Here is a 288,358-nt window from a genome sequence, read left to right as displayed (position 1 = left end):
CTCTCTCCCCTTCCCCTGTCCTCCCTCTCCTTTCCTTACCCCAACCCCCCCCCCCTTCCCTTATCCCCTCCCCCCTTCCCTTATCCCCTCCCCCCTTCCCTTATCCCCTCCCCCCTTCCCTTCTCTTCCTCCTCCCTCCTCTCCTCGCCTCCTCCTCTCCTCTCTCCTCTCATTCATAGTCCCATCAGGAAGCGACTCATCTGGAAACGCCGGGTACTTTTGCTAGTGGGGAATAAAACAGTGTTCTAAGCTGTGACTCTGGACACAGCAAGTCTTCCACGCTGGGATTGAGGTACAGTCCAGGGTCCAGCCTATGCATATAAAGCAACAACCAGTCACCAGACCCAGATAACAGGGATTAAATATTGTATCAAACCTAGCATGCATATTTACATGTTTCATTTGCTCACAATCATCTATGTATCAATGATTATATGATAAGACATAATAACCAAGAGCGAGAATTGCTTTGCAATACATCTCCCCGACCAACTTCCAGTTCAATATCAGTAAACACATCCCTTTACTTGGGCGGTGTATAATGCCGCGTTCGGTGCCAAAAATAATAAGCAAAAATATGCGTACGGCCTATGCCCATCTATATATAATATATCGTGGTTATAATCCTGGAATCCTTGAAATTTTACTGGGACATGGAATATCAACCAGACCTGAGGCCTGCCGATCTGCCGAATATAATAAAAACTAGAAAGCATCTGAAAATGCAAAGTCTCCGTCAGCCTCCTTTTGTATTTAGATGTCATCTTCTTCTTCTTCTTAATCTGTAAGCTCATAACGAAAACAGTTTCACAAAAAATACAAAATGAAAACTGATGATTTTATGCAGCCATGACCTTTACATCTTTACATCTAAAAAAAATCGGCTTCTAGCTTTTGATTGGTGAACCAATTCAGTGACCCAGTATGCAAATTCTTAAAATTTCACAATGAGTAATGTAATGTGGCAAACAAGCCCGGAATTTGCTGGGGGTTGTGGATTTATTTGGCGGTTGCGGTCATTTTAACACAACCCGAGGGACTCAAACAGGGCAACCTGTTGCTTGACAGCACAGGGGGACCACGAGGGAAAGACAGTACAGGGGGACCGCGAGGGAAAGACAGCACAGGGGGACCGTGAGGGAAAGACAGTACAGGGGGACCACGAGGGAAAGACAGCACAGGGGGACCACGAGGGAAAGACAGCACAGGGGGACCGTGAGGGAAAGACAGTACAGGGGGACCACGAGGGAAAGACAGCACAGGGGGACCGCGAGAGAAAGACTTGAGGGAAGGAAGGGACTCGCGGTCCCCCTGTGCTGTCTTTCCCTCGCGGTCCCCCTGTGCTGTCTTTCCCTCGTGGTCCCCCTGTGCTGTCTTTCCCTCGTGGTCCCCCTGTGCTGTCTTTCCCTCGTGGTCCCCCTGTGCTGTCTTTCCCTCGCGGTTGTCAGCTCTTTCACGAGCCTCGATTCAGTATACAAAAAAAAAAAAAAAAAAAAAAAAAAAAACCGGAACAGACCCGCAGCTGTAACAATATATTCATACATTTACAATGGCAATTCATTTATAATATCCTCCTTTCATCATCCGTCATGTCAAAGTTTTTGAAATCTTATGACAACCTTTCAATCTACCATATGAAGTATAATAAACCCCATTTTCAAACCAAAAAAAATGTTCATCCGAGGGTGTAGAAAAATCAACATGGGATTAACATGAGCGCCAGGTTTACATAGAGCCTTCTGTGGCATGGAGCAGACTTTTCAAACTCATTTTACTCCCTTATAACTTTTATGTTTACATGGAGAGGCTGTAATCCAAATTTGGTTGGGCATTGATAATAATAGGGCATCTGTGAATTTGTGGAGAGGGACGGGGATGGAATTGGGGAGCAAGAGGACGGGATCAAATTGAGGAAAAAAAGGAAAGACGGAATGGGACGTCAATTAATAGGGTAATGCATGGTAATATATTGGGGAAGGAGGATCATATTTTCACAATTTTGCAGATGTAATATGTTAGATGACCTGAAAAATCTAATAAAATAGATGCTTGGGAAGTTTGAAAAAGAGTTCAAGAAGGGAAGAAATTGAAGATGCATCCTGTAGAGGGCAGTATATGTACACTTGAAATTTGAAACTTAAATGAGTCATCTTCGGAACTCAACTGTCTATTAGTCATAACCTTATTATTCCTGCTTCACACAATTTCCAACTGGATTTTATCGTTGGTGTTTGATTCTCTGTTCATTTTTGTGATGTTTGACTCGTATGTCCCTCTGTCCAGATTGTGAGCGCTGCCATTTGAGCTGTTTCGCTGGAGTTCAAATGTATACCTGACTATAAAGACCATCCAGGTGTTGTGAAGGTAGATGTTGTATCCATGTGCACCGTCCTTCGGATGTGGTGTTAAGCTGCGAAAACGTCTACTATTTAGCATTTATTGCGGATATATATTTAACATCCTGTGGTGCCTTTCGCAAATTGTAGGCAATTGTTGCCTGCACCCTGACAACATTGCTGCTCTAATGAACAGGGAAACTGTATCAGGAACAATAGCATCTCAGAAGTGATGCAAACTGTGGACTGGATTCACATTTTCATTCTGGTCCAATATGCATTTGCAAGAAGAACTCAAATCTCATTCTCTCATCTAACTTTAAATACGTGTTTGAGGGGCGGAGCTGCTGCCTCTCGCGAGAGATGCAATCCCAGAGTTATAATCTCCAAGTCACGACATCCCAAATTAGGAATTAAAAAATTGGTCAAACATGCGTGGGAACAAACTGAGCATGTTCTGTAAAGTTTCATCTTGTTTCTGCACTAAATCTCTGCCGAGACCTTCCATTCATCCTCAACCGCGAACCCAAACACAAGTCCTCAACTGTCCATCCTCTAAAAGCCTCAACCCCCCTTTCCCAACTCTGTCCCTTCTCTACTCCCCTGCACTCCAACTCTCTGTTCTCCACTCCACATTACTTCTTCAAGTCCTGAACCCCTCCTCCCCACCCCAGGTCCACAACTCTTCCTTTCTTCTTCAAGTCTTCCAGCCCCACTCCCAAACAGGCAGCTCCCCCTTTTTTCTTCAAGTCCTCGATCCCCCAACCCCATATCATCAACCCCCAAAAGCCTCAACCCCCCTTTCCCAACCCTGCCCTTCTCTGCCCCCCCCCCCAACTCTCCGACAGCATGGATGTTGTTCCTGTAGGGCTAAGGACATGACGTCACTCGAGAATGTCCCACACATGCGCAGTATCCCCTTTCCCTCCCTGCTTCCGTTGTGTTTCTGCTGATATGATGTGTTTGCATGAGTGCTAAATAAAGCTCCATCAGTTCTCAGAAACGATGTCTTGTGTTTGTCTGATAGTCCAATAATAGTCTGAGGTGCTATGGTTACGGCATTTACCCCGTTCGTACACAATCGTGCAACTTGCATTTATAGCCGGCGAAGCCGGTGTTGTCAATAAACGAGTACGTATTATGTTGAAAACCTGATTATGCCTTGGCTCGAGAATCCGAACCGCAGTGGACGCAGCCATCTTGCGGATGCGGAGGTATGCATAACAAATTTAAAACGTTCATTGAGGAGTTTCCTTCACCCGTCATCGTTTGATTCACAATCTTATGCACCTCCAATGTATTAATAAAATAATTTAAGATCAACATCGGCCTGCACGGGCCTGGTTATCTTCAACAAAACGCGTCACCAAACACTGGACCCAATGAGAGTCGAGCATTTGGGAAAAAAAATTCTAAAATGAAATCACTCAATGGTGGCTGCCATCGACCGGATGCGGAAGTTTGCATAAAACAATTGCGAAAGAGTTCAATAGGAGTTTGTTTCACTCGTCGTTCTTTGATTCACAATCTAATGAACCTCTAATTAGTAATTAAAATACGTTAAGACCAACCTCGTTATCTTCAACGAAAATCGTCATCAAACACCAGAACCAATGAGATTCGAGCATTTGAAAAAATATTATTACGCGTTTCGGAGGGTGAAAACGGCGTCAAATATTCTAAAATTGACGAAGAATTATTTTTTAGAAATCTCGCGGCCGTATGGGATAGTTTTTCACGGCCAGAAATACGGTATAAGCGGTTTACATATTTAGTTTAGAAATACGGATAGTTTTTCACGGCCGGAAATATCCGAAGTTGAGACGGAATTCACCGAATTAATCACTGCAAGCTAACGTCTGCTGGTGGAGGAAGCTGCCGTGCCCGGAGAGTCAGAGAACCAGCCCTGGCGCCTGACAGCGACTGAAGTTAGAAGACGACACACATACGGTACTGTGAAAACGTATGTTAAGCCCAGTTAAAATTTCTTAAAATAGGCCCTAAGCGAGCACATCGTATAGTTACTTCCTTAAGCTTCTTGTGACATTTATTGTATGCACGTATTGCCATTGGGGAGGACTCTCTGCTCTTCTCTTTTACCAAGTCTTACCAGGTACGGTACCTACTACACCTACCTACTACCAACTACCTAACCTACTGATGCCATAGTGATGGGTAAAATAGTGGCAAGAGGCTTTGGCTTCGCCGGCTCATTGCGGCTTTGCAGTCGGTACTAGTATAGGTATATAGATAGCTCATTCCTTTATTTGGGAGGGGTATAGGCCACAGAACGCTGCTGTGATCGCTCTCAAAAATAATAAAAAAGAATCCAGGGTACATACATGAAGCAAAACATGCCTACTGCTTATGTGCATATATAATGCATCATGGTTATATAGCTGGGTGATGGGCTGAGCCATAATTCCAATTGCACTGGGCCATGCATTGACAGCAGAGGCGAAAGGCCTGGGCCTATGCAGCTTCACAAAATGGCGTCCGTATGTTTTTTTTTTTAGGTTACAATTGTGAGTGGAGCCGGTCAGCTGTCCAACCAATGGGGCGACGTTTGTCCGTCCACACGTACATGGTCCAAAAACGAACTGGCTTTTATATGTGTTAGATACCGGTACTAAATTATAAGCAATGCACACTATTTTCTTGGAAACACAATATTGGCATGACTTTCTTTTAAGAGCAGAAAGCAGTCGAAGAGCTACAACATGGGAAGTTCAGTTTACCATCCTTCTGATGGGTGGCACACACATTGATGCTTCACACATATCATCAAGATGACAGTTTAGCTGGGGTAACATTCAAACACAGGCTAAGACAAATAAGAGGTTTGCATGTTCACCTCTCGGCGATCCTGCCAGCCCATCAGGTGCTACGATAAAAGTTCCTTATATTTATCTCCGCCACAGAAGGTGTTCTGTTAGTCTGTCTGTCTGTCTGTCTGTCTGTGAGTTGGATATCTCAAAAGGTTATGGACGGATTCGGACGAAACTTGGTGGACAGGTTGGGTTTTTGACAAGGACGAAATGATTCGATTTTGGTTCGGATCCGGATCCAGATCTGGCCTATCAGTGGGACACAAAACGTAAATTGTTCAGTCCCCGGAAGTGGTATATACGCTCTACCGAGTACCATTCTACCAGATTTAGTTGGTAGATGCTAAAGATTCGCGATGGGTAGGCGAGCTATCGCCGGCATCCTGAATAAAGCACAAATTAATACTCTAACCTGCAGGGGGTACTGCATCAGATGTACTCCCAGCAATTATACAAACCAGCAGCCACGTGTTGCACACGGAATGATGATGATAGCATCTGATCCAATGTAATCATTAAGCAACTGAATCTGCAACATCATTCTCATCGATCCTTTTAAACTACTTTTCAGAAAATATCCATAACCGAGGACATGTAATTTTTTTGCGTCAAACACATCAGAATGAAGTGTAATAATTAGATATCATTGCTTTTTCCTTTCAATCAATGTTGCAAATATTCCTCATTAGTATGCAGTACAAGCCTGTGGAGTAGCATCTCTTCCGCTGATGTAATGCCCTCTTCTGGTTAAGGCAGGAATTTGGAAATTGGCCATGATGCTGGCGATAGCTCGCCTACTCTTCGCGAAAGACACCATGGGATCTTTAACGTCCACCAACGAATGTTAGCAGACGGGGCGCCCGGTTTAACGATTTAATGAATCACCAAACCAGTGAAACACTGGGATGACAGTTTATAGTTGGGTCTGGATTTGAACCCAGGTGAGCCCGTTTAGAGGTGTCTAATGTTGCATATGATCAACACTAGAATATTAGACTCGTCGCTTCGGTCACGGGAATACCAATCTTATAGATAGAGATAGATTTACCTATGCACGTGAGAGGAATTTTTTGAGGTCACCTGCATCCTCTCCTCCATGAAGCACTATGTCACATCACATCCACCACCACTCATGTATCGAGAATGCAGTAAAGAGGGGAAGAGGGGAATTCTACCATTTTTGCCTATGTAATAAATATATGGTATTGTAGCGGCTACCGCTGGGTTTTCACAATCGCCTTGCACCTATCAAGGACGCGGAGCGATCACCATGCCGGGCTCGTCCAGGACGCCCGGGCAGGCTCGCCCTCAACTTGCCAGGCCGCAGCCAGGACGCTGGGCCACGCCCCCTCTCGCTTTTCCTGGGCAAACGCTCCGGGATAATATGTATATATATATTGCTGCCCGATAAACGGGCTTTTCAGAGTGCCTGAGTGTTTGGTTTGATTAAAGCAACTCGGATGAATTCCAGCTTTTTGTCGCGTCCATTCTTCCGATCGACGTGGGAGCCCCAGCTCCTTCATTGGTGACCTACCGACATGGACACGGCAGTCGCCCTTAAACTGCCTACCTTCTGGGAGGCTCACGCGGCGGTTTGGTTCGCACAGGCGGATTCCCTGTTCGCCCTGCGAGGCATCACGGCCGACGACACCCGCTTCCACCATGTGGTAGCAGCGCTCGGTTCGGCCACCGCGGCCCGCGCCCTGAGCCTCCTCGAGAGCCCGCCAGCCGCGGACAAATACGGCGCGATTAAGAAGCTTCTCCTCGACGCTTTCGCCCTCCCATCGGCGGAACGCGCACGGCGCCTGCTCGACCTGCCCGAGCTCGGCGACACGCGCCCTTCCGAGCGAATGGACTACATGCTTTCACTGCTCGGCGAGCACTCTCCGGCATTCCTGTTCCGGGAGCTGTTCCTCCGTCAGCTGCCTAACCCGGTACGCCTCGCCCTGGCAAGCACGACGATCACAGATCCCCGGGCCCTTGCCAGAGAAGCCGACAAGATCTCCGCCACAGGACAGCGCATCGCAGCGGCGACATGGGACCCACCGCCGTCCGACGCAACACCCATGGCGCCCGAGCACCTGGCACGGTCGACGACCGAACTGCCGACGCAATTGGCGGCCGCTACACCGAGCCGACCACCTCCAGCACGACGACCGGGGCCTCCACCTGACCAAGCGTGGTGTTACTATCATGCCAGGTTCGGACAGAAGGCCCGGGCATGCCGACCCCCGTGCACCTTCGGCAGGCCGGGAAACGGCCGGGCCGGCGTTCATTACCAGCCATGAGCGCCGGCCACACGGGCAACTTACTGTTCATCACGGATAAAGCGTCCGGACGGCGCTTCCTGTGCGACACCGGCGCCCAACTGAGCGTCATACCCGCCTCTGACCAGGACAGGCAATCCGCGGTTTGCGACCCTCCTTGGTTGCGGCCAACGGATCGACCATCCGCACCTTCGGCCCGCGCAACGTCGCCCTCTGCTTCGGCGGCCAACGCTTTGCTTGGACGTTTGTAACCGCAAACGTGCCTATGGCTCTGCTAGGCGCCGACTTCCTCTGCGCACACGGACTGCTGGTGGACGTCCAACGGCGTCGTTTAATCAACACCGAAACCTTCAGCTCCCTGGTATGCACATTGAGCAGCTCCGCGCCGACCGAGCTGGCATGCGCCGTCCCGGCGGCGAACGAGTTTGCTCGCCTGCTCACGGAGTTCCCGGCCCTCACGCGGCCGACGTTTTCGGCCGTCGCAGTACGGCATGGGATCGAGCACCACATACCAACCACGGGCCCACCGGTCTATGCCAGGGCCCGCCGCCTCGACCCAGCCAAGCTCGCCGTGGCGAAGGCCGAATTCGACGCGTTGGAGCACCTCGGCATCGTGCGGCGCTCCGATAGCGCATGGGCCTCGCCACTGCACATCGTGCCAAAGCCGGGGGGTGGATGGCGCCCGTGTGGCGACTACCGCCGTCTCAATGACGCTACCACCCCCGACAGGTACCCGATCCCGCATATCCAAGACTTCTCCGCCCGTCTGGCGGGACGGGTCATTTTTTCGAAAATTGATCTCATACGCGGATATCACCAGGTACCTGTCAGGGCGGCCGACGTCCCTAAAACGGCAGTCATCACGCCGTTCGGCTTATTCGAATTCTTGCGGATGCCGTTTGGTCTCAAGAACGCGGCTCAGGCATTCCAGCGCTTGATGGACAGCGTGCTGCGTGACCTGCCGTTCCTTTTCGTTTACCTGGACGACATCCTCGTCGCCAGCACGTCCCGGGCCGAGCACCTCCTCCACCTCCGAACACTGTTCGGGCGCCTCAGCGAGCACGGCCTCATCGTCAACCCGGCCAAATTCCACTTCGGCACGACGGCCGTTGATTTTTTGGGCCACCACATCACCAAGAACGGGGCCGTGCCGCTGCCAACCAAGGTCGAGGCCATCACCACGTTCCCACGTCCCCGCACCATAAAGGCCCTGCAGGAATTCCTGGGAATGGTGAATTTTTATCACCGCTTCGTGCCCCGCGCTGCTCAACTCATGCGGCCCCTCTACGAAGCCCTCCGGGGCAAGCCGGCCAAGCACGACATCGCCTGGTCCGCAGCAATGGATGCGGCCTTCCAAAGCTCAAAGCGGGCCCTCGCCGACGCAACACTGCTCGCTCACCCGGTGCTCAACGCTCCCATCGCCCTCACCACGGATGCCTCCGACTACGCGGTGGGCGCCGTACATGAGCAATGGGTGAACGGGGTTTGGCAGCCACTCGCTTTTTTCAGCCGGCAGCTCCGGCCGAACGAGCTCAAATACAGCACGTTTGACCGGGAGCTCCTCGGTCTACACCTGGCCGTCCGCCATTTCCGCCACCTCCTGGAGGGCCGACCTTTCACGGCGTTCGTCGACCACAAGCCGTTGGTTTACGCCATGGCCAAGGTCACGGAGCCGTGGTCGGCCCGCCAACAGCGCCACCTCTCCGCCGTGTCGGAGTTTACCACGGACATCCGGCACGTCGCCGGCAAAAACAACGCCGTGGCCGACTGTCTTTCCCGGGCCAGCGCGAACGCGGTCCACCTGGGCGTGGACTTTGCGCTTATGGCGGCGGACCAAACCACCGACACCACGGTGCAAGCCCTCCGGGCGGCGGACACGGGCCTCCGCCTGGCCGACATCCCCTTCGCGGACACTGTCCTGCTCTGCGATGTCTCCCAAGGCCAGCCTCGCCCCATCGTGCCCGTCACCTGGCAACGCCGCATCTTCGCCTCCCTCCACGGCCTTTCCCACCCGGGCCGGAAAGCTTCCCAGAAGCTGGTGTCGGCGCGATTCGTCTGGCACGGCCTTCGTCGGGACGTCCGCGATTGGACCAGCACCTGCACGGCCTGCCAACGGGCCAAGGTCCACCGACACACCCAGGCCCCGCTGGCACCTTTCACCGTGCCCGAACGACGTTTCGACCACGTCAACGTGGATCTGGTGGGCCCCCTCCCCCCGTCACGGGGGTTCACACACCTGCTCACCATGGTGGGCAGGACCACCAGGTGGCCGGAGGCCGTTCCCCTCGTCTCCACCACCACCGCCGACGTGGCGCAGGCTTTCATCGCCACCTGGGTCGCCCGCTTCGGCGCACCGGCGGACATATCGTCAGACCGCGGACCACAGTTCACCTCCGAGCTGTGGGGCGCGGTCGCCCGCAACCTGGGGGTCAAGCTCCACCGTACTACGGCCTACCACCCCCAAGCAAACGGGTTGTGCGAGCGATTCCACCGCTCCATGAAGGCCGCGCTCATGGCCGGCCTTCAAGACGGCAGTTGGGCCGACCGGCTGCCGTGGGTCCTTTTGGGCCTCCGCACGGCCCCCAAGGAGGACCTCCAGGCGTCCACCGCCGAGCTTGTCTATGGCCAGGCGCTACGCGTCCCGGGCGAATTCGTGCCCGACGCTACCAGTCCCTGGTCCGCAGCTCACCAGCGCTCGGACCTCCAGGAGGCCGCCCGACGGTTTGCCCCCGTACCAACATCCCACCACGGTGACCCCCAGTCCTACGTCCCCCCAGCACTTCGCACAGCTGAGTATGTTTTTGTGCGTCACGACGCACATCGGGGGCCACTCCGGCCACCGTACGACGGGCCCTTCCGGGTGCTGCGACAGGACGACAAGTCGTTCGTCATCGACATCGGCGGCAGGTCGGACCGGATTGCGGTGGACCGCCTCAAGCCGGCGCACGTGGACATCGACCACCCACCACGGGTGGCCCTTCCGCCGCGGAGAGGCCGCCCCCCATCCACGGTGCCCCCCACTCGACCGCCCACCACCACACCGGACCCCCTCCCACGACCCGCCAGGGGTCGCTTCGGCCGGGTCATCAGGACCCCCCTCAAATTGACCCTGCCGGTGCAAGTCGATTCTGGGGGGACGTGTGTAGCGGCTACCGCTGGGTTTTCACAATCGCCTTGCACCTATCAAGGACGCAAAGCGATCACCATGCCGGGCTCGTCCAGGACGCCCGGGCAGGCCCGCGCTCAACTTGCCAGGCCTCGGTCGGGACGCCCGGGCATGCCCGGGCAGGCTCGCCCTCAACTTGCCAGGCCGCAGCCAGGACGCTGGGCCACGCCCCCTATCGCCTTTCCTGGGCAAACGCTCCGGGATAATATGTATATATATTGCTGCCCGATAAACGGGCTTTTCAGAGTGCCTGAGTGTTTGGTTTGATTAAAGCAACTCGGATGAATTCCAGCTTTTTGTCGCGTCCATTCTTCCGATCGACTTGGGAGCCCCCGCTCCTTCAGTATAGTGTTTTCACCGACAGGTTTTCAGAGAAAATAAATAAAAATTAACTTTCACCTTTTAAACATCGTGTGAACAAATTATTAAATTATCAACTACTTTTTTGTTCGTATCCTTTTCTCACCTGTTGCAAGTAGAGCGACCTGCTTCGTGTTACTTTAAAAGGCGGTGTATAATCAGAAATACTGTTTGATAGGGCGAAATATTACTGTTATATGAATTAAATGGAAATGTTGAAAAAATTATTGAGTATGGCGAGCCTTTTCTGAATCTAATCGATATGAGAAACGGGATTGAATGAGACTCGCCATTATTTATATATGTGAGGAAGAAGAAGGAGGAAAAGTTTTTGTTTTATTGTAAATTGAAACTGGTCCCCCTATCCTCATCTTACTCAACTATATCATACTGTTTGCAGATTGCGTAGCAGCTGATTGATAGAAAGATGGTGATCAGAATTGATGGTTATGGCGTATGTATCCTGTATCGGCCAATTGCTGATGGACGGATGCACGCATGCACGGTAAAACTGAGCTCTTTTATATTATGGATGATAGATGTGACGAATCTGCAGTGTTGGGCCCATCAGCTTTACAAAGTAAGCTGCCATGGTTGGTAAACCAGGGTTGATCATAATTTGTAACACATCACAGTAATTTAAGTGAGTTATGTAATTGATTACTCGGATTACTTTTTGTATTAAATTGTTTTTTCTCTTCTTGGTTTATTGTATTTTGAAAAAAAAAAAAATTGACATTAAAAGAAATTTGTTGCTCTTTTGTTGTTGCGTTTGCGTATTGTCCACATTTCCCCCACAAGTCAATGCTTTACCCTCTAGCTGTCTAGCACGAGCCGAGACTTTACGTATGAAAAAGTAACGGAATTACCATTGTCTTTTTTAAAACCTTCAATTCGGTACTCCCCTCTCTTTCAAACAAGACCAAACCAATAGGTCCAAACCTGATAGATCTGGTAACCTGTGATAGTAGGGTCCAATCCGCGTGACATTAGTATCTATAATTCTACTCTTTTTTCCCGCCTCTGGAACAAACTCCCCCACTCCCTTCAATCCCACTCCTCCCTCCAGGGCTTTAAAACAGCTGTTCACCACCATCTCTTATCTTCCCCCATCCAAAACCGTGATCTCTTCTACCCCATTAATACACCCCAAATGCGCCTCTTTAAATCTCCAACTTCTTTCCTGAAATTCCTAAAAGTGTTCATTTGCTTTATACCATGTACCCCTCTCTCCTCCCCCAGCCCTCTTTCTTCCACAGATCTACCGATGTCCCTGTTCTCTACTGTTGTTGTGCTTGTGTGCTTCCCTCTCTCGCCTCCTCTTGTCTCCCGCTCCCTTCATTGCATGTTTTATGTGTCTGTGCATGTTTTCATGTTTAATGTGATAGCTCTTACACGAGCTTCGATTTTGTATTTAAAAAAAAAAAAAATTAGACTTTGTCGAGGTGCACATGCACACTGTAGTGGATGATAACGCAGGTGTAAATAAGGTTGAATCGTTGAGAATACAAAGTCAAACTCTTCATTGAAGCCACTTTATATATATATAAATAAAAGCGTGATTATGCTCAATCAGGAACTGCAGGTCAAACCACACACAATGCGGTATGTCATGGTCACAGGGCATCATTTATGTTTATTAGCCCTCCCCTGCTGACGGGATGTGTGTGTGTTTGCGTGTGCGTGTGCGTTTGTGTGTGTGTGTGTGCGTGTGCGTTTGTGTGCGTGTGTGTGTGTGTGTCTCCGGGCCATAACTTTTTTTTACCATTTGATCTACGGTATTGCCATCAACGTTTCACCAGACCTTTATAATGATACGGAGAAGGCAAATTCATATTTTTTCAAAAGTTCAAAGGTCAGCATCACATAAAATCGTCAATTTTAATCCAATTGACCTGAAATTTCAATTTACCATTTGAGTTTTGTCCAATTTTCAATAAAGCCTTCTTATGAGAACTAGCGTGACTCGGCGTGCTCCGCCCGTCTCACCACACGTCGTTTCAGATGGATAGGCATCTTTGACTATTTCGGTGTCTTTTGGATCTTCAAGGTCTTCAGGGTCTTTGGGGTCTTCGGTGTCTTCAGGGGCTTGTGGGTCTTAAGGGGTGTTTGAGGTCTTCAGAGTATTTTGGGTCTTCAGGGTGTTTTGGGTCTTTGGGATCTTTTGGGTCTTTTGGATCCTCTGGACCTTTAAGGGTAGTTTATGTCTTTGGGGTGTTTTGGGTCTTTGGTGTCTTCAGGGGATTTTGGGTCTTAAGGGTCTTTTGGTTCCTCTGGGTCTTTAAGGGGCTTTGAGTCTTTTTGGGTCTTCAGGGTGTTTTTGGTCTTCAGGGTGTTTTGGGTATTTGGGGTCTTTTGGGTCTTTTGGGTCTTCGGGGTCTTTTGGGTATTTTTGTCTCTTTGGTCTTTTTCGTCTTCACGGTGTTTTGGGTCTTCGGGGTGTTTTGGTGTTCTTAAGGGTCTTGGGGGCCTTAAATGGTCGTCTAATGTCTGAGGGATCTCAGCAGTCTAAACGTAATTAGGATGGTTAATTAAGAGGGTGTTAATTTTACTTGCAGAAGAAGAAGACGTTTATGGTCGCATACAAGCATACAGACAAACATTCATAACCATATACGTTTGCTCTATTATAATAAGATATGGAGAAGACAAATTAATAATTTTGTCAAAACGTTAAAGGTTTTGTCTTTGTCGAGTCTTTGTCTTTGTCTTTGTCTTTGTCACATAAATCATCAATTTTCATCTGAGTCACCTGAAATTTAAAGACTTTGCATATTGGGTCACTGAATTTGTTCACCAATCAAAAGGCCAATTGTTTTTTTTTAGATCAAAAGGTCAAATGTCAAGGTTGCTTAAAATCACCAATTTTCACGCGATTGACCTGAAATTTTAAGATTTTGCCTATTGGGTCAAATAGTTTGTTCACCAATAAAAAGCTACAGGCTAATTGTTTTTTTAGATCAAAAGGTCAAATGTCAAGATTGCGTAAAATCACCAATTTCACTCGAATGACCTGAAATTTTAAGATTTTGCCTCTTGGGTCACATAATTTGTTCACCAATCAAAAGCGAGAAGCTGAATATATATTTTTTAGATCTACAGCTCAAAGTTCAAGGCTGCATAAAATCATCAATTTTCATTTTGTATTTTTATCATCAACTTTAAAGACCTTTTAAGACCCGAAAGATCCTTTACAACCCTTAAGACCCCAAAAACTCCTGAAACCCTTAAGGCCCTTTAGAACTCAAAGATGCCTTGAGATCCCAAAGACCCTTTAAAAACCAATACCCTTTAATACCCACTAAGACCCTTCAAGACCACTTAGACCATTTTGACCCGTAAGACCCCTGAAACTCCTAAAACCGTTAGACCCCTAATACCCTAAAGACCCTTTTGACTGATAAGACCAATAAGACCATATGCACCCCGAAAACTCTTGAACCCCCTGATAACCATTAGAACCCTAAGACCCTGTAAAACCCTTCAGACCCCTAAGACCCTGTAGAATGTAGACCATATAAACCCTGTTAAACCTCAGAGACCCCTAAAACTCCTTAGAACTCTTAGACCCTTAGGACCCTTAGATTCAAGTATACCCTTTAGACCTTCACACCTTTCAGACCTTTTAATACCTAGTAGATGCCTTTGACCTTTAGACCATTTTAGACGTTTAAGACCCTTTCAGATAATTCCGACCCTTTCGACCTTAAATGAATACCGTTTAGAACCATTTCGACCTTTCAAAACACTTCAGACCATTTTGACACAATTTAGACCTTTTCAGACCTTTCGACCTTTACACCTTGAGACCTTCAGATAATTTGTCCTTTACAACTTATTAGACCTTTGACCTTTACAAATTTACAACGAGACCATTTATTTGCAATCAACGACCTTTCATTTGGTATATACTTCCAGTTATTTGCCACACAAAACAAGTCCTGGCAAGGGTCTGCAATCTCTGATTGCTCTTTCTTGTTTTTGTTGGGACATGGTGGGAGAGGAGGGGTATTCAGGTATAACAAAATCTCAATACAACAACCCATCCATGGAATGTATCTGTTCATTATAACGCGAATCTGCTATGTTAAGATTATGAAGTTCTACGTTCGATATTACACAGTATAATACTGTACTTAAAATCGATATTGTCACAGAAAGTTACACTTCTCAGAGATTGTATCACCTGTGAATGTTTGTGTCCACATTATTTATTGACTTTCAGTTTTGTTTGGGTAAAATACATCAAAACCAGACAGGTTGTAAGACAGAATAAATCGATGGACAAACTGTTTAAAGTAGCTAGAGCACAGGTGAGAGCACGGGCAGACAAAGCGGAATTCATCGTGAAAGAAAAATATGGTTGAGAAGGAATGCAGGTGAGATGGAGTGGCGCACAGCACCTCGAGAGAGATAGAATCTCCGATAAAATGGATTGCTCTGTTACGTTTACCCACAAAAAGCGCACAGAGCCTCCTGAAAACTCACAACTAATTGATTTAGATTGACTGATTGATTGTTGTTGTTATTGTTGATGTGTTTGTGAATGTGTTTGTGCATATGTATGTGTGTATGTGTTTGTGTGTGTGTGATTTGTGCGTGTTGTGTGTGTGTGTGTGTGTTGTGTGTGAGCTGTTTGTTGTGTGTGATTTGTGCGTGTGTGTGATTTGTGTGTGAGTGTGTGTGTGTGTGTGTGTGTGTGTGCGTGTATGTGTTTGTGTGTGTGGTGTGTATGTGTGTGTGTGTGTGTGTGTGTGTGTGTGTGTGTGTGTGTGTGTGTGTGTGTGTGTGTGTGTGTGTGTGTGTATGTATGTGTGAATTGTGTGTTTGTGTGTATGTGTGTGTGCGTGTGTTGTGTGCTCCCAAAAGATTTGACATTCTGCTGCAATGAAAAGCATTTCTTCCCATATTGTGCATTCTTTGTGAGGTTGGTATTGTCTACAGCTCTTGTTTGCTGAAATTGTATTCATTCATTCATCCCACCTGCAGAACTGATTTATTGGCTGCGCCTGGATGCGTTTGAGCGTTGTGGATTTGTGAAACCCAAACCTATCCAGGTTCTTCCTAATGACTCCATCTCTGCTCTTTGCTTATTCTGGTTCCTTCTGATGACTCCAATGCAGTATTTGGTCTTACATTTGATTCTGTTGTCTCGAGATCTTACCCCAGAATTTAATTTGTTCTAATAATATTTAAAAAAAAAAAATTATTTTTATTTTATTTTATCCACCACTGCCTTATCGTCTCTTCATTTCTGCATCTGAGCTTCACTGCACCCACAAATGAACATGTTATTTTGCAATTCCTCCTTTGGTCCCACTGTTTCCTCTTTGATCCTTGTTACTTGCGAAATCGCAGATTCACAAGTACTGTATATTGGTTGGTCTGGTCCATTATTATGTCTGTTTATCTGTCTGTCTATTTGTTTGTTTGTATGTCAAATGCCTACAGAGCACATTTGTACTCCAATGTTCACGAAATATCACCACCTGGTAGAGGTCGTCAAAATCTTGTAGCCTATTCTTTTTGAGGTCAATATATCAAAAGGTCAAAGGTCAAGGGCACATAAATCGTCATTTTTCATCCGATTCACTATATATATATATATATATATATATATATATATATATATATATATATATATATATAATTATATATACTAGGGCATGCCCGTACTATATATAAGCTAGGACGTGCCCGTACGTGGGTGCCCGTTCCTTGCCAAAAAAAAAAAAAAAAAAAAATTTGTGTAGGGGTGTGTGTGTGTGTAAACATCCTAGGGCGTGCCCGTACGTGGGTGCAAAAAAACATGCGTGCAAACAACAACAACAAAAAAAAACTTTGAAACCACGTGGCAGTAACGACCACAGAACCCCCCCCCCCCTCTATTTACATGAATGGTTTGGTCCATTCGCAACGACCACAGAACCCCCCCCCCCCCTCTATTTACATGCAATGGTTTGGTCCATTCGCAACGCCAAAGCGAACGGCGAACGGCTAAATCGCCATAGCTCGGTAAGTACGTGTCCGATTAATTTCAAACCTTGAAAAGGCACATCCTCGGGTCCCCAGCAATATACCTGGCAAGTTTAAAGTATATCGGACCCGTGGTTGTCGAGAAACAGCGGTCACAGACAAACAAACAAACGTACAAACGTACAAACGTACAAACGTACAAACGTACAAACAAACACACAGAGATTACTGGAATTATAGATAGATATATATATATGTATATATGTATATATATACTATATATTGTTGCGAATATGGAATTTGGCCTCCATATCCGCTTGTAAATATTCCCCTATTTCCCCAATACTCCCCAACTATCCCCAATCCCCCATTCCCTAGTCCCATTGTCTGTAAACAACAATCAGTAGAGCCGACCTTCCCCTTTTTCCCCCATTAAATGTCGTGCCCAGGTCCACCGCATCTCACGTAGACAACTTTCGGACATCTTGCTAGTTATTCTTAGTCTATGTCAGTTAAGGACTCCTTTCCATTAATTCTGACTCTTCGTTGCACCAGAATGTGATTATATGGCACCAGTAGTGAGTTTAGGACCTTTCCCATACCTCCTTCCATCTTCTTCCCCAAACAACAACTACAACTACAACTACAACAACAATTACAACAACAATGACGCTGCGCGGGGGAGTGTGCGTCATCACACCGGCTCGGTTAGCCGCCATTGACAATGCGCGCCGGACCATGCGCTCCACGGGGTTACCACGAAGGGGCTCCTTGTCAGTCCCCCGTCAAGGGCGGAGCCGGTAACCCCCCCGCACGCACCCAATGAGAGGCGACGTGCCGATTCCATCTGAGGCGGAGCTAACGAGCCGAGGGCGTGTCACTCCCCGCCGGAGATACGAAGCGACTCACCGGATGTGAGGTCAGATGCGCCCCCAGCCTGGAGAGAGAAGTTGCCACGTACGAGCGCTGAATACCTCCCCGCATCTCTGGACCGGACCGAGTCGATTCTGACCTTTGAGCCCAGGTGCACCTGGAGCCATCGATCCTGCCTTTCCTAGCCATCAAACCCCGTGTGAGTCAGCCTTTTGTCCCGTTTATCTGTCGTCTGTTGGGAATAATATAAGAGTGTGTCTAAGTGCTTATCTTACTATGCTGTCCCTCTTGTAGTTGTAATCTAACCTTCCGTAACAATATAACCTCCTCCGGAGGTCTTGAGAACCGTATCCCTGGTGTCGCGTCATTTTAATCCCAGCCGTGTGTCTTTTCCTTCATTGATCTAGCGTAGCGCGATTAGTCAACGTTCGGGTATAATCGGGTAACTTGTGCAGACGTGGTCATACCAAACCGCTCGGTAAATAACATCTAAGCCACGTCTGTAACAATTGGTGTCGAGGAGTGGAATTCGGACCCGGGACTAAATTTATTAGGCCCAAATTTGTAACAATTAGAATCGATTCGGAGCGCGTTTCCCGCGCGAAATTATAATGGCGAAATTTGATTTTGTTATACGAAAATAAAAACCCGAATTTTGAAAGTCGCGCTATGGCGGATCAAGACAGCTGGGGTCCGGTAGGGGAGAGTGAGGCAGGGTCGGTCCAGGACCAAATTGAGGGACATGAGGGACAGGAGGAGAGCGAAGCAGCGAGGGTAGCAAACGCGCGAAATGGCGCCTCGCTGGTCACGGCGACCGCGCCCGCGACCGTGGCAGCGCCCCTGGGGGATTTGAACCTCTTTTTAATACAAATGAAGGCCCTTATGGCCCAGAATAGCGAACGGTTAGAACAAAAGATGGGGTCCAATAGCGAGAAATTGAGGGAGGACATGGGGGCCAATAGCCAACGGTTAGAACAAAGGATGGGGTCCAATAGCGAGAAATTGAGGGAGGACATGGGGGCCCAGATCGGAGGGTTAGGGAGTAGAATAGAGGGATTAGACAATAGGTTAGGGGAAATACAGGAGGGGTTAACGGGGGTAGAAAACAGAATGGCCGCTCAAGAGAATCAAATGGAAGGGATGAAAAAAGGGTTAGAGGGGGTAGAAAACAGAATGGCTGCCCAGGAGAATCAGATAGAGGGAGTGAAAAATGGGTTAGAGGGGTTAGAAAACAGGATGGAAGGCAAATTGAGGGACATGAGGGACCAAGCGGAAAGGGAAGTTAACCAAATGGGGCAGCAGATAGAGGGGGTCAGAATGGGGGTAGAAACCAAACTGGATGCTCACAGGGAGGAAATGGAGCAGATGAGGGTGGCATCTGGGCAGGAGATGCAAGTGATGGGAGAGGAGATCAGAAGAGGAGTGAGTGAGGAGGTCGGAGGAGTGCGCGAGGAGGTGAGGCACTGTAAGGAGCGCATGGAGAAGGAGGTGAGAAAGGGGACTGTAAAATTGCAAGGGGGTATAGAGGAGTTGACGCTGGGAGTAGAACAACTGACAGTGGGACAAAAGGAGTTGGGGGACCAGGTAAGGAAGAACACAGCGGTAATAGAGGGTTTAAAATCGACACAGAAGGAGATGAAAAAGGACGTAGGGGTAATTAAAAAAGAGTGTCAGATGGTACGTGAGGGACTGACAACGAGGTTGGACGAGGTGATAGAGGTAATGGAGACGAAGGACCGGCAGGTGAGGACGCACCTGGAAACGGTCAAGGTAGCCTTAGAGGATGAGCTTGAGGAGACGTACCGGGGAATAAAAGAGGTGAAGCAGAAACTAGAAGAAGTGGAAGAAGGGATGAGCGAAATTAAGAAGCGACGGAGAGGGGATAAGAAAGAAATAAAAGAGGAGATAAAAGAATTGGTCCAAAGTCTGTGTTTGGATCGTGATGATGTGCTCATTGACCGGATGAGGGATTCGCAGGTGATGGAGGAGAAGCGAAGAGAAAGAGGACCCGGTGTAAGTGGTGACCAATATGGTCGTGCGTATGATGGGCCAGGTGATTTAAGAAGCTTGGGGGTCGAGATGGACCCGGGTGTTCGTGAGAGGCCGTTGGTGAAGTGTGCGACAGGTCTGGTGTGCGAAAAAGGAGGTGTGCGAGAAAGTCCGACTCTGGGGTGTGTGAGGAAAAAGTGCGTGCCAAGGAGTGAGGGTGCTGGCGAGAGTGAGTCGGTCGTAGCGCGTGTGCGAGGGGGCACATGGAAGCGCGGTGTGGTGAGTGTTACAGAGGATGTAACGGGAGAGTGTGCGCGAGAAAGGTGTGTGACGGACAGGTGCATGGGGAAAGAGTGCGCTGTCAAAAGTAAGGAAGAATGCACACCTGTGGTGAGTGTTACCGAGGATGTAACGGGAAGGTGTGCGCGAGAAAGGTGTGTGACGGACAGGTGCATGAGGAAAGAGTGCGCTGTCAGAAGTAAGGAAGAGTGTCCACCTGTGGTGAGTGTTACAGAGGGTGTAACGGGGGAGTGTGCGCGAGAAAGGTGTGTGACGGACAGGTGCATGAGGAAAGAGTGCGCTGTCAAGAGTAAGGGTGAGTGCGCTGTCAAGAATGGAGGTGAAAGTAGTGAGAGTGACATGGAGCGTGAGTTAGTTGTGACAGGTGAGCGAGGATGTACACCTGGGATGGAAGGATGCACACCTGGAATGGTAGAGCGTGAGTGGGAATGCACGCTGGAGTTGGTGGTGAGGCACGTGGTTGGGTGTGCGAATGAGAGCACACCTGTGATTGTCACAGAGGAGGTGACCGAGGAGGGGGCGCGAAGCGGTGTATTGGTGAGGTGTGCGAGCAACGAATGTGTGCCAAAGTGTTCGGTGGTCAGGTGTGTGACCAAGGCTGTGAGTGGAATGGGTGTACCTGGGTGTGTAAGGAAAGGTACGAGGAGCATGGGCACGGCTGGATGTGTGAGCAAGGAACGGGCTGCGGGGTGTAAGCGTCCAGGTGAAGCATCGACGTTAGACGGGGTAGAGTTTAGAACGACTTACAGCCGAATCGGGCCCTCGGTGCGTGCTGGGCCTCGCTTTGAACGGCCGCGTCCGTGCTCCACTAGGCGGAGCTGGCAGCCCGATAGAAAGGGTCGTCATGGCGACCACTTTTTGGTGAGACGTGCCGGCAGGTCGAGATCGGGCAATTGGATGGCTCCACGCCGAGGTGGTGCGTGGGATCTCGGCCCGGGTAAGCCCCCGTCCCTGCACCGAATGCGGGACGTGTCCAGCCACTGTCACCAAACAACCAGCATCCATTGCTTGGCTTTACGAAGCCGGGCTTTGGACAGGGATTGGCGCACCGAGAGGTATTCGTGAGTAGACTGGGTGATGAGGTTAGTGTTTTGGACCCAAAATTAGAGAAGAACAAAATTTGATGATTGGCAAGGGATTGGCAGTAGTGATTGGCAGATGATGGGCAGTGATTGGCCAAATTTTTGATTTGTTGAAATTTGATGTGCAAAATTGGTAGTGAGCGATGGGCCCGGTGGGTAAGGTTGGCATCCCTGCCACCCTTCCCATGGTGGGGGGCAAAGGAGCACTAGATTATGGGGTATGGCAGTGAAAACTAGCCCGGGTGGGTTAGGTTATATTGATAGGGATCTAGAGAAGATGACATTAGGTGACGTTAAGTTTAGTTAGTGACTGATACCTGTAGTGGGGACGCAGGTAGATTAGTGTGGATTATAATGACGAGGGAGCGCAATAGTTTAAAGGGACGACTGGGAAGCGCAAGTTTCAGAAGGGAGTAGTTAGCTGAGATGATGCCGTGTGTGTGAGAATTGAACAGGTGTGATTGCACAGGTGTGCAACTGGACGGGTGTGTGGAGCAGTGTGTGAGTAGTGAGTGTTGTAGATCAGCGCGAATGCGCTTGGGGAGAGAAGGGTGCAGGTGGCACCAGGTGTGAGAGCACAGGTGTGCAAGTACAGGTGTGTGGAGAGAGTTGGAGTAAGTGGTACGGAGTGGTGTGCATGGTGCGAAGGTGTGGATGGGGGAAGAGTGGACCCCTTTCACGAGTACCCGGGGCGGGTAGTGTAAGTGTTAGGTAGAGGGTACAGGTAAATTGTGGTTGGATATTGGCATCTGTGGTGTGGGTGACAGAATGGTATTGAGGATGGGTGCATTAGTGTTGTGGAAATGGCTGGGCGTGTCGCCTGTTAGTGTGTGTAGTTGGTTGGGCACTCCACCACTGTGAGGATGTCGGCCAGGTGAGGCCGCAGGTGGGCTCTGGGAGCCGGTAGTTGTGAGTGGGTGCCTGAGGATCCCGAGTGTGGATCGGGCAGCCCAGTGCCAGAGAGGGCACCGAGTGGGGAGAGCGCCAGAGGGCCTTCCCCAGGTAGTTAGGTTAGGGTAAGGAGCAGGTAAGCTCGGAGGCAACTGCAGTGGTGGAGGTGTGCAGGTGGGTAGACCCACTGGGAGAGGTACACGCCACAGCCCAGAAATTGTGCGAGGGCACCGGGAGATGAATCGGGGGAGTGAGACCCCAAATTGAAGAGCACCACAGTTTGGCCAATGGGAATTGGTTTTTTAGAACCCATAGTGTAAGAGGGCCAATGGTTTGGCCGGAGAAAGACCCCGGGTAGTGTAAAGTTGTTAAAGTCATTTAGGAAATAGTTAGGATTGATGAACCTGTCGCACCATACGCAGCCACTTACCTGTGGTGATGATGATGACTCCACACCTGTGTTTTCTTTGTTTTGTTGCAGGAAATGAAATTGCTGTGTGGATTGTGAGACGCATCACGACGTGGATGAGACATTGGGGTGATTCCATCTCTCCCTCCCTAGGAGGGACTGATGATGAATTGGTAATGGCAAATTTTGATGTGCAGTTGGAGATGGCAAATTTTGATGAAAGTTGAAAATGGCAAATTTGATTGGTTAGGAGGGAGAGAAGACGAATTTGGTTTATGGGAGGAACGGGGAAGACAGTAGGGATGTTTGTTGATTTGTAAAGTAGATGTTTATGGGTAGTGTTGTGTTGTGTGGATACAGTAAGGGGTAAGGGAGGGGCCATGTAGGTTACCTGGTGGGGGGGGGGGGGGGGCGTACGATAGAAACGTACCTGTCTCACCTGGTTCCCATGTGCCCCCAGTGTGCATCATCTTACATTGCGTGCACTTTTGCGCCCTTACCACCTTACTCACTTGTCTTTTCTTTTGTCTCCCACCTCCGAGGATCTGGCTTTGGGGTAGAGAGAGAGGAGAGAGAGGTGCTGGCTACGCAGTTGTGGGCCTGCACTTTCGCTGCTTGCTGCTTGGATCGATACACCATATGGACCGCAATGTTTGTGGCCACCCACCATGGACCGCAGCTCTTTTGCGGCCAAGCACCACCCGTGGATGGACCTATGGGTCAACGTGGCACCTATGCCATGCAGGTGAACCACTTTTAGTTGACACCACTGAAGGCCACAATATAGAAATGGACGCGGTTGGCGCCTTTCTTTATTTTTTGAAAGAGGCAAGAAGGCCAAGTGCACCACACGAAGGCAAGACCAGCGGCAGAACATCGGCCGGCTGCGACACCACCGGTGATTTATAGACACTTTATTGGTGCACCGGATGGTGCTCACTGTGTGATGGGGTGGTGCTTGATGCTTGGAAGGGGTGCTCTGCACATTATTAAAGGCCGTAGGCCACAGAGCACTCGTGGGTTGGTGTATCGATGCTAGCATGCGTGCTCTCTCTATGCATAACATCTGCATGTGTTCCTCCAAAAACAGGTCCTGGATCGTAGTGTAAATATCAGCGTAGTCTTGTGTAAATAATGCTCCCTACCGGCTGTATGTTTAGTTTGAGGATTCTTTCCGGATTCGGTTATCCTGTGGGTGTGTTTCTGTGAGGAGAAGGGTGCAACGTCGCAGGGGGACATATTTACTCATTTGTGAATATCTGTAAAACTGTCGCACTCAGGGTAGAGTTAATAGTAGAGGGAACTACATTGCGTGCCACACTAAAGTAGGTAAAAATTTATCGGGTCGGGACGCCCCGTGGGTAGAGAAGGGTGCAATGTTGCGAATATGGAGTTTGGCCTCCATATCCGCTTGTAAATATTCCCCTATTTCCCCAATACTCCCCAACTATCCCCAATCCCCCATTCCCTAGTCCCATTGTCTGTAAACAACAATCAGTAGAGCCGACCTTCCCCTTTTTCCCCCATTAAATGTCGTGCCCAGGTCCACCGCATCTCACGTAGACAACTTTCGGACATCTTGCTAGTTATTCTTAGTCTATGTCAGTTAAGGACTCCTTTCCATTAATTCTGACTCTTCGTTGCACCAGAATGTGATTATATGGCACCAGTAGTGAGTTTAGGACCTTTCCCATACCTCCTTCCATCTTCTTCCCCAAACAACAACTACAACTACAACTACAACAACAATTACAACAACAACGACGCTGCGCGGGGGAGTGTGCGTCATCACACCGGCTCGGTTAGCCGCCATTGACAATGCGCGCCGGACCATGCGCTCCACGGGGTTACCACGAAGGGGCTCCTTGTCAGTCCCCCGTCAAGGGCGGAGCCGGTAACCCCCCCGCACGCACCCAATGAGAGGCGACGTGCCGATTCCATCTGGGGCGGAGCTAACGAGCCGAGGGCGTGTCACTCCCCGCCGGAGATACGAAGCGACTCACCGGATGTGAGGTCAGATGCGCCCCCAGCCTGGAGAGAGAAGTTGCCACGTACGAGCGCTGAATACCTCCCCGCATCTCTGGACCGGACCGAGTCGATTCTGACCTTTGAGCCCAGGTGCACCTGGAGCCATCGATCCTGCCTTTCCTAGCCATCAAACCCCGTGTGAGTCAGCCTTTTGTCCCGTTTATCTGTCGTCTGTTGGGAATAATATAAGAGTGTGTCTAAGTGCTTATCTTACTATGCTGTCCCTCTTGTAGTTGTAATCTAACCTTCCGTAACAATATAACCTCCTCCGGAGGTCTTGAGAACCGTATCCCTGGTGTCGCGTCATTTTAATCCCAGCCGTGTGTCTTTTCCTTCATTGATCTAGCGTAGCGCGATTAGTCAACGTTCGGGTATAATCGGGTAACTTGTGCAGACGTGGTCATACCAAACCGCTCGGTAAATAACATCTAAGCCACGTCTGTAACAATATATATATATATATATATACAGACTTGGCATTTAATATGGAATTTTTTTTTTGTGGGGGTGAACTTACTTTTCAAGATGACTTCGAACCAAAAGTTCATTGGAATTATGTTGAAATTATTCTAGATTTTGTTAATGTGACCTTTAAAAGAAACAAAAACCACATTTGACATTTCGAAGCAAATAAATTGATCCTTGAAAGTGATGTAAACTGATATCGAACTCAATTCACGGACAGAACTGTGTTAAACTTCTGTACGTTTTCCAGAAGTACAGTATGTCTTTATTTTGCACATTAGCCAAAAAAAATTTCAACAAAAGCTAAATTATAACTGGGATTACGGACAGTAAAATTACAGTTCAGTACTTCGTGTAACCCCCACGAGCATTCAGGAGAGCACGTATACGTCGAGGCATGCTGTTCACGAGATTTGCCAAGGTTTGGACAGGAATCGCTTGCCATGCAGTGACAATAGTCTGCTGCAATTCACGCACAGAGGCAGGCTGCTGGCCCAATTTGTCGATTTGACGTGTTAATCCTGCCCACAAGTTCTCTATCGGATTCATATCCGGGGACATGGCAGGCCACTCCATATGCTCTACACCACGGTCAGCAAGAAAGTGTTGGATCATGCGAGCACGATGAGGCCATGCATTGTCATCTGGGAAGATAAAGTTTCCTCGAAAGGCTGCACGAGCAAATGGAAGCAATGTTTCTTCCAGAATGACCCTGTACTTGAACTGGTTCAGGTTTCCATTTAGATTTAGAACAACCAGGTCAGTTTTGCGCCCTGCATGAAAAGCAGCCCAAACGGTCACCCCACCACCTCCAGATTGGACTCTTGCCACTATACAATCTTCGTTGTGGGCTTCATGCACTTGTCTGCACACTCGGACGCGGCCATTTTGACGATAGACCAGAAATCTAGACTCGTCACTGAAGGTCACGTGATTCCAGTGTCCTGGCTGCCATTGACGGTGCTCTCTGGCCCACTGCAATTGGCGCTGGCTGTGTTGTCTGATCAGGTGTGGCTTTCTCAGGGGATGCCTGGCACGATAGCCTGCTTGAACCAGTCGTTGGCTGACTAGCCTTCTGGATACAGGCACATTTGTCAGTTGCTGCCACTCAGCCCTAAGCCGATTAGCTGACTTGGTACGGCCATTGCAGACTAACCGGTGCAGCTGGCGATCTTCTCTCCTTGTGGTTCTGCGTGGACGTCCTGGCCTTGGTATTGGAGTAGGGACACCCCTCTAAGCATTTCGTTTCAGGATCTTTGACACCAGACCTTGAGTGATGCCATACTGCCGAGCAATAGCATGCTGTTTCATGCCAGAATTTCATAAAGCCACCACTCCATGACAAACAGCATTGTCAAGTTGCCGGACCATCTCCAGAGGAAGCGGCAATAACTTTGTAGATGTGCAGCAGTTGTTTTCCACTAATAGAGAATGCAACAACCCTTATATACCCGATTGTAAAGCCAATCGTCAAATGTACCTGTCCTTACATTTTGTCACGCCACCTGTGATATAATCCTGTTATTGACTTCTTGCTGCGAAAGACAATCAGTGACATGGTTCTTTCAACAAAGACATCACCGAAGGGTAAAAGAAACTCACCAGATTTATATACTGAGTTCAGAAAGAAAACCCAAGTCAAGAAAAAAAATATATAATCCATATTAAATGCCAAGTCTGTATATATATATATATATGCAGTGAAACCTTGACTTACGAGTTTAATTCGTTCTGTGACCGAGCTCGTAACTCAATTTGCTCGTTTCTCAAATTAAATTTCCCCATTAAAATGCATTGAAATGCTATTAATCCGTTCCAGCCCGCCAAAAACCACACCAATTTTTTTTTAAATATACAGTATGTATAAAAATATCTCGCGCTTTATATTTCACCTGTATGCAGCATACAAGTTGGCAGGATGGCCTGGACTGGAGGTACGCACACTTGACTCTAAACTGTCCAGCCTGGGTTTGAATCCCGACCCAGCTATAACCTGTCATGGGTGAATCACAGGCAGGGTGATTCATCAATGTGTGTACCGCTAAACTGGGCGCCCCGTTTGCGTCCCATTAGTTGTTGGATGTTAAGGATCTCACCGTGTTTTCCACAAAGAGAAGGCGAGCTATCGCCGGCACTCTGAACAAGTTGTGGCCTGGCATGCTCTTCTCCTCTGCCGTTATATACGTCCTCCTCGGCATCTTTTTCCAGAAGAGCCCTGTCTCGTCACAGTTGAAGATTTGCTGGGGGATGTATCGTTCGGCTTCTATCAGTTCGGCAAAAGTTATAATAAAATCTTCAGCTGCCTTCACATCCGCCTCACCAAGTCGACAACACGCACACCTCGCTCATGTTTTTCGACGATTGCGTGTTTTATATCCAAGCACATCATCCTCTTCTTCTTCTCAGTACTGCCCTTGGCACTCAATTTCTTAGGACCCATGGTTAAAACTAAGAAATTTTCCAAAATAACCAAAATGCGAAAACAAAGCAGCAGCGATATACGGCAGAGATGCTTGCACGGCAAGATAACCACGTGACCGGAACCCACCTGGTGGCGGGTGGCGTAGGCTCCAAAATAACCAAAATGCGAAAACAAAGCAGCAGCGATATACGGCAGAGATGCTTGCACGGCAAGATAACCATGTGACCGGAACCCACCTGGTGGCGGGTGGCGTAAGCTCGTAACTCAGATCTCGGCTCGCATCTCAAAGCAATAAACCGCCCGAGCGACGGCTCCTATCTCGGAAAACTCGTAAGTTGGTGCACTCGTAAGTCAAGGTTTCACTGTATATATATATATATATTGTTACGGATCTCGGGAGTCGGCGCTCCCCTTATCAAGTGGGGATTAATCCCCTTGTCCTTTAAGCTGGCCGTCCCGAGTCCTGGAGCTATGACGTCACTTCCGGTCAGCGCTGAATAGGGTGGTAGGCCGAATTGTTCCTATTACCTAATTACCAGCACCTTCCGGGAAGCGAGGAAATGAGCCCTGCCCGAGCCGCGGCGTTAGTGGACACGCCAAGCGAATCGAGCCGCGACTCAGGCCGTTAACAATGACTAACCCGATTCTGAGCGTTTCCGAATCGTGCCACAGGTACTCAATTGAAAGAAAGGACGGATGCGATCGGATTAGGGAAAACCAAGAAAGAACAAGGTAATTTATTTACAAACCAAAAAGAAGAGGAAAGGAAAGAATGTACAAGAAAGGAAGAAGAAGAAGCAGGACACAGGGCAGTCTTAACTATACAGTCTTAACCTACGATCCCAGACAAGCATACGCACTCACACGGGGATTGTAGCTGGTAGAGTGGAAGGTCCAGGTGGATGGTCCAATGACGAGGTCCGGCTCCAGGTGTCTCCGGTCTAGCGGGCGAAAACCCGGCAGGCAGTTTCACGTGTAGTTGGAACGTGACTGGACCTTACATATAGTGGGGGGGGGGGGGGGGGCTGGGATGCTTCAGCGTACGTAGTAATTGTATGGCTGTGCCAAACGCACCCTCTCCAAGGTTCTCTTATAACGCCAGCGAGTGAGTCCTTACGCAATGTGTGCTCCTGGATCAGTCCCGTTACAAAGGTTCTTCTGCGCAGTACCATAGAAAGCAGTCCTTCAACAAGCAACTTTCCCAATAGTCCTTTTCAATCAGCCATCTCCGCGCAGTCCTTTGAAAGAAGTCCGTCAAGAGCGCCGCCGTATCTCTTCTGTGAAAGGGCTCTGCGCGCGCGCTTTTATAACGCAAGCCAAGATCACTACGTGCTCCACAAAGGCCACGCCCGCCGGTGATCTTACATCAGCCCTGGTTGGCTGGTGGGGGCTTACTGGCCACGCCCTGATGGTGAGTTGACGTGGCCACACCTTGTTCTTGGCATTCCGCCCCCTTCTTCCTCGAGCCTGACCGCATGGTCAATGGCGGCGCCTGAGCGAAAGCTAGCCAAGGCGCGTAACAGAATTGCTTGGAGAGGGACGTCGCAAAATGAACAGAGGGGCCTACTCTTTATTTGATTGATGCAACGCAGATTCAACTATTGGAAACATGGCCTTATTTAAAACACATAATAATGAAATAACTGAGTTCTATGGTGGCCTACGTATTGCTTGTGGACTAACTAGGGGTGCAACCTTTAACCTTTACTGTCATATTTACAAGTGATTATTATTTACAAAAGTGTGGGTTCTAAAACCGCAACACTGCACCCTCCATTTTTCCAGGCTCGTCCCGAGCCAAAACACAAGGAACTATCTTTTAACTTAGTGTGACACTTAGGTGAGGTTACCCTCTACTTTTAACCTCACCCTGAGTGCGACAGTTTTAACACTAGGTATGTCCCACCTGCTGCGTTGCATCATATCTAACTGACTCACGCCCACAATTAACCGAATTGCGGAATTATTCTGAAACTACACATTTAGCCGGTGGGGAGCATTATTTACAAAAACACTAATTATTTACAAACTGTCACCCATGCATGACCTGTCTTTGGTGGGAAGAAAAAGATGTTTTGATAAGAGGAAAAGCCATTGCCATGCACTGCACCGATACACCATACCATATGTACCCATAAAATGAATGCACCAATAATAAGAAAAATGCACCAAAAGCACCAAAAAGCACCATCATCAAAAAATGCACAGTCATCACATTTCAATTATTATTAAAGGATGACGTCTTCTTCTTCTCTGCTCTGCCGGGCCGATGTTTCTGTGTGTCTTCTTGCTTGATGTCGATTTTAATAAGAAAGGGCAAAAAACCGCGTCCGCTTTTTATTATTGATTTGGCCTGCAGGGCCAACTCGGGTGGTCCACTGCTGGGCATAGGTGCCACTTTAAACCAGGGGTCCGCAAGGCAGACACCGCTGCCAACAATGGTCGGTCCCAGCAGAGACGCCAGGCCACAGAACGTGTGGTCCACAAGTGGTGCTAGGCCACAGAACATGTGGTCCACAAGTGGTGCTAGGCCACAGAACGTGTGGTCCATATGGTGCATCAGTGCAGGCAGGAGGCAGCAAAGGTGCGGGTGCACAACTCGCAGCACCTGCACACTTCCCTCGGGCACAAAAGAACAAGGGTCCGCGAGTGGGGAAGGAAGGACAAGCAGATCAGTGGGCAGGGGCCGCAAGGGTACACATCAATACCAGGCAATGCAACATGAAGGGCGCGGGAGAGCGAGCCGAGAAAGCTCGTCCCTAACCGTTCCTCACCCCCCATGTCACCTACTCTACCCTTGCCCCTACCCGTATTTACACAATTTACAATTCGTCTCTACGTCTTGTCTTTCCCATCCCCTAATACCAAATTCGTCACCAATCCCTCCCAAGAAGGAAGGGATGGCATCACAAACTATGTCTCACCCACGTCGAGATGCGTCTTTCATTCCAAATGTTTGCAAAAAATGTGGTGTGGAGTTTTATCACCAAGGTGAGTGGATGTGGTTGGTGCGAAGAGACTTTAATCCTATCTATCCTTCTAAATGACATTAACACAGTTACACTACCCGGGGTCTTTCCCTGCAAAACCATTGGCCATCTTTACTCTATGTGGTTCTAAAAACCAAATTCCTATTGACCAGTCTGTGGTGCTCTCCAATTTGGGGTCTCCCTCCCCCGATTCTTCAGCGTGTGCCCTCGCACAATTTCAGGGCTGGGTCATGTGGCTCACCAGCAGGTCCGCTCACCTGCACACCTCCGCCACTGCAGTTTCCACCCGAGCTTACCTAGCTCCTCACCCTAACCAGGGGGAAGGCCCTCTGGCTCTCTTACCCCACTAATGCCCTCTCTGGCATCGGGCTACCTGGGTCCGCTCCTTGGGATCCACGGGCCCCACTGAACTCTACTTGGCTCCCAGAGCCTACCTGCGGCCTCACCTGGCCGACAGACTACCAGTGGCGGAGTGCTCAACCAACCACACTCACCAACAGGCCACATGCCCAGCCATTCCATACACTTATGCACCAAACAAAACACTTCTTTTCCACAAACAGCACCACAGATGTCAATATCCAACCACAATTTACCTACTCCCTCTACCTACTTTTAAACTGCCCTCCCCGGGTACTCGTGAAGGGGTCCATCCTTCCCCCATCCACTCCTTCGCACCATACACTCCACTCCACTCATCCCACAATACCCACTCCACACCATCCATTCCACACACCTGTACTTCACTTGCACATCATGCAAGTTAAACATTCAACACACACACACACACACATCTTTCTCGAGCATTGCCTCACTTCATCACCCTCACCACAAAGATTCTCATACCAATTCCTCATTTCATCCGAATCCTCCTACTCACACACACAGCATCATCTAATCTAAGTACTCCCTTCTAATACTGGTGCTCCCCATCATCCCTTATACTAAGCACTCCCTCGTCATTATCAACCAACTACCCTACTCTACGTCCCCACTACAGGTACAATGTCACTACTTAAATCTCGGTCACCTATAGTCATCTTTCTACATCCTATCAATAACCTAGCCCTCCCGGGCTAGTTTGCACCGTCACCCCATAAACTATAGCTCCATAAAAAATGGATGTGAGGGATGGCAGAGCCACCATCCCTCTACATTTGGCATCTCCCACTATCACCCCCAGTCCTCTCGCACTATGAGCCCCCATCGTTAGAGGTACTGGGTCCCACCTCAGCATCTAAAGCCGAGGCAATCCATGAGGGCGCCTGCTCGCCGGTGTAGGGTCTTAACCGGTCGGTGTGGACGATCCGAGGGAGGGCCCGTGCCCCCATTTTGATCTTAACGACCACGTTACAGACTTGCGACAGGACGACCCCCGGGCCTTGCCAGGGAGAGGTGAGTTGGGGCACCTACCCTTCCACCTCCGGAGATTGAAGAACCAAATCTTCATCCACGGAGCGTACTGACTCCCCTGGCTCCGGTGGTCGTACCTGCGCTTCATCTTGGCCCCCGCCAGCTGGAGCTGGCGAAGGCATGCACCCTCTCCATGCCTTCTTCCAGGTGACGTGCATAGCCCTCCCTCGGCGGGATATCCGTGGTGTCTGGCACGGGACCGCATAGCAAGTTGGCGGGAGCCCGCAACTCCCGCCCATACATGAGCAACGCTGGACTGCATGCGGTTGCCCGTGCTGGCTAGTTCGGTAGGCCATTAACAAATACGGGAGATGTTCGTCCCAGTCATCCTGACGGGTGGTGGTAAACAATGCCAGTTGTTGGATCAATGTTCGATTGAACCGTTCCACCATCCCGTCAGATTGTGGCCGCAAGTGCGTTGTCCGTGTCTTTCTAATTGACAGGAGTCTGCACACATCTTTTAGCAATTGACTTTCAAAATTTCGACCCTGGGCGGTGTGCAGTGCCACAGCAGTCCTGTGGAATCCCATGCCGACATACATATCCTTCCACGAAGGCCTGTGATTCCACCCCGGCTTCTTGGTTGGGGAGGGCATAGGCCTCCGGCCACTTGGTGAAATAGTCCATTACAACAAGGATGTACTTATTACCTTGGCGGGTGCGGGGTAGTGGTCCTAGAATATCCATAGCCATCCGCTCAAGGGGGGGCCCCCACCTCGTGTAATTGAAGGGGAGCCCTCATCCTCCATGCTGGTCCCTTTTTGGAAGTACAGGCGTCGCATCTCCGACACCAGTCCTGTATGTCGCACCCCATATTTACCCAATAGAACCTCCGGCGGACCCGAGATGTTGTCTTTGTCCTGCCCAAATGGCCGACGGAGCGGGTACCATGCACCTGCTGTAATATGATATTCTTAAATTTGTCTGGGACTATCACCAGCCAGGAAGTTCTCTCAGAGGGAACCTACACCCACTTGCGATACAAGATGTTACCTTTCAATTCCAGGGTTTGCCACTGAGCCCAATATGCCTTTGTTGGCGCCCCGAGGGGGGTGACCTCCTCCCCATTAGGTCTCTGTCCCAATCGAAACCCATTCATACACCGGTCCCAGGACGGGATCCTCCCGCTGGGCCGTGCTCCAAGCCAATGTGCCAAATTCTTCATCTGCGGTTAGTGGCAAGATTGGCCCTCTCACCCAGGTTGCACCGACTACGAGGGTAGAGGTGGAATCTGCCAATTGTTCCCTCTCCTCGTGTCTCGCACAAAATTTGCAGTTTTCCCCCAAACAAGGACGCCGAGAGAGTGCATCGGCATTCCCATGGGCCTTCCCAGCCCTATGGGTCACACTGAAATCGTACTGCTGCAACTTTTCCAACCACCTTGCAATTTGGCCCCCCAGTTCCTTGAACTGAAGGAGCCATTGCAAGGAGGAATGGTCAGTTCGAACCAAAAATTTCCGCCCGTACAAGTACGGGTGGAAATGGCTCATGGCAGCCAGCATAGCCAATAACTTTGCGAGTGACGCAATAATTTCGTTCGGGCCTACTCATGGCCCGACTATAATACGCGATCACTCTCTCCACGCCCTCCTGTGTCTGAGACAAAACTGCGCCCAATCTTTCCTGGCTTGCATCCGTGTCCAGGGTAAATGTCCCGTCACTAGTGGGGTAAGCTAGAATGGGTGCGGATGTCAAACACCCCTTCAATGCTAGGAAGGCCTCATGGCACTCCCTTGTCCAATTAAATCTCGTCCCCTTCTCCGTAAGCCGGTGAAGGGGCCGGGCCAACTCTGCAAATTTTGCCCCAAACGCCGGTAGTAGGAGCAGAGTCCCAAAAATCCCTGCACCTCCTTGATGGTATGTGGTGCGGGCCACTCCTCCACCGCTGTAATTTTGCCTGGGTCTGTTTTTACCCCCTCACGACCGATAACGTGACCTAAATAGGCCACCTCTCGAGCAAACAAAGTACATTTGCTCGGACTCAGCTTTAACCCTGCCTGTCTGAGGCACCCAAACGCCTGGTCCAAATTAGCTATTGCTTGGGCAAATGTTTTAGCATGTACCAGGACGTCATCCAGGTACACCAGCCATGATTGCCATGGCATGCCGCCCAGTACATGCTCCATCAATCGTTCAAAGGTGGCGGGGGCATTACACAAACCAAACGGCATCACAGTGATCTGATACAGCCCCTTACCTGTGGAAAATGCCGTTTTCTCCTTCCCTGCCCTATCCATCTCCACCTGCCAATACCCACTCTTGAGGTCCAAAGTTGAGAACCAACTTGAGCCCGCAACGGCATCGAGGGTGTCATCAATTCTTGGCAGGGGATATGAGTCCTTGAGTGTCATGTTGTTTAGCTGGCGATAGTCCATGCAGAAACGCGTGGTCCCATCTTTCTTTTTGACCAGCACAACAGGTGACATTCAAGGACTTCCCGAGGGCTGGATGACACCTGCATCGAGCATTTTTTTACCTGTTCATCAGCTTCCTCCCTCTTGCTCCAAGGGAGCCGTCGGGTGGGCTGACGAATAGGCCGGGCCTCACCAGTGTGGATCTGATGTTTCACCAGGCCCGCACGTCCAATATCCTCGGGGGACAGGGAGAAGATATCCAAATGGGATTCAATTAATTTATGTAAGGCCTCCCTCTGGGTACCTCCCAACTCTACACTACTTCGATTTACCATCTCGCAAATGGGATCAGGCCAATTCCTACTACTTTTTGAAGGCTCCCTCTGGGGCCGGCTCGGCTGGACGTTCCCGTCTCTCACTGCCGCCACTTCGTTAACTGGGGTGCAGCCGGCTATCTTCATGCCCCTCACTAAGGTGCGTGGTTCTGTACGAATATTAATTACTCGGACGGCCACCACCGGCCCGTCCGTTTTAACTAGGGTGCGGCCCACGATTAAACCCGGGATGGACTGCGCTGCCACCGGTTTGACCAGGCCGCAGGACTCCTGCCATGTTGGGCGAGCTAACCATCGGGCCGGCACTATGGCCTAGGCCCTGGGAGGGATGGTCACAGCCTCAGAAGCCTCCAGCTCCGTCCTCTCGGCCGTGTTCACCCCCTCCAATGGTAGCTCTTTTACTCCCACTTGCAGGGTCCCCCGGCACAAATCGATTTTACAACCGCTGGCAGTCAACAAATCCAACCCTATTAAGCATGGGTCACACACCTCCACCACCCAAACTTCTATCTCCCTCTTTACCAACCCTAACTTGAGGGTTACAAAACCACGCCCTATGATCAGGGCCGTTACCCCGGTAGCCAGCTGCAAACTATGATTTTCCAGACGCTGGATTTTATCCCAGCCATCTGCACTCGAATTAAGGATCACAGGGCTGATGATCGTGGCACTAGCTCCTGTGTCCACCATGGCATCTACCCCCACGCCAGCAATTTTGCACCGAATCGTTAAGCTACCTGTTCCAATTTGGCCACAACCGTTCGGGTTAGCGTGGGGCCGAACCGTTCGGGTCCCCACAGTACACTATTCCCGGGGGGTTCGCGTGCATCCCCTGCAGGGGCGGATCCAGAAATTTCAAGACGGGGGTGGGGGGGGGGGAGTGCATGAAACTATAGCGCAAGGGGGAGCGGGGGATAAAGGGGGGGGGGTCTGGGGTTCCTCCCCCAGGAAATTAAAAAAAGATTATCGTCAGAAACGGCATTTCGTGCGTTCTTGGAAGTTTCTGCAGTTCCTTGTGTTCTTCCCTGGTCCAACAGTTCAGCAGATTCGCACCGCCTGCACCCTCATCCTGGATCGAAGGGGTGTGCGCACCCCCTGCACCCCCCCCTGGATCCGCCCCTGCCCCATCCCTCTAAAGACTACCCCTGTCAGTGTCGATGCTTGGGTTGCCCCATCGCAACCCGCTACCCACTCCATACCCGCACATCCTGGCTCACCAACATCTCTCACACTCCCCATGGTCGGACATCCTTGCACACACTCTCTTTCCACACACTCCGGACCAGTCGCACACCTTACCATTGGCCTCTCACGAACGCCCGGGTCTATACCAACCCCCAAGCTCGCTGAACCTCCCCTCACACCATATACATTTCCGATCATATCGCCACTCACCTCGGCGCTTCTTCCTCTTCGCTCCTCCGCCGCCACCTGCAAACTCTTTATTTGGTTATCACGTACGTCATCATGATGTGAGCACAGACCTTGTACCAATTCCATCACCTCCTCCTTTATTTCCTTCTTAGTCTCCCTCCGTCTCTTTTTAATTTCACTCACCCCCTCTTCCACTTCCTCTAACTTTTGTTTCACCTCTTCTATCTCCCGGTGCGCCCCCACAATTTCTTCTTCTAAGGCCACCTTGGTCGTCTCTATATGCCTCCTGACCTCTAGTTCTCTCGCTCCCAACGTCTCTACCACCTCGTCCAACCTCTTTGTCAGCCCCTCGTGTACCATCTGGCATTCCTTTTTCGTTGCCATAAGCTCCTTTTTTATTTCTTTCTGTGCTGCTTTCAGCCCCCCTATCACGGCCGTGTTCTTACCTACTTGCTCCCCTAACTCCTTTTGTCCCACTGTCAGCTTCTCTACCTCCCGCGTCAAATCCTCTATACCCCCCTGTAACCTAGCCTTCCAGCCCGTTCTTTACCTCCTCTATCTGATCCCCCATCTGTTTGATTTCCCGGGCGGATTGATCCCCCATTTCCCTCAATTTGCCTCCCATCTTGTTTTCTAACCCCGTTAACCCATTCTTCACCCCTTCCATTTGGTTCTCCTGGGTGGCCATTCTATTTTCCAATCCTGTTAACCCATCCTTCATGTCCTTCATTTGGCCACCCATGTCCTCCAATTGGCCTCCTAATTTGTTTTCTAATCCCCCAATTTGGCTTCCCATCTCATTTCTCAATCTGCCAATTTGGTTGCCCATATCATTTCTCAACCCCCCAATTTGGCTTCCCATCTCATTTCTCAATCCGCCAATTTGGTTGCCCATATCATTTCTCAACCCCCCAATTTGGCTTCCCATCTCATTCCTCAAATTGTTTAACCCGTCTTTCATTTCTTCCCTGGATTTGTCCATCTTTTCATCTATTTCTTTACTTTGCCCCACGAAGCATGCCCTGATTTGCGCCATGAAGGCTTGCATGTCACCCACCCCCATTTGCGCAGTGGGCACGGCCCCTGCCGCCATGTGCGAGGCGCCGCCATTTTGTGCGCCTGCAAGCCCCACTACCGCACCTTCTTCGCTTTCCTCCTCCATCTCTCCCACTTCTTCCCTGGGGTCCTGAGTTAACCCTAATTCCTCCTCTACCTCCTCATTTCCCCCCACCGGCATCCCATCGCCTTGACTATCCATGGCACGATTTTAATCTGGTTTTTAAAACTAAATTTTGGCCGCTCGTAATTTCGACCAAATTTTATTTTTTAGATATATAAAATTTGGTTCGGGTCCAATCCCACTCCCAGACACCAATTGTTACAGATCTCGGGGGTCGGCGCTCCCCTTATGAAGGGTGGATTAATCCCCTTGTCCTTTAAGCCGGCCGTCCCGAGTCCTGGAGCTATGACATCACTTCCGGTCAGCACTGAATAGGGTGGTAGGCCGAATTGTTCCTATTACCTAATTACCAGCGCCTTCCGGGAAGCGAGGAAATGAGACCCGCCCGAGCCGCGGCGTTAGTGGGCACGCCGAGCGAAGCGAGCCGCGACTCAGGCTATTAACAATGACTAACCCGATTCTGAGCGGTTCCAAATCGTGCCACAGGTACTCAATTGAAAGAAAGGATGGATGCGATCGGATTAGGGAAAACCAAGAAAGAACAAGGTAATTTATTTACAAACCAAAAAGAAGAGGAAAGGAAAGAATGTACAAGAAAGGAAGAAGAAGAAGCAGTACACAGGGCAGTCTTAACTACACAGTCTTAACTTACAACCCCAGACAAACATACGCACTCACACGGGGATTGTAGCTGGTAGGGCGGAAGGTCCATGTGGATGGTCCAGTGATGAGGTCCGGCTCCAGGTGTCTCTGGTCCAACGGGCGAAAACCCGGCAGGCAGCTTTGCGTGTAGTTGGAACATGACCGGTCCTTACATATAATGGGCGGGGGGGGGGGGGGGGGAGAGCTGGGATGCTTCAGCTCAGCGTACGTAATAATTGTATGGCTGTGCCAAACGCACCCTCTCCAAGGTTCTCTTATAACGCCAGCGAGTGAGTCCTTACGCAATGTGTGCTCCTGAATCAGTCCCGTTACAAAGGTTCTTCTGCTCAGCAGCATAGAAAGCAGTCCTTCAACAAGCGACTTTCCCAATAGTCCTTTTCAATCAGCCATCTCCGCGCAGTCCTTTGAAAGAAGTCAGTCAAGAGCGCCGCCGTATCTCTTCCGTTAAAGGGCTCTGCGCGTGCGCTTTTATAACGCGAGCCAAGATCACTACGCGCTCCACAAAGGCCACGCCCGCCGGTGATCCTACATCAGCCCTGGTTGGCTGGTGGGCGCTTACCGGCCACGCCCTGATGGTGAGTTGACGTGGCCACACCTTGTTCTTGACGTTCCGCCCCCTTCTTCCTCGAGCCCGACCGCATGGTCAATGGCGGCGCCTGAGCGAACGCTAACCAAGGCGCGTAACAGAATTGCTTGGAGAGGGACGTCGCAAAATGAACAGAAGGGCCTACTCCTTATTTGATTGATGCAATGCAGATTCAACTATCGGAAACACGGCCTTATCTAAAACACATAATAATGAAATAACTTAGTTCTATGGTGGCCTACGTGTTGCTTGTGGACTAACTAGGGGTGCAACCTTTAACCTTTACTGTCATATTTACAAGTGATTATTATTTACAAAAGTGTGGGTTTCTCAAACCGCAACAATATATATATATATATATATATATATATATATATATATATATATATATATATATATATATATATATAAATATACATATATATATATATATATATATATATATATATATATACTAGCTTGGTGAGGCGAGCGCGTCGTTGCTGAGGAACGGGCTTATTTTAGCTGAGAATAATGACTGTACCTGAGTTGCTGTGTTGTCATGATTTATGATCATCTTGTCTTGTCTTATCTTGTCTTGTCACTGAACTACTTTCTCAAACTTTCGTGAAATCGGACCAAACTTCTGGTATGCACATATCTCTCCCATCGGTATGTCCTAAGGGTATTTGTTTTTGAATTTTTTTCCAATTTTTTATTTTTATTTTTGGAATTTTTTCGGGAATTTTCTTTTTTCAACTTAAGTGTTCAACTTCAATTGTTTATAAAATGTGATATCACGTATATTACAAATACATTTGTGCAAAATAATTGTTTGAATTATGATTGGTTTAAACCATGACAAAACGGCAACTCGGGTACAGTCATTTATCTATACATCTACACATCTGGGCAGTGCCTGTGTTGTCACTTAACGACTCCCTCAAACTTTTGTTTCCGTGGTTGTGGAGTGTTTTTAATAACGTTGTGGTGGTTTTGAATCACGTGGTGGTGAGGTATTTTGAATTATGTGGTGGTGAGGTGTTTTTAAATGATGTGGTGGTGAGGTGTTTTTAAATCACATGGTGGTGAGGTGTTTTGAATTATGTGGTGGTGAGGTATTTATAATTACGTGGTGGTGAGGTGTTTTTAATTATGTGGTGATGAGGTGTTTTGAATTACTTGGTGGTGAGGTGTTTTTAATTTCGTGGTGGTGAGGTGTTTTTATTACGTGTTTTATGGCTGTGAGGTGTTTTAAATTACTTGGTGGTGGGGTGTTTTGAATTACTTGGTGGTGAGGTGTTTTGAATTATGTGGTGGTGAGGTGTAATCGTCCCAAATTTCCAGTCTGCACCTACCCCTCCCCTATGTATTTGCTGAGGGGTTCTTTCTTGAAAAAAAAAAAACATTCAACCAATACATCCACCACTCCCGCTTTCTTCAACCTAAATTGCTTATAAAAATGTCATATCACAAACACAACAAAAAAATTTGTGCAAAATAATTGTTTGTATTATGATTGGTGTAAATCATGACAACACAGCAACTCAGGTACAGTCATTATCCTCAGCTAAAATAAGCCCGTTCCTCAGTAACGACGCGTGGTGTGGCGAGCGCAGCGAGCCGAGCCAAGCTAGTGATTGATTTCAAATTGATTTTGATTGATTTCAAATTATTTGGAGACTATATATATATATCATCCAGGTTCTGACGTCATCTGTGGTGCTTCACCAATCAGCGAGTGCTTTCTTTCCAGTCCTTGCCGTCAATCAAACCCTGACCAATCATTGCTCCTTGGGCGTGTCTCCACAGAGCTGCCTATCCTGTGTGCGTACCAAGTCTGTGTAATCAGCGGTAGTGCTTCATTCCTGGCTTCCGGTTAGTTTTTATTAATTAGTGTATTTAAATGCACGATTCTGGCTCAGTGTCTAGTGCGGTGTCATAAGGAACAAAGGAATAAATTACAAAGGTAATTACAAACAGGGGATTAATTTATCCATAATACCTCGCTAATTAACAAGCCCCACTCCTCATGATGGGGACGAATATACAAGCTTAACCCGACACACGGTCTATCGGATCCCTACTTATGGTACATTGAGGTGGTTCTTCTTCTTCACGACAGTCGGAGCACACTAATCTATACACTCTACCTGAACGAAGGTATCCCTACCCCCCATAAACGTAACAATATACAGTCACGTGAAAAAGTAAGTACACCCCATCTAAAGTTTTGACTTTTTCAACATATTTCAACATACAGTTATTTGATCTTCATTTCAACAATATTGATAGATAAAGGTGATATAATATAACAAATATCATGAAACATTTACATTTTGAAGTCCATTGTATAATTTAAATAAACATAAATGCAAATTTCGCATGTGGAAAAAGTACACCCTTGGCTCTAATAGGTGGTATTGCCCCCTTTGGCAGAAACAACCTCAAGTAGGCGTTTCTTATAACTGTCTACCAGTCTCTGACATCGACTGGGAGAAATTTTTGCCCACTCCTCCATGCAGAATTCTTTCAGCTGTGCGATGTTTGAGGGGTTTCTTGCATGCACAGCTCGTTTGAAATCCCCCCACAACATCTCGATGGGATTTAGATCCGGGCTTTGACTTGGCCATTCCAGAACCCTCCATTTCTTTCTTTTCAGCCATTCCTTGGTGGATTTACTGGTATGTTTAGGGTCATTGTCATGTTGCAAGGTCCACCTTCGGTTGAGCTTCAACTTTCCGACAGATGGCCTCACATTATCCTCAAGCACCCTCTGGTACAATGAAGAATTCATAGTGGATTATATGATGGTGAGCTGCCAAGGCCCTGATGCAGCAAAGCTGCCCCAAACCATAATATTTCCACCACCATGCTTTACAGTTGGTATTAGGTTCTTGCGGTCAAATGCTGTTTTTGGTTTTCACCAAACATGTCTTCTGGTACTGTGGCCAAATAGCTCTACCTTTGACTCATCTGTCCAGAGCACATTGCTCCAGAAGTGCTGGTCTTTGCCGAGGTGTTCATTGGCAAACTTTAGTCTTGCCCTGATGTTCTTTCTGGACAGCAAAGGTTTCCTCCTGGCACACCTCCCCTGTCGATCAAATTTGTGCAGCCTCTTTCTAATGGTAGACTCGTGCACTTTGACATCAACAGTGGCAAGAGCTACCTGTAGGTCCCGTAATGACATTCTGGGGTTCTTAGAGACTTCTTTCAGCATCTTGCGGTCTGCTCTCGGGCTGAACTTGCTGGGGTGGCCTGGCCTGAACAAGTTGGCAGTTGTTTGGAATCTTCTCCACTTGTAGATGATCTTCCGGACAGTTGAATGATTGATTTCAAATTGTTTGGAGATCTTTTTAAATCCCTTCCCAGACTCGTAGGCATATAAAACCTTCTTTCTGAAGGCCTCAGAGAGCTCTTTTGATGTAGGCATAGTGACGCCGCACACTTCAACAACAAAGAGCAAACCAAACGAAATGTCTGAGGTTTAAATAAGACAGGTTCCTCCAAGATCCTCTCTGACGATGTTCTAATCATTTGCACCTGAGCTGGTGCACCTGATTCTAATTTTAGGTATTTGAAGTAGTGATAAATGTAGGGGTGTACTTACTTTTTCCACATGCGAAATTTGCATTTATGTTTATTTAAATTATACAATGGACTACAAAATGTAAATGTTTCATGATATTTGTTATATTAAATCACCTTTATCTGTCAATATTGTTGCAATGAAGATCAAATAGCTGTATGTTGAAATATGTTGAAAAAGTCAAAACTTTATATGGGGTGTACTTACTTTTTCACGTGACTGTATATATATAAATATATATATATATATATATATATATATGTGTGTGTGTGTGTGTGTGTGTGTGTGTGTGTGTGTGTGTGTGTGTGTGTGTGTGTGTGTGTGTGTGTGTGTGTGTGTGTGTGTGTGTGTGTGTGTGTGTGTGTGTGTGAAGGTCAAATTTTGATACACTTGACAAATATAGGCCTACACTTGATCGGTCAAATTTTCGATATTGCCAAATTGCTGTTCCGATGGCAACTATTCTCTATTTGTATTTCACAAGTATTGTGTTATGCACAACATCTTTCTTATTTTTATATTTGATAATTGGCCCTGTTATTCTGCTCATCCATGAGCCTCAATATCCTGCAGAAAATAATCCCAGAAAATTTTCTCTATTCTCTTTGTGCGACTTTTGCGTAAGTATGTAATATGTAAACAGATGGCAAATGACACAATAGGCAATTCCTGATATTTGTAGCATTTTGATAATATTATATTTCCACAACATATGATAGGCTAACAGGCCTCACTGAATACAATTAATGTTTATCTGTGATTACAGCCTAGGGTTGATGGTGTACCATGAATTCTGCTTCCTGAATTTAACGAAATGTTCAGCACGTTCAATCAACCCAATTAGCCATGCATAAGAAATGTGCCCTGGCTGAACTGTAATAAATGAGAGCACAGACCATTTTGTACATAGTGTACACTTTGTACATCTCAAAATAGCAATACCTGTAGTAGTGAAAATGTATTACTCCTTTTATTCACTCATGCTCCTTAAGGAGCTTGTATTTGATTCATTAAAAAACTTTCTCATTAGATTTCAGTTATAACTAATGGTAAATTGTGGACTTTTTATAAGCATATGGATTACGGCATCGTGATGTAGGCCTGACAAGATATTTTGGAGCTATGCACACCCACGGATATCTTGGAGCTATGCATACCCACCTTTCAACTATCAAACCTCTGTTCAAATCTCGACCCAACTTTCAGCCCCGTGCTTTACTTGCAGGGAGATCCATCAATGTGTGTGCGCAGTCCATCGGATGGATGTTAGGTTGCAGGACCCACCTGCCAACACTAATTTATGGTGGACGTTAAAATATTTCACTGTGCATTTCGATAAAAGTAGCCGACTTTTTCGCCAGAACCTGAAAAAATTTCAAATTTCTCTCCAAATCGGTTTCAGGTGAATGTCAGGCCTTTCCAATGAGTACATGAAAGACTTCGGCCAAAAACGTTCCCTGGCCAACTCCACAGAAAGATGGGAATCATGGGACCATTGAAGTAGTTGTCGTAGTAGTAGTAGTAGTAGTAGTAGTAGTAGTAGTAGTAGTTGTAGTAGTAGTAGTAGTAGTAATGGTAGTAATGGTAGTAGTAGTAGTAGTAGTAGTAGTAGTAGTAGTAGTAGTAGTAGTAGTAGTAGTAGTGCTTTTGTTGGAAAGATAACAGAGGTTTGCGCTAAGGACTCAGGAAAGTTCAGGCAAACATAAGTTTCCTGTTTAATGTCGCTCAACCTCCTCCCTGCAAGTCCATGGTTTGAACCGCAGTAGACAAGGTAGCGCATTTTAAAGAGAAAGCACTACCAAGACAGATGGAGAGTTAAAAGAACACCAAAAACCCAAAATGACACCTTTAAACAAATAATAGCAAAGTACTATAATGAATTTTGGAGTAGGGGAATATCTAGATCTATGTAGATCTGTGTAGGTATTATGCTTCGTCTGTCGTGGGTAGCTAGAAGCACCTCAATGTAAATAAGTCAGGGACCTGTAGCCTGTATGTCGGATTAAGTGTATCTTCGTCCCTGCCACGAGGGGGCAGGGCATGTTAAGTAGTTGTAGGGAATATGCTAACTTCATTGTGTGTCATTCCCTCTGTGAACATCCCGGTGTCACTTATGGCAATACATCCCATAGACATTAGATAGGCCCATTAGTGCACTACATTAATTACACCACCCCCCCTCCCCTTTCAATGACTGACCATAAGAACTGACCAGAAAAACCAACAGGCAGCGGCCGCGCAGTACACCACCATGGCGACACATATCGAGCTCAGGCAGGCTGAGAGCCACGCCCAGATGGATTATTGATTGACAGGTGAGAAAGGTAAAGAAGCGACACACTGATTGGCCACCAACCGATGAGACCACGACCAATCATTGCGGAAGGTGCGAACATTTGGCCAGTTGGTGTGGAGGGCGCGAAGGAGGACGCAACAAGCGACACGCTGGTTGGTGGAGAGGCCCGGATGATGTCATAGCCGGCCAGACAAAACAGTTGGAGTGGCAGACATTTTCCCTTCTCGTTCCTGGTTTCTTCCTGCCCGGCTATTCCCTTGGCTGTCCCTTCGCGCTGGACCTGCTCTTGCCTTTGGACTTTCGACCGGTTCTTGCCTTTGAACTGTGGTAGAGAGACCAGCGCCGACGATCATCCTCCCCTGTTGTTCGTGCTCCTGGTGTCTGCGTGCTGTGCTGTGTAGCGCGGGACAGACAATGCAGAGAGGGGTGTTCGCGCCAACGCCCGATCAGTTCGTGCCAACCGGAGCCGCGTCGGACGACGGCGCTTGAAGCTGACAAGTCCCGACTCACCACAGACAGAGCTAAGTCCCCACAAATGAACACAACATTTTATTTGATTCATTCTCCCCTTGTTTCGTTTCTGAATTCTGGTGTGGGGACGTCCCGATTTAGGATTTAGCTTTTATCATCACGTTTCCCTGTCCCGATATTTATTAAATAAATCCTTGCATTATTTTCCCCTGTAAATTTCACATTCGTTTAGGTTGAATTATTTCCCTCAGGTTGAAGACATCAGACCGACAGGTAAGCCGCGGCATTCTCCTCCGAACCTCTTCTCGGGTATTGGTCCGCCATCAATTATTGGATTGCATAAACGCCTCCATTAAAGCTCGTTTTGACCATCCGCGATTCCCGGTCTTAACCGAGGGGCAATCGCGTGACAGCACCTTGTGGGGAAACACTACAAAGCGCATTATTTAATGGCCAGTCTTCTATAAAACTCCCGATAGATCGGGAATAATGTGCCACCTTAAACTCCGAAGCGATTTGTGAACGTAACAAAGCTCCCAGGCACACAAAATTACACTGCACGACATTGCTTTCAATCTTCCACTTTCTAGTTTTATATATTACAAGTTTTGCAGATGCCAAAACAAAGTTAACCAAGAGATCCCGTGATCGACTCTCTTTCTTCACCGGGTGACCAAAAATAAAAAGTGTTGGGGAGAAATGAAGCCAAAAACGAAAGAGCAGGTTTTTCACCAGCAAAAACACTGGTTGAAGACGCAGACATTGCAGGTATATGTGGTAAATGGTTTCTGCTTGCCCACAGAAGCAACATCCACGAGTAGTGTTTGTGAAGTATTGCAGTAGAACTCCAGAACTTACTGCCCCGTGAAGCAGTCTCCAACTTAGGTCCCCCACCACCCTTGGTGTTGGGTAGCGATAAAGAGATTCCCAACTTGGATGGACAGGCAAGGGAAGCAGAAGAACATCACGCCATGGGGTGTCCATGCGTTTTGCTAACGCAACAAAGTGGAGTGAGTGGATTACTCATGCATATATTTCCTTCCTTGATGCGTCACAGAGGGCACCCCAGCCATGCCAGGGACCTTGCTCATAATATGCGGATGTGGTGCAAGGAAAAGATCGCATCCATGAGGTTTCATTGTAAAAGCCATGGAAGTAGGGGGGAAAGCCTGCATAGCTTCCTCACCTTCGTAAGGGTTCTCCAGGTAATCCAGGCAATCAGGAGGCAGTGAATTTTTGAACTCTTGCGAGTATCCTAAAAGGAACTGTTATTGTCTGCAGGTCTACCTTTGCTGCAAGTGCCTCTGGTGAGAGAATGCCATCTCATCCTTAAGGAGATCGCCCACTGTGGATATATTTTTCAACAAGAGTTTTCTCCTTACACTGATGGAAGCTAGCAGTGGGGCTTGTAGTAGAGGGTTCAAGAAAAGTGGCTCTTCCAGCAGGTCTTTCCCTGGGTGGGGACCATTTGTTCTGGTCATTTCAATTGTATACCAGGCCTTCAGCATTTCCTGATAGAAAGAAGGCAATGGGTCACTGGAAATGTTTTTGCAGTTGATACTGAAAATTTGCCTTTTGTACCCTAGGCCGAGCACTTTACTGAAAGAGTATGATGCCAACGTGCACCATTGTGTTGTTGGGTTCGCATAAAGGCATCTTCTAATTGCCTGTAGCCTGAAGGTGTAAAAGTGGCTTCGAAGGCAGGGAAAGCCCTGTCCACCTTCAGCAAGAGGAACGCTCAGGATTCCCAGAGATACCCAATGCTTTCCATTCCAAAAGCAGTCCACCAACTTCCTTTGCATCTTAGCCAGAAACCAATCAGGAACACTTATGCAAGAAAGCCTGAACAACAGTTTGGGAAGGACAAATTGTTTTAGTAAAAGGGTTTTCCCATGTAAAGATAGGAACCTTAATAATCCATTCCAATCTCTCAGCTTCACCTGAATTTTCCCTTCTAGAGTGCTCCAATTGCGAATTGATGAGCCATTATGAGAGATTGACAAATCGACCCCCAAATGTTTGAGTTCCTGGTGACTCCATGTTAATGGCTGAAACAGCTTAGGGAGTTCGCCAATCTGCATTGTTCCAACCAGTAGTCCAGAGCTCTTCTGCCAATTTATTTGAGCAGATGATGCTGCCGCGTAGATTTGCTGACAGTCATAAACTGTTTGCATGTCTCATGCACTTCCCGCAAACACTAGAACATCATCAGCATAAGCAGAAAGTAAGAAGGGACTATTACAGCCCGGTACCATGACGCCAGTTAACCTTCGCCTCATCAGACAGAGAAAAGGCTCAATACACAAGGAATATAGCTGGCCAGATGGAGGACATCCTTACCTTATTCCATTCTCAAAATGAAGAGGTGCGAGTAAGAAAACATTAACTTTAATGAGGCACTCTGCAGAAGTGTAAAGTGTCTGAAGCATACCTACATACCTCCTCCCTAACCCGAAGGATAGCAAGGTCTCAAAGAGGTAGTCATGGTTCACTCGGTCAAATGCTTTCTCCTGATATAAAGAGAGGAACCCCATTTGAGTTTTAGCCATGCCCGCATAGTGTATCAAGTCCCTGACCAGATATATATTATCATATACTGTTCTGCTAGGGACAGCATATGACTGGTCAGAGACCACTAATTTTGTCAACACAGGTCCCAGACTATTTGACAACACTTTTGCCATTATTTTGTAGTCCACACATAACAGAGACCCAGACGATAGTTCCTCATATCTCTCAAGTCTCTCTCCTTAGGGCTACACTCAGGTAGTCATGTCCAATCAGATCCCAGACTTTTTTTGTAGAACTCGGAAGATAGGACATCAATTCCAGGGAACTTATCTACCGACAGACTCTGTAGAGCAGTCGTAAATTCCTCCAGAGTCAAAGAAGCCTCTAGTCATTCTTGATCCTCTGGAGCAGCCACTGGGAGGCTATTCCACAAAGTGCCACAAGCATTAACGTCCACACTTTTCCTCAAGTACAGCTGTGCATAAAAGGCTCGAATTCGTTCATGAACACTTCTGCAATTATCAAGTACTGAGCCATATTCAGCCAGAACAATGCATATACTTTTAGATCGATCCTTGCGTTTTCCAAAGCTTTAATATAACTCAGGGAGTATTCCTCTTCGAATAGTAGCTTCAACTGCGAGCGCACATACGCTCCCTGGGCCTTCATACTGCTACACGCTTTCAGGGTATTCTTTTTTCCTTCATACCTATGCAATTCGGCAGGGGTAATTGTTGTCAGACGACGCTCGAGATACAGCAGCTCCTCTTCTAGCCTCCTTATCTCCATCCCAAGTGTTTGGCTCATTCCGTGTGAGTACTCCTGGCACAACAATTTCAGCTGCACCTTCCCATATCCCACCAGAGTCAAAGTGAGTAGAAATCTCCTTTTTTCTCCACGCCTTCGACGTGCCTGCCAGAAGTTTCTCCACACCTGCCAAAAGTTATGAAATACTGAAAGAAAACTTTCATCGTGAACCAAGGCATTGTTGAAGTGCCAGAGACCAGTACCACGCCTTGTCTCAACAAGAGAAAGCTTTATCCAGACCAGATTATGATCCGTAAAATGTGCGAATTTGATACCGCAGTCACTGATATTCCTGCACCAACGATAAGACAGATAGATTCTGTCGAGTCGGGATTGCGAGATATGGCCACCCTGATGCTAGTGTATGTAAATGACCTGTCGTGGGGTGCTGTACACGCCAAATGTCTCTCAGGTTTAGCTGCATTATTGTTTCTTGTAAAGCTTTAGCAGAAGGACCATGCGGCTCTTGACCCACACAATCGAGGGAGGGATTGAGAGTGCAGTTAAAGTCACCTCCAATAATTACGAATTCTTTGTCAGGTAAGGTAAGCATAAATCTCCGCATGTGGTCAAAGAAACGCACTCTCCAAGCTCCAACACATGGTGCAATTGGTGCATAAACGTTCACAAGGTTAATAACAACATCCTCAAACCGTATTTTCACATGTAACAAATGGCCTAAACTGACCTCATTTATCACAAGTTTATCGGCCTTTAAGGATGATGAAAAGAGGATAGCCACCCCACAGGACGTATCTGTTAAGGGACTAAAATACGTTGATCCTTGCCATTGACTTCTCCATCTGAAAGCATCAACCTGAGTTGTGTGTGTCTCTTGTAGAAACGCCACTCCAAGTTTCTCCTTCAAACAGAGGGACAATACTTGATCCACCTGAAATACATCTTTACATCTGTTGACGTTGAATGATCCAAAACGAAAACCTATTGCGGTCATTATGTAAATCAAAATTTTTTGCTTTCACAAAGTAGGAAAACCCAACCTAAGTTAGTTCATTCTTAGACCCATAGATCAACAGTTGTGAAAGAAACTTCCTGACTCGGACTTGTTCAGCCGAGCCTGAAGCCTCACTTTTGTTTCCTTCTCTTCTCAGTACATCCAGAACATGCACGAGTAAATTGTAGTCCTTCCACCTTTCAAGGCAGTTTCAACTTTCTTCCTGCTATGTAAACTTTTTTCAATGAACTCCAAAATTTCATTGCGAGGAATGCAAGAAAGATTTCCTGAAGGCAGTTCTGACTCAAAGGTCATCATCGCTCCTTGATCTTCCCAGTCCACAATGCTCTCCTCGCCGTCACTGTCTGGGATCTCATGGTCTCTCCCCTTTGTTTTGTTTTCTCTGGGTGCCTCACCCTCTATCTCATCTTTATTTAAAACAGGCTTGGCAGAGGGTTCTGGAAACACAGATGAAACTTCCTCCGGTATTACTGGTGCAGTTATTGCTGCTCCACTAGACAAAGCTGTGGGAATTGAGGATGCCACTTCCAAGGGAACGAGGAGTTCATCCATTTGAGGTGTTTTCCGTGAAGTGTGCCTGTCGACTTCCTTCTCTGCACATCTTGTCGATACAGAGGAAGTACTCAACACCTCAATCCGTACAGGCACGACCTCAGCTGCTTGTATGATTGGTTCCTTTAGTATCCTTTCTTCAACAGAAATGGACTCCACAGTTTCATTTGAGAATTCGGTGGTGTTTTTTCTTTGAGGAAGTTCCACTGTGGATGTAGCTTCAATTGGCTCATTGTGAAGCTTCTTTCCAGCTGTTGTTTGTGCAGCGGGATGTACCATCTCTACAACAGACCTCTCAGTCTCCTTTAACTCTGCCAAGTCAGGAGATGTTACCGGGTCGGTCGTCATTACCAGATTGGCTTTAGTTATTGATATTTTGCTTCTCAGTTCGCTCTTTTGCAGATCATTAGCTGCACTTAGCAGCCGATCACATTCATGACCTGGTACTTGAGGATAAGTGCATATTTCTTCTTCCATTTGTTCCGGTTCTGTAACGATCTCTATTTTTTTCAGAGCACCTGACTTTGTTGATCGTGTTGACATGTCCATATCAGTTGTACCTTCAGAAGTTGGTATATGATCACCTGATCACCCCTTAGCTTCTGGCTCCGATTTTCTCTTCTGTGCTCTTTTCCCTTTCCCTAACTTTACCATTTTCCATTGGTCTATGTCTGAGGGTAAGCTAGGGCCAGGACACGGCACAGAAACCTCTGAAGTACTACTTTCCTCTTCCTTCGACTCTTCTGGACATGGAGGAGCGGGTACTTCTTAATTGATACCTGGAGTGATATTCTCATTTTCCTTTTGCTGTTAAACGCTCCGAGGAGCAGACACTTTCTTTGAGACAGTGGGACAGTCTGCTCTCAAGTGATCCGTTGCCTTATAAATATGACAACAAGGCTCATTAGTCATATAAAAGACCTTATAATTCTTGCCTTCAAACAGAATGACAAAGGATCCCTCCAATTCCGTGCCATTGTACAGTTCAATGGAAACTTGTCTTTTAAAAGACAAGATATGACGTAGTGTAGACTCACGGCATCTGAGAGGCACAGGCCTAATGTGTGATCTTAGCACCCCCAATCACTCCAAGAATGGCACAGCCACATGATCAGCAATAAAGGGAGGTATATTAGAGAATATGATTTGTGTTCCAAGGCTCAAAAGTGGTTCTACTTGGACAAACAACCCTCCTACAACAACGCCTTTCTCTATCACCTTATTCACTGCAGCCTCGGATTTAAGGAAGAACACAGCTCTTCCATACATTTTAGAGGCTGCAACTATTACTGATGAACCAACCACAATGGACATTGCGCTCACATACGCTTCCATTTGGGTAGTTTGGCCCAACTCGCATCTCACGCCATGTTTCCTTGTCAAATACTGAAACGGGTGTGCTTTTTTCCCCACACCTGCACCAGAAGTGGCCGCAGCGACATCAGCCCATTCAGTATGCATTGGCATGATTCAAAAATAATGAATTGTCCCTCTTAGAACCAAGGTAACAAAAACACGTTATTAATCAAATAACGCTCACTCACACACCACCCGCTCCGCACAGTGTGCAAATTCAGCACACTAAATGATGATTAAACCAAAGAACAAAAGGATCGCTAAGTACTTTAATGATAACGCCGCAATTAGGCGTAACTAGTCCCACATGGGCGTGGCCACACGTAGTCTGTGGGCTAATGTAAAAAAAGCAAAAATTTTCGGTAGATTCTTGCCATTCATGTTTAAACACATCTAGAAACATCACTGATTAAGTAAAAAATGGGTGCCAGTTTTTCCATTAACATTTAGGGCCTCCATTTTGAATTTCAAAATGGCCGCCCTATTTTAGCCGATCTGTATGATTTTTTGGTATTCAACATTATTTTAAACATGTATTTGAAATGTGTGTGGCATTTTATTCGTTTTACTAATTTGGTCTTTCATTAAGCAAACTTGTTTTTTCATTTGGTGAATGGCATTGAGATTCATGGCAACTTGTTATTCCAACTTATGCTTTTTATTCCAGGTTAACCATGGCGTCCAGTGAAGAACCATCACGGAAGAAGTGTGCAACTGAATCTTCCATCAACCTTCGAGTCTGCTTGTTATGTCAAGGAGACAAGTTCACGAAGATTAAAGGTGTTCATCAGCTGGAGCATCTGCGACAACCAGAATTGGAATCATACCAACCATTGGTGAACTGTATAAACAATAGAGCTCAATACCAAAACCCCGAGTATGTTCGTTTGCATCAACAACTGAGTGGCATATCTGGAGAAGAACTGAACAACCAACATGCAGTGTGGCACAAATCATGTCGCGGTAAAGCAACACCGCAAACAGTACTCTCGTTGTGACTTTAGATATGGACTTATACAAGAGAGTTGTGAAACTCGAGTATCTACAGTCACGTGAACAAGTAAGTACACCCCATATAAAGTTTTAACTTTTTCAACATATTTCAACATACAGCTATTTGATCTTCATTTCAACAATATTGACAGATAAAGTTGATATAATATAACAAATATCATGAAACATTTACATTTTGTAGTCCATTGTATAACTTAAATAAACATAAATGCAAATTTCGCATGTGGAAAAAGTAAGTACACCCTTGGCTCTAATAGGTGGTATTGCCCCCTTTGGCAGAAACAACCTCAAGTAGGCGTTTCTTATAACTGTCCACCAGTCTCTGACATCAACTGAGAGAAATTGTTGCCCACTCCTCCATGCAGAATTCTTTCAGCTGTGCAATGTTTGAGGGGTTTCTTGCATGCACAGCTCATTTCAAATCCCCCCCACCCACAACATCTCGATAGAATTTAGATCCGGGCTTTGACTTGGCCATTCCAGAACCCTCCATTTCCTTTTTTTCAGCCATTCCTCATACCTCATACACCTCATACTGCCAACATGTGGCATGTTGCTGTTGCATGTTGCATGTTGTGGCATGTGGCATGTTGCATGTGGCAACAACTGCCAACATGTGGCACACCTCATAAAATAAATGCATTATTATTATTATTATTCCTTGGTGGATTTACTGTTATGTTTAGGGTCATTGTCATGTTGCAAGGTCCACCTTCAGGTGAGCTTCAACTTTCCGACAGATGGCCTCACATTATCCTCAAGCACCCTCTGCTACAATGAAGAATTCGTCGTGGATTCTATTATGGTGAGCTGCCCAGGCCCTGATGCAGCAAAGCTACCCCAAACCATAATATTTCCACCACCATGCTTTACAATTGGTATCAGGTTCTTGTGGTCAAATGCTGTCTTTGGTTTTTGACAAACATGTCTTCTGGTACTGTGGCCATATAGCTCTACCTTTGACTCATCTGTCCAGAGCACAATGTTCCAGAAGTGCTGGTCTTTGCCTCCATGTTCATTGGCAAACGTTAGTCTTGCCCTGATGTTCTTTCTAGACAGCAAAGGTTTCCTCCTGGCACACCTCCCATGTAGATCAAATTTGTGCAGCCTCTTTCTAATGGTAGACGCGTGCACTTTGACATCCACAGTGGCAAGAGCTACCTGGAGGTCCCGTGATGACATTCTGGGGTTCTTCGAGACTTCTTTCAGCATCTTGCGGTCTGCTCTCGGGCTGAAATTGCTGGGGCGGCCTGGCCTGAACAAGTTGGCAGTTGTTTGGAATCTTCTCCACTTGTAGATGATCTTCCGGACAGTCGAATGATTGATTTCAAATTGTTTGGAGATCTTTTTAAATCCCTTCCCAGACTCGTAGGCATCTATAACCTTCTTTCTGAAGGCCTCAGAGAGCTCTTTTGATCTAGGCATGGTGACGCCGCACACTTCAACAACAAAGAGCAAACCAAACTAAATGTCTGAGGTTTAAATAAGACAGGTTCCTCCAAGATCCTCTCCAACGATGTTCTAATCATTTGCACCTGAGCTGGTGCACCTGATTCTAATTTTAGGTGTTTGAAGTAGTGATAAATATAGGGGTGTACTTACTTTTTCCACATGCGAAATTTGCATTTATGTTTATTTAAATTATACAATGGACTACAAAATGTAAATGTTTCATGATATTTCTTATATTATATCACCTTTATCTATCAATATTGTTGAAATGAAGATCAAATAGCTGTATGTTGAAATATGTTGAAAAAGTCAAAACTTTACATGGGGTGTACTTACTTTTTCACATGACTGTAGATCCACAGTTCAAGAACAAGTGGATGTTCAGCCCAGGAGCATTCCACACAGTGATCTGTGCACTTAGGTGCTTGGGACGGACAATTGAAGGCAGCGGTCTTGACGACGCATGGCAAGAAGCAGATCTGTAGGCTACAGTAGCGTGACTGTATCACAGATTTTAAAGGGCAATCATTACAACAGAGCGATCGAAGCTCACCAGTTAACTCTTCAGGCTCTGTTCGATTTCTGGTTGGAGAAACTCCTTGAGGATCACCCCGTTGTACATGACACCTTGGTTGCCAGCGTAAAGCAGCTGACTGAAGCATGCAGGGATAAGACAGGCGTTGCAGAAGCACACAAGGCGTTCTTAATAGAGATAGAATCCTTGAATCTTGACAAACAGCTACGAGAGTTTGACGCTAGTCACAAGACCCAATGTATAAATGGGCTAGGATGTACATGCGGCAGGTGATGACACTGTTACAGTTCCAGAGGGCTATACGGGAAAGTTACTGGCACCTCTACTTGGCTTCACTGGAGCATCTTTGCAAGTACTTCTTTGCCTATTCCAGACTAGATTACGCTCAAAACATTCCAGTTTATCGCACGCATGGATGCCATAAAAACTTCTGATCCAGAACTATAGCAGAGCTTCATCAATGGTGAGTTTGCAGTGAATACCAGCAACCATATTACATTCACACGAATTGGTGTTGATCAGGCGATGGAACACCTTAACAAATCGACGAAAGGCCACGGAGGGATCTCTGGATTAACAACATATCCAACAACACTCTTGAAGTTTTGTCTCACTGCTGCTGAGCTGGCACGACTTGCTGATGAGACAGAACGACTTGTAGCTACTACGAGCACAACTGCGCCAAAACAGCATCATCAACTCTCTCAGTCAAAAATTGCTCGCCAAGAACGCTCCATTGCACAGCTGAAGGCAATGTTAGCACCCTGTAACTTATTTCAAACGGAGGCTGGTAGCGAGAACTCGGACTCTAAAGGCTGCATGTTCAAACTCATGTCAAAGGAGATCATCCCTGACGAAGTTCAACAAAGTATGCTAACAGAGGAGGCTGGACTGGACATGGACGTCTGCTGCAAAAGACATTAAATTGAACATAGGGTCTGAGGTGTTGACCTTGAAGGCAACCACATCACTCTTTGCCAGACTGCTGGTTATTGCCCGGTCATTTCGAGAGAGTGCCACATTTATTTTTACGTCTGAAATTTGGTGGCCATCTTTGATTTTTGCTAATTTAGAGTACTAGGACGTGCCCGTACGTGGGTGCCCGTTCCTTGCCAAAAAAAAAAAAAAAATGTCTTTGCCCATGCATGCATGGGCGTGCCCATGGGCCCCCGTAAGTGCGTGATGTGACCGTACAATGAATGTATCATCCCGACGCTGCAGCTCGGATGGCGCTGCAGTTAATCGGGCCTGTATCGGCAGAGTTATTATAAACGTGTACTACAATCGATCGTACCTTACAACAATCAACACAGATTGCAACGTCAAATAAATGAATACGCTCTCAAATGTGCCGTCCGAGGCAGCGTCTGCTCGCCACGTTCAGCATCAGTACGTCGTCACTATGACTATCCGTAAGTCCGGAAGTGACGTCCTCATTTGACTGTCCGGAAGGTCGCATATCGCAGTTACGATGAATCGCAAATTAGTTTTAATTAGTTTTAAAACATAGTTTAACGCCAACATAGCGCCAACATAGTTTGCCAACGTGAAATAAATGAATACGCTCTCAAATGTGCCGTCCGAGGCAGAGTCTGTTCGCCACGTTCGGCACACGTGATAGCTCGCTGCTCTCTGATTGGTTGAATCGTTTTTTGGACATAGCTCGGTAACTACTTCTCCGATTAATATGAAACCTTGAAAAGGCACATCCTCAGGTCCCCAGCAATATACCTGGCAAGTTTCAAGTATATCGGACCCGTGGTTGTCGAGAAACAGCGGTCACAGACACACAGACACACAGACACACATACACACACACATACACACAGAGATTACTGGAATTATAGATAGACTAGGACGTGCCCGTACGTGGGTGCCCGTTCCTTGCCAAAAAAAAAAAAAAAATGTCTTCGCCCATGCATGCATGGGCGTGCCCATGGGCCCATGGGCGTGCCCGTAAGTGCGTGATGTGACCGTACAATGAATGTATCGTCACGACGCCGCAGCTCGGATGGCGCTGCAGTTAATCGGGCCTGTATCGGCAGAGTTATTATAAACGTGTACTACAATCGATCGTACCTTACAACAATCAACACAGATTGCAACGTCAAATAAATGAATACGCTCTCAAATGTGCCGTCCGAGGCAGCGTCTGCTCGCCACGTTCAGCATCAGTACGTCGTCACTATGACTATCCATACGTCCGGAAGTGACGTCCTCATTTGACTGTCCGGAAGGTCGCATATCGCAGTTACGATGAATCGCAAATTAGTTTTAATTAGTTTTAAAACATAGTTTAACGCCAACATAGCGCCAACATAGTTTGCCAACGTGAAATAAATGAATACGCTCTCAAATGTGCCGTCCGAGGCAGAGTCTGTTCGCCACGTTCGGCACACGTGATAGCTCGCTGCTCTCTGATTGGTTGAATCGTTTTTTGGACATAGCTCGGTAACTACTTCTCCGATTAATATGAAACCTTGAAAAGGCACATCCTCAGGTCCCCAGCAATATACCTGGCAAGTTTCAAGTATATCGGACCCGTGGTTGTCGAGAAACAGCGGTCACAGACACACAGACACACAGACACACATACACACACACATACACACAGAGATTACTGGAATTATAGATAGATTTCTAGTGCTCTCATTTTGTTTCCAATGTATTGTTGACCCCTATAGCATATGAGTTTAGACAAAATGGAATAAATATTGTATGACATTTGAATGAATAGTATAGTTAAATGGCAAATATTTTTTAAGAAATTGAATTTTGGTGGCGGCCATTTTGAAATTCAAAATGGAGGCCCTAAATATTAATGGAAAAGCTGGCACCCTTTTTTTTCTTAATCAGTGAAGTTTCCAGATGTGTTTAGACATGAGTGCCAAGAATCTACCCAACAAAATGACAAACCTGGGAAATGTTACATAAGCCTATAGACTATAGGCTTGAATACAAAAGGACTAATTAAATCAAACGGAACGTCAAAATAAAGCAAGAAAATGAACCGTCTTGCTTCAGATAACCAAAACAAAACAAAAATACAAACGAAAACGGGGGAGGATGAGGAGGAAATGTCGAAAAATAGCACAGCTCGAAGAGCAGAAAAATGGCGGGGCGTAGTAGTAGTAGTAGTAGTAGTAGTAGTAGTAGTAGTAGTAATAGTAGTAGTAGGAATAGTAGTAGTAGTAGTAATAGTAGTAGTAGTAGTAATAGTAGTAGTAGTAGTAGTAGTGCTTTTGTTGGAAAGGCTATAGAGATTTGCGGTCAGAGCTCATGAAAGCTCAGGCAAACATATGTTCCCAGTTTAATGTCGCTCAATTCCTCATAGACTAGGAATATAATCTCAAAAAATTATATGAGGGGTAACTGTTTGTTACAAGCTGTCACCCATGCTAGGATTGAACCATGACACCTCCTGAGCAATATTAGCCTGGATGACACTTGATATTTTGATTTGGGACCTCACAGTGGGTTATTTTGTGAAAGAGGTCAATCGAGAAATATCTGATTTTCTCGAAAATACAAAAATGTCAATAAAATGACCAATAATTCAGTTACAAACTTATTTTTGGTGTCAAAATGAGCAGAATAACAATACATATTTTTAAAATATTGGTTTATACTATAATATCGGGAAATTTTACAAAGAATGGCAAAAAATACAAAAAAATGCCGAATAATTATTTCGGTTTCACCGTAAACATATAACAAAAATTGCAATAACTTCACAAATAAACATCCCATGCATATGTTTTAGGTATCAAAATCATTCATTATTATTCCCTCACATAACAGTAACAGACAATTGGTTTACAACTGTGAATAAGACTGATTAATTACAACAAACATAACCCACCCCCCATAAATGTTGTTGCAACAGTCGGCTGTACCATGGTTTAACGATCGTTACATTCCCACTACAGCGTACGATTTGCTCTGCTTTTTTCATTACATATTTCTTGTTTATTCATTTTCAAATCGTAATGAATATCTATACAAATATAATATCAATTAAATATACATAATCCGTACATATTTGTACCATAACCACTAACCAGTTTGTGATATAATATATATCTAATGTTGCCAAAAGTTGTTAGTTTTGTTAATCCTGAAGGAGCTGAGGCTCCCACGTCGATCGGAAGAATGGACGCGACAAAAAGCTGGAATTCATCCGAGTTGCTTTAATCAAACCAAACACTCAGGCACTCTGAAAAGCCCGTTTATCGGGCAGCAATATATATACATATTATCCCGGAGCGTTTGCCCAGGAAAGGCGAGAGGGGGCATGGCCCAGCGTCCTGGCTGCGGCCTGGCAAGTTGAGGGCGAGCCTGCCCGGGCATGCCCGGGCATGCCCAGGCGTCCCGACCGAGGCCTGGCAAGTTGAGCGCGGGCCTGCCCGGGCGTCCTGGACGAGCCCGGCATGGTGATCGCTCCGCATCCTTGATAGGTGCAAGGCGATTGTGAAAACCCAGCGGTAGCCGCTACACACGTCCCCCCAGAATCGACATGCACCGGCAGGGTCAATTTGAGGGGGGTCCTGATGACCCGGCCGAAGTGACCCCTGGTGGGTCGTGGGAGGGGATCCGGTGTGGTGGTGGGCGGTCGAGTGGGGGGCACCGTGGACGGGGGGCGGCCTCGCCGCGGCGGAAGGGCCACCCGTGGTGGGTGGTCGACGTCCACGTGCGCCGGCTTGAGGCGGTCCACCGCAATCTGGTCCGACCTGCCGCCGATGTCGATGACGAACGACTTGTTGTCCCGTCGCAGCACCCGGAAGGGCCCGTCGTACGGCGGCCGGAGTGGCCCCCGATGTGCGTCGTGACGCACAAAAACATACTCCGCTGTGTGAAGTGCAGGGGGGACGTAGGACTGGGGGTCACCGTGGTGGGATGTTGGCATGGGGGCAAACCGTCGGGCGGCCTCCTGGAGGTCCGAGCGCTGGTGAGCTGCGGACCAGGGACTGGTAGCGTCGGGCACGAATTCGCCCGGGACGCGTAGCGCATGGCCATAGACAAGCTCGGCGGTGGATGCCTGGAGGTCCTCCTTGGGGGCCATGCGGAGGCCCAAAAGGACCCACGGCAGCCGGTCGGCCCAACCGCCATCTTGAAGGCCGGCCATGAGCGCGGCCTTCATGGAGCGGTGGAATCGCTCGCACAACCCGTTTGCTTGGGGGTGGTAGGCCGTAGTACGGTGGAGCTTGACCCCCAGGTTGCGGGCGACCGCGCCCCACAGCTCGGAGGTGAACTGTGGTCCGCAGTCTGACGAGATGTCCGCCGGTGCGCCGAAGCGGGCGACCCAGGTGGCGATGAAAGCCTGCGCCACGTCGGCGGTGGTGGTGGAGATGAGGGGAACGGCCTCCGGTCACCTGGTGGTCCTGTCCACCATGGTGAGCAGGTGTGTGAACCCCCGTGACGGGGGGAGGGGGCCCACCAGATCCACGTTGACGTGGTCGAAACGTCGTTCGGGCACGGTGAAAGGTGCCAGCGGGGCCTGGGTGTGTCGGTGGACCTTGGCCCGTTGGCAGGCCGTGCAGGTGCTGGTCCAATCGTGGACGTCCCGACAAAGGCCGTGCCAGACGAATCGCGCCGACACCAGCTTCTGGGAACCTTTCCGGCCCGGGTGGGAAAGGCCGTGGAGGGAGGCGAAGATGCGGCGTTGCCAGGTGACGGGCACGATGGGGCGAGGCTGGCCTTGGGAGACGTCGCAGAGCAGGACAGTGTCCGCGAAGGGGATGTCGGCCAGGTGGAGGCCCGTGTCCGCCGCCCGGAGGGCTTGCACCATGGTGTCGGTGGTTTGGTCCGCCGCCATAAGCGCAAAGTCCACGCCCAGGTGGACCGCGTTCGCGCTGGCCCGGGAAAGACAGTCGGCCACGGCGTTGTTTTTGCCGGCGACGTGCCGGATGTCCGTGGTAAACTCCGACACGGCGGAGAGGTGGCGCTATTGGGGGGCCGACCACGGCTCCGTGACCTTGGCCATGGCGTAAACCAACGGCTTGTGGTCTACGAACGCCGTGAAAGGTCGGCCCTCCAGGAGGTGGCGGAAATGGCGGACGGCCAGGTGTAGACCGAGGAGCTCCCGGTCAAACGTGTTGTATTTGAGCTCGTTCGGCCGGAGCTGCCGGCTGAAAAAAGCGAGTGGCTGCCAAACCCCGTTCACCCATTGCTCATGTACGGCGCCCACCGCGTAGTCAGAGGCATCCGTGGTGAGGGCGATGGGAGCGTTGAGCACCGGGTGAGCGAGCAGTGTTGCGTCAGCGAGGGCCCGCTTTGAGCTTTGGAAGGCCGCATCCATTGCTGCGGACCAGGCGATGTCGTGCTTGGCCGGCTTGCCCCGGAGGGCTTCGTAGAGGGGCCGCATGAGTTGAGCAGCGCGGGGCACGAAGCGGTGATAAAAATTCACCATTCCCAGGAATTCCTGCAGGGCCTTTATGGTGCGGGGACGCGGGAACGTGGTGATGGCCTCGACCTTGGTTGGCAGCGGCACGGCACCGTTCTTGGTGATGTGGTGGCCCAAAAAATCAACGGCCGTCATGCCGAAGTGGCATTTGGCCGGGTTGACGATGAGGCCGTGCTCGCTGAGGCGCCCAAACAGTGTTTGGAGGTGGAGGAGGTGCTCGGCCCGGGACGTGCTGGCGACGAGGATGTCGTCCAGGTAAACGAAAAGGAACGGCAGGTCCCGCAGCACGCCGTCCATCAAGCGCTGGAACGCCTGAGCCGCGTTCTTGAGACCAAACGGCATCCGCAAGAATTCGAATAAGCCGAGCGGCGTGATGACTGCCATTTTAGGGAAGTCGGCCGCCCTGACAGGTACCTGGTGATATCCCCGTATGAGATCAATTTTCGAAAAAATGACCCGTCCCGCCAGACGGGCCGAGAAGTCTTGGATATGCGGGATCGGGTACCTGTCGGGGGTGGTAGCGTCATTGAGACGGCGGTAGTCGCCACACGGGCGCCATCCACCCCCCGGCTTTGGCACGATGTGCAGTGGCGAGGCCCACGCGCTATCGGAGCGCCGCACGATGCCGAGGTGCTCCAACGCGTCGAATTCGGCCTTCGCCACGGTGAGCTTGGCTGGGTCGAGGCGGCGGGCCCTGGCGTAGACCGGCGGGCCTGTGGTTGGTATGTGGTGCTCGATCCCATGCCGTACTGCGACGGCCGAAAACGTCGGCCGCGTGAGGGCCGGGAACTCCATGAGCAGGCGAGCAAACTCGTTCGCCGCCGGGACGGCGCATGCCAGCTCGGTTGGCGCGGAGCTGCTCAATGTGCATACCAGGGAGCTGAAGGTTTCGGCGTTGATTAAACGACGCCGTTGGACATCCACCAGCAGTCCGTGTGCGCAGAGGAAGTCGGCGCCTAGCAGAGCCATGGGCACGTTTGCGGTTACAAACGTCCAAGCAAAGCATTGGCCGCCGAAGCAGAGGGTGACGTTGCGCGGGCCGAAGGTGCGGATGGTCGATCCGTTGGCCGCAACCAAGGAGGGGCCGCAAACCGCGGATTGCCTGTCCTGGTCAGAGGCGGGTATGACGCTCAGTTGGGCGCTGGTGTCGCACAGGAAGCGCTGTCCGGACGCTTTATCCGTGATGAACAGTAAGTTGCCCATGTGGCCGGCGCTCATGGCTGGTAATGAACGCCAGCCCGGCCGTTTCCCGGCCTGCCGAAGGTGCACGGGGGTCGGCATGTCCGGGCCTTCTGTCCGAACCTGGCATGATAGTAACACCATGCTTGGTCAGGTGGAGGCCCCGGTCGTCGTGCTGGAGGTGGTCGGCTCGGGGTAGCGGCCGCCAATTGCGTCGGCAGTTCGGTCGTCGACCGTGCCGGGTGCTCGGGCGCCATGGGTGTTGCATCGGACGGCGGTGGGTCCCATGTTGCCGCTGCGATGCGCTGTCCTGCAGCGGAGATCTTGTTGGCTTCTCTGGCAAGGGCCCGGGGATCTGTGATCGTCGTGCTTGCCAGGGCGAGGCGTACCGGGTTAGGCAGCTGACGGAGGAACAGCTCCCGGAACAGGAATGCCGGAGAGTGCTCGCCGAGCAGTGAAAGCATGTAGTCCATTCGCTCGGAAGGGCGCGTGTCGCCGAGCTCGGGCAGGTCGAGCAGGCGCCGTGCGCATTCCGCCGATGGGAGGGCGAAAGCGTCGAGGAGAAGCTTCTTAATCGCGCCGTATTTGTCAGCGGCTGGCGGGCTCTCGAGGAGGCTCAGGGCGCGGGCCGCGGTGGCCGAACCGAGCGCTGCTAGCACATGGTGGAAGCGGGTGTCGTCGGCCGTGATGCCTCGCAGGGCAAACAGGGAATCCGCCTGTGTGAACCAAACCGCCGCGTGAGCCTCCCAGAAGGTAGGCAGTTTAAGGGCGACTGCCGTGTCCATGTCGGTAGGTCACCAATGAAGGAGCTGGGGCTCCCACGTCGATCGGAAGAATGGACGCGACAAAAAGCTGGAATTCATCCGAGTTGCTTTAATCAAACCAAACACTCAGGCACTCTGAAAAGCCCGTTTATCGGGCAGCAATATATATACATATTATCCCGGAGCGTTTGCCCAGGAAAGGCGAGAGGGGGCGTGGCCCAGCGTCCTGGCTGCGGCCTGGCAAGTTGAGGGTGAGCCTGCCCGGGCATGCCCGGGCGTCCCGACCGAGGCCTGGCAAGTTGAGCGTGGGCCTGCCCGGGCGTCCTGGACGAGCCCGGCATGGTGATCGCTCCGCGTCCTTGATAGGTGCAAGGCGATTGTGAAAACCCAGTGGTAGCCGCTACAATCCCATGTTAAATAATCTTGGCTTATCAAAATGGTGTCGGTTTTAGCTTCTGGATCTAACGTATTTTTCTTTGGAACAGGTGCTGATCAGCAGTGGCCTCATGGAACCAGCAGCACACATACAGCCGAGGAAAAGAAGCGTGGACACTACAACTAATTGGATCATTTGCTTTATATGTCAGAAACAGTCTAACAAACCAACTAGAAAGCTTGGAAGCAACGGACTGGAGAGAGTGCAGCATGCACTGAGTGAGCGCAAAAAATACCAAGACTATGCAAGGTGGGACGTAGTGGAGAGATTGGAAGCTGCAAGTTTTCAATCTGTATCTGGTGACACTGAATTTGTTTGTCACAAAGACTGTTATGGCACTTTCACAAGTGCTATGCATCTCAGTAGATTGAATTTTTTTTTTGAAACTAAGACCTCCTGTGCAGAGGAGGGTGCTTCGACCAACGCAGGCGACCAAGCCTCTCAGGTACTGCGAAGCAAGGCCAAGGCATTGAACACGGACCTGTGTGTTTTCTGCCAGCAAACGTCCAAAGACAAGACCCGACTTGCAGCATCCCTGTCATTCTCTAAAAAGCTGCTTCTAGCCGCTCAGACTGACCCTCTCTTGAGCTGCAGATTGGCTTGTGTGAACGACCTCGTAGCTGGAGATGTTCGGTACCATCTCAAATGTTATGTCAACTTCACACGAAAAGCTGGCCGTGAGCATGATCCAATGATGCAGCCAAACCCTAGGGAGATTTGTCTGAAAACTGTCGCACATGAGATTTCTATTGGCATCACCAAGGGAGAAATATACAGCCTATTAGATGCGTGGGAACGATACTCTGAATTGATGGCTGAATGTCAGGTTGATGCTGGAAGTTACAAGCAACACAGGACACATTTCAAGTACAAACTACAAGATCTCCTTAAAGGAGAAATCGACTTCGTTCCGCAACTTGACCCACAAAAAGCACAATTGTTGTTCCCCACCGTACCAGCGCGAATTGTTGTACAGGCCTTGAAAGAGACAACAGATACAATAGATGATACAACCTCTGAAGGCTACGAGCATGGTTTGCGTGCAAGTCAATTTGTAGATCAGGATATGGAGCAGGTCTTAGCATTACACCACACAGCTCTACGTATAAGAGCAGATATACGAGACTCGCCCTCTTATAACGACTGTTCCTCTGTCAACGCAGACAACGCAGCTAAAATTATTCCCGAGAGTCTCTTCATGTTACTCAGTGTACTTCTGACAGGCGAGCCAGGAGAAACAGAAGTTGATGACACAACAAGGAGAGATTCCACTCTGCCAACTGGAAGCAGTTCATGGACTTACCAGAAAACAAGGCAAATCTGACCAACTTTCTCAGCGATCAAATGATGTTGGAGGCAAAAAAGAGCCGACCCACTTGTGAGTCGATCACTGCAGGTGGGTTTGAGGAAGAAACCAAAGTAGCATCGTAACTGGGGTCTGATGTTGAACAGCTGCAATCATCTCACGAGGAGGCCGATACACGTATAATAGTGCATGCCAAGGCGGCCTATATGGATGGATACGAACGGATCATAGTCTCGTGCAGGGACACCGACGTATTGGTACTGCTCACACACTTCGCGGGACAATTAAGTGGAGAGCTCTGGATGAGAGCTGGCACAAGGCAGCAACGGCGTTATGTGGCTGTGCACGACATACAGTTGACACCGACCATGCAGCGTAACATCCTGGCGTACCATGCGGTTACAGGATGTGACACAGTCAGTCAACCAAGTGGACACGGGAAAAAGACGACATGGAAGGTAGTCCAGCAACACGGAGCATTGTTTAATGACCTCGGACGTGGCACACTGTCAGAATCCACCATACGGAGTGTGGAAGAGTTCTTCTGCCGCATTTACTCACCAGCTTCGGACGAAACTAACATCAACGATGTGCGATACCGCATGTTTCAAAAGGGCACCAAAGACCAAGAAAAGCTTCCGCCAACTCGAAAATGTCTTGAGCAACACATCAAACGCGCACACCACCAGGCTCAGGTGTGATACCAGGCAGATGTACCAATCCCTGAAATCGAGTCGCCCATTGGAAGTGGATGGTACGAGAATGCTACGAGGAGACTACACCCACACGTCAGTGTGGACGATCCTCTGCCAAACGAGTTCACAGACATAGTCTGCTGCAAGTGCAAAAATTGTGCAACTGCCAGATGCTCTTGTAGGGCCAAGAACTTGAAGTGCATAGCTGCGTGTACCTGTAATAACGGAGTGTGTCACAACCCATAACAGTGGGGCAATTGAAACGGACTCTGAGTGACTTAAACACGACATTCTTTTATTTCATTTCATGTACATGTAAACTTGCACATATGCAATTAGCAGCATTTTCAGTCCATGGTTACTTGTTTATATGACATCAATATCATGTTCTTACAAATATTACCGGTCAGCGAATCTTAAGTTTCACTAGGGGGGTGGGTTATGTTTGTTGTAATTAGTCAGTCTTATTCACAGTTGTAAACCAATTGTCTGTTACTGTTATGTGAGGGAATAATAATGAATGATTTTGATACCTAAAACATATGCATGGGATGTTTATTGGTGAAGTTATTGCAATTTTTGTTATATGTTTACGGTGAAACCGAAATAATTATTCGGCATTTTTTTGTATTTTTTGCCATTCTTTGTAAAATTTCCCGATATTATAGTATAAACCAATATTTTTAGAATATGTATTGTTATTCTGCTCATTTTGACACCAAAAATAAGTTTGTAACTGAATTATTGGTCATTTTATTGACATTTTTGTATTTTCGAGAAAATCAGATATTTCGCGATTGACCTTTTTCACAAAATAACCCACTGTGAGGTCCCAAATCAAAATATCAAGTGTCATCCAGGCTAATATTGCTCAGGAGGTGTCATGGTTCAATCCTAGCATGGGTGACAGCTTGTAACAAACAGTTACCCCTCATGTGATTTCTGGGCCCCTTTTCAGATAATATTCCGAGTCTATCATCTCTGCAAGTCCATGGTTTGAACTACAGTAGACAAGGTAGAGCATTTTGAAGAGAAAGCACTACCAAGACAGATAAGGGGAAGGTAAAAGAACGCCAAAGAACACCAAAAAAAACCGCCAAATAACACATTTATACAAATAAGAGCAAAGTATCTTGTGGGGAGACCCTACAAAGTGCATCATTTATCGTCCAGGTTTCCTTAAACTTTTGAACAGTGTTACTATATTCTGCCGCCTTGTACTCCGAAATAATGCATGAGCATATTAAGCCCTTCAGACCTACAGAACTGTGTTCCACCACATTTCTCTCAATTTTTGCCTTCCTGGTTTTATATATTGCCATTTTCCCACAGGCTAAAATAAAGTTAACAAGGAGATCTCGTGACTTGCTTAGTTTCTTTACCGGGTGCCCGATGATAAAAAGTGTTGGAGAGAAGTGAAGCCAGAAGCGCAAGAGAAGATTTTTCATCAGTAAGAACACTGGTTCAAGATGGTGGCATTGAAGGTATATGTGAAATATAGTTTCCCTTTCACCACAAAAGCAGCATTCCTCTGGGGAGTTAGTGAAATGGTGCATCATAGATCCAGAGCACAGTGCGCTATGTAGCAACCTCCAACTTAAGTCTGCCATCATTCTTGGCGTTGGGTAGAGATAGAGTGAATCCCAACGTGGATGAACAGTCGAAGGAAGTGGAAGAATCTCACGCCAGGGAGTATCCAGTCGGGTTGCAAGAGCTATATAATGGAGCGAGTGGATCACTAGCAGGTATATATTTTTCCTTGATAGCCCACAGAACGACATTTCCACTGTGCCAGGGGTCTTACTCATATTATTTGCAGGTATTGGCTGAGAGAGCGCGCAACATCGTGGTCAGATTTTAAAATCCATGGAGTTACCGATGGACATCTGTCCAGATCCATCACCCTCTTTGGGATTCTCTAGATATTCCAGACAATCGGGAGGCAAGGAGCTTTTGACCTCCAAGTATCCTGGAGGGGATCCTGATTGTCCTTAGGCCCATTTTCGCTGCGAGTTCCTTGGGTAAAATAAACCTTCTCTTCCCATCGTTCAGAAGGTCTCCCACTGTGGATATGCTACCAGCTAAGAGGTTCCTTCTTACTGAAAAGGAAGCCAGAGTTGGGCCCTGTAGAAGAGGGTTGAGAATGAGCGGTTCCTCTAACAGGTCCTTGCCTGGATAAGGAACTGTTCTTTGTACGTCGACTACATTCCAAGCCTTCAGCATTTCTTGATAAAAAAGAGGCAATGTAGCACTAGACAGGCTCCGAGATGTAATGATGAAAAGATTCCTTTTGTACCCAAGATTGAGCACTTTGCTGAAGAAGTATGATGCCAGTGAGCACCATTGCGGTGCAGGGTTCACATGTAGGTAACGTTGTATGGTCTTCAGCCTGGATGCGTGGTAGTGGCTTCGAAGGCAGGGAAAAGACTGTCCACCTTCTGCAAAAGGCAAGCTCAGAATGCCCAGGGAAACCCAGTGTTTACCATTCCAAAAGTAGTCCAATAGCTTCCTCTGCATCTTAACCAGAAATTCCTCTGGAGTGCTTATGCAAGAGAGCCTGAATACTAACTTCGGAATTATAAACTGATTAATAAGGAGTGTTTTTTCCCCTCAGAGACAGGACTTTTAGTAGTCCACTCCAGTCTCTCAACTTTGCTTCGATCTTGTCCCCTAAAGTGTTCCAGTTAATGAGTGGTGAGGACCCATGGGAAGTGGACAAGTGCACCCCAAAATATTTGAGCTCATTGCGACTCCAGGTCAATTTTTGAAAAAGTGTTGGTAACTCATTTACCTGCATTTGCCCAATTAGAAGCCCAGAGCTTTTCCTCATTTTCCTCACATTGATTGTAGCAGACGATGCTGCTGAATAGACCTGCTGACAATCATAAACTACTTGCATATCCCTTGCATTACTGGCAAACACGAGAACGTCATCTACATATGCAGAAAGTTTGAGGTTGACCCTGTTGTGTGGCACCTCAATGCCAGTTAGCCTTCTTCTCATCAAACAAAGGAAGGGTTCGATACATAGGGAATATAATTGGCCGGACAGGGGACATCCTTGTCTTATTCCTCTCTCAAATGGAAAGGGCGCGAGCAAGAAACCGTTGACTTTAACTCGGCATTCTGCCGACATGTACAAGAATCATGCCTACAAATCTCCTCCCCAACCCAAAAGTTAGCAAGGTTTCAAAGAGATACTCATGGTTCATCTGGTCAAAGGCTTTCTCCTGATCCAAGGAAAGGAATCCGACTTGAGTCCGAGTCATGTCCGCATACTGTATCAGGTCTCTGAGAAGGGATATGTTGTCATGTATTGTCCTGCCTGGAATGGCATAAGATTGGTCCGGGCTGACTAATTTTGTCAGGACTGGTCCGAGACGGAGTGACAACATTTTAGCCATGACCTTATAATCCACACACAGCAGAGACACAGGGCGGTAATTCTTCAAGTTTCTCAAGCGACCCTCCTTGGGGATCAAGACCAGAATCGCTCGACACCAAGAAAGGGGCATTATACCTGTATCACATGCTTCCTGAGCTACGCTTAGGTAATCAGGTCCAACCAAGTCCCATACTTTTGTATAGAATTCACATAATAAGCCATCCATGCCAGGGGATTTATCTCTTGATAGGCTGTGCAGGGCGGTTTTCAATTCTTCCAGAGATAATGGAGTCTCCAGCTGCTCCCGGTCTTCTACAGAGGCTTTAGGAAGACTACTCTACAAAGTGCCACCTGCACCTGCATCTGTGCTCTTACCCGAATATAGCTGAGCGTAAAAGGCTCTAATTCGTTTTTGAACACCCTCCGAGCCATTGAGCAAGAGACCATCTTCTGCGAGAACACTCGATATAGTCCTGAATTGACCTTTGCGTTTTTCCACCCCTTTGAGATAATTCAGGACATATTCATCCTCTGAAATAAACTAAAAACGAGAGCGCACATACGCCCCTTATGCCTTCACATGACGACATGCTTTAATGGTGCTCTTCTTTTCTTCGTATGCCTGCAGTTCAGTAAAGGTAAGGGTGGTCAGGTGCTTCTCAAGGTGCAGCAGTTCCTCTTCCAGTCTTTTGATCCCTACCCCAAGTGTTTTGCTCGAACCATACGAGTATTCCTGACATAGCAATTTCAATCGTACCTTGCCTACATCCCACCAGAATCCAAGTGAGCAAAAATCTCCTTTTTTATTCCTCCACGCTTGCCAAAAATTCAAAAAGATTGACAAAAAGGCTTCATCCTGACTTAAAGCATTGTTCAGGTGCCACAAGCCAGGGCCTCGCCTTGTTTCCGCCAGGGAAAACTTGATCCAGGCCAAGTTGTGATCTGTGAAATGGGCAACTTTTATGCCGGGAGTCATTGACACTCTTACACCAACGGTGAGACACGTAAATTCTATCGAGCCGGGATTGTGATATATGACCACCTCTGATACTCGTATACGTGAATGTTCTGTCTGTGGGGTGTTGTATGTGCCAAGTATCCCTCAAGTTTAACAGTGTTATGGTTTGTTGTAATATTCTTCCAGAGGGATTATGCGGCTCCTGACCTATTCGATCAAGGGAGGGGTTTAGAGTGCAATTAAAGTCTCCTCCAAGAATTACACACTCTTCACCAGGCAAGGCGAGCATGAATGTCTGCAACCGGTTGAAGAAAATCCCCCTTGCAACTCCTACACAAGGTGCATAAATGTTGAAGAAATTGACAACAAATTCTTCAAACTTTGCTTTTATATGTAGCAACCGCCCCACACTGGCTTCCTTTACGACAAGTATTTCAGGTTTCCTACTTGGTGAAAAGAGGGTAGCCACTCCACAAGATGTGTCCGTTAGGTGACTGAAAAAGGCCAAGCCTTCCCATTGGTTTTCCCATCGGGATGCAGCCTCTGGGGTCGTGTGGGTTTCCTGCAGAAAGGTTACTTCAAGTTTTTCCTGCACACAGAATGACAATACCTGGTGCACACGGAATGCATCCTTACAGCCATTGACATTCAATGATCCTATTCGTAAGTTTGATGTCATTATTGTATTGAGAGTTTTGTTCCTGTGAAATTCATCATCTTAAACCACTTTATATTCAGGCCCGTAACTCAACAGCTTTGCTAGAAACTTCCTGATTCGGGCTTGTTCGGCCGAGCCTGAAGTCCTTGTTTTATGTCCCTCTCTCCTTAGTACATACAAGGAATGCACTAGCAAGTCATAATCTTTCCACCGTTTCAGCGCATTTTCCACTTTCTTCCTGCTATGCAAGCTTTGTTCCAGGAACTTGAGTATCTCCTGGCTGGGAATGCAGGAATGGTGTCCTGCAGGTAGGTCTGTCTCTAAACCAGTCAGTGACCCTTGATAGTCTTCCCCATCACCAATACTTTCCTCATCATCGCTGTCTGGAGGTTCAAGATCCTTCTCCTTTGGTGTACTTGTACAATGTGTCAAGTCTTCTGCCATGTCGTCTCTCAAGGCTGACTTGGCATAGTCTTCTGGCGCAGAGGAACGCTCCTTTGGCTCTGATACGGCGGACGTTGCTTCACCTGTGGGAATGGATGCCTCTTCCTCAGTTGGTATAGGAGATCCAACTTTTTGGGGTGGTAAACTAGAGATGTGCTTAACTATTCCCCTTTCTGCGCCAACAGTGAGTGAAGTGACATCACCTGAGATGTCGGTCAGTGCCAGCAACTTCATTGATGCTTGTGTGTCTGGTTCCCTCTCTCTGTCTGTCCCACTGATGAATGCTACTTCAGCATCCTTTGAAACTTCAGTGTTAATCCTTTGTTTCAGAACTGCTCTTGTAGATGTTTCAATCCCTGGTTTATTTTGAAGCTTCGTTGCAGTTGTTATTATTGGATGCATTTTCTCAGGAACCGACATCACAGTGTCGTTTGACCCTGTCAAGTCAGATACCTCTAGGTTGTTTATCTTTACCGTGCTAGGTTTACTACCTGACGGTCTCGCTTCCTGTTCATTCTTCAAACTGTCTTTGGGTGGATCTGAGAGAGAAGACTCCCCATATCCTGTCGTTTGATGAATAGTTTCCTCTTCTTCTTCTTCTTCTTCCATTTCTTCAGATTGGGTCATCACTCTTTTCTCCTTCAGAATACTCGGCCTTACGAATCCCTTTGACACATTACTTCCCGTGTCATCCTCAATTGTACCAGGGTGTTCCGTGGTCCCATCCTCTGCGGGTTCTGATTTCCTCTTCTGTGCTCTCTTTGCCTTCCCTGCTCCCACTGTCTGCCATTGATTTATGGCAGCGGAAGAGATGGGATGAGAAGCTGGTATAGAACTTTCTTGAGGGGCCACTGCCCTCGAGCACAAAGGAGCAGCCGCCTCTCTTAGGATACCTTCAGTGACGCTGGGATCCTCTCGAGGCTGATCTGGGCGTTGAGGAGCTGCAACCTCTTTAATGATAGTGGGGCAGTCTGCTCTCCTATGGTCCTTCGCTTTGCATACATAACAACGGGGTTCGTTTGTCATATAAAACACCCTGTAATTCTTTCCGTCAAAAGGAATAACAAACGACCCCTCACATTCAGCCTCCTTTCCCAATTCAATGGATACTTGTCTTTTAAAAGACCAGACATGTTGTAGGGAGGGCTCATGACAGCCCAAAGACACAGGCTTGATGGGTGATCTCAACACTCCCAGTTGTTCCAGGAAAGGCACCACGACATTGTCAGGCACGTCTGGGGGTATATTAGATATAATTATCCTTGTACCAAGACTTGAGAGTGGCTCAACTTGTACAAAGAGTCCTCCCACACCAATCCCTTTCTCAATGGCCTTGTTTGCTGCAGCCTCTGAGTTAAGAAAGAACACAGCTTGTCCATACATTTTCGAGGCTGCAACTATCGTTGCTGGATCAACCACACTAGCTAGTGCTTTCACATAGGCCTATATTTGGGTGATTTATCCCAACTCGCATTTCACCCTGTGCTTCCTTGTTAACACCTTAAACGGGTGGGCAGGGCGGTTCCCACCTGCACCAGAGGTAGTAGTGGCCATCCTTGCCCATGTACCATCCAGAGGCATGATTACTATTAACGGTATATTTCCCGTCAAATGAAAATGAAACAAAATACCAATAATAGCTCGTTCGCGAGCTTTTGCTTGTTTTAGCACGACCGGACCGGTATGCTAAAGGTTAACTCAAAAGGATAATCAAACGGGTGTTGAGCAAATAACTTATCGGCTTAATTGCCAAAAACTATGCAAAATTAGCACAGAAAGTCCAGGGTCATTAAGCAAAAACAAGGAAGTCGAACAGTTTTGTAATACGCCACAAATCGGGCGCAGCAAAACTAGTCGCACACGGGTGTGGCCGCACGCCGCGGCTAGGCCCGAACACAAAAGGACTAATAACTCAAACGGGACGTCAAAAATAAAATAACAAAATGAACCAACTCGGTTTCGTTAACCCAAATAAACCAAAAATACAAACGAAAATGGAGGAGGATGAGGAGGAAATGTCAAAAATAGCACGGCTCGAGGAGCAGCAAAATGGCGTGGCGTGGCTTAGTAGTAGTAGTAGTAGTAGTAGTAGTAGTAGTATTCGTAGTAATGGTAGTAGTAGTAGTAGTAGTAGTAGTAGTAGTAGTAGTAGTAGTAGTTGTAGTAGTAGTAGTAATAAGGATATGAGGTTGTGACAGGCATGTTAAACGGTTGTATGTTTGTAACAAAGGAACTGCTGTGCTCAAAGCAGTCACCAACCCTTCACCTTGACACGAAACTATATCGGTGCACTTGAAGTTGAATTAGTCTTGTGAGTAAGTAATGCACTGGGTGGTTTGCAATTTCTGTCCTACCATAGGTCTGGGGCAATAATTTAGAATTTCCAGGGACCACCATTTACATTGGCCTATTATTTCTGAAATGCATAATGGAATCTTTTATTTAAAACCATAGAAGTTATTTTGCCATTGTAGGATTCATGATCCCCTCCATGGGTCATAAAGCTGGTGTCGCTGTCCTCCCAGACAGACCTATTTCATATCCTGCTGCTTCATAGGAAGTTCAATAATGCTCCTGGAAGACACACACAAGCTGTTTCAAACATTAAAATGATCGAGCAGGAGCTCAAAGTGAGGACATCTTTAGTTTTTCTTCCACAAGTTCTGTTCTCCATGACATGTTGACATTCCTTAAGGGGCTAACGGTTTCGCTTCTTGCTTCGAGGGATGGAGAATTCCACTGTCACTGGGCTAAGTATGAGACTGTCTTTATCAAAAGAGTTCCACGTATTTTGACATAATCTCAAGCTGATTTATGACATGCGTGTCGAGGCAGGCTCCGTGACTTTGACAGTTCTTACAGAATCTGATTTTTCTCATCAATCAATGTTCCTCCTGAAGCTTAGCTCATTCCTGCTGAATTAACCACAAAGAGTGCTTTCATTCCCCAAAAATCTCCTCTCTGCACAACCCTCTCAAACTCTGTCTGTGGTTGCTTTGCATGAGTTGTTTGACTGGATCAAACTGGCCGAGAGGGTGTTTGTACGTGTCGACAGCACAAATGGCGGCAGGCTCAGACTCAAGTGCCCAAGCAAACCAGAATAAGCAAACTTTTGGTAAAGGTGATTTTTTAATAAAGTCAAATGTGATCTCAGCATCCAACTATGGTCTGACAGAGGCGTTGGTGCTGCCAAAGCAGTCTCTTGGCATGGGGTTATGGTGCCTGGTTTGCCGTTGCCTTCACATCAGTTAGTACGGGTATTGGGATTTGTAGAACTAGGACGTGCCCGTACGTGGGTGCCCGTTCCTTGCCAAAAAAAAAAAAAAAAAAAAATTTGTGTAGGGGTGTGTGTGTGTAAACATCCTAGGGCGTGCCCGTACGTGGGTGCAAAAAAACATGCGTGCAAACAACAACAACAAAAAAAAACTTTGAAACCACGTGGCAGTAACGACCACAGAACCCCCCCCCCCCCCTCTATTTACATGAATGGTTTGGTCCATTCGCAACGACCACAGAACCCCCCCCTCTATTTACATGAAATGGTTTGGTCCAAAGCGAACGGCTTGCGGAGTTTGGTAAAGAAATCGCCATAGCTCGGTAACTACTTGTCCGATTAATATGAAACCTTGAAAAGGCACATCCTCGGGTCCCCAGCAATATACCTGGCAAGTTTCAAGTATATCGGACCCGTGGTTGTCGAGAAACAGCGGTCACAGACAAACACACAAACACACAAACACACAGACACACAGACACACAGAGATTACTGGAATTATAGATAGATGAAGAACTAGTCTTCTTGGTGACGAGTAACAATTTGCATCGGCGCTCAGGTAAAGCAATAGATTAAATCAACATAACTTGGAAGCAAGGAGATGCTGACATTTCAGGCGTTAACCCTTTTGCTCCCAAATGCCCAAAATGTCGACGTCTACTCTCTTCCCAAAGAAGTTAGCATATGCCTCGATCGATGTCCTTTTGATTCCATCCACGATAAGGAATTCTAGTGGTTTTTTTGGATGCCAGCAATAACTCACTGTTACGTGGTCCCCTCGGTGACTACCTGGTCTCGGTGACCCCCGGACCGTGAGAGGACCTTCGCCAGCAAGTAGTATTATATATATGAGCTTTCGTAACGCAATCAATAGGAATTCCAATCAAAAGGAAACCCCACACCAAGGATCCGGAATAATCAATGATATATTCCCCGAGCAATCAACCATCAACAATCAACAATCAATATCTCAAAGATGTAACTCATCTACAATAACTCTAAGATGGCCATCTTATACATTCCTCACGTGAGCCCCACTCCTGATTCCCTCCGTGGTCAATGTCTCTCACAATGTCTCTCTTCTCCGCACACGGGCAGTTGAACGAACCCCGGGCGGACGTGCTCCAAACGTGCCGTCTCGTACCGGGGACAGCTGCTGCAGCGCACACCTCCTTGCCAAGCCACGGGGCAAAACCCAGCGCGGCTTTCAACGCGCGCGAGGCCCCAAAGTGCGACCCGTACGCGTCCTTGTAGACGGGGCAAAACCAAGCGCGGTTTGCAACGCGCGCGAGGCTCAACGTGCGACCCGTACGCGTCCTTGTAGACGGGGCAAAACCAAGCGCGGTTTGCAACGCGCGCGAGGCTCAACGTGCGACCCGTACGCGTCCTTGTAGACGGGGCAAAACCAAGCGCGGTTTGCAACGCGCGCGCGGCCCAACGTGTGACCCGTACGCGTCCTTGTAGACGGGGCAAACTGTGCCGGCCGCTTGGTTCCGTGCACGAACTCACGGGGACTTGACGTGTCAAAAGGTAGTTACGCGTCCAGGTAACTCCTCTCGCCAGACGGGTTTCGGAACGCCGCTTTGTCCACGCCGCGCAAGGTCGCTTCCACCTTTTTTCGGAGCGGGGCGAGGAAGAATCAGAATCGTCCTTTTTCCTCGTGTCTTTTCTTCTTCCGTTTTTGGTCACTTCCGTTTCCGGCCACTTCCGTTTCCGGCCCCTGGTTCAGAAGGGCTCCTGACCCTCCAATCACAACAACCCTTAATATAATACACACGGATAAGCAACCTGAATGGTAATTCACATACATTCACATAAATATGTAACATCACCTACACCTATTCATTCGTACAATCTTGCCAATTTTCTTTTGTAAAATAGATTCTATTTTTTTTAAAGAAAATACCCTTTTTCCTGATGGAGCCAGCAGGGTCACATGTCAGAGAGCATTAATTTATATCGACACCGAAATCTGGTGCAAAGATTCCAGAAGTTGCATTCTATGATGTTTAAGGAAGAGACACCAAGTTGATTGGAGTTGGGAGTGGTGTCAGAAGTGAGGTCAAAGGCCATCTTGTTTGCCAACACTAAAATTTCTTATTTATTAAATCACTGACCAAATAATATCAATGGCTAGTACTTGGTGAAATCTTTAAATGATTTAATAACTATTTTTAACTTGACAAATAAACTTTCAGGATGGGTTTTGATTATAATGTTACGGGATCTGTTTGACCAAGGAAGCAGAAATTGTGTATGAATTAGATTGTTTCATTGTTATCTAAAACAGTTTTTCAAGTTTCATGAAAGTGGTGGACAGAAGAAATTGAGTGACTTAGAATTGCTCAACGAGCTTGTCTTTATTTATTAACTTTGATTCTGCAACTGGACAGGGCGACATCAGTTCACGTGTGCTTAAAAACCCGCTCTGCTGTTCTATCACATCCTCCCTCTGCCCTCTTCACCCAATCATTTGACCTCCGTCATCTTCTATCTCTTTGGAAATCAGCCACAAATCACTGCATTACCAAAAAAAGTTGCAAAAACGGGTCCCCCTAAATAAAGACCTATCAGCTTACTTCCAGTTATTAGCATAGTCATGGAAAGCATCATTGCGGTATATACAGTCACGTGAAAAAGTAAGTGTGCTTCCACTTCTCTCCCCATCTTGTCTTCCGCTCCCTCTTTTTATATATCTTGTTTGTCTGGTTGATTTGTTTGTGAAATCAATGTTAGCTCTTTCACGAGCCTCGATTCAGTATACAAAAAAACAAAAAAATATACAAAAAAAAAAGTACACCCCATGTAAAGTTTTGACTTTTTCAACATATTTCAACATACAGCTATTTGATCTTCATTTCAACAATATTGATAGATAAAGGTGATATAATATAACAAATATCATGAAACATTTACATTTTGTAGTCCATTGTATAATTTAAATACACATAAATGCAAATTTCGCATGTGGAAAAAGTAAGTACACCCCTACATTTATCACTACTTCAAATACCTAAAACTAGAATCAGGTGCGCCACCTCAGGTGCAAATGATGAGAACATCGTTAGAGAGGATCTTGGAGGAACCTGTCTTATTTAAACCTCAGACATTTAGTTTGGTTTGCTCCTTATTGTTGAAGTGTGCGGCGTCACCATGTCTAGATCAAAAGAGCTCTCTGAGGCCGTCATAAAGACGGTTATAGATGCCGACGAGTCTGGGAAGGGATTTAAAAAGATCTCCAAACAATTTGAAATCAATCAGTCGACTGTCCGGAAGATCATCTACAAGTGGAGAAGATTCCAAACAACTGCCAACTTGTTCAGGCCAGGCCGCCCCAGCAAGTTCAGCCCAAGAGCAGACCGCCAGATGCTGAAAGAAGTCTCTAAGAACCCAAGAATGTCATCACGGGACCTGCAGGTAGCACTTGCCACTGTTGATGTCAAAGTGCACGAGTCTACCATTAGAAAGAGGCTGCACAAATTTGATCTACATGGGAGGTGTGCCAGGAGGAAACTTTTGCTGTCCAGAAAGAACATCAGGGCAAGACTAAAGTTTGCCAATGAACACCAAGGCCAAGACCAGAACTTCTGGAACAATGTGCTCTGGACAGATGAGTCAAAGGTAGAGCTATTTGGCCACAGTACGAGAAGACATGTTTGGCGAAAACCAAAGACAGCATTTGACCACAAGAACCTGATACCAACTGTAAAGCATGGTGGTGGAAATATTATGGTTTGGGGCAGCTTTGCTGCATCAGGGCCTGGGCAGTTCACCATCATAGAATCCACTATGAATTCTTCATTGTACCAGAGGGAGCTTGAGGATAATGTGAGGCCATCTGTCGGAAAGTTGAAGCTCAACTGAGGGTGGACCTTGCAACATAACAATGACCCTAAACATACCAGTAAATCCACCATGGAATGGCTGAAAAGAAAGAAATGGAGGGTTCTGGAATGGCCAAGTCAAAGCCCGGATCTAAATCCCATCGAGATGTTGTGGGGGGATTTGAAGCGAGCTGTGCATGCAAGAAACCCCTCAAACATTACACAGCTGAAATAATTCTGCATGGAGGAGTGGGCAAAAATTTCTCCCAGTCGATGTCAGAGACTGGTAGACAGTTATAAGAAACGCCTACTTGAGGTTGTTTCTGCGAAAGGGGGCAATACCACCTATTAGAGCCGAGGGTGTACTTACTTTTTCCACATGCGAAATTTGCATTTATGTTTATTTAAATTATACAATGGCCTACAAAATGTAAATGTTTCATGATATTTGTTTATATTATATCACCTTTATCTATCAATATTGTTGAAATGAAGATCAAATAGCTGTATGTTGAAATATGTTGAAAAAGTCAAAACTTTACATGGGGTGTACTTACTTTTTCACATGACTGTATATATGAAATCCTTCCTTTTCTCCTTCAACCTCAGCTCAGATCATCAATTTGGTTTCAGACTAGGTCACTCCACCTTGGATATTCTGCATATACTCTCCCAACAATGGATGGAGTCACTCGATGTCAGATGTGATATCAGGCAGTCTCTCTGGACATGTCTCGTGCTTTCGATAGTCTGGCATCCTGCCTTTCTCTCCAAAGTCTCCGTCTATGGTATCCAAGGCCATCTCCACACATGGCTTAGTGATTTCCAGTTCTCCATAACAGAATCCTTTGATCTCCTCTCACTGTCAAGGCTGGAGTGCCCCAAGGCAGTGTTCTGGGCCCAGTCCCATTCTTGATCTTCATCACCAATCTCTCTGCCTCTGGAAAATCCTCTTTATCTCTTTGATGATGACCGCACACTCTGCTGTAACATTCCTCATCCTTCAGAGAGGCAGTCAGCAGCCTCTTCCCTCTCTTCAAACCTTGGTATAAGCACGAGCTGGTGAAACACTTGGAATACAATACGTCTTTCAACTCAGACAAATTATACTGTTCTTTTTGTTCTGTTATGTCCTGATCTGTCCTATGTTCTTGCTCCTCCACGAGCTACGACTTTGTATCCAAAAAGGTAGACTTTCGACTTTTTTTTACGTTCTTTCAATGTTTACATTTTACTTCTCCATGACTATTTACTCAATACGCCAATCGTTTTGGCCTGTGAAGACCGTTCTCTACCGGGCAGCAATGGATTTTGTGTTTGTCTGCTTTCAATGTTACCCGATACTTCCCACTTCCACAGTGGGTGATGGACGAGCTTGCCTGTCTTGAATCAAATATCTTGTCTTCCTGAGGAAGAAAAAATTTATAAAGCAAGGCCGCCCCAGAAGGACCATTGTCCAAGACCAATGTTAATATGACCAATGCACACCTCACCTTTTATCAGACAGGATGGTGCAAAGGTATCAAACTTACCTTTGACTTTTCTGGTCTGGGTTCGATTCTGGCCTGACTATAAAACTGTCCAATTGGAGCTTTACTGGAAGAGGGAAACATCAATGTTTGTGTGGACACCCAACGTAACATCTGATGGACGTTAAGGTAGGTGTCCCACCCGTCAGTATTAGTTGACGGACATTAAAGGTCCTTCGGTGTCTTTTGGTGCAGAGTCGGTGAGTTGTTGCCCTGTGGGAAACACTCACTCCTTTTCCCCTATCAATCCTCTTTCCCTTTTTCCCATCACATCCTTCCTGGTATAAAATCAGTCTTGTAGAAACGTCTACTTACTCTGCCTGCTACTACTGACCCCCCTCCCCCCATCCATCCCCCTCCCAATCCCCATAATGAAGGAGCTGCGCTCCAACGCGAGTCGAAAGAATTGACGCGACCAAAGACGGAATTCGTCCGAGTTGCTTTATTGAAACAAAACAGCTCAGGTATTCTGACAAAGCCCGTTTATCGGGCAGCAATATATATACACATTTATGCCCGGGCGTTTGCCCGGGAAAACCGAGACCGGGCATGCCCGGGTGTCAAGGGCGAGTCCTGGAAAGGCGAGTCTGGACATGCCCGGGCGTCCTGGACGCGGCCTGGCAAGTCGAGGCTGGGCGTGCCCGAGCGCTCTGGGCGAGCCCTGGAAAGGCGAGAGCGGGCATGCCCGGACGCTCTGGGCGAGCCCTGGAAAGGCGAGTCTGGACATGCCCGGGCGTCCTGGACACAGCCTGGCAAGTCGAGGCTGGGCGTGCCCGGGCGCTCTGGGCGAGCCCTGGAAAGGCGAGAGCGGGCATGCCCGGGAAAGACGAGACCGGGCATGCCCGGGAGGTTCGGGCATGCCCAGGAACAGCGAGTCCGGGCATGCCCAGGAGAGGCGCGTCTGGGCCCGTCCGGACGAGCCCGGCATGGCGATTGCGCCCTGGCCGCATCCTGGCAGGTGCAAGGCGATTGTGTACATTCAGCGGGAAGTGCTACACACGCCCCTCCAGAATCGACCTGCACCGGCAGGGTCAATTTAAGGGGGGTCCGGATGACCCGGCCGAAGCGACCCCTGGAGGGTCGTGGGGGGGGGGGGGGTGTCCGATCCGGTGGTGGGTGGTCGAGCGGGGGGAACTGTAGAGGCGGTCCACAGAGATCCGGTCCGACCGGCCGCCGGCGTCGACGACGAAGGACTTGTCGCCCCGTCGCAGGACCCGGAAGGGCCCGTCGTACGGCGGCCGGAGTGGCCCCCGGTGCGCGTCATGACGCACAAAGACGTACTCCGCTGTGTGAAGCGCCGGGGGGGACGTAGGACTGGGGGCCACCGTGGCGGGACGTTGGCACGGGGGCAAATCGGTGGGTGGCCTCCTGGAGGTCCGAGCGCTGGTGTGCGGCGGACCAGGGACTGGTAGCGTCGGGCACGAACTCGCCCGGGACGCGGAGCGGCTGGCCGTAGACGAGCTCAGCGGCGGACGCCCGGAGGTCCTCCTTGGGGGCCGTGCGGAGGCCAAAAAGGACCCACGGCAGCCGGTCGGTCCAACCGTCGTCCTGAAGGCCGACCATGAGTGCGGCCTTCATGGAGCGGTGAAACCGCTCGCACAACCCGTTGGCTTGGGGGTGGTAGGCCGTGGTGCGGTGCAGCATGACCCTCAACGAGCGGGCGACCGCGCCCCAAAGTTCGGACGTGAACTGTGGGCCGCGGTCGGACGAGATGTCCGCTGGTGCGCCGAAGCGCGCGACCCAGGTGGCGATGAACGCCTGCGCCACGTCGGCGGTGGTGGTGGAGGTGAGGGGCACGGCCTCTGGCCACCTGGTGGTCCTGTCCACCATGGTGAGCAGGTGGGTGAACCCCCGCGATGGGGGCAGGGGACCCACCAGGTCCACGTGGACGTGGTCGAAACGCCCAGTGAAAGGTGCTAGCGGGGCCTGGGTGTGGTGGTGGACCTTGGCCCGCTGGCAGGCCGTGCAGGCGTTGGCCCAGTCGCAGACGTTCCGTCGAAGGCCGTGCCAGACGAAACGTGCCGACACCAGCTTCTGAGAAGCTTTCCGGCCCGGGTGAGAAAGGCCGTGGATGGAGGCGAAGATGTGGCGCTGCCAGGAAAACGGGCACGATGGGGCGAGGCTGGCCCTGGGAGACGTCGCAGAGCAGGACGGTGCCCGTGAAGGGGATGTCGGCCAGGTGGAGGCCCGTGTCCGCCGCCCGGAGGGCCTGCACCGAGGTGTCGGTGGTCTGGTCGGCCGCCATGAGCGCGAAGTCCACGCCGAGGTGGACCGCGTTCGCGCTGGCCCGAGAAAGACAGTCGGCCACGGCGTTGTCTTTGCCGGCGACGTGCCGGATGTCCGTGGTGAATTACGACACAGCGGAGAGGTGGCGCTGCTGGCGGGCCGACCACGGCTCCGTGACTTTGGCCATTGCATAGAGATAGACCAACAGCTTGTGGTCGACGAAAGCCGTGAACGGGCGGCCCTCCAGGAGGTGTCGGAAATGGCGAACGGCCAGGAATAGACCGAGCAGCTCGCGGTCGAACGTGCTGTATTTTAACTCGTTCGGCCGGAGCTGCCGGCTGAAAAAAGCGAGTGGCTGCCAAACCCCGTCCACCCATTGTTCATGGACGGTGCCCACCGCGTAGATGGAGGCGTCCGTAGTGAGGGTGATGGGCGCGTTGAGCACCGGGTGAGCCAGCAGCGTTGCGTCGGCGAGGGCCCGTTTTGCGCTCGCGAAGGCCGCATCCATGGCCGCGGACCAAACGATGTCATGCTTGGCCGGCTTGCCTCGGAGGGCCTCATAAAGGGGCCGCATGGGCTGAGCAGCGCGGGACACGAATCGGTGATAAAAATTCACCATGCCGAGGAACTCTTGTAGGGCCTTGATGGAACGGGGACGCGGGAACGTGGTGATGGCCTCGACCTTGGTCAGCAGCGGCACGGCCCCGGTCTTGGTGATGCAGTGGCCCAAAACGTCAACGGTCGTCGTGCCGAAGTGGCATTTGGCCGGGTTGACAATTAAGCCATGCTCGCTGAGGCGACCGAACAGTGTTCGGAGGTGGAGGAGGTGCTCGGCGCGGGATGTGCTGGCGACGAGGATGTCGTCCAGATAGACGAAAAGAAATGGCAGGTCGCGCAGCACGCCGTCCATTAAGCGCTGGAATGCCTGGGCCGCATTCTTGAGGCCAAACGGCATCCTCAAAAATTCGAACAGGCCGAACGGCGTGATGACGGCCGTCTTCGGGACGTCGGCCGCCCGGACAGGTACCTGGTGGTATCCCCGTATCAGGTCAATTTTGGAAAATATGACCCGTCCCGCCAAACGGGCGGAAAAGTCCTGGACGTGCGGGATCGGGTACCTGTCGGGGGTGGTAGCGTCGTTGAGGCGGCGGTAGTCGCCACACGGGCGCCATCCGCCCCCCGGCTTTGGCACGATGTGCAGTGGTGAGGCCCACGCGCTATTGGAGCGCCGCACGATGCCGAGGTGCACCAATGCGTCGAACTCGGCCTTTGCCATGGCGAGCTTGGCCGGGTCGAGGCGGCGGTCCCTGGCGTAGACCGGTGGGCCCATAGTGGGTATGTGGTGCTCGATCCCATGCCGCACTGCGACGGCCGAAAACGTCGGCCGCGTGAGGGCCGGGAATTCCGCGAGCAGGCGAGCGAACCCGTTCGCCGTCGGGAGGGCGCACGCCAGTTCGGTTGGCGCGGAGCTGCTCATCGTGCACGCCAGGGAGCTGAAGGTCTCGGCGTTGACAAGGCGACGACGTTTGACGTCGACCAGCAGCCCGTGCGCGCAGAGGAAGTTGGCGCCCAGCAAAGCCATGGGGATGCAGGCGGTCACAAAGGTCCACTGAAAGCGCTGGCTGCCGAAGCAGAGGGTGACGTCGCGCGGGCCGAAAGTGCGTATGGCCGAGCCATTAGCAGCGACCAAAGAGGGGCCGCAAACGGCGTCCCGCCTGTCCTGCTCGGAGGCGGGTATGACGCTCAGTTGGGCACCGGTGTCACAAAGGAAACCCCGCCCGGACGCTTTGTCCCGAATAAAAAGCAAGTTGCCCGAGTGGCCGGTGCTCATGGCTGGGAATGAACGCCGGCCCGACCGTTTCCCGACTTGCCGAAAGTGCACGGGGGTCGGCACGTCCGAGCCTTGTGTCCGAACCTGGCGTGGTAATAACACCACGCTTGGTCAGGTGGAGGCCCCGGCCCTCGTGTCGGAAGCGGTCGGCGCGGCGTGGCGGCCGCCAGTTGCACCGGCAGTTCGGCCTCCAACCGCGCAGGGTGCTTGGGCGTCGAGGGCGTCGCCTCGGACGGCGGCAGGCTCCAGGTAGCCGCGCCGATGTGTTGGCCCGCCGAGGAGATCTTATCGGCTTCCCTGGCGAGGGCGCGGGAATCGGTGATCGACGTGCCAGCCAGGGCGAGGCGTACCGGGTGAGGCAGCTGGCGAATGAACAGCTCGCGGAACAGAAAATCCGGAGAGTGCTCACCGAGCAACGAGAGCCTATAGTCCATGCGCTCGGACGGGCGCGTGTCGCCGAGCTCGGGTAGGTCGAGCAGGCGCCGTGCACGTGCCGCCGGTGAGAGGGCGAAAGCGTCGAGGAGGAGCGTCTTCAGCGCGTCATACTTGTCGGCAGCCGGCGGGTGCTCGAGGAGGCTCAGGGCACGGGCCGCGGTGGCGGAACCGAGCGCTGCCACGACGTGGTGGAACCGGGTGTCGTCCGCGGTGATGCCTCGCAGGGCGAACTGGGAGTCCGCCTGGGCGAACCAAACAGCCGCGTGAGCCTCCCAGAAGGTAGGCAGTTTAAGAGTCACTGCCGTGTCCATGTCGGTAGGTCACCAGTGAAGGAGCTGCGCTCCAACGCGAGTCGAAAGAATTGACGCGACCAAAGACGGAATTCGTCCGAATTGCTTTATTGAAACAAAACAGCTCAGGTATTCTGACAAAGCCCATTTATCAGGCAGCAATATATATACACATTTATGCCCGGGCGTTTGCCCGGGAAAACCGAGACCGGGCATGCCCGGGTGTCAAGGGCGAGTCCTGGAAAGGCGAGTCTGGACATGCCCGGGCGTCCTGGACGCGGCCTGGCAAGTCGAGGCTGGGCGTGCCCGAGCGCTCTGGGCGAGCCCTGGAAAGGCGAGAGCGGGCATGCCCGGACGCTCTGGACGAGCCCTGGAAAGGCGAGTCTGGACATGCCCGGGCGTCCTGGACGCGGCCTGGCAAGTCGAGGCTGGGTGTGCCCGGGCGCTCTGGGCGAGCCCTGGAAAGGCGAGAGCGGGCATGCCCGGGAAAGACGAGACCGGGCGTGCCCGGGAGGTTCGGGCGTGCCCGGGAACAGCGAGTCCGGCATGCCCAGGAGAGGCGCGTCTGGGCCCGTCCGGACGAGCCCGGCATGGCGATCACGCCCTGGCCGCGTCCTGGCAGGTGCAAGGCGATTGTGTACATTCAGCGGGAACCGCTACAATAATAAACATTGTCGACAATTGTTAAGAGGTGACAGGTTTGGATTTAAGAAATGTCAAGGAATTGGAAATTTTATTTATTTCTCCTTTTATTTCTTCTCCACTCCCTGGCATTCTTATCTGGGACATGCAAACCCTCGCAATGTTAGCACTCATTGACATTAAGTCATTAGATTAATGAACTTATTTATTAGATTAATGATTAAGTTCCACAAGTTGAACTCCATTGTCAGGTTACTAAATATAATCACTTAGACAATTATACAAATTGCATTTGGTTGCAGAGCCCTCCATTAACCAAATTGTTTGTAATAAAACATCAACAACAACAACAACAACAACAACAACAACAACAACAACAAATGAGTTGTGCTTATATATTTAGAATCCAACAAAATAAATGTTGAAGATAATTTTCTTTCATTTTGAAAACGTATTTGTACAATAGTTCAGCTAGAGTGTATCTTTATCACCATTACACCTGTATTTCCCTTCCCTTCTCCAATCCAATCCTCCATGGCATCTCACCTTTTGAGTGGTCTCACCTTCAGCCACAGGCCTGGAGATGCACGGAGAGGCTATTCTTGTTTGGAGAGGATTCAAGTCATGCTGTGAGATGCCTTCCCCTAATCCTCAGGAATATTGCTTTTCCTGACAGCTTTATTGCTTCGACTTTGAGTACAAGCTGAGACAGCACAAGCCTGGGGGTATTTCAGAGCTAAAACCATGGTGTTAAAACTTAAAAGGAAGAAAGAAACAGCTCTAAGTTGATTGTTTTTGTCTCCATATTTAACACCGCCACCGAAGGAGGATGGTTATGTTATGTTGGCTATGTTATGTTATGTTGGCTATGTTATGTTATGTTGGCTATGTTATGTTATGTTGGTTATGTTACGAAGGAGGTTATGTTTTCACCTCTTTCTGTCTGTATGTCTGTTTGTTACTTGGCAAAAAAAAAAAAATATTTGACAAGTATGTTGATCGCTCCGGTTTGTTTGTGTGTGTGTGTGTGTGTGTGTGTGTGTGTGTGTGTGTGTGTGTGTGTGTGTGTGTGTGTGTGTGTGTGTGTGTGTGTGTGTGTGTGTGTGTGTTTATGTGTGTGTTTGTCTGTCAGCTCACTTATAGTCACAATGTTAAACCGATCTTCACGAAACTTCACCAAATGGTAGAGTTCGTGGTCCGACAAAATCATATATATTTTTGATGTCAAAAGGTCAAAGGGTCAACATAGGCCAAAGGTCAACCACTTTTTTCAAATTTCTAAAATCCTTCAATTTCATCCGTTGCTTGAAATTTAAATAGGATTAACATATCAGCGAACTGAATTCATCCACCAACTATTTTTGAGATCAACATAGGTCACAAGGTCAACATAGGCCAAATGTCAACCACATTTTAATCAAATTTCTAAAATCCTCAATTTTCATCCGATTGACTTGAAATCTGAATATGATTTGCATATCAGCTTACTGAAACCAACCACTAACTATTTTTGAGGTCAACATAAGTCAAAAGGTCAGCATAGGCCAGATTTATAAAATTGTCAATTTTCATCCGATTAACGTAAAATTTGAAGACTATATGCATATCTGGTCACTGAATTCAACCCCCAACTACTTTTGAGGTCAACATAGGCCAAAAAGGTCAACATAGGGCAGATTTCTAAAATCCCCAATTTTCATCCGATTGACTTTAAATTTGAATAGGATTTTCATGTCCGCTAACTGAATTCAATCACCAACTATCTTTGAGATCAAAATAGGTCAAAAGGTCAACATAGGCCAAAAGGTCAACAACCTTTTAAAATCTCTAAAATCCTCAATTCTTATCCTATTGACTTGAAATTTGAATAGGATTTTCATATCAGTTAAATGAATTCAACCAACAACTGTTTTTATGTCAACAGAGGTCACAAAGTCAATACAGGCCAAAGGTCAACCACTCTTTTTCAAATTTCTAAAATCCTGACATTTCCATCCGATTGACTAGAAATTTGAATAGGATTTTCATATCAGCTAACTGCAATTCAACCACCAACTGTTTTTGAGATCAACACAGGCCAAAAAAAAAGGTCAACCACTTTTTTTCATATTTCTAAAATCCTCAATTTTCATCCGATTAACTTGAAATTTCAATGGGATTTTCATATCAGCAAACTGAATTCAACCACCAACTATTTTTGAGGTCAACATAGGCCAAAAGGTCAACATAGGCCAATTTTCTGAAATTATCAATTTTTATCCGATTAACTTAAAATTTGAAGACGATTTGCATATCAGGTCACTGAATTCAACCACCAGTTATTTTTGAGGCCAGAAGATGCTCTACTGAGTGCTATTCATTCTACTTTGTTCTCCTTTTCCAAGTGTCACTCTATGAGTGCTTTTTCATTTGTTTGTTTGTCTGTCTGTGAACATGATATCTCAAAAAGTTGTGGACGGATTCGAAAGAAATTTGTATGTGACACGGACGAAATGATTAGATTTTGATGAAGATCCGGGTTCGGATCTGGCTAGTATATATTTTAAGTGATTCTTTACCATTCTTTACCAAAAACGATATATCGCACGATATCTCAAACAGTTGTGGGCGGATTTGGACAAAACTTGGTGGAGAGGTTGTGTGTGTGACAAAGACTAAACGATTCGATTTTGGTGAAGATCTGAATATGAATTCGGATCCGAGAATTATTTAATTTTTCAGTGATTCTTCACCATTGAGTGATAGGGCTAAAACCAATGCATAGTAGGATATCTCAAAAAGTTATAGATGGATTTGGCCGAAACTTGGTGGACCATTTGGGTGTGTGACAAGGAAGAATCCATTTGATTTTGGTGAATATCTGAATGTGGATTTGGATACGAGAGTTATTTAATTTTTGAGTGATTCTTCACCATTGATAGATTGAGGCGAAAAGCAATATATAACATGATATTAGAAAAAGTTATGGATGACTTATGACTAAAGGAGTTGGACGAGTTGGTTAGGTGACAAGAACAAGCCGATTAGATTTTGGTTCAGGTCCAAATCCAGATCCGGCCTATCATTTGGATACAAAACAAACTGTTCAGCCTGGCGGAGGTATGCGCTCTACCTAGTCTAGCATCTAGTGCCGTTCTAGTCTAATGTATAATCATAGGATGCTTTATGGGGAAAAAAACTATACATTTATATCAAGCCTCGATGAATAAGTAAACTACAGAGGATGGAAGATGGTTTAACCTACTGACCAGGTATTGTAGCAGACAAGGGAAATACAGATGAAGAAGACGAATGCATCAAAGGAAACACGGAAACAAAATGACATGATTTATATTGTTGCTTGGCAAGCAGCCTGTGGTTGTTTGGTTGCATCATTTCCTGCAAGCTTGGCTGTGCCACTGATGCAGTGCCCCTATTACCAATAACCTGCTACTCAGTCAACTCACTTGATGTTATATAATGGCACGACAGGTGCTCAAACTCAGGACGCTAAGATCTCAAGGCAGACACCTTAACCGTTAAGCCACCACCAGGCTTGATATGATATTAAGAACAACGAATAACAGAGCAGTAACACCACTGCTGCAGTTCCCCTTGGATGTGATTGTTTTTCGAGAAATTTCTTGTATTTGTATCTGTGATATGTTTCGCTATTGCTTTATTAAGCTTGGAAAAATGAAGGGTGTTTTCTTCCTGGTATGTGGTGTCATCATCATCATCATCATTATTATCTGCAGCCTGTTTTCAGTATACAGGGTGAGTCATAAGTCCCAGGACATGGATGTAGCTGTTTATACAAGATTTGTTTATACCGTCTACCAGGGTGAGCCCTAAGCCGCAGGAGTAGTAACAGTAATACATAATAACAGGAGTAATAATAACATATCATAGTAATATAACAATTCCAATACCTCCTTGGACATCGAGTGCATCTGTATGACGTCATCCATTGTCACAACACGAGATAATTTTTCTCCACGTGCGGTGTGGAAATCGATGCAAAATTTCATGTGTTATGGTACAAAATGCTTCCTGAATGTGTTTTCAGTTCATCAACAGATTCCATGCGACGTTCTGTAACCTCAGCTTTGACGTACCCACACAGAGCATCATCACAAGTGCTCAGGACAGGACTGCGTGGTGCCCACAGAAGTGTGGCCACAGTCACAACCTGTTTTCATGATCTGCATCTGACAATTCACAAATCACAGTTAGTTATATGGTTTCATGTGAAGGTCTTTCATTGTGCGATGCGATAATGAACACGAAACACCCAACTCTGCAGAACGTTTCCGTAATGATTTTTTTCGGAGATCTGAGAACGGATGTTTTAACGTTTTGAATTCCAAAATCATGAATTTTTGGTTGTTCGCTGCGCTTGCTGGCGAGTACACTTCCAGTCTGAAATACCTTTTCCCCAAAGATGAAGATTTGATCTTGATGGGGCTGGATTTTCAAAACGCTCCTCCAAGTCTTCTTGCACCCGTTTCATCATCTTGTTTGTGTTTCTCCTCTCGTGGTACCACCCCACTGATACCAGCCTCTCTTCCACTGTAAATGGACTGGTGTCTGCCATCTTGCTTTTATGTATTATTTGTACTAGCAACGGTACCCGCCCCACGGGCGGGGCTTCAATTGGGAGGCCCAAATGAAAAGGCAAAATATCAGAAATTGAAGGCTTTTTTTATTTTAAACGATTCATATAAACATCCGTTGAATCATATCACACGCAAATCACCAAAATCTAAACGGTATTTGTAGAATTTCAATAAAAGCCACATCACTGTTCATATCGGTAAATATTATTCCATCGTGTTTGGAAAAACTGGAAAATTGGAAAAATTGGAAGAAAATAATGGAAAAACAATATAGCCATTTTACAAACCGGGGGGGTCCCAGGATTACACACCCAAAATTTCGTTGCGATCGGTTCAGCCGTTTCTGCGGTACCTGGGAACAGACAGACAGACAGACATTTCGTCAATTATAGTAAGATTATATGAAAAAAAGCCAGTATAACTACATGGCACAAACAAATGTTATATAAGCAGCTAAACCCATGTACTGGGGCTCGTGACTCACCCTGTACTCCAGCACGAAGCGTTCGTTCAACACACATTGGGAGCAATGGCATATTCACCAAGCTTACCAGGTGCGCGTTGGAGCTTGGACAGGAATCTGTAATTTGATCAGGATGCCGCTGATAACTCGCCCACTCTTCGCGAAAGACGCCGTGGGATCTTTGACCTTTACAAACGCCTCCAGTGATGCAATGTGAAGCAGCATGAGGATAGTTTATTAGTTTATAGCTGGGTTTACATTCAAACCTCTGCTAGACAGCTCAAAGGTGAGTTCTGTATATGCACACCTCGAGGCCATCCTGCCAGACCTATACACTTCTCCGGAGAATATTACATTTATTTGTTAGGCCTGAAATATTTGCACTGTATGGCCTAAAGAAGGGAGATTCAATGAACCATATCTGGCATGGAGAAGAGGTGAAAAGAAGGGGGGGAAAACCATTCTTTCCCAGTTTACAGACATATAGGGTTGCCGAGGCAGTTTTCCATTGGCTAGAGGGCACAATCCTGGATGGGTCATCACCTGAACGCAGGATACTAGAATGGCTCATTCCTTCCAGTAAGCTAGTACTCATTTTGCCGACCTCGGGGGCTGACTCAACCCGTCTAGCGTTATATAACGGCACGACAGGGGCTCAAGCTCAGGACTCAAATATCTTAAGCCAGACACCTTAACCGTTCAGCCGACACCAGGCTGAAGAGGTGAAAGGCCAAAGGAAAATCAAACTGAGAACCAAAGACAGTGAAAAAAAAAGTCAAACATTACTGAAAACCAGCGTCTGTTTTCTAGAACTAGGATTTGAGGCCTGGGATTGGGATGTTGAACCAGGTACATAGATAAAATTACAGGATCACGGCTCATTCCCCACTCAATCGTTCCTCGTTTTTCTTGCCTGTGGAACCACCTTCCACACTCTCTTCAATCTCGTTCTTCCCTCCAGACCAGGTATTCAAGAAAGCTGTTCACCACCATCTCAGATCATCCCCCATCCAAGACCATGATATTTTCCATCCCCCTTAGCCCTCCCCAAGGCCACCTCTTTCCAAGCCTCCAGTTTTGACTTCCTGAGAGTTTGCTTCTGTATCCATCTTGTCCACCCCATGTGTTCTTCCCTTGCCCTCACTATATTCCCCGTATTGCTATTTGTCCAAGTCTCCTTCTATTCTGTCCCTCATCCATACAGGTGGTGTGTTTCCCTCTCTGTCATCCCCCCACCCACAAAGACACATCCCACACACACAACCACACACACACCCCACACCCCGCTCACACACACATCTACAGACACACACACCACCCCACACACACACACCACACACACCCCCCTACACCCCTCCCATACACACATCCCCACACACATGCACACACCCAAACACCCCCCCACCCCCACACCCATACACATACACACACCCCCACCGCCACACATCGCCACACCCCCCCACACACACAGCCATACACACACCCCCATACACCCCCCCCACACACACACACACACACACACTCCCATACACACCCCCACCCCCCACACCCATAAACACACCCCCACACACACACATCCCCACACCCCCACACACACACAGCCATACACACACCCCCGTACTAACCCCCCCCCCCCCCACACACACACACATCCCCACACCCCCACACACACACACAGCCATACACACACCCCCATACACCCCCCCCCACACACACACACACACACACATCCCCACACCCCCACACACACATAGCCATACACACACCCCATACACACACACACACCACACACACCCCCCTACACCCCCCCCCCCATACACACACCCCTACACCCCCCCCCCCCACACACACACATCCCCACACCCCCACACACACACACAGCCATACACACACCCCCATACACACACACACCCACACACACACACCACACACACCCCCCTACACCCCCCATACCCCCCCCACACACCCCCATACCCCCCCCACACACACACATCCCCACACCCCCACACACAGCCATACACACCCCCCCATACACACACACACACACACACACACACACACACACCACACACACCCCCCTAACCCCTAACCCCCCCTCCCACACACACCCCACACACATGCACACACCCATACACACCTCCACCCCCCCACACCCATACACACACCCCCAAACACACACATCCCCACACCCCCACACACACACAGCCATACATACACCCCCATACACCCCCCCCCCCACACACACACACACACACACATCCCCACACCCCCCCACACACACACAGCCATACACACACCCCCATACACACACACACACACACCACCCCACCCCCCACACACCCCCACACGCCCCCCCCCCCCACACACACCCCCACATACCCCCCCCCCACACTCCCCCTCGCCCCCCCCCCACACACACACACCCACATCCCCACACTTTATAACTTTCTAACAACCCCGTTCCTTCTGCTCTGTTACGTCCTGATCCGTTATATGTTCCCACTCCTCCATGAGCATCGATTGTGTATAAAAAAAACAATTCATGAAGAATATTCCATGTGTCCAATACAATGGATTTCTCCCGAGCAGCCACTTCAATCTGATTTCTTTGATGATGGTTTTTCACTGCTGAATGATGTGAGCAGAAACATCTGCAGGGTGATTCTATACTCATGGTTGTTCGTAAGGGCCTACAACAAGCCCCGCGGTACATGCCCAGCCACACATGGTTACAATTAAGATGTCAGAGTAACTAGGGGGGTATTTGTTCAAAAGTAATAAAATGAAAAAGAACTCCAGGCACCGAGTTTGAAGTCACAACAAGAGAGTGAAGCTGAAATGCCTGACTTGTGGTTTCGACTCCAGATGTGACTTCGTTTTTCTTTGCAATCATTTGGGCCCATCCTCAAAACCTCCCGCCAATTTACCTGCAGCAATTCTGCTTCCATTCAGCAAACTTTTCATGATTCCATGTGCTGGTTTTCATGAAGAACTGTGAAAAGTCATTCGATGTGACGTACGATTCTGCGAAAGAAATGAACGGACAGAAAATGGCTTGGGAATGTTGGGAGTTGGGGGTGGGGGGCATTGGAGAGAGTTAGGGGGGGACGAAAGGGAGGGGAGCAGTGGGTGCTATGTGGGCTTGGACATATCTCAACAAACCCAGGCATACTATTAACCTACAGGGGGTGTTCGCAAAACGGCCATTCTCACTGTGGGCAGACTCTGAGTGCGCACACACTTGTAGACTGCACCGCTCCAAGTGTCTGGGCCTCATATCCGGTCCATTTTGTCGACCTCGGCCTGTTTTCTTTAACGACGGAACCGTCAAGGTATGTATGCTTCAATTACCGCAACTGCAACTCCTGCGGAATCTTTTCCGAGGTTTATTAGACAAATGAACTTCACAAACAGCTTGAGACGATTCCTGGTCGGAGATCTCTTTTTCTAACAGCTCGTTTCGTTTTTTGGAACCTTTCTTTGTTACAAAAGCAGAATTCTCTTTCATAAAATCCGAATTGCAACAAACCGTGTTTGCTAGTTTGCATTATTAAAACCCGACTGCATAGGCCTATATGTATATGGCACAGATATAACATGACATGTCCTTATGAACTATGAAGTGACATTTTTCAGCTATAATACGATGGGGCTGTTCAAACTGTTCTCAGAACGATAATTTATTATTATTTTTCTATTTTATTAATTGTGAATAATTAGTAAGCAAAAGTATTCCTTAAAAATTACATATACAGTACTGTATATATATATATACAGACTTGGCATTTAATGTGGAATATTTTTTTTGTGGGGGTGAACTTACTTTTCAAGATGACTTCGAACCAAAAGTTCATTGGAATTATGTTGAAATTATTCTAGATTTTGTTAATGTGACCTTTAAAAGAAACAAAACCACATTTGACATTTCGAAGCAAATAAATTGATCCTGGAAAGTGATGTAAACTGATATTGAACTCAATTCACGGACAGAACTGTGTTAAACTTCTATACGTTTTCCAGAAGTATTTCTTTATTTTACACATTAGCCAAAAATTATTTTAACAAAAACAAAAGTTAAATTACAACTGGGATTACGGACAGTAAAATTACAGTTCAGTACGTCGTGTAACCCCCACGAGCATTCAGGAGAGCACGTACACGTTGAGGCATGCTGTTCACGCGATTTGCCAAGGTTTGGACAGGAATCGCTTGCCATGCAGTGACAATAGTCTGCTGCAATTCACGCACAGATGTAGGCTGCTGGTCCAAGTTGTCCATTTGATGCGTTAATTCTGCCCACAAGTTCTCTATCGGATTCATATCCGGGGACATGGCAGGCCACTCCATATGCTCTACACCACGGTCAGCAAGAAAGTGTTGGATCATGCGAGCACGATGAGGCCGTGCATTGTCATCTTGGAAGACAAAGTTTCCTCGAAAGGCTACACGAGCAAATGGAAGCAATGTTTCTTCCAGAATGGCCCTGTACTTGAACTGGTTCAGGTTTCCATTCAGAACAACCAGGTCAGTTCCCCCCCCCCCCCTGCATGAAAAGCAGCCCAAACGGTCACCCCACCACCTCCAGCTTGGACTCTTGGCACTATACAATCTTCGTTGTAGGCTTCATGCACTTGTCTGCGCACTCAGACATGGCCATCTTGACGATAGACCAGAAATCAAGATTCATCACTGAAGATCACGTGATTCCAGTGTCCTGGCTGCCATTGACGGTGCTCTCTGGCCCACTGCAATCGGCGCTGGTGGTGTTGTCTTGTCAGGCGTGGCTTTCTCAGGGAACGCCTGGCACGATAGCCTGCTTGAACCACTCGTTGGTTGACTAGCCTTCTGGATACAGGCACATTTGTCAGTTGCTGCCACTCAGCCCTAAGCCGATTAGCTGACTTGGTACGGCCATTGCGGACTAACCGGTGCAGCTGGCGCTCATCCCTCCTTGTGGTTCTGCGGGAACGTCCTGGCCTTGGTATTGGAGTAGGGACACCCCTCTGAGCATTTCGTTTCAGGATCTTTGACACCTGACCTTGAGTGATGCCATACTGCCGAGCAATAGCACGCTGTTTCATGCCGTAGTTTCGTAAAGCCACCACTCCATGACAAACAGCATTGTCGAGTTGACGGACCATCTCCAGAGGAAGCGGCAATAACTTTTGGAGACGTGCAGCAGTTGTTTTCCACTAATACAGAACGCAACAACCCTTGTATACCCGACTGTGAAGCCAATCATCAAATGCACCTGTCCGTACATTTTGCCACGCCACCTGTGATATAATCCTGTTGTTGACTTCTTGCTGCGACAGACAATCAGTGGCATGGTTCTTTTAACAAATAAATCACCAAAGTGTAAAAGAAACTCACCAGATTGATATACTGAGTTAAGAAAGTAAACCCAAGTCAAGAAAAAAAATATATTCCATATTAAATGCCAAGTCTGTATATATATATATATGGAGAAATCAAAAAGTTAACGCTTTGAATGATCCTTGTAGTTTCTTCAAATAAGGAGTTTATTAGTGTGATTAATTATAGCATTTTGTTTGATAAAGCGTTCAATTGAGATTAATTAAAATCCAGATTTTATAGGTTATAGTTTTTTCCCATATCTACATAAAGCTTTAGGGGCCGCATCTACAAATTATGTTTACTGGGTTCGGGGATGAGTTGGGGGGTGGCGAGGGCGGTTGGGAGAGGGGAATGGAGAGAGCAAAAACCAGTGAAGAAGAGGATTCACAGGAAAGAAAAGCTCGAGGATTGGGGAATTCAAGGTAGAGGGACAGAAAAGGAAACGTGGTTGGAAGATGAGGAGTGGAAGAGGAAGCAACTGTAATAGGGAGGGAAAGGAGTGGGTTACGTGTGTATGTAATATTTGTACAATCCCTAAAAAGCATTGCTTGGGTAAAGAGAATGGCGCAGTTGCATAACGCATCTTTTAGCAAGGATTTGAGGATTTACTGGAGTATTTTCTTAATTTCACCTTATGTGCACTCTTAATTTGAGGATGGTCGCATTATACGAATATTCCTTAAGTTTTTCTGTAAAATCTTCCTTAAACTTAAGGGAGCGCCCCCCCCTTCCTTCCCACTCCCCATTAACCACCCTCCCTCTTACCCCCCATCATTAAACACCAACCTATGAGATTCCAAATGGCGCTCTTCATGGAAATTACCCACGAAGCCGATGATTACGATTATGACGATGATTACTGTGTTGGTCTATTGGCAACCGATCTCACTTCGCTGTATGTGCTAGCTAACATCGCCGCCACCTTGCCCAACGCATCTGAACGGCTCAAAAAAACCTAGCTAGCAATAAGCACAACCACCCACATCCCCTCACCCTGTACCATCCCCCATCAACCGTCACCCTTTATAGCTAACAATACCACGGCCATCCCACACCCCCCACCCCCCCCCCCCCCCCACAACCTCCCATCCACCGTCACCCTATATACAGTGCATTCACAAAGTATTCAGACCCCTTCACTTTTTTCACATTTTGTTATGTTGCAGCTTTATGCTGAAATCGTTTAAATTCATTTTTCCCCTCATCAATCTACACTCAATACCCCATAATGACAAAGGGAAAACAGGATTTTAGAAAGTTTTGCAAATTTATTAAAAAGAAAAAACAGAAATATCACATTGACATAAGTATTCAGACCCTTTGCTATGACACTTGAAATTTAGCTCAGGTGCCTCCAATTTCTCTTGATCATCTTTGAGATGTTTCTACACCTTCATTGGAGTCCACCTGGGGTAAATTCAATTGATTGGACATGATTTGGAAAGCCACACACCTGTCTATATAAGGTCTCACAGCTGACCGCATATCAAAGCAAAAACCAAGCCATGAGGTCGAAGGAACTGCCTGCAGAGCTCTGAGACAGGATGGTGTCGAGGCACAGATCTGGGGAAGCCTATAGTCAGGTTCACTATGTTTTTTCGTTCAAAATTTTGGTAGATTAGCAAAACTATACATTTTTGGAATATTCAGAGCATGAGGAATCCAAAAATTAATGTTTACATTTGCGTAGACACCTTTGCGAAAATGACACTCAGGACAGTGATGAAGATCTGTAAAAGCATATTCCTGAACGGTGTAGACCTCGTAGATCCTGTGTATAGGACTTATAGTTCAATCTGATACTACCTATAACTTCCTATAACAACCTATAACTTCAAAGGACTTGCAATATCATGTATTATGTAATACAGTTATATCACAAATATAAAGACAATGGTTTTCAATTACCTTTGTTTGTTGCTTTTCTATAATCCTGAGCACTATTTTGAGGCCTTTATTGGATTCCTTGACCCAGAAAACATAGGATTAGCATATTTAATTAAGTCTCTAGGTTGACTAGAAGCCGAGATCGCGCAAAATATGTATTTTATGGCGGCCATTTTCAAAATCCAAAATGGCGGCCATGCAGGTGTCTGGGCAAATGCCAACATTAATTTTTGGATTCCTCATGCTCTGAATATTCCAAAAATGTACAGGTTTGCTAATCCCAAAATTTTGAAAGAAATTATATTTGTTAACATCGTGAACCTGACTACTACAAAAAAAATCTCTGCTGCATTGAAGGTTCCCAAGAGCACAGTGGCCTCCATAATTCTTAAATGGAAGAAGTTTGGAACAACCAGGACTCTTCCGAGAGCTGGCCGCCCGGGCAAACTGAGCAATCGGGGGAGAAGGGCCTTGGTAAGAGAGGTGACCAAGAACCCGATGGTCACTCTGGCTGAGCTCCAGAGATTCTGTGTGGAGATGGGAGAAACTTCCAGAAGGACAACCATCACTGCAACACTCCACCGATCTTGGCTTTATGGCAGAGTGGCCAGACGGAAGCCGCTCCTTAGTGAAAGACACATGAACCGCTTGGAGTTTGGGAAGCCCAAATGAAAAGGCTAAATATCAGAAATTGAAGGCTTTTTTTCTTTTAAACGATTTATATAAACATCCGTTAAATCTCGATTGGTGCAGCCGTTTGTGCGGCACCCGGGAAAATAACGTCATGCAGGAGCAAGTATCAGCAGGATGTGGCAGTGTGGGAGTCGACCTTTCTGATCCTCCTTCATGCCAAAGTAGCCCACCACTTCTCCAAGCATTCCGCTCTTCAGATCCGCCATGAGAGATGAAGCTTGATACTGAAGACGCGTGCAGTTAGTACTCCCGATGTCGTATGTACTCCCGATACGTGTTTCCTTCATTGTAAAAACTTTAAAAAATCAACAGTTAAAAGGATTTTGAGCCGATAGGTGTTACGACCTTGGCAAGATCGATGGAGACAGCGATCTGTTAGCGTATTCACCGCCCAAATAGCTATGTGGAATTCTCTCATGTAGAGATTAAACGTTGTTTGAACTTTGGCCGAGGTCATTATTTACTTTTAATGATGTTTATTTACGAATGATGTTTAATGATGTTTATATTGGTTTTGGGTCATCCTTTCCGCATATCTCGTGGGATTGTGAGTTCGAGAGATGGCCGTGATGGCGGGGAGGGGGTTGGAATTCTCTCAAGCAGGGATTCAACCCGTGTCCTTATAAAAGGTCTTTGTCCGAGGTCACCGAGTCTGATCGGTGCAGCCATGCAGCGATCTGTGCAGCCGTTTGTGCGGCACCTGGGAAAACAACATCGTCACAATGAAAACATCGTCACAATGAACGTTATGCGAACGCGAATGTTATGCGGGAGTCCAAACCTGAGAATGCTAGAGACTAAATCTGAAATTGGAAAAACGAAATAGCCTATTTTACTCCTGGAGATCCCAGGATTACCCACCCAAAATATCGTTGCGATCGGTTCAGCCGATTTTGCGGTACCTTCGAACGGACAGACAGACAGACAGATGGACAGACATTTGGTGAGTTATAGTAAGATGTCGTATCCGTATCCAGATCTTTGCCAAAATCAAATGAATTCTTCCTTGTCACACACCCAAACTCTCCACCAAGTTTCGTCCGAATCCGTCCACAACTTTTTGAGATATTGAGCTATATATCAGGTTTAGCCCTACCACTCAATGGTAAGAATCAATTTTAAAAAATTCTGATCTGGATCCAGATTCAAATCTTCCCCAAAATCTAATTGATTTGTCCTTGTCACACACCCAACTTCTCCACCAAGTTTCGTCCAAATGCGCCCATAACATTTTGAGATATCCCGTTATGTATCGTTTTTGGCCTTTTCTCCCATGGTGAATAATCACTTAAAAATTAAATAATTCTCATATCGGAATCCATATTCAGATCTTCACCAAAATCGAATCTATCTGTTCTTGTCACACACACAACCTGTCCAGCAAGTTTCGTCCAAATCCGTCCACAACTTTTTGAGATATTTTGTTCACAAACAAACAGACAAACAAACAGCAGGGGTGAAAACATAATCTCCATCCACCTCACGTGGCAGAGCTAACTAAAACGGTAGTGCGTATACCTCCACCAGGCTGAACAGTTTACGTTTTGTATCACACCAATAGGCTGGATCTGGATTCGGACATGAACCAAAATAGAATCGGCTTGTTCTTGTCACTTACCCAACTCATCCACCTAGTTCTGTCACAACTCGTCCATACCATTTTTGAACTATCCTGCTGGTATCGTTTTTGGCCCAATCTCCCAATAGTGAAGAATGACTTTTTAAAATTCTAGCATCTGGATCCAGATCTTCACCAAAATTTAATCAACTGTTCCTTGTCACACACCCAACCTGTCCACCAAGTTTTGTCTGAATCCATCCATAACTTTATGAGATATCCTGCTCACAGACAAACAGACAGACAGACAGACAGACAGACGAACAGACACGGGTGAGACATAACCTCTGTCCACCTTCGGTGGTGAAGTTAACAAATCGCAATTTTTAAATGATCTTGTTTTTAGAACGGTCTGGCTTTTCTCCAAACCCAAGGTGAAAAGTCCTGACTTAAGCTTTTCTGAAACAAACTGCATGGAGACTTGGAAGGGTGCCTAGGTACATGTTATTCAAATCTGGAATACATTTTTACCAATTTTTTGTCGTGACGCTCTGAGTTGAGCTACTTTTTACTTTTACTACTTCTATTGGCGCACACTTTTAAGGTGCAAATCCGTGCTGATGCTAATCAAGTGGTAGCAACAGGACAACCATATCTTGTACCCCTCAACATTGAGCAGAGGATTCACGATTTGCAACATGAAGATGGAAAATCCCTTAATGGAAAATAACTATCTTTTAGAGGCCATCTCTTTCGGATACCTGGGTTACTGAGCTTGCAGGAAACCGAGAGGTATGCACACTCATCCTCTCAGCTGTCTACACTGGGATTAAGTCTCGGCCCAGCTATAAACCCTCGTCCTGGTGTTTCACATGCAGGGCACGGCATCAATGTTTGTAATGTCCATCGGATCTGCCATCTGCCAGCATTAGTTGGTGGATGTTAAAGATCTCACGGTGTCTTTTGCGAAGAGAAGGCGAGCTATCTCCGGGACGCTGGCTAATTTACAAATACCTGCTCTAACCTACAGGGGGCACTACATCGACAGCACAGCTATGTCCACAGCAAATGATGCTAGCTATAGCCATGTGCTGCATACGAAAGAAGAAGTTCAGTTGCTCGCAATTGAATTGAATAGTCTGGCCGATGTTTCATGTGCAGCGTGTGGCTGCTGGTTTGGGTTAGTGCTTGCTCGGCCGATAATGGAGGCATCAGCGTGCTCTCCAACGATGATTCACTCTCGGAACCAAAACGCTTCACGCAGGTTTAATTGCAACGGCAATAACGACACTGTCACAAGAATCCCTTTCCCGGGGAAACCAACATTCGCTCGAGACCAATCTCCAAAAGGTCCACTCGCCACCACGAAGAGGATAAGCCTTTCTTCTCCGATCTCTCTCGATCCTATCGCCCGCCTCCTCTTCTTCTTCCGGTTTCTTCTTCACTCATTTAGTTTCTCTTCTGAAACACTATTTTTACCTTTGAAGACAGTTATCTCCATTTCACACCGAAACCGTAACAATAGTAGTACCTGGAACTAAAAATGCTTCAATTAGATGAAAACCACAAAGACGGAAGTGACGAATCCATAACAATGCATTTATATTCTCTAATATAATTATAGCATAGATCATGCTCACGAAATTTCAAACTGATCAGACTAAGCATTATCCCTGTTTAACTATAACGTCATAATTACGGCACCAATGACGTCATCGTTAACAACACCTATTCCCCATGCGGAGTTCTTTACAAGGAGCCACGTTTCAATTTTTTCCATGGAGCGATTTGGAGATATAGAGGTGCAAAGTTTTTTGATTTTTCCAATATGGCACCTGTACCACGTGGCATATGACGTCATAGTTATCATAAAAATATTTTACAGGAGGGAGCACTCCTATGGTGAAAATTTCGTGTCAATCGGGCCAAGAATTGCAGAGAAAAATAATTCATACTGATCGAATCAAGCGTTGTACCTGTCAAATTATGACGTCATAATTAAGCTACCAAGGACATCATCATTAACATATCTTATTCCCCATGGGGAGTACTTGAAAATGAGCCATGTTTCAATTTTTTCCATGGAGCAGTTTCGGAGATATAGATGTGTAACGTTTTTCGATTTTTCCAAGATGGCGTCCGTACCACATGACCTATGACGTCATAATTATGAATCAAAAAATTATACAGGCGGAGGCGCTCCTATGGTAAAATTGATTGTCGGTTGCCGAGAAAATGAATTTTTAAAATGCAGACACCCCACACGTATGCCACTTGTACGCACGCAACACGTACGCAACCGAATGCCTAACCCTGAATTTTCGCTTCACGAGCACAGGGTAAATAGCCTCAAGTGGGATGACGGTCATCTCTTGATGTTGTAGTTCAGACCTCTGCTGATCTGAGGGGACCTGATCCCTCTCAGGACCTCCTGGGAGTCACCTGTTCCAAAATCGAAACATTTAAGACCGAGCGATCGTCGATTAGAAGGGCTGCATCGGTTATCAGAGCAAACGGTTGGTAAATAAGGGAAGAGTATGGATCTGAAGTTTTTAGGATGTAAGCTCTCCACACCGGGAGTCCCCATGATACAAAATTGAAAAATCTAAGACTGAGTGAGACTGCGGACCATTAATTAGAATGGCTAGATCGGGTTTCAGAGCAATCGGTGAGTAAATAAGGGATGAGTAGGGATCCAGAGTTTCAGGTAGGGATCCAGAGTTTCAGGTAGGGATCTAGGCTACTGTCTTGTATTCATGTGTCAAGTTTCAGAACAATCAGCCAGGAGATAAGGGAGAAGTAGCAAAAATAGCAAACAGTTAAGACGGACGACCAGACGGACAGACAGACGGACGGATGGACAGACATCCAGACATCATGACCCATTTTACAAGTTCATCTTTTCGAGAATCGAGATGAGATTACCTAAAGCAGTCCTGTCTGATATTATGCAGAAAATTGTCTTCTATAATAAGGACTGCATTCTCCTTTTCCACCCCCTGCCCCCTTCCACACTCTAAAAAATGATTAGTCCTCACCTGAAATTTTGCATTGAGATACCACAGATGTCTTCGTAATGCAGTGGTCTCTTCAGTCGTAGTTAAATGGTCAGGTAGACATACCGTTGAGTGACTGCATCACCGGTATTTGCCTATTCCATGCTTACGACTCCATATACTGTAGGAGGATGAAACAGTCATTTATAAATGGCAAGTCATGTCATCAGATGCAACATCAGGCTCAATTATCACCGAAACCCTCAACAAATGTCAAATTCCTGCCTAAGTCAGCTTATGTCAACAGTCAGGTTGATGTGATGACGGATATGCTGGTGGAAACTCCTGGCCTCCAAATCCAGCCTCAGACTCTGTCATTCCAAGTATTTCCTTGAAAAATAAGAACTAGCTCAATGGTCTATAAGGTCTATAAATGTCCATCCCTCAACGGAGAGCTGCTCTCAAGTTTGCGCTGCGGCTGCAGCATCACATCTGTCTCTCCTGGATTGTGTGGAATTTAAACTCTCGACATGATTGGCGTCTCCTGCAATGAGGCTAAAGTGCAGGGCCTGTTGCTCTCACGTTTCAGGCAGGTTTGTGGCCTCTCGGTTATTTCCGCCTCTCCTCCGGTCTAGCTCCATCTGACCATTCCATCAACCCCCTCCTCGTTTAATTCCCAAAATGCAGGCTTTCTGCACAGTTCCACTCTTCTGTTGTTATTATCTATCGTTTGTGGAATCGCCTTCCTGCGGCTGTTCAATCTCACTCTCCCCATCCATGACTTCAAGCATGTGGTGCACTACAATCTCGTGCCACTCCTTTCCCCATCTCTACTCTTGATATTTTCTGCCCCCATTAACGTTACTTAACTCAACTCTCTTACTTGCTAGTTATTGTGTTTCCTCCCTTGCTCTCTCTCCACTTTTCCTGTTCATTAATTCCCTTGCTTGTTGTGTCCCACTGTCAGTTTGTGCCTTCTAATCTCTAATCCTTTGTCACCTCGCTCTTCCATGAGCCTCGATCTCGTGTTTATACCACTAGAACACCCGCTCACTACGGGAGCGGAAAAAAGGGTCATTCCTCTTTGGTGTATGTAGATTACAGTCGATCTATGGTTGGATCACAAGAACATAGGGTGTGTGTTCATTTAGCAAGTTTATTGTGGAGAGATCGCCTGTCACCAAGTGATTTAAGCATTCGAGCAAGCACTCCATTCAAAACCGTTAAGGAACGGCCGGCTTGGCAAACGCTAGCTAGATGCTTGGTAAAGGAGCACAAGCCGAGCTTCTCCCTTTCAGTTTCGTATCAAACAGCAGGAGCAAGTTTCACAAGGTCGCTACGAAAAACGCAACAACAGCGGCAGAAAGGGCCATGTTATTAACCCAACATTTGTGGGTTATATAGAGTACAGTAGATCTTCGCTCAGTTCTGTAAGTAAACCTTCTTTGACTGATGTCGGAATTCCTCCAAATTTCTTCATTTAGTGTTATAAACAGCATTAACGACTGTTTAAAAAGCTAAGCATACGTGTTTGTGGTGTATAATATTTTTCCGTTGCTCCCATAGAAACGCCATTATAACTAATATGACCCTATTGCAAAGCCGCAATGAGCTGGCGAAGCCAAAGCCTCTTGCCACTATTTTATTTTCGCGATAAAAAAGCATTGTTCTCACGAAACGTAATTGGAAAGTAAATCACTCTGGGGCATTTTCGAAATTTTTCTCTTCTTTAGTGGTAGACCTAAAATAAATGAAATAATTAATTAAAAAGATAATTCTTCGTCAATTTTAGAATATTTGACGCCGTTTTCAGCCTCCGAAACGCGGTAATAAGCTTTTTTGAAATATTTTTTCAAATGCTCGAATCTCATTGGTTCCGGTGTTTGGTGACGATTTTCGTTGAAGATAACCAGGCCCGTACGGGCCCGGGGAACGAGGTTGATCTTAAAGTATTTTAATTACAAATTAGAGGTGCATAGGATTGTGAATCAAACAAAGACGGGTGAAACGAACTCCTATTGAAGTTTTTCGCAATTTTTGATGCATACTTCCGCATCCGCAAGATGGCAGCCTCCATGGAGCGATTTGGTGCGTCAAAGCTTCGAAATTCTCAAAGGATCCAGCAAAATCTAGCTTTTCAACATAATACGTACGCGTTCATTGACAACACCGGCTTCGCCGGCTACTAGTACCGACTGCAAAGCCGCAATGAGCCAGCGAAGCCAAAGCCTCTTGCCACTATTTTACCCATCACTATGGTATCAGTAGGTTAGGTAGTTGGTAGTAAGTAGGTGTAGTAGGTACCGTACCTGGTAAGACTTGGTAAAAGAGAAGAGCAGACAGTCCTCCCCAATACCTGCATACCTCTTGCCACTATTTTACCCATCACCATGGCATCAGTAGGTTAGGTAGTTGGTAGTAGGTAGGTAGGTAGTTGGTAGTAGGTAGGTGTAGTAGGTACCGTACCTGGTAAGACTTGGTAAAAGAGAAGAGCAGACAGTCCTCCCCAATACCTGCATACAATAAATGTCACAAGAAGCTTAAGGAAGTAACGATACGATGTGCTAGCTTAAGGCCTATTTTAAGAAATTTTAACTGGGCTTAACATACGTTTTCACAGTATGTGTGTAGTCTTCTAACTTCAGTTGCTGGCAGGACTGGTTCTCTCTGGGCACGGCAGCTTCCTCCACCAGAAGATGTTAGCTCGCAGTGATTAATTCGGTGAATTCCGTCTCAACTTCGGATATTTCCGGCCGTGAAAAACGATCCGTATTTCTAAACTAAATATGTAAACCGCTTATACCATATTTCTGGCCGTGAAAAACGATCCCATACGGCCGCGAGATTTCTAAAAAATAATTCTTCGTCAATGTTAGAATATTTGACGCCGATTTCACCCTCCGAAACGCATAATAATATTTTTTCAAATGCTCGAATCTCATTGGTTCTGGTGTTTGATGATGATTTTTGTTGAAGATAACGAGGTTGGTCTTAACGTATTTTAATTACTAATTAGAGGTTTCATTAGATTGTGAATCAAAGAACGGCGGGTGAAACAAACTCCTATTGAACTTTTTCGCAATTGTTTTATGCAAACTTCCGCATCCAGTCGATGGCGGCCACCATTGAGTGATTTCATTTTAGAAATATTTTTGCAAATGCTAGACTCTCATTGGGTCCGGTGTTTGGTGACGCGTTTTGTTGAAGATAACCAGGCCCGTGCAGGCCGATGTTGGTCTTAAATTATTTTATTAATACATTGGAGGTGCATAAGATTGAGAATCAAACGATGACGGGTGAAAGAAACTCCTAATGAACGTTTTAAATTTGTTATGCATACTTCCGCATCCGCAAGATGGCTGCCTCCACTGCGCTTCGGATTCTCGAGCCAAGGCATAATCAGGTTTTCAACATAATACGTACTCGTTTATTGACAACACCGGCTTCACCGGCTACTAGTACCGACTGCAAAGCCGCAATGAGCCGCCGAAGCCAAAGCCTCTTGCCACTATTTTACCCATCACCATGGCATCAGTAGGTTAGGTAGTTGGTCGTAGGTAGGTGTAGACTGTAGTAGGTACCGTAGCTGGTAAGACTTGGTAAAAGAGAAGAGCAGACAGTCCTCCCCAATACCTGCATACCTCTTGCCACTATTTTACCCATCACCATGGCATCAGTAGGTTAGGTAGTTGGTAGTAGGTAGGTAGGTAGTTGGTAGTAGGTAGGTGTAGTAGGTACCGTACCTGGTAAGACTTGGTAAAAGAGAAGAGCAGACAGTCCTCCCCAATACCTGCATACAATAAGTCACAAGAAGCTGAAGGAAGTAACGATACGATGTGCTAGCTTAAGGCCTATTTTAAGAAATTTTAACTGGGCTTAACATACATTTTCACAGTATGTGTGTAGTCTTCTAACTTCAGTCGCTGGCAGGACTGGTTCTCTCCGGGCACGGCAGCTTCCTCCACCAGAAGAAGTTAGCTTGCAGTGATTAATTCGGTGAATTCCGTCTCAACTTCGGATATTTCCGGCGGTGAAAGACTATCCGTATTTCTAAACTAAATATGTAAACTGCTTATACCATATTTCTGGCCGTGAAAAACTATCCCATACGGCCGCGAGATTTCTAAAAAATAATTCTTCGTCAATGTTAGAATATTTGACGCCGTTTTCACCCTCCGAAACGCGTAATAATATTTTTTCAAATGCTCGAATCTCATTGGTTCTGGTGTTTGATGACGATTTTCGTTGAAGATAACGAGGTTGGTCTTAACGTATTTTAATTACTAATTAGAGGTTTCATTAGATTGTGAATCAAAGAACGGCGGGTGAAACAAACTCCTATTGAACTTTTTCGCAATTGTTTTATGCAAACTTCTGCATCCGGTCGATGGCGGCCACCATTGAGTGATTTCATTTTAGAAATATTTTTGCAAATGCTCGACTCTCATTGGGTCCGGTGTTTGGTGATGCGTTTGTTGAAGATAACCAGGCCCGTGCGGGCCGATGTTGGTCTTAAATTATTTTATTATTACATTGGAGGTGCATAAGATTGTGAATCAAACGATGACGGGTGAAAGAAACTCCTAATGAACGTTTTAAATTTGTTATGCATACTTCCGCATCCGCAAGATGGCTGCCTCCACTGCGCTTCGGATTCTCGAGCCAAGGCATAATCAGGTTTTCAACATAATACGTACTCATTTATTGACAACACCGGCTTCGCCGGCTATACGCTATTTATACACGTTATCACTGCAGGAAAAACCCCTTGGGGAAGTGGGACATTATTAGTATCAATATTGTTTTGTAATAACTTCAACAATATGCGATTATCACTAATTTTGTTGTTTAAAGCGTCTTTGGAAAAACGCCACGATAAATCTTCTTCTTTGGACAAACACCACGATACAGCTAATTTAACATTGATATACACCTCAACACACAACGCCATTGACGGTAATGGTGGGGAAAACCCGTTGGAGGGAGTAAACCCCCTTGGGGAGAGGGGCAACTGAGTGCGCTACAACGTTCACCCTTCGTCATCCTGTCATGTTTGGTTGAGATTGGATAAGTAATGACGGAATGTATTGGCGTCAAAAATTCATCAGACAGATGGGCAGACAGACACTAAATGGCGTATTTAAGTATGATGTTGAAGCGCGGTACTACGCACACGACTTGCTACCAAGGAGGTAGCGGACAACGCGGTGAAAACAAAAGTGTCTTTATTGACAAGAGGTCACTGTAGCACTGGCGCGCTCCGGGCTGCGCACCCGGTGTATATCCTGAGGCCACGCCTACCCCTCAGGCGTGGCCGCCGCCCACTTGGTGCGTGGAATGATGTCACCATGCCAGTGGGCTTTCGTTTCCGCCACACGCGCCCCCCCAGAATTCCCACGCACCTGGAGGGCCAGTTTGCGGGGCAAATGGATGACCCGGCCGAAGCGCCCTCTGGCGACCGGCGGCGTCCGGGGTGCAGGGATGCCAGCGGGGATGCCCCCGGCTGTACCCAGGATGGGTGCCAGACCGGGGGGCGGCGTGCCGGCGGTGTTGGGTGGTGCCGGGGGTCCGCCCGCCGGGGGGCGGCCCCGACGCGGGGGGCCGAGCCACCGGCGGTGGGTGGTCCACGTTGAGGTGGGCCGGCTTGAGTCGATCCACCGAGACGCGGTCGGGAGTACCGCCGATGTCCAAGGTGAAGTATTTCACCCCGGTCTCCAGCACGCGGAAAGGCCCGTCGTACGGGGGCCGCAGTGGTGTCCGGTGGGCGTCGTGCCGGACGAAGAGATACCCGCGGTGCGAAGCTCCGGGGCGACGTGCGTGGGTGGGTGCCCGTGGTGCGCCGTCGGCACCGGGGCGAACTTCCGGGCGGTCTCCTGCAGCATGGAGTGCTCCTGCGCCGCGGACCAAGGTGCCATGGGGTCGGGGAGGAACTCGCCCGGCACCCACAGCGGTTGTCCAAAGACCAACTCCACCGTGGATGCGCGCAGGTCCTCCTTGGGCGCCGTCCGGAGGCCCAGCAGGACCGAGGGGAGCCTGTCGACCCAGCCGCCGTCACGGAGGGTGGCCCGGAGCGCGGCCTTCAACAAGCGGTGGAACCGCTCGCACAGGCCATTAGCCTGGGGGTGGTAGGCCGTGGTGCGGTGCAGCTGGACCCCGAGCCCCCGCGCGACTGCCCCCCAGAGCTCCGAGGTGAACTGGGGGCCGCGGTCGGACGAGATGTCCGAGGGGGCGCCGAACCGGGCGACCCAGGTGGCGATGAACGCCTGCGCGACGTCCGCCGCCGTCGTTGATGCCAAAGGCACGGCCTCCGGCCACCGGGTGGTGCGGTCCACCATGGTCAGGATGTGGGTGAAACCCCGCGAGGGGGGCAGAGGTCCCAACAGGTCCATGTGAACGTGGTCAAACCGACGTTCTGGCACCGCAAACGGGGCCAATGGGGCCTGGGTGTGTCGGTGCACCTTCGCGCGCTGGCACGCGAGGCACGTCCTGGCCCAGCCGCGGACGGCCTTCTGGAGGCCATGCCAGACAAACTTGTCAGCGATCAACCTCTGGGAGGCCCTCGTGCCCGGGTGGGACAGGCCGTGGATGGAGTTTAAAATCCGGCACTGCCAGCCCGCGGGCACGATGGGGCGAGGCCGCCCGAGGGAGACGTCGCACCAGAGGGCCGTGCCTGTGCCGTTCAATGGCACCTCGGTGACGCAGAGGCCCGTAACGGCGGTCCACAAGGCCTGAATGTCGGGGTCGGCGGCCTGGTCCACCGCCATCCGGGCATAGTCGATGCCGAGGTGGACCACCTGGGCAACGGACCGGGAAAGGCAATCCACCACCGGGTTGCCCTTCCCCGTGACGTGCCGGATGTCCGTCGTGTATTCGGACACGGCCGAGAGGTGACGCTGCTGCCGGGCCGACCACGGCTCGGCGACCTTGCCCATTGCGAACACCAGTGGCTTGTGGTCGACGAAGGCCGTGAACACACGGCCCTCAAGCAGATGGCGGAAGTGCCTGACCGCCAGGTGGAGCCCGAGCAACTCGCGGTCGAAGGTACTGTACCGGCGTTCGGGCGGGCGAAGCTGCCGGCTGAAGAACGCCAGCGGTTGCCAAGCTCCACGCACCCATTGCTCGTGCACCGCGCCCACCGCGTAGTCCGAGGCGTCGGTGGTGAGGGCGATCGGTGCATCGGGCGCTGGGTGCGCGAGCATGGTGGCGTTAGCCAAGGCGAGCTTCGCGCCCACGAACGCCGCGTCCATCTGCTCAGTCCAGGTGACGTCACCTTTGCCTGGCTTCCCTCGAAGGGCCTCGTGCAGGGGGCACAGGAGCTGGGCGATGCTGGGCAGGAAACGGTGGTAAAAGTTTACCATGCCCAGGAACTCCTGGAGCCCCCTGATCGTGCGGGGGCACGGAAACCCCTTCACCGCCTCCACCTTGGCCGGTAGTGAGACGGCCCCGTGCCTGGTGACGCGGTGCCCCAAAAAGTCGATTTCGGCGACACCGAACCGGCACTTGGCGGGGTTCACGATCAAGCCGTGCTGGCCCAGACGTTCGAAGAGCGTGCGGAGATGGTGTAGGTGCTCTTCACGGGACGCGCTTGCGACGAGGATGTCATCCAGATAGACATAGACGAAATCCAAGTCGCGCAAGACGCTGTCCATGAGGCGCTGGAACGCCTGAGCCGCATTCTTCAAACCGAAGGGCATCCGAAGAAATTCGAAAAGACCGAACGGCGTGATGACAGCCGTCTTCGGGATGTCCTCCGGCCTGACAGGGACCTGGTGGTAACCGCGTATGAGGTCCACCTTCGAGAAGAAGGACATATTCGCCAAGCGGGCGGAAAAGTCCTGAATATGGGGGACGGGGTAGCAGTCGGGGGTGGTGGCGTCGTTGAGACGGCGGTAGTCCCCGCACGGTCGCCATCCCCCGCCAGGCTTGGGCACGATGTGGAGCGGCGACGCACAAGCGCTCTCGGAGCGCCGCACGATGCCGAGCCGCTCCAGCGTAGCGAACTCCGCTTTAGCTACCGCGAGCTTAGTCGGCTCGAGGCGGCGTGCCCGGGCGTAGACCGGTGGCCCGGCGGTGGGGATGTGATGTTCCACCCCGTGCTTGACGGTCCCCGCCGAGAAGGAGGGCCTTGTGAGGGTCGGGAAGCTGGCAAGGAGGCGGGTGAATTCGTCCGCTGCCGGAAGCGTGCAGATGAACCTGGCCGAACTGAACCGTTCAGCAAGCCGCTCGGCGAGCCGCTCGATGAGCCGCTCCGTGAGCTGCTCAACAAGGCGGCAGCGCGCAAGCGAGCGAGCTGAACGTCTCAGCCTGGACAAGCCTTCTGTGCTTGACGTCGACCAACAGGCCATTGGCACAGAGGAAGTCCGTGCCGAGCAGTGCCATAGGCACGTCGGCAGTCACAAACGACCATCGGAAAACCTGCCCTCCGAACCGCAGAGAAAGGCAGCGTTTTCCATATGTGCGAATAGGCGTACCGTTGGCAGCAAGCAGTGCGGGGCCCCGGCCCGCGGACTGCTTGTCGGACGTACCGGCGGGAACGACACTCACCTGCGCTCCCGTGTCACACAGGTAACGGCACCCGGATAAGGTGTCCGTTATGTACAGGAGGCTGTTTAATCGGCCGGCGCTCATTGCCACTACCGAGGGCCAGCCCGGGCGTTTCCCGACCTGCCGAATGAGCACGGCGGGCGACATTGCCGAGCCTCGTGGCCGAACCTAGCATGGAAATGGCACCAGGTTTGCGGCGAAGCCAGAGGCTGCGGTTTCCGCGGTGGTGGTGGGCGGGGCGTGGCGGCCGCCACGAGGCACCCCTCGGAGCAGGGGTGGGCACCCGCAGGAGGTTCAGCGGCTACGCGGTGCGTCATGTAGTAGGGGTGGGCACCCGCAGCAGTTTCGGGCTCGGGAGCCGCTACGGCCGCACCGAAACTCGCCTGCGTGTCCAAAGCCGCGTAGAATTTGTCGGCCTCGGCCGCGAGCGCGCGGTGTTCCATTGTCGCGGAACCGGCCAACGTGAGGCATACTCGTGCCGGCAGCTGGCATCGAAATAACGCCCAGAATAGAGCGTTCGGGGTTTCATCGCCCATGAGCGACAGCATATGGTCCATTCGGACCGACGGTCGCATGTCGCCGAGCTCGGGGAGGTCCAAGAGGCGATCGGCCGGTGCGTCCACCGTGAGGCCGAACGTGGTGAGGAGGAGACGCTTGATCGCCTCGTACCTTTCGTCGGCGGTGGGTTCCTCAGGACCGACATGATGCGGGCGGCCGCGCCGGCCCCGAGGGAGGCGACCACGTGGCAGTAGCGTGTCTCTTCCGCCATGATGCGTCGAAGCCTGAACTGGGCTTTGGCCTGCAGGAACCAGATCTCCGCCTGAGCTTCCCAGAACTCGGGCAGCTTTATCGCTACCGTGTTGGTTGCCATGGCTGTGGCGGGTTTGGGTGGTCAGTGACGGCTGACCAGAACGTCGGAGGTCACCAATGAAGCGCGGTACTACGCGCGCGACTTGCTACCAAGGAGGAAGCGGACAACGCGGTTAAAACAAAAGTGTCTTTATTGACAAGAGGTCACTGTAGCACTGGTGCCCTCCGGGCTGCGCGCCCGGTGTATATCCTGAGGCCACGCCTACATCTCGGGCGTGGCCGCCGCCCACTTGGTGCGTGGAATGGTGTCACCACGCCAGTGGGCTTTCGTGTCCGCCACAATGTACTATGTAAGATGGATCCATAAGAATATCCAGTGTTGGCTTTGCCACTTGTCCCTATCTCAATTTCGCTAATGTCATCCCCAAATCCCGACCCACAATGTTTTCAACCTGCATTAACCCTTCCTAACCCAACACTCGAACTTACAGTTTACTGTGTGTTCCATCCAATTCGTTGCCCTCCTCTTTTCTTGTTCGTTTATTCCCTTTCTTGTTGTAGCTAACTGTGGTCACGCTGTCACTGCGTTGTCTTTTTGTTATCCTTCTGTCACTTTGGGCTTTGATGAGCCTCGATATTCTATAAGGAAAAAAATTAGAACTGCAGAATCCTTCTTTTAGGGAAAAAACAATCTATATTGTGTGAGACTTTTGGTTGCACACTATTCAGGAAAGAGAAATTTTACCTTTATTTACAGACATCCCAGCTGCCAAGACCACAATGTGGTTGAGTACACCTGTGACTCCTATGAAGAGACATTCAGACAGTGAATCTATTTGGTAAAACAGAGAAATTTCCAAGAGCTCAGCAATTTAAGTGAAATAGATTGAAATACTCGATCTTATCATTTTCCACTTCATCAAAAACATTGCCCCACACTGTCTTGAGAAACAAAGACGTGGGCGAGGTCTGCGATCGGCAAATTTGATTGGTCAGATGATGTAAAATGCCACAATATTTTGTCCACGTACTGCTATAACGGAAGGGTTTTGACAGTGCTAAAAGGTGATTTATGTTCTACAGTGTTCCAATATATAAATAAATTGAAATAAAATAAAGGTTTTAAAGGTTATATAAAAAATATTGTGGAAGTTTACCGCCATTGATTCAGCGGCTTTTACACCACCCTATTTAACACGTTACATTAGTTCTTCATTCATGCCTGTTGTTTGTGTCCTTCATGATGTCCTTAAAAACAGTAGGTTTCCTGTTTGTAATGATTTTCAATTTTGTTTCTCTGCCAGACAGGCAGACAGAGTATAAATATGATGTCACTCTTCTCCACTCATGCGTGATCGGGACAAATTTTTGAGAGATACTGTAAAATTACAAATTTGTTTTCCGATTCATGTTCGAAATATAACATCAATTGAAGTTAAATTCTTCCTCGATCATAAACTGACGTTTGTAGACAGGACAGAGAGACATACAGAATACATGCATGGGGTAACATGGAGGGCATTCTCTGGTGTCATACCTGGCGTTTCATTTCAGCATCCAACCTAAATCTTAATAACACAATATGGTTGCTATCGATATCTGTCAAGCAATTGGGATAAACTATGAATATGAAAATCAAGAAAATCAAAGTCGTCCAACGTTAAGCCGGGTGTCCCGTCTGCAGAGATTCGCCGGTGGACATTAAAGATCCCACAATATATTTTACGAAGAGTAGGCGAGGTATTGCCGGTATCATTGCCAAGTTTCGAAGTGTTGCCCTGAATCCTGGTGGGAAGGCCAAGGAAAACCACCCATTGTAATCCTACTCGCTTTGGTAGCATTGAATCTGCCTTCACATAGAACACCAAAAAGAAAGAGAGAGAGATAACATTCAATATTATATAATTAACAATTTTTCATTTTGGATGGATGACATTCCAGGTGGAAATCACGACTTTACATCAAGGCGGAATCTCGGAAAACCTGCATTTTGACGTCTAGGAGTATCTCACACAGCTTGTGTCTGACACTGGAACATGTCTATCTGTCTGCTCCTGACAAACTGCTTCGTGTAGCCATCTGCCCATGCATTCCTGTGGTTTTCTCCCGACAGAATCGCAGCCCTCCAGGCATCAGGGTATAAGGCTCCAGTGATACAAACACCTTTCTTACCATCCATTTTTTCTGGTGTCTTCCTGTGTATACCTGTTGTAATAGTTTAACAGTTTCAGCAAACCATTCTTGCAAAGAAAATGGAGATTGCTTTGACCATTATTTACCGATGCAAAAAGCAAATAGAATGGCACTAAGTAGAGAGCATACCTCCGCCAGGTGAACAGTTTACGTTTTATATCCCGGAGTAGACCAGAAAATCACAATGCAGAATCACATTTAATCAAAATCATCCGTTCACAACTTTTTGAGACATCCTACTGCATATCGTTTTTGGCCATATCTCCCAATGTTAAACAATCACTTAAAAAATTATACTATCCGGATCTGTATCCGGATCTTCACCAAAATTGAATAGATTCTTCATTATCAGACACACAACCCGTCCACCAAGTTTCGTTCAAATCCGTCCACAACCTTTTGAGATATCCTGCGATGTATCGTTTTTGGTCCGATCTCCCAATGTTAAACAATCACTTAAAAAATTATACTATCCGGATCTGTATCCGGATCTTCACCAAAATTGAGTAGATTCTTCATTGTCAGACACACAACCTGTCCACCAAGTTTCGTTCAAATCCGTCCACAACCTTTTGAGATATCCTGCGATGTATAGTTTTTGGCCCGATCTCACAATGTTAAACAATCACTTAAAAAATTATACTATCCGGATCTGTATCCGGATCTTCACCAAAATTGGATAGATTCTTCATTGTCAGACACACAACCTGTCCACCAAGTTTCGTTCAAATCCGTCCACAACTTTTTGAGATATCCTGCGATGTATCGTTTTTGGCCATATCTGCCAATGTTAAACAATCACTTAAAAAATTATACTATCCGGATCTGTATCCGGATCTTCACCAAAATTGAATAGATTCTTCATTGTCAGACACACAACCTGTCCACCAAGTTTCGTTCAAATCCGTCCACAACTTTTTGAGATATCCTGCGATGTATCGTTTTTGGCCATACCTCCCAATGTTAAACAATCACTTAAAAAATTATACTATCCGGATCTGTATCCGGATCTTCACCAAAATTGAATAGATTCTTCATTGTCAGACACACAACCTGTCCACCAAGTTTCGTTCAAATCCGTCCACAACCTTTTGAGATATCCTGCGATGTATCGTTTTTGGCCCGATCTCCCAATGTTAAACAATCACTTAAAAAATTATACTATCCGGATCTGTATCCGGATCTTCACCAAAATTGAGTAGATTCTTCATTGTCAGACACACAACCTGTCCACCAAGTTTCGTTCAAATCCGTCCACAACCTTTTGAGATATCCTGCGATGTATCGTTTTTGGCCCGATCTCCCAATGTTAAACAATCACTTAAAAAATTATACTATCCGGATCTGTATCCGGATCTTCACCAAAATTGAGTAGATTCTTCCGTGTCACACACACACACAACCTGTCCACCAAGTTTCATTCAAATACATCCATAATTTTTTGAGATGTCCTGCTATATGTTGGTTTTAGCCCTATCTCCCAATGGTGAGAATCACTTTTTTTTTCTTCTTTTTTTTGTATACAGAATCGAGGCTCGTGAAAGAGCTAACATTTAACACACAAACAAATCAAACAGACAAACAAAATGTATAAAAAGGGAGCGGTAGACAAGATGGGGAGAGAAGGGGAAGCACACAAACACAACATTTGAGAGCAGGGACATCGGGAGATGTGTGGGAGGGAGAGGGCTTGGGGGGAGGAGGCGTGGGAAGGGGGGGCGGGAGGGGGTGGGAGAAGTATAAAACACAAGGACACCAAGGACTTCCAGGAAAGAAGTTGGTATTTCAAAAAAGTGGATTTGGGGTGAAATTAGCAAGGGGTAGAAAAGATCAAGGTTTTGGATGGGGGAAGATAAGAGATGGTGGTGAACAGCTGTTTTAAAGACCTAGAGGGATTGAAGTGGGATTGAAGAGAGTGAGGGAGTTTGTTCCAGAGGCGGGAGAAAAGAGGAATGAAGGAGTGAAGGTGAACAGAGAGTCTTGATTTACTCAATTAAAAATTAAATAATTCTCATATCCGAATCCATATTCATATCTTCACTAAAATCGAATCGATTCTTCCTTGTCGGGCACCCAACCTCGCCACCAAGTTTCGGCCAAATCCGTCCACAACTTTTTGAGATATCCTGCTATGTATCATTTTTGGCCCTATCTCTCAATGGTGAAGAATCACTTAATAAATTGTGGTAGCCGGATCAGAATCCGGATCTTCACCAAAATCGAATCATTTCATGTTTAGGCTATGTCTCTTCATCGGACCCCAAGCCAGCACCCTAACCGTTAAGCCAGCACCAGGCTATGTCTCTTCATGGGATCCCAAGCAGCACCCTAACCGTTAAGCCAGCACCAGGCTATTTCTCTTGATAGGATACCAAGCCAGCACCCTAACCGTTAAGCCAGCACCAGGCTATTTCTCTTCATAGGATCCCAAGCAGCACCCTAACCGTCAAGCCAGCACCAGGCTTTGTCTCTTCTTAGGATCCCAAGCCAGCACCAGGCTATGTCTCTTCTTACGATCCCAAGCCAGCACCAGGCTATGTCTCTTCATAGTATCCCAAGCCAGCACCCTAACCGTCAAGCCAGCACCAGGCTATGTCTCTTCATAGTATCCCAAGCCAGCACCCTAACCGTTAAGCCAGCACCAGGCTTTGTCTCTTCATAGGATCCCAAGCCAGCACCCTAACCGTTAAGCCAGCACCAGGCTTTGTCTCTTCATAGGATCCTAAGCCAGCACCCTAACCGTTAAGCCAGCACCAGGCTATGTCTCTTCATAGGATCCCAAGCCAGCACCCTAACCGTTAAGCCAGCACCAGGCTTTGTCTCTTCATAGGATCCCAAGCCAGCACCCTAACCGTTAAGCCAGCACCAGGCGTTGTCTCTTCATAGGATCCCAAGCCAGCACCCTAACCGTTAAGCCAGCACCAGGCTTTGTCTCTTCATAGGATCCCAAGCCAGCACCCTAACCGTTAAGCCAGCACCAGGCTATGTCTCTTCATAGGATCCCAAGCCAGCACCCTAACCGTTAAGCCAGCACCAGGCTATGTCTCTTCATAGGATCCCAAGCAGCACCATAACCGTTAAGCCAGCACCAGGCTTTGTCTCTTCATAGGATCCCAAGCCAGCACCCTAACCGTTAAGCCAGCACCAGGCTATGTCTCTTCAAATGGCGACGTAGAAAGTATTTCATTCCAACTCGGTGGGGCTACTAGCGGGCCATGCCATTCCATATTTGTGCCTTTCTGAAAACTTCACATAAAAGTCGCATTTTCCAAATATTTCATGGATAAAGTCAACAACATCTCCCACAGCACAGGGAGCCGCACCAACCTGCATGGACTTGGGTGCCCATGCTGCAGCCCTTATTCCACAAACCCAGTAAAAAGTCGATCCCCATTATACAGTCAGACTCTTCATCTCAATGAGTAAGAAGTAAGAAGACATCTTCATATGAGTAAGAAGACTTACATATGCGTAAGCATATGTAAGACTGTTCTAACCTTTTGGACTAGACGGATTTCTGAGAAATATGAATGTTAGGTGCATTTTTGGGTAAAAGTTGGGAACCTCACTTTTTAACATAGTTAGGGTTTGCTGAATTCGATTAACCCGGTTCCCAAGCCAAAGTTTGAGTTTTTGACCTTCTAATTAGCATAACATAATGGCCACCAAATTGCCATTTTTGGACAATTTCTTTGAACAAACATTTATATATCATGTATATACATGCAGCTCTTTTACTTTAACTTTACAACTTTTACCCCAAAATGCACCTAGAAGCTTACACATGGCCTTTTTTCATAAATCCGTCTCGTATATTGTTGCGGTTTTGGGAATAAAGGAAACCCCCCTATAGTTAGTTACACCACAACATGTAGCCTCGCTTAGTTAGTTATTTCTTATTAAATGTGAAGTATAGTCTCCTTCCCGGTGTTAGTATACGTTGAAGCAGGTAGAGTAATGGTAGGCCTCATTGCAGCCTGAAGTGCCGTGTCATGGGCCTAGGACAAGTCTTGCAGGCCCGAGGGAGGAGCTGGAGGGCGTGGCTGGAGAGCAGCAAACAGCCAATGGGAGCTAAAGGGAGTGGCCAATAAGTTACAGCCAATGGGAGCTAAAGGGAGTGGCCAATAAGTTACAGCCAATGAGAGCTGAAGGGAGTGCCCGAGGGTGATCAATAAGGGGCTGTCACGACACGTGACCCCAGGCGGCCAATGGAGGCCCGTAGAACATTCGAGGGGGGCTCCAGTGGGGCTATAAAACCCGGCCCAGACCCCCGTTCTCTCTTTCTCTGGCCCGGGACCCTGAATGCTCTCTCTGCCCTGATGACCTCTCTGCCTGAACTCCCTGCACATGCGTTCTGCCTTGCTGACCTTGAGATAAGCTCCTCGGATTCTTGTTACGTGCACGACTGTGATCAACGCCCCTGTCGCGAACATCCTTGGGGGTATCCGTCAAACGAGCCCGTCCGGGCAAACTGCATGAGCAGCCGCGCTTTGGGCGCATTCCCCTCTTCCTCCCCTTCCCCGAACGAGTCTGAGGGCCCTTGTCTGGGCACGAAAGTAAGGCCGTTAAGATTCTTCGCTGTGTCCCTTTTCTCTGAATATTGTACATTTGTGAATAAATCCTGTGGTTTGTTTCCAACCTGGCCGTCATCATCTTTTCACCATTGACCTAGCATTGCACGAATTAAAACCGCTCGATCGGGTTCCATAGTGTTAACGGCATGAGTTACGCGACGCACAAACCGCTCGGGCGTTAAATACCAGCGTGACGCATGCGAGGTTCAGTCCTCGTTCTCACGGCTGCGTGTGTCGAAGGTACTCGGGTCGTGACCGTTAACCCTTCCACGCATTAGCTGTGGGTTCGGCGGCTGGAGTTGCTTAGCAATCTGCCCCCCACGAGTGTAGTGTAGGTGGCGGCCTAGTGGACTCGAAGCTCGAGGGGGAGCAGGGCTTAACCCCCCTCAGTACGTCGACGAGCTCGAGATCCGCAACAATATATTGTTATGTTAGACAACACGTCCAAATATGCACTGAACAGATTGTTTTGAGATGCAATACGATGCGCAGCGCCAACAATCATTGCTTACCATACTATGAATAAAATGAAACCGTCAAAAACGTCGGGGCCCATCGTGTACATCCATCCTTGTTACATGATTGCACCAAGATGAGTCATTTCCTTGTACCAACAATGTTATCGTATAATGACTTTAACATTTTCTCTGTCGCCGAATGAGGTCGCCTCATTATCCTGCTGGATGCCTCGAGTGATATCAGACAACTCCAAAAGGACAAACTTGATGCTTTCAATCAGAGTCGTTTGCAAATGTACATGCTTTTCTCTCCTCTGAAAACTTTGTCGCTTTGGATGGAGTTTGCATTTGAAAGCAATTTGTTTCGGTGAATCAGAGGCAGTTAGATGTGCGGACGGATTGGACATGCTTGAAGGTCTTCCCACAACTACCACTAGGAGAGTTTAAAGGAATAGGGGGATGGGGGGGGGGGGTCGATGTTGTTCTTGACTTTGATGTGGTTAGTGTGCGGATGTAGCTGTCTCTTGCTCAGAACCCACCAAGGATGAGCACGATGCATCATGCTATCCGTCTCGCAAGGCTTGGCAAGTTGATAACGCATCCAGATTTGATGAGCGCGGAGAAAAAGTCTTAAAATGCATACGAAAGTAATGCCAGGAAGGAATGCAGAGATGACCTATTTTGAATGGTATTCGGGTAGCTACATTTTTTGAGCTGTTATACAAAGAAAGACAGACACACACACCGCCATGTCTGATTGATTGTGAGGTTAGGGGTTCTGTTTCTAGTTACAGACAAAATGGCTTGGTTTGCTTGGTTTTTCTCATTGAGCACTTAGCTCATAATGCTGGGATCCTAATGTTCACAAACTCCCATCCTACAATGTTGCTTTATCCAGTGTCCTCTCATCTCCCTGTAATTGATGTAAAAAAAAATCACAGACGTCTCCTAATGTCTTTGTTCAATGAGCAATATATGTACAATTTCCACTGTGAGCATCTCTTCTTCTTTGCCATGCAGCAGAGGGCTGTGGGTAGCATCATTGGTTGAGGGTGTGGCTGTGCCATTGATGCAATGCCTCCTTTAGGCGAGGGCAAGAATTTGGAATTTGTTCATGGTGCCAGCCATGAGCAGCGATTGCTCGCCTATTCTTCACGAAGGACACTGTGGAATATTTAGCGTCCACCAACTAATGTTGGCAGATGGGACGCCCATTTAACGTCCATCTGAGGGATGGCACACAAATTGATGAATCATCCTGACTGTGAAACACCAGATTGACAGTTTATAGCTGGGTCGGGATTCAAACATTGGATAGACCGCTTAGAGATGAGTGTGCGTGCCACTCTCTGCCACTCTATCCTGCCACTCTCTGTGAGTGTGAGAGCATTGTAAAAGTAAATAAAACAGCAGAGGGCCAAAGATCTTCAATAATACACCAGGTGGTCTTTGACTTCAGAAATCAATGTTAGCACATGAAAGAACCTCTAGGATTAAGAGGAAGTGAAAACAACCATGATTGTTATTGTGAAACAGATATTCACTGGAGCCACCTTGTCTTCTGCAGCAAACTTCTTAATTGAACGAGAAATTTAATTCTATGAGTTTAAAACTACTAGTACACCCGCAGACTCCGGGAGGGGCAGGAAGGGTCATTCCTCTTTGGAGTATATAGATTACAGTCGATCTATGGTCGGGTCTCAAGAACATTGTGTGTGTGTTCATTAACCAAGTTTCTTGTGAAGAGATCGCCAAGTGGTTTAAGCATTCGAGCAAGCACTCCATTCAAAACCGTTAAGGAATGGCTGGCTTGGCAAGCGCTGGCTAGCTGCTTGGTAAAGGAGCATAACCCAAGCTTCTCCCTTTCAATTTCGTATCAAACAGCAGGAGTGAGTTTCAAAAGTTCGCTACGAAAAATGCCACCGTAGCGGCAGAAAGGGCCATGCTATTAACCCAACATTTGTGGGTTATATAGAGTACAGTACATCTTCGCTCAGTTCTGTGAGTAAACCTTACTTGACGGATGTTGGGATTCCTCCAAATTTTTTCATTTAGTGTTATAAAGAGCATTAGCGACTGTTTAAAAAGCTAAGCATACGTGTTTGTGGTTTATAATATTTTTACTTCCTGTAGAAGCCGTTGCTCCCATGGAAACCTCATTATAACTATAATCTATTTATACACGTTATCACTGCAGGAAAAACGCCTTGGGGAAGTGGGACATTATTAGTATTTTAGTAGTTGCCGAAGACGATAAGAAGAGGCCATTTCGTTGGGTACAAAAGGTTGTTTATTGTACAGAAATCTCCAGCAACTCCTCGCGAACGGAAGTCGTAACGGCTTATATAAAACCAAGAACCCTCTTCGGAGGGCGTGGCTCCAACAGCCACGCGTGCGTCACGACGACACAACCAAAAGCCCGTGTGCATGGGTTAGACCAAACCCATCGTATTGGTAACCGTCACATGCGGATAAGTTAACCGCGACAAGTGAATAAGGTAACCACTACACGCGCCCCCCCAGAAGGCACGCCACGGGCGTGAACGTAGTTCGTGGGTGGAACAGAGCCGGGCCGCGGGTGGAACAGAGCCGGGCCGCGGGTGGAACAGAGCCGGGCCGCGGGTGGAACAGAGCTGGGCTGCGGGTGGAACAGAGCCAGGCCGCGGGTGGAACAGAGCCGGGCCGCGGGTGGAACAGAGCCGGGCCGCGGGTGGAACAGAGCCGGGCCGCGGGTGGAACAGAGCCGGGCCGCGGGTGGAACAGAGCCGGGCCGCGGGTGGAACAGAGCCGGGCCGCGGGTGGAACAGAGCCGGGCCGCGGGTGGAACAGAGCCGGGCCACGGGTGGAACAGAGCTGGGCTGCGGGTGGAACAGAGCCGGGCCGCGGGTGGAACAGAGCCGGGCCGCGGGTGGAACAGAGCCAGGCCGCGGGTGGAACAGAGCCGGGCCGCGGGTGGAACAGAGCCGGGCCGTGGGTGCCGAGCAGCGGTAGCAGTTGTAGTTGCAGCAGTAGGAATTGCGGGAGTGGCGAGCAGCAGTGCGCGCGAAGACAACGAGGCTCCAGTGCGCGCGAAGGTAACGAAGCAGCCATGCGTGTGCAAGAGATGAGCAGCGGTAGTAGCTGCAGTTGCAGCAGTAGGAATTGCGGGAGTGGTGAGCAGCAGTGCGCATGAAGACAACGAGGCTCCAGTGCACGCGAAGGTAACGAAGCAGCCGTGCGCAAGAGATGAGCAGCGGTAGTAGCTGTAGTTGCAGGAGCATCAGCCTCGGGATCCGCCGTAGGAGCAGTAGTAGGAGTGGCGAGCAGCAGTACTCGGCCTGTGTGCATGGAGGCGACGAAGTAGCAGTACTCAGCCTGTGTGCGCGGAGGCGACGAGCAGCAGTACTCGGCCTGTGTGCGCGAAGGTGACGAAGTAGCCATGCCGCCAACACCCCGTAACGGCGTTCCTTCGGAGGGTCCCAGAGCTGGTTCGCCCCTCTAGTCGTAGAGGAGGAACCGAGCGCGATGCGCGAACCACATGGCCGCTCGTCGTTGCTAAAACTCCGGCAGTTCGAGTTTAGGTCTTGTGGAAGAAATTGCAGTCGCAATCCTGCCGTGTTCATTTGGCCCCCGAATACGTTCGGGGGCAACGGGGTCACCAGTTTAGTAGTTGCCGAAGACGATAAGAAGAGGCCATTTCGTTGGGTACAAAAGGTTGTTTATTGTACAGAAATCTCCAGCAACTCCTCACGAACGGAAGTCGTAATGGCTTATATAAAACCAAGAACCCTCTTCGGAGGGCGTGGCTCCAACAGCCGCGCGTGCGTCACGACGACACAACCAAAAGCCCGTGTGCGTGGGTAAGACCAAACCCATCGTATTGGTAACCGTCACATGCGGATAAGTTAACCATGACAAGTGAATAAGGTAACCGCGACATGTGAATAAGGTAACCACTACAGTCTCAATATTGTTTTGTAATAACTTTAACAATATGCGATTATCATTAATCTTGTTATTAAAAGCGTCTTTGGAAAAACGCCACGACAAATATTCTTTGGAAGTATGCCACGATAAAGCTAATTTAACATTTATATACACCTCAACGTGCAAGTCTATTGACGGCAATGGTGGGCAAACTCGCTCGGGGGGGGGGGGGAGAAAACCCCCTTGGGGAGGGGGGGGGCAAATGAATGCGCTACAACCTTCATTGTGTCACCCTTCGTCATCCTGTTAAGTTTGGTTGAGATTGGATAAATAACGACAGGATGTATTGGCGTCAAAAATTCATCAGACAGACAGACAGAAATGGCGTATTTTAGTATGATGATGACATTAACAGACATTTTACAATAACAAATACAACTCACATGCATCGACTGATGAATGTTCCTAAACTAAGCAGATTATCCCCATTGCTGAAGCTCGTAGGTCATAAAAGCATACCAACCTTTATGGAAGAAGTTATGGATGGAATATTTCCTATGAGTAAGCTCTGAGCTCAGCTGGATTCAGAACAAACAATTCGGCCCTCAGGCATGTAAGCATAACTGATGGTGAACCCAGTTTCATCGAGCAGGAAGACAAAACGATGTTAGTTTAAAACCGATCCATAAACTTTCCCAAGGTCTCTCTCTTGCCAAACTTTGAACAAAGATTATCATCTGCATGGAAAATTCTTGAAAATCGAAGGTTCATGCTGACAAGTGCCGAATGACATATTCGTGACATTTTTTTAATATTTAAAACATCTTTTCCTTGAAGCTTATGATTACATATACCGCATAACAGGACTCTAAACATTCTCATTTTTCAGCTTCATAAGGGATAAAGCGTATGAGGCACTAAATCAGCCTGTTCTCCGTGGATAGATAGATGGGCCCAGGCGAGTTTAAACATTACTGTATCATTAAAATGAAATGGGTTAAAGCTGTTCTACGTCCTTCCTGTGGCACAGCTTTGATGAATTCTTCTCCTGCCTCGGAAGGGGGGAAAAAATTCAGAGAACAAAGAAATTGTTTCAGTAAAATCACCTCTTTTGAATTTATTCCATATTTTGAGTCTGTCTGTCTCGTAGCTGCAAACTATTCCACCATGAATGGAGCAGAATGTTTAGGAGGCAAGGGTTGTGATGGTGTTCAGGTGGGAAGCGAGCCAGAAAGTATGTTTGCTTTAAGACCTGGGTAGGAAAGCAGGTGGTGGCCTGGAGTTCGTACGATGGAAGAATGTACATGTAAACAAAGGTGCAAGAGTGGCTGGAGCAAGGAGAGGAAGGGTACCGTTATGTAAAGGATTAAATTGATTTATGATGTATGCACAAAGATTTCTACATGGCCACCTGTTCATAATTAGTGGTTCATTTGCTCGGCACTTTAACACAGCTGGATGATAAAAGAAGAGACGCAACTTTGAAGGGCCTCGCAGACAGGGCATTGCATCACAGAGGGTGCAGTCCTTCCGGTGGATGTTCATATGGGTGTCCGACTTGCTAGGATTCGTTTTAGTTTCATGGACGTTAAAGATCCCACGGTGTCTTTATGTGTGTGAGTTATCGCTGACACCCCAAACAAATTCCAAATTCCTTCCCTGATTACCGTTGGGAATCCAAAAGCGTCCATCTCGTGAGACTCCCTTCGAAGCATGGGATGGCAGTTTCAGAGAGAGAGATGGTCCAGCCCCAGAAAGCAGCACTCACCATATCTTGGAGCATAGGGCATGATGGTGTAACTTCGTGATTTCTCGGAATCAGAATAATTGTACAGAGACCACTCACTACTGCTGAGTGATAAACAAACCATTTGAAAGTCTTCCCACATCGGAGATGAAGCGTAACCATTGGTAATGCTCAAGCCAGGACTGTTGAAATTACCAACTCGTATGTCAGGTCAGTCTTCTCCCAGCTAACACAACAACGTTGGCATTTGGTCAATTGGTCGCAAGCGCATTGTTGACGTCAGGGTGACGTTGTTTAATGGTTGCAAACAAAACGCCTATTTTCCAACGTTGGCCCAACGTTGTTTATTGGTTGTAAACGCGATGTCTATTTTCCAACGTTGGCCTAACGTTGTTTATTGGTTGCAAACGTGAGGTCTATTTTTCAACGTCGGCCCGACGTTGTTGTGTTAGCTGGGCTTCCATAGATCTCCCAACTCCATAGAGAGTTGAAATTAACATCTCTCTTGCATCTCTCCATTATTGCCAGTGATTATAGAGAAATATTTCGTCACTATGTTGCCGACATCGTAACTCATAAGGCGAGAGCGTGGATGGTTCATTTGGGGTGTCTGTTCAACCTGCTGTTTCTTGTAGAGGCAGTCAACCTGGTCTCGTCATATCCTATGGCCTTCATTACTGTTTTCACCAGAAGGCATACAATTTCGATCACTTACACATGAATCTGACTTTGGCAGTATTTTGAGTCTGATCTTCAGAAGGGAAGCACTCTGGGACCTGAAAAATAAAGAAATCATGACAAAATGTTTACCTGAAGGCAAATTGTTAATTTTTTTCAAAAGGACAAAATGCAGCTTGAACAAAAAAAAAATCATTCTCTTCCGAATTAAATATTCTGCATTGCAACCTACGTTTAAAAGTACACTTATTTAAGAGCTGGTTGATAAAGCCCAACTAAATACAAAGAATATGAAGAAGACAAGCAGAGGATAAGTGACCAAGCATCGATCCCAACACACCGACCGAAATAAAGAAATTTCTCAATCTAGGACATTTTTTGCAGAAGTTTGTTTTCAAAGTCCTTCTTTCATTCTTTATATAATTGCACGACACGGTAGGCATGCTAATTAATGAGAGAGTGGCATGTAAGGTACTAATAAAATATATCCCTTCCCTTTTGCAGCTTCTTGTTCTTCCTCCTTCTCCTCCTGCATCCTTCACTCTGTTCTTACCAGATTGCTCACAAAAAAACCAGTTTTAGCGTTAAGGAGCACTTTTTTGCCTAAAGAGTACGATGTTCACCCAAAACAACCCTGCACTTGTATTGTTACAATTAATCTTATCGGGACTGAGCAATCCTGGAAATTCACATGCAAATCATGTCTCTCACAAAATCGATGTAAATGTCCATACGGGAGCCATGTCAATACCTCGTTTGTTACATTGATATCGACAATTATTCCTCGTACATACCTTAAGTCAACAAGCATTCTGAGTATTGCGCTGCAATACATGTCCCCTACCAAAGTTCAAAGTACCATAACTTTATCAAAAATGATCGAATATGCAAATTTATGCACGGTTGATGCTGGTTTTCAAACTTGATCTGAGGTATGCTGAGACACATATGTGTCACGCCTCGCCTCGTTGATAAGCCCGCAAGGTCGCTCCGTGGAGCGGCCTGCACGTATTGCACTGTGTGAATTATATAATTACCAACTCACGGTCTGAAGTGCTAGCGATTCAAGAGATATCCATTTTTTTTTTCGTTTAATTAACGATATCTGCCAAACCACGTGACCTATCGCAAATTCCAAAAGGGCATTTTAGTAGACTGACATGCTGAACAGATCTGTGACGTTTCCCCTCGATTGGATCAAACATTAGGGAGGGGCTCGATTTTAAAGGTTCAAGCTTAAAAACGGCATAACTCTGAAACCATGTGACACATGACGTCATGCTCGTTTACTTTTTTGTTCGTCATGGGTATGCGATTCAGCCTGCAAAGTTTGGCCTCGATCTGCTCAGCCGTTGCAGAGAAAAAGGGGTTTTTGTGTTTTCACGAAAAACAATATGGCGGCCGAACCACGTGACCTGTTACGTCATAATTACCATTAAAATGTTTTACAGACCGAGTCCCTCCTACGGTGAAAATTTGATCTAAATCGGTCCAATTATTGCAGAGAAAATGTTTTTTTAAAGGAAATTAAACTTAAAATGGCACTGAGTTAAGGATCATCAGAATTCCCAAAGTTCAAAGTGCCATAACTTTGTCAAAAATGATCGAAACGTCGTGAAGTTCGAACTTGATCTGTATCTTATCATGAGGAAACCATGTGCCAAGTTTGAAATTATTAATATTAAGCGTTTAGAAAAGAAGTCCGGAAAGCTGTTCTGTGCGTAACGGACTGACAGACTGACAGACGGAGGGACGGCGTGCAAACCTATAGTCCCCTCCAGTGTACACTGGTAGGGGACTAGTAACTTTAATTTAGTTGTACATTGTAGCGCTATTTAGTACAAAAATAAAAATAACAAGCATTCTGAGTATTGCGCTGCAATACATGTCCCCTACCGGCAGTCTGTCGTCCAGAAAACTGTTGGGGAAATTACCAAAGATTATTTACCCACAGGTTCTGAATCGTTCCCAATCGCTAATTACCTCAGGACGGGCTCACCTGTGATTCACACTCGAGACTTCGATTTATACACCTTCCAGACAGGTCAGCAGAAGCACGAGAAAATAAGTTGTTGATAAAGAACCTTTCGAGTCGCTAAATATCAGTAATTTATTATATTTTCCGGTTCACGATCAATGTGTATATATATGTTGCTCGGCTTGGCTCCGCCCCTCCGGAAAGCGCACGCTGTGTCGCGCTGTTGACGTTCGCGAGATGAGGCTGAGGGCGCGCGGTGCGGCTTGAGGAGAACTCTAGAATAAACAAGAGATATCCATTTTTTTTTTCATTTAATTAACGATACCTACCAAACCACGTGCCCTATCGCAAATTCTAAAAAGACATTTTCGTAGACTGACATGCTGAACAGATCTGTGAAGTTTCACCTCGATTGGATCAAAAATGAGGGAACAGCTCGGTTTTAAAGGTTCATGCTTAAAAACGTCATAACTCTGAAACCTTGTGACGCATGACGTCATGCTCGCTGACTTTTTTGTTCGTCATGGGTATGCGATTCTGCCTGCAAAGTTTGGCCTCGATCTGGTCAGCCGTTGCAGAGAAAAAGGGGTTTTCGTGTTTTCACGAAAATCAATATGGCGGCCGAACCACGTGACCTGTGACGTCATAATTACCATTAAAATATTATACAGACCGAGTCGCCCCTACGGTGAAAATTTGATCTCAATCGGTCCTATTATTGCAGAGAAAATGTTTTTTAAAGGAAATTAAAACTTAAAAGGGCACAGGGTTAAGGATCATCAGAATTATCAGAATTCCCAAAGTTCAAACTGCCATAACTTTGTCAAAAATGATCAAAACGTCGTGAAGTTCGAACTTGATCTGTAACTTATCATGAGGAAACCATGTGCCAAGTTTGAAATCATTAGCATTAAGCGTTTAGAAAACAAAGTCCGGAAAACTGTTCTTTGCGTGACGGACTGACGGCCGGACAGATGGAGGGACGGCATGCAAACCTATAGTCCCCTCCGGTGTAAACCGGTAGGGGACTAATAATAACTAGAACTGCCACTTAAAACTGCGGGCAGATCTGAACGGTTTACTCGCACCCACATTCATTGGACATGCTTTGACACAACCCCCTTGGATACAACCCCGACACACACACACACACACACACACACACACACACACACACACACACACACACACACACACACACACACACACACGCATCCCCCCTACACACACACACACACACACACACACAAACACACACACACACACACACACACACACACACCCCCCCCCCCCCCCACACACACACATCCCCCCTCCACACACACACACACACACACACACACACACACACACACACACACACACACACACACACACACACACACACACTTGCCTGCATGCATGGATATTTTACATCAGTAAGAATTCACTTTGAAAATGCGATCAATTAAAAATGTTAGATTTCGAATAATTTCGTCATTTTTCATCGGATTTCCACCAAATAAGGGTTACCATTGCTTGTAGATACCTCTCTTTCTCTCTAAAAGTAAAGACAGGATGAACTTCAAAGCTAGAATAAAGCCGAGGCGGCGGAGAGTTTTACAATGTTATTTTCCAATGTAAATGACAATATAGCGTAGTTTTACGAAAATTCATCAGAATTTGCCCAGATTTGTTGCATTCAAATGTTAACACCCTCTAGCGACTGCCAAATCCGAAGAGGTGGTTATGTCACATGGCCTGGGGAGAAAAACCTTTGCGGTTCTTCTTCTTCACACAATAACAACTTCTAGCTTCCAGACCGTACATTCAATCATCTTGAAATTTTGCACACTTGTTCGGCTTGATGAAGGCTCGAAGGCATTACAAATTCAAGTCGATCAATGCAGTGGTTCAAGAGTTAGAAGCTTTTTAGGATTTTCCTTCCATTATTTATTGCGGCCAAACCATGTGACTTATCAAAACGTCTCAAGTACTATGAAACATCCCCCATGAGCAACATTTGTTTAAAGCTTCCACTCGATATCTTCACAAATTATGGAGGAGATACCATTTCTAGTTTATACTTAAAAACGTCATAACTCTGAAACCATGTGACGGATGATGTCGTGCTCACTGAATTTTTTGTTCATCATTGGTATGCGATTATGCATGTCAAGTTTGGGCTCGATCTGTTCAGGCGTTTTGGAGAAAATGGGATTTTAGTATTTTTTTCAGACTTTTCACTCAAAACAATATGGCGGCCGAACCATGTGACGTATGACTTCAAAAACTTTTGCATTCTGAGTTGTTTTAAACTAAGCATCTGGGAAAAAAATATCGTTTTCGGGGGAGAAAAAATCGTGTTTGACGAATTCTAACCTCTTAACGTTAGCATTTTTAATATACTCAATAAACATGTTTTTTGTTCCCATTGCAGAGTTCTTTAGAATGAGCCATTACTCAAATGTTTCCATTCAGCCGTTCCGGAGATATAGAGGGGGAAACCTGAAGGTGTTTTACAAGATAGCGCACATACCACGTGACCTATGACGTTATAATTAGCATTAAAAAAATTCTACGAGCCTAGTTGATCATTTGATGAAAACCTCCTGTCAATCCGACCAACGGTTGCTGAGAACATTAATTTTTAAGTTTTCGGACGTGCAAAATAGGGCGGAAGAATAATACTAAGAAATACTTTGGGAATAATAATAGGTTACAAACCTAATAAAGAAATGAGCAAGGGAAGGTAGTTGAGGTGGTTTCTCTTGCCTTATCTGGGCAGAAATAACTGACCTAATGGAGTTCAATGCCAAACATTGCTGAAGTTAAGCTGAGTCTTTAGTTTTCCAATCTCTCCACCATGCCATTCAGACCTTACCAAATGTCTATTTTCCTTGCGTAGTTAAGATGCAGTTGCTCAAGCAACAGATTGGGATCCTTGGCAAAAGCTGATTACAGATACTATTGGCAATTCCTGATGAGGATCCACCTGGAACTCATGGAGGAAAGGAGCACTCAATTCCATATTGGAACATAACATTTAGGAAAGACCTTCAACCTGACCTAACCTGACCTGATGTACACTGCACCTAGTAGGCCCACCTGGATCTCCCCAGCATAAATGCTTTAAAAATATTAATCCGCTGTCAAGTTTAGACCTATAGACACTATGGAACAGGCACCAATCCAGTGGTATGAGGTTCAGAATGCCACTGGTCTCTATCACTGAAATGGTGATATCAACAGCAGCACATATGCAACGAATGACACAACACAATAACAAAAGAAGAAAAAGAGCAATCAGAGATTTGAAACCCTCGCCAAGATGTATTTTCAGTGGTTTTTAAGGCTTTTGTGTTAAAACAAATATGGCGGCTGAACCACATGACCGACGACGTCATCATTATTTTTTTTCTAAACGAATCTATTCCTAGATTATGCTCAAGGAATTTCATCTTGATCGGATGAAGTTTTGTACTTGTCGAATTATGACGTCATAATGGAGGCACCTATGACATCATCATTTACATATTTTATTCCCCATGGAGAGTTCTTTACAATTAACAATGTCTCAATTTTTTCTATTCAGCACTTTTGGAGATATAGAGGTGCAGTTTTTTGGTTTTTCCAAGATGACGGCCGAACCACGTGACCGATGACGTCATCATTATTTTTTTTTCTCCACTAGTTTATGCCAACATGGCGCTCAATAAATTTCATCTTGATTGGATGAACTTTTGTACTTGTCTAATTATGACGTCATAATGGAGGCACCTATGACATCACCATTAAAATGTTTTATTCCCCATGGAGAGTTCTTTACAATGAGCCATGTCTCAATTATTTCTATTCAGCGCTTTTGGAGATATAGAGGTGCAACTATTTTCGGTTTTTCCAAGATGGCGGCCGAACCACGTTACCTATGACGTCATAATTATCATTAAAAATTATACAGGTGGAGTTGCACCTATGATGAAAATTTCCTGTCAATCGGACCAACGATTGCAGAGAAAATCATATTTATTCTGTGCGGACAAACAAACAGACAGACAAACAGACATATGAAAAATCACTCCTACAGCAACACTTGGTAAAAGAGAACAAAGCAGAATGGCCCTCAGTAGAGCATCCTTTTGACCTCAAAAATAATTTGTGGTACAATTCAGTGACCTGAAATGCAAATCGTCTTCAAAGTTTAAGTTAATCGGATGAAAATTGACAGTTTTAGAAATGTGGCTTATGTTGACCTTTTGGCCTATGCTGATCTCCAAAATAGCCGGTGGTTGAATTAATTTAGCCGATATGTAAATCCTATTCAAATTTCAAGTCAATTGGATTAAAATTGAGGATTTTAGAAATTCAAAAAAGGGGTTGACCTTTGGCCTATGTTGACCTTTTGACCCATTCTGATCTCAAAAATAGTTGGCGGTTGAATTCAGTGAGCTGATGTGTAAATCCTATTCAAATTTCAAGTCAATCGGATGAAAATTGAGGATTTTAGAGATTCAAAAAGAATGGTTGACCTTTGGCCTACATTGACCTTTTGACCTTTTGACATCAAAAATACATAGGATTTTATCGGACCACGAACTCTACCATTTGGTGAAGTTTCGTGAGGATTGGTTTCAAATTGTGACCTGTAGGCAAGTATAAGTGAGCGGACAGACAAACAAACACACAAACCGGAGTGATCAACATACTTGGAAAAAAAAAAAATGTTGCCAAGTAACAAACTAGAAATCAGTCAGAGACCGAGGACTTGCAGGAATGTACTTTTTTTTAAATCGCCCATTTTGGATCAAAATTGCGGGAAATCTATACATGTATATATACGCTAAGCAATGGAAGGTACCTGAGTAAGTGTATGCATATCTCTTGTCCTTTCAGAGTTATAGTGGTTTGAAATATATTTTCAATGAAAACTTGGCCCCCTGACCTTTGACCCAAAAAAATTATTAAAACTAAGCACTTTTGACCATTTTATGCCACATGTTATTTTTCGGGAATTGAATAATGAACATTTTGGTGTTGGTTCGAAGGAAATCGGATAATGTTTGAGAAGAGTTATTAGTCAAAAAACAATTTTTGACCTTCAGTTTGACCTTTCAAGGTCACTCAAGGTCAAAGGTCTGGCGCCAAATGAAATGTCGTATGTGACTTCCTATATGTCAGTAACAGTAAGGGTATGCATCTCTTGTACTTTTAGAGTTACAGTGGTTTGAAATATATTTTAAATGAAAACTCGACCCCCCTGGTTTGACGTTTTGAGTGACATTGAGCTTGACCTTGGGCCTAGAAAGTAAAAAATTGGGCACAGTCTATTCCAGGGCAAGGCAAATATGTGTGTAAAGTATGGTGATGCTATGTGCAACAATGTAGACGTAGTACTGCGCCAACAAACAGACAATTAGACAGACAGACAGACAGACAGACAAACCAACCAACCAACGTACTTGCCAGAATCTATTCCGGCAAGTAACAAACGGACTCAAATGCATATACTCTCTTCTCTGGCGAGGGTAACAAGAACAGCACTCAGTAGAGAGCATACATCCACCAGGTGAACAGTTTACGATTGGTATCCTAGAGTAGACCTTATAATCCTAGAGTAAAGTAGAGTAGACCTTATTTTGTATCCTTATAATCACAATACAGAATCGCATTTAATCGAAATCATCCGTCCACAATTTTTGAGACATCGTGCTATGTATCGTTTTTGGCTATATCTCCCAATGGTAAAGAATCACTTTAAAAATTCTAGTAGCCGGATCCGGATCTGGATCTTCACCAACATCTAATCATTTCGTCCTTGTCACATACGCTACATCTCTGCCAAATTTCGTCCAAATCCGTCCACAACTTTTTGAGATATCTTGTTCACATACGGACAGACAAATGGACAAACAGACAGACATTGGTGAAAACATAACCTCCATCCACCTTTGGTGGCGGAGTTAACTATAACAGCACTCAGAAGAGTGCATTATAGGCCGGCAGCCCAGAGCATTTTGGTCAAACGAACAAGGTACCAATATCCGAGTACAGAAACATTTATTGTGTAACCTAACATATTCAGATATGGATGTCTGCTGGGGACCCCCTGCTGCGTGGGGCCACTGGGGCCCAAAGAGGGGGGCCAAATAATGGGCTGGATCAAACATTGGGGGTACCACATGAAACCAAGTGGAAATCAACAGGTACATCTCACAGAGCACAGAGTGACCACCGCCAGACACATTTGCCTCTGCATAGGCCCGCCCAGACTCCCCTCAAAGGGTCCCAAAATTTGGGCTGGATTAAACATCGGAGGTACCACATGAAACCAAGTAAAAATGAACAACTACACTCTACGAAGTATAAAAAACGCATCGCCAGACAGATTGTCTGCTGCATAAGGCCCGCCAGACACACCCCAAAAGTTGACCCCATGGACACTGAGGTAGAATTGGCCTAGAACATATATCAATTTACTCGGCCTGTGTGCACGGAGGCGACGAAGTAGCAGTACTCAGCCTGTGTGCGCGGAGGCGACGAGCAGCAGTACTCGGCCTGTGTGCACGAAGGTGACGAAGTAGCCTAGAACATATAACATATATCAAGAACATATATAACTCTGCCAGGCAGAACAGTTTATGTTTTGTATCATAACCGAATGATTATGATAACATAACCGAATTACGGAATTATTTTGAAACTACACATAAAGCCGGTGGGGAGCATGTTATTTACAAGACACTAACTAATTATTTACAACTACAACCCAGGACCTGTCTTTTGTGGGAGAAAGAAGGATGTTTTGAAAAGAGGAAACACCAATTGCACTGCACTGCACCAATACACCATCCACCCATATGCACCTGAATAATAAAAAATGCACAAAAAGCACCATCACCAAAAATGCACCAAAAACATTTCAATAATTATTAATGATGATGTCTTGTGCTTGGCTGCTGGGCCGATGTATCTACTTGCTTCTGGCTTCATGGATCTTTGGTGTGCCATCGTTAAAGTTGATGTCTTCTTGTCCGGGCACACGGCAGATTAATTAATAAGAAAGGGCACAAACCGTGTCCGCTTTTTATTTTGGCCAGCAAGGCCAGCGTGGGTGGTCTGACTGCTTGGCATGTGCACCACTCATGAACAGTGGTCCGCAAGCAAGATGCTGCTGGCAGCAATGGTCTGCTCCAGCAAAGGTGCCAGGCCACAGAACGTGTGGTCCATATGGTGTACTGGTGCAGGCAGGCAGGCAGCAGGGTGCAGCGCAGAGTGCAGCTGCACAATTCAGGGCACCTGCACACTCCCCTCGACAAAAGACCATGAGTCCATGAGTGGGGAGGAAGACAAAGCAGAGGTTAGCGGGGGCAAGGGCGCAAGGGTACACACAATACAAGGCAATGCGATATGAGGGGCGCGGGAGAGCGAGCTGAGAAAGCTCGTCCCGACTCATACGTCACCCCCATGTCAATCTACCTACCCTTGCCCTTCCCCGTATTTACACAATTTACAAATTTCGTCTCTACTGTCTCGTCCCCCATATCTCCCCTAAACCAAATTCGTCCCCAATCCCTCCCAAGAAGGAAGGGATGGAATAACACACAATGTCCCACCCACGTCATGATGCGTCTTTCATTCCAAACATTTACAAAACCTGGCGTGGAGTCCTATCACATCGGTGAGTGGATCTGTATGGTGCGAAGAGATTTCTGACTTCCTAACTATCCTTCTAATTGACATTAACTCTTTAAACTACCTGGGGTCTTGCCCTGCCAACTGGCATCTTTAAACTATGCGGTTCTAAAAACCAATTCCCATTGACCATACTGTGGTGCCTCCCAAATTTGAGGTCTCACTCCACCAATTTTTCTATACTGTGCCCTCGCACAATTTCGGGGCTGGGTCACGTGGCTCTACCAGCAGGTCTACCTACCTGCGCACCTCCGCCACTGAAGTCGCCACCCGAGCTTGCCTAGCTCCTGCGACTACCCTAACTTGGGGAAGGCCCTCCTGGCGCTCTCACCCCACTAATGCCCCCTCTGGCATTGGGCTACCGTGTCCTTCTCCTCGGATCCTCGGGCCCCGCTGAACTCTACACAACTCTACCTGGCTCCCAGAGCCTACCTGCGGCCTCACCTGGCTGACAGACTACCAGTGGCGGAGTGCCTCAATAACTATACGCACCGATTAAGCCACACGCCCAGCCATCTCCACAGACGTATGCACCCCTCAAAGCAACAACTTGCTACTACTCGCACCACAGATGTCAATATCCAATAAATTTACCTACTCCCTCTACCTCACTTTAAACTACCCTCCCCGGGTACTCGTGAAGGGGTCCATCCTTCCCCCATCCACTCCTTCGCACCATGCACTCCCCTCCACTCATTCCACACACCATTTACTCCACACCATTACACTTGTCCACAATGCTCTACTCATACACTTTCACACACACACACACACACACATCATTCTCGAGCATTGCCTCATTTGCACACCAGCACCACCAAGACTCCCATTCCCAATTCCTCATTTGCGCCTAAAGCGTATCCTCATTATCACACACACAGCATCATCAAGCTAACTACCTCCCTCTAATACTAGTGCTTCCCCTGTCTTCCCTTATACTAAGCACATCCCTCATCATTAACATCCATCTAATCTAACTATGTCCCCACTACTTGTACAATGTCTCTACTTAAATCTCGGTCTCCTAAAGTCATTTCTAATTCCCTAACAATTATCCTAGCCCGCCTGGCTAGTTTACACTGCCAAACCCCATAAATCGATAGCTCCTTTGCCCCAAATGAATGGTACAACTACCATTCCTATCACTACCACTACTAGTCCACTAACTATGAGCCTCTCGTGTGGGAATACATTTTCACAGCTCGGCTTTACAAAGCCGAGCAATGCGTGCGGATGGTCAGTCTCCTGTTGGTTGGGTCCGTCCAGCATTTTCGATTCTGGGGAGGAGGCATACTCAGACCGAGGTTCCAGGCACCATCTCGGCGCAGAGCCTTTCGGTCTCCGCCACGATGACCCAACCTCCCCCGGTCGGAGCACCGCACCCGCAGGGGGCGAAGGTCCGACCTCGCCTACCTCCCCCGGAATCGTGCCGATCGCCTTGCCCGCGAAGGCGCGGCACCGACCATACAGGGCGGGGCCCGGCACGAATCGTGCACGGCGCTCCTTGCAAGAGCGCCGCGGCAACGATCCCCGCCGGCTCCCGCAGCACACAAAGCACCCCGCGCACTGAGGACTTGCGTCGGCTATCCGTCGGCCTAAATGCTGCCCCGGTCTGCGTCGATGCTTGGATCGCATTCTCACATCCACACCTCGCGACCCGTTCTTCACTCACAAAATGCGGCGCTCCAGCCCCTCCCAAACACTCCACGCATTTCGTGCATTCTAGTACGGCACACTCTCGTGCATTCTCTTCCTCTCCACACTCAGGTGCACACCACTCTGTTACACACTCCGTAACACACCTTTCTTCCCCACACTCCTCTTGTGCACTCTCCCCTGTTACATACTCCGTAACTCTCACGGGCGTGCACTCTTGCACATACCCAATCACCCACTCCGGTGTGCATCCCTGCACACTCTCTCCCTCCATCTCTGGTGTGCATCCTCGCACACTCTCCACAACCAACTCTGGCGTGGATTCTCGCACACTCTCTCCATCCATCTCGCACTCTGTGTCACACTCACTCTCACTTCCACACTCTATCACACTCGTGCTTCGGCACACACCTTTTCCTCACTCTCGCGCCATTTCCTTTCACACAGCGCACCAAGGACCTTCCACAAGCGCCCGGGTGACGTCGGGATCCCAAGCACGCGAAAAACACTTTCGCGCCAAACCTTTTCGCGCCATATACAGCCCGACTCACCTTTGGGATTCTTCTCTCCCGCACCAACTGCAAACTTCCATTGGGGTTAACAAGTACGGCATCATGATGTGAACACGAACTTTGTGCATATTCCATCTTTTCCTCCTGCGATTGCTTTTCTAAGTCCGCCGTCTCTTCAACCCCAATTTCCACTATAATTATTTCATTTTCTTTTTCCTCGACGACCGCGGGCGCTAATAAAATTTTCTCTTCTACTTCGGCGGTCGTCGGCTTTTCCATACCCCGTGTCGCGATTTCTACCCCGGTCCACCCGGCTGTGCTTTGCTCCGCCTTGCTTAACCCGCGCTTCTCACATCACAGAACCTCGTCGCATACCGATGTGCCTTTCCCGCTCGACCTGCGGTCAATGTTCTCCCCATATTTTTTTTATGTGGCCACCTATTCTATTAACACGCCCTTCAATTAGATTTCCCACATCATCTTTCAATTCCCCAATTTGGATTCCCAATTGCTCCCCCATTCTGTTTTCCAATTTATTTAACCCATCTTTCATTTGGTTACTTTGCGCATCCATCTCAATTTTCAATCCCCCAATTTGGTTTCCCATATCATTTCGCAATCCCCCAATTTGCTTTCCCAATTGCTCTCCTATTTTGTCAATACCGTCGTTCTTTTTTTTCATTTCCACAATGAATTGCCCCATGAAGGCTTGCATGTCGACCACCCCCATTTGCGCAGCGGGCGCGGCCCTCGCCGCCATGTGTGAGGTGCCGCCATTTTGTTCACCTGCAACCCCTACTGCTGCACCCTCTCCAATTTCCTCTTCCATTTCCAATTGCTCCAATTCCTCCCTGGGGTCCTGGGTTGATTCTAACCCTTCCTCCTCTTCTACCCCCACCGGCATCTGATCGCCTTGGCTATCCATGGCACGATTCAAATTTAGGTGTTAAATTAATAAATTTTGGCCACTCGTAATTTGACCAAATTTGTCCAAAAGATAAACAAAAAATTTGGTTCGGGTTCCAAATCCCACTCCTGACACCAATTGTTGCGGATCTCCAAACGTTGGCCTTCCCCTTATCAAGGGGGGATTAATCCCCTTGTCCTTTATCTGGCCGACGCGATCCTGGGGGTTATAACGTCCTTCCCGGGCAGCATTAGGTAGGGTTTTTAGGACTAGGGATTCGCGATTACCTAAGTACTAACGCTGACCGGAAATGAGGAAATAACTCCCGCCCAAATCACGGATATTGATGGAATATGCCGAGCGGATAGCAATCCGCGATCCGAGCTGTTAACCAATGACTAGACCCGATTATAGCGGTTCCGAATCGTGCCACGCTTACCCAATTGAGAAAAGACTAGGACGATCGAATTAGGAAGAAACCAGGAAGAACAAGGTAATTTATTGCAATTTGTACAAGAAGAGGAAAAGAAAGAATGTACAAGAAAGAGGAAGAAAAAGGACACAGGGCAGCCTTATTCAGTCTTAACTTATCCCGTGGACTCGGGCCCGTTCGCTCTCAGACTCGGTCTCGGACTCAGACTCACGCGGGGATGTAGAAGGTAGGGTGGAAGGTCCGGCGATGGCGTCCACAGCTCGTCCCGGGCCTCGACCCGTACCAGCAGATGATGGTGGGCGGCAGGCAGCTCTCCCCATGTAGCGTAGGCACGAGCGGACAATTATATCGGGGAAATGGTAAGCTGGGCTATTGGCGACTTCGTGGCTCTTGGCCGCATATGTAATAGGAATACGGGCACGTTTGGATGTTTGCGCACTGCAAGCCCAAGCCGAATTCTCAACCGGTGATCCCCGATAAACCCTTCACAATGGCGCGTGCCTCCAACAAATGTCCTTCAACGCCAATCGTACAAGTTATTTGGCACAACGCCCTCGCCCCCTCAAGTCCTTCTCATAACTCAGGTACAATGTTCATCACTCAAGCCCTCCCCTCATAACTCTCAGCACACGTTCTTTTGGGATCTCAACTCTGTTCAGTCCTCCCCTCATAACTTGATACGGCAACTCCCTGCTGACAACTCAGAGCGCAATGATTGCAGCTGCGTGCCTCCTCATAACTCAGGTGCAATGTTCAAGCCCTCTCTCTCCCCTCATAACTCTTCAACAGACTTTGTGAGCACCTCTCCCTTCTCAGAACTGAGGTGGGGGCCTCGCGCAAGGGGTTATATTACCACGCCCAGCGAACCCTCTCGAATGTCCGGCCACACCCTATCAGGCGATGTCACCTCAGCCCTGATTGGCTGGTGTGGGCTTACCGACTCCGCCTTGATGGCTGCTTGACGTGGCCGCACCTCTCCCCTTGCACTCCGCCCCCTTTTCGGGCCTCACCTCGTGGCTTTTGGGCTCGTTTGAGCAGAAGCCCAGCGAGATTGTGAAGGCTGCTGGCAGCCTAAAGGGCGAGGGCGATTACAGACTGGCTAGCGCTTAATGGCGTCGATGGAAGGGAGGCTGCAAAATGGACGGTTGGGGGCCTACTCTTATTTGTTCTACACAACGCAGTTGCAACTATTGGGAATGGCCTTATCTAAGCACATACTAAGAAATAACTAACGTCCTAAGGTGACCTACGTGTTGCATATGGCCTATCTATGTGGTGCAACCTTTAACCTTTAATGATGTTACCTGTGTGGGTTCTTAAAACCGCAACAATATATATATATATATATATTTACATTTATATAGTCAGCCTTGGCTGAAACTAAGTATGTGATATCATCCCACAAAGGTTGCTTGAGATTGGCCCAGTGGCCTAGGAGTAGTTAGATATCGAACATACATACAAACACTGATTTTTCTGGTTTATGTCGATAGCTGACGTACCCCTCCTTCATCTGGGTTATGGACTTTAAAAATGAGGTGGTGGATGTCGTGTTAAATAACACAAAAATCCTGACTTTCACACCATTTATTTACAACATAATATATTATTCATTATTGCTTCACCAAATGTTTGGTGGACGCATTAAGAATTGACTATTTATCATTATATGAACATATCAGAGGTTACCTGGTGTTGCCTAGGTATTACCTAAAAAGAGGGCCGATGTTAAGGTTTGTTGCTGAATCTGTAAAATTAAAAATAATACGCTGTTGTGTGATGACGTCATATGTCGTGACATCTTTTTTTCTATTGAGTTTACACATTCCGCGACATACCTCGCGCGGAGGCAATCAAGGCAGTGTTATAATCAGCAGCGATATAATTTTGCTTGTAACAGCCCAAATTCTTGTGAGCAAAAGTTTGGCTAAGCCTACGACACGTCACTGTGTCCGGCAGACAGAAAGCAGTGCTTGTCATGGCTAATGGGCAGTGCTTGTGATGCTGGAGGAGAGGGGAGAATTGGCGGCGCTTGTGACACACGGACAGGAACTGAGCTTTAACTAGATATAATTGTTTTTGGGTCACCTGTTGACACTACACCTAAGTTAATTTGACTCACATGTGATTCCCCATGGATTAAGACCTTGACATCTTTGAGGCAGGATGAATACTGCTAAAATTCCTAGTTACCTTCGCCAGAGAAAAACTTGCATTTGGGTTCATTTCTTTATCAGTTTGTCCTCACAGAACTTGAGTATGTTTTTCTCTGCAACCAGCCTGGTGTTGACTTAGTGGTTAGGGTGCCGGCTTGGGATACCTAGGATTCTGGGTTCGAATCCCGGTCGATCGCTGAATTAACGCCAGAGGGGTTGACTTAGCCTGTCATCCTTCCGAGGTCGGCAAATTGAGTACCAGCTTGTTGGGATGAATGATCACGGTGTGTACCCGGATTTAGAATAGGTACACCGTATCCCTGCGCATCGTAAGAGCGTGACCAAGGGTTGGCATCAGGAATGGCATCCGGCCATAAAAACATTGCCTCAAACAGGGAACCATGATTGTCATGGGGCCCGCAAGGCTAACCCCCGCTCTAGTGGGGAAAATGGCCTTAAAACGATCATTCATTCATTCAGTCATTCATTCATCGGTCCGATTGACACAAAATGTTCACCACAGGAGTGCCTGCTCCTGCAGATTTTTAAATTATAATTATTATGACATCATTTTCATGTGGTAAAGACACCATCTTGGAAAAACTTTGCACCTCGATATCTCCGAAACCGCTACGGAGAATTACTTTGGTGACGTCATTGGTGACATGGTACGGCAGACATATTGGATTGAAAATTAAAACCTTCAAAAATCTTCTTTTCCATAACGTCTTACTAGATCGATGTGAAACTCCACACACATGATTTACTAGCCATGGGGAATAAGTTTGAAAACAATTAAGTCATAGGTCACATGGTCTGGCAGCCATATTGGATTTTATGCAAAAACTGCATAAATGAAATTATTATTCTTCTCTCAAAGCACTGAACGGATCTATACGAAATTTTAACCATGTGTTTAACTACCCACGGGGGTATAATGTTGAAAAAAAGCATTATCGGTCACATGGTTTGGCAGCCATATTGTATTTAAGGAAAATATTCAAAAAATTGTTTCTCTGAAAGCACTTACCTACTGATGCGAAATTTTACAAATATCATTTCACACCATTGCTGCATATAGTGTGAAAATGGTGACGCCATATGTCATGTGGTTTGGCAGCCATCTTGGATAGAACAAGAGAAAAATGACCACAGTGTGGTCACCAGCTGCGACGTGTAGAATCATGAGGATATCCGTTGCAATATGCGCTACCAAATTCGACCAGTCATGAAATTATATGCATGCACTAGCGTCTTTTTGTCTTTCAGTTCTGGTCTTGTCCTTTGTTTTGCGACACAACATGCTTCATCAACTGATTACATATAATGTATGGATGTGAATGTTATTTCTGTTAATGTTAATGTTAATTCATTAATGTTATTTATTAATGTTAATTCTGGGTGGCAGAGGGATAATTTGAAACGGGCTTGGTTGGTCGGGGATTTGAAAGTGGGTGTGGTTCTGTGAAAACAGTGGTGTGGTTCTGTGGTTCTGTTTGGTGTGGTGTGGTGAAAGTGATTTGAAAGTAAAAAAAGTTCTGTGAAACGAGATTGATATGAAAACATTCATGTTGTCTTTGTTGCTAAATTTATTCTGGTTTCTTCAAACAAATCGCGATTTTAGTCCACGATGTTCTTACCTCATACCAACGCACGTCCGAGTGTATGCGCATGCGCTATTCAAAAAGGCACCCCAACAACAAGAACAACAACGCGGTCCTCTCATGGAGCTGCTCGTCGCAGCTAAAAACGAACCTTATCTGATCAACACGAAACATCACACGCATCATCCTCTATCCAATCATGGGCTGAGTGTACCTTTTGATGTCATAGGTCACATGGTTGGAAGGTTTTTCTGGTTGGAAGGTTGGAACGAAAATTGAAGGTTTGCTTGATGCTCAGCATTTAAAAGGATATAACAGGAACAAACATTGCTAGGAAGGCAATGGCAAAGCACCCAGTTATATACCTAGCCATCCAAGAAACTGCTTTGGCAGCATTCAATGCTCTATATTCTACAAAGTGTATGGTACATCAAAATCAATTAAGAATGTGAGTATGTCAATACAGTACATCCTATTAAGAACGTGTATCTGTAGGGTATGTATTATTTGAATGTGTGTATGTTTATAGAGTACGTCAATTGGAATGTGAGTATATCTATTTCTTACCTATGTTTGGAATGTGAATCGATGCAATAAACTGAATCGAAAAGGTCTGTTTGTGTGCTGTATGAACATAAATATACGTCGCAATACACCACACAAACACAGCAGCAAACAAACATGTACTGGTGAGGGTCTGCAATCTCTGATTGCTCTTTCTTGTTTCCTAATAGGTTGGATGTTGAGTTGGCATCATAATGAAACTTTGTCACCTATAAATTGTTGCAGAAACCATATTGGACTTTATATGAATGACAAGAAAGAAGCATTTGATCTGGTCTCCCATTTAAAACAAGCGTTACGCCTAGGTCCTCCGTTGGTGAAGTGATGCGAGTTGACAAAGTGGAAGACGCAAGGCGGCCATCTTGGATTTTGACGTGGTGACCCAATTTTCAATAGCTTTCTTCCTTATGCCTAGATACACCCACACACCAGATTAGAAGTTGGTACTTCGCTTATTTTTCAAGATATTCCGCTCACAAGATTCAGACATACATGGCGGCGGCCATCTTGGATTTTGACGTGGCGACCCAATTTTCAATAGCGTTCTTCCTTATGCCGAGATACACCCACACACCAAATTAGAAGTTGGTACTTCGCTTATTTTTCAAGATATTCATCTCACAAGGTTTAGACATACATGGCGGCCATCTTGGATTTTGACGTGGCGACCAAATTTTCAATAGCCTTCTTCCTTGTGCCTAGATACACCCACACACCAGATTATAAGTTGGTACTTCGCTTATTTTTCAAGATATTCATCTCACAAGGTTTAGACATACATGGCGGCGGCCATCTTGGATTTTGACGTGGCGACCAAATTTTAAACAGCCTTCTTCCTTGTGCCTAGATACACCCACACACCAGATTATAAGTTGGCACTTCACTTATTTTTCAAGATATTTCGCTCACAAGGTTCAGACATATATATGGTGGCGGCCATCTTGGATTTTGACGTGGCGACCCAATTTTCAATAGCGTCCTTCCTTATGCCGAGATACACCCACACACCAAATTAGAAGTTGGTACTTCGCTTATTTTTCAAGATATTCATCTCACAATGTTCAGACATACATGGCGGCGGACATCTTGGATTTTGACGTGGTGACCCAATTTTCAATAGCGTTCTTCCTTGTGCCTAGATACACCCACACACCAGATTAGAAGTTGGTACTTCGCTTATTTTTCAAGATATTCAGCTCACAAGGTTCAGACATACATGGTATCAGACATACATGGCGGCGGCCATCTTGGATTTTGACGTGGGTTGCACCCACACACCAAATTCGAATGCAGTCCTTCGCTTACGGACGCACGCACGCCCGCACGCACGCACGGACGGACGGACGGACACACGGACGGAGGGGAAAACCATAGTCCCCCTTTCACTCCGCGGAGCGACGGGGGACAATTACTCTTCTTCAAATTGCATATCAGATCAGATGCTTATTTTTTTGATCTACACAAATAAGTTGCAGTATTATCAAAGCCTGCCATTGTACCTAGTTACCCATATTTCACTGGATGTGAGGAAGGCAGTCTGGCAAGTGCGAAATTGATTGATTGTGTAAATTTGTGGAGTTTCACAATTTTTTTTAATATGTAAATATACTCCTCTCACTCTCTCTCTCTCTCTCTCCCACATCTAGGGCTGACAAGATGGTGCGCATCTTCCTTCAAATGTTATTTTTAATTGGCGGAACTCTCGCAGCACGGGGGGTGAAACCCCATCGTGGTTTCCTCGATTTAATGGTTCAAGATGAAGCCTGGGAAGGATCAGGATTCTTGCCGCCCATTGTGGAGCGCAACCGACCCCGGATTCTCCAACGACCACCAGAACGGCCGATGCCCACACAGCCACTGTGCCCGTTCGGGTGCCAGTGCGGACGCAGAGTTGTGCAGTGCTCCGATCTGGGTGAGGTTATTGAGGGCAAGAAAAAAAAAACAAATCAATTCAGCCTCGGTTGAGGTCACTTTGGCAAATCGTTTAAGACTCGCTGGAAAGTTTCGCATTTTTCTCTATCACTCCACACTAATCCCGGCTGGGAATGCAACACACAAGGAAAGCAGCTGGGTAACCTGGGTGACCAGAGACCCTCATTTATCTTCTTACCCCATCTCCGTCTGCTGTAACCTTCATCACGTGTGTGCAGGGATGTGCAACTGGTTCGAAGGAATGACCAAAACCACTGAAGCTGCTGATATTTTCCCCTGGGTTTAGCATGTCTTAACAATCTGTAACGCACTCCGTTAAATAAGGCATATTTTCCTGTTAATGGGCATATAGTTATGATGATATATTTATCAAAACAATGAAATAAAAAATTTTCTACATATTTTATTATAGGAGGAACTGGAGACGAAAAGCGACACAATATGATTATTGTATAAGAGAGATAAGGATGCCATTCAGACTATCTTTCAAAAGCTCTGATATCGAATTGTGGATTTTGATTTCAAAAAAGTATCTGTGTCGTGCTGGAGTACTGGTACGCCAATAAGGGAACATAATCGGTCATATTATGGCCACACTGGTGTATAAACCGCAGCTTTGCAAGGTCAAGGAAATGCAGAATTACGAGCACAACATTCATGGTTTTCAATCAAAAACTACAGCAAATAATTAGGGATAAAGACTTTTCTCAAATCGGGGCATTAGTACCTACAAAATGTTCACATTACAAGCAACTTCAAAGAGATTTGATGGCTTTGTAAAAGTTAGGGAGAAGAGGAACAAAGTTTGACACAAAACCGACATCCCTGCCATGGGGTCGAGGAAAGCTAAGTGTCATGTTTTGAAAAAAGGTTTAAATGGATACATACGAATGGATGTATGGATTTGGATGCAAGTATTTCAAAGGCAAATGGATACAGCAAAGCTGGCTGCAGGCTGGGCATCTTCCCTTGTTCCAAGTCATTTCTTGAAAAATGATAACTACTCTCAGCTTAAAAGGCCTTTGGCTGTAGCTCAATGGAGTACTGCGTTCTGCTTTGGGCTGGCACACCAGCATCACATGATCTTTCTCTCTCCAGGATTCTGTGGAATATAAATCCCTCAACATTATTGGTATCTTCCTCGGTGAGGCCGAAACACAAGACCTGTTTCTATTACGTCATGGACAGGTCGATGACCTCTCTGTTTTTTTACCACATCTCCGAGACCAGTGTTGGCTTAACGGTTAAGGTGGCTGGCTTAAGATCTCAGGGTCTTGACTTTGAGCCCCTGCCGTGCTGTTGAAATAACACCAGATGGGTGGACTCAGCACCAGGTGCGTTGACTTGAAATATCATCTTCCGAGGTCAGCAAAATGAGTACTAGCTTTCTGGTAACAGGGTGAATTAGCGGCATAGCATGCACTTCAAGAAAACGATGCAAGCGGCGGCCACTGGCTGCATACGAAACAACAACGACTGGGGACGCTTCTTTGTGGTGGTTGGACCCCCCAATGCAAGTCGGGGGCCAAATCATCCCCATTTCTCTCTCCAGGATTCTGTGGAATATAAATCCCTCAACATTATTGGTCATGGACAGGACAGGTCGCCTCGAGCCTCGTCCTGGAGGGGGAGTTGCTATCTTTATAAAAAACTCTCTTCCTCACTCGCCCTGCACTACCCTCTCTCCACCTCACCCCCAGGAATACCTTTGGCTACGGCTTCCCCTTCGCTCCCACCATTTGTTCATATGTGTGTTGTACCGTCCACCAAACAGTGATGACTCCATCTACATCTCGCTGTCTGATAAAATGGACCAACTTCTATCTACCCATCCCAACTCTCTCTTCCTCATATGTGGTGATTTCAATTGTCACCATGCCAGTTGGCTGCGTGTGGGTTCCTCTCTCACCAGCCATGGCTCTTCAGCAAAGGATTTCTGTGACTCACTGGGACTGACACAATCTGTCAATTTCCCGACCCGGATCTCAGTCAACGGAGCATCTTCTCTTCTGGACTTGGTTATGACAAACTTCCCTGAAAATGTCTGCTGCTCTTCTTCTGCTCCAATCGGCTCATCTGATCATGTCCTTATTAAAGTGGACATCTCTCTGACCATTCTCAGAGAGCCTCCTCAGCGTCGACGAGTCTGGCATTTCACTCTGGCCAACTGGCACGGTCTTCAAGCAGCCATCAATCATCTGGACTGGTCTCCCATCTCTACCGCCTCTGACATCAACCCATCCTGGGAATTCTTCCAAAGTAAATTGCTCTCTCTCATGCACAGATTTATCCCATCTCGTCTTCAGTTGTCATACCCTTCCTCCCGTCCATGGTACACGGAATCTTGTGGTGAGGCTATTGCCCAGAAACAACTTGCTTTTGTCTCCTGGAAAGCAAATCCAATGGAAAGAAATCTCATTTCCTTTCACAAAGCCCGAAACAAGTGTGTGTCCACCCTCAGGAGAGCCAGGAAGCAATATCTCTCCGTTCTCAGGACAGAACTCCCTTATCTGTCTCCCTCTTCCAAATCCTGGTGGCGTCTGGTCAAATCTGTTTCTGGTGTTTGTTCCCCCTCCATCCCCTCCCTCACCTCAAATGACCACACGGCTGATTCCGCACGTGAAAAAGCTGAATGCCTCAACTCTGTGTTTGCCTCTAAATCTTGTGTCCCAAACCCATCCCTGTCTGTACCCACCGTACCCAGTCGTACCCAGCTGCTCCTGGACTCTGTGTCCTTTCCTCCTGACAAGGTGGAAAGGTTTCTGTCAACCCTCGACTCTGATTCTGCAACTGGACCTGACGGCATCAGCCCACGGGTCCTAAAATCCTGTTCTTCTGCTCTTTCACTCCCTCTCTCTGTTCTCTTCACCCTCTCTTTTGCTCAAGGTCATCTGCCATCTGCTTGGAAATCTGCCAACATCACCGCTTTGCACAAAAAAGGTGCAAAAACAGATCCCAGCAACTACAGACCAATCAGCCTTCTCCCAATTATCAGCAAAGTCATGGAATCCATCATTGCTTCAGATATGAAATATTTCCTCTTCTCCAATGGCTTGATCTCTGATAATCAATTTGGTTTCAGACCTGGTCACTCTACTCTGGACATGCTGCTTCTGCTTTCTCAACAATGGATGGAGGTCCTCAATGCCAAACAGGAAATTAGAGCTGTCTCCCTTGACACATCACGTGCCTTCGATACGGTCTGGCACCCCACTCTGCTCACCAAACTCTCCTCTTTTGGTATCCATGGAAATCTCCACGCATGGCTGGTGGACTTCCTCTCCAGTCGTAGTCAACGTGTGGCCCTGAATGGGTTTCTCTCATCTCCTCTTCTTGTTCAGGCTGGAGTTCCCCAAGGCAGTGTTCTGGGCCCTGTGCTTTTTCTGGTCTTCATAAATGATCTCTCTGACTCTCTTGAAAATCCTCTCTATCTATTTGCTGATGACTCTACTCTCTGTCGCTCCATTCTTCATCCCTCAGATCGGCAGTCTGCAGCCTCCTCACTCTCTGCAGACCTTGACAAAATCACAGACTGGGCAAACAAGTGGAACATGTCTTTCAATCCTGACAAATCTCACATTCTTACGATGTCTCTCCGAAAAGATCGACTGGACAACCCTCCCATCCACTTTCTGAATAATCCTCTCCAAGAAGTTCTGTCACTCAAGCTTTTGGGTCTCACTATCTGCCATGATCTTTCCTGGGAAAACCACATTTCAAATTTGGCCTCCAAAGCCAGTCGCCGACTGGGCATCCTCCGTCGTGCGATGTCCTTCCTTGGCACATCTGAGCTCCTCACCACATACAAGGCTTTCATCCGCAGCTCAATGGAATACTGCTCTCCCCTCTGGGCTGGTGCACCTGCCTCACACCTAGCTCGTCTTCACGCTGTTGAAACCAAAGCATTCAGAATCATTGGAATCTCCCGCGATGAAGCTAACTCCAAGGGCCTCTCACTCACTCACCGCAGGCAGGTTGGTGGTCTTTCCGTCTTCTACCGACTCCTCCCTGGCCTTGCCCCCCCCCAGCTCTCTCTGGGCTCTGTCCAGCAAATATTCCTACAGGTCGCACAAGATCTGCCTGCAACCCTCTTATGGTTAAACTGCCAAAATCAAGACTCTCTGCTCACCTTCACTCATTCCTTCCTCTTTTCTCCCGCCTCTGGAACAAACTCCCTCACTCTCTTCAATCCCACTCCACCCTCCAGGTCTTTAAAACAGCTGTTCACCACCATCTCTTATCTTCCCCCATCCAAAACATTGATCTTATCTATCCCCGCTAATTTCACACCAATTCCACTTTTTTGAAATACCAACTTCTGTCCTGGAAGTCCTTGGTGTCCTTGTGTTTGATACTTCTGCCACCCCTCTCCCCCCAAGCCCTCTCCCTCCCACACATCTCCCTGCTCTTAAATGTTGTGTGCCCTCAAGTGTTTGTGTGCTTCCCCTTCTCTTGTCTTCCGCTCCCTCTTTTTATATATTTTGTTTGTCTGGTTGATTTGTTTGTGAAGTAAATGTCAGCTCTTTCACGAGCCTCGATTCAGTATTCAAAAAAAAAAAAAAAAAAAAATTCTTCCCTGCTGCCAGGATTCCTCAGGGCAACACGATCACAGTCAGAGTGCCAATCGGTCCCGATGGACTTGCCCATTCCCTCTTGTCTCTGTCTTCTCTCTCTCTCTCCTCTCTCTAACTCTGTCGTGGCCCTGACTTAGTGAAGGCGGGGGTACACCATCTAGGATGTGGGGATCTCTGGGTCGCTCCTGCAAGATCGATTGGCTGTCTCTGTGCCGTGGGATTGTTCCAGAGGACTGTCGGGGGTTATACAACAACAACAACAACAAAAACAACAACCACATCTCCTCAAATCGAGCTCCCTCTACTATTTCAGCCCTCCAACCTTCCCCTGCTCCTCCAGGAAATACACATCTTCCTGTCTACCTGAGGTACCAAACCCTCCTCCACTGTTTCATTCCTCTTTTCACTCATTTGTGGAACGGCCTCCCTGAGGCTATTCAATTGCACTCCTTCCATTTGGCTTCAAGCAGACAATCCACCACCATGTAATGTCACTCCTTACCCGCAATCTTTTGTACCTCTATTAACCCTACCTAACCCAACCCTCTCATGTGCAGGTTACTGCATTTCCTCTCTCTGTCTCTCTGTGTCTGTCTCTGTCTGTATCTGTATCTGTCTCTGTCTCTGTCTCTCTCTCTCTTTTTTTTTTTTCCTATTAGTTGATTCCCTTGATTGTTCTGTCAAACTGACCCCACTGCTTCCATTGCTTGTTCATACCCTCGCTCACGAGTCTCCATATTGTATATAACAACGTGCATGTACGACTACAGTCAAATGTCACCACACACTGCTGAATGGACAGAGCAGAGTGGTACAGTATTTAAATAAATGGATTGACTATATCATGATTCTACAAAGTGGACAGAGACGAATGGATACTATTTAGAGCTAGCGGTTATTTCATTGTAGTTTGATGTGCTTTTAGTATTCGACACGTAAAGTGTGCAATTATATTGAAAATTAGACGTTAGTAATTGCTTAAGTGTGAAGGGACCTTCCAGGGTTAAACACTGAGATTCCAAGGGGAAAAGAAACTCATAATTGTTACCATGGCTTTTACATTCATTATTTCAACTGATATGTGAAGTAATTTATTAAGTTTACATCTTGTGCGATTGTACTCCTTGTGTACAACTGTATCCATTGAGTGAAGGTGCTTGCCATATAGATGAGCATCCATTGCTTAAATGCTTAGGTACAGCTGCAGATCATCATCATGAGCAGGACTCCATGGGCACTGGGGTGGTCGAAAAACATGAAATTCCGAATTTTCATCTTGGCTAAAGTAACCCCATCAATGCCAGAGGAATTTAGGTTTTCTTTAACATTTACCCTATGAATCTGGACCACCCTAATGGGCACTACTGGAATTGTTTTTATAAATCCAATCTATTAAGTGCGAAATGGTAGACACGTTCCTCCCTCTCTTCCTCATCGTGAAAGATATTGTGAGATCTTTAATATTCAGCAGCAGCAATCACTGCTGGCAGACAAGACCCAGAGCAGAAGAGATCTCCGGCCGATGGTGCATTCATTAGTGCCATGCCCTGCCTATATTCCAGTCACAGTTTATAGTTAGGGTAGGAATATAATCCAAACTAGGCAAATCCAAAGGCAAGTACACTGTCCTTCCCATTTGATTTGATGTAGCGCACTCTTTGCAGAGCGTCGGTGCTACCGAAGCAGTTTCTTGGTGAGGCTTATACTCAGTGGCGGATTAACCAAAGGGCACACGGGGCACGTGCCCAGTACCCCGAGATTGAGGGGAAATATATTTGCTTTTCAAATGTTCGATTGTAAGATCTATATAATAACCAGATCCACCACTATAATATTAAACGCTTCATTTTATATCTGTCAATCGCTTATCGCACAAGCATACGGTAGCTCATCATTCGTTTAAAAATGACAGGTTGCTGTGCCACTTGATTTGATATACCAATCGATTAGGGAAGGGATTTAAAATGTATTGAATCGCAGACACTAAATAACGTCAATCGCGGGCAGAGCACAAATGATAGACCCGACATGGTAACCACCCACAGCTCTATGATATGGAGGAACTTCCGGCCGATGGGAGTGTTTGCTGATGAGGCCACGCGGCCGCCATATTGGGACTCCCTACCGACCGAAAGTTGCATAATAAGCAACGTGAAAAAAAAATCACAGAACAGCAGGTTTTAAAATAAACTGTGAGTTTAAATTTTTATAGGGCTTTTCATGTTGTGGTGACTACCAAGAGCATGTTTTTAAATAAAGTGAGTTTCAATTTTTTTATCAGACTTTTTCATGTTGTGGAGGTTACCAACATGGCAGCCGATGACTCCAATATTTTCAGCAAACCAATGATCCAGTTATATTTAGATTTGTGAATCCACTTCATATCCAGACGTGTACAATTAAGTCATTATTTACCACTTTGTAATCATCATTGGCCAATTTTTTTTTAACGGTAATCAGTTGCAGTCAAATTTTCCAATCGGCCCAGCACAACAGAAAAACAGACGAAACAATCACAAGTATGTAGGCAAAAAACATTTTAGAAACTCTTGTTCTACGAGAACGGCACTCAGTAGAGAGTAAACCTCCGCCTGGTTGGCCATATCACTCAACGGTGAAATATCACTTAAAAATTCCACTAGCTGGATCTGGATCCGGATCTTCACCAAAATTGAATCGATTCTTCATTGTCACACACACACACACAACATGTCCAACAAGTTTCGTCTAAATACATGCATACCTTTTTGAGAAATCCTGATATGTATCGATTTTGGCCCAATCTCCCAATGGTGAAGAATCACTTAGAAATTAAATAATTCTCAAATCCGAATCCATATTCAGATCTTCACCAAAATTGAATCGAATCGGCCTTGTCGCACACACCCAACCGGTCCACCGAGTTTCGTCCAAATTTTGAGATATTTTGAATAGCGAGGTCGCTCGACGGCGAGGTCACGTCTTTTCGAAGCTGTTCCATGCGCTCACGCTTTCGAAGCTAAGTGATCTTTCACAATTGTGTTTTTGTCGAGACTGTATCTATCTTTCGGTGTATGTATCTATAGCGTATCTTTTGGAAAATTTTCGGTGCTAATTTTTCGTACATGTATACACAATCGTCGGTTAATGCGTATCGAGTATTCTGCGGCCTAGTACTCGTAGGCTTAGGCTACCGTACCGTCTCCGACCTTGTGGTTTTGTTTTTCTCTCAGCGATTCATCGAATGCGCTGCAATTATTTTCGTTCTCTGTTTCGTCCCAGTCGTTCACCCCATACCTCCTTGTTTAATATCTCTACTCAAAAAAAAAAAAAACCCAAAAAAATTATTTCCTTCCCAGGTCTTATTCGTTTATTTGTTCGTTCATTCTTTGTTCGCGACCACGCGATCACGTGGTTAGAAATGTATAATCTCTCCCCTGAACAACTATTTTCTCTCATATATTATATCACCCTTTTCTTCTTTTCCTACAAAAGGATGCTTTCGTCTTGCTCACCAAATCTATTCATTCCAAAAAATATATATAAGACCATCTCTTGCAGTTCCTCCTTTCTACATTCCCTAAACTATCCAGAACTCCACCCCTCCTTCAGTGTCCTCAAACGTATTTTTGACTCGAAGGTCTCAAACTCATTTTGCAAAAAATGTTCGTTTCCCATGAATCGTACACTTTTCAAAATCCAATCTCACCCCTCCCCTCCAAATCCTCCCCATCACCCATCCCTTTCAAATCTCCCCCCTTGCCCCTTCCCTCCCCTCCCTCCTAAACTCCCCCCACACCCCTCCCCTCCGAGACTCTCCCTCGCTCCTCCCCTCCTAGACTCCCCTCTCACCCCTCCTCCTCAAAGCATCCTCCCTGCTTCTTCCGCCTTCCAACTTGCACCTTCATCTCCCCCAACCTTCTGCCTCGCTCTTCCCCCTTCTCAAATAATACCTCACTGTGCCTCACCCAATCTCCATCAAACCTTTTGTCTGCCCCATTCTTCCCTTTCTCCAAGCTATTCTGAAATCTCTGAAATCTCTGACACACCTTCAACAGCTCTCCCTACCTCTTCCTCCTCTTCCACATCTTACCCTACCCCCCCCCCCCTGTTCTGGACCCGATGCTCCCCCTTCCTCTTCATTAATGGTATGGACCTCAAACATCCGGGGCCTTCGCTCAAACTTGACTGACCTCTCCATACAGGTTGCTTCTGACAAACCAGATGTGATCTGCTTAACAGAAACTTTCCTCCTTCATGATGTCTCTGATGCCTTGGTATCTCTCCCAGGTTACTCCCTCCTCCGGTATGATAGACCTGAGCCTCGTCCTGGAGGTGGGGTTGCTATCTTTATAAAAAACTCTCTTCCTCACTCGCCCTCCACTGCCCTCTCTCCACCTCACCCCCAGGAATACCTTTGGCTACGGCTTCCCCTTCGCTCCCACCTTTTGTTCATATGTGTGTTGTACCGTCCACCAAACAGCGATGACTCCATCTACATATCGCTGTCTGATAATATGGACCAACTTCTATCTACCCATCCCAACTCTCTCTTCCTCATATGTGGTGATTTCAATTGTCACCATGCCAGTTGGCTGGGTGTGGGTACCTCTCTCACCAGCCATGGCTCTTCAGCAAAGGACTTCTGCGACTCACTGGGACTGACACAATCTGTCAATTTCCCGACCCGGATCTCAGTCAACGGAGCATCTTCTCTTCTGGACTTGGTTATGACAAACTTCCCTGAAAATGTCTGCTGCTCTTCTTCTGCTCCAATCGGCTCATCTGATCATGTGCTTGTCAAAGTGGACATCTCTCTGACCATTCTCAGAGAGCCCCCTCAGCGTCGACGAGTCTGGCATTTCACTCAGGCCAACTGGCACGGTCTTCAAGCAGCCATCAATCATCTGGACTGGTCTCCCATCTCTACCGCCTCTGACATCAACTCATCCTGGGAATTCTTTCAAAGTAAATTGCTCTCTCTCATGCACAGATTTATCCCATCTCGTCTTCAGTTGTCATACCCTGCCTCCCGTCCATGGTACACGGAATCTTGTGGTGAGGCTGTTGCCCTGAAACAACTTGCTTTCGTCTCCTGGAAAGCAAATCCAACGGAAGGAAATCTCATTTCCTTTCACAAAGCCCGAAACAAGTGTGTGTCCACCCTCAGGAGAGCCAGGAAACAATATCTCACCGTTCTCAAGACTGAACTCTCTTATCTGTCTCCCTCTTCCAAATCCTGGTGGCATCTGGTCAAATCTGTTTCTGGTGTTTGTTCCCCCTCCATCCCCTCCCTCACCTCAAACGGCTTAACGGCTGACTCCGCACGTGAAAAAGCTGAATGCCTCAACTCTGTGTTTGCCTCTAAATCTTGTGTCCCAAACCCATCCCTCTCTGTACCCACCATACCCAGTCGTACCCAGCTGCTCCTGGACTCTGTGTCCTTTCCTCCTGACAAGGTGGAAAAGTTTCTGTCAACCCTCGACTCTGATTCTGGAACTGGTCCTGACGGCATCAGCCCACGGGTCCTAAAATCATGTTCTTCCGCTCTTTCACTCCCTCTTTCTGTTCTCTTCACCCTCTCTTTTGCTCAAGGTCATCTGCCATCTGCTTGGAAATCAGCCAACATCACCGCTTTGCACAAAAAAGGTGCAAAAACAGATCCCAGCAACTACAGACCAATCAGCCTTCTCCCAATTATCAGCAAAGTCATGGAATCCATCATTGCTTCAGATATGAAATCTTTCCTCTTCTCCAATGGCTTGATCTCTGATCATCAATTTGGTTTCAGACCTGGTCACTCTACTCTGGACATGCTGCTTCTGCTTTCTCAACAATGGATGGAGGTCCTCAATGCCAAACAGGCAATTAGAGCTGTCTCCCTTGACATTTCACGTGCCTTCGATACGGTCTGGCACCCTGCTCTGCTCACCAAACTCTCCTCCTTTGGTATCCATGGAAATCTCCACGCATGGCTGGCGGACTTCCTCTCTGGTCATAGTCAACGTGTGGCCCTGAATGGGTTTCTCTCATCTCCTCTTCCTGTTCAGGCTGGAGTTCCGCAAGGTAATGTTCTGGGCCCTGTGCTTTTTCTGGTCTTCATCAATGATCTCTCTGACTCTCTTGAAAATCCTCTCTATCTCTTTGCTGACGACTCTACTCTCTGTCGCTCCATTCCTCATCCCTCAGATCGGCAGTCTGCAGCCTCCTCACTCTCTGCAGACCTGGACAAAATCACAGACTGGGCAAACAAATGGAACATGTCTTTCAATCCTGATAAATCTCACACTCTTACGATGTCTCTCCGAAAAGACCGACTGGAAAACCCTCCCTTCCACTTTCTGAATAATCCTCTCCAAGAAGTTCTGTCACTCAAGCTTTTGGGTCTCACTATTTGCCATGATCTTTCCTGGGAAAACCACATTTCAAATCTGGCCTCCAAAGCCAGTCGCCGACTGGGCATCCTCCGTCGTGCGAAGTCCTTCCTTGGCACACCTGTGCTCCTCACCACATACAAGGCTTTCATCCGCAGCTCTATGGAATTCGCAGCTCCGCAAACTCCCTCTCTCCCCTCTGGTCTGGTGCTCCTGCCTCACACCTAGCCCGTCTTCACGCTGTTGAAACCAAAGCGTTCAGAATCATTGGAATCTCCCGCGATGAAGCTAACTCCAAGGGCCTTTCACTCACTCACTGCAGGCAAGTTGGTGGTCTTTCCGTCTTCTACCGACTCCTCTCTGGCCTTGCCCCCCCAGCCCTCTCTGGGCTCTGTCCCCCAAATATTCCTACAGGTCGCACAAGATCTGCCTGCAACCCTCTTATGGTTAAACTGCCAAAATCAAGACTTTCTGCTCACCTTCACTCCTTCATTCCTCTTTTCTCCCGCCTCTGGAACAAACTCCCTCACTCTCTTCAATCCCACTCCACCCTCCAGGTCTTTAAAACAGCTGTTCACCACCATCTCTTATCCTCCCCCATCCAAAACCTTGATCTTTTCTACCCCCGCTAATTTCGGTCCCCTTGTGTTTTATACCTCTCCCCCCCCCCTCCCCCTCCCATGCCTCCTGCCCCCAAGCCCTCTCCCTCCCACACTTCTCCCTGCTCTCAAATGTTGTGGTTGTGTGCTTCCCCTTCTCTCCCCATCTTATCTTCCGCTCCCTCTTTTTGTATATTTTGTTTGTCTGGCTGATTTGTTTGTGAAATAAATGTTAGCTCTTTCACGAGCCTCGATTCAGTATACAAAAAAAAAAAAAAAAAAAAATCCTGCTATGTATCATTTTTGGCCCTATCGCCCAATGGTGAAGAATCAATTAAAAATTATAGTGACATCCTGTAGGTATTAACGCATTTTTATGCATTCGTGGTTTTGGGGGATGATTTGGACCTAAATTGTTTTTGTGCCCAGGGCCCCAAGAATCTTAATCCGCCTCTGATTTTACTGGGTGTTTTTTCAGCGTTGTTTGTCTGTGCTTTATCCTTTTAAATGCTGAGCATCAAGCAAGGAAGCAGCACATACTGTTTTTAAAGTCTTTGGTATGACCCAGAGTGGACGCTCTCCCCATTACTCGTCCGAGTCTTGTTATCCTTCCCATGACCCGACTTGAATTTACTCTTTCTCCATTTGGCTAGGCGGCTAACACAAAAAACCGTTCGCCTTGTGATACAAGCATGAAACTTGGCGGTGATGTTTGTTCTGCAGATGCTCTTTAAGTACTAGTGGGGCGGCTTAGCCCAAATATTCAAAAGAATTGTGCATTTTGTGAAACAAGCACCAAATTTGGCACAAATGTACATTAATTGTACATTAGACCGAAAGACCGAAATTGTGACGGTGTCACCCGAAAAATTTGAAATTACGAAATTTGAAAAAATTTGAAAAAAAAAATTACGCAATTTCAAGTGGCCCAATATCTGAAAATGTTCGCAACATATTAATGTACATTTGTGCCAAATTTGGTGCTTGTATCACAAAATGCACAACAGGTTTGCTATGCTGCTACACTATACCGTCGATTAGCCAACCCGACAATTTAACATAAAACCTGACGTCAAAATTCCAAAGAATTGCCATAAACTTTTAAAAGATTGAATTTAGGATGTACGAGTATCAATACAAAATCACCGAACTCCATATTATCTATGAGTTCGTTCAAATTTCCAATTGATCGTAATTAGGTAAATAAAAAATTTCAACTACCTTTTTAGATAACATGTAGTTCTGTGATTTTTATTGATACTCGTACATCATAAATTAAATATTAAAACGTTTATGGCACATTTCAGCAATTTTGGCGGCCATTTTCAAAACAAATGGCCGCCATTTTGAATTCTCGAGTTGGCTAATCGACCGTTTCTAAAGAGTATCTTTGTTCGAACATCACTACCGAATTTCATGCTTGTATTATGATGTGAACGATTCACACCTAATAAATGGTTGTGAGCCACCTTGCTAATTCCCATGGTGGCCTCTGTGATTGATCATCATGAAAACGGTGCCTCCAATCGGGAATCTTTGGAGAAAGCACGATGTCATGAATTTCTTGCCACGACTTCAGCAGATGGCAAGTACCACGTTGTCCGTATTACAATGAGTAATGATTAAAAATGGGTGAAACAAGAAAAAGATCCCTGTGAATTCCATGTGCTCGACATTTTTTTTTTTTTTACCAGTGTCAAAAGCTCATTCAGAAGCTTGTGCATATAACAATACATGAAGGACAAGGACATTAGGAAACAATTGACGAATAACATTCCATGGAGAGACAATTGATGCATCCAGACAATCGAAAAATCAATACAACACAACCTATGGGGTCTTTTGGCAAAGGTAAGATATACAGAATGACCTACACAATATATATACCGAAGGGAATTTGCAATTTAGCCAGCATGCCGGTGATAACTTGCTTCCACTTCATGAAAGACTCAGATGGATCTTTAACGTCGACAAACAAATGCGATCAGTAGGGATAGCCGGCTTAACGTCCATCCGAAGAATGGCCCACACATTGATGTATCGTACTGCATACGAAACACCAGGGTGACGGTTTATAGCTGGGTCAAAATTGTGATCCGTAATGTGTAATTGGTGTCTGATCAGATGATGACGTAATAACGATCAGTCAGTGCCATAAACATTTTGTTGTAGTAAAATGTGGAAATAATTGACATGAAGGACTTGCAATGGAAGCAGATTGCCATCAAAGTTATATTTAAACAGCATTTCCATCTCTTCCTAACGGTTGAATGAATAATGAATGAGATAACTTCGTTCTTTTCCCAATGACTGATATAATAAATATATAACATTTTGCTTGATACTTACATTATGAAATGGGCCAAATGACTAATTCTGGTGGTTGTGTTGGAGATTAGGATAACCTCATTCAAAATGACCTGTGTTTAATGTGTTTGGTGATGAACGAGTTGAACACTCTTAGTTTCTGGTGACCGATGATGTCATCACCTTTAAATATACAAACTTCTCAAGAATATTTAACTTATATTAGTGGTCTGATTCATTGCGGATAACTTTTATTTTAATTACTCCATTTAGACAGGAAATGCAGGACTTACCTACGGTTGCGGCAGGAAGGATCATGTTACCATCCTTCCTGGGGTATATAGACTGCAGTAGATCTAGGCCCGGGTCCGTTAGTCTGTGGTGGACGCGATAAGCAGAGAATGCCTCAAGGATGTCAGGATTCCTCAAATTTTATTTTCAATTTAGTGTTAGACAGCAGTGTAATGTGTCCAACGTGCTCGGTATAATATGCTCCTGTGGTATTTTGTGACTAGCCCAAAAGACAGACTCTTCTGTTCGAAGTCTCAGCATGTACCGGTACCATCTTTATTTCCATTTCCCATCAGCTGGGGCATGCTCATGACAATACAGCACAGCAAATTACATCTTACCATTTTACACGGTTTGGCAGGCTAGTCCTAAAACTGAGGGAGTAGTTCAAGCACAGACAGACCGACGGACAGACACACACTCCTGTGTTACAATAGAGATAACTACTTCAGAACTAGCTCTGAGCCTGGCTCACATGGGCCTGGCTTCAAATCAACAGATAACTCTCGCCCGTGTCTAGAACGTTACACTCCGCCAGCAACGGCACAATACTAGCGAGTCAGCCGAGCGGACAGCTCTGGAAGCTGAAGACCGAGAAGCTAAAATCAATAATATCCCAATCAATCAATGACTACTTTTGTTTTTACTTACTTGTAGAAAAAGAGGAAGAGGAAGAAGCCTTCTGCTCATATACCTAATTGGGAAAGAAATAGTTTATTGCATAAATAATGAAAAAAGCGTGTCAAGTTGATGGGCAGGGGGCGGGGCAATCACAGTACCTCACTGAATATAACGTAGAGGTACTATGTACATTACTAGTGGACTGTCTCTAAACAACTAGTGACATTGACGAAGTTTCAAAGGATAATATTATGGGAAAATAGTTAAAATAAAATGTCTTACCTGTCTTTGTATTCAAGCATTATGTCTCCAAACTATAGAGGGTCGCGTTGGGGGCACTGTATAGGATTTGTGCTTGAAAAAGGTCGGTACGACTTCATGTTTCAGCAATTTCCGAGGCTTGTTTCCCCCAGGTAATGAGCCTGTTGATAGGGCCAAAACGATACATAGCACGATATCTCAAAAATTTGTGGACAGATTATGCCAAAACGAGGTGGACGAGTTAGTTAGGCGACGAGAACAATCCAATTAGATTTTAGTTCAGGTCCAAATCTAGATCTGGCCTATCAGTGAGATACAAAATGGAAACTGTTGAGCCTTGCGGAGGTATGCTCTCTACCTAGTGCCATTCTAGTTACTTTTGTTATTAGCAGCAGCCTTGGAAAAACGCCACAATTAGCTCTCAACATGGATATACACTTTAACACAGATTTTGCCCAAGATGGAAACCCCATTGGGGAGGGGGTAAATTAAGTTGCTACAACCTCAATAATGTGACCCTTAGTCCTCCTGTCAAGTTTGGTTGAGATTGGATAAGTAATGACTGAATGTATCACGGTCAAAAAAACAGACAGACAGCAAATTGTGTATTTTAGTATAAATTATACTGACTAGCCGAAACCCGTGGAACATCCACGGAAGGGAGGATGTGGTGTATGGATAGAGTGTACCATTATGGATGGCATAGGGGATTTGCTTGTCCGAGTAAGAGTTAGGAAGAAAGATGAGAATGAAGAGTGCGTATATGAACAACAATCGCCGACACCGGCACAAATACATGCTCTGGATTGTCCACTCAGTGGACGGCTTGCTTTCGCCTTCGCCTGTCCAATCAGCGGACGGCTTGCTTCGCCTTCGCCCAGCAGACGCCAATACGATGGCGTCGTAAGATGGCGTCGTATCGGCAGTTAATCAGATGCTTTTGGGCCCCAACGTCGGCTAATTCAGATTTTTCGAGTATGGCTGTATGTGATAAACAAAGAGCGCGGTTCGTAGATCGTAAATCCATTCGTGCCGTGGGCATCGGGTCACTGGGTGCGGCGTAAAAGGGATAACAAAGTCGAGTCCTTACGCTATTATTATATAGATACCCGATACCTGATAGTGGTTTAATGGTTAAGGTAGTTGGTAGGATCTTATAGTCCTGAGTTCAAACCCCAACCGTGTCAAAATATAACACCAGATGGATGGACTCAGTTTGTGATAATTTTGAGGTTGGCAAAATGAGTCCCGCCTTGCTAGGGGATCAATAATAGTTGATCTTGGGATAGCAGTGACACCCCCTACCCAAGTGGAAGAAGCTAGCGGAAGAGAAGTCTTCAGGTCACCTCCGACAGCAGGGTGACACGTTTCCTTACTTACACTGAAACGGCCAAACCACCAGATGGAGTAATTGGGGCCTGTTAAAGGAGTAGTAATAGTATTTCTGTGTGCACTTGTTTGTCGTGCATGTAATCTGTATCCAAGCTCAGCCTCTGGTTTAGACTCTCTACCAAAAAGGTAAATAAAAAACGTCATAGAACCACAAAATAGAGGCTGTGCATCTCATCACACGTGCTATGTGAATTGAAGAATTAACTTTTCCAATAAATAAGTAAACAATTTAGTCAATATGTGTGCAAGGTCTAAAGGCCATTTGACCCATTTTGATACCTTTGTGACCCGTGTGAAGGATACCTTGCGAGATCAGCCCCATTTCTCCCCACACATCATTGGACTCAAGCCTTTAAATTCTTTTTTTTAATGTGACTCCAATATGTATGAGACAACTTTATAGTACACGAGGAGGACCACACCAACTGAGCAATCATAAATTTTGCCAAAACACAATTTTTTAAAAGTGGGTTGACAACCCACGTTCTGTCTGTAACTGCCAAAGAAATCATCTTAGTAAATGCATTCAGTTCCATCCGTGGAACGTTGATGATAAAAACACAAAATGTAATGTGTCACATCATTATGATAACCTGATGGAAGAGGAGCTTGTTATAAACAAAGCGAGTCTGCATTTTGTGGGCAGATGAGAACTGCATTGAATGAAGGTGTTATTATTACCCTTGCCAGAGGAGAGGGTATTGCATTTGAGTCCGTTTGTTTGTTACTTTCCGGCAAGTATTTTGATTGGTTGGTTTGTCTGTCTGTCTGTTTGTCTGTTTGTTACTTGCCGGAAAAGATTCTTTCAGCACTTTCAGCAGCATCGAGGAAAAACCGAAAAATTTTGCACCTCTATATCTCCGAAAATGATGAATAGAAAAAATTGAGACATGGCTCATTGTAAACAACTCTCCATGGGGAATAAAATATGTTAATTATGATGTCATTGGTGCCTCCATTATGACGTCATAATTCGACAAGTACCAAACTTCACCCGATCAAGATGAAATTTCTTGAGCATAATCTGGGAATAAATTAGTTTAGAAACCAAATAATGATGACGTCATTGGTCACATGGTTCGGCCGCCATCTTGGGAAAACCGAAAAATTTGCACCTCTATATTTCCGAAAGTGCTGAATAGAAAAAATTGAGACATGGCTCATTGTAAACAACTCTCCATGGGGAATAAAATATGTTAATGATGATGTCATTGGTGCCTCCATTATGACGTCATAATTCGACAAGTACCAAACTTCACCCGATCAAGATGAAATTTCTTGAGCATAATCTGGGAATAAATTAGTTTAGAAAACAAATAATGATGATGCATTGCTTGCATTGGTCACATGGTTCGGCCGTCATCTTGGAAAAACCGAAAACTTTTCACCTCTATATTTCCGAAAAGTTATACAGGGTGAGTCAAAAGTAGCGCCCGATTTCTGTTTTTATATATATATATATATATATATATATATATATATATATATATATATATATATATATATATATATTTCTGTCAGTTGATTGTTTGTTTGCCATTTGTATTACAGTGTACAAGAAGGTATAAATAAATGAATGACATGTTTATCTAACCATTTAGACCTTACACTCCCCAGATGCTTACTTATAACGCTCCTTATAACACTTAAGACTCCTTATAACGCTCACCAGACCTTACGCCTCCAGATTTCTTTATTTGGGGGCCCATGAAAGACCTTGTTTATCGTGAAAAGCCTCGTACCATTCAGGAATCGAAGGCTCAAATCACTGAAAAGTTTGAGGAAATTGATATCGAACTCTGCAAGCGTGTGTGCCACTCTGTGCCTGTTCGGCTGCAATTGTGCATCGATCACGAGGGAAGGCACTTTGAAAATTGCAAGTAAAACAGCTTGGCACACTTCCGTAATAATTTTCCCCCAAATAAATGGTTAGATAAACATGTCATTCATTTATTTGTACCTCCTTGGACACTGTAATACAAATGGCAAACAAACAATCAACTGACAGAAATATATATATATATATATATATATATATATACATATATATATATATATATATATATATATATATATATATATATATATATATATATATATATATATATACATATATATATATATACATAGATATTGTAAACTGAATCGAGGCTCGTGAAAGAGCTGACAACCATGAGGGAAAGACAGCACAGGGGGACCACGAGGGAAAGACAGCACAGGGGGACCACGAGGGAAAGACAGCACAGGGGGACCGCGAGGGAAAGACAGCACAGGGGGAACACCAGGGAAAGACAGCACAGGGGGACCGTGAGGGAAAGACAGCACAGGGGGAACACCAGGGAAAGACAGCACAGGGGGACCGTGAGGGAAAGACAGCACAGGGGGACCGTGAGGGAAAGACAGCACAGGGGGACCGTGAGGGAAAGACAGCACAGGGGGACCGCAAGGGAAAGACAGCACAGGGGGGCCACGAGGGAAAGACAGCACAGGGGGACCGCGAGGGAAAGACAGCACAGGGGGACCGCGAGGGAAAGACAGCACAGGGGGACCGCGAGGGAAAGACAGCACAGGGGACCGCGAGGGAAAGACAGCACAGGGGGACCACGAGGGAAAGACAGTACAGGGGGACAGTGAGGGAAAGACAGCACAGGGGGACCGCGGGGGAAAGACAGCACAGGGGGACCGCGAGGGAAAGACAGCACAGGGAGACTGCGAGGGAAAGACAGCACAGGGGGACCGCGAGGGAAAGACAGCACAGGGGGACCGCGAGGGAAAGACAGCACAGGGGGACCGCGAGGGAAAGACAGCACAGGGTGACCACGAGGGAAAGACAGTACAGGGGGACAGCGAGGGAAAGACAGCACAGGGGGACCGCGAGGGAAAGACAGCACAGGGGGGATGATATCACAGGTGGCATGGCAAAATGTGCGGACAGGTGCATTTGATGATTGGCTTCACAGTCGGGTATACAAGGGTTGTTGCGTTCTGTATTAGTGGAAAACAACTGCTGCACATCTCCAAAAGTTATTGCCGCTTCCTCTGGAGATGGTCCGTCAACTCGACAATGCTGTTTGTCATGGAGTGGTGGCTTTACGAAATTACGGCATGAAACAGCGTGCTATTGCTCCGCAGTATGGCATCACTCAAGGTCAGGTGTCAAAGATCCTGAAACGAAATGCTCAGAGGGGTGTCCCGACTCCAATACAGAGGCCAGGATGTCCCCGCAGAACCACAAGGAGGGATGATCGCCAGCTGCACCGGTTAGTCCGCAATGGCCGTACCAAGTCAGCTAATCGGCTTAGGGCTGAGTGGCAGCAACTGACAAATGTGCCTGTATCCAGAAGACTAGTCAACCAACGACTGGTTCAAGCAGGCTATCGTCCCAGGCGTCCCCTGAGAAAGCCACGCCTGACCAGACAACACCGCCAGCGCCGATTGCAGTGGGCCAGAGAGCACCGTCAATGGCAGCCAGGACACTGGAATCACGTGATCTTCAGTGACGAGTCTAGATTTCTGGTCTATCGTCAAGATGGTCGCGTCCGAGTGTGCAGACAAGTGCATGAAGCCGCAACCCAGGACCTGTGACCCAGGACCTGTGATTGTTGTTTTTGGGGGGGGGAGACAGCTTGCCCTGCATCGACGCACCAGAAAGCACCAAAAGTGCACCAAAACACCATCAAGCACCAATCGGTGCACAGTCACCACAGTTCAATGATAAAAATGAACCCACCAAACTTGCTGGGCTTCCTCTTCGGCTCCCTCTGCTGGCCATGGTTCTTCCAGATGTTGTCAACTTCTTTGCTGGCGGCCTATTTGCAATAATAAAAGCAAGCACAACACGTGTCCATTGTTCTTTATTTATAGCCCACAGGGCCGACTATTGTGGTTCACCTGTGTGGCATCGGTGCCCTGTGACCAAGGTCCGCCAGCAAGATCTCGGGCCTTCATGGCCGGTTCCAGCAGAGGGTCCATGCCCCAACCCATGGGGTCCATCAGTGGTGCTCAGCCACAGACATGTGGTCCATACGTGGTGCATCGATGCAGACAGCTGTGGTTGCGAGAGTTTCGGGCGCACAATGGCGGACTCACGCACGCTCCCCACGGCGCCCAGTGGCGCACAGTCCTCGTGTGGGAGACAAGGGGGGGGGGGGGGAAGACAGGTGAGCGAGGGGTAAGGTCACAAGGGTACACATCAATAAAGGCAATGCAAGACGAGGTGCGTACGGAGAGCGAAGTGAGAAAGCTCGTCCCTACCGTACGTCACCCGCCCCTGTAACCTACTCTACCCTTGCCCTTACCCCATATTTACAACAATCTACACATTTACAAATTCGTCACTAATGTCTCGTCTTCCCCATATTTCCCCTATACCAAATTCGTCTTCGCTCCCACTAATCCAAAATTTGCCATCACCCAATTCATCATCAATCCTCATAAGGAAGAAGAGATGGAACACAAAGCGCAATGTCACACCCACGTCATGATGCGTCTCACAATCCAAACAATTGCACAATAAAAATAATAAAAACAACCTGGCATGGTGTGGAGGTACGTCACCTCAGGTGAGTGGATGTCGATGGTGCAAGGAGATCTCAAACCTAACTACTTCTAACTGACATTAACACACTTTACACTACCCGGGGTTTTTCCCTGCCAATCCATTGGCCAACTTACACTATTGGTTCTAAAAACCAATTCCCATTGACCAAACTGTGGTGCTTCTCAATTTGGGGTCTCACTCCCCCGATTCATCTCCCGGTGCCCTTGCACAATTTCCGGGCTGAGTCGTGTAGCTCTCCCAGCAGGTCTACCCACCTGCACACCTCCACCATTGTAGTTGCCACCCGAGCTTACATAGCTCCTCACCCTAACCTATCTAACTGGGGAAGGCCCTCTGGCGCTCTCCCCACTCGGTGCCCTCTGGCACTGGGCTACCCGGGTCCGTCCTCCGGATCCTCGGGCCCCATCCACAACTCTAACGGCGCCCAGAGCCCACCTGCGGCCTCACCTGGCCGACATCCTCACAGTGGTGGAGTGCCCAATGAACTACACATACTAACAGGCTACACGCCCAGCCATTTCCACATCACTAATGCACCCATCCAAACTCCATTCTTCCACACGCACCACAGATGCCAATATCCAACCACAATTTACCTGTACCCTCTACCTAACTCTTACACTACCCTCCCCGGGTATTCGTGATGGGGTCCATCCTCCTTTCCCCCTCCACACCTTCGCACCATCCACTCCACTCCACAGTTTCCACCATACTCACTCCATACCATCCATTCCCTACTCCATATATTCCACACTCCATGTATTTCACACAACCATTCTCCATTCACCTGCCGTTGCACACCTGTGCAATCTCACCTGGTGCCACCTGCACCCTCTTTCCTCCCTGGACCATTTGGTCAACACAACACACATCACCATCACTCACTCATACACTGCTCCATACACCTGTTCAGTTGCACACCTGTGCAATCTCACTTGTTCCTCACTCACTGCTCCATACACTTCCACGCTCAATACAATTCACAATCACCTTCTCACAATACACTTCTGAATACCTTTTTACACACACGGCATCATCTGAACTACCTGGTGCCCTGCTAAAACTCGCGCTTCCCCGTCGCCCCTTTAAACTATTGCGCTCCATCGTCATTATAATCCAAACTAATCTACCTGCGTCCCCACTACAGGTATCATTGTCACTACCTAACCTTACTACTCTAGTAGCTCATGGTGGTTGAGTATGCACTTTATTGTACAGACCTAAACTCTTCAGGAATCCACTAATTGAAGGTCCAGGAACAATATTTGGTTGGTAACACATTTGCCACTGACGGCGAAATAGCTGAAATGGCCATACCCCTTTTTGGGCCACGCCCCCTTTTTTGCCGTGACTGTATCTACAGAACCGTTGGACCTAGGAGGTTGCCCGACCACTCAAAATTTGCGCAATGGCCACATTATGGGGGGTCAGTAATACATTTTCATATCCAAAAGTCAATGGTTTTTAAGATAATTGCCAAAAACCGATTTCAACATGTTACGAACTACAATTGTATGATACCACCAAGGCCACAACATTATATGACACTTATACCTTTTGCATCATCCTATTTTGGAATTTACTTATTTGGATTTCTACACTTTTCGCCTTTACTACAGCCACAAAACGTGACACATTTAATGTTCCTGTCTCTGCAAGTGCACGTTTTGGTACTCATACATGCTCTTGGGCATTTGCATGGAGGAGGCAGGTCATCGGGCCTGCACGATACTGGCAGTATCACTGGTGTTATGCCAACGTCCGTTGCTTCATACCCATACTGGAGTGGATCTGGTTTGGTGACGGCAGGAGTTGGGGCTTGCAACCACATCTTACACTGAAGAAATGCTCGCTTTATGTGTTCTCGTAGCGTTGATAAACAGCACACAAGCTGGTTGAAGTCCAGTTCTTTCTTGGAGTTGTGGTACTGCTCCCATCGATATTCATCGAAAGTGGAACAGTCGGTCTTCTTTAATCCAGACACAAGGAACTTTTCAGCATTGCTTGTTATCTGTGGTGACAGTTCTTCTACACCAAACCCTTCCAGTAGGGAGAGATCGATGGATGCTTTCAGGCCAGACAGCTTTGGACCCACCTTGCTGGTACTGTCGCAACCGCTGAGAGCATGAATGGCTGGGAGACACGACACCAAACCGTTGTCCAGTTGATCAACCAACATGTGGACTGGTACAGTTTTCTTTGTTTTCCGGTTACCAAGCTTCACGTACAGCTTTTGTAGTTGCCAGGTTGTGTTGAAGTGGAAGATGAGGTTGACAAAGACATCTGTGTCAGGCGAGTCGACCAAGACTGATTGAACCCCGTGTTTCACAACACCATCATTAATATGGAACATGATTCTGTCGTCGGCTTCTTCTTGGTTGCTTGAGAGCTCTGCGATCTGTGTTTCAGTGCCAGCTAACAGTTTCCTGCATTCACCCCCATATACTCCTCCAAAGAATATTTCCTTGTCCGACTCGACATTCTGCAGCATCCACTTGAAGACATACTCCTGCAACCGAACTTTGTTCAACATTGAGCTCCAGAACATATCAAGATCGACAGGGAGTTTCTGATTGTCAGACCCAATGGTGATTGTGATTTGTTCTGAGGAACTTCGCTGTGCCCGTTCCATTTGCTTGATTGATGATTTTTGATAAACATCAAAAATAATGTCTATTCTTGTGGACACGGAGCCTGTAGCAAGAATCCTGTTGGAAAGACTCTCAGCCAATTCCCCGAATGTGTGAAGGCCCATCTTTTTCATCGGTAGTTTACGCACAAGTGCCATGAAGTCCACTATTGTCATCTGAGCGTCACTCTTTACATTCCTCGTCTCCTGTGGAAGGCGACTGACAAGTTCCCTGGCTAAGGAGGCTTTATCGGGCTTCTTCAATTTGATGCCATCTTTACATTCAGTGGTGAGGAACTGGGATGTGCTGGTCAATTCATACTTCAGGAGTTCTAGCATGCTGTACCCTCTTTCTCTAGCATAGTCAATGTACCTAACCGTTTCCGCTGCATCCTTTTTCGCCATCGATTTCTTCGCTGTGAACGGAGTAGAAGTACGTTTCACGAAAACAGTCTTGCGGTTGGTAGGGATTGTATCATGTAGGTGCTTCTCCTTATCCTGAAATCTGGTCTCAACAAACTCTTCATAACTCTTCTCACCAATTTCCAGGCATTCAAGTAATCCGTCGACAACCTCCTGGGGAATGTCAGCTCCAGTAGAGATGTTCTGAAGTCTGATTCCAGCGTCGAACGGATTGTTGATGGATTTTATGTAATCCAGAAGGGCCTTTGCACGAACATGGCCAATCTTCGTAGAACTTGGATTGAACTCATGGTGTAGGCTCAGCTCACTGTCATCTTTGTCTCCCAAGTTGCACCATTCCAGCAGCTGTGCCACATGAAGATCTTTCTCATGCTTTAGGAGATTCCATAAGGCTACTGCTTCTTTCTGTCTGGTCATCCCAATGATACCTCCAGCAACCTTGGCGGGTTTATTGTAACACTTCTCGAGTGCCATGTCAAATCCTACTGCACTGCCTTGTCGGGTAGTGTGGTACATCACCCATCCACCATCTGTAAAGCATCTGTAGATACCCGGGAACTTCCTTTGTAGGTCCAGGCAATCTTCAAGGAACAGCGTACCCCATCTGCTATAGTTTGTCCGGCCAAACCCGAAGAACAAAGGCATGCACCTCCGCACAGCTGAAACGAAAAGATGCCAATCGCCTTGCCGAATAGAGTGTGTAAGATCTCTCAGGATAGGATACAGCTCATCCAGAAACAAGCTCCAGTACCTCACATTCTCATTACAGGCCGTTTCTTTCCATTCGGTGAAATACTTCTTCAAGTCTGCATGTAAGATCTTGCTTTCTTCCCAAATCTCTCTGAACTCTGTATGGTCACTATCTAAAGCCTGCTGCATCTTAGTTTCCATGGTCTCTATTTTCTGGTCTAATTCACAACTAGTACTGTCCTGGTCAGGTTGAAACTAAATTCTAGTCTAGACTCTAGTCTAGACTCTAGTCTTGACTCTAGTCTAGACTCTAGTCTAGTCTAGACTCTTCAGGAATCAAGTAATTGAACAATAGGAACAGGAACAGGAACAATTACGAATAATATTGTAGTTCGTAACATGTTGAAATCGGTTTTTGGCAATTATCTTAAAAACCATTGACTTTTGGATATGAAAATGTATTACTGACCCCCCATAATGTGGCCATTGCGCAAATTTTGAGTGGTCGGGCAACCTCCTAGGTCCAACGGTTCTGTAGATACAGTCACGGCAAAAAAGGGGGCGTGGCCCAAAAAGGGGTGTGGCCATTTCAGCTATTTCGCCGTCAGTGGCAAATGTGTTACCAACCAAATATTGTTCCTGGACCTTCAATTAGTGGATTCCTGAAGAGTTTAGGTCTGTACAATAAAGTGCATACTCAACCACCATGAGCTACTCTAGTATACATTTCCCTATGGTCATCTTCTCTAGATCCCTACACACTATATCCAAACCCTCCCAGGCTAGTTTTCACTGCCAACCCCTTAACTCTATTGCTCCTTTGCCCCCGTTGTGAGGGATGGCAGAGTTGCCACCCCACCACATCGGGCATCTCTCACTATAAATTTTGCTCACCAAATTCCAGCCAATCAAAAATTTGCCAATCACTCTACCAATCATCTGCCAATCATCAATCTGCCAATCCTTTGCCAATCATCAAATTTTGCTTTTCAATTTCGGGTCCAAAACACTATCATCATCACACGTCTACTCTCTTGAGCCTCTCGGTGCGCCAATTCATTTCTAAAGCTCGGCTTCGCAAAGCCGAGCAATGAATTCGGGTTGTTTGGTGCCGGCGGTTGGATCCGTCCGGCACTCGGTGCAGGGAAGGAGGTTTACTCGGGCCGAGATCCCACGCACCATCTCAGCACGGAGCCGTCCAATGGCCCGATCTCGCCCTGCCGGAACGCCGCAACAAAAAGGGGTCGCCATGACGACCCTTCCTACCGGGCCGCCCGCTCCGCCTGGCGGAGCACGGACGCGGCCGTTCAGAGCGCGGCCCGGCGTGGATCCCACACGGCGGTTCTTTCGAAACTGCCGCGGTCACGATCCCCGCTGGTCCCCGTGGCACACGGAGCTGCCCGGCACGCACCGAGGGCCTGCTTCGGCTATAAGTCGGTCTAACCGCTAACCCGTTTAGCGTCGATGCTCCACTTGCATGCTTACACCCCGCAGCCCGTTCCTTGCTCATACATCCAGCCGTTCCAATGCTCCTAGTCATTGCACCTTCCCTGACACACCCTCCAGGTTCACTCATAGACTTCTTCACACACCCGACCACCGCACACCTTAGCACACACTCGTCGTTCGCACACCTCACCAACACACCTCTTTGCGCCCCCTCCTCGGTCACATCCTCTGTGACAACCACGGGTGTGCACTCACTTGCACACCCAATCACGTGCTTTACAACTAACTTCAGCGTGCATTCCCACACGCGCTCGACCATCTCAGGTGTGCTTCCTTCCATTCCAGGTGTACATCCTCTCTCATCTGCCACAACCAACTCACGCTCCGTGTCACTCTTACTACTTTCACCACCACTCTCGGTCACGCTTTCACCCTCACTCTTGACAGCGCACTCTTTCCTCATGCACTCCTTTGTTACACACCTTTCTCGCACATCCTCTTGCGCACACTCTCCCGTTACACCCTCCGTAACACTCACCACAGGTGTGCATTCTCCCGTTACATCCTCTGTAACACCCCCCATCCCGCGCTTCCATGTGCCCCCCCGCACACGCGCTATGACCAACTCACTCTCGACAGCACACTCACTCCTCGGCGCGCACTTTTTCCTTACACACCCCATAGTCGGACATTCTCGCACACCTCCTCCTTCACACTCCGCACCTGTCGCACACTTTACCAGCGGCCTCTCATGAACACCCGGGTCCAAACCAACCCCCAAGCCAACTGAAGCTCCCCTCACACCATATACATTTCCGAATATATCGCCACTCACCTCGGCACCTCGTCTCCGCTCTTCCTTCGCCACCTGCAAACTCTTTATTTGGTTAGCAAGCACACCATCATGATTTGAGCACCGACCTTGCACATATTCCATCACCTCCTCCTGTATTTCTCTCTTAGTTTCCCTCCGTCTCTTTTTTATTTCACTCACCCCCTCTTCCACATCCTCTAATTTTTGCTTCACCTCTTTTATTTCCCAGTGCGTCTCCTCAATTTCGTCCTCTAATGCCACCTTGACCGTTTCTATGGGCGTCCTCACCTCCCGGTCCTTCGTCTCCATTGCCTCCGTCACCTCGTCCAACCTCGTTGTCAGTCCCTCACGTACCATCTGACATTCCCTCTTCGTCGCTATCAAGTCATTTTTTATTTCGTTTTGTGTCGCCTTTAACCCTCCTAGTACCGCAGTGTTCTTTTGTACCTGCTCCACTAATTCCCTCTGTCCCACCGTCAGCTGTTCCACCTCCTGCGTCAGATCTTCTATGCCCCCTTGTAACTTTGCCGTCCCCCTTCTCACCCTCTTTCTCCATACGCTTCTCACCTCGCTTTACCTCCTCGCGTACCCCCGAGACCTCCTCGCTTACACCTCGTCTTATCTCCTCCCCCATCTCCTCCATTTCTTTTGTAGATGCCGCCCTCATCTGTCCCAATTCATTCCTCTGAGCATCCAGTTTAGTGCCTAACCCGATTTTCACCTCCTCTATCTGGTTCCCCATCCGTTTGATTTCCCGGGCGGATTGCTCCCCTATCTCCCGCAATTTGCCTTCCATCTTATCTTCTAGCCCCGTTAACCCATTCTTTACCTCTTTTATCCCGTTGTCTAACCCCTCAAGTTTACTGTCCAACCCCTCAAATTTACCCTCAAATTTATTGTCTAACCACGCAAATTTATTGTCTGACCCTGCAAATTTATTGTCTAACCCCACAATTTTGGCTTCTAGCCGCTCCCCCATTCTGTTTTGCAATCCTCCGATTTGGTTTCCCAATTGCTCACTATTCTTGGCCATAAGGGCCTCCATTTGCACCATAAAAAGGTTTAAATCCACCGGTGCTGCTACGGTCACGGGCGCCGCTAAATTTGGTGCCGCTGCAACCACGTGCGCGAGGGCGCCATTTTGTGCACCTGACACCTCCTCAACCACATCATCATTTCTCTCCTCCATTTCTTCCCGCTGGTCCTGGGTTCCGTTACCCCTAACCCCTCTTCTAGTTCCCCCACTGGTATCCCGTCGCCTTGACTATCCATGGCACGATGTTAAATTTAGGATGTTAAAATGCAATCTCGGGCCACTCGTAATTTGAGCGCGCTAAGCGCTTCAGGTCAGTATCCCACTCCTGGCACCAATTGTTACGGAACCCGACGTCGGCCTCGGTTCCCGTTATCGAGGGGGGATTAAGCCCCTCGTCTGTTACTGACCGACGTGGTCCCGGGGGTATGACGCCACGCCCGGGCGGCGCTGGGTAGGGTTTTAGGCCCACAAGTCCGATGACCTAAATACCAGCGCTTCCCGGTACGTGAAGGAACACCCCCCGCTCACGGCCGCAGCGTAATGGATGTTGCGCCGAGCGAAGCGAACTGCGGCGTGAGCCGTTTACCAAGACTAGACCCGATTCCTTAAACGTTGGCCAAATCGTGCCACCGGTATTCAATTGGGAAAAGACAAAGACGACGGATGTGAAGAAGAAGAAGACAAAAAGGGTTTGAAATACGACTATAATTTATTACTACTATTTACAACCAAAAGAAACCAAGGAGGAGGAAGGATAATAAAATAAAGACAGAAGGAATCAAGGAGACACAGTGCAACGCTAGCTTACCTACAGTCTTAATTAATACCCCAGGACAAGACACACAAAACAGACTACGAGAAAACTCACACGGGGGATGATGACAGGAATGGCAGGAGGTGGATGGCTGGAGGGAGAGGAAGGCACGGAGCTGGCTGGAGCTTGACCCCGCCCGGGACGTCGGGCTGGACCTCGACGGCCACCGATGCCACCACAATCTGGCTCCCGCGGGGTAACGGGTCGGAGCTGCCTGGTGGAGCCAACGCTGCCTGGTGGAGTAAAAGCTGCGTGGTACTGCTCCTGCTTGCTCTCAGGACTCTCTCTCACCTTTTGCTCTCAGGACTCTCTCTCAATGCTTGCTCTCAGGGCTCCTTTCTTATGCGTCTCCCGTCTCTCTCTGAAGCTCGTCTCTTTGCAGAACTCAGAACTCATCTTAGGTGGGGGCGTCTCTCGTGGTTTATATAGGCCACGCCCTTCAAACTTCGTGAACCTACTCGATGGTTCTCCCCACGCCCTCTCAAAGCCAAACCCCTCGTTCTGGGTTGGTCGGCAAGGGCTGGCTCACTCCTCCCCTCTATGACGAGGTGGAGACACGCCTTTCTTCTCCGAGCCGGAGCACATGGCAATGGCGGCGAATGCAGTTGGCAATCGAGGCTTTGGGAATGGGAATGAAAGGGAATGGAAATGAAAGGGAATCTACACTATTTGAATTCGGTGCAATGGAGTATTAATTAATGGAAGACAAAGCCTTAACCTAATACACAGAATAAGGAAATAACTATCAACAAGGAGGAAATCTACGATTGGCTAACGTGATGGTATATGACCTAACTAAGGGACGCCCTTTGACCTTTATACACAACAACTGGAGGAAGGAGGGTGATATTTTACAATTTATTACACAATAAAAAAAAACACAATTCTCATATCCACAACACTATATATATATATATATATATATATATATCTATATATATATATATATATCTATATATATATATATATATGTATATATACTATATATATATATATATATATATATATATATATATATATATATGTATGTATGTATGTATGTATGTATATATATATATTTATATATATATATATTTATATATATATGTATGTATATATATATATATATATATATATATATATATATATATATATATATATATATATATATATATATGTATATATGTATATATATATACAGACTTGGCATTTAATATGGAATTTTTTTTTTGTGGGGGTGAACTTTCTTTTCAAGATGACTTAGAACCAAAAGTTCATGACAATTATGTTGAAATTATTCTAGATTTTATTAAAGTGACCTTTAAAAGAAACAAAAACCACATTTGACATTTCAAAACAAATAAATTGATCCTTGAAAGTGATGTAAACTGATATCGAACTCAATTCATGGACAGTACTGTGTTAAACTTCTGTACGTTTTCCAGAATTATCTCTTTATTTTGCACATTAGCCAAAAATTTTTTTAACAAAAACAAAAGTTAAATTACGACTGGGATTACGGACAGTAAAATTACAGTTCAGTACTTCGTGTAACCCCCACGAGCATTCAGGAGAGCATGTACACGTTGAGGCATGCTGTTCACGAGATTTGCCAAGGTTTGGACAGGAATCGCTTGCCATGCAGTGACAATAGCCTGCTGCAATTCATGCACAGATGTCGGCTGCTGGTCCAAGTGGTCGATTTGATGCGTTAATTCTGCCCACAAGTTCTCCATTGGATTCATATCTGGGGACATGGCAGGCCACTCCATATGCTCTACACCACGGTCAGCAAGAAAATGTTGGATCATGCGAGCACGATGAGGCCGTGCATTGTCATCTTGGAAGACAAAGTTTACTCAAAAGGCTGCACGAGCAAATGGAAGCAATGTTTTTTCCAGAATGGCCCTGTACTTGAACTTGTTCAGGTTTCCATTCAGAACAACCAGGTCAGTTTTGCCCCCTGCATGAAAAGCAGCCCAAACGGTCACCCCACCACCTCCAGCTTGGACTCTTGGCACTATACAATCTTTGTTGTAGGCTTCATGCACTTGTCTGCGCACTTGGAGGCGGCCATCTTGACGATAGACCAGAAATCTAGACTCGTCACTGAAGATCACGTGATTCCAGTGTCCTGGCTGCCATTGACGATGCTCTCTGGCCCACTGCAATCGGCGCTGGCGGTGTTGTCTGGTCAGGCGTGGCTTTCTCAGGGGATGCCTGGCATGATAGCCTGCTTGAACCAGTCGTTGGTTGACTAGCCTTCTGGATACAGGCACATTTGTCAGTTGCTGCCACTCAGCCCTAAGCCGATTAGCTGACTTGGTACGGCCATTGCGGACTAACGGGTGCAGCTGGCGATCATCCCTCCTTGTGGTTCTGCGGGAACGTCCTGGCCTCGGTATTGGAGTAGGGACACCCCTCTGAGCATTTCGTTTCAGGATCTTTGACACCTGACCTTAAGTGATGCCATACTGCCGAGCAATAGCACGCTGTTTCATGCCGTAATTTCGTAAAGCCACCACTCCATGACAAACAGCATTGTCGAGTTGACGGACCATCTCCAGAGGAAGCGGCAATAACTTTTGGAGATGTGCAGCAGTTGTTTTCCATTAATACAGAACGCAACAACCCTTGTATACCCGACTGTGAAGCCAATCATCACATGCACCTGTTTGTACATTTTGCCACACCACCTGTGATATAATCCTGTTGTTGACTTCTTGCTGTGACAGACAATCAGTGACATGGTTCTTTTAACAAATAAATCACCAAAGTGTAAAAGAAACTCACCAGATTGATATACTGAGTTAAGAAAGTAAACCCGTCAAGAAGAAAAAATATATTCCATATTAAATGCCAAGTCTGTATATATATGTATGTATGTATGTATGTATGTATGTATGTATGTATGTATGTATGTATATATATATATATATATACATTATATATATATATATATATATATATATATATATATATATATATATATATATATATATATTATATATATATAAACAGAAATCGGGCGCTACTTTTGACTCACCCTATATATTGATCGTTGTATGTTGATCGGTGCAAGTATGTTGATCGGTTGGTTTGTCTGTTTGTCTGTCTTTGTCTGCCTGTTTGTTCGCAGTACTATGTCTACACCGTTGCACATAGAATCGCCATACTTTACACACATATTTGTCTTGCCCTGTAATAGACTGTGCCCAATTTTTAACTCTCTCGGCCCAAGGCCTCCATTATGACGTCATAATTTGATAATTCCACAAGTACAAAAGTTCATCCAATCAAGATGCATTTTCTTGAGCGCCATGTCGGCATAAACTGGTGGAGGAAAAAGATAATGGTGACGTCATCGGTCACGTCGTTCGGCCGCCATCTTGGAAAAACCGAAAACGTTTGCACCTCTATATCTCCGAAAGTGCTGAATAGAAAAAATTGAGACATGGCTCATTGTAAAGAACTCTCCATGGGGAATAAAATATGTTAATGATGTTGTCATTGGTGCCTCCATTATGACGTCATAATTCGACTCGTACAAAACTTCACCCGATCAAGATGAAATTTCTTGAGCATAATCTGGGAATAAATTAGTTTAGAAAACAAATAATGATGACGTCATTGGTCACTTGGTTCAGCCACCATCTTGGAAAAACCGAAAAACTTTGCACCTCTATATCTCCGAAAGTGCTGCATAGAAAAAATTGAGACATGGCTCATTGTAAAGAACTCTCCATGGGGAATAAAATATGTTAATGATGATGTCATTGGTGCCTCCATTATGACATCATAATTCGACAAGTACAAAACTTCACCTTATCAAGATGAAATTTCTTGAGAATAATCTGGGAATAAATTAGTTTAGAAAACAAATAATGATGACGTCATCGGTCATGTGGTTCGGACGCCATATTTCTCCAACATGGCCGATAAAAAAAAGAACATTCCGGCAAGTCCTGTCTCTGACCGATTTTTCATCTGTTTGTCTCTCTGTTTGTGCGCAGTATGACGTCTACACCGTTGCACATATAATCGCCAAACTTTACACACATATTTGTCTTGCGCTGGAATAGACTGTGCCCAATTTTTATCTCTCTCGGCCCAAGGCCTCCATTATGACGTCATAATTCGATAATTCTACAAGTACAAAACTTCATGCAATCAAGATGCAATTTATTGAGCGACATGATTGCATAAACTGGGGGAGAAAAAAAAAAAAGACGTCATCGGTCACGTGGTTCGGCCGCCATCTTGGAAAAACCGAAAAACTTTGCACCTCTATATCTCCGAAAGTGCTGAATAGAAAAAATTGAGACATGGCTCATTGTAAATAACTCTCCATGAGGAATAAAATATGTTAATGGTGATGTCATTGGTGCCTCCATTATGACGTCATAATTCGACAAGTACAAAACTTCACCCGATCAAGATGAAATTTCTTTAACCTTCCCATTTCTTTTGGACAATATTGTTAATTTTACTTACAAACGATCAACCAAGTTGTCTTTATAAATGACGCTATTTTCGTTTCTTATCACAGGCCTCACTGAAGTGCCAGCAGGTTTTCCAAAGGACACAACGCTCCTCGACCTTCAAGGCAATAAGATCACGGAGATCAAGGATGATGCATTCAAGGGTTTGCCTCACTTGCACGTATGTACTTTCAGCTCTTGTCTGATCTCATCCTAATCCATGTTGGTTCAGTAAACAGTTGGTTCTTTTCTGACCTCTCTATCAGAGCACCATGGCCAGACAATTTGGCTGGAAAACGATTTGACTGACTGTTCATAGCAGGTGCAGAGGAGTACTAAGCTATTTGAGCAAAACGTTTTACCCAGACCAACATACTTTCAATCAGGGTGAGAAAAATGGTAAATTGTACCATAGATCAGTTGATAGCATGTTTATGATTGAGTTATCTAGTGTGGGTTCAATGCCCAATGGGTGGGCCTATTTCACTATTCCCAGCTGAGCCTATGCTCCCATCCGATGGTGCTCCCAGTTTCAAATATCATGTTGCATAGATTTGCCAGTTGTCGACAAATGTCCTTATAATTTATGCAAAGCGATGCTGCTGTTTCCCAAGAGCATTGGACTACACATCAACACCGATAAAAGGCAAAAATCTCTCTCTGTTTGTGTGTGTTTTATGCATGGCCTCATCTTTTAAGTTACAAATTCCAAAGTTGGGGTACATGTACAACTTTGTGGGGGGGGGGGGGGGGGGGGGTAACACAGGCTATGCACAATGAGGTTTGGGGAAGAAGGGGGCATACATTCTTTTTGTAAATGTGTACTGTGTATTGCCACCTCGTGGTGGTGGTGGTAGGGGGTATTACAATTCCCTTTTTTACCTGGGCAATGCTGAGGTTAAAGCATTCTTCACACAGGTAAATTTATTTTGGCAAACAGCATGACTAATTGGTCCGTCAGCAAAGCGATAGGTAGGCTCTGCTAGTTATATTTGTACATATATATATATATATATTTGCAAGCTCATCCATGAACTTAAAATCATCATGAAAAATACTCATGATAAGACAGTTCAGAAATCAACAGAGTTTCACCAGGGATTGTAAGGTTTCTGCAAATGGCTGTCCTTTCTTTTGTATTCCCACTTTAATTTGCAATGCTGTCTTCTTTTTATTCTTCCCCATAAAATAAAAACCTATTTTTGGAGTCAAAAACTGGAAAACTAGAATGAAGCTAAACTAGTTGACAAAAAACAGTGACAGTAATGACTGAAGGAGAGTAAACAAATAATGTACCACCCAGCACCCTGAAACCATGTTACCATGTTGTAGATCCTCGTTCTGGTCAATAACAAGATCTTCAAGATCCATGCACGGGCACTCGAACCATTGGTCTCTCTACAGCGCCTGCACCTGTCAAGAAATAATCTCCTCGAGGTGCCACCCTCACTTCCTTCTTCGCTCGTTGAGCTGCGTCTGCACGAGAACAAGATCAGTAAGGTTCCTGCAACTGCTTTGTCAGGCCTTGCTCATCTGTATGCTCTGGGTACGTTGTCCTTCAGCATACTCATTCAGAAACGGATATATGAAAAGAAATTGTCGGTCTAGAATCTAGACACTGGTAAAATATTTTCTGTGTATTTGATGGAGGTAAGATCAGTATATGATTCACTGTTTGTCTGTTTGTAAATGCACCAAATTGATAAGCCCTGTCAATGCTGTGCAATATCATTATTTTAGTTTCCTCCTTGTTAGCCTTCTAGAGTTATTATAGCTGTGCACTTCAACCTGAGAGTCAGACCACAACAAAGCCATTGCATCATTTGCACCAAAAACATCAGCGCTTCTTTCGGTCGTCCTGAAGCGGTTTGCAAAATTTCACCTTCATACGATGAAGCATTTTTCGTGGACAAACACAGAGACAGACAGATGGACAGACTGAGTAATATTGTGAGACGTTCTATTGTAGAAGACTAGAAAGAAGTCTCTCGAATAAGTTTGGCCTAGGTTGGAAACATACGATAGCACTGATTTAGCATTTTTAAAGACTAAACTAAGGCAATGAAGTCTCATGACAAAGAATTATTTATATAATTATCACTTTGCATACCTTGTTTGATGGCAGGTCATTTCTGAGCTTCATGTTCCAAGGTTCTCATCTCATTTGAATCAGTTGCAAAACTTTGAGCATTAAAGTGCTGGTCTTAGTGAAAAGGATTGTAAATTTCAAGCTTATGGAGAATTATATATATATATATATATATATATATATATATATATATATTATATATACATGAATATAAAGGTCATATATATATATGTTTTGGGTCATATATATATATAATTATATATATATGTATATAAAGATCAAATCATTTTTGGGTCATACTTGTTTCATAAGATGCTTCATAAAGTCTTATTGTAAGGCCTACAGATGTAATAAAAACATTATTGTAACAATGAACTTTTCCTGGGGTTTTTTTTTTTTTTTTTTTTTTGTATACAAGATCGAGGCTCGTGAAAGAGCTAAAGAGTTCTGCATACAAAATGAAGACTATTCGGTGGGAATCATTACTGCATAACATACTGCCTGCCCAGCAATTGAATGTGACAAAATTACAGGCAATAAGCCTGTGGAATGGGCTAAATTTTGGAGGAATTGTGGGTTTTGGAACAAAAACACCAAATTTGGCACAGCGATAAAGCATGACTGATGGAATAACTTTTGGCTTCGAACTTACTCAATATGCTTCTAAACGACCACTAAGTGTTCTTTAAAATGAAGCCTATTTCCGACAATTAGTAAGTGTTGACTATAATTATTTAAACGATAAATCAATCAACAAAACGTTGACAAGAGTACGTGTTATTGCCGTTGGAAAATAGGTGTGGCTGATGTTTTGAGTGTTGACACTTCGTTAGAGCAAAGGTTTTTTTTGTATATGACTCCACTATCTGCACATTTGTTTCACTCTACTCTGCCAAGCAGGCTTTGTCCGCATCCCTCTCTGCTGATCTGGAAACAATAAGCAACTGCTTATCTACCTGGAATATGCCTTAGTGAAATACAGATCCATATTCTAACTTTGCATCTGTACAAGCACTAACTGTTAAATCCCCCAATATATTTGTGAGGTAAGCTTTTGGGAGAGGATCATTCTCTAGAAACCCTGGGAGCTATAACCTGTCCTGGGCAGATTATATTTTCCAGCTGGCCGACAAAGCAGGACACTGACTCAGAATTTTCCCCAGGGCTAAGTACTTCCCCTGTTGTTCTTAAATTATAATAGTTTCAAAACCCTCATCCAGAGTTTCATGGTACTGTATATGACTCTACACTGTGGTTGCTGCTTTCAATCTCACCTGCAATCTAAGGCCCTCTGTATCATGTGAATCTTGCATTAAGAAACTGAGTTTCAGTGTTTGCTTCCTCCTGCCCTATTATCTCCCTGACCAGCTCCTAATCCACCACTTCATAAACATTCTGTCACAAAACACTTTGTTATTACCCTCTCAATGTCTAACCTCAACACTAATCTCATATTCCTCTCTCTCTGTGGATCTGCTTGTTGTTCACCTATATACATACATACATACATACATATATTCCAGTAATTATGCTACTCCATACCGTGAGTGGAAAACCGCCAGTAAGGTGTCCCATACAGCTACTGCTGCACCTTACCAGGAGCGATAAGCACCGCCTGCCACACAGTACATTACCTCTTGTGTCCACCCACTACATGGAGTCGACCTGGATGTGGTTGGGAATAGTTAAATTACGAATATATAATTTTAGTGCTCCAATCTAATGAGCAAAAGGCGAGAGGTCACCGCCACGTACGTCCGCCCAGTCTGCGAAGCTCCGGGAGAGCCATCCGGCAGCACTAAGGCACAGTCACGTGAAAAAGTAAGTACACCCCATGTAAAGTTTTGACTTTTTCAACATATTTCAACATACAGCTATTTGATCTTCATTTCAACAATATTGATAGATAAAGGTGATATAATATAACAAATATCATGAAACATTTACGTTTTGTAGTCCATTGTATAATTTAAATAAACATAAATGCAAATTTCGCATGTGGAAAAAGTAAGTACACCCCATTAAATGTTTAAAAAAAATATTTTTAACATATGTGGACATATCAATATTTGATCTTCATTTAAACAGTATCTACAGATAAAGGTGATCTAATTGAACAAAAAACAATGGAAAATTGACTTTGCAATAATTTATTCAACAAAAAATTAACAGAGATGCCATTTCCTTCTGTGGAAAAAGTAAGTACACCCTTGGCTCTAATAGGTGGTATTGCACCCTTTGGCAGAAACAACCTCAAGTAGGCGTTTTTTATAACTGTCTACCAGTCTCTGACATTGCCTGGGAGAAATTTTTGCCCACTCCTCCATGCAGAATTCATTCAGCTGTGCGATGTTTGAGGGGTTTCTTGCATGCACAGCTCGTCTCAAATCCCCCCACAACATCTCGATGGGATTTAGATCCGGGCTTTGACTTGGTCATTCCAGAACCCTCCATTTCTTTCTTTTCAGCCATTCCTTGGTGGATTTACTGTTATTTTTAGGGTCATTGTCATGTTGCAAGGTCCACCTTCGGTTGAGCTTCAACTCTCCGACAGATGGCTTCGCATTATCCTCAAGCACCCTCTGGTACAATGAAAAATTCATAGTGGATTCTATGATGGTGAGCTGCCCAGGCCCTGATGGAGCAAAGCTGCCCCAAACCATAATATTTCCACCACCATGCTTTACAGTTGGTATCAGGTTCTTGTGGTCAAATGCTGTCTTTGGTTTTCGCCAAACATATCTTCTGGTACTGTGGCCAAATAGCTCTACCTTTGACTCATCTGTCCAGAGCACATTGTTCCAGAAGTGCTGGTCTTTGCCGAGGTGTTCATTGGCAAACTTTAGTCTTGCCCTGATGTTCTTTCTGGACAGCAAAGGTTTCCTCCTGGCACACCTCCCATGTAGATCAAATTTGTGCAGCCTCTTTCTAATGGTAGACTCGTGCACTTTACATCAACAGTGGCAAGAGCTACCTGTCGGTCCCGTGATGACATTCGGGGGTTCTTAGAGACTTCTTTCAGCATCTTGCGGTCTGCTCTCGGGCTGAACTTGCTGGGGCGGCCTGGCCTGAACAAGTTGGCAGTTGTTTGGAATCTTCTCCATTTGTCGATGATCTTCCGGACAGTCGAATGATTTATTTCAAAATGTTTGGAGATCTTTTTAAATCCCTTCCCAGACTCGTAGGCATCCATAACCTTCTTTCTGAAGGCCTCAGAGAACTCTTTTGATCTAGGCATGGTGACCCCGCACACTTCAACAACAAAGTGCAAACCAAACGAAATGTCCGAGGTTTAAATAAGACAGGTTCCTCCAAGATCCTCTCTAATGATGTTCTAATCATTTGCACCTGAGCTGGTGCACCTGATTCTAATTTTAGGTATTTGAAGTAGTGATAAATGTTAGGGGTGTACTTACTTTTTCCACATGTGAAATTTGTATTTATGTTTATTTAAATTATACAATGGACTACAAAATGTAAATGTTTCATGATATTTGTTATATTATATCACCTTTATCTATCAATATTGTTGAAATGAGGATCAAATAGCTGTATGTTGAAATCTGTTGAAAAATTCAAAACTTTACATGGGGTGTACTTACTTTTTCACGTGACTGAATCTCTGTTACAAATTTGGTGCTTGTACAATATTACTTACAATGATTTCACTATTCAGCTGGACTACAAGCATTGTTACCCCATGCATGGGAAGTGAAAATTGTGGCTAAGCAATTGGTCCATGTCAGTCTGTCTGTCTGATCAGTTTATGATCGTCAGTTTATGATCGAGGAACAACTTATTTAAAATGAGTGTTATATTTTGAACACGAATCCGAACATGGATAGGAAGACAAGTTTGCCGTTTTGCAGTACCTTGACTGATTTTGTTCTGATCGCACATGTACAGAAAGAAGTGAGATAATATTTTTACTCTGTTTGCCTGCCTGGCAGTCAAGCAAAATTGAAATTCATTCCAAACAGGAAACTTGCTGTTTTTAAGGACATCATTAAAAAAATTCTCTACAAACTCTTATTCAATCAATGTGAAACTTTAAATATCGGAGGGACTCCCCATGGAAAATATTTTATGAATAATTCTGACATAATAAGTAACATGGTATGGCAGCCATATTGGATTAAAGGGAAAAAAATTGAACATCATCTCCGAAACCGCTCAACCCAAAAAAATTTCACTTGGCATATGTCATAAACTTCCCATGGAGTATATAGGATGATAACGATTACATCATCGGTGAAGTATTCCAGCCATAATTGGTTGGATTGAAATCCTTATCCAAAAGGTCTGAAACAAACTTAATATATCTGATCTACGACCCGATGTGAGTGAGGAATTAAATTTATGACGTTATCGGCCATGTGCTTTGGCGCCATATTGGATTGAAAATAAAATAAAAATCACCCACAGGGTGAACCGTATCTTGCCAAAATGTGAAAATTCCGTTTTTTCGTCATGACGTCATCAAATGACGTCATAGCGTCAAACTGTTTACAGATCTGGGAAGCACTCATCAAGGGCATTCATATGAGGTATTACTCGATATGGTACCTACGATTTCAAAATTTGACCTTGGGGTCAATAATTTTCGACCTCCAGCGCTAACCATGAAGGTCAAGGCCGATCGCCACCAAAAACTAATCAGCTGAGCGCCGGACCATATACTAGATTCCCATGAAGTTTGGAGACGATCCGATCAAAGTTACTCAAAAAATTAGTGTTTCGTCGACCTCCATGATTGACCACAAAGTGACCTTGACCTTTGACCTTGACCTTCAAAATTTTGTGTGCTGAAGGGTATCTCTATAGGACTCTGATATGCGAAGTTACAGGAGTTTCCAATAATAACTGTGGTCTACAGAGTGATCTAAACGTGAAAAAAAATGATTAACCACAAACAAAAAAACAAAAAAATTAATATGTCACCCACAGGGTGAACCGTATCTTGCCAAAATGTGAAAATTCCGTTTTTTCGTCATGACGTCATCAAATGACGTCATAGCGTCAAACTGTTTACAGATCTGGGAAGCACTCATCAAGGGCATTCATATGAGGTATTACTCGATATGGTACCTACGATTTCAAAATTTGACCTTGGGGTCAATAATTTTCGACCTCCAGCGCTAACCATGAAGGTCAAGGCCGATCGCCACCAAAAAGTAATCAGCTGAGCGCCGGACCATATACTAGATTCCCATGAAGTTTGGAGACGATCCGATCAAAGTTACTCAAAGAATTAGTGTTTCGTCGACCTCCATGATTGACCACAAAGTGACCTTGACCTTTGACCTTGACCTTCAAAATTTTGTGTGCTGAAGGGTATCTCTATAGGACTCTGATATGCGAAGTTACAGGAGTTTCCAATAATAACTGTGGTCTACAGAGTGATCTAAACGTGAAAAAAAAAAGATTAACCACAAACAAAAAAACAAAAAAACAAACATACAAGCTGACTAATACATCTTGCAAAAACTTCGTTTTGGCAAGATAACAAACAAACAAACATACAAGCTGACTAATACATCTTGCAAAAACTTCGTTTTGGCAAGATAATAAAACTACCAAATATCTTCTCCAGAACTGCTCAACAGATCGGTGGGAAACTTCATATGTATGCTCGACGACCCATGGGGAATTTAGTTTGAATTTTTTTCATATTCATCTTCATTGATGCAAGTTAGCCTTAATGTGCACAAAAGTGGTCATTAAATATCCTAATAATCAGTCATTAATCATAAAATCATTAATGGATAATGGCAATATATATGACAAAATAGGGGACATGGATGATACCAGTATATGGGCTACAACAGCAATGGGACATAACAGTAACATGTTCAGTTAACGATGTTAACGATGTTTTTGTCCAGAATAAGCACGCAAGGCGAGACTAAACTAATGTGCTCTACCAAGTGCTGTTCCAGTTATATTATGTTCTCCAGACTCAAGGAAGAGTGGTCATTTGTTTGTTTTGTTCCTTCAATATTCCAAAACATAACAATATTCCTTCCGGTCGCACAAGATCTGCCAGCAACCCTCTGATGGTTAAACTGCCAAATTATAGGCTCTCTGCTCACCTTCACACTTTCATTCCCCTTTTATCCCGCCTCTGGAACAAACTCCCCCACTCCCTTCAATCCCACTCCTCCCTCCAGATGTTTAAAACAGCTGTTCACCACCATCTCTTATCTTCCCCCATCCAAAACCTTGATCTTTTCTACCCCCGCTAATTTCGGTCCCCTTGTGTTTTATACCTCTCCCCCCCCCCCCCCTCCCCTTCCCACGCCTCCTGCCCCCAAGCCCTCTCCCTCCCACACTTCTCCCTGCTCTTAAATGTTGTGATTGTGTGCTTCCCCTTCTCTCCCCATCTTGTCTTCCGCTCCCTCTTTTTGTATATTTTGTTTGTCTGGTTGATTTGTTTGTGAAATAAATGTTAGCTCTTTCACGAGCCTCGATTCAGTATCCAAAAAAAAAGAAGAAAAAAAAAAAGAAAAGAGCTTGCCAATATGCAGTCGTGGCTGAAAATATTGGCACACTTCTACTTTTTTCAAATAATGCACCATTTCTCCAGAAAATTGTTGAAATTAAACAATCTTTTGGTATCCACATATGTATTTCTTTGCTTTGCAGTGGAACAAAAGAAAAAAGCAGAAAAAATTACTAAATCTTAGCTTATTCCACACAGAAATCCTAAAATGGCCCGCACAATATTATTGGCACCTTTTAGAAGTTGTTAGAAATAATTAGATTTCAAGCAGGTGATTCTCCTTTACGTTGGAATTGAACTCACCTGTGGTTAGTTGCAGGTGCCTGCAATATAAAAGTCACTCATTCAACTAGTTTGAAAAGAGAAAAAGAGTCATTCTGATGTTTTTTGTCTGTGTGTACCTCAATGAGCATAGAGAAAAGAAAGAAAACCAGAGAATTGTCTGAGGAGGTCAGACACAAGATTGTAGCCAAGCATGGACAATCTCAAGATTACAAGTCAATCTCCAGAGACGTTGATGTTTCTGTGTCCACCGTACGTAATGTTATCAGGACGTTTAAGGCTCATGGCACTGTAGCCAACCTCCCTGGACGTGGCCGCAATAGAAAACTTGAGTGAAGATTGCAGCGAAGGAATGTTCAAATGGTGGAGAAAGCACCTCGATCAACTGCCAAACAGATTCAAGCTGACCTTCAGACACAAGGTACAACAGTTTCAACTCACACCATCCGCCGCCAACTCAATGAAAGGGGGTTCTATGGTAGGAGATCCAGGAGGACCCCACTGCTGAGAGAGAGACATAAGAAAGCCTGACTGGAGTTTGCCAAAACACATCTGAACACACCAAAATCCTTCTGGGAGAATGTCCTGTGGACAGATGAGACCAAATTAGAGCTTTTTTGGTAAAGCACATCATCTCTATGTTTACAGAAAACAATATGAAGCCTTCAAAGAAAAGAACACCTTCCCTACAGTTAAACATGGAGGAAGTTCAGTGATGATTTGGGGGTGCTGTGCTGCCTCTGGCACTGGGTGCCTTGAATGTGTGCATGGCATCATTAAATCAGGAGATTACCAAGGCATTTTGGAGTGCAATGTTCAACCCAGTGTCAGAAAGCTGGGTCTCCGTCAAAGGTCATGGGTCATGCAGCAGGACAATGACCCCAAACACACTTCAAAAAGCACCCAGGAATGGTTCAAGACAAAACGTTGGACTGTTCTGAAGTGGCCAGCAATGAGTCCAGATCTAAATCCCATTGAACACCTGTGGGGAGATCTGAAAACAGCAGTTGGGAGAAGGCACCCTTCAAATCTGGGAGAACTGGAGCAGTTTGCACAATAAGAGTGGGCCAAACTGCCAGTAGTGAGGTGCAGAAAGCTCATTCATGGCAACAGGAAGTGCTTGACTGCAGTTATTTTGTCCAAAGACTGTGCTACCAAATATTAAGTCTCAGGTGTCAATAATTTTGTCAATGCCATTTCTTTTTATTTTCTGATTTAAAAGGAGATATTAAGTTTTGAATAAAAAACAAAGGTTCTGTAATACGAGTATTAACAGTGAAAAAAAGAATTGTGGAGACCAAATACTCTTGTCAATTTCAACTTATTTTTCAAGAAAATTGTGAGTTATTTATTATTAGTTATTTGAAAAAAGTGCAAGGGTACCAATATTTTTGGCCACGACTGTACACGTGTTACAAAAAACACGAGTAGACGAAGCACAACGTCGGTGGGATTTGAATGTGTGTCACAACATCAAGAGGCAGCTACTTCGCTTGAACAATGTAACAGGCGACCTGTTTTGTCTGTTCATTTCAAGTATTCTAAGATTCTGATTTTGTCCATTTCCTATTCACTTCACCTGGCCTCTCACTACCTCCGCTGTTTACATTTTGTCGAAAGCTGTTTGATGACATAATTGGAGCAGTCTAACAATGGGATATGGGCTGGAAAATCATACTTGAATTGTGCTTTCTCAAATGGATAGCTGTGCCTGGTAACTACACTATACATATAAGAGTAATTTGTGTACTATTGAATTTGGCAACTCAATTGTTTTTGTTTCTTTGTAATGATTGCAAAACTTTTAACTTTTCTCATAAGTGAAGACTCATTGCTTGTTTGATTGAATCATTCTGTGGCTTCAGATAAAAGGGTGAAGCAGGTATTGTGTGCATTGTGTGGTGCTCTGGGGTACCACGTTATGTTTAAAATAGGCCGTGTCAAGGTAATTTCAGTGGTAACAGCAATACATGGCAAAACGCATGACCCACTGTCCATCTCACTTTGTTCTCGGTACACCTTTCTTCTGGATATCTGTTCAGTAATATTTGGGGATTTGGGTGATGTTGGCAACGATGATTTATCATCATTTTAGTGCCCATCCCAAGTTGCCCCTGAGGGAATTAACAGTCAAGAACTGCATTATACACAAATGAATCTTTTATGGAATATCAATAGTTTTTTGGTGTGATTGTGTTACAGAAATGGGTGACAATCCACTGGAAAATAAAGGTATTGAAAATGGAGCCTTCCAGGGTCTAAATCGGCTCGCCTACATCCGCCTTTCAGAAGCTCAGTTGGAATCAATTCCAAAAGGTGGGGATACCAGAAGGAAACTAAGCAAGAGAGCGTCCGTTTTGGGCTCATGATGGCTAACCAGCAAGAAACATGTTTTAATGCACTGTGTGTGCTCCACCGAGGTGAGCTGGCCCGTACATGTTGCAAAATTAATATAATTTTCTGATGTCCATGATACTTCAGTGTGACCTACAGTAGAGGAGGCAGTAGTGAACAGAGGATCTGCTTTGTTAGCCTGCACATGTCAGGAGACTTCATTAACCCGTCTCTTGCGCAGCAGGGGTTTTCAAATCACTTCTGTGTGTTTGTTTGTGTGTGTGTGCGTGTGTGTGTGTGTGTGTGTGTGTGTGTGTGTGTGTGTGTGTGTGTCCGTCTGAGTCGTAGCTTTTTTACCATTTGAGTTTTGTCATCCAATTTTCAACAAAGCTTTATTATGATCACGAGCATGACTCGGCTCGCTCTGTGCGCCTCACCACACGTCGTTTCAGAGGGGTAGGCATCTTTGACCATTTCCGTGTCTTTTGGGTATTCATGGTGTTTTGGGTCTTCAGGGCCATTTGGGTCTTCAGGGTCTTTTGGATCCTCTGGGCCTTTAAGGGTATTTTGGGTCTTTGAGGTGTTTTTGGGTCTTCAGGGTCTTTTGGGTCTTTGGTGTCTTCAGAGGCTTTTGGATCTTAAGGGTCTTCAGTGACTTTGTGGACTGTGGGGTCTTCAGGGGCTTTTTGGGTCTTTGGGATCTTTGGGGTATTTTTGGTCTTCAGGGTGTTTTGGGTCTTCGGTGTGTTTTGGGTCTGCGGGGTGCTTTGGGTCTTCGGGGTGTTTTGGGTCTTCGGGGTATTTTGGGTCTTTGGGTTGTTTTGGGTCTTCGGGGTGTTTTGGGTCTTCGGGGTGTTTTGGGTCTTCGGGGTGTTTTGAGTCTTCGGGGTGTTTTGGGTCTTCGGGGTGTTTTGGGTATTCGGGGTGTTTTGGGTATTCGGGGTGTTTTGGGTCTTCGTGGTGTTTTGGGTCTTCGGGTGTTTTGGGTCTTCGGGGTGTTTTGGGTCTTCGGGGTGTTTTGGGTCTTCGGGGTGTTTTCGGTCTTCGGGGTGTTTTGGGTCTTCGGGGTGTTTTGGGTCTTCGGGGTGTTTTGGGTATTCGGGGTGTTTTGGGTCTTCGGGGTGTTTTGGGTCTTCAGGGGTCTTGGTGGTCTGAAGGGTCTCGGGGGAATTAAAGGGTCGTCAAAGGTCTGAGGAGTCTCAGCAGTCTTAACTCACTTAAGAGGGTTAATTAAGGGGATGGTTATGTAATTTGAAGAAGAAGAAGACGTTTTCGTCGCATGTAAACATTCAAAGCGATCCATATACGTTTGCTCTATTATAATAAGATACGAGAAGATTTAAAAAAAATTCAGGTCAAAATGTTAAAGGTCAGCATCACCTAAAATCATCAATTTTCATCCAATTTACCTGAAATTTAATTTTACCATTTGAGTTTTGTCATAAAATTTTCAACAAAGCTTTATTATGAGAATATGGAAAGGGCAAATTAATAATTTGCTCAAAAGGTCAAAGTCAGCATCACATAAAATTGTCAATTTCCATCCGATTGACCTGAAATGTTATGAATTTGCATATTGGGTCACTGAATTGGTTCCGCAATCAAAAGTTAGAAGCCGATTGTTTTTTTTTTAGATCAAAAAGTCAAAGGTCAAGTTTGCGTAAAATCGCCAATTTTCACCAGATTGACCTGAAATTTAAAGAATTTGCATTTTGGGTCACTGAGTTGGTTCACCAATCAAAAGCTAGAAGCTGATTTATTTTTTTTACATCTAAAGCTCAAAGGTCAAGGCTGCATAAAATCATAAATTTTCATTTTGTATTTTTTTTTTCATGTTTTCGTTATTTTGAGCATACCGAAGAAGAAGCAGACGTCTGAATACAAATGGACGCGGATGGGCTTTGCATTTTCAGATTCTTTCTTGTTATTTTAATTTTTATTATCTTGGCTGTCTCTTCAGATACATTTGTGGACCTCAGACATTATGGTTTGTGGCAGGTACATCCTGTTGGTCAGAAACCATGCAGCAATAGGTAGATGGCACATGGTTTCTGATAGAATAACAGTGAAGTGGTTTTTATTGAAACAAGAGCCGTATGCAATCACACAAGTCCAATCGACTCTGTGCCGACCAAGGCTCGATCCAGGATACCGAATGTTCCTACATTTGATGTGACGTCATGCTGGTAGCTTATAAGATGGTCATTAGACAAACCCAACATCTCCTCTCCCCTCTTTCAGAATTCACGTACTTTGTTCCCACTTATAAATCCGACTCCTCCAAACAAAACGATACCAGATAACCAAAAGGTGTGTGCCTTCCAATTATTTCACCACCCCCAACATTTTCCTTCTCACACTCCATATTCCTACTGGATCCCGAAGATTCCTACTGGTATCCCTGGTGTTGGGCTAGCGGCTAGGGTGCTGGCTTAGGATTAACCTAGGATCCTGGGTTCGAATCCCGGTCAATCGCTGAATTAACGCCAGGGGGGTTGACTCAGCCTGTCATCCTTCCGAGTAGTGTAGCAGCATAGCAAACCTGTTGTGCATTTTGTGATACAAGCACCAAATTTGGCACAAATGTACATTAATATGTTGCGAACATTTTCAGATATTGGGCCACTTGAAATTCCGTAATTTTTTTTTCTCAAATTTTTTCAAATTTCGTAATTTCAAATTTTTCGGGTGACACCGTCACAATTTCGGTCTTCGAGGCCGGCCGATATAGTGGGGCGGCTTAGCCCAAATATTCAAAAGAATTGTGCATTTTGTGATACAAGCACCAAATTTGGCACAAATGTACATTAATATGTTGCGAACATTGTGTGGTCAGCAATGAAGACGAGAGTCTGAATTACATGTATGCAAAAGACCTTGTGAACCAGTGAAGCAAATACACGGGTAAGCATGAATTAAATCTAGGGCATGATATAATTTCCATGATGTTTACCTCTACACTCAATGGTGGAAGGAGGTAATGTTTTGATCCCAGCTTGTCTGTATGTCTGTTTGTCTGTTAGTCCACAAAATTCCAGACAAAGCTTGTAGTAGTGGTAGTTGTAGTGGTAGTGGTGATAACAGAAATTGTTATATAGAACTGAACTTATATTATTATTATATGCAGAAAATAACTTCATTTCTATATGCCCTGCAGTGGACAGGTTAATTGGTTTATGCACTGAAGGGGTCACCCTGGTGTGCACTGCTGTGTTCTGCCACACTGAGTTGTTCAGGTATGATGTACTCAGCACAAGCTTCCGGTCGGCCCGGAGGTGGGGGTGCGGGGCCTGTCACGGAACGTCAAAACAAACGGCCTGCCGGGGCCGCCCAAAAGTCGGGCGTGAGGGGCGCGTCCACTAATGGAACGCCTCTCGCTTCCCAGATCGAGGGCCACGTGGTCAGGAGAACCTCGTCCCTTCCGGTCACACTTTGCCTATCGGCCGGCCTCGAAGACCGAAATTGTGACGGTGTCACCCGAAAAATTTGAAATTACGAAATTTGAAAAAATTTGAAAAAAAAAATTACGGAATTTCAAGTGGCCCAATATCTGAAAATGTTCGCAACATATTAATGTACATTTGTGCCAAATTTGGTGCTTGTACCACAAAATGCACAATTCTTTTGAATATTTGGGCTAAGCCGCCCCACTAGAGGTCGGCTAATTGAGTACCAGTTCATTGGTAATTCCCTGCTTGTCGTTAAAGGCGGCAAAAAGGGTTGGCGGCAGGAAGGGCATCCGGCCGTAAAACATTGCTTCAAAAAGGGGACCGAAAAACAACAACCACAGTTCCCGAAAAAGGCTAACCCCCGCTTGCGGGGAAAAATGGCCTCTAAAGGTGTTTTTTTTTTTTTTTTTTTACTCCATATTCCTACTGCTCTACTTATCCTCGTCTCAGAAATACCCCAAATTGTTTTTTTTAAAGTCTTTGGTGTGACCTAGCCGCCAGGGTCAGGATCAAACCACCGACGTACCAGACTCAGAGTGGATGCTCGAAACACATCGTCATATTCTGGCAAAAATGACAGCACTTTGTCTATTTTCTTTCATTCCACATTTGTATTTGTTACTTCTCATCATCACTTTTGTTTGGTGCTGTGATCGACTGTGAAGTTGGTGTTCTCTTTGATGCATTTGCTTCTTCATTTATTTCCTTGCTAAAAAATGGCATTTATTGCTTATTAATCAAGCAATTGGAATCTCAAAAAGTGGTTGTTAATGGGGCATAATTACTCCAAAAAATGTTTGGGAAACAACAAATGTAACAAAATCCAGTTTGTGTAATGGCAGGCCCTGACTGCTACCACTTTGGTCGTGCGCAAGTATATTCGCTGATTCAGGCAAACCTTCTTTTTTACCAGGTCTGCCAAGTCACATTAGTGAGCTTCACCTGGACGGCAACAAAATTACAGCCGTAAATGATGGCGACCTCAAGGGACTGACCCGCTTAAGCAGGTAAGCAGAGCGGACCCAGACGGTCAGACCACAGCTTATCTCACATCATTAATGTGGGATTGGGTTTTCACTTTGAGATCCTCTTTTTCATGCAACATTTCCATCGTGTACAACCTGCATGTACTTGCAGGTTAGAAATGTGTTTTCCTTTGTTGAATTTGCAGTGTAAAGTATGTCGTAGTTTAAAGTTCCATGAAAAAGCATTTTTTTGTCGTCTTCATTACCTCCACCACCAAGGTGGGCGAGGGTTATATTTTCACCCCTGTTTGTCTGTCTGTCTGTATTTTTTTTTGGTCAATGAGCAGGATATCTCAAAAAGTTATGGACGGATTCGGATGAAACTTTGTGAACAAGTTGAGTGTCAGAAAAGAACGAATTGATTCGATTTTGGTGAAGATCCGGATCTGGATCTGGATACTAGAATTTTTGAAGTGGTTCTTCACCATTGAGAGACAGGACCAAAAACGATACATAGCAGTATATCTCAAACAGTTGTGGACGGATTCGGATGAAACTTGGTGGACAGGTTGGATGTATTACAAGGCCTAATTGATTAGATTTGGTGAAGATCCAGATCCGGCTATGAGAATGTTTCAGTGATTCTTCACCATTGAGAGACAGGACCAAAAACAATATATAGCATGCTATTTCAAAATGTTGTGGATTTATTTGGCCGAAACTTGGTGGACAGGTTGTGTGTGTGACAAGGGCGAATTGATTGGATTTTGGTGAATATGCAGATCTGGTTGTGGTCTATCAGTTGGATACAAAACATAAAATGTTCAGCCTGGTGGAGGTATGTGCTCTACCTAGTGCCGTTCTAGTTCTACATATGACAATGATATTACATATATTATTGAGCTTACAAAGTTGCACACATGGTGCGTTCAAAAGTTTATATGAACAAGATACAACAGTCCAACACATGGAAACCAAATTAACAATATATACTTATGTATTTTAATAGTTTAACTTTCATTATTAGTCTCCGTTGGAAAAAACCAGGAGAAAAAAGATATAAAATGTCATAGCTCCCATGGTTTTAGTAATTTTGCTCTACGGAGTTAAAGGCAGCTAGTCGGCCAATTTTGGTCAGATTACAAAAGAAACTCTTATGGATTGGGTCTTGTCCATCCGTCTGCAACCACATCTCGGAAATGTATTGACCGATTTTTTTCATACTTGCCAAAAAGACAATACATGAGGTATTGTCAATTTGTTTTGATACAACATTATAAGCACATCAATTTGTTTTGCGATGCAATAAAAGATGGCCGTCTGGCGGCCATTTTAGTTGAACCCGAAGACCCGATGTTGAACACGTCCTCAACGATTTCTCAGACATGCATTCACCGAGATTGTTCAAACTTGGCACACAGATAAAGAATAACGGCTTCCATAAGCACGGCATTTTTTTCTAGATCAGATCCAATATGGCCAACTGGCTGACATTTTGATACTTCAATGTATCCCGAGCCATTTGTTGAACATTCATGGTTCGTTTTGTTCAATATTGGCACAAGCACAGCACATGACGGCATTTACGTGGACCTCACTTTATTTTGCGATCCGATCAAAGATGGCTGCGAGCTGGCGGCCATTTTAGTTGTAAAAGACCCGATATTGAACAAGTCCTCAACCATTCCTCAGACATGCATTTACCGATTTTATTTAAACTTGGCACAAAGAGAAAACATGAGAGTATACATATGCAGAAGAGGTTTTTTGTAATCTGGCCAAAAATGGCCGACTAGCTGCCTTTAACTGGCCGACAAAAATGGCCGAATGGCTGAGCAAAATTACTAAAACTACGGGAGCTATGACATTTAATATCTTTTTCTCCTTGTTTTTTTTTTGGAGGCATGTACAGGTGTAACGACTTTACTAAGTTTGAGAAAAAAAATTAGGAAGATTTACTGCAAGAACAGAGGTTTTTGGGAAAAATACAGCCATATTCCTAAGTTTTATCTGCTTGGAGCATGGGGTAATATATTGCACAAATACATAGATTATGTGTAAATGTCATATTTATTGTAAAGATATAATTGAATGCATATGCAATCGTAATTCCCATATGGCAATGCGTGTTTCCATAATTTATTTTGAATAAGGTTTAAAACAACTGAAATGTTTTGCGAGGAAGATCAAGAGGGACGCGCATTGACCTATTACTAGGCACGATATTGCTTGAAGATTGCACAGTAAATCAAACAGAAATCTCATATTTTGTTTACAGTGATATCTCGAGATGGGATCTGAATGTAGCCAATGCCACCCTTATAAACTACAATTTTGCATTTATTGATAACCAGCAAAAGTCATTTCCTGACAAGAATATGATAAACGCAATCTGGGTCCATCATCAAGAGGGAATTTCAAAAACAGATTGCAGGTACAGCGGAGCAATGGCGTATCGAGGAACAATGACGCTCGGGGCGAGATGTCAAATTGCCGCCAATCGTAACTTCCCATAAATCTTTGAATGTTGTGTCGATTGTGTGTGTGTGTGTGTGTGTGTATGTGCGTCTGCGTGTCCCCCCGTGTGTGTGTGTCCCGGCCATGTGTGTGTCCCCCCCGTGTGTGTGTATCCCCGCCCCCCCCAACCCCGTGTGTATATCCCCCCATGTGAATGTGTCCCCAGGTGTGTATGTGTGTGGTACCGCGTGTGGGTGTGTCGCTGCGTGTGTGTGTGTGTGTCCCCACGTGTATGTGTGTGTCCCCAGTGTGTGTCCCCAGTGTGTGTCCCCCTGTGTGTGTGTGCGTGTCCCCTCCTCCCCCATGTGTGTGTGTGTCCCCCTCCTCCCCATGTGTGTGTGAGTATGTGTCCCCGTACGTGTGTCCCCCGTGTGTGTCCTCACACCTGGTGTGTGTGTGTCCCCGCATGTGTGTGTGTCCCCACGCATGTGTATGTCCCCGTGTGTGTGTGTGTGTGTGTGTCCCGTGTGTGTGTGTGTGTGTGTCCCCGTTGTTGTTGTGTGTGTGTGTGTGTGAGTGTGTATGTGTGTGTTTGTGTGTGTGTGTCCGTTGTTGTGTTTGTGTGTGTGTGTGTGTGTGTGTGTGTGTGTGTGTGCGTGTGTGTGTTACCATGTGTCCGTGTGGGTGTGCAGTGTCCATGTCAGGGCTCCAACCTTTTTACCATTTGAGTTTTGTCATCAAATTTTCACCAAAGCTTTATTATGAGAATATGGGGAATAGACGGGTCAATATACTGCCTGACCCCAAAAAAATTGCAAATTTTTGTTTTATGCTTATTTCTAGTAGTTTATGAAGTGGAAGACAACATATTAAAAGTTGGACAATTTTGACGCATGGGAAAGTCCCTCAGTGACGTCAGAAAACAAGATGGCTGCCGGCAGATAAAACGTAAAAAAATTGACTGATAAATCATCAGACCACTAACAATTTAAAGTTAATTTTGCACCAATATTTGTATTATGATCGTTGCTGGTAGTTTATGCAGTGCTAATCCTGAGACCATTCGCAATTTAAAGTAAATATTTGCACAAATATATGTTCTTTGATTGTTTCTGCCAGTCTATGACATGGAAAGCAACATATAAAAAATTGGACAATTTTGACACATGTGGAAGTACCATATGCCTTCTAGTCTTAGATTCCAGTTTCATCGTCCTCCTCATGAAAGGGTACCCTTTCCATCCAACGTTATGATGTTGTGGTCCACATTGTCTCCAGCAAATAACAAGGATGTATCAAGAATGTCGGTGTCACCTCCAAACACATCCGGAGCAAGAGAAGAGGCTGCATTTACTTCAAACCGTTGCACTTCGGAGTAAGATGAGGAAAAGCCAAAGGTTGATAGACTATCTATCAAGAAACGAGACCTATACAAGTGATGCATTTGCACTGCAAGACCAAGCTGCAATGGTGCAATTACAGCCCTTGGACGCACTGCTTGGATGACTGCTTGTCCAATACCAGCAACCTCCCTAGATGTATCTTTCCCGACCAAAAGATGCTGCAGCAAGAATCGCAGGCTAGTTGGGACATACCCCAATGCAGCAGTAAGGCTTAGGTCTGCAGTAGTTGGGTATGTATCCCCATGTGGTGCAACTGTTGTTTTTATGTCACTTTTTATTAGTTTTGCAGCAGTCTGAAGAATTGCACGTTTTTGTGCTTCTTCATCATCTTCTCGTGGTGCATTGTAGTGGTCACGGAGGATCTGGGACATTTTTTCTCTGAATGTCACAATGTCTTTTAAGCCTCTACCCTCTGCCATGAATATAGATTCACCATATCGTTTTTTAAGCTGTTCCTTCATGTATTGGTTCCCATATGCATTGGATTCACTATCGCCCAGGTATTGTTCCATTCTAGCCACGAGGTCTGTAATTGTTAACTGTTCCTCATCATTGTCTTCAAGAAAAGAGCACACCTTATCGAAAGCCTCATTCTGGTCACTGTCCTTAGGCCTTCCCATTTTTCGTCTCTTGTTTGACTCAGTCGGCTTGAACCGTTGTGGAATGTCTCGCATTGTGCGGAAATTAATGTTGCAGGACTTGTGGTACACACAGTCAGCTGCATGGAGATCACCCTCAAAATATTCAATGCGGCCTTGAACAGCAAGGGCCCATTCATCGCTCCTTGTTTTGCAATGAACTGATATAGTTTTAACAAATGCGTCAGTCTTCACGTAGCCAAAACTGGCTGTTTCTGCATGGCCTCGCTTTGGGCCCTCTTCCTTAACTTCAGTGCCGCAGAAAAGGCAATGTGTTTTACTGTCATATGGTCCCAGGGAAATGCGAGCACTCCTCTTGACTGATGGACCTGATTCCGCATGATCCTTCTTGGTTAAAGCAATGTCCTTTTTGTTTATGTGATTCACTCGGCATGATTTGTGAACACTGGTACCAGCTAGAATTCTGATGTCAACACCCCTTTCGGCACTTGCACGGTTGATGCCTTCTGCTCCTTTCTCACGAACTGATACTGTTTCCTCACAGTCCAATCCCCTTTGGCATAAAGGGCAGGTCTCTTTACCATATAAAGAGTTCATTTTCTATCTCTGAAAATACAAAAATGAGATCTTTTAGAAGCATGCAGTCAATTTACATTGGCCATATACATTGAATGCCATCAGAGCATTCTCCGCCCCTGAAACTGAGATATTTATGTAAGATATATATTAGGAGGAAACATACTATGGAATAATCTGCATAGTGGTCATCCCATTGCTTTCTGCATCTGAAATGAATTATATACAAGGGCTCTGTTGCTTAGTCACAAGGTGCACCAGGAAAAGATATGTATAGTCCAGAAGAAAAACATACTGATAGAACCCCCCCCCCCCCCTTCCCCCAATCAACTGGTCCCATTCCTATTAAATAAATATGCATCCCCACAACTCTAGAACCTGGAAAATAAATACCATCATACACTACAGTTGTAGGAGTACAAAATACATGTAGAATATATGGGGCAATTGTATGCATAGGCCTACCTGTCTTTTTGCTACTGCCTTGGCCTTGGTTGTATTGTACTGTATCTCCTTGGTTGTATTGTATTGTATCTCCAATGTTTACCATACAACGTTGTCCAATTGAGTCCTAATTAGGTGTAATTAACTCATTCATGTGGAGTTGTTACTCAGTCAAGCTGCACAACTACCAGTGAGGAATTAGGTCATTAGCCTACATGCTGGGAGGTCATATTGTTAAAGACATGTGTCAGGTAGCAGATGTAAACATTGTTAAAGACACGAAACAAGTGTTATAAAATGTTGCCTTTGCAGCTGGTCTCAGTGGAACAAATTAATTTATATAAACAAAAAGAAACAAAAATAAAAAACCAAAGACGTTTTCGACGTAGTGAATCGTGCATGGTTTTGTGACATTTTTATCATGTCAAAAATTTTTACTTTCCCATGGTCCATTTATGTCCAACTTTTGATATGTTCCTAAGTAAGTCTTACAATATAAGGAAATGCAATAAAACTAAAATTTGCAATTTTTTTGGGGTACGGCTGTTCTGGTTGTATATTGACCCGTCTAGAAGGCAAATTATTAACGGTCTAAAAAACGGCAACTACAAAGATTTACCTTTAAATAGTGTTCTATAAATGTGAAAATCAAGTAGCAATTCAGCGAAATGTGCAAAGCACTGAGAGCATACAGCAAAACAGCGAAATGTGCAAAGCACAGAGAGCATACAGCAAAACAGCGAAATGTGCAAAGCACTGAGAGCATACAGCAATTCAGCGAAATGTGCAAAGCACTGAGAGCATACAGCAAAACAGCGAAATGTGCAAAGCACAGAGAGCATACAGCAAAACAGCGAAATGAGCAAACCACTGAGAGCAGGCAGCAAAACAGCGAAATGAGCAAACCACTGAGGGCAGGCAGGAAAACAGCGAAATGTGCAAACCACTGAGAGCATACAGCAAAACAGCGAAATGAGCAAACCACTGAGAGCATACAGCAAAACAGCGAAATGTGCAAACCACTGAGAGCATACAGCAAAACAGCGAAATGAGCAAACCACTGAGAGCAGGCAGCAAAACAGCGAAATGAGCAAACCACTGAGGGCAGGCAGCAAAACAGCGAAATGAGCAAACCACTGAGAGCAGGCAGCAAAACAGCGAAATGTGCAAACCCGTGAGAGCATACAGCAAAACAGCGAAATTTGCAATCCACTGAGACAAGCAGGCAGCAAAACATCAAAATTTTCAAACCACTGAAAGCATACAGCAAAACAGCGAAATTTTCAAACCACTGAGAGCACACAGAAAAACAGCGAAATTTGCAAACCACTGAGAGCATACAGCAAAACAGCGAAATTTGCAAACCACTGAGAGCATACAGCAAAACAGTGAAATGTGCAAACCACTGAGAGCAGGCAGCAAAAGAGTGAAAAGTGCAAACCACTGAGGGCAGGCAGCAAAACAGCAAAATTTGCAAACCACTGAGTGCATACAGCAAAACAGCGAAATTTCCAAACCACTGAGAGCATACAGCAAAACAGCGAAATTTGCAAACCACTGAGAGCATACAGCAAAACAGCGAAATTTCCAAACCACTGAGAGCATACAGCAAAACAGCAAAATTTGCAAACCACTGAGAGCATACAGCAAAACATCGAAATTTTCAAACCACCGAGAGCATACAGCAAAACAGCAAAATTTGCAAACCACCGAGAGCATACAGCAAAACAGCAAAATTTGCAAACCACTGAGAGCATACAGCAAAACAGCGAAATTTTCAAACCACTGAGAGCATACAGCAAAACAGCGAAATTTGCAAACCACTGAGAGCATACAGCAAAACAGCGAAATTTCCAAACCACTGAGAGCATACAGCAAAACAGCGAATTGTGCAAACCACTGAGAGCATACAGCAAAACAGCGAAATTTTCAAACCACTGAGAGCATACAGCAAAACAGCGAAATTTTCAAACCACCGAGAGCATACAGCAAAACAGCGAAATTTGCAAACCACTGAGAGCATACAGCAAAACAGCGAAATTTTCAAACCACTGAGAACATACAGCAAAACAACGAAATTTGCAAACCACTGAGAGCATACAGCAAAACAGCGAAATTTTCAAACCACCGAGAGCATACAGCAAAACAGTGAAATGTGCAAACCACTGAAAGCATACAGCAAAACAGCGAAATGTGCAAACCACTGACAGCATATAGCAAAACAGCGAAATGTGCACACCACTGAAAGCATACAGCAAAACAGTGAAATGTGCAAACCACTGACAGCATACAGCAAATCAGCGAAATGTGCAAACCACTGAGAGCATGCAGCAAATCATCAAAATGTGCAAAACACTGAGAGCATACAGCAAAACAGCGAAATGTGCAAACCACTGAATGCATACAGCAAATCAGCGAAATGTGCAAAGCACTGAAAGCATGCAGCAAAACAGCGAAATTTGCAAACCACTGAAAGCATACAGCAAAACAGTGAAATGTGCAAACCACTGAGAGCATACAGCAAAACAGCGAAATGTGCAAACCACTGAGAGCATACAGCAAATCAGCAAAATGTGCAAACCACTGAAATCATACAGCAAATCAGCGAAATGTGCAAACCACTGAAAGCATGCAGCAAAACAGCGAAATGTGCAAACCACTGAGAGCATACAGCAAAACAGTGATATGTGCAAACCACTGAGAGCATACAGCAAAACAGCGGAATGTGCAAACCACTGAGAGCAGGCAGCAAATCAGCGAAATGTTGAAACCACTGAGAGCAGGCAGCAAATCAGCGAAAAGTGCAAACCACTGAGAGCATACAGCAAATCAGCAAAATGTGCAAACCACTGAGAGCAGGCAGAAAATCAGTGAAAAGTGCAAACCACTGAGAGAGCATACAGCAAATCAGCGTAGTGTTGAAACCACTGAGAGCAGGCAGCAAATCAGCGAAAAGTGCAAACCACTGAGAGCATGAAGCAAATCAGTGAAATGTTGAAACCACTGAGAGCAGGCAGCAAATCAGCGAAAAGTGCAAACCACTGGGAGCAGGCAGAAAATCAGTGAAAAGTGCAAACCACTGAGAGCAGGCAGCAAATTAGCAAAATGTGCAAACCACTGAGAGCATACAGCAAAACACTGAAATGTGCAAAGGACTGAGAGCATACAGCAAAACAGTGAAATGTGCAAACCACTGAGAGCATACAGCAAAACAGCGGAATGTGCAAACCACTGAGAGCATACAGGAAAACAGCGGAATGTGCAAAGCACTGAGAGCATACAGCAAAACAGCGAAATGTGCAAAGCACTGAGAGCATACAGCAAAACAGCAGAATGTGCAAAGCACTGAGAGCATACAGCAAAACAGCGTAGTGTTGAAACCACTGAGAGCAGGCAGCAAATCAGCGAAAAGTGCAAACCACTGAGAGCATGAAGCAAATCAGTGAAATGTTGAAACCACTGAGAGCATACAGCAAAACAGTGAAATGTGCAAACCACTGAGAGCATACAGCAAAACAGTGAAATGTGCAAACCACTGAGAGCAGGCAGCAAAACAGCGAAATGTGCATATCACTGAGAGCATACAGCAAAACAGTGAAATGTGCAAACCACTGAGAGCATACAGCAAAACAGTGAAATGTGCAAACCACTGAGAGCATACGGCAAAACAGTGAAATGTGCAAACCACTGAGAGCATACAGCAAAACAGCGAAATGTGCATATCACTGAGAGCATACAGCAAAACAGCAAAATGTGCAAACCACTGAGAGCATACAGCAAAACAGCAAAATGTGCAAACCACTGAGAGCATACAGCAAAACAGTGAAATGTGCAAACCACTGAGAGCATACAGCAAAACAGCAAAATGTGCAAACCACTGAGAGCATACGGCAAAACAGCAAAATGTGCAAACCACTGAGAGCATACAGCAAAACAGCGAAATGTGCATATCACTGAGAGCATACAGCAAAACAGTGAAATGTGCAAACCACTGAGAGCATACAGCAAAACAGTGAAATGTGCAAACCACTGAGAGCATACAGCAAAACAGTGAAATTTGCAAACCACTGAGAGCATACAGCAAAACAGTGAAATGTGCAAACCACTGAGAGCATACAGCAAAACAGCGAAATGTGCATATCACTGAGAGCATACAGCAAAACAGTGAAATGTGCAAACCACTGAGAGCATACAGCAAAACAGTGAAATGTGCAAACCACTGAGAGCATACAGCAAAACAGCGAAATGTGCATATCACTGAGAGCATACAGCAAAACAGTGAAATGTGCATATCACTGAGAGCATACAGCAAAACAGCGAAATGTGCATATCACTGAGAGCATACAGCAAAACAGCGAAATGTGCATATCACTGAGAGCATACAGCAAAACAGTGAAATGTGCAAACCACTGAGAGAATACAGCAAAACAGTGAAATTTGCAAACCACTGAGAGCACACAGCAAAACAGTGAAATGTGCAAACCACTGAGAGCACACAGCAAAACAGTGAAATGTGCAAACCACTGAGAGCATACAGCAAAACAGTGAAATGTGCAAACCACTGAGAGCACACAGCAAAACAGTGAAATGTGCAAAGCACTGAGAGCATACAGCAAAACAGTGAAATGTGCAAACCACTGAGAGCATACAGCAAAACAGTGAAATGTGCAAAGCACTGAGAGCATACAGCAAAACAGTGAAATGTGCAAACCACTGAGAGCATACAGCAAAACAGTGAAATTTGCAAACCACTGAGAGCATACAGCAAAACAGTGAAATGTGCAAACCACTGAGAGCACACAGCAAAACAGTGAAATGTGCAAAGCACTGAGAGCATACAGCAAAACAGCGAAATGTGCAAAGCACTGAGAGCACACAGCAAAACAGTGAAATGTGCAAACCACTGAGAGCATACAGCAAAACAGTGAAATGTGCAAACCACTGAGAGCATACAGCAAAACAGTGAAATGTGCAAACCACTGAGAGCACACAGCAAAACAGCGAAATGTGCAAAGCACTGAGAGCACACAGCAAAACAGTGAAATGTGCAAACCACTGAGAGCATACAGCAAAACAGTGAAATGTGCAAACCACTGAGAGCACACAGCAAAACAGTGAAATGTGCAAAGCACTGAGAGCATACAGCAAAACAGTGAAATGTGCAAAGCACTGAGAGCATACAGCAAAACAGCGAAATGTGCAAAGCACTGAGAGCACACAGCAAAACAGTGAAATGTGCATATCACTGAGAGCACACAGCAAAACAGTGAAATGTGCAAACCACTGAGAGCATACAGCAAAACAGTGAAATGTGCAAACCACTGAGAGCACACAGCAAAACAGTGAAATGTGCAAAGCACTGAGAGCAAGCATACAGCAAAACAGTGAAATGTGCAAACCACTGAGAGCATACAGCAAAACAGTGAAATGTGCAAACCACTGAGAGCACACAGCAAAACAGCGAAATGTGCAAAGCACTGAGAGCACACAGCAAAACAGTGAAATGTGCAAACCACTGAGAGCATACAGCAAAACAGTGAAATGTGCAAACCACTGAGAGCACACAGCAAAACAGCGAAATGTGCAAAGCACTGAGAGCACACAGCAAAACAGTGAAATGTGCAAAGCACTGAGAGCATACAGCAAAACAGTGAAATGTGCAAAGCACTGAGAGCATGCAGCAAAACAGCGAAATGTGCAAAGCACTGAGAGTATTCAGCAAAACAGCGAATTGTGCAAACCACTGAGAGCATACAGCAAAACAGCGAAATTTTCAAACCACCGAGAGCATACAGCAAAACAGCGAAATTTGCAAACCACTGAGAGCATACAGCAAAACAGCGAAATTTGCAAACCACTGAGAGCATACAGCAAAACAGTGAAATTTGCAAACCACTGAGAGCATACAGCAAAACAGCGAAATGTGCAAAGCACTGAGAGCATACAGCAAAACAGTGAAATTTGCAAACCACTGAGAGCATACAGCAAAACAGTGAAATGTGCAAAGCACTGAGAGCATGCAGCAAAACAGCGAAATGTGCAAAGCACTGAGAGTATTCAGCAAAACAGCGAATTGTGCAAACCACTGAGAGCATACAGCAAAACAGCGAAATTTTCAAACCACCGAGAGCATACAGCAAAACAGCGAAATTTGCAAACCACTGAGAGCATACAGCAAAACAGCGAAATTTGCAAACCACTGAGAGCATACAGCAAAACAGTGAAATTTGCAAACCACTGAGAGCATACAGCAAAACAGTGAAATTTGCAAACCACTGAGAGCATACAGCAAAACAGCGAAATGTGCAAAGCACTGAGAGCATACAGCAAAACAGTGAAATTTGCAAACCACTGAGAGCATACAGCAAAACAGCGAAATGTGCAAAGCACTGAGAGCATACAGCAAAACAGTGAAATGTGCAAAGCACTGAGAGTATTCAGCAAAACAGCGAATTGTGCAAACCACTGAGAGCATACAGCAAATCAGCGAAATGTTGAAACCACTGAGAGCAGGCAGCAAAACACTGAAATGTGCAAACCACTGAGAGCATACAGCAAAACAGCGAATTGTGCAAACCACTGAGAGCACACAGCAAAACAGTGAAATGTGCAAACCACTGAGAGCATACAGCAAAACAGTGAAATGTGCAAACCACTGAGAGCACACAGCAAAACAGTGAAATGTGCAAAGCACTGAGAGCATACAGCAAAACAGTGAAATGTGCAAACCACTGAGAGCACACAGCAAAACAGTGAAATGTGCAAACCACTGAGAGCATACAGCAAAACAGTGAAATGTGCAAACCACTGAGAGCACACAGCAAAACAGTGAAATGTGCAAACCACTGAGAGCATACAGCAAAACAGTGAAATGTGCAAACCACTGAGAGCATACAGCAAAACAGTGAAATGTGCAAACCACTGAGAGCACACAGCAAAACAGTGAAATGTGCAAAGCACTGAGAGCATACAGCAAAACAGTGAAATGTGCAAACCACTGAGAGCACACAGCAAAACAGTGAAATGTGCAAACACTGAGAGCATACAGCAAAACAGTGAAATGTGCAAACCACTGAGAGCACACAGCAAAACAGCGAAATGTGCAAAGCACTGAGAGCACACAGCAAAACAGTGAAATGTGCAAACCACTGAGAGCATACAGCAAAACAGTGAAATGTGCAAACCACTGAGAGCACACAGCAAAACAGCGAAATGTGCAAAGCAATGAGAGCACACAGCAAAACAGTGAAATGTGCAAAGCACTGAGAGCATACAGCAAAACAGTGAAATGTGCAAACCACTGAGAGCACACAGCAAAACAGCGAAATGTGCAAAGCAATGAGAGCACACAGCAAAACAGCGAAATGTGCAAAGCAATGAGAGCACACAGCAAAACAGTGAAATGTGCAAAGCACTGAGAGCATACAGCAAAACAGTGAAATTTGCAAACCACTGAGAGCATACAGCAAAACAGTGAAATGTGCAAAGCACTGAGAGCATGCAGCAAAACAGCGAAATGTGCAAAGCACTGAGAGTATTCAGCAAAACAGCGAATTGTGCAAACCACTGAGAGCATACAGCAAAACAGCGAAATTTTCAAACCACCGAGAGCATACAGCAAAACAGCGAAATTTGCAAACCACTGAGAGCATACAGCAAAACAGCGAAATTTGCAAACCATTGAGAGCATACAGCAAAACAGCGAAATTTTCAAACCACTGAGAACATACAGCAAAACAACGAAATTTTCAAACCACTGAGAACATACAGCAAAACAACGAAATGTGCAAAGCACTGAGAGCATACAGCAAAACAGTGAAATGTGCAAAGCACTGAGAGTATTCAGCAAAACAGCGAATTGTGCAAACCACTGAGAGCATACAGCAAATCAGCGAAATGTTGAAACCACTGAGAGCAGGCAGCAAAACACTGAAATGTGCAAACCACTGAGAGCATACAGCAAAACAGCGAATTGTGCAAACCACTGAGAGCACACAGCAAAACAGTGAAATGTGCAAACCACTGAGAGCATACAGCAAAACAGTGAAATGTGCAAACCACTGAGAGCATACAGCAAAACAGCGAAATTTGCAAACCACTGAGAGCATACAGCAAAACAGCGAAATTTTCAAACCACTGAGAACATACAGCAAAACAACGAAATTTGCAAACCACTGAGAGCAGCATACAGCAAAACAGCGAAATTTGCAAACCACAGAGCATACAGCAAAACAGCGAAATTTGCAAACCACTGAGAGCACACAGAAAAACAGCGAAATTTTCAAACCACTGAGAACACACAGAAAAACAGCGAAATTTGCAAACCACTGAGAGCAGGCAGCAAAACAGCAAAATGTGCAAACCACTGAGAGCATATAGCAAAACAGCGAATTGTGCAAACCACTGAGAGCAGGCAGCAAAACAGCGAAATGTGCAAACCACTGAGAGCATACAGCAAAACAGCGAAATGTGCAAACCACTGAAAGCATACAGCAAATCAGCAAAATGTGCAAAACACTGAGAGCATACAGGAAATCAGCATAATGTGCAAAACACTGAGAGCATACAGCAAATCATCAAACTGTGCAAAACACTGAGAGCATACAGCAAAACAGCGAAATGTGCAAACCACTGAGAGCATACAGCAAAACAGCGAAATGTGCAAACCACTGAGAGCAGGCAGCAAAACGGCGAAATGTGCAAACCACTGAGAGCATACAGCAAAACAGCGAAATGTGCAAACCACTGAGAGCAGGCAGCAAAACAGCGAAATTTCCAAACCACTGAGAGCATACAGCAAAACAGCGAAATTTGCAAACCACTGAGAGCATACAGCAAAACAGCGAAATTTGGAAACCACTGAGAGCATACAGCAAATCAGCAAAATGTGCAAACCCCTGAGAGCAGGCAGCAAAACAGCAAAATTTGCAAACCACTGAGAGCATACAGCAAAACAGCGAAATTTGCAAACCACTGAGAGCATACAGCAAAACAGCGAAATTTGCAAACCACTGAGAGCATACAGCAAAACAGCGAAATTTTCAAACCACTGAGAGCATACAGCAAAACAGCGAAATTTGCAAACCACTGAGAGCATACAGCAAAACAGCGAAATTTGCAAACCACTGAGAGCATACAGCAAAACAGCGAAATTTGCAAACCACTGAGAGCATACAGCAAAACAGCGAAATTTGCAAACCCCTGAGAGCATACAGCAAAACAGCAAAATTTGCAAACCACTGAGAGCATACAGCAAAACAGCGAAATTTGCAAACCACTGAGAGCAGGCAGCAAAACAGCGAAATTTGCAAACCACTGAGAGCATACAGCAAAACAGTGAAATGTGCAAACCACTGAGAGCAGGCAGCAAAACAGCGAAATTTCCAAACCACTGAGAGCAGGCAGCAAAACAGCGAAATGTGCAAACCACTGAGAGCATACAGCAAAACAGCGAAATTTTCAAACCACTGAGAGCAGGCAGCAAAACAGCGAAATGTGCAAACCACTGAGAGCAGGCAGCAAAACAGCGAAATTTCCAAACCACTGAGAGCAGGCAGCAAAACAGCGAAATGTGCAAACCACTGAGAGCATACAGCAAAACAGCGAAATTTTCAAACCACTGAGAGCAGGCAGCAAAACAGCGAATTGTGCAAACCACTGAGAGCATACAGAAAAACAGCGAATTGTGCAAACCACTGAGAGCATACAGCAAAACAGCGAATTGTGCAAACCACTGAGAGCATACAGCAAAACAGCGAAATTTTCAAACCACTGAGAGCAGGCAGCAAAACAGCGAAATGTGCAAACCACTGAGAGCATACAGCAAAACAGCGAATTATGCAAACCACTGAGAGCATACAGAAAAACAGCGAATTGTGCAAACCACTGAGAGCATACAGCAAAACAGCGAATTGTGCAAACCACTGAGAGCATGCAGAAAAACAGCGAAATTTGCAAACCACTGAGAGCAGGCAGCAAAACAGCGAATTGTGCAAACCACTGAGAGCAGGCAGCAAACAGCGAAATTTGCAAACCACTGAGAGCATACAGAAAAACAGCGAAATTTGCAAACCACTGAGAGCATTCAGCAAAACAGCGAATTGTGCAAACCACTGAGAGCATACAGCAAAACAGCGAAATGTGCAAACCACTGAGAGCATACAGCAAAACAGCGAATTGTGCAAACCACTGAGAGCAGGCAGCAAAACAGCGAAATGTGCAAACCACTGAGAGCATACAGCAAAACAGCGAAATGTGCAAACCACTGAAAGCAGGCAGCAAATCAGCAAAATGTGCAAAACACTGAGAGCATACAGCAAATCAGCATAATGTGCAAAACACTGAGAGCATACAGCAAAACAGCGAAATGTGCAAACCACTGAGAGCATACAGCAAAACAGCGAAATCTGCAAACCACTGAGAGCAGGCAGCAAAACAGCGAAATGTGCAAACCACTGAGAGCATACAGCAAAACAGCGAATTGTGCAAACCACTGAGAGCAGGCAGCAAAACAGCGAAATTTGCAAACCACTGAGAGCATACAGCAAAACAGCGAAATGAGCAAACCACTGAGAGCAGGCAGCAAAACAGCGAAATGTGCAAACCACTGAGAGCATACAGCAAAACAGCGAAATGTGCAAACCACTGAAAGCATACAGCAAATCAGCAAAATATGCAAAACACTGAGAGCATACAGGAAATCAGCATAATGTGCAAAACACTGAGAGCATACAGCAAATCATCAAACTGTGCAAAACACTGAGAGCATACAGCAAAACAGCGAAATGTGCAAACCACTGAGAGCATACAGCAAAACAGCGAAATGTGCAAACCACTGAGAGCAGGCAGCAAAACAGCGAAATTTGCAAACCACTGAGAGCATACAGCAAAACAGTGAAATGTGCAAACCACTGAGAGCAGGCAGCAAAACAGCAAAATTTGCAAACCACTGAGAGCATACAGCAAAACAGCGAAATTTCCAAACCACTGAGAGCATACAGCAAAACAGCGAAATTTGCAAACCACTGAGAGCATACAGCAAAACAGCGAAATTTGCAAACCATTGAGAGCATACAGCAAAACAGCGAAATTTGGAAACCACTGAGAGCATACAGCAAAACAGCGAAATTTGCAAACCACTGAGAGCATACAGCAAAACAGCGAAATTTGCAAACCACTGAGAGCATACAGCAAAACAGCGAAATTTGCAAACCACTGAGAGTATACAGCAAAACAGCGAAATTTGCAAACCACTGAGAGCATACAGCAAAACAGCAAAATTTTCAAACCACTCAGAGCAGGCAGCAAAACAGCGAAATGTGCAAACCACTGAGAGCATACAGCAAAACAGCGAATTGTGCAAACCACTGAGAGCATACAGAAAAACAGCGAATTGTGCAAACCACTGAGAGCATACAGCAAAACAGCGAAATGTGCAAACCACTGAGAGCATACAGCAAAACAGCGAATTGTGCAAACCACTGAGAGCAGGCAGCAAAACAGCGAAATGTGCAAACCACTGAGAGCATACAGCAAAACAGCGAAATGTGCAAACCACTGAAAGCAGGCAGCAAATCAGCAAAATGTGCAAAACACTGAGAGCATACAGCAAATCAGCATAATGTGCAAAACACTGAGAGCATACAGCAAAACAGCGAAATGTGCAAACCACTGAGAGCATACAGCAAAACAGCGAAATCTGCAAACCACTGAGAGCAGGCAGCAAAACAGCGAAATGTGCAAACCACTGAGAGCATACAGCAAAACAGCGAATTGTGCAAACCACTGAGAGCAGGCAGCAAAACAGCGAAATTTGCAAACCACTGAGAGCATACAGCAAAACAGCGAAATGAGCAAACCACTGAGAGCAGGCAGCAAAACAGCGAAATGTGCAAACCACTGAGAGCATACAGCAAAACAGCGAAATGTGCAAACCACTGAAAGCATACAGCAAATCAGCAAAATGTGCAAAACACTGAGAGCATACAGGAAATCAGCATAATGTGCAAAACACTGAGAGCATACAGCAAATCATCAAACTGTGCAAAACACTGAGAGCATACAGCAAAACAGCGAAATGTGCAAACCACTGAGAGCATACAGCAAAACAGCGAAATGTGCAAACCACTGAGAGCAGGCAGCAAAACAGCGAAATTTGCAAACCACTGAGAGCATACAGCAAAACAGTGAAATGTGCAAACCACTGAGAGCAGGCAGCAAAACAGCAAAATTTGCAAACCACTGAGAGCATACAGCAAAACAGCGAAATTTCCAAACCACTGAGAGCATACAGCAAAACAGCGAAATTTGCAAACCACTGAGAGCATACAGCAAAACAGCGAAATTTGCAAACCACTGAGAGCATACAGCAAAACAGCGAAATTTGGAAACCACTGAGAGCATACAGCAAAACAGCGAAATTTGCAAACCACTGAGAGCATACAGCAAAACAGCGAAATTTGCAAACCACTGAGAGCATACAGCAAAACAGCGAAATTTGCAAACCACTGAGAGTATACAGCAAAACAGCGAAATTTGCAAACCACTGAGAGCATACAGCAAAACAGCAAAATTTTCAAACCACTCAGAGCAGGCAGCAAAACAGCGAAATGTGCAAACCACTGAGAGCATACAGCAAAACAGCGAATTGTGCAAACCACTGAGAGCATACAGAAAAACAGCGAATTGTGCAAACCACTGAGAGCATACAGCAAAACAGCGAATTGTGCAAACCACTGAGAGCATGCAGAAAAACAGCGAAATTTGCAATCCACTGAGAGCATACAGCAAAACAGCGAATTGTGCAAACCACTGAGAGCAGGCAGCAAACAGCGAAATTTGCAAACCACTGAGAGCATACAGAAAAACAGCGAAATTTGCAAACCACTGAGAGCATTCAGCAAAACAGCGAATTGTGCAAACCACTGAGAGCATACAGCAAAACAGCGAAATGTGCAAACCACTGAGAGCATACAGCAAAACAGCGAATTGTGCAAACCACTGAGAGCAGGCAGCAAAACAGCGAAATGTGCAAACCACTGAGAGCATACAGCAAAACAGCGAAATGTGCAAACCACTGAAAGCAGGCAGCAAATCAGCAAAATGTGCAAAACACTGAGAGCATACAGCAAACAGCATAATGTGCAAAACACTGAGAGCATACAGGAAATCAGCATAATGTGCAAAACACTGAGAGCATACAGCAAATCATGAAAATGTGCAAAACACTGAGAGCATACAGGAAATCAGCATAATGTGCACACCACTGAGAGCATACAGCAAAACAGCAAAATGTGCAAAACACTGAGAGCATACAGCAAATCATCAAAATGTGCAAAACACTGAGAGCATACAGCAAAACAGCAAAATGTGCAAACCACTGAAAGCATACAGCAAATCAGCGAAATGTGCACACCACTGAAAGCATACAGCAAATCAGCAAAATGCACAAACCACTGAAAGCATACAGCAAAACAGCGAAATGTGCAAACCACTGACAGCATATAGCAAAACAGCGAAATGTGCACACCACTGAAAGCATACAGCAAAACAGTGAAATGTGCAAACCACTGACAGCATACAGCAAAACAGTGAAATGTGCAAACCACTGAGAGCATACAGCAAAACAGTGAAATGTGCAAACCACTGAGAGCACACAGCAAAACAGTGAAATGTGCAAAGCACTGAGAGCATACAGCAAAACAGTGAAATGTGCAAACCACTGAAAGCATACAGCAAAACAGTGAAATTTGCAAACCACTGAAAGCATACAGCAAAACAGTGAAATGTGCAAACCACTGAGAGCATACAGCAAAACAGCGAAATGTGCAAACCACTGAGAGCATACAGCAAATCAGCAAAATGTGCAAACCACTGAAATCATACAGCAAATCAGCGAAATGTGCAAACCACTGAAAGCATGCAGCAAAACAGCGAAATGTGCAAACCACTGAGAGCATACAGCAAAACAGTGATATGTGCAAACCACTGAGAGCATACAGCAAAACAGCGGAATGTGCAAACCACTGAGAGCAGGCAGCAAATCAGCGAAATGTTGAAACCACTGAGAGCAGGCAGCAAATCAGCGAAAAGTGCAAACCACTGAGAGCATACAGCAAATCAGCAAAATGTGCAAACCACTGAGAGCAGGCAGAAAATCAGTGAAAAGTGCAAACCACTGAGAGAGCATACAGCAAATCAGCGTAGTGTTGAAACCACTGAGAGCAGGCAGCAAATCAGCGAAAAGTGCAAACCACTGAGAGCATGAAGCAAATCAGTGAAATGTTGAAACCACTGAGAGCAGGCAGCAAATCAGCGAAAAGTGCAAACCACTGGGAGCAGGCAGAAAATCAGTGAAAAGTGCAAACCACTGAGAGCAGGCAGCAAATTAGCAAAATGTGCAAACCACTGAGAGCATACAGCAAAACACTGAAATGTGCAAAGGACTGAGAGCATACAGCAAAACAGTGAAATGTGCAAACCACTGAGAGCATACAGCAAAACAGTGAAATGTGCAAAGCACTGAGAGCACACAGCAAAACAGTGAAATGTGCAAACCACTGAGAGCATACAGCAAAACAGTGAAATGTGCAAACCACTGAGAGCATACAGCAAAACAGTGAAATGTGCAAACCACTGAGAGCACACAGCAAAACAGTGAAATGTGCATATCACTGAGAGCATACAGCAAAACAGTGGAATGTGCAAACCACTGAGAGCATACAGCAAAACAGCGAAATGTGCATATCACTGAGAGCATACAGCAAAACAGTGAAATGTGCAAACCACTGAGAGCATACAGCAAAACAGTGAAATGTGCAAACCACTGAGAGCATACAGCAAAACAGTGAAATGTGCAAACCACTGAGAGCATACAGCAAAACAGCGAAATGTGCATATCACTGAGAGCATACAGCAAAACAGTGAAATGTGCAAACCACTGAGAGCATACAGCAAAACAGTGAAATGTGCAAACCACTGAGAGCATACAGCAAAACAGTGAAATTTGCAAACCACTGAGAGCATACAGCAAAACAGTGAAATGTGCAAAGCACTGAGAGCATACAGCAAAACAGTGAAATGTGCAAAGCACTGAGAGCATACAGCAAAACAGTGAAATGTGCAAAGCACTGAGAGCATACAGCAAAACAGTGAAATGTGCAAACCACTGAGAGCATACAGCAAAACAGTGAAATGTGCAAACCACTGAGAGCATACAGCAAAACAGTGAAATGTGCAAACCACTGAGAGCATACAGCAAAACAGTGAAATGTGCAAACCACTGAGAGCATGCAGCAAAACAGTGAAATGTGCAAACCACTGAGAGCATACAGCAAAACAGTGAAATTTGCAAACCACTGAGAGCATACAGCAAAACAGTGAAATGTGCAAACCACTGAGAGCATACAGCAAAACAGTGAAATGTGCAAACCACTGAGAGCACACAGCAAAACAGTGAAATGTGCAAACCACTGAGAGCACACAGCAAAACAGTGAAATGTGCAAACCACTGAGAGCATACAGCAAAACAGTGAAATGTGCAAACCACTGAGAGCATACAGCAAAACAGCGAAATGTGCAAAGCACTGAGAGCATACAGCAAAACAGTGAAATGTGCAAACCACTGAGAGCATACAGCAAAACAGCGAAATGTGCAAAGCACTGAGAGCACACAGCAAAACAGTGAAATGTGCAAAGCACTGAGAGCATACAGCAAAACAGTGAAATTTGCAAACCACTGAGAGCATACAGCAAAACAGCGAAATGTGCAAAGCACTGAGAGCATACAGCAAAACAGTGAAATTTGCAAACCACTGAGAGCATACAGCAAAACAGCGAAATGTGCAAAGCACTGAGAGCATACAGCAAAACAGTGAAATGTGCAAACCACTGAGAGCACACAGCAAAACAGTGAAATGTGCAAACCACTGAGAGCACACAGCAAAACAGTGAAATGTGCAAACCACTGAGAGCATACAGCAAAACAGTGAAATGTGCAAACCACTGAGAGCATACAGCAAAACAGCGAAATGTGCAAAGCACTGAGAGCATACAGCAAAACAGTGAAATGTGCAAACCACTGAGAGCATACAGCAAAACAGCGAAATGTGCAAAGCACTGAGAGCACACAGCAAAACAGTGAAATGTGCAAAGCACTGAGAGCACACAGCAAAACAGTGAAATGTGCAAAGCACTGAGAGCATACAGCAAAACAGTGAAATTTGCAAACCACTGAGAGCATACAGCAAAACAGCGAAATGTGCAAAGCACTGAGAGCATACAGCAAAACAGTGAAATTTGCAAACCACTGAGAGCATGCAGCAAAACAGTGAAATGTGCAAAGCACTGAGAGTATTCAGCAAAACAGCGAATTGTGCAAAGCACTGAGAGTAGACAAAAGTCGACTTCACATTTGCAATGAAATTTAGTTTGACATGGCGGACGTTTGATTTACGTTCCAAACACGACGTTTAATTTGTTGTTTGATTAATTTTTTTTTGAGTATATTTTTGTCGGTGCATGAACATAACTATCTATTAATACAATGAAAGAATATCGCACCAAAATATGAGCTCTCTGTACTGTAACACCATGGCTTGCAAAAGAAGCCTGAATAGCGTTCACCAATCGCTAGATATGGTAAATTTTGTCAGACTTCACTCCAGATTTGGAGATTTATTTAGCCTACAGCATCCAATCCTCATATCCGAATCAAGATTTTGATTATATCCTTCAATTATGTAATGATAAATCAATCGTGTTTCCAAGGCAAGGCACGTTTGAGTAGGCCGAAACAAAATTGCAGCTCAAGAACCCAGCGAGGTGCAGTGGGCTGACCAAGATGGCGACCAGCCATATTGGATGCCTTTTCGGGTTTTTTTTTTTTTAAATTATGAGCACCTTGTTAATCATCTTCAAAAAGGGTGATATAACACACCCAAACTCCCAGTTTTCATCATTTAAATCTGTTGGAGGTCCGGGTGTACTGTACGCATGCAAACTTTTGGGGCGGCTAGGTTTCATGGTTTTGGAGTTATGGAGGAGACAGGCAGATGGAAGGACACTGCCTTTTATTATTATGGAAGCAATTAATTTTCTCATTCATATTTGCCATTGGATATGCATTTCCAGATTTTTATTTTCATCCGATCCTTGACATTCAATCTTGTGGATAATAATCTTTGAGAAATGCTAATAAGAACACCAGCTCTAGCTTATTGCTGCTCTTGGTTAAAAATAATTCATTTTATTATCCAACATGGTGATCTGGTCCACTACCTCATAACTTGTGATTTCCTTGCTCCAATCTTTAGATTGGGCCTAGGCCGTAACGCCATCACGACAGTGGCTAATGGTAGCCTGGAAGACGCATGGAATGTTCGAGAAGTACACCTTAATGACAACAAACTTACCTCCGTGCCCCATGATCTGCGGAAACTGAAATATACACAGGTGAGGCCTCCCATCTCCGCGTGTTCACCCCACTGCATCTTGTCGACCCACAAGAGCCCTGCTGGGCCCAGAATAGATTCTCATTTCTCATTGCATATTGCTCTTTCCAGCAGCAGCTGCACCCAGGTTGACTATACACATTGCATGTTTACCGGATCGTCCTGCAGGGTAAAGGTCACGAGAATGCAGACTGTATTTCAAGCTTGAATCATGCAAGGCTTGAATCATCAGTTATTTTCTTTACAATCCATAATGACCACATTGCGCAGACATCTTAGAGAGAGACCGGGGTTATCAACTCGAGCCATAGTGATTTGACTTTTGTTCACAATTTTATGTGCTCCTGATGGATGTGGTAAATGAGAAAGTCAAAGACGATAGCCAACAATGATTTGCCATGTGCAGATGACATTTTGTTATCATGTTGGGAAATCTGGTGTATTTACGATCGTGTTAAAATATGTGGAGCTTCACAGGAGTGAGATAGTTTTCTCTGCAAAACGTAGCTGTCACTATACTGCAACAAGCCATGCTACATTTATCTTTTCCTCGCAGCAGAAGCACATGAAGTGAATTGCTTTGATACAACTCCATATTTATTTCCAAAAGTGTATCTCATTATGCCTGCCCAACAAAAATGGCGTCACTTCCTGTGGTAGAATGGGATTACCTCCGATCGAGGTACACGCTTTCATTCAGCAAATCAAATTGGGAAAACGTTGAAATTGGGAAAACGTTGAAAGACCCTCCAGGTCGTTAAAACAGCTGTTCACCACCATCTCTTATCTTCCCCCATCCAAAACCTTAATCTTTTCTATCCCCGCTAATTTCACCCCAATTCCACTTTTTTGAAATACCAACTTCTGTCCTGGAAGTCCTTGCTGTCCTTGTGTTTTATACTTCTCCCTCCCCCCCCCCCCTTCCCACGCCTCCTCCCCCCAAGCCCTCTCCCTCCCACACATCTCCCTGCTCTCAAATGTTGTGTTTGTGTGCTTCCCCTTCTCTCCCCATCTTGTTTTCCGCTCCCTCTTTTTGTGTGTTTTGTTTGTCTGGTTGATTTGTTTGTGAAGTAAATGTTAGCTCTTTCACGAGCCTCGATTCAGTATACAAAAATATATATATATATATATATTAAGTAGTTACCGTCCACCAACTAATGCTGTAAGATGGGATGCCCATGGTTCATGAAAGGTCAAAACAATCAAAACAGAAAGTCACAAAGGCCATAATTTTTAGTTGTGTGTTTGTAGACAGTTTTAGTTGTATGTGACAGTAGGTCTTTGGCTTAATTTGCACTCTGTTTACAAACGTGGTCTTTCTCTGTGTTGTGCAGGCTGTTTATCTGCACAACAATGACATCTCAACGTTGGATGCTGAAGCGTTCTGCAGAGCCAATGGTCGAATGAAGAAGGCCCTGTACACAGCCATCAGCCTTTACGGAAATCCCATTCACCACTGGGACGTTCCACCGTCCATCTACCGTTGCACTGCAGGGAACAGGGCTCTTCAACTTGGGAACCTACGGAAATAAGGCGTAATCAAAGGAAAAAGAACGAGTGCAACGATTGAATGAAATTCTAATGAGTTTTCATTAGTTCTTTGTCATTCGTGCGGTGCTTTGTACATGTTTATATAGGCTAGTTTCATAAGGGGCCAGGTATATATTACATATACGGGAGGGGGGGGGGGCACGGAGAATATGGGGAGGTGGGGGAGTGGTGCATGACATCCAAAAGACATCCCCACACCCTTCCATCATCTCACCCAAACATCTCCAGTTGCAGGAGGTTTGAGAAACAGAAGTTGAGAAAAAGAAAAAGTAGTAATTCTACCTCTTGGTAAGTGTGACGTAACGCACGCGTTTGGACCCGGAAACAGAATTATGACGTGGCGCGTTACGTCACGGCTTACCAAGAGGATAGGAAAAGGTGATTTTGAAACTTTGGGAACACTAGAAGGGTAAGGCTGGGGGTGGGGGGGTGGGGGGGGGTCAAGAGTTCTTCCATTTTGCGTAGTACGTAATATGTCATTGGCCACAAAATGCAAGCAAAGATTCTTCTTCTAATTTTTACTTGTTGTAGTGTTGGGTTTATAGCATGGTGTTAAGTATATATAATCTTTGTCTAAGAAGTGCATCTGAAGCGAATTCAGGAGGCATCCCAGGTTCTCCCCATTGCTTGCTTATCAACGTCACAATACCACTCTCAGAAGGAAGTTTGTGTATGTCAGATTTAACTGTATAATTGCCCTCTCACAAAGCTACATGTACAGGTGGATCCACGAGACATCCCCACACCCTTCCATCATCTCACCCAATCACCTCTAGATAAAAATGCATCATGACACCTTCATTCAGTTATCATACCCTAATTAAATAAATATTCTAATGAGCTTTTTTCTAGCAATTATGGACACCAACTGGCACTTGGTCTGCGCATCCATCAGTCGATGGGTATTTTATCTTTCTGCTCAGGTGGATACTACCACAATACCCCCCTGTTCACCAACCGCACACTTTTCTTTATTTGTCAAAATCCTGGATCTACTTCAGATATGGATGCAAAAAAAGCTTCATCTGATTTATATTCACGTGATACGTAGAAATAATTTTTACTTTTTAATTTTGGAGAAAGCTAGACGTAAAAAAAAACTTTAAAAAATTGGTAGGTAGTATTTCATTGGAGAAAATACAAGAAATGTAATTTCACTATTGTTGTAGTGTTTCAAATGAATAAAAGTTTTACTATTCTGCCATGGACATATTGCTTCTTTTAACCCAATAATCAAAAAAAAAAAAAAAAAAACACCTTTAGAGGCCATTTTTCCCCGCAAGCGGTAGTCTAGTAGGAAGACTAGGTCCCCCTGCACCCCCCGGAGATATACTTCTAATCAGTGTTTCTAGATTGGAAACAATGTGTAGAAAATGACTAGCTATGGCCCCAAGCTGAAAAAATGTCCCACATACCATTTTTATGCAAATTACTGCTGCCATTATCAAAAAAAGACTAGGTCCCCCTGCACCCCCCCGGAGATATACTTCTAACCAGTGTTTCTAGATTGGAAAAAATGTGTAGAAAATGACTAGCTATGGCCCCAAGCTGAAACAATGTCCCACATACCATTTTTATGCAAATTACTGCTGCCATTATCAAAAAAACGATTTTTGACATATCTCAGCCAATATTGCAGATAATTGAAAAATGAAGGTGTCTAGACCCATGTTTTGAAGGGCATAGATCATGATAGAACTATTCATAACATGATTACATGTGTCTATGGTATACTAGTATGCTAATTAGTGCTTTATTTACAAAATAATCACAGTTTTACGAAATAATAGACTCATATTAAGGTCCGTCTACACAGACGTTAACACAAAGTTTTATTTTTCTAAATACCCTGTGAAATTCACCGAATGCCCTGTGAAACCTGGGATTCTTCTCCAGCTTTTTCAAGGGCCCGACTTTTCCCTTCCCTTTGAAGGCACTGGTGCAGTCTTCTCCGCTGAACACATAGTACCCCAGGAGAGTGGCACAGTAGTCCTCTCCCAGGGATTCTGCCAGCTCAGAGACGTTGACAAGTTGGCGATGCTTCCCTGACCCTGTATCCAGGTACACCGTCAGCTTGATGTTGTGGGCATGGTGGAGCAGGATCAGGAGGATGTCTGTGTCCGGTGTTCTGACTACAGCGTTCTTGTATCCGATGGTAGCAGCATGATGGAGGTACAGAACCACCCTGGTATCAGTCTCTTCCTGGTTGCTGTAGATCGTGGGGAGTTCACGTACCTCGACCTGAAACACAAAAAGGCACCGCATTTCAATCACCAGTCACTGCCAGTTTCAGTATATCTCCGGGGGGTGCAGGGGGACCTAGTCTTTTTTTGATAATGGCAGCAGTAATTTGCATAAAAATGGTATGTGGGACATTTTTTCAGCTTGGGGCCATAGCTAGTCATTTTCTACACATTTTTTCCAATCTATAAACACTGATTAGAAGTATATCTCCGGGGGTGCAGGGGGACCTAGTCTTTTTTTGATAATGGCAGCAGTAATTTGCATAAAAATGGTATGTGGGACATTTTGTCAGCTTGGGGCCATAGCTAGTCATTTTCTACACATTTTTTCCAATCTAGAAACACTGATTAGAAGTATATCTCCGGGGGGTGCAGGGGGACCTAGTCTTTTTTTGATAATGGCAGCAGTAATTTGCATAAAAATGGTATGTGGGACATTATTTCAGCTTGGGGCCATAGCTAGTCATTTTCTACACATTTTTTCCAATCTAGAAACACTGATTAGAAGTATATCTCCGGGGGGTGCAGGGGGACCTAGTCTTCCTACTAGACTACGGGGGTTGGCCTTTTTCGGGAACCGTGGTTGTTGTTGTTTTTCGGTCCCCTTTTTGAAGCAATGTTTTACGGCCGGATGCCCTTCCTGACGCCAACCCTTTTTGCCGCCTTTAACGACAAACAGGGAATTACCAGTGAACTGGTACTCAATTAGCCGACCTCGGAAGGATGACAGGCTGAGTCAACCCCCCTGGCATTAATTCGACGATCGACCGGGATTCGAACCCAGGATCCTAGGAATCCTAAGCCGGCACCCTAGCCGCTAGGCCAACACCAGGGTTGGTGGATGCTAGATAGATGCTCAAATATCAATGACGTTATGTGTCTATTTTCTGTGTCTATTTTCGTTATGTGTCTATTTTCTACAAAAAGGGGACCAATAATTAATCAATAGATGCTCAAAATCTTGTATTAAAAAGCGGGGCCATATACCTGGACATCTACCTTGCTTTCGAAATTGTCTAGCAGCCTAGCCTTACTTTCCAAGCTGTCTGCTAATGGCATTTATGGGCCCCTCCTTGAATGGTTATCAGATTTCCTCTTTACCGGAAACAACAGGTCACTATCGATAGCATTGTGTTTCAACATCTCCCTCTGCAGTTTGGTGTCCAGAAAGGCAGCATTGCTGGACCGACCATATTTTTAGTCTACATCAGTCGCCTGGCCACTTCACTCAATAAACCTCTATACAATTTCGAGGGTGACCGCACTCCATCTCCACCCATCTGGAAAAGAAAATCATTGGTCAGATATGTGGAGCATGTCTTTCAATGCAGAGATATCTGATGCTCTCACAATGACGTTATGCAAGGAATGGCTTTTGAACCCCGAGTCGAAGAATCATGAAGTATTGTTACCCACTATGGGATGTTGCAACTGCTTCCATGCTTGCTTATCTGGAGTCCATCATGTTCGACATACACCATGATATTGGCGTCTCTCAGCAGGAAGCCCAATCTCATGGCTTGCTTTAAACCCATTGCAGTTAGTTTTCTGTTGCTTCACTTTATGGTGTGCTCATCCCTCCCTGTTTTCCTTGTCCACCCAGGTTAGGCACCGGCATTCTCCAAGTGTGCCATAGGATGACAACAGTGACAACAAGAACAAAGCTATACCAATAATAACAACAATGCTAATGAGAAATGCAGGACTTTGGAGTAGCAAGATGGTGACGGTCGCCAGGCCAAATGGAGAGAGAGGTTTTACCTTTAAAACTTATCTAGTCAAGTTAGGAAAAGCTCAAAACTGTCGATGGCAAAAGAAAAAGGTTGCTATGAAGTCTATGAGACAACGGAAGGGAGCATAGACAGTGGTATGCCAAAGAAAATAGACACATGAATTCTACCAGAACCCCACACCTGGTTAACCTAATAAATGATCACCTGCATTCTTCCATCCCTCAGTCCATTCATCTGTGAAACTTGACACCTGTGTCTAACTTCTCATGCTCCCACTCCATTCCTTCAAGAGAGATGCCAATCATCAACGCGGGCATTCTCCAAACCCATACCTGTTCGCTTCTGCTCCAACTGCACAATCCCTCCCCTTTTGCCCCTCTCCTTTGTAAAGGGCAACCCTGCAAGCCCACCTCTCCCAACACCCAATAGGTTGGTAAGAAACATGGAGTCTTGAGGTTGAGCTTCTCTACGTCTGGTTTACTGGTACCGAAAAGGAACCATAAGTAAATAAATCCTGCAAATCCAATGAATCAACAATGACTCAATGCAATACTGAAAACACAGGTAAATATGTCCTGAGTGCAATATTACCAGATTACAGACCGGGGAGGAGTAAACTACCCAAATAGAAAGTCTTGCCAGATTGGTGCACTAGATATATTGAGTTAGCCTGAGAGAATTCATATATGCTGCTGTACATGCATTAACTGGAGACATCTACCATATAAAACACAATGTCAACTTATGTGTTTGTACAGATGTCAGTCCCCCTTCATAAGGCTAGGTTTTAAAGGTCAATCTTTTTACACGAATGTGTGTTCACTATGGTCTATTTTAGAGGATAAAACAAACTCGAAAAACATTTTCTATAGAAGAGTAATTAGGTCTCTTCTATTGGAATTGTAGACGGTGGTTTGCAAACCAAGCCTTAAGGGCGGTGTAGAGAAGCGTTTTTTTAAATAACAATAAATACAAGATGCAGGGAGGTAAAATTCACTGCACATGACGTGTACACCTGCACACATTATGTGATATAAATAAAAAATATATAAGCACACATGACACTAGGCCGAGGCTTCAGACTTTGGCACGTTGTTGCAAACCATCATTTTTGACGAGCCTTTAAACTAGTTTTGAATATTATTCCACCCTCCCCACCACTACCCTACATTAATGCAATGCTATGCCGATATTCTCCATGTACAGACGAAAATCGCAAAATGATCTCCCGATATTCTTGCCTGAGGGAGGGGAGAGGGATGAAGGTGGAATTATACTTTGCCCATGACCTGACCCTGGAATCATACACAATATTCGGTGGAGATTGACTAATCAGTTTTCAATTCTATAATAACTAGATGGTATTCATAGAATACTTACCCTGCACACTCAACTTGGTGAGAGTCAACTCTTCTGTTTTTGAACGTTTTTTAAAATCCAATATGGCTACCAGACCACGTGAGCGATTACATCATAAATTTATATTCTCTAATACTAGCAACGGTACCCACCCTATGGGCGGGGCTTGAATTGGGAGGCCCAAATGAAAAGGCAAAATATCAGAAATTGAAGGCTTTTTTTAGTTCAATCGATTCATATAAACATCCGTTGAATCATATCACACGCAAATCATCAAACTCTAAACAGTACATGGCGCCCATTTTGAAAAAAGATTGAATTCTGCAAAATGGAAGCGGCCGCTACACGTCTTTCTCAGTCGCGCGTTTATGTGTGAAGAGTGCGCGCCGAATCTGTAACACGGGAGCAGCGGCTACACCTGTTTCTCAGTCGCTTTGCACACGCTGCTATGTTACATCGGAGCCGCACGTTTATATAGGAAGAGTTCGTCAGGAGTCGATCTACTCTCTCCTGGTACGTGGAATAAACAGTATTTGTAGAATTTCAACAAAAGCCACATCACTGTTCATATCGGTAAATATTATTCCATCGTGTTTGGAAAAACTGGAAAATTTGAAAATTGGAAAACTTGGGAAAATTGGAAAAACAATATAACCTATTTTACTCCCAGGCGTCACAGGAATACCCACCCAAAATATCGTTGCGATCAGCTGAGCCGTTTTAGCGGGACCTGGGAACGGACGGACGGACATTTGCTGAATTATAGTAAGATAATTGTTGCATAGATCACGTTCAATAAATTTCAAACTGATCAGACAAAGCATTGTCCCTGTCTAATTATGGCGTCATAATTATGGCACCAATGACATCATCGTTAATAACACCAATTCCCTATGCCGAGTTCTTTACAAAAAACTCGGCATGGGGAATTTCAATTTTTTCCATGGAGCGGTTTTGGAGATATGGAGGTGCAGCGTTTTTCAGGTTTTCCAAGATGGCGCCTGTACCACGTGACCTATGACGTCATAATTGTCATTAAAATATTCTACATGAGGAGGCACTCCTATGGTGAAAATTTCACGTACATCAGACCAACATTTGCAGAGAAAAAAATTCATACTGATCGGATCAAGCGTTGTACTTGTCAAATGATGACGTCATAGAAAAGGCACCGATGACATCATCATTAACATATCTTATTCCCTATGGGGAGTACTTGACAATGAGCCTTGTTTCAACTTTTTACATTGAGTGGTTTGGGAGATATAGAGGTGTAACGTTTTTCCAAGATGGCGTCCGTACCACGTGACCGATGACGTCAAAAGTATGAATGAAAAAATTATACATGCGGACAGGCGCTCCTATGGAAAATTTCGTGTCAATCAGACCAACGGTTGCCGAGAAAATGAATTTAAAAAATGCAGACACCTACGTCACACATACACACGTACGCAACCGATTGCGTAACCCTGCTTTTCGCTTCGCGAGCGCATTGTAATTATCAAACGTTCAGAGAATTGCCTTATTTGATATCGTAGGACACATTTTGCAGTAAACTCGTATTGTAATCTGCATTTGGGAACATACAAATGTGGGGGGAAATGGGGACAGAAGGCAGAATGGTGTCACGATGGTCGAATGGACTATTTGGCCACGATCAGTCATGCCTTTTATGACTTTTTGCACAAAATTTAACCAAAGGGTTTTAACTCAGTTGATGTGAACAGCTCTCAAAGTCAAGTGGGAATGAACATGAAAAAGAAACCAAGGGGGAACGAGATTGTACCAAAGATAAACTATGGATTTATCATAAACAATGTCTGGACTATGAAATCATAAACGCGTAACAAACCGACATCTCGGGCAGATTACCAGTCGGAAATATACTTTTAGAATATATTGGCCTGTTTTGTGTTCCTTTCTGAACCAATGGATAATGCTATTCATAATCTGGGTTCGAATCCCATATACTATGAGTATGTACAGTATCTCAGTCTCCAAACAAAATATATAATTCACATTATGCACAGGGTGTGCAAAAAAGACCTGGACAACTTTGGTTGTTAATATACTTAGAACCAAAAAATGATACAACGATACCCTTTGGTTTATATGATACAGAAACTCATAAAGTTTTGTGCAGACCATCAATGCACTTCAATGTGAGCTCTGTTTGTCGCGCGCAGGACATCAAGGCGGTAAACGAGTTATATACCATGTTTGGCTCAGCATGTTTGCGTCCACCAATGCGCATGCAGCTGTGATCCGAGAATGAAGATTCTGCAGGTTTGTTACCTTGGTGTTGTAGACATGTTTGACAAACACCCCACAGAAAAAAAAATCAAGGGGGTTATGTCTGGTGATCGTGGGGGCCAGGCGGTTGGTCCGTCTGGGCCAATCCAGTGACCTGGAAATTTTTCATTCAGGATGGCTTGAACGAACGACTGTGGCCCATTGAGGGGGAGTGCCGTTCTGTTGAAAAATGGTTGCAGGTATTCAATCTGTGGGACGGTGATTCTTTCCCACATTTTCAAGTAAATTGTTGAAGTCACTGTATCCTCCGCAAAGAAAAATGCACTTACCAAGCAGTCATGGAAAAGGTCACACAACACATTGACATTTGCATTGTCGCGTATGTGGTCAATGACCACATGACGGTTTTCAGAGCCTCATATCCTCACATTGTGCAGGTTGACCTCCCCTTATACACAAAACCAAGCTTTTTCTGTGAACATGACCTTTTCAGGTAATCTTCGTCATCCTCTATGCGACTGAGCATCTCCAAGGTAAACGCCATGCGTTTGGGTCCGTCATTTGGTTTGAGTTCCTGCAGAATCTGCACCTTATAGGCATAAAGCTTCAGTGTTCGAAACAAAATCATGTGTACAGTAGCGGTTGGTAGTCCCAGTTCTCTGGATGTGCGTTGTATTGATTTTCTGGGACCTTGTTGAAATGATTCACGCACTTGTTCAACGTCTGCTGCACTTGTGCTTGGTCAAACGGTACTTTTCTGTTTCTGCCAGCTTCCAGTATCCGAAAACCACCTGTGCCACTCTCCGATACTAGTCTGCGATGGTGGACTCCTTCCATACATTGTACGGAAATTACACTGAACTTTCGTGGTGGATCTCGTCTCGATGAACCATTCCACGCACTGAGTTTTCTCCTGTGGAGCTGCCATTTTATTTTACATTAAACCACCAGACCTGAAAATGAGGAAAACGGTATGCGTTTCTGTATCACATAAAGCAAAGGGTATTGTTGCATAATTTGTAGGAACCAAATATATTAACAACGAAAGTTGGCCAGGTGTTTTTGGAATACGCTGTACAGTACTCGCACCGATGTCCATAAATGTCTTCGTCTTCAATTTATTTATGATGTCCATGAATACACATGAAAGCCCACTTGAAGTTTGCAAAAAGGCACCGAAAGGACTCAGACTGCGAGAAACAAGATTCTGTGGGCTTTCATGTGTCTTTCACTGAGGAGAGGCTTCTGTCTGGCCACTCTGCCATAAAGCCCAGATCGGTGGAGTGTTGCAGTGATGGTTGTCCTTCTGGAAGTTTCTCCCATCTCCACACAGGATCTCTGGAGCTCAGCCAGAGTGACCATCTGGTTATTGGTCACCTCACTTACCAAGGCCCTTCTCCCCCGGTTGCTCAGTTTGGCCGGGCGGCCAGCTCTAGGAAGAGTCCTGGTTGTTCCAAACTTCTTCCATTTCAGAATCATGGAGGCCACTGTGCTCTTGGGAACCTTCAATGCAGCAGAAATTTTTTTGTAGGCTTCCCCAGATCTGTACCTCGACACAATCCTGTCTCTGAGCTCTGCAGGCAGTTCCTTCGACCTCATGGCTTGGTTTTTGCTCTGATATGCATAGTCAGCTGTGAGATCTTATATAGACAGGTGTGTGCCTTTCCAAATCATGTCCAATCAATTGAATTTACCACAGGTGGACTCCAATCAAGGTGTAGAAACATCTCAAAGATGATCAAGAAATATGGGAGGCACCTGGGCTAAATTTAAAGTGTCATAGCAAAGGGTCTGAATACTTATGTAAAGGTTATATTTCAGTTTTTTCTTTTTAATAAATTTGCAAAACTTTCTAAAATCCTGTTTTCTCTTTGTCATTATGGGGTATTGAGTGTAGATTGATGAGGGAAAAAATGAATTTAAACGATTTCAGCATAAAGCTGCAACATCACAAAATGTGAAAAAAGTGAAGGGGTCTCAATACTTTCTGAATGCACTGTACAATGTACATCCTGCATTATGAACTTTTGATGAACAAACAACAATTATAAAAATGTTTGTTCAATTTATTGCGAAAATAATAGGGAGGGATGTATTTGATTTCACCACAAGATTATCATATCTCAGTTAATTGCTGAGAGGAAAAAAAAAATTGACAGAAGGTGGTAAATGATTTGGTAAATTATAAATATATTCAAATTTGGCATTGCATTAAACATAAATAGAAAATTGTCATAAACCCTGAAAACATCGTCTTCAATCTCATTCTTCCCTCGAGGTTTTCAAGACAGCTGTTCATCGCCATCTCAGATCGTCCCCAATCCAAAAGCATTATTTTTCTACCCTCGTTAACCCCACCCAAATCCCTCCTAATTCTCCAGTTTTTTTTCTTGGAGTTTGCTTTTCCATGCATGTTTTTGCATAATGTTTTTGTCTGTTTCGTCCTGATCCGTTCAGTGTGCTAGCTCTTCCATGATCCTCGACTATGTATACAAAAAAAGCGAGGAGAGAGAGATGGAGAGTGGGAGGGAGAGAGGGGGAGAATCCTATTTTCAGTGGTTCTTATGGGATTGAGTCGCTCAGTTAGAGGACAGCAGAGAAAACAATAAAGAGAGAGATAAGGGTTTGGCTTCTCCGTTCTCAGTGCAGATTCGTGGAGCCGTGGGTTGGAAATCACAACAAGGCTACAAATTAACATTCACACCGGTAAGGATATATCCACATGGTCTTCGTTCGGACGATTCAGCCATCTACACACAGTGATCCACTGATCCATGCGTCCAGGATGCTCTCCTAGATAACCAACAAATAACATCCGAGGATATTCATTAAACCCGGTCAACAAACCCGTGCCAGTGTCACAAACCCAACTCGAATCACAACCAAAAATATGACCCACTACTGCCGAGACGAAATCTACCGAGACACCGAGACATTTTTATTCAAAAAGATGTCAAGCCCATAGACCAATTGATGAAACTTTGTGTTCTCATTCTCAGGCTCTACACGCTGTACACACTCCACACACTCTACACGCTCTACATGCTCTACACAATCTACACACTCCACACAATCTAAATGCTCGACACAATGTACACAATGTACACAATCTACACAATCTACACAATCTACACATTCGACACGCTTTAAACAATCTACACGCTCCACACAATCTAAATGCTCGACACAATGTACACAATGTACACAATGTACACAATGTACACAATCTACACATTCGACACGCTCTAAACAATCTACACGCTCTAAACAATCTACACGCTCCACACAATCTAAATGCTCTACACAATCTACACAATCTACGCATTCGACATGCTCTACACAATCTACACGCTCCACACAATCTACACAATCTACATGCTCCACACAATCTACACAATCTACACGCTCCACACAATCTACACAATCTACATGCTCCACACAATCTACACAATCTACACGCTCCACACAATCTACACAATCTACATGCTCCACACAATCTACATGCTCCACACAATCTACACGCTCCACACAATCTACACGCTCCACACAATCTAAATGCTCTACACAATGTACACAATCTACACATTTGACATGCTCTACACAATCTACACGCTCCACACAATCTAAATGCTCTACACAATCGACACAATCTACACATTCGACATGCTCAACACAATCTACACGCTCCACACAATCTACACAATCTACATGCTCCACACAATCTACACAATCTACACATTCGACATGCTCAACACAATCTACACGCTCCACACAATCTACACAATCTACATGCTCCACACAATCTACACAATCTACACGCTGCACACAATCTACACAATCTACACGCTCCACACAATCTAAATGCTCTACACAATGTACACAATCTACACAATCTAAACATTCGACATGCTCTACACAATCTACATGCTCTACACAATGTACACCATCTACACATTCTACATGCTCTACACGCTTTACACAATGTGCATGCTCTACACAATGTACACAATCTACACATTATCCATGCTCTACACACTCTACATGCTCGACACACTCTACACAATGTACACAATCAACACATTCTACATGCTGTACACGCTCTACACATTCTACATGCTCTACACGCTCTACACATTCTACATGCTCTACACGCTCTACACAATGTATACATTTCTACACAATCTACACATTCTAAATGCTCTACACGCTCTACACATTCTACATGCACTACACGCTCCACACAATGTATACCATCTACACAATCTACACATTCTAAATGCTCTACACGCTCTACACATTCTACATGCTCTACACAACATACACGCCCTACACAATCAACACATTCTACATGCTCTACACAATGTACACAATGTACACAATGTACACAATCTACACATTCTACATGTTCTACACGCTCTACATGTTCTACACGCTCTACACATTCTACATGTTCTACATGCTCTACACACACTACACATTCTACATGTTCTACACGCTCTACACGCTCTACACAATGTACAGCTACAATCTCTACACAATCTAAACTCTCTACACAATCTACATGCTCTACACAATGTACACAATGTACACAATCTACACATTCTACATGTTCTACATGCTCTACACACACTACACATTCTACATGTTCTACACGCTCTACACAATGTACAGCTACAATCTCTACACAATCTAAACTCTCTACACATTCTACATGCTCTACACAATGTACACAATGTACACAATGTACACAATCTACACATTCTACATGTTCTACACGCTCTACACACTCTACATGTTCTACACGCTCTACGCATTCTACATGTTCTACATGCTCTACACACACTACACATTCTACATGTTCTACACGCTCTACACGCTCTACACAATGTACAGCTACAATCTCTACACAATCTAAACTCTCTACACAATCTACATGCTCTACACACTCTACAGACACTACACAATCTACAGACACTACACACTCTCCACGCTCTACATGCACGACACAATCTACACACTCGACACACTCGACACTAATAACTGATATCGTTCCTCGAAATATTCGGGTGCAGTCGAATAGTTTTCTCATCGCCATTCTCCCAAATGCAGATGTAACTATATTCAGATCTTCACCAAAATCGAATCGAATCGTCCTTGTCAGACACCCAACCACTCCACCAAGTTTCGTCCAAATCCGTCCACAACGTTTTGAGATATCCTGATATGTATCGTTTTTGGCCCGATCTCCCAATGGTGAAGAATCTCTTTTAAAAAATCGAGTAGCCGGATCCGAATCCGGATCTTCACCAAAATCTAATCATTTCGTCCTTGTGACATACGTTACATCTCTGCCAAATTTCGTCCGAATCCGTCCACAACTTTTTGAGATATCTTGTTCACAGACAGACAGACAACCAAACAGACAGACAGGGGTGAAAACATAACCTCCATCCACCTTCGGTGGCGGAGCTAATAAACTTAGATTTGATCATTTATACCAGTGTTGCTAAAAGATGGGTAAGCACATTAACTAAACATCCCAGGAGGGAATAAACTCCAAACATTCTATTCCTAGTCAAATGTCCTTTAATGAGTCCCCATTCAGTCGAGTCAACATGACCTCAAGCATTTCCACTTGTGTAGAGGTTTGCATCATCGACTCAATGGATTAATGAGATAACAGACAACAAGACTGATAGTCTAACAATGGTGTAGCCGGGCTTGTTTAATACTCTAGTTGAAAAGGATAGTATGACCTGGGTGGTTAGGAAACTGGGTGGTCTGTTAGCAGTTAGGAAACTAGAACGCCACTCAGTAGAGCGCAGACTCCCGCCGTGGGTCAAGTTGGAGCCCTATCTTCCAATGGTAAAAAAAATCCTTCAAAAAATTCCTGGATCCGGAATAATATCCTGATCTTCACCAAAAACGAATCAATTCTTCCTTATCACAAGGGCAATCATCCCACCAACTTTCATCCAAATCCGTTTCGAACATTTCCAGATATCTTGTTCACAAACACACGAACACACATATGCACACAAACACACACACACGGACGGACACGATCGAATGCATTACTCCCTAGTGGGAGTAATAATGTAAGTATTAATTTTTTTGACTTCAGGCATGGACAGCCGGTTCGTGAATGACTTGGGTAAAAAAAATGACGCATGGCAAACGATGAACCAATAAATTCCACATTCCTGTGCCACCTTCGGTCAAACCTCAGCCATTGACAGCAGGTTCGTGAAGGACTTGGACAAAAAAACGCACCCAATCTGAATGTTTCTATTCCCAGTCAATGGCGAAACTGCAAATGGGGAATCCGTGAATGTCACGGATCGAAACCCTTACGTCATTTCCTCATTCCACTTTGAACTCAATATTTCTATATTTTAATTCCAAGCAGCATCATTCATTTTTCCAATCACAAATTCTTACTATCGTGTTAATACATCAAAAATATAATCTTAAATCACGATTGTATTGAGATATCAAAGCAGCCAACCATTGTCATTTGTTCACTTCCGGATTCGGGAGCAAGGTCCATATGGATCGCATTTCAAAATCATAATTCTATTGAGGAATTTCTGAAACCTCCTACCAACCTTACGACACCCGCTGGGACCCCAAAACGTTTGTGGAAATGTAACTCATTGATTGGGACTGGTAACTCATTGATTGGGACTGGTAACGAAGCAGATAGACGATTTCGTAAATGAATGTCAGGAATGTGCACGAACATGGTAATCTCTTGTCCACCTGGTCACAGCCCCAGGCTGGAGCACCCCCCTATTGTTTGGTAAATGGAACTCGCAGCAGGGAGGAGCGAGTTGGTGCCAGGAAGGCGAGCAGGATGACTGAGTAACATTGCTGCGGAGAAGGGATTACGATTTCAGCGCACAGAGGATTAACTGAAGTTTGCCCATATAAACAGAAGAGACTTTGAGTCAAAGAGCACTCATCCTCAGAAGCCCTGCCCGACGGAATGAACGCGTACCACGAGTACAGCGCTGCAGCCACGAAAGAGGGACTATGCGGATAGAGTACCTGGTCCATTGAGTTATACGGTAGTTATTTGGTATTGGAATGAAGTGAACACCCAGTTAATAAAGTTGTGATCTTTTGTAAACCTGTTTCCGACCATTGGCGTCTTGAGTCCCTACACACTTCCACAACAATCTGGAGGCACCGCTGGGATTTCGAGTGGACGTCGCCAAGGTAAGCATGGCGTCTTGGGGATGGTCCATTATGAAATACGAACCTGTGTTTAATTCTGAACATGGTGGAGGATGTGTGTGTGGGGCTTGTCGCGATATAGGTAACATAATCCAAGGAGTGTAAACGTATTTTTGTCACGACCGTCCGAGGTAAAAGTCACGGATGGAACGTTTTAAATGATTCTATTATTTGTGTGCTTGCGAGGATGCGTACGTTATACGCTGGGTGTTAAGAGCCTTACTCTGGTCTGCAGGCAAATCGGCTCATGAAGTGCACCATGAGGCGATTTGTTTGCCGGTTCGGTAAGGTCCGTACACGTGTACAATCGTGTACACCCGTTTTAAATTAATAAATAAAAATTTTTTTTTCAGTTTTCCCGCCATGTCTAAAACTCGTTTGATCAACGGATATATTAATGACAGACAACGCCATCTCATGCCGGTCCAGAATTATTGTGAAAGATGGCGATTGGATGAAAATTGCATACCGACACTCCCTCACTGTCCCTCATTGTCCCTCATTTCCATTTCGGCTACCTGTCTCTTGCCCCCGCTCCTTCTTGCGAAATGAACGTCCTTTAAACAAGTTGAATGGTTTAGGAATGTTTAGAGATTATTGCAATGTGATAACTACTTGTGATCATTGGTGAAATTTCATGAACAGATATGTGAAATGGATCTAATTTGAGTGAGTATGAGAAAATTTGGTGCAGGATTCGTGGAATGAACAAAGCCGGTACATTTGTTTAGCACTTGCAAACGTACCCCTGAGCTGCCCGCTCAGGGTGTGCGATTAAGGTGTGCGATTAAGGGCCATTCCAATGTCCTTATATTTTGGAACGGCTAGGGGGATTTAAATAAAATAAAAATGAGTAAGCTTTTCAGACATGCTTCACGGTTAAATGAAAGACAATAATTAAGCGCTTTGGGGAAGGCAATGGTAAACCACCCAATGTCGTACACGATATTTTCAGCACGATCATGGATTTGAGAATGCATGTAACTTGCAGTGTTGAACAAATTAAGACAGAAAGTGAGAGAGAGACAGACAGAGAGAGATAGACAGAGAGAGACAGACAGAGAGAGACATAGACAGACAGAGAGATAGACAGACAGAGAGAGACAGACAGAGAGAACCATCAGACAGATAGAGAGAGACAGACAGACAGACAGAGAGAGATAGACAGGGAGAGACAGAAAGTGAGAGAGAGACAGACAGAGAGAGATAGACAGAGAGAGACAGACAGAGAGAGACATAGACAGACAGAGAGATAGACAGACAGAGAGAGACAGACAGAGAGAACCATCAGACAGAGAGAGAGAGACAGACAGACAGACAGAGAGAGATAGACAGGGAGAGACAGAAAGTGAGAGAGAGACAGACAGAGAGAGATAGACAGAGAGAGACAGACAGAGAGAGACATAGACAGACAGAGAGATAGACAGACAGAGAGAGACAGACAGAGAGAACCATCAGACAGATAGAGAGAGACAGACAGACAGACAGAGAGAGATAGACAGGGAGAGACAGAAAGTGAGAGAGAGACAGACAGAGAGAGATAGACAGAGAGAGACAGACAGAGAGAGACATAGACAGACAGAGAGATAGACAGACAGAGAGAGACAGACAGAAAGAACCATCAGACAGAGAGAGAGAGACAGACAGACAGACAGAGAGAGATAGACAGGGAGAGACAGAAAGTGAGAGAGAGACAGACAGAGAGAGATAGACAGAGAGAGACAGACAGAGAGAGGCATAGACAGACAGAGAGATAGACAGACAGAGAGAGACAGACAGAGAGAACCATCAGACAGATAGAGAGAGACAGACAGACAGACAGAGAGAGATAGACAGGGAGAGACAGAAAGTGAGAGAGAGACAGACAGAGAGAGATAGACAGAGAGAGACAGAGAGAGAGACATAGACAGACAGAAAGAGAGACAGACAGAGAGAACCACAGACAGAGAGAGAGAGATAGACAGACAGAGAGAGACAGACAGAGAGAGAGACAGACAGAGAGAGACAGACATAGAGAGAGAGACAGAGAGAGAGAGATAGACAGAGAGAGACAAACAGACAGAGAGACAGAGAGAGAGAGACAGAAAGAAAGAGAGAGAGACATAGAGACAGACAGAGATAAAGATGATATTCAGACAGATAGAGAGAGACAGACAGACAGACAGAGAGAGATAGACAGGGAGAGACAGAAAGTGAGAGAGAGACAGACAGAGAGAGATAGACAGAGAGACACAGAGAGAGACATAGACAGACAGAAAGAGAGACAGACAGAGAGAACCACAGACAGAGAGAGAGAGATAGACAGAGAGAGACAGAGAGAGAGACATAGACAGACAGAAAGAGAGACAGACAGAGAGAACCACAGACAGAGAGAGAGAGATAGACAAACAGAGAGAGACAGACAGAGAGAGAGACAGACATAGAGAGAGAGACAGAGAGAGAGATAGACAGAGAGAGACAAACAGACAGAGAGACAGAGAGAGAAAGACAGAAAGAAAGAGAGAGAGACATAGAGACAGACAGAGATAAAGATGATATTAAGACAGATAGAGAGAGACAGACAGACAGACAGAGAGAGATAGACAGAGAGAGACAGAAAGTGAGAGAGAGACAGACAGAGAGAGATAGACAGAGAGAGACAGACAGAGAGAGACATAGACAGACAGAGAGATAGACAGACAGAGAGAGACAGACAGAGAGAACGAGATAGACAGACAGAGAGAGAGATAGACAGACAGAGAGAGACAGACAGAGAGAGAGAGACAGACAGAAAGAGAGAGAGATAGACAGAGAGAGAGACAGAGAGAGAGAGACAGACAGAGAGAGACATAGACAGACAGAAAGAGAGACAGACAGAGAGAGAACGTTTTGGGAACATTCAAATGTTGGGTTTTGCTAACGTTTCCACAACGTCGCTACAACGTTTCACTTTCGTTGTTGCAACGTTTTGGCTCCAACGTTTTGGGAACATTCAAATGTTGGGTTTTGCTGACGTTTCCACAACGTCGCTACAACGTTTCACTTTCGTTGTTGCAACGTTTTGCTCCAACGTTTTGGGGACACTCAAATGTTAAGTAAATCGGATAAGAATTCACGAGTTATTTAATTATTAGTGATTAATGAAGTACTTATTTAATTAATTACATTTCTTATTACATTACAGTAATTACATTACAGTAATTACCTGAGGTAATTACAGCAATTACAGTTCCGGTAATTACAGTAATTACAGTAATCATTACAGTAATTGCAGTAATCTTATTACAGTAATTACATTACATTAACTCAGGCACCTTTTGAGTAAGGAAGCTGATATTTGGACATGACACTGACCAAGTGATGTGGCTGTCAAGGAAAACTTTTATTTATTGATTAATCATTTAATAAATTAACTCGTTGATTTATAAATGACTTATTTAATTAAAATTCCTCAGAGATACATCTTCGGATGAGATACTTGCAGATTGGTTATGCTATGAGCCAATTGATTAAGGAAAATATTTTGTGATGGCCATATTGGCAATTTCGTGGCCATATTTGTGGCAACTCAGTTAGTGCCACTGCACCTTTAAAATGCATCCCTGCGTTCATTTTTCGATCGATTGAGTTGAAATTTTGAACAATCGGATCTGGACTGTCGTTGTTAATGACTCTAGCACGCACCCGTCCAATCAGGATGGAGCGGTATGGTCCCCGGATTATCACTGCCCGCAGTTTTAATTAGTTTTACTTTTTCTCTTGGTCATATAATTTTGAAGACATGCATGTCATGATATAGGAAATGTTTGTTCTGTTGAACGGAATAAATGTTGTTTATTTGTGTGGGTGTGTATTTTTGTGTATTTTGTATATATTTTCACGGCTAATTCCAGTTAACATCCTGCAAAATTTGCTCGTTTTTCTGGCCGAGTCGAAATTGCGTTGAGTTCCTATGGCATGCGGCATTAAAAGCGCTGTGTAATGGTTGAGCTCCCTTTATTTCGTTTTGGTCATGCGGATGAGCAGACAAAGTGACGAATGCTGCGGCTGGAGCAGTAGAAGCGATGTTTTTTTTAATTGAAATGATGTAATTTAATTCAACGTGGTAGGTGGGCAACACCACAAAGCATACCTCTTTTAAGGTGTGTATAAACCCATGAACATTTCAGCAATCAATACGATGCTGAAATGGTGTAATTTAATTAAACGTGGTAGGTGGGCAACACCACAAAGCATACCTCTTTTAAGGTGTGTACAAACCCATGAACATTTCAGCAATCAATAGGATGCTGAAATGGTGTAATTTAATTAAACGTGGTAGGTGGGCAACACCACAAAGCATACCTCTTTTAAGGTGTGTTTAAACCCATGAACATTTCAGCAATCAATACGATGCTGAAATGGTGTAATTTAATGAGTAATTTAATGAGTAATTTAATGAGTAATTTAATGAGTAATTTAATGAGTAATTTAATGAATAATTTAATGTGTAATTTAATTGTGTAATATGGTCGACCTTGGTTTTGTTTGGGTTTTGTTGTTTATTTTTGTGGGTGTGTATTTTTGTGTATTTTGCATATATTTTCACGGCTAATTCCAGTTAACATCCTGCAAAATTTGCTCGTTTTTCTGGCCGAGTCGAAATTGCGTTGAGTTCCAATGGCATACGCCATTAAAAGCGCTGTGTAATGGTTGAGCTCCCTTTATTTCGTTTTGGTCACGCGGATGAGCAGACAAAATGACGAATGCTGCGGCTGGAGCAGTAGAAGCGATTTTTAATTGTTCAATGATTTATTCGATATTGTCATGACTTATTGTCAATAGGTATACTAAGTGGCCATGAGGTAGCCTGTTGCTATGTACAGTTTTATTCTATTGTTGATTATACCACATAGCTGTGGTGATAAAGGAAATGTTCGTTTTAAATAGATGATTATGATAGGACCATGACTATAAAATCATGATGATTATTATGAATGATATCATAGGGTTCAAATGCAGAATGATTGCATGAACTTGGGAAAGAACTTTCAAGCCCTATGGGATAAATTGGGTGTTACAAGCGATGGAGTTTCAAAATTTAGCATGATTGAAGGAATTTTACAGTCTTATTTCAGGAGTTTTACGAAATTTATATTGCCAAGAGATTTGGGTACTATTAAAAGAAAAATGATGAGATATTTTTCCCAAAGAACTTTAATATCTGCCATCCATTTTGGCGGTCTCACGAATGAAGGATGAGTTGCCTTTAGTGGTTGCAAAGAAAATTTGTGAAGACCGGGCAAAAGGGAAAAATAGGTCAGATATGACCCTAGGACAGAACAGTGATTCGTCAATTGACGTGAGGTATGAACCAGAGGTGACGACCGATGAGCTTCGATCTAAGTCAATAGATGGACCTGTCCTGACATCATTGGGGAAAGGGCTTATGCAAGGAGTCATCCAAAATGATTAATTTGATTTATTGATGAATATTGATAAATTAATTGAAATTGAATAATTGAATTGAACTGAATAAATTTAATTGAATAAATTTAACTGAATAAATTGAACTGAATAAATTGAATTGAATATATTGATTGTTTGATTGATGAAAATGCGGTTTCAAGAAAGAAGCTTTGATATCTTTGTGAGATATTATCAATGTGAAGACAACCTTGGAAAATTGAGCAAGGTGGTGAGTTATATATAGATATATATGTGCGGTTACCATTGTGTGATTTCCCCTTCAACAGAGCGGACACCTGAGGATTCACCCATTTCATACTGACCCTCTGGCTCATCTGCAAATACTGATCTGTGAGATTGGATTGTGCAAAAGCCACAGGTGAGAGAGATTCTCTGGAAATCACCGTTTGAACAGGTGGAGAGATCCTTCCTGGAGGTACGAGTGAAGCTTTAGAGGAACAAACTACAACACATCCAACGCTACTTTGATAAAAGGCAAAATGGGAAATGGAGCCTGCAAGAATACACAAGGACAACCAGAGATCCCAAAAAAAGGTACTTGTACACATCATATGTACGACCGTTATGGTGCCGAAGCTCTAAGGCAGGTCGAGAATTGGTATTTGTGGACAAAGGGACATGATGAGGAGTTTCCAAGAGATGGTACATTTAAGCGAAGTCGATTGGAAAGATTGGAACAAAGATTGAAAGCCAGGAAGAGACAGAATCTAACGGTAGACTGGCTTGCATTCCATCTTTGGGATGGTGAATCCAGACAACGGGAACAGCAAGAACGGATAACGGATCTAGAACTTAAAATAAAAAGGATACAGGATACAGTGGAGGAGACAAATGCACAACTGCCCTTGAAATTAGGAATGAAAGTGACAGTTGTCCCATCTGATTTCCAGTTGTCTCCCCAAAAAGGACGGTACAGAGAATTTTTTAGTGTTTCAGGAGATAACGAGAGATTGCAGTGGCAACTCAGGGATGTAGAGATGCAGCCCAGCAATACAAGTGCACAGGTGCACAGACCAGGCAACGACAGAAACCGGTGTTTCAAGTGTGGACGGATGGGACATTGGAAAAGAGGATGTCCGTATACCAAAAGGAAGACAAGTTCATAGGGTAAACCAAGATCAAGGGTACCAGTGCTGACCGATACCGCAGACAATGATTAGGCCTTCATTGCGACAAATCCCAAATGACGATTGGCCTCAACAAATTAGATTACTGGACAAACATGAATAACTGTCGATGATTCTTGGGTCTGAAAAGTTTTCGGAGCAAGAATTATTCATTTTTCTTTTGCTTGTAAGCAAATTGATAATTAATTGATCAAATGCCGAAATTGGATCTTTTATGTTGGGCACAAAATTTTAAATTTACAAAGTTTGGAACAATTGCTTTGCAATTTTTTTGGCAAACCAAGTGACAAGAGTCACATCATGATCAGGTGGGAATTTCGGACTATTGTTCCACACGATTGATAGGTCAGTGGTCGACTGACATACAAATGGGTGGGTAGTCAAATTTGGATAAATTATTGTGGGAACTGAAAGGGTAATGTCAATGTGACATCATAGGGGTTTTCTAAGAATAAACTTTTTGGTCCATTTGTGTATTAGCGCTTATAAAATTGAAGGACAAATTTTGAGAAATTGAAATAAAGTTGACACCCATCCGGATCTGTAAATAAGGGTTCCAACGCAAACAAATACGCATAATGCATGTGTGTGTGGGTATTTTGTGTGTCAGTGTTTTTGTTTTTGTGTATCAATCTTACAAGATTGTTGACACCGACAGTGTGCCTTGTCTGAAAAATAGATAGTTCCATGGGGATGGGATCGCATATCGAGAGAATTCATAAAATAAAAAATAGAAATATAATTTGATTATGAAAATTATCACTTTTGTCAAGGGAGATGGAGAATAAAGATTTGATTTGCTGAGTTATGAGCAGCTATTCATTAATAGTCAAAAATTGGAAGTAATCTTGGGATTCCATTGTGATAGAATTTATATGAGAATCAAAGCTATTTATGGATATGAGCTTCATAAAAAATGTGGGAGTACAAAATTAGCCAAATTTTGGAGAGGTCTTACACTGACTTCCCAGAGTACTCTGCTCACGGATTTTATATATATATAAACTTGAATTTTATCAGAATATAAATTGGGCTGTATGTATGGATGTGTATAAGGCATAGATGATATGGGAAAATAGTAAAGGAAATTTTGCTGGTTTGAACTATTGTGAGTTTTGAGTTCTGGAGTTCAAACAAAGTCACTGGTTAACAGATGAGAATGGATAGTAAATAAATTCTTCGATGCTGGGTAAATTAACTACGATATTACTAAGACTTATGAGAGCTATTGTTCTTCCTTACACCAGTGCGAAATTATTGGGAAAAAAAATATATATATATATTAGATCCAACATAATGAATCTATAAATGAATGTCAGATGGATAATATCCTCAATTTGTACTAATTATTTGATTGTGGGTAAAGGAATTAATTTATCATAGTGGATTGTTAACAGCAGCCTGAAAATGTCCTGAGAGTGCATCCATGTAATCGGAAATCCCAGATTTGTTTTTACAAACAACATTTTGGTAGAGGTCTTGTGTGGAACACTTCCTTGGTAGATAAAAAACGGTACTGCATGCTGGCAGCCACTTTTGCGGCCAGTTAGGCCAAACAAATTGAGAGGAAATTGTAGTTAAATACGTAAGTTACACATGGCTATTTGTAAAAAGGAAATTTGTTGAGATGGGAAACATTTTTCGAAGGTTTATTAAAGTGTTATAATATGACATGTGGCAAGGCAAACTATTGGATGGGAAAATTAGATCTGGCTATAGAATAAATTTATTGACCCCTTGAAGTTAATTCTTCGAATCATTGTTTCACTGGCATTTTTTGTTCAAATTGGAAATAGTTTGGTAGAGCTTTGGTTAAAACCTTTGGTTGCGGTATCTTGGAACGAAATGATAAACCATAGGAGATTGATAAGAATAGGGAGAAAAATATGGACCCAAAATAGAAAGTTGGATTCATGCCCCTCATTGCAAACAAGCACATGGGGCTAAGGTGGACGATCCCACAGAAAATGAGGCTGCACCTAGCAGCCCAGCAGAACATTCAGTGGCAGATAAATGATAGTCGTGATTTACAGTCATTTGAATTACATTTTAACACCCCTTGCATTGATAAACATTACATTTCCAACATGTGATATTCCTACTTGGGATAGTGACATTTATTTGCCTACATGACATACAATTACCTGCTGATATTAATACAACATGAGTGAAAAATGTATCACAACTACACTCATGATCAGGGGATTGAGTTCAACCCCGGGAGATAGGGGGATCAGGGTAAGACAAATAATCTGATTTATGTTACATATTAAGGGATTTTCTTTATTTACCTTTTAGGAAGCTTGTTAGTTTGGTATATAATGTTGAATGTCATCGACATATAATTATGTCATAGGTATGAATAATATATACAAGGAGTAGCAGACTTGTTTGTTGGTTTAGTAGTTATATTGGCAATTGTTTTAGTGGTGGCTTGCTTGAAAGCCTTAGTGACGGTGTGTTTGAATAAGGTAACCAACAACACGATGATAACGCATGAAGTGACAAATGAGGAAAGAAATGTGGAACCAGAAAAGGAAGACTTTTATGGCGACATAAATACTGAGATTAAAAGATTAAATCAAGTGATGTTGCAAATGAATACAGTAGAATTAAGATAATGGCATAACGACAATGTTATGAGTTGTGTCAATTACAATATCAGTGAACTCATATCACCACGAGTGACACACTGTTAAAAAAAAAAAAAAAAAAAAAAAAGGGAAAAGAAAAAGTGGAGAGGAATTATGGTAATAATACATTATGCTTAATTTGTTGGTTTGGGAAAATTGTTGTTGGGAATTAGATATTCCCGTTTGTGATTGTAATCATATACAATTTATTTTCTTAGAGTAGTGCTAAAATACCTGCATGAGTTAATTTTTGAACTATATTAACCTGAAAGCAATTGTGGATGCTATTCTTAATTTAGTAATAAAATACATACCTGATTGAATATTATTTGTGTGACGCATATAAATGAATATAACCTTTTTGTGTTAAGGAAAAACAACAAATTGTTGAATGTGAAACTGTCGAAAGATATACATGATTATGCTGATTTCATGGTAAGATGTACCCTATCTGATTCAGTGTGTGTGGAAAGCAGATTCAGATGTGACTGAGCATAAGGATAAGACGAGATCACATTTGAAGGGGGTGCTAACAGAATTGGGAAGAAGTTCGAGAAAGAAAATTTGTGGCTAAAAAATGAAGTTAAACGTGGCATACACCCTCTTTCTCAAAGAATGATGAAGACATTCTCCCGTGTAACTTGAAGATGGATGCTTACCTTCACCAAGGAAATTTATGTGACCATTTGCCTGGATCACACTGCAACATATGAAAGAAAGGCGATCACTTACTCTTGTTCGAAGGCTTGGAACATTCATCACATCAGAAGTTGCAGGACAACGACACCTTACCTGCAACCTCTGTGAAATGCGGGGACATATGTTATTACTTCACCAACTTCCGGGGAGCCAGCATGGAGCTGCAAACCAATGGCTGTGCCTTTTCACAACAGCTGTGCACGATTCTGCGGGCCACTCCTGGTATGGACCATGGATGACCTGAACACCATGGTCCCAACATCATTGTGGTTGCATCCGGCATCCCTGTTCCACATCTTGCTGGCCAATCAACGTCACACCAATACTTGCTGCCCACTCACAATGAGGGAGGAGGCAAGTCGACTACAACTGGGTGAAGGCCTTGTTCAGGAATTATGATTGTTTACAGCAAAAAGTGGCAAGAATGCTACATGGAGAGCAGGGTCAGTCTATGACTCCGCAATGTTACCACAACAGCGAAATCCTACACAAAGTAGTGCAGGTGCTATGAAGACATTAGGAGAAAATGTTTCATACCTGGATTCAAACACAAGTGATCAGCCCTTCCTTTCAAACAAAGTCAACATTTGCTGGGACCCCAAAACGTTCTACAGGAGATTATTATATTTCCTTTTAGTAAAATATGCAACTGTAATGGTGACTAAATGTGACTGTCATGTGACCCCTTGTGATGTGACCAGATCCTCAGCTTGGTGTATGTTTGTGGCGACACACGGACAGACAAACGCTGTTTTAGACGGATATGCCTGTCGGACTACACCGTAAAAAGACCACCCTGACCTCTCCATCCTTGATATTTAAGACCTCATTGCATCGGGCGCAAGAGCAGAGGAAGCTTTTCCAAGGTTGAATAATCATGCTGGAAGTCGAACATGTGATCTGCAATCAAGATTATAAAATAGGAATGTTTTAACGTCTCCTGCAATTATGAATTCCATCATCTTAGATTGGAAACTTAACATATCCTGTAAGATGCTCTTCTTCACTGTTGTCACAACATTTTCAACTGTGATGAATGGATGAAATCAACAGGACAAAAGAAGGGGACCCTCACTCCTATCTCGTCTCTCTTTTTTCAGATGAAGGGTTATTATTTATGTTTTGTATACAAAGTCGAGGCTCGTGTAAGAGCGACACAAAAACACAAAGACATAAACAGAAAACACAAAAAAACAAGAGAGAGAGAGAGAGAGAGAGAGAGAGAGAGAGAAAGAGAAAGAGAAAGAGAAAGAGAAAGAGAAAGAGAAAGAGAAGGAGAAGGAGAAAGAAGCACATTAACAGGAGAGAACATGGACATCGGTAGACCTATGGAAGGTAGAGGGTTGGGGTGGGTAAGGGGGAAGAAACGATATCACACAAATGGACACTACTAGGAGTTTCAGAAAAGAAAAACGGAATTCGATAAAGGTGGATTTGTGGTGTATTAACGGGGGTAGAAAATATCATTGTTTTGGATGGGGGAAGATAAGAGATGGTGGTGACCAGCTGTTTTAAAGACCTGGAGGGAGGAGTGGGATTGAAGGGAGTGAGGGAGTTTGTTCCAGAGGCGGGAGAAAAGCGGAATGAAGGCGAGCAGAGAGTCTTGATTTTGGCAGTTTAACCATAAGAGGGTTGCAGGCAGATCTTGTGCGACCTGTAGGAATATTTGGGGGACAGACCACAGAGAGAGCTGGGGGAGCAAGGCCGGAGAGGAGTCGGTAGAAGACAGAAAGACCACCAACCTGCCTGCGGTGAGTGAGTGAAAAGCCCTCGGAGTTAGCTTCATCGCGGGAGATTCCAATGATTCTGAAAGCTTTGGTTTATACAGCGTGAAGCCGAGCCAGGTGTGAGGCAGGAACAGTATTCCATTGAGCTGTGGATGAAAGCCTTGTATGTGGTGAGAAGCTCAGAACTCCCGAAACAACTGAGAACTCCTGAGAACTAATTTTGGGTTAATTCTCGAAACATCAGCTTCTGTTTGCTAACCATCGCGATGAGCACACATTAATGAATGAACCAATCATGTGTACACAAACTACAAATTGAGCTATACTTTCAACCACATCAAAGTATACCTCGATGTTATTAGGAGCCATCCATTTCTGCTGTATGAAAATAATGATTTTTACTCATACTTATACCCCCAAACCCTCTACCCTCCCCTGCCCCAAGCAAGGTATGTTAAGTAGGATATAGAAAATGCTTTCCTTTTGTCCTTTTGCTTAATCATCAACGTCTAGGCCAGGTGTTAGCGTAATGGTTAAGGAGGCTGTTTTGAGATCATAGGGTTCTGAGTTTGAGCCCCTTTTGTACCGTTGAATTAACACCGGGTGGGTTGACTCAGCCTGTCATCCTTCCGAGGTCGGCAAAATGGGTACCAGCTAGATGCTAAGGGGCACTGCATCGGTGGCACAGCCGTGCCCCTATAAAATGATGCAACCAGCAGCCACACGAGCAGTCATCATCAACGTCTGAGATTTGAGCTGTAGTTTACTCTTTACAGAGCTTTGGTGCAGTTTATCGGCACACGTTGTGCTGGGTGGTTTGCCGTTGCCTTCCCAGCAGTCAGGATCAGGGCAGGAATTTGTAAATTGGTCAGGATGCCGACGATAACTCGCCTACTCTTCACGAAGGACTCTTCGTGAAATCCTTAGCGTTAACCAAGAAGCAGACCTGCCAGATGGGACGTCCAGTTAACATTCATAAGTCGACGTTAAATATATTTCCATCAGTCAACCTTCAGGTGTACAACTGCCATAGATCACTGTGGTGGGGCCAGCCATTGGTAAAATCGTGGCATTTCTTGTCGCACGTCAGCTTCCATCTCTATCTGCCTTGATGAAACTGCATAAAAGATCACTCATAAAACGAGGCATCTGAGCGAATTCATTCCCAGAAATTACCACCACGCATGGAGCAGAAAAAAGGTTTGGGGAAAAAAGAAAAAAACGAGCACAATGCCACTTAGCATTGTAAAGGTCCTCCTTGCTTCTTCCCACGTCGGTTAGCATTCCTCATTGCAGCTCAGATTGCATTTTGACAATCTTTCTCCATTCCGTGGACCCAATTCCTTCATTAATGGTGGCTGTGTTCTCCAGAAAACAATCCGTGCACGGGTCCATGTGCATGGGGACATCATGAACCACACGTTTGTTTGCTCGCGCAGGATGTCTGCCTACGTGTGTGACGTCATTCTGTGTGACGTCATGCAGTGAAGATGCCCTTTTAATGAAACTACAATGGCAAATAGCCCAAGCCCTACCTTTGCTAAATCGGTATTTGGTACTTTGATGACGACGGACGAAATCTTAAAATTGCAGTTTATGAATCACATTCAATCATCTCTAATATTGTAACAACATTTGAATTTATATCGGTTCATAATCATTGTGCGCCACCAAAGGTGGATGGAGGTTGTTTTCACCCCTGTCTGTTTGTTTGTGAACAGGATATCTCAAAAGGTTGTGGACGTTTCCGTACGAAACCTGGTGGAGAGTTTGGGAATGTGACAAGGAAAAATTGATTCAATTTTGGTGTAGATTCATAATCATTGTGGTTATTGATCATTTCAATAACCGGATCAGATAATTTGTTATGGATCCGGTTGTGGATTCGTTATGGATCCGGATCAGAGAGTTATAAAAGGTTATTCTTCACTATTGAGTGATTAGGCTAAAACCAATACAAAGCACGATATTTCTAAAAGTTATGGACGGATTTGGACGAAACTTGGTGGACAGGTTGAGTGTGTGACAAGGAAGAATTGATTCGATTTTGGTGAATATTCGAATCTGTATCCAGATCAGGGAATTTTTCAATGATTCTTCACCATTGAGAGATGGGGCAAAAAGGATGTGTCGCAAGATATCCAAAAAAATTATGGACGGATTTGGACGAAACTTGGTTGACAGGTAAGTTGTGTGACATGGAAGAATCGATTCAATTTTGGTGTAGATTCATAAATCATTGTGGTTATTGATCATTTCAATAACCGGATCAGAGAATTTGTTATGGATCCGGTTGTGGATTCGTTATGGATCCGGATCAGAGAGTTATAAAAGGTTATTCTTCACTATTGAGTGATTGGGCTAAAACCAATACAAAGCACGATATTTCTAAAAGTTATGGACGGATTTGGACGAAACTTGGTGAACAGGTTGAGTGTGTGACAAGGAAGAATTGATTCGATTTTGGTGAATATTCGAATCTGTATCCAGATCAGAGAATTTTTCAATGATTCTTCACCATTGAGAGATGGGGCAAAAAGGATGTGTCGCAAGATATCCAAAAAAATTATGGACGGATTTGGACGAAACTTGGTTGACAGGTAAGTTGTGTGACATGGAAGAATCGATTCAATTTTGGTGTAGATTCATAAATCATTGTGGTTATTGATCATTTCAATAACCGGATCAGAGAATTTGTTATGGATCCGATTATGGATTAGTTATGGATCCGGATCAGAGAATTTTTAAAAGTGATTCTTCACTATTGAGTGATTGGGCCAAAACCAATATATAGCACGATATTTCTAAAAGTTATGGACGGATTTGGACGAAACTTGGTTGACAGCTGGGTGTGTGAAACGGAAGAATTGATTCAATTTTGGTGAAAAATCTTGAAGATCCGAATCCGAATTTTAAATTTTTGAAAGTGATTCTTTACCATTGAGGAATTTGGGGCCAAAACGATATATTGCACGATATCTCAAAATGTTGCGGACGTTTTCGTACGAAACTTGGTGGATAGTTTGGGAATGTGACAAGGAAGGATTGATTCAATTTTGGTGTAGATTCGAATCTGGATCCGGATCAGAGAATTTTTAAAAGTGATTCTTCACTATTGAGTGATAGGGCTAAAACTATTTTCTAGCAGAATATCTCAAAATGTTATGGACGGATTTGGACGAAACTTGGTGGACACGTTAGGTGTGTGACACGGAAGAGTTACTTCAATTTTGGTGAAAATTATTGAAAATCCGAATCCGAATTCTTAATTTTTACAAGGGATTCTTAACCATTGAGCGATCGGGCCAAGAACGATATATAGCATGAAATTTCAAAAGGTGGTGGATGGGTTATGACAACACTAGGTGAATGCGTTGGGTAAGTCACAAGAACAAGCCGATTCGATCTTGGTTTAGGTTCGAATCCAGATCTGTCCTATCAGTGGGATACAAAATGTAAACTGCTCAACCTGGCGGAGGTTTGCTCTCTACCGAGTACCATTCTTGCTTGATTTATTTGAGAATCAGTGAAAATAAGATATATGAATCTTTTTTGGTGATCAATATTTTGTTACAGCTTTATCCTCATTCGGATATGGATTGCGCTATATATCTCAGTGACAACACAATGCTGCATTTCTATGATCAAGTCTCCTCTCCCTGTCAAAGCCGGAGTGCCCCAAGGTAGACGTGTCTTCGGCCCAGTCTTGTTCTTCATCGTCATCAATGATCTCAATTGTGATTCCCTGAAAAAATCTTCTTATCTCTTTGCTGATGATTGCACCCGCACCCTCTGCCATATAATTTCTCATCCATCAGACAGACAGGCAGCAGCCTCTTCTCTCACTGCAGAACTTGATAGATTCAGAAGATGGTCCAACACTTGGAATATGTCTTTCAATAGACAAATTCCCACAAACTCACCCTGTCTACGAAATATGCATACCCATATCTACTTCCTAAACAAACCATTCTCACCATCAGCCATGATCTTTCTTGTGCAAATAATATTTCCAAGATGGCCTCCAAAGCCAGCTACCGACTGGGTATTCTCCGTCGTGCAAAGTCTTTCCTTGGTCAATCTGAACTTTTGACAACCCAAAAGACCTTCATTCACAGCTTGATGGTGTACCGTTCCACCATTTGAGCTGGTGCTCCTCCCTCAAACATTATCCTTCTTGTTGTTATGGCAAGCAAGGTCGTCAAAATCATTGGGATCTCCCACGATGAAGCTGAGTGTCTAGGTACTAGGGCATGCCCGTACTATATGTATATCTAAAATTATATCCCCCCCCTCTATTTACATGAAATGGTTTGGTCCATTCGCAAAGCCAAAGCGAACGGCTTGCGAGTACGGTAGAACCCCCCCCCCCCCTCTATTTACATGAAATGGTTTGGTCCATTCGCAAAGCCAAAGCGAACGGCGAACGGCTAAATCGCCATAGCTCGGTAGCTCGCTGCTCTCTGATTGGTCGAATCGTTTTTTGGACATAGCTCGGTAACTACTTGTCCGATTAATATGAAACCTTGAAAAGGCACATCCTCGGGTCCCCAGCAATATACCTGGCAAGTTTCAAGTATATCGGACCGGTAGTTGTCGAGAAACAGCGGTCGCATACACACAGAGATTACTGGAATTATAGATAGACTAGGGCATGCCCGTACTATATATAAGCTAGGACGTGCCCGTACGTGGGTGCCCGTTCCTTGCCAAAAAAAAAAAAAAAAAAAAATTTGTGTAGGGGTGTGTGTGTGTAAACATCCTAGGGCGTGCCCGTACGTGGGTGCAAAAAAACATGCGTGCAAACAACAACAACAAAAAAAAACTTTGAAACCACGTGGCAGTAACGACCACAGAACCCCCCCCCTCTATTTACATGAATGGTTTGGTCCATTCGCAACGACCACAGAACCCCCCCCCCTCTATTTACATGCAATGGTTTGGTCCAAAGCGAACGGTTTGGTCCATTCGATGTGATTCGATGATTCGATGTGAATGGTTTGGTCCATTCGCAACGACCACAGAACCCCCCCCCCTCTATTTACATGAATGGTTTGGTCCATTCGCAAAGCCAAAGCGAACGACCACAGAACCCCCCCCTCTATTTACATGAATGGTTTGGTCCATTCGCAAAGCCAAAGCGAACGACCACAGAACCCCCCCCCCCCCCTCTATTTACATGAATGGTTTGGTCCATTCGCAACGCCAAAGCGAACGGCGAACGGCTAAATCGCCATAGCTCGGTAAGTACTTGTCCGATTAATTTCAAACCTTGAAAAGGCACATCCTCGGGTCCCCAGCAATATACCTGGCAAGTTTCAAGTATATCGGACCCGTGGTTGTCGAGAAACAGCGGTCACAGACACACAGACACACAGACACACAGACACACAGACACACAGACACACAGACACACAGAGATTGCTGGAATTATAGATAGATGTTACTTCTACATTGCAGATAGGTTTGGGTGCTCTGTGTATTCTACTTACACCCTTCGTTATTTTTTTTTAGCTCTGTCCCTCTCAGGTTTCTGCAGGATGGATACGGTCTGCCAGTAACGCTATTGTTGGTAAACACCCAAAATCCAGGATGTCTGCTCACCTCCACCCATAGGTGTAGTGATGGCGGTGCCGATGGGACGACCTCCCCGAGCAGGAAGTGGGTTGTGCCAAATTACACCCTCAAAACACGTTTTCCTGCTCCATTTGGTTGTATACTAGTACCCTACTGCAAAACCGCAATGAGCCGGCGAAGCCAAAGCCTCTTGCCACTATTTTACCCATCACTATTGTTACGTGCTCCTCCCTGACCCCCTGGTCACGGTGTACCTCCGAGCCCCGAGAGGAGTCACGGCAGAAAAATGTGTTATTCTGTGTGTCAAAGATCAATGGAGAAGCCACCCCAATTGTTACTCACAAACAAATATTGTATTAAGATCACACAAGAATAACAATACAACAACAATAGTATTCAAAAGTACAATCAATATGTCCTGTGATGGTACCATCAGTTTTGTAATATATAACTCACTGTGCTCCAAGTGAGTGAAACAAGAACATTCCCCAATGTCTCTTATTCCCGGCTTCAAGACGAAGTTGATTCGCTCCAGCAATCGCCAGAACGATGTCCAATCGAGACCAGAATCCCGTGCGGATGGCAAGTACAGTCACACAGCCGATGCTGTACAAAGGCGCCCTCAAGGCGACTGGGAAATCCAAAGGCACCCTACAGGCGACTGAGAGATCACACCCTCGGGTATGGACGAAGTAACCTTCAAAAAGCCACGTCACACACACGCCCCAGATTGACGTCTGAATGCGGTGAAAATGGTCGAAAAGAGACGAAACTGCGAGCAAAGCACAAGTCCTGCGCGAGTCAAAATGGCCGACGACCCGCTCTTGAGACGTAACGGCCCGGCGATAATTCTCCTCGGAATCCACCGCCAAAAACCTGACACGCAGGTTGGTCGGTCACAGCGATGACAACTCTGTCGCAGGGACCCCTTTCCCGGGAACCCAAAAGTTCGCTAGTGACTCTTGCTCGCCAACGTTCGCTTCAGAACCCGGAGCAACTCGGCTTTCTTGTCCGACTCATTTGCCCCGCCCTCCTTTCTCTTCTTCCTCTTCGTCACCGGGTTCCCGATCCGGTTTCCTGTTTCTTTTAACCTTAACTTTTTTACCTTTTGAAAACAGTTCATGAACAATAAACCTTTTGAAAACAATAATAGTACATGGAATCAGAAATATTTACAGTGGATGCAAACCACCACAACGGAAGTGACGAATCCGAACACTATGGCATCAGTAGGTTAGGTAGTTGGTAGTAGGTAGGTGTGGTAGGTACCGTACCTAGTTCAAAATGACACCATTTGAATTCTGGATGAGATTAACATTTATAAAATTTCCTGCTTGATTAATTCGGTGAATTCCATGTCAATTTCGGATATTTCCGGCCGTGAAAAACTATCCCCTACGGCCGCGAGACTTCTAATAAATAATTCTTCGTCAATTTTAGAATATTTGATGCCGTTTTCAGCCTCCGAAATGTGGTAACAAGCCTTTTTGAAATATTTTTTCAAATACTCGAATCTCATTGGTTCCGGTGTTTGGTGACGATTTTCGTTGAAGATAACCAGGGCCCGTGCGGGCCCGGGGAACGAGGTTGATCTTAAAGTATTTTAATTACAAATTAGAGGTGCATAAGATTGTGAATCAAAAAAAGACGGGTGAAACAAACTCTTATTGAACTTTTTCGCAATTTTTTATGCATACTTCCGCATCCGCAAGATGGCGGCCTCCATGGAGCGATTTGGTGCGTCAAAGCTTCGAAATTCTCAAAGGATTCAGCAAAATCTGGCTTTTCAACATAATATGTACACGTTCATTCACAACACCGGCCTTGCCGGCTATAAATTATAATACAACGAATTCCTCGTGAAAGCAGGAGACGTAACTTTTAGAACCACGTTTTACATTTTTAACTCCGTGCTATGTGTTAACGTCATGTGATGTTTACAAACTCTTTCCATCCGGTGTAACATTTTTCTTAATTACTTATCGCCTCAATTACATCATCTGGTTGCCGGCTGTGTAAATCCCTTATCTCATCTAATTGTTTTGTGACCGTTCAACAGACGAGGTTGTCCCATTCTGTAATATCGAGATCGCTCAGAATAGGCCGAAGGAATGGAGGGCTTTTAATTGTTGGACTAATAACGTAATTACCTGTCGATCAGATCTAGATGTCTCACATGCCATACAGCCCAATTAGTGACGCCATGATCACGTGTCAAGTTAGTTCTTTAACTTCCTTGTCCCTCTCTCTTTTCCTTTCGACTTCTTGCATTGCAATCCCCACTTTCCTTTAATGTCACCCTCTTCATGGGTAGAGTTTCCTTAAGCCCAGCTTGTGTGTACGCACACCATAGCCATGCCATGACGTATGATGAGGACAGGCGTGTGAGGGGAAAAAATGCAAAGAAGGTGCTGGCACTAGAACGGTCTGGACAAAAAGGTAAACATGGTGAGAGGCCTCAGCGAGTGTGTTGGGCTGTCAGGATGGCCTCGAGGCATGAAGGTAGAAAAGATGGTGGTTTTGGTTTGGGGCCGATCTGAGATGGTGCTGAACAGCTGTCTTGAATTCCTGGAGGAAAGAATGAGATTGAAGAGAATGTGGAAGTTGGTTCCACACATGGGAAGAAAAGAGGGAATGAGTGGGGGTGAGCAGTGATCCGGGATTTAGGGAGTTTTACCACAAGAGGGTTGATGGTGGACCACATGTGCCCTGCAGAGAGCAGAGGTTGCAAGACCAGAAAGTAGACTGCAGAAAACAGAGATACCACCAATCTGTCTGCAATGGCATATTGATAGACCCGTAGACTCAGATTCATCGCTCATGAAGTTGGAATCGAGAATGTTACAATTTTTTATTCGGTCTTCTCAGCTAAAGTAGACAATTGCATGGAAGTTCTGTTGTTGGAGACACTGTTTATGTTGGCATTGTTGAAAGTACTTTCAATGTGTCTTGTACATAATCGCATGTCTTGCAGTCATGCAAATAGTGATGGTAATCCCTTGGTAGACTTGAGGTTTTGACGATAAATTGTTAGTCTTCCTTAATCAAAGACGCGGGCTCTTCGTTTGTTCCTTCTGCTTTTTTACAGTATATAAGGCTCACAGTGGAGCTACCGCACACACACACACATGGACATAGAAATTAATACTATGTGCACCGGGTGGCAGGTAGAACAATGAATGAAATATACAGAATGTTGATCGAGGTGTGCTAACTGTCGTGGGAAGCAAGGAGAAGCTGACATTTCAGACAGCTTCTCCTTGCTTTCCATAGTGGTTTCCTGTTGGTTTCTTCCACTGGGATTTCTTTCTTTCACTTGATTTTGTCTGTTGATTTCATTCTTCCACTGGGAAGTATATTACAATAACATGACGTATTTCTTTTTCAGTTGCTAAGTCATTAAACGCAATAATTAGAGGCAAGGGCAATGCTAAGTTACCAAATTTCACCAAACGCAGACTAGTGGTGAGTACAGTTGGACACTTATGGCAACCACAATAACCAAAAGCAAAAAGCCACAGCTACATGGGCAGTGCCATGTTTTTAAGTGAAAAATTGCACCACTTAAAATGGGAAATAAGGATAAATGGGTTTCACCTTTGGCCAAAGGCAGCCTAATAGAACTTCCTTTTTCCCGACATGCTGGCTTTCTGCTGCAGCATGCAGAGACCATACACAGCTTGTTACAAACACAGCCAGTACACATGCTTTGATGTCATGCCAAGGCCTTAGCTATTTATCAGCCAGAGTGGTGAGGATGTGAGATACTTCAATACAAGGAAATGCGAGATGTCATTTGCGTAGATACAGACAACAGGTATGACTCGCGTCATTCAGCTTGAACCAGGACAAGGCTTTCTTTAGCATTGTACCAGTTACATAAATAATGTTCCTTCCAAACCTGTACATACTTTGATTATATATATTGATACGGTTTTGAGATTTGTATATATGACATCATTAAAGGTTAAAGGTTTGCCCCCCATAGTTAGTTCACAAGCAACACGTAGGCCCACTTAGAGTATTAGTTATGTCATAGTATGTGTAAGAGTAGGCCATTTCCCTAGTAATATCTGCGTTGTGTAAAGAAATGAGCTTAGGTCCTTTCATCTTTGCGCCACCCCCCAATTACATCAGTGGGCATAATCGATCCCGCGCCCCATTTGGCATCCCTCAAGTTTGTTACGCTTTGGCTACCCGCAATTTGTTACGCTTTGGCTGCCAGCAGCGTTCGCTGCCCTTTGTTGCCTCAAAACTAGCCAAGTGACACGAGGTAGGCCAGAAAAGAGGGAGGAGCATGAGGTCGGGGTGTGGCAGAGTCGAGGAGCACGTCAGAGGCTATGACGGTAAGGGCTCCCAGCCAACCAGGGCTTGGAGGACATGGCGTGATATGGCATGGTGAAGAACGTCTGGTGAGTTCCAGAGGGTTCCATGGGCGTGGCAATAAAACCCTTTGCGCGAGGCCCCCACCTCAGTTATGAGAAGGGAGAGGCAGGCGCTCGAGTCTTGGAGTTGAGTGATGAGAAGGGATGCGCGGTGTTGAATTGAGTTGTGAGAAGGGAGAGGCAGGCGCTCGAGTCGAGGACTGATGAGAACTGTATGAGGAGGACTCGTTGGGTGAAAGAATTGCGCTGTGTAAGAGGACTTGTTGGAGAGGATTTTCACGAGGGCTTGGGGAATTTCAGAGCGCATTGTGACCGTATATTGAAGTATTACATATGCAGCCACGTGAGTGATTAACCGCCAAAGCCAGCCCTACCGTTCGCCCTGTAATAATCCCGTGCACGCCAACGACACGCTGAGCGCTCCTGGCCGCTGTATACATCTTCTTCGCAGTGCGAGTTGGGGACCGGAGGGAGAGCTGCCTGGACGCCATCCCTGGACCATCAACCTGTTTGTCTGCAACCCCATGTGAGTGTGTCTGAGTGTGAACAGGCCCGTTTGTCCAGGGGATAAGTATAAGACCGTTTAAGGCTGCAATGTGTCTTCTTCTGCTGATCATTGTACATTGTATAAATAAATATTGTTATTCCTTTTCTTCCAAATTCGACCATTTCTGTGATTTCCATCATTGGGTAAGCGTGGCACGATGACGAACCGCTTGGATCGGGGTCTAGTCATTGATAAAGGCTCGGGTCACGGGTTCGCTACCGCTCAGCGTATCCACCAACACCCGTGATTCGGGCTGGGCTTATTTCCTCGTTTCTGGGCAGTGCGAGTAATTAGGTATTAGTGATTAGTCCTACGACTCTACTTCGCGCTGTCCGGGAAAGATGTCATACGTCCCGGGTCCTGTCGGCTAGTCAAAGACAAGGGGACTAATCCCCCTTGATAAGGGGGAAAGGCCGGCGCTGAGATCCGCAACAATATATATATATACACAGACTTGGCATTTAATATGGAATTTTTTTTTTTTCTTGACTTGGGTTTACTTTCTTAACTCAGTATATCAATCTGGTGAGTTTCTTTTACACTTTGGTGATTTATTTGTTAAAAGAACCATGTCACTGATTGTCTGTCGCAGCAAGAAGTCAACAACAGGATTATATCACAGGTGGCGTGGCAAAATGTACGGACAGGTGCATTTGATGATTGGCTTCACAGTCGGGTATACAAGGGTTGTTGCGTTCTGTATCAGTGGAAAACAACTGCTGCACGTCTCCAAAAGTTATTGCCGCTTCCTCTGGAGATGGTCCGTCAACTCGACAATGCTGTTTGTCATGGAGTGGTGGCTTTACGAAATTACGGCATGAAACAGCGTGCTATTGATCGGCAGTGTGGCATCACTCAAGGTCAGGTGTCAAAGATCCTGAAACGAAATGCTCAGAGGGGTGTCCCTACTCCAATACCGAGGCCAGGACGTCCCCGCAGAACCACAAGGAGGGATGATCGCCAGCTGCACCGGTTAGTCCGCAATGGCCGTACCATGTCAGCTAATCGGCTGAGGGCTGAGTGGCAGCAACTGACAAATGTGCCTGTATCCAGAAGGCTAGTCAACCAATGACTGGTTCAAGCAGGCTATCGTGCCAGGCGTCCCCTGAGAAAGCCACGCCTGACCAGACAACACCGCCAGCGCCGATTGCAGTGGGCCAGAGAGCACCGTCAATGGCAGCCAGGACACTGGAATCACGTGATCTTCAGTGACGCGTCTAGATTTCTGGTCTATCGTCAAGATGGCCACGTCCGAGTGCACAGACAAGTGCATGAAGCCTACAACAAAGATTGTATAATGCCAAGAGTCCAAGCTGGAGGTGGTGGGGTGACCGTTTGGGCTGCTTTTCATGCAGGGGGCAAAACTGACCTGGTTGTTCTGAATGGAAACCTGAACCAGTTCAAGTACATGGCCATTCTGGAAGAAACATTGCTTCCATTTGCTCGTGCAGCCTTTCGAGGAAACTTTGTCTTCCAAGATGACAATGCACGGCCTCATCGTGCTCGCATGATCCAACACTTTGTTGCTGACCGTGGTGTAGGGCATATGGAGTGGCCTGCCATGTCCCCGGATATGAATCCAATAGAGAACTTGTGGGCAGAATTAACGCGTCAAATCGACCACTTGGACCAGCAGCCGACCTCTGTGCGTGAATTGCAGCAGGCTATTGTCACTGCATGGCAAGAGATTCCTGTCCAAACCTTGGCAAATCTCGTGAACAGCATGCATCAACGTGCACGTGCTCTCCTGAATGCTCGTGGGGGTTACACAAAGTACTGAACTGTAATTTTACTGTCTGTAATCCCAGTCGTAATTTAACTTTTGTTTTTGTTAACAAAATTTTTGGCTAATGTGCAAAACAAAGAGATACTTCTGGAAAACGTACAGAAGTTTAACACAGTACTGTCCATGAATTGAGTTCGATATCAGTTTACATCACTTTCAAGGATCAATTTATTTGTTTTGAAATGTCAAATGTGGTTTTTGTTTCCTTTAAAGGTCACATTAACAAAATCTAGAATATTTTCAACATAATTCCAATGAACTTTTGGTTCTAAGACATCTTGAAAAGTAAGTTCACCCCCACAAAAAAAATAATCCATATTAAATGCCAAGTCTGTATATATATATATATATATATATATATATATATATATATATATATATATATATATATATATATATATATATATATATATATATACAGACTTGGCATTTAATATGGAATTTTTTTTTTTCTTGACTTGGGTTTACTTTCTGAACTCAGTATATCAATCTGGTGAGTTTCTTTTACCCTTCGGTGATGTCTTTGTTGAAAGAACCATGGCACTGATTGTCTTTCGCAGCAAGACGTCAATAACAGGATTATATCACAGGTGGCGTGACAAAATGTAAGGACAGGTACATTTGACGATTGGCTTCACAGTCCGGTATACAAGGGTTGTTGCATTCTGTATTAGTGGAAAACAACTGCTGCACGTCTACAAAAGTTATTGCCGCTTCCTCTGGAGATGGTCCGTCAACTTGACAATGCTGTTTGTCATTGAGTGGTGGCTTTACGAAATTCTGGCATGAAACAGCGTGCTATTGCTCGGCAGTATGGCATCACTCAAGGTCAGGTGTCAAAGATCCTGAAACGAAATGCTCAGAGGGGTGTCCCTACTCCAATACCGAGGCCAGGACGTCCATGCAGAACCACAAGGAGAGATGATCGCCAGCTGCACCGGTTAGTCTGCAATGGCCGTACCAAGTCAGCTAATCGGCTTAGGGCAGAGTGGCAGCAACTGACAAATGTGTCTGTATCCAGAAGGCTAGTCAACCAACGACTGGTTCAAGCAGGCTGTCGTGCCAGGCGTCCCCTGAGAAAGCCACGCCTGACCAGACAACACAGCCAGCGCCGATTGCAGTGGGCCAGAGAGCACCGTCAATGGCAGCCAGGACACTGGAATCACGTGACCTTCAGTGACGAGTCTAGATTTCTGGTCTATCGTCAAGATGGCCATGTCCGAGTGCGCAGACAAGTGCATGAAGCCCACAACGAAGATTGTATATTGCCAATAGTCCAAGCTGGAGGTGGTGGGGTGACCGTTTGGGCTGCTTTTCATGCAGGGGGCAAAACTGACCTGGTTGTTCTGAATGGAAACCTGAACCAGTTCAAGTACAGGGTCATTCTGGAAGAAACATTGCTTCCATTTGCTCGTGCAGCCTTTTGAGGAAACTTTGTCTTCCAAGATGACAATGCACGGCCTCATCGTGCTCGTATGAACCAGCACTTTCTTGCTGACTGTGGTGTAGAGCATATGGAGTGGCCTGCCATGTCCCCGGATATGAATCCGATAGAGAACTTGTGGGCAGAATTAACGTGTCAAATCGACAACTTGGACCAGCAGCCTACCTCTGTGCGTGAATTGCAGCAGGCTATTGTCACTGCATGGCAAGCGATTCCTGTCCAAACCGTGGCAAATCTCGTAAACAGCATGCCTCGACGTGTACGTGCTCTCCTGAATGCTCGTGGGGGTTAGACGAAGTACTGAACTGTAATTTTACTGTCTGTAATCCCAGTCATAATTTAGCTTTTGTTTTTGTTGAAAATTTTTTTGGCTCGTGTGTAAAATAAAGAGATACTTCTGGAAAACGTACAGACGTTTAACACAGTACTGTCCGTGAATTGAGTCGATATCAGTTTACATCACTTTCAAGGATCAATTTATTTGCTTCGAAATGTCAAATGTGGTTTTTGTTTCTTTTAAACGTCACATTAACAAAATCGAGAATAATTTCAACATAATTCCAATGAACTTTTGGTTCTAAGTCATCTTGAAAAGTAAGTTCACCCCCACAAAAAAAATATTCCATATTAAATGCCAAGTCTGTATATATATATATTAGCAGAAGTACCCAGCGTTGCCGGGTGGGGGAGGGGAGGGCGATGGGGAGGGGAGGGGAATGGGGGGGTTGAAAAGGGGGGAGGATGAGGGGGAGAGGGGGAAGGGGAGGGGGATGAGGAGGGGGTGGGGAGGAGGGGAAGGGGAGGGGAGGGGGGGAAGGGGAGAGGAGGGGGGGAAGGGGAGGGGGGAGGGGAGAGGAAGGGGGATGGGGAGGGTGGAGGGGATGGGAGGGGGGAGGCAGGAGAGGAAGGGGAGTGGCTCACGTTTCTGAGTGAATGTGGCTCACGTTTCTGAGTGAATGTGGCTCACGTTTCTGAGTTAAGTGTGATGCCGATTAGGAAGAAGAAGAAGCCATACTACCAAATTCGTACACTTCTGGAATTGTTTGATTTATTTGTATCAAAGTCTTGTAATTGTTTTGTATTTATTTATGCGAATGTGTACTTGTATATAACTATCATTCATTTAAAAAGGCTTCGGCACTATCGAGCGATTTTTATTATTATTATTATTTTTTAAACTCCAAAAAAACGAACTTTTTTTTCCATTTTTTTTTCTCTTTTTTTTTAGCCTAAAACACTCCCAGGCACGCACTGATAAAGCCCAGAAAGTTTGATGAAGATCCGTTCAGCCATCTCTGAATAAAACGCGGACACACACACACACAGACAACTCGCGTTATATATATATACTAGCCGAAAGCAGAGCTTCATGTGTCTTTAACTGAGGAGAGGCTTCCGTCTCGCCACTCTGCCATAAGCCCAGATCCGTGGAGTGTTGCAGTGATGGTTGTCCTTCTGGAAGTTTCTCCCATCTCCACACAGGATCTCTGGAGCTCAGCCAGAGTGACCATCGGGTTCTTGGTCACCTCTCTTACCAAGGCCCTTCTTCCCCGATTGCTCAGTTTGGCCGGGCGGCCAGCTCTAGGAAGAGTCCTGGTTGTTCCAAACTTCTTCCATTTAAGAATTATGGAGGCCACTGTGCTCTTGGGACCCTTCAATGCCGCAGAAATTTTTTTGTAGGCTTCCCCAGATCTGTGCCTCGACACAATCCTGTCTCTGAGCTCTGCAGGCAATTCCTTCGACCTCATGGCTTGGTTTTTGCTCTGATATGCATTGTCAGCTGTGAGACCTTATATAGACAGGTGTGTGCCTTTCCAAATCATGTCCAATCAATGGAATTTACCACAGGTGGACTCCAATCAAGGTGTAGAAACATCTCCAAGATGATCAAGAGAAATGGGAGGCACCTGAGCTAAATTTCAAGTGTCATAGCAAAGGGTCTGAATACTTATGTAAATGTGATATTTCAGTTTTTTCTTTTTAATAAATTTGCAAAACTTTCTAAAATCCTGTTTTGTCTTTGTCATTATGGGGTATTGAGTGTAGATTGATGAGGGAAAAAAATGAATTTAAACGATTTCAGCATAAGGCAGCAACATAACAAAATGTGAAAAAAGTGAAGGGGTCTGAATACTTTCTGAATGCACTGTAAATTAATAACAAGACCCAATCATGTCTCTCGCCCTCCAGTAACTGGAGTGAATAACCAAAAGCTCTCACCTAATCAATTACCCCATGTGGCTGGGATTACAGATAAATTCACTCCTCCCATGCTCTTCTACCTGGAGAAAGCTGCTTCGAGCAGCCATGGACAGCTATAGGCTATGAGCCAAGGGGGTTGATCGGTATCATACAGATGGAGTAAGGCTCATTGTGATTTTTAGCAAGATATATGTCCCTAGATATGAAAAAAAAGTGATAGCAGTGTATAACTCTCGGCCATCTCTGTGTTATCACCCGAAATATTATTATACGCCCGCTTCGCTTCGCCAAAAAGTGTGATATTTGCTAAAATTGGAATAAATATGTTTTTAAGGACCACAGAGTGCCAATAATTTGCATACTGGATGCCAACTAATATAGTAATAGAAATATAGAACATTTGTGGGGGTTATTTATCAAAATATTGATATAATGACAACAAATATGTTAAATTTAGTGAAAAAGTGGTCGAAATCGCTTCGAGTTCAGAATTCACATTGTACATTTTTGTCAATATTTCAAAAATGAAAACTCCCAGAGTAACATTTGACCCCTCAAAATCTTCGCAAGGAACCACTGCATTGGAATATATCATTACTTTGTAATATGGTGGTTGTTTGGGGCACATATTTTGGCAAAGTTCAAAATATGTTCAACCATACCCCCTAATTTTGATATTTTGGAACGAAACATAGCTTTTGAACATTTTAGGTTTATTCGTCTACTACTTTTGGTATCTCAGTGTAATTTTTGGTATTAGCTAGTATCCTAAAGTAGGTTTGTAACATCAGCTACATTATATTTCACAATGCATGCAAACTTGCTCCACACTCTGGTTTATCATGATCTCTCGAACAAATACGATCTCGATCTCGATCTCGGCACTCTGTGGTCCTTAAAAACATATTTGTTCCAATTTTAGCAAATATCACATTTTTTGGCGATGCGAAGCAGGCGTATAATAATATTTCGGGTGATAACACAGAGATGGCCGAGAGTTATACACTGCTATCACTTTTTTTCATATCTACGGACATATATCTTGCTAAAAATCACAATGAGCCTTACTCCATCTGTATGGTACCGACCGGTCAATTTGGGGGGTCTGGCTCATAGCCTACTACACTTGGTAAATCCTTTGCTGTTTCAAACTCTCCTCTAGTTCCTCTACAACCGCCAAACATTCAAAAGTGCTACGCACCCCCTCACCGCTGGAAGAGTTGCATCACTTGTAGGCGAGTCATCGGTGACAGCATAAACAGAAACGCCCACCACCGAGGCTTCCAAGCACATACCACTTTCATTTCCTCCGCCACCAAAGGTGGATGGAGGTTATGTTTTCACCCCTGTCTGTTTGTTTGTTTGTGAACAAAAATCTCAAAAAGTTGTGGACGGATTCGGACGAAATTTGGCAGAGATTTGGCGTATGTGACAAGAACTAAATGATTAGATTTTGGTGAAGATCCGGATTGGGATCCGGCTACTATAATATTTTAAGTGATTCTTCACCATTGGGAGATCGGGCCAAAAACGATACATAGCAGGATATCTCAAAAAGTTGTGGACGGATTTGGACGAAACCTGGTGGAGCGGTTGGGTGTCTATCAATGACGATTCGATTTGATTTTGGTGAAGATCTGAATATGTATTCGGATAAGAGAATTATTTAATTTTTTAAGTGATTCTTCAGTAATGGGTAATGGGGCCAAAAACGATACATAGCGGGATATCTCAAAAAGCTATGGATGGATTTTGACGGAACTTGTTGGACCGGTTGTGTGTGTGACAAGAAAGAGTCGATTCAACTTTGGTGAAGATCCGTATCCGGATCCAGCTAGTCGGAGTTTTTTTAAGTGATTCTTCACTATTGAGTGATATGGCCAACCAGGCGGAGGTTTGCTCTCTACTGAGTGTCGTTGTAGTTTCCATATAATTGAATTTGTCAAAACTTTGCTGCAGTATCACAGCTTTTCTCTGCAGTGAATGTTTTAACATCTTGGCTTCATAGGCTGACATTGTGGCCTCACTTTCAAGCACCTGGCAGTGCCCTGCAGCAAAATGTTTCAAAGCCAAGTTCACAAAGGATATTGCAGAATCCTACTACTCCATTGTTTCTGAACCTACAGTAAATATATACAGAGGGGACTGCATGCTGTGCGCGTGCATTACATTGTCCCTGTGGGAGACCATTGCGCATTTTGCACCCACACAGCGTCAATATATTGCAATTGTCAAAACAAGATAGTCTGCCTGGCACCTTGACCAGTGAACTGTAAAGACAATTCGCTAGACTAACGAGTTGCACTTGATGCAATCAACCAACCTCATGTTGTAGTTTGGCCTGGTAGTCTTCCAATCTGACCCTATGGTGCATGATGTAGCGAACCTGGGTTCAAATCCCATCTGCTGTATAATCCCATGTATTCTTATATAATAACTACAATTGTCCCATTATTTACTTATGCCCTTGAATGAGTAATTCATGTAAAATATTTGATGTCTACTCTTGCGTTTACAACCTTCGGTTAATGCTATAAAAATTGCATGCGAATTATGTGCAACCTCCATTATGTGTCTTAGATTAATCCTTTTGAAGACAATGATTAAATTAAGATGCAGGTTACTCTTATTAAACTCCTGCAGCGCCCATAATGTCCAAATTTTATATTTACAGCAAGAGTGATAGAGGAAGCAGAATTTACACAAGACGTTTTTGTTTTTTTTCCTCCATGTTTGCCCAATTGTGTTCTTACATTTATCGCAAATTCTTTGAGTATGAAAATTATTCCCAAAGAGAATAAATTGATCGATACGAATCCAATTTGATATGAGGATCCAAAAAGTTACTCATAGGATGGATTTAGGTTTATCAATATCCTTATGTGGGCTGTTAAATATATGTTCTAGGAACGAGATACTCACAATCGTACAAGACATTTTTTTGTGTACTTTTTTATTTTTAAAATGTATCAGAACTAGCGTGGTTCTGCATGCCTCACCACACATCACTTCAGAGGGATGGGCATCTTTGATTGACCATGCCTGCTTTCTCAGGGAGTGAGGGATGGTGGCAACGGTGGGTGGTGATTAGTGGTGGTAATGGTGTATTGGGGGTCGTGGGGGCAAGGGGGGGGGGTGGTGGAGGGGTGATGGGGTGGATGGTGCTGGGTTGGTGGGGGTTGTGGGGGAGGTCAGCCAAATATATATTGTGCTCTGATTGAATTTTTACTGTAAATCAGAAATCAGAACCCAACACATATAAATAAAAAGGAACCGAGCACAAATATATATTTATTTTAAATTATCAGTTGGAGCTGAAAGGGAAGGTCAATACAAATTTATCAAAAACTGGATGGGAAAGTTGAAAAAAAAACCTCAATACACAGCTTACCTTAGACCTCCGGCCGGGTTTTTCCATCGTATCTTTTATTTTGCCCATGTCACCATCTACATCTCGATTAATCAAGTCAATTAACAAAAAAAAGTAGCGCTGATGAATACGGATAAGTCAGGAAAGTGTTTCTTAGGTTACCTTAAAATATATAAACAACATTATAGGATTTGTTAAAGAAAATGTGAGGAAGAAGAAGACGTCTTGGTCACAAATATACATGCATACCAGATATGATTGCTCCATTACAATAAAAAAAGATATAATTGAAGCATGAATACGTCTATTAATTACATACCATTGAACCCTGACTGAGTACTGTTACGGGGTCCTCCCCTATCCCCTGGTCTCGGTAAACCTCCGAACCCCGAGAGGGTCCCCGGCAGAAAAATATGTTATCCTTTGTTGAAATTAATCAATAATGAAACCACACCAAGGGTTATGAACAAATATTATATTAAAAGCACACCAAAAAGCACCCTACAACAATGGGGGCAATCACCCCTGCAATCCAATTTTAAGATGGTACCCCAGCTCAGACTCACGGCACGCCCAGGGACTGAAACAGAGCTCTTCTCAATGTCTCTAGCACACCACAGTGCTCCCGGCATAGAGGCGATGGCGATGAGGCAGGAACGGAGATGTAGGTAAGGCGGGGACCGTCACGTGGTCCCAGCCAACCCCAATTGGCGGTGGAAAGAGGCATCCCCAAAGACGCTATCCAAACGTGCACTTACACCGTGCAGTCGCGAACCGCACCGTATTATTCAAAGGCCGCTGTCACGCACCCACATCCTCGGCAAACCACCGGAGGGCTGGACCAGTGGACGCGACTAATCAAGGGTCCGCAAACGACATGCGAGGTCCCCGAAATGGCGGTATCTTCTTCCTCGGGTCGCAGCCGCTCGGCGAAGATTCTCCGGAATCTCCCACCTGTACCTGGCTTCACAGGCTTTTCCACGACACAAGCGGTATCAACGATCGCACGAGATTCCTTTCCAGGACTCAAAGTTCCCTCTCCATGGACGCTCGACCAAGCTCGGCGCGGAGCTGTTCCCCAAACACCTCGTTTTTCCTCCGCCTTACGCGCTCTTCTTCCTCGCTCCCTTTTGCCTTCCGGGTCACCATCCGATTTCCGGCCACATTTTACCAGGAGCGCTTTTAAACCTTTTAACCACAATAACCCTTACTGAGAACCAACAATAAGAATAATACCAACAATAATTAGGGCCAAATCCATAACACTTCCCCCCCTCAAGAAAGAAAGTTTGAACACAGCGAAAACTTTCTTTGTAGGCAAATTCTTGAAACCAACACAAGCAATCAATGTTTCCCCAAAAATAAAGCAACAACTTCAAACAACTTACAGAGATTTCCAAAGTTAATTCACTCTGGCCAAAGCATCAGCAACGACATTGTCCCTGTCCTTTACATGTTCAATTTCCAAGTTACCCCTGCAAAGCCAAACTCCATCTCATCGACCTCTGATTTTTACTTTTAGTTTCTTTTGAATGAAGGTTAAGGGGTTGATCAAAAATCCAAAGTCAAGCAACTCGATAGCACTTTCTCTGGGAGGCTGAGCTGAGGGCCAGGTTCCATGGTGGTTGGGTCGTGAGGCCTGGACATTTTCACTACATGGACGCCTTTAGGAACGTGGAGTTCACGGTTAGTCCGTGTAGGAAAGTTCACTACATGGACGCCTTTAGGACCGTGGAGTTCACGGTTAATCCGTGTAGGAAAGTTCACTACATGGACACCTTTAGGAACGTGGCGTTCATGGTTAATCCGTGTCGGAATCTTGGCTCGGCTGCTCCGCAGCATTCAGTGCTTCAACTCTTTCTAACTTTCCTAACAATCACGGTTGGACCACTTGTCACTGTAGTCACATGAATGGCGGTCTCCTTCTCGGCCACTGCTCTGATAATCCTTCCTTCAGGAGCTGTCATAACTCTGGAAGCCTCCATAATAATATCGATTGCGGCCACCACCACTACTACTCCGTGGACCTCTACTACTCCGTGGTCCTCCTCTGTAGCCCGCTCGACCCCTAGGAAATGTTTTCCCTACTGTGATGATCCGACCCTCCAACTCCTTGCTATTCAGATCCTTTTCTGCCTCTCTGGCGTCCTTTGAGTTTTCAAACGTGACAAAGCCAAACCCTCTTGACTTTCGTGTCTCCCTGTCTTTTATCAGTAGCACTTCCAAAAGCGGTCCATGTTTGCTGAAGGCAGACTCCAGAACATCTTCCTTTGTTTTGAAGTTCAGTCCACCTACAAATAACTTGCTAAATTTGTCGCCATCCCTAACTGGTGTGGTGTTATTTTCCCTACTGGGCTTTTTAACAACCATTGGGTTACCATAGACTTGACCACCGGCCAAATCATTCCCGATAACAACAGATACTCCCTCTACAGGAAGCATGGCTTGTAAACCGACGGTGACCGGTCCTGTCACCAAATCGGACTCCAAATGGATGACATGAAGTGGAGCACTAACACAGCCACCAATCCCCTGTAAACGAACACTATCCCCAGTTGCCGTCTCCTCGGACCATGGCAAGATGCCTTCAAGCATTAAAGATTGATGTGCTCCTGTGTCCCTCAATATCCTAACCGGGCTCCGGTTAGTCGAGGCTCCATCCAGTGACACAAACCCCTCTGAAATAAATGGTTGGTAACCCTTTTGAGGGCGATTTCTCACAATGGCCATCGCATTTGGAGTCGTACTGGTCGAACTCCGCTCCTGATTTTCCTTTCCCAGAGCATAACCGTTGGACATCAAGTGTCCAGGTTTATGGCAAAAAGTGCAAGTAGGCCCATAGGAGAACCTCGTGGTCTGCCAAGGCATGGGGGCGGCGGTCTGCCTCGAGCCCCCCGGACGATAGGTCTGTCTTGGAACCGCAGTCTTCTGATTTCTAGAAGTCGTGGTGTCAGAATGGTCCTCATTTTCATCTCGAGGCCGCCCCCATGGATTTTCATTGTCCGCCCCTGATGTACCATAGCTCCCCTGGCTAGGTCTGGGCGAGAAGTTCGGTTTGTGGAACCCCATCCTCTGTGTTAAGGCATAGTCATCTGCCATGGTTGCTGCCTCATACAGCTTTGGTACTTTCCTTCTCCTCCAGATGAACTTTAATGTCCTCGTGGACACACTGTTGGAATTCCTCCACCAGGATCAATTGTCGCAATAGTTAGAAGTCTTTTCCAACTCCTTTTGAATCACACCACCTATCAAACATGGTTTCTTTCAATCTGGCAAACTCCACATGGGTCTCATTCTCCCTCCTCCTGGCATTCCGGAATTTTTGCCGGTGAGCTTCTGGGACCAATTCATAGGCTTTGAGAATGTGTTTCTTCAATACCTCGTAATCTGCACATTGGTCAATCGGTAAAGCCGAATAAATATCTTGAGCTTTACCCACCAGAACACTTTGCACTAGTATGGACCAGTACTCCTCAGGCCAGTTTAACAGTCGAGCCACTTTCTCAAAGTGTGGAAAAAACTTGGCTACCTCATTTTCATTGAAGGGTGGAACCAGCCTCACATGTCTGCCAACATCCCAGGTGTTCTGACTAGGTGTCGAACCAGTCGGCATGGATGGTACCTCTCCCCGTTCTTTCATTACATCCAGCTCCTTGAGTTTAATTTCCTGCTGAAGGGCCATTTCACGATCCCTTAACTCCCTTTCGGCTTTTCTCTCCTCTGTTTTTTTTCCCTCTAACCTTTCCTGGAGTTCTCTTTCAACTCTCCTTTCCTCTGCTTTCTTCTCTTCTAACCTTTCCTGGAGTTCTCGTTACACTCTCCTTTCCTCTGCTTGTTTCACTTCTCTTCTCTCTTCTGCTTTCCTTTCCTGTGCTTTTAATCTTTCTGGGAGTTCTCGTTCCTCTGCTTTTAATCTTTCCTGGAGTTCTCGTTCCTCTGCTTTTAATCTTTCCTGGAGTTCTCGTTCCACTCTCCTTTCCTCTGCTTTTTTGTCTTCTAACCTTTCCTGGAGTTCTCTTTCCTGTTCTGCTCTTTACTTTTCTGCTTTCCTTTCCTCTGCTTTTAACCTTTCCTGGAGTTCTCGTTCCTGTTCTGCTCTTTCCTTTTCTGCTTTCCTTTCCTCTGCTTTTTCCCTTTCCTGGCTCTGTAATTGCATCTCCAGTTTCCAGAGCTCCACATCTTCTGGTTCCTCGGGTAACCAATCCCAGGCTACCTCTTCTCAGGTTTCTAATCCCACCATAGATTGTATCACCACTGTCTGCAACTCTGCCTTCTTCATATTAGTTCGGACCTCCAAGCTAAAATGTTTGGCCAATTTCAAGAGGTCCGATTTTAGTAACGCTCGGAACTGTGCTTCACTAGGGGTCACTGTAAACTTCTCTGCATCAAACTCCATGGTGACTACTGTTAACCCCTGTTAACCTTCACACAAGAAATTAAAAAACAAATTTTTTTTTTTTGGTAAAATTTGGGAATGTTGGAAAAAGTTCCAAATTTGGGAATTCTGGGATTGTTAGGGAATTCTTTCCCGGACTAAATTTAGGAAATTTTAGATCCCAGACGCAGACCCAATTTCGAGCCCACGGGTCAATTGGACGAGCCCCCAATTTCTGTTACGGGGTCCTCCCCTATCCCCTGGTCTCGGTAAACGTCCGAACCCCGAGAGGGTCCCCGGCAGAAAAATATGTTATCCTATGTTGAAATTAATCAATAATGAAACCACACCAAGGGTTATGAACAAATATTATATTAAAAGCACACCAAAAAGCACCCTACAACAATGGGGGCAATCATCCCTGCAATCCAATCTTAAGATGGTACGGACTAGACTAGATGACTAGATGACTGGACTAGATGGTACGCTCAGACTCACAGCACCCCCAGGGACTGAAGCAGAGCCCTTCTCAATGTCTCTAGCACACCACGGTGCTCCCGGCGTAGAGGCGATGGCAATCAGGCGGGAACGGAGATGTCACGTGGTCCCAGCCAACCCCAATTGGCGGTGGAAAGAGGAATCCCCAAAGACGCTATCCAAACGTGCACCTACACCGTGCAGTTGCGAACTGCACCGTATTCTTCAAAGGCTGCTGTCGCGCACCCACACCCTCGGCAAACCACCGGAGGGCTGGACCAGCGGACGCGACTAATCAAGGGTCCGCGAACGACGCGCGAGGTCCCCGAAATGGCGGTATCTTCAGCCTCGGGTTGCAGCCGCTAGGCGAAGATTCTCCGGAATCTCCCACCTGTACCTGGCTTCACAGGCAGTTTCCACGACACCAGCGGTATCAATGATCACACGAGATTCCTTTCCAGGACTCAAAGTTCCCTCTCCATGGACGCTCGACCAAGCTCGGTGCGGAGCTGTTCCCCAAACGTCTCGTTTTTCCACTGCCTTACGCGTTCTTCTTCCTCGCTCCCTTTTGCTTTCCGGGTCACCATCTGATTTCCGGCCACATTTGACCAGGAGCGCTTTTAAACCTTTTAACCACAATAACCCTTACTGAGAACCAACAATACGAATAATACCAACAATAATTAGGGCCGAATCCGTAACAGTACGTCTATAAATTACATACCATTGAACCCTGACTGAGTATGTCTATTAATTACATACAATTGAACCCTGACTGAGTACGTCTATTAAATACATAATATTGGAATATGAGTACAGTACGTCTATTAATTACATGCTATTGAAACGTGAGTACATCTATTAATTACATACTATTGGAATATGAATACAGTACGTCTATTAATTACATGCTATGTAACCCTGAGTACCTCTATTAATTACATGCTATGTAACCCTGAGTACGTCTATTAATTACATGCTATTGAAACATGATTTACATGGGTCTTCTGGACTTCTGTGTATTTTTGGTCTTCGTGGTATTTTGGGGTCTTCAGGGTCTTTTCGGTCTTCACTGTGTTTTGGGTCTTTGGGGTCTTTTGGGATATTTGGGGTCTTTGGGGGTATTTAAGGGTCTTTGGGGAATTTAAGGGTCTTTGGGGTCTTTTGGGTCTTCTGTGTTTTTAAGGGTTTTCGGGGTCTTTCCAGTCTTTGTGGTATTTTTGGGTCTTTTGGATCTTTAAGGGTCAATTGATTAAAGTGATGAAAAGATTTGGGCCAAAAACATTCCCTTGCTGACCCCACGAGAAGGTAAGAACAATTGGGGGCGTAAAATAAGTAATAGGATTACATTCGCCCGCCTGACAGCACAATTTCTCATGTTTCAGTTGCAGAAACGGAGGATAACACTGAAGGCCTTTCAGACGAGCTAAAAGTTAAGCCATAAAAACGAATCCGATGCTAATCCACAATGTTGCAGACTTCATACATAAAGTGATTAAATCATTACTATACTTCATGGACTGGTGCGTTTGTCGCTCAACACCTCCTACAGTTCTGGGCCTATTAGATCCACGGATTACATCCAGACTTTTACATACGATCAGCATGACCTCATTTAATGTATATGTGTTCTTATATTTGCCAGTGGTCTTTTTGGGGGCTATGGGGTGAGTGTTGGGGGGGGGGGGGAGGGGCGTTCCGAGACGGGAGGGGTTGAAGGGTGTGGCAAACTCTCTTAGTACATTTACATTTGTATCGTGTAGCGCCACCTCTAGGTGGGAGAGGGTATTACAAGTCTAACCATTTGCAGTATACAGTATTCCTGTCTCCACGTTTACTAGTTCAGTGAGGTATTTTGAATTTGAACAAGTAGTAGGCATGTTTTTGCTTCATGCACGTAGCCCAGGTTTTTTTTTTCCAGGAGCAATTGAGGGAGCTGTCAGTTCCCTATACACCACCCAATTCGAGGTATGTGTTAGAAGAATGTGTTGCATGCTTAAGAACAATGTTGCCTGTAGGGAGGGTACTCTGCTAGTTTTGTTAAAATGCGAAAATTGTAATTTTTTTCATTGACATATTTTAAAACTTTCCTGCAATTGCATACTCAGATAATTGGTAATAGGTCATCTGTATTTACAACACACTTAAGTCCCATGACCATATACGTTATAATAATGGCATCTGGTGATGGAGAGCATTAACGTGTGCATCCGTTCAATTAAATCTTGCAAACATATACTCCATACAATTACATACGATATAATTTGATAGTGGCAGAGAATCAAGAGAATAGAAGATGAATGCAGATGATTAATTATCTACTGGTTCTTCAGCAATGTTCCACTTTGTGAATATTTGGTTATTCTCAGAAGTTGTGATGTCACAGTGGATAACCATTTTGAAAGGTAAGCTTCACTGCACTAAAGTGGAAAACAAATGTACATTATTGGGCCATCTCATTTCGATTCTCGAAGAGATGAAATTATAAAATGGGACGTGACGTCCGGTCGTCCGTCCCTTAAGTTTTTGCTCGTTTTGCTACTCCTCCCTTATCGCCAAGCTGATTGTTCTGAAACTTGACACATGCATACAATACAGTAGCCCGCATAATTGTTCTGGCATCTATTTTTCGATTTTGGATCAGGGGGCTCCCAGGGTAGCTTGCCCCCCAAACTTCGGATCCCTACTTCTCCCTTATTTACCAACCGATAGCTCTGAAACCCGATACAGCCCTTCTACTCGATGGTCCGCATGATCGACCAGTCTTTCCATGTTTCGGGTTTGTATCAGGGGGCCTCCCAGTGGATCAGGGTGATTCTTCGGGGGATCCTCCCAAATCAGCAGTGGTCTGAACTACAACCTCAAGAGATGACAATCAGTCCTCTTCTCAGGGCTATTTATTACCTCCGGAACCAAAGGTGGATGGAAGGTTATGTTTTCACCAATGTCTGTTTGTTTGTTTGTGAACAAAAATCTCAAAAAGTTTTTTTTTTTTTTTTTTTTTTTTTTTGTATACAAGGTCGAGGCTCGTGAAAGAGCGAACATTAATCACACAGAAAGACAAACCGACACATAAAACATATAACATCGGGAGCGGTAGACAAGATGGGGAGAGAGGGGGAAGGACACAAACACAACATTTGAGAGCAGGGACCGAGAGACATGGAGACATCGAGAGATCTGAGAGAGGGCGAGGGCTTGGGGGGGGGGGGGGCATGGGAAGGGGGCGGTGGGAGAGGTATAAAACATATGGACACTGCCAGGACTTCCAGGAAAGAAGTTGGAATTTCAAACAAGGTGGATCTGGGGTGAATTAGCGGGGGTAGAAAAGATCAAGGTTTTGGATGGGGGAAGATAAGAGATGGTGGTGAACAGCTGTTTTAAAGACCTGGAGGGAGGAGTGGGATTGAAGGGAGTGAGGGAGTTTGTTCCAGAGGCGGGAGAAAAGAGGAATGAAAGAGTGAAGGTGAGCAGAGAGCCGAGATTTCGGCAGTTTAACCATCAGGGGGTTGCTGGCAGATCTTGTGCGACCTGTAGGAATATTTGGGGGACAGAGCACAGAGAGAGCTGGGGGTGCAAGGCCGGAGAGGAGTCGGTAGAAGACAGAAAGACCACCTACCTGCCTGCGGTGAGTGAGTGAAAGGCCCTCAGAGATAGCTTCATCGCGGGAGATTCCAATAATTCTGAAAGCTTTGGTTTCAACAGCGTGAAGCCGAGCTAGGTGTGAGGCAGGAGCACTGGCCCATAGGGGAGAACAGTATTCCATTGAGCTGCGGATGAAAGCCTTGTATGTGGTGAGGAGCTCAGGTGTGCCGAGGAAGGACTTCGCACGACGGAGGATGCCCAGTCGGCGACTGGCTTTGGAGGCCAGCTTGGAAATGTGGTTTTCCCAAGAAAGATCATGGCAGATAGTGAGACCCAAAATCTTGAGCGACAGAACTTCTTGGAGAGGATTGTTGAGAAAGTAGATGGGAGGGTTGTCCAGTCGATCTTTTCGGAGAGACATAGTAAGAGTGTGAGATTTGTCAGGATTGAAAGACATGTTCCACTTGTTTGACCAGTCTGTGATTTTGTCCAGGTCTTCAGAGAGTGAGGAGGCAGCAGACTGCCGATCTGAGGGAAGAGGAATGGAGCGGCAGAGAGTGGAGTCATCAGCAAAGAGATAGAGAGGATTTTCGAGAGAGTCAGAGAGATCATTGATGAAGACCAGAAAAAGCACGGGGCCCAGAACACTGCCTTGGGGAACTCCAGCCTGAACAGGAAGAGGAGATGAGAGAAACCCATTCAGGGCCACACGTTGACGACGACTAGAGAGGAAGTCCGCCAGCCATGCGTGGAGATTTCCATGGATACCAAAGGAGGAGAGTTTGGTGAGCAGAGCGGGGTGCCAGACCGTGTCAAAGGCACGTGATATGTCGAGGGAGACAGCTCTAATTTCCTGTTTGGCATTGAGGACCTCCATCCATTGTTGAGACAGCAGAAGCAGCATGTCCAGAGTAGAGTGACCTGGTCTGAAACCAAATTGATGATCAGAGATCAAGCCATTGGAGAAGAGGAAAGATTTCATATCCGAAGCAATGATGGATTCCATGACTTTGCTGATAATTGGGAGAAGGCTGATTGGTCTGTAGTTGCTAGGATCTGTTTTTGCACCTTTTTTGTGCAAAGCGGTGATGTTGGCTGATTTCCAAGCAGATGGCAGTTGACCTTGAGCAAAAGAGAGGGTGAAGAGAACAGAGAGAGGGTGAGATAGAGCAGCAGAGCAGGATTTTAGGACCCGTGGGCTGATGCCGTCAGGTCCAGTTGCAGAATCAGAGTCGAGGGTTGACAGAAACTTTTCCACCTTGTCAGGAGGAAAGGACACGGAGTCCAGGAGCAGCAGGGTACGACTGGGTATGGTGGGTACAGAGAGGGATGGGTTTGGGACACAAGATTTAGAGGCAAACACAGAGTTGAGGCATTCAGCTTTTTCACGTGCGGAGTCAGCTGTGTAGCCGTTTGAGGTAAGGGAGGGGATGGAGGGGGAACAAACACCAGAAACGGATTTGACCAGACGCCACCAGGATTTGGAAGAGGGAGACAGATAAGAGAGTTCGGTCTTGAGAACGGAGAGATATTGTTTCCTGGCTCTCCTGAGGGTGGACACACACTTGTTTCGGGCTTTGTGAAAGGAAATGAGATTTCCTTCCGTTGGATTTGCTTTCCAGGAGACGAAGGCAAGTTGTTTCTGTGCAACAGCCTCACCACAAGATTCCGTGTACCATGGACGGGAGGAAGGGTATGACAACTGAAGACGAGATGGGATAAATCTGTGCATGAGAGAGAGCAATTTACTTTGGAAGAATTCCCAGGATGAGTTGATGTCAGAGGTGGTAGAGATGGGAGACCAGTCCAGATGATTGATGGCTGCTTGAAGACCGTGCCAGTTGGCCTGAGTGAAATGCCAGACTCGTCGACGCTGAGCAGGCTCCCTGAGGATGGTCAGAGAGATGTCCACTTTAACAACGACATGATCAGATGATCCCATCGGAGCAGAAGAAGAGCAGCAGACATTTTCAGGGAAGTTAGTCATAACCAAGTCCAGAAGAGAAGATGTTCCGTTGACTGAGATCCGGGTCGGGAAATTGACAGATTGTGTCAGTCCCAGTGAGTCGCAGAAGTCCTTTGCTGAAGAGCCATGGCTGGTGAGAGAGGTACCCACACCCAGCCAACTGGCATGGTGACAATTGAAATCACCACATATGAGGAAGAGAGAGTTGGGATGAGTAGATAGAAGTTGGTCCATATCATCAGACAGCGAGATGTAGATGGAGTCATCACTGTTTGGTGGACGGTACAACACACATATGAACAAGAGGTGGGAGCGAAGGGGAAGCCGTAGCCAGAGGTATTCCTGTGGGTGAGGTGGAGAGAGTGCAGTGCAGGGCGAGTGAGGAAGAGAGTTTTTGATAAAGATAGCAACCCCGCCTCCAGGACGAGGCTCAGGTCTATCATACCGGAGGAGGGAGTAGCCCGGGAGAGATACTATGGAATCAGAGACATCATAAAGGAGGAAAGTTTCTGTTAAGCAGATCACGTCTGGTTTGACAGAAGCAACCTGTATGGAGAGATCAGTTAAGTTTGAACGAAGGCCCCGGATGTTTGAGGTCCATACCGTTAATGAAGAGGAAGGGGGAGCATCAGATACAGAACAGGGGGGAGGAGGGGTAGGGTAAGATGTGGAAGAGGTGGAAGAGATAGGGAGAGCTGTTGAAGGTGTGTCAGAGATTTCAGAATAGCTCGGAGAAAGGGAAGGATGGGGCGGACAAAAGGTTTGATGGTGATTGGGTGAGCCACAATGAGGTGTTATTTGAGGAGGGGAAGAGCGAGGCAGAAGGTTGGGGGAGATGGAGGTGAGAGTTTGAAGGGGGAAGAAGCGGGGAGGACGCTTTGAGGAGGGGGAGTGAGAGGGGGGAAATTGAGAAGCAATGAGGGTGGGGAGATTTGAAGGGGAGGGGTGAGGGGGGAGTTTGGGAGGGAAGGGACAAGGGGAGGGATTTGAAAGGGATGGGATATGGGGGAGATTTGGAGGGGAGGGGTGAGGCAGGAGTCTAGGAGGGGAGGGGCGAGGGGGCGTCTTGGCGGGGAGGGGTGAGGGGGTAGTTTAGGAGGGAGGGGGCAAGGGGGGAGATTTGAAAGGGATGGGTGATGGGGAAGATTTGGAGGGGAGGGGTGATGGGGAAGATTTGGAGGGGAGGGGTTATGGGGAAGATTTGGAGGGGAGGGGTGAGATTGGATTTTTGAAAGTGTACGATTTATGGGAAACGAACATTTATTGCAAAATGAGTTTCTTGTGACCTTCGAGTTAAAAATACGTTTAAGGACGCTGGATGGAGGATGGAGTGCAGGAGAGTTTAGGGAATGTAGAAAAAAGGCACTATAGGAGATGGATATTTTTTTTGGGATGAATTGATTTGGTGAGCAAGTCGAAAGCAGCCTTTTAAAGAAGAAGAAGAAAAAGGTGTTATAAAATATGACGGAATACATAACTTGAGGGGAAAGTGTAAACATTGAAGGTTAATGAGTGAAAACTATCTGGGGAAATGGGGGAGAAACACGTGGTCGAAGAACGAACGAACGAATAAGAATGAATAAACGAATGAGAACAGAGAAGGAAATGTTTTTTTTTTTTTTTTTTTTTTTTTTTTTTTGAGTTGAGATTTACACAAGGAAGTAGGCTATGGGTGAAAAGACTGGGAATACAGAGAACGAAAGTTATTGGATCACAAAAGACGGACCGCTGAGAGAAAAACAAAGCCTCAAGGTTGTACAGTGCACACTGTACAAGGCCTCAAGACACGACACGGCAAACAGACGATCAATTTATGAAAGATAAACACCGAGAAACAACCAAAGTTGCACACAATAACTTCACACACCGAAAGATAAATACAGTTTCGACAAAATACAATTGTGAACAGACTTAACTTCGAAAAACGTGGAGACCGTGTGGAGCTTCGAAAATCCCTCCCACCGTCTCCGAGATCTCGCGAGATCAAGTTGTGTACGGATTCGGACGAAATTTGGGAGAGATATAGCGTATATGACAAGGACGAAATGATTAGATTTTGGTGAAGATCCGGATTCGAATCTGTCTACTATAATTTTTTAAGTGATTCTTCATCATTGGGAGATGGGGCCAAAAACGATACATAGCAGGATATCTCAAAAAGTTGTGGACGGATTTGGACGAAACTTGGTGGACCGGTTGGGTGTCTGACAAGGGCAAATAGATTCGATTTTGGTGAAGATCTGAATATGTATTAGGATATGAGAATTATTTAATTTTAAAGTGATTCTTCACCATTGGGAGATGGGGCCAAAAACGATACATAGTGGGATATCTCAAAAACTTGTGGACGGATTTAGACGAAACCTGGTGGAGCGGTTGGGTGTTTGACAAGGACAAATGGATTAGACTTTGGTGAAGATCTGAATATCGATTCGGACATGAGAATTATTTAATTTCTTAAGTGATTCTTCACTATTGGGTGATCGGGCCAAAAAGTGTACATTGCGGGATATCTCAAAAAGTTTTGGATGGATTTGGACGAAACTTGGTGGACAGGTTGTGTGTGTGACAAGGAAGAATCGATTCGATTTTGGTGACGATCTGAATATGGATTCCGATATGAGAATTATTTAATTTTTGACGAAATTTTGATTCTTCACCATTGAGTGAAATGACCAACCAGGCAAAGGTATGCTCTCTACTGAGTGCCGTTCTAGTTATACCTGATTTCAATTTGTTGTCATTTTTTCAATAGTACGTGGCTGTAAGAGATGTTGCAGATAATTTTGCGCACTTGAACAAGACACGTCCTATATTATGTTTGCACTATCTTGAAAGACAATCCATACGTGTATACTGGACAATCCCAGTAATGTCCATCATGTGGCCCTTGCGTTGCAGAGATTGTCATTGAACATGGAATACCAGACCTCAAACTATATCTTTATGGTTGGAATATTAAGTGCATGTGAAATTCTAATTGAGAGCATTGATGTGATATGGAGAAGACGTTTTACCCCACCCTGCTCCTCATCATGCTGATGCCACAGTGCGAAGTTTCAAGTGCGGAGTTCAAGAGGAGTTTTTTTTTTTTTTTTGTATACAAGATCGACGCTCGTGAAAGAGCTAACATTAATCACACAAAAAGTCAAACAGACACAAACAGACACATAAAACACAAAATAAGGGGAGTGGTAGACAAGATGGGGAGAGAGGGGGAAGGACACAAACACAACATTTGAGAGCAGCGACATCGAGAGAACTGTGGGAGAGAGAGGGCTTGGGGGGAGGTATGAGAAGTATAAAACATATGGACACTGCAAGGACTTCCAGGAAAGAAGTTGGAATTTCAAAAAGAGTGTATCTGGGGTGAATTAGCAGGGGTAGAAAAGATCAAGGTTTTGGATGGGGGAAGATAAGAGATGGTGGTGAACAGCTGTTCTAAAGACCGGGAGGGAGGGGTGGGATTGAAGGGAGTGGAGGAATTTGTTCCAGAGGCGGGAGAAAAGGGGAATGAAAGAGTGAGGGTGAGCAGAGAGCCTAGATTTTGGCAGTTTAACCATAAGAGGGTTGCTGGCAGATCTTGTGCGACCTGCATGAATATTTGGGGGACAGCGCCCAGAGAGAGCTGGGGGAGCAAGGCCGGAGAGGAGTCGGTAGAAAACAGAAAGACCACCAACCTGCCTGCGGTGAGTGAGTGAAATGCCCTCGGAGTTAGCTTCATTGCAGGAGATTCCAATGATTCTGAAAGCTTTGGCTTCATCAGCGTGAAGACGAGCTAGGTGTGAGGCAGGAGCACCAGCCCAGAGGGGAGAGCAGTACTCCATTGAGCTGCGGATGAAAGCCTTGTATGTGGTGAGGAGCTCAGGTGTGACAAGGAAGGACTTCACACGACGGAGGATGCCCAGTCGGCGACTGGCTTTGGAGGCCAGCTTGGAAATGTGGTTTTCCCAGGAAAGATCATGGCAGATAGTGAGACCCAAAAGCTTGAGCGACAGAACTTCTTGGAGAGGATTGTTGAGAAAGTAGATGGGAGGGTTTTCCAGTGGGTCCTTTCAGAGAGATGATGTTCGGAGAGATGGCACGCAGGCACGATATAGACGCGATTTTCATCCCATTTTGTGTGCCCTGATATAAAGTGCACTCCAATTATTTCCACAGCAAATGGGTGGCACAGTGTAATAATATTTTGAGGACTTTGTGACAAAAATTCCGAGTTTTTGCATGTGAACATAGACTGTTCGGAATTTATGCACAATACACAGATTCTAGCGAACGCGAAACTTTCTGGAAAATGTGAAATGGGACCAACCTTCCTGAAATCTGAAGGGGAATAAATTATATTTCTGGAATAAATGTGACGTCATTTATTATTACCTCCGCCACTGAAGGTGGACAGAGGTTATGTCTTTATCCCTGTCTGTTTGTTTGTTTGAGAACAGGATATCTCCAAAGGTTGTGGATGGATTGAACAAAATTTGGTGGAGAGTTTGGGTGTGTGACAAGGACGAAATTATTAGATTTTGGGGAATATCTGGATACGGATGCTGGAATGTTTAGTGATTCTTCACCATTGAGATAGGGCCACAAAGGATATGTAGGATATGTAGACATGATATCTCAAAAAATTATTTACAGCTTGGGTGTGTGAAAAATTATGGACAGCTTGGGTGTGTGACAAGGACGAAATGTTTCCATTTTGGTGAAGATCCGAATCCACATCCGGATATGAGAATTTTTTAAGAGATTCTTCACCATTGAGAGATGGAAACAAAACGACATATAGTAAGATATTTCATAAAGTTGTGGACGGGTTATGACAACACTTGGTGGATGAGTTGAGTAATTGACAAGAACAAGCCGATTCGATTTTGGTTCAGGTTCGGGTCTAGATCCGGCCTATCAGTGGGATACAAAACGTAACCTGTTCAACCTGGTGGAGGTATATACGCTCTACTGAGTGCTGTTCTAGTTTGTGACTGCACTGCACACCTTCTAATACTGTGGCTTATGAAACCGCACCATGAATCAGAGACAATGTTGGTTGTTAAGAGAAGCTTTAACAACAGAAATAGCCATGCATGAATGTGCTTTTAAAAAACAAGCATTTTTATTCTACCTTGGTTTTACTGGGACGTGTTGCAGGTCTACAAGATCGACACATGGTTGTTGTTGTTGTTGTTGGTGTGATTCTTATTGGTGGTCGATTATTGAAATGTTCATTGGTCAGACAGCTGCCGGACTCCACCCACATTTGTCGTTCGACTCCACCCACCATTGCACCCAGACAAAATAATATAGCCGCCATCTTGGTTTTCTGCTGAGCCGAAGACATCAGGCCTGTGGGACTCTGTTGATTACACACTTCCCGGGTTTGTTGTGTCAGATTTCCATTGGCTTTGTTTTGATTGAGTGTTAATCACGATGAGAGACCCCTAAAAATCTGATCAAAGTTGAATAAAAATTGTTAGTAAAGTTTAACAAAACCTGTCAGCACGCACAGTACACGCCTCCCTAAAAATAGCGTTACATAATTTTTAAATGGCCCCAAATTGTTCAAGTTACCAGGTTGGGACCACAGTGCGGTCATTCTTGTTCTATACAAGATTGAGGCTCATGAAAGAGTACGATGACGGATGGTAAAACACAACAAATTTATAGAGGGGCAGTAGGGAAACAGGTGAATGCAACAAGCAAGAGAATGAACAAACAAGAAAAGAGGAGGGAGAGAAGGGGATGAAACAGTAACCTACAAGTAAAAGGGTTCGGTTAGGTAGAGTTGATAGGAGCAGAAAATATTGTGAGTGGGGATTTAATTATTTTTTCTTTGCATACATGGTCAAGGCTCGTCGAAGGACTGGAACACAAAGTCAAGACTTGTGGAAGAGCTGGAACACAAAGTCAAGGCTTGTGGAAGAGCTGGGACACAAAGTCAAGGCTCGTGGAAAAGCTGGAACATAAAGTCTCCACTTCCGTTTCCGGTTCGCCGGGTGAGGTTGTGTGTCGTCTGAGCTCGTCCACGTCAATCAAAGTCAAGTTGTTTCTTTTCTCAAAGTGAAGTATTTTGTTTTGCTGTGTTTGTGTCTACTGTGTTTCTGGTTCGATCGTGTTTTGCATTTCGTGCACAATTGTGTATTCGTCAGTCAGTTTGGTCGTTCGTGTTTTTGAGGCCGAGTTAGCCTCGAGGCCTGCCCAGTCAAGTCGTATGGTCTTTTGTTATTCACATCGATCTCTCTCTAGATTTTTCTTTTCACCCCCTACTTTTTCCCTAACCTCTTACCCTTTGTTTGATGTCTTAAATACAAAAAAAAAAATAAAAAAAAATAATAATAATTACTTTCTCTCCTCGTGGTCTTCCCGCCCGTGTTCATCTGTTCTTCAAAACATACAATCTTGTACAATTCTTTCTTTCTTCATTCTCTAAACACACACTCATTCCATCCCTCCACAAACGTTCTCAAACAAATCTCTGATTTAAATATCTCAAGAAACCCAGTCTGCAACAAATGTTCGATTTTCTTTAATCATTCAAAACTTTCAAATTTCCTCGATCCCCACCCTCCTCCCCCCCCTCAAATCTCTCCCTCACCCCTCTCATTCAAAATTCCCAATCCACCCCTCCTCTTCAAAACATCCAACTCACCGCTCACCTTCAAATTTTCCCCCTCACCCCTTTCCCTCAAATCTCCCTGCTTACCACTCCCCCTCAATTTTTCCCCCTCACCCCACCCCTTCAAAACTCCCACATTACCATTTTTCTTCCATTTTCCCCTCTCACCCCTCCTCCTCAAAGTTGCCTCTTAACTCCTCCACAAAGCTGCTTCCTCTCCCTTCCAACTCATACCTCCACATCCTCCAACTTTCGACTTCACTCTGCCGCCCCTCAAACAACACCTCATTGTGCCTCATCCCATCAACATCAAACCTTTTGTCCTCCTCATCCTTTCCCTTCTCCTAGCTTTCCTGCAATCTCCGACACACTGCCAACAGCTCTTCATACCTCCCCCTCTCCTCCCTCATCTTTCCATACCCCTCCCCTCACCTGTCCTGTATCTGATGCTCCCTCTCCCTCTTCCTTAATAGTATGGACCTCAAACATCCGGGGCCTTCGCTCAAACCTGATTTATCTCTCCACACAGGTTGCTTCAGACAAACCAGACTTAATCTGCTTAACAGAAACTTCCTCCTTCAAGATGTCTCTGATTCCATAATTTCTCTTCCTGGTTACTCCCTCCTCCGGTATGATAGACCTGAGCCTCGTCCTGGTGGTGGAGTTGCTATTTTTATCAAAAACTATCTTCCCCACTCTCCTTGCAGTGCGCTCTCTCCACCACACCACCAGGAGTACCTCTGGCTACGGCTTCCCCTCCACTCCCACCTTTTGTTCATATGTATTCTGTACTGTACTCCAAACAGTGATGAGTCCATTTACATTTCGCTGTCTGACCACATGGACCAACTTCTATCCACCCATCCCAACTCTCTCTTCCTCATATGTGGCGACTTCAACTGTCATCATGCCAGCTGGCTGGGTGAGGGTACCTCTCTCACCAGCAATGGCACCTCAGCAAAGGACTTCTGTGACTCATTGGGACTGACACAATCTGTCAATTTTCTGCTGCTCTTCTTCTTCTCCAATCGGTTCATCTGATCATGTGCTTGTTCAAGTGGACATCTCTCTGGCCATTCTCAGAGAGCCTCCTCAGCATCGACGACTCTGGCATTTCACTCAGGCCGAGTGGCACGGTCTTCAGGCAGCCATCAATTACCTGGACTGGTCTCCCATCTCCACTACCTCTGACATCAACTCATCCTGGGAATTCTTCCAAAGAAAATTGCTCTCTCTCATGCCCAGATTTATCCCATCTCATCTGCAGTTGTCATACCCTTCCTCCCGTCCATGGTACACAGAATCCTATGGTGAGGCAGTTGCCATGAAACAACTTGCCTTTGCCTCTTGGAAGGCTAATCCAACTGAAGGCAATCTCAGTTCCTTCCACCAAGCCAGGAACAAGTGTGTGTCTACCCTCAGGAGAGCCAGGAAACAATATCTCTCTACTCTCAAGACTGAACTCTCAAACCTATTTCTTTCTCCAAATCCTGGTGGCGTCTGGTCAAATCTGTTTCTGGTGTTTGTTCCCCTTCAATCCCCTCCCTTACCAAAAACGGTTACACAGCTGACTCCGCACATGAAAAAGCTGAATGCCTCAACTCTGTGTTTGCCTCAAAATCTTGTGTCCCAAACCCGTCTCTCTCTGTACCCACCTTACCCAGTCAGTTGATCCTGGACTCTGTGTCCTTCTCTCCTGACAAGGTGGAGAAGTTTCTGTGAAACCTCAATTCTGATTCTGCTACTGGAGCAGACGGAATCAGCCCATGGGTCCTAAAATCCTGCTCTGTAGCTCTTTCACACCCTCTCTCTGTTCTCTTCACCTTCTCTTCTCTTTTGCTCAAGGTCATCGACCAACTGCTTGGAAATCAGCCAACATCACCGCTTTACATAAAAAGGTGCAAAAACAGATCCTTGCAACTACAGACCAATCAGCCTGCTCCCAATCATCAGCAAGGTCATGGAAACCATCACTAATTCTGATATTAAATCCTTCCTCTTCTCCAATGGCTTTATCTCAGAATATCAAATTGGATTCAGACCAGGTCACTCTACTCTGGACATGCTGCTTCTGCTGTCTCAACAATGGATGGAGGCCCTCAACGCCAAACAGGAAATCAGAGCCGTCTCCCTTGACGTACCCCGTGCCTTCGATACGGTCTGGCACCCTGTTCTGCTCAACAAACTCTCCTCCTATGGTATCCATGGAAATCTCCATGCATGGCTTGCGGACTTCCTTTACAGTCGCAGTTAACGTATGGCCCTGAATGGATTTCTCTCATCTCTCCTTCCTGTTCAGGCTGGAGTTCCTCAAGGCAGTGTTCTGGGCCCTGTGCTTTTTTTGGTATTCATCAATGATCTTTCCGACTCTCTGGAAAATCCTCTCTATCTTTTTGCTGATGACTCCACTCTCTGCCGCTCCATATCCCAGCCATCAGGTCGGCAGGCGCAAGCCTCTTCACTCTCTGTGGACCTGGACAAAATCACAAACTGGTCAAAAAGTGTAACATGTCTTTCAATCCTGATAAATCTCACACTCTCACTATGTCACTCCAAAAAGACTGTCTGGAAAACCCTCCCATCTACTTTCTCAACAATCCTCTCCAAGAAGTTCTGTCACTCAAGCTTTTGGGTCTCACTCTCTGCCATGATCTTTCCTGGGAAAACCACATTTCCAAGCTGGCCTCCAAAGCCAGGCGCCGACTGGGCAACCTCCATCGTGCGAAGTCCTTCCTTGGCACACCTGAGCTCCTCACCACATACAAGGCTTTCATCCGCAGCTCAATGGAATACTGTTCCCCCCTCTGTGCCGGTGCTCCTGCCTCATACCTAGCTCGGCTTCACACTGTATAAACCAAAGCTTTCAGGGTCATTATTATCTCCTGCGATGAAGCTGATTCTGAGGGCCTTTCACTCTCTCACCACAGGCAGGTTGGTGGTCTTTCTGTCTTCTACCGACTCCTATCTGGCCTAGCTTCCCCAGATGTCTGTGCTCTGTGCCCCAAATATTCCTACAGGACGCACATGAACTGCCAGCAACCCTCTACTGGTGAAACTGCCAAAATCAAGACGCTCTGCTCACCTTCACTCCTTCAATCCTCTTTTCTCCCGCCTCTGGAACAAACTCCCTCACTCTCTTCAATCCCACTCCTCCCTCCAGGTCTTTAAAACAGCTGTTCACCACCATCTCGTCTTCCCCCATCCAAAAGCTTGATCTTTGCTACCTCCGTTAATTTTTTTTTTGTGTACTGAATCGAGGCTCGTGAAAGAGCTAACATTTATTTCACAAACAAATCAACCAGACAAACAAAATATATAAGAAGAGGGAGCAGAAGACAAGATGGGGAGAGAAGGGGAAGCACACAAACAACATTTGAGAGCAGGGAGAAGTGTGGGAGGGAGAGGGCTTGGGGGGAGGAGGCGTGGGGAGGGGGGGGGGGGGAGAGGTATAAAACACAAGGGGACAGAAATTAGCGGGGGTAGAAAAGATCAAGGTTTTGGATGGGGGAAGATAAGAGATGGTGGTGAACAGCTGTTTTAAAGACCTGGAGGGTGGGGTGGGATTGAAGAGAGTGAGGGAGTTTGTTCCAGAGGCGGGAGAAAAGAGGAATGAAGGAGTGAAGGTGAGCAGAAAGTCTTGATTTTGGCAGTTTAACCATAAGAGGGTTGCAGGCAGATCTTGTGCGACCTGTAGGAATATTTGGGGGACAGAGCCCAGAGAGAGCTGGGGGGGGGGGGCAAGGCCAGAGAGGAGTCGGTAGAAGATGGAAAGACCAACAACCTGCCTGTGGTGAGTGAGTGAAAGGCCCTTGGAGTTAGCTTCATCGTGGGAGATTCAAATGATTCTGAACGCTTTGGTTTCAACAGCGTGAAGACGAGCTAGGTGTGAGGCAGGAGCACCAGACCAGAGGGGAGAGCAGTATTCCATAGAGCTGCGGATGAAAGCCTTGTAAGTGGTGAGGAGCTCAGGTGTACCAAGGAAGGACTTCGCACGACGGAGGATGCCCAGTCGGCGACTGGCTTTGGAGGCCAGATTTGAAATGTGGTTTTCCCAGGAAAGATCATGGCAGAAAGAGAGACCCAAAAGATTGAGTCACATAACTTATTGGAGAGGATTATTCAGAAAGTGGATGGGAGGGTTGTCCAGTCGGTCTTTTCGGAGACATCGTAAGAGTGTGAGATTTGTCAGGATTGAAAGACATGTTCCATTTGTTTGCCCAGTCTGTGATTTTGTCCAGGTCTGCAGAGAGTGAGGACGCTGCAGACTGCCAATCAGAAGGGATGAAGAATGGAGCGACAGAGAGTAGAGTCGTCAGAAAAGAGATAGAGAGGATTTTCAAGAGAGTCAGAGAGATCATTGATGAAGACCAGAAAAAGCACAGGGCCCAGAACACTGCCTTGGGGAACTCCAGCCTGAACAGGAAGAGGAGATGAGAGAAACACATTCAGGGCCACACGTTGACGACGACCAGAGAGGAAGTCTGCCAGCCATGTGTGTAGATTTCCATGGAAACCAAAGGAGGAGAATTTGGTGAGCAGAGCGGGGTGCAAGACCGTATCGAAGGCACGTGAAATGTCAAGGGAGACAGCTCTAATTTCCTGTTTGGCATTGAGGACCTCCATCCATTTTTGAGAAAGCAGAAGCAGCATGTCCAGAGTAGAGTGACCAGGTCTGAAACCAAATTGATGGTCAGAGATCAAGCCATTGGAGAAGAGGAAAGATTTCATATCTGAAGCAATGATGGATTCCATGACTTTGCTGATAATTGGGAGAAGGCTGATTAGTCTGCAGTTGCTAGCATCTGTTTTTGCACCTTTTTTGTGCAAAGCGGTGATGTTGGCTGATTTCCAAGCAGATGGTAGATGACCTTGAGCAAAATAGAGGGTGAAGAGAACAGAAAGAGGGAGTGAAAGAGCGGAAGAACATGATTTTAGGACCCGTGGGCTGATGCCGTCAGGACCAGTTGCAGAATCAGAGTCGAGGGTTGACAGAAACTTTTCCACCTTGTCAGGAGGAAAGGACACAGAGTCCAGGAGCAGCTGGGTAGGACTGGGTACGGTGGGTACAGAGAAGGATGGGTGTGGGACACAAGATTTAGAGGCAAACACAGAGTTGAGGCATTCAGCTTTTTCACGTGCGGAGTCAGCCGTGTAGCCGTTTGAGTTGAGGGAGGGGGTGGAGGGGGAACTAACCACAGAAACAGATTTGACCAGACGCCACCAGGATTTGGAAGAGGGAGACAGATAAGAGAGTTCGGTCTTGAGAACGGTGAGATATTGTTTCCTGGCTCTCCTGAGGGTGGACACACACTTGTTTCGGGCTTTGTGAAAGGAAATGAGATTTCCTTCCGTTGGATTTGCTTTCCGGGAGACGAAAGCAAGTTGTTTCTGGGCAACAGCCTCACCACAAGATTCTGTGTACCATGGACGGGAGGAAGGGTATGACAACTGAAGACGAGATGGGATAAATCTGTGCATGAGAGAGAGGAATTTACTTTGAAAGAATTCCCAGGATGAGTTGATGTCAGAGGCGGTAGAGATGGGAGACCAGTCCAGATGATTGATGGCTGCTTGAAGACCGTGCCAGTTGGCCTGAGTGAAATGCCAGACTCATCGACGCTGAGGAGGCTCTCTGAGAATGGTCAGAGAGATGTCCACTTTAACAAGCACATGATCAGATGAGCCGATTGGAGCAGAAGAAGAGCAGCAGACATTTTCAGGGAAGTTAGTCATAACCAGTCCAGAAGAGAAGATGCTCCGTTGACTGAGATCCGGGTCGGGAAATTGACAGATTGTGTCAGTCCCAGTGAGTAGCAGAAGTCCTTTGCTGAAGAGCCATGGCTGGTGAGAGAGGTACCCACACCCAGCCAACTGGCATGGTGACAATTGAAATCACCACATATGAGGAAGAGAGAGTTGGGATGGGTAGATAGAAGTTGGTCCATATTATCAGACAACGAGATGTAGATGGAGTCATCACTATTTGGTGGATGGTACAACACACATATGAACAAAAGGTGGGAGCGAAGGGGAAGCCGTAGCCAAAGGTATTCCTGGGGGTGAGGTGGAGAGAGGGCAGTGGAGGGCGAGTGAGGAAGAGAGTTGTTTATAAAGATAGCAACCCCACCTCCAGGACGAGGCTCAGGTCTATCATACCGGAGGACGGAGTAACCTGGGAGAGATACCAAGGCATCAGAGACATCATGAAGGAGGAAAGTTTCTGTTAAGCAGATCACATCTGGTTTGTCAGAAGCAACCTGTATGGAGAGATAAGTCAAGTTTGAGCGAAGGCCCCGGATGTTTGAGGTCCATACCGTTAATGAAGAGGAAGGGGGAGCATCGGATACAGAACAGGGGAGGGGGGGGGGAGCGGTAGGGTAAGATGTGGAAGAGGAGGAAGAGGTAGGGAGAGCTTTTGAAGGTGTGTCAGAGACTTCAGAGATTTCAGAATAGCTTGGAGAAAGGGAAGAATGGGGCGGACAAAAGGTTTGATGGAGATTGGGTGAGGCACAGTGAGGTGTTATTTGAGGAGGGGGAAGAGCGAGGCAGAAGGTTGGGGGAGATGAAGGTGAAAGTTGGAAGGGGGAAGAAGCAGGGAGGATGCTTTGAGGAGGAGGGGTGAGAGGGGAGTCTAGGAGGGGAGGAGCGAGGGAGAGTCTCGGAGGGGAGGGGTGTGGGGGGAGTTTAGGAGGGAGGGGAGGGAAGGGGCAAGGGGGGAGATTTGAAAGGGATGGGTGATGGGGAAGATTTGGAGGGGAGGGGCAAGGGGGTAGATTTGGAATGGAGGGGTGATGGGGAAGTTTTGGAGGGGAGGGGTGATGGGGAAGTTTTGGAGGGAAGGGGTGATGGGGAAGATTTGGAGGGGAGGAGCAAGGGGGAAGATTTGAAAGGGATGGGTGATGGGGAAGATTTGGAGGGGAGGGGCAAGGGGGAATATTTGAAAGAGATGGGTGATGGGGAATAATTTGGAGGGGAGGGTTAAGGGGGTAGATTTGGAGGGGAGGGGTGATGGGGAAGTTTTGGAGGGGAGGGGTGAGATTGGATTTTGAAAAGTGTACGATTCATGGGAAACGAACAATTTTTGCAAAATGAGTTTGAGACCTTCGAGTCAAAAATACGTTTGAGGACGCTGAAGGATGGGTGGAGTTCTGGAGAGTTTAGAGAATGTAGAAAAGAGGAACTGTAAGAGATGGTATTATTATTATTTTTTGGAATGAATAGATTTGGTGAGCAAGATGAAAGCATCCTTTTGTAGGAGAAGAAGAAAAAGGTGTTATAATATATGACAGAAAACAGTTGTTCAGGGGAGAGATTAAACATTTCTAACCACGTGATCGCGTGATCACGAACAATGTGAACGAAGAACGAACGAACAAATAAGAACAACAAATAAACGAATAAGAACTGAGAAGGAAATTTTTTTTTTGGGGGGGGGGGGGGGTTTTGAGTAGAGATATTAAACAAGGAAGTATGGGGTGAACGACTGGGACCAAACAGAGAACGAAAATAATTGCAGCGCATTCGACGAACCGCTGAGAGAAAACAAAACTACAAGGTCGGAGACGGTAGCCTAAGCCTACTAGTACTAGTACTAGGCCTCAGAATACTCGACATGCATTAACCGACGATTGTGTATACATGTACGAAAAATTAACACCGAAAATTTTCCTAAAGACACGCTATAGGTACACACACCGAAAGATAGATACAGTCTCGACAAAAATACAATTGTGAACAATTACTTGACTTCGAAAGCGTGAGCGCATGGACAGCTTCGAAAAGACGTGACCTCGCCGACAAAGATCTCCAATTCACCCCAGATCCACTTTTTTGGAATTCCTACTTCTTTCCTGGAATGTCCACTTCCGTCCTAGCAATGTCCATGTGTTTTATACCTCTCCGACCCCCCACACCCTTCCAGTGCCTCCTCTCCCAAAGCCTCTCCCTCCCACAGATCTCCCGATGTCCCTGTTCTTTACTGTTGTGTTTGTGTGCTTCCCTCTCTCTCTCCATCTTGTCTCTTGCTACCTTTATCTTATGTTTTATGTGTCAGTTTGTCTTTTTGTGATTAATGTTGGCTCTTACAAGAGCCTCGATCTTGTATACAAAAAAAGGCTCGTGGAAGAGCTGGAATACAAGTCTCAAGGCTTGCAGAAAAGCTGGAACACAAAGTCTCAAGGCTTGCAGAAGAGCTGGACCACAAAGTCTCAAGGCTTGC

The 288,358-nt window shown here is 45.5% G+C and overlaps 1 protein-coding gene across 1 annotated transcript; it reads left to right on the top strand.

Moving 5' to 3' along the window:
- The first annotated feature begins 92,353 nt into the window (after positions 1 to 92,353).
- DCN (decorin) lies at positions 92,354 to 218,563 on the top strand. Its single transcript, XM_068136138.2, has 8 exons — positions 92,354 to 92,497; positions 143,695 to 143,960; positions 177,323 to 177,435; positions 178,587 to 178,800; positions 188,330 to 188,443; positions 192,824 to 192,917; positions 215,667 to 215,805; positions 217,139 to 218,563. Exons 2-8 carry the CDS (start codon positions 143,705 to 143,707, stop codon positions 217,334 to 217,336), a joined length of 1,128 nt encoding a protein of 375 aa, XP_067992239.2. The 5' UTR covers positions 92,354 to 92,497; positions 143,695 to 143,704; the 3' UTR covers positions 217,337 to 218,563.
- Positions 218,564 to 288,358: the final 69,795 nt, after the last annotated feature.

Source organism: Myxine glutinosa, chromosome 1 (genome assembly GCF_964187855.1).
Source record: "Myxine glutinosa chromosome 1, kmMyxGlut1.1, whole genome shotgun sequence".
Taxonomy (NCBI): Eukaryota; Metazoa; Chordata; class Myxini; order Myxiniformes; family Myxinidae; genus Myxine; species Myxine glutinosa.
Note: the sequence above shows the minus strand (reverse complement) of the source record. Positions and strands in the feature narration are given on the sequence as shown.

Bases quoted from the DNA above. Each gene is read 5' to 3' on its own strand.
- DCN (XM_068136138.2), top strand. From the start codon at position 143,705: ATGGTGCGCATCTTCCTTCAAATGTTATTTTTAATTGGCGGAACTCTC. The intron at 143,961-177,322 runs GTGAGGTTATTG...TTCTTATCACAG, and splicing joins TGTGCAGTGCTCCGATCTGG to GCCTCACTGAAGTGCCAGCA. The intron at 215,806-217,138 runs GTGAGGCCTCCC...TGTGTTGTGCAG, and splicing joins GGAAACTGAAATATACACAG to GCTGTTTATCTGCACAACAA.